The sequence below is a fragment of the Anolis carolinensis genome, chromosome 3 (genome assembly GCF_035594765.1).
Source record: "Anolis carolinensis isolate JA03-04 chromosome 3, rAnoCar3.1.pri, whole genome shotgun sequence".
NCBI lineage: Eukaryota > Metazoa > Chordata > Lepidosauria > Squamata > Dactyloidae > Anolis > Anolis carolinensis.
This window is the reverse complement of record NC_085843.1, coordinates 47,865,660-48,154,017: the sequence shown is the minus strand read 5'-3', so window position 1 is coordinate 48,154,017 and position 288,358 is coordinate 47,865,660. Positions and strand designations below refer to the sequence as shown.

Genomic DNA, 288,358 nt, shown 5'->3' with positions numbered 1-288,358 from the left:
GGTCACCCAGCCTCTCTTTAAAAACCTCAAGAGAAGGAGATTCTGAGGAAGCTTATTCCATTGTCAGGAAGGTATTCCTAATGTTTAGGTAGAATATCTTGAGTGCTGTAGTCAAGCACACAAACCACTATACCTTGCTGGGTTTCTACCGATAGCACACTTTAAAAATAAAATGATAACGAATTTTAATACAGTAAATACAAGGTTTCTCTATGGTTAACTTCAACTGGATGTTGGATGGAGAATTTCCATAGAGGACCTAGAGATTGATAGAGAAATGCTCTTTCTAGGAATCTGTAGGTCCTGCATGGCAACTTGATGGCAAACCTCTAGCAAAAGAGTTGGCCTGGAGGATCGAGAGATTCCTAGGGAGAACATGTTAATAAAATAGGTGAATAATAAAATTTGCAAATACCCACAAATGTGGGTGTCTGGTTTTAATACCCATAGCAAAATCAGCTGCATTCATTACATGATGGCAGACATTGTAATGTCAGGGTTGGGTTACAGACGTTACATCTTAAAATGATTGATTCCTTCCTTCCAAATCTATAAGATTTGCTTGGTTCCCGTTTGATAGATATTCACCTCCACTTAAAACACACAAAAAAAGAGAGATTGAGGAGAGGGTATTTATAGCCCAGTATGTAAGGCCAATCTAAAATCTAGCCTTGCAAATTCTGGTCATGGGCTTGGTTTCCCCTTTCCACCGTTGGTGCTTTTAATCCCTTCCCTTGTTAACAGCTGCTGGTTTCAGCATTACAAGGAACAGAAGCTTGTGTGTGTCGCTGCACATCTCAGAATGGGGAAGACAACATTCTGCCTGTCTTATTTCAGGGCCCACGTACTGCCTTTGACGCTCGCTCCGAAAGCAGGCTTTGGCTAATGATCAAGCGGCATCCAGACTGCGGTGCAGTCGTCATCCTGGATTTCGTTGCGGGTTCTGCCTCCTGCCTTCTCTCTAGCTGTAAAGGTCTCTGAAGTGGCAGTGAGTCTAGAAATTGATAAATAATGGAGGGCTTTGTGCCAGTGTTTTTCAAATGTGTAAAAATGTCACTTACAAATGTTGGAGTGATTACTTGCTAATTATAAATGACATTTTAACAAACTGAATCTCTGTTTAGTTGCAACATTTCACTCTTGCAATAAGGCCTCTGCTGTTTTCTTTGGACACAAGAAGAAGTGTGAGGATATGTTCCTCTCTCTATCTCTCTCCTTTATAAATACACACACATACGTACATGGCTTACCTAGTGGCTGTACAAGGACAATTTTACTATCTGAAATGGCATCCTGCACGTCAAGGAAACCTTTGGAACCTAATGCAGAAAAGAGTACAAGCTTTCGAACCTTCTCTTTCCCCAGTACAATTTAAGCATAATAAATTAAATAACCAACATTTTGCAGTCTTTTTGTGTCACTTCAAATCAATTAATGAATGAAGCCACTTTGCTTAATGATAGGGTTGGCCATGGGAGAGCTACTGGGGACAGGCAGGAGGAATGCATTGGTTGTCAGCAAAAACTTCAACGAGGGCATACATTTAATCCCCTGCCCACCACATACATGCACACGTGCACATAGAGACAATACCTATTCTGATATACTTTGCCACCAATTCTGGGGATGAATGTGGTGAAGGCACTTCAGGTTTGCTGAAGGGGAAGATTGCTTTGCCTAGTCTTCTCCGTCCAATTTATCCTGATCAATACTGTTATTCAGCAGTAGTCTTGATCAAGATCATGAAGGGGAGGGTGATAAGTCCTGTCTTATCAGAATTAGGCTTTCACTTGACTCCATTCCCCATGGAGAAATGTTCATTTCCTCATCACAAAAAGCAGCAAGAAAACCACGATCTCAACTGCAAGGAATGGCTGGGCTGGGAACATCATTTCTTCCCCCTCCTCAGTCTATCCCAATGGAGCCAAAATTGCTGTTTCTTCCCTGCTACTATATTGAGAAACAATTACTTTGATCAGAATTGCTTTGGATGGAGAGACAAGTTTTACCTTTTCTGCTAAAAAGCAGTGGGGATACAAAAATCTGATTTCTGCCAACACATTGACGTTCAATCACCTGGACAGTAGGAAAATGTGAACAAGACTCCAGTGGCTCTGTGGACCATGTGGAGAGAAGCTGAAGTCTGCAAATGGCCAATAGCTGAGAACGTGGCTGCAAAAAAGTAACTGCTATAGGCTCTCCTCCAAAATAGTTAATTGCCATTCAAGTGTATCAAGATAATTATTTCTGGAACATTATTTCAGAGCATGACAAGTTGCTGGCCTACAGTACACAGCAATATCCTTGTGGGTATAAATATAACCAAAAAGAGCTACACTACAAAAGGAGTGGAACTCACATTATGTTATAATTTGAAAAATAATTCCTATAGAATGATGTACCGATGGTATATGTCCCAATGGTGCCAATGGTATATGACACTGAAAAGCTTTCTAAAACATTTAAAGAGGTTTTCAACATATTGTCGAAGGCTTTCATGGCTGGAAGTTGCTGTGAGGCTGTGTGGCCATGTTCCAGAAGTTTTTTCTCCTGACGTTTTGCCCACATCTATGGCAGGTATCCCCAGAGGTTGTGAGGTAAGGTTTCCAACACTTGATGGATGACAAGTGAGGTCTTTTTATTATATGTGGTAGACATCTAATTATGCCAAGAATTACTGGATTCAAATTTACTTGGACTGACTGATATTAATGACTGTAGTAGATTGTAGACATGTGCAAAAATTCGGAAATGTCAGAAATCATAAGAAAATCGGAAGTTTTGTAAGTCAGAAGCCATATCCAAAGCATTTGCATGGGCCACACTAAATATTTTAGAATTGAAACTTACCCCATACTTTTTCATTTTAGTTTTGTAAATCACTGAAGGCTCCCAAAATCAGTTTCATATTCAGTGCAAGGAAACAAAGACAAAAAGCCAGCCAGCCTGTCTGCCTGCCTGCCTGCCTGGAATAAATAGAGTCTCAGCATTAGGAGCCGTGAAAAGAGGGAGTTACGGCATTCTGGGAACGGCATAGAACTCTGGGAAATGTGGGAAGGGGAGGAGCCCTACGTCAAATAATTCAAAAGGCTCTGCTCTAAACTACATTTCCCAGTATGCATCATCACCAGAAATCCCCAATTAGAAGAGATTAGTCTGTAGCCAGCCAGAATTCCAGTACATTTGTTAATATTCTACACTATGATTTTGGCTCCAGAGTTATAAATGGCAGTTCCTAATTGGTTCTGTCATAAAAGCATGGCAAAAGTTTATTATATTGCAAAAACTTTGTCTTTGTGCAAGGGACATTGGCCTATAGCACATTTTGCTTTGTTGAGTATCCACCAATTTAAGAAAGTTTCTGCTACAAAAACAAAGTTTCTGGAGTAGAACAACTACTTTCAAAGTAAGGACTACACAATTAAACAGAAAACAACACTTTGAAACTAGGAACAGATTTTCTTTATTATTAAAAAACGTTGTTTATAAAAACTTTGAAAATTCGCCAAATATCAGTGGGTAAATGAAATGTTCTGAAATCTGGTGAGCTAACAGTGGTAAATGTGTTCTACCATTGTAGCAAGTTTTACCCCAATAACTTCAAAAATGAGGGCAATAGGAGTTTCTGAAGTTTCCCCATAGTAATTATGCAAAAATGTAGTTTGGGAAGTGAGAAGCCATATGCTTGCCCCAAACTACATTTTCCAGACTGCATCAGCATCAGAAAGCACCAATCAGGATAGTGGAGAGAGAGGTTTGTTCCTCTGTAACAGCAGTCAGGATCTGCAAAGAGGAGAACTGACTGATCCATCTCTCTCTAATAAGTAAACCAATCTCTGTGCTGAGCTGGAAAAGAATGACCTAAATGGATGGCCCTTAGGGGTCCCCTCCAACTCAATAGGGGAAGCATATTAATTGGATGTCAGGAGAGTTTCTGCCTGGAAGGATGGGGTCAGAGTAGATGACCCTTGATGGTGTCTGTACTATGATTTCTGTTTCTGGGTTATAAATGGCAGTTCCTAATTGGTTCTGTCATAAAAACGTGGTGAAACTTATTACACCACAAACATTTTGTCTTTGCGCAAAGGGCATCGTCCTATAGCACATTTTGCTTTGTTGAGACTCCACCAATTTAACCAGGTTTTTGCCACAAAAACAAAGTTTCTGTAGTAGAACAGCTACTTTCAAAGTAAAAACTGCACAATTAAACAGGAAATAACACTTTCAAAGTAGGAAAATACTTTCTTGATTATTAAAATGTTGTTTATAAAAAGTTTGAAAATTTGCCAGAAATCTGTGGATAAATGAAATGTTCTGAAATATTGTGGGCTACAAGTGGTCAATGTCTTCTACCATTATAATATGTTTCACCTCAATAGCATCAAAAATAAGGGAGATATGAGCCCCTGAAGTTTCCCCAATTATAGTAATTTAATTGTGCACAGTTACTGTAATGAAATAGTAACAAAATTTTGTTAGTCTCATTATATTAAAAAAAAATCACTAATACTTTAGAAACATTTTAGAAATGAAATGCCAGCACCCCCCAGTTTTGTAATGATTTTGAACCATTTTTTATGGATTGCACATCCCTAGTAGATGGTTGTAGTATATGATCACAGCAGCTAGATTGCTTTATGTACAGAAATGAAAGAACTCAGCAGCACCAACAACAGAAGATTGGATGATAAAAATGATGGGCTTGGCCAAGATGGATAAATTAACCTGCTAATAAAAAGAAGGGTCACTGGAAAAATTGAATGATTGCAAACCTTTTATTGACTTTTTGAGCAAGGAAGAAAAGGATTTTAAGTGTTGAAAATGATTTGAAAAGTGTTTTTGCTTGAGAAAAGAGTCGACCCTAAGAAACCTGGAGGGTGATGCTTATGTTATTCTTTGTAGCTGAATGAAGATAGATCAGAAGTCAACTACTTTTATTTTTTATTTTTTTTATTATCTCTTTTTTTCTATGCTCTTTTTGTTTTCTTGGCACTTTTTGTGCTTCTATTCTATACTTTTTATCTTAATTCTATTTTTAAATTTTAATGTAACTTTTAAAATATTTCAATACAAAATAATAAAAACAAACATACAAAAGGAGTTTAAAATGTACCTTCTTATAGTAGTGAACAGCTACTAGGTATTGTAGTTATTGCAACATATTGCAAGTAACTCATTGACCTGAATCCCATTATTAGTAACTAGAGTTAGCATAAACAAAAGAACTTATTTAAGTGCTAATTTACCCAATGTTCATTGTATCTATAGATTTACTAAAATCAAATCTAGGGCAAGTCTACACTAGCTATTTAAGCTAGGGCCAACCTGGAGCAACTGTGATGACAGTCAAACATACCTGGCTGGACCCACTGTGGCACCACATTGGCATTCAGTCAGTCGAGCCAGGCAAAGTCCTCATTGGCTACGCAGGACTGTCACCTCACCTTCTGTGTTACTGGCCACTTACCTTGTTAAATATTCAACTGAGTGAGAGTATAAAATTGAAAAAAAACTCCCCATTGGCCACTTTGGTCATTAAGTATTCAAGTGAATGAGAGTTAAATATTCAATAGAAAAACACGTATCAAGTTTTGGCTGAGTCAAGTATTCAGGAGCGAATGGAAAGTAAGGACTACAATACCAGTGAGAAGGAGGAGAAGAGAAGTTGAAAAGAGTAACACATAGGAAAGAAAGAGCAAGCCGCTTAGTGGGCTAAAAACAGAGAGCAGGTGACATTGAAAGAAGTACCAGTAGGGAGATCATTAAACTGGGTGTTTCACAGCAGAGAGATCAGAAACAATTGGTTCTAGTAAAAGTAAGATCAAGAAATTTTCTCTGTGTTGAGTTTGTTCAGAGGTGGTGCTCAAAGTGTGAGATATACATTGAACAGTGTGAAAATTGAGAAATTGTCAGAGCTTGAAAATGTACTTTTTAAAGTTGTCATAAACAGTCACTCACCATCCTAGGAACATTCCCCCTTTCTCTTCCACAAGATTCATCTTCCTCATATTGTAAGAGCTTTTCTTCCATGGCCATTTTGTAGCTGGCGATGAGCACATAGCATCACAAAAGTGTCTGGAAATATGCCCATAACCAGCTGCACAGCAATGGTCCCCAGAGGAGCCTGAAGGGATTCAGGAAGACACCTTTGTTGTTTTGTTTTGTTTTAGCAGGAGTGAGCACCCGGGGACAGCCTGGGGACGACAGTCGTCTGCTTGGTGACCTTGGAGAGCGGCACCTTCTTACATAAAATTTTTTTAAAGCATTTTGGTCTGCATTCAACTCATTCACTATGTTTCAGGGTTCAAAAAAAGACCTCTCCTGGACCTAAATTGGCCCAGGAAGTCTACCCAATGTTATGAGAAAGATAGTGGGTTCTTCCCTCTGCAATGATTCAGAAGTTCAGTACACGGAAGTAACTTTCAGTTTCACTTGCATATTTCAGTAACAGGAGGCCAGCCATTATGTTGCTCTTTTCTATTCCATTATTTTAGTGCAGGCGTGTACAAAATGCACCCCTATGGCTACATGTAGCTCCCAAAGATGATGGTATTATCCAATTCCTTCCCAGATTCCTTTAAATACCTACTTTCATGGCAAAAAAGGTGAAATATCTCTCCTGGAAGCCATCAGGGACAGCAATCGACATTTTATAGAGGATGCCCTGCATGATTTCTCATAATTTCCTCGCGCACACACAAGAACTACATTGGAATGTGTAACTAAATCTGGTCTTCCGACTCAACTACTAAAATCTATTTTAACATCCATCACTCACATTGTGTGAAGGAGCTCATTTCTGCTAATGATCAGGGCACAGCAAGATGATATTTCCAGCTCCTTCACACCAGTGATCTTCAGTGTCATGAGTTGCATTGGGGTTCTACTTCTGATAGTCACGCTGATGGTTGCTGGTAGGAGGGGGGTTGGAATTGCCATCCTACCGCACCACAATGGACAACAGAACAGACTTCCTTTGCTCATTGTGACTGTAGGTGGTTAAGGTATATTTAGGAATGCATTTGCAACCAAAGCAATAATGTGATAATCATGAATATGGAATATGACTGAATACAGAGCATTTATTGATTGCAAATCAATAACTTCTATGTAGTATGCTAAAGATATATTTTTTCAAATGATTTTCCAGCTACATATTTTAATTTTTTTTACTAATTCATTTTTTCCTGTGCTGGCTGTGGGTTCCCCAGAGGCTCCTAGGAACAGAAATTTGCCCAGACTTCTCCAACCATGATTTAACTGCATATTTTGGGTAGGATTTTAGGACTGAACTGAGAATGGCCTGAATTTGTTCTGAAAATTCTGTAAAAATGGCTAACCTAAACAATAATTAAAAAAGAAAAAGTTTGATAATTCCACTTATCAAACTATTTTGGTGGCCTGCCCTTGTTCTAAAATAATAATAATAATAATAATAATAATAATAATAATAATAATAATAATAATAATAATCATCGCACTGACAGACTACAAACAGAGGCACAACTATGTGGCCTAAATGATTCATTGGAACGTATGCCTCAAGTACCATCTCCCAGCAGCAAAGAACTGGTGGGATCACAAACTTGCAAAAGTATTGGAAAATGAACATGCAAAGATACTGTGGGACTTCCAAATCCAGACTGACAAAGTTCTGAAACACAACACACCAGACATCATGGTTGTGGAAAAGAAAAAGGTTTGGATCATTGATGTTGCCATCCCAGGTGACAGTCGCATTGACGAAAAACAATAGGAAAAACTCAGCCACTATCAGGACCTCAAGATTGAACTTCAAAGACTCTGGCAGAAACCAGTGCAGGTGGTCCCAGTGGTGATCGCCACACTGGGTGCCATGCCAAAAGATCTCAGCCGGCATTTGGAAAGAATAGACATTGACAAAATTACGATTTGCCAACTGCAAAAGGCCATCCTGCTGGGATCTGCACGCATCATCCGAAAATACATCACACAGTCCTAGACACTTGGCAAGTGTTCGACTTGTGATTTTGTGATATGAAATCCAGCATATCTATCTTGTTTGCTGTGTCATAAAATAATAATAATAATAATAATAATAATAATAATAATAATAATAATAATAATTTGGATTACTTGTAACATACGGCTTCCAAGATCTGTGCAGCATCTGGCACAGAAACAGGGAGATGCAAAATGTGAAACAGCCTTACAATAGCTACAAAAATTAATATGATGATTGATAATCCCAAAAGCCCTTGACTTTGAAGCATTCATTGGCCTAAATCTTATATTGTTAGTCCTGACTACAATCAATCGGTTTTATTTATGTATTGACTCATTAGAAATCAGTGGATTTAATGGGCCTACTCCAGCTAGGAGTAAGCTGTTTTGTTACACTCTATCCCCTTCCACTATTATTTACACCTTCCATCAGACATTATCCACAGCCACTAAATACACATAGAATTTCATCAGGTGGAGCACTGCTTTACTATCAAGCTAGAAATAACATTGTACAAAAGCTGACTGGCTTTTGTACAACCTGACACAACGAAGACATCTGCCCTTGCCCTTTGCTACTCTGCTGCTGAATACGGATGCCCAGTGTGGAATACATCTCACCACGTTAAAACAGTGGATGTGGCTCTTAACGAGACATGCCGCATTATCACAGGATGTCTACGTCCTGGAGAAATTATACTGCTTAGCCAGCATCGCACCACCTGGCATCCGCTGGGAAGTAGCAGTCAACAATGAAAGGACCAAGGCATTGACATCTCTGGCCCATCCCCTGTTCGGATATCAGCCAGCACAGCAACACCTTAAATCAAGGGATAGCTGTCTAAGATCTACAGAGATACTCGCAGAAACACCTCAGCAAGTGAGAGTCCAAAAGTGGCAGGCTAAAACTCAGAACCTCAAACAGTGGCTGACGCCAGATGAGAAAATCCCTTCTGGGCACACAGAAGTCTGGGCAACTTGGAAGGTATTGAACAAACTGTGCTCTGGCATCACGAGATGCAAAGCCAACCTTTAGAAATGGGACTACAAAGTGGCGTTCACAACATGCGACTTTGGAGAAGAGCAAACCACCTACTGCAATGCATTCTGAGCCCTGCTACATGCACAATGGAGAACTTTCTAACAGCAACACCAGAGGCACTCCAAGTGGCAAGAGACATTTAGTATTAATGCCAAGTTTTTTTTCTTTAAAAAAATCTCTATGTTTGCAAATTATTACAACTTGTACCCTCAGTTCACTTCTAGCAAAAGAGATAAATAAAGGTGGAGCTGACGGGGTGGGGACTGGGAAAGTGGAGAGAACTGTCTTAGAATCATAGAATCATAGAGTTGGAAGAGACCTCACGGGCCATCCAGTCCAACCCCCTGCCAAGAAAGACCCATTCCCTCCTGTCTTTCCTCACCTTCTGGGATGGTGAGTCATCCCATGTACTTCCCATGCCTTTCCCCACCTTTTCCCTGCTTTCTGATGCTACTCGACTCCTTAAGATGGCTATTATACTCCGTTTCCATGTGCTACAGAAATGGATCCCCATGGAGACCCACCAGAAATCATGTGATGACCTCTGTGGGGCTTGTGTGGGGTTCTGTTTCCACAGCGCATGGAAACGGAGCCTAGCAACCATCTGATGAGGTCCTTCGTCCTCATTCAACTGTTGTTTTGAGTTTATGTATGCATATATGTGTAGGGACACATACAGTAGAGTCTCGCTTATCCAACGTAAACGGGCCGGCAGAATGTTGGATAAGCGAATATGTTGGATAATAAGGAGAGATTAAGGAAAAACCTATTAAACATCAAATTAGGTTATGATTTTACAAATTAAGCACCAAAACATCATGTTATACAACAAATTTAACAAAAAAAGTAGTTCAATACACAGTAATGCTATTTAGTAATTACTGTATTTACAAATTTAGCACCAAAATATCACGATGTATTGAAAACATTGACTACAAAAATGCGTTGGATAATCCAGAACGTTGGATAAGCGAGTGTTGGATAAGTGAGACTCTACTGTATATGGTTCTCGTTTTGCAATCCTATTGATACTTTTCCTTCCAAAAAGCAATAATTTCCTCTTATTTCCCTCTGGTCCAAATTTAACTTAGTCCTCACCAAATTTTACTATTAGAAGCATTATATCTGTATGCTTCCTTCCTTTCCTTTCTTCCTGAACACACTAACCACAGTGTTGTTTCATGTTATCATTAATGGCACCATTAAGTTGATCTGATTCCAGTCAATGAATACAGATTAATAATAATATATTGTCCTCATGCAGAGGCAATGCTTCATAGTTCAGTAATCACTAACAAGGTTTCCTGAGATGCAAACAACTGCAGCCTATAAATTGATTAGTGAAAACCTAATAAATAATCCAACAAGGCTACAGGACTCCAGGACTGCTGACACAGTTTCTATAAACAAAGAAAATAATACAACACAGGAAATGTAGTCACTAATTATCAGTGCAGTTAAAACCATGTATTTGCAAATGAAGGTTAGATTTTAAACAGAGGTCTAAAGCTGCAGAATTTAATCATGCTTTTTATTTCAAGATGCAGACATTTTTTTATCATATGACTGGTTGCATATAGATGTAAAATGCACCATCAGTGCAGCTATTCACATATTACAAGAAACACAAAGCAGAAGTTATATGTATGAAAATGAAAAATGGGACTGTTCAGAGCGTACAAGTTAAATTTAGCTATATGCAAGTGAAGGCTTTCACAACACCTACTGAAAAATGAACTGCCTCTCGCTTCTGCTCATCTGATTACTCATGACAATGGCAACAAATTGAAGTTAGATTGTGACCTTTGAGCTTGTCTCACTTAAGGTTAAGCGCACTTATGTGAACCACTGGCCCTGCTTATTGGGGGATACTAGAAATCGTAAAAAAATAACTCCCTACCACACCACCATGTTTAAGATAAAGAGGGAAATATAACCATGCACCTTGGAGTCTTGGGTGGACAGGAGGACCATCTGTAATTCTCTTGCTTCAGCCTGGAAGCTTTGCTTTTTCCTTGACAAGCAATAACAAATTAAATATAGTTATGGGTTTGTCATGCTTGTAGTCATGATTGTGATACCACTGAAATAATAATACTTGCTTCTCCCCCCCCCCCTTCCCCTGCCCCTGGTGGCCTAGTGGTTTAAAGCACTGAGCTACTGAACTTGCTGACCAAAAGGTTGCAGGTTCGAATCTGGGGAGTGAAGTGAGTGCTCGCTGTTAGCCCCAGCTTCTGCCAACCTAGCAGTTCGAAAACATGCAAATGTGAGTAGATCAATAGGTACCACTCTGGCAGGAAGGTAACGGTGCTCCATGCAGTCATGCTGGCCACATGACCTTGGAGGTATCTATGGACAATGCTGGCTCTTCGGCTTAGAAATGGAGATGAGCACCAACCCCCAGAGTCAGACATGACTGGACATTAAGTCAGGGGAACCCTTTACCTACCTCCCCCCCCCCCACATACACACACTCAAATCTGCCGTAAATCCAGCAGTCCAATTGAGGGACAGGATTGGTTCAGCTGGAATGCAAGAATGATGGTGTTTACAACCTTTTCCCACCAGTAAGTAAAGTTGTGATAAGTAATTGAAAAAGAAGTCTTGCTCCTGGTTGTTGTAGCCTCACTTGCAAATGGGACAGGGTTGAAAATGTCATCCTCCTTGTACTCTATTAAGCAGCTGAATATAATAATGATTTTTACATATACCCCCCCCCCCCCCACACACACACCAAAACCTAACAATTAACTTCAAAAGTGGGTCACAAAGAACATTCTATAGTTGACACAAGATGTGGGCATGGATAAAGGAGGAAAAGGAAAGATCAACTTGCCACAAAGAGGCTTTTTGTTGAATAGGTACTGTACTTTCTTTACTGCTGTGTTTTAAAATTGAGTTTTAATTATGTCATGCATGCATTTGTGTTGAACATGCATTTCTTCTACTGAAATATAAGTCACCTCCCGTTCCATTCTTCGGAGCAAGGTGAGATATGAATGAAACAAGTAAAAAGTAGCTTTTACAACCTTACTCAAAAAAGGTGTTGGAAAGTTGCTTGCTGTTCCAGCATTGCAGCCTGTTGTTGGGGATTAAATAGGAGATCACAGAAATGTAAATTTTGTACCTTACGACTGAGCCCTGGCATGCTAAGTAGCAGTAGGGGCTGCAGACAGTCCATTACCTTTGAAAACAAGGCTGCCTTACCAATTATAGTGTTTACTATGCTTAAAGTGCTCCCCTACGGCTCTAAAAAGCAAAGTTCATTATATGGTTTATTAAATGTAGTTCGTCACACATTGCTCACAGGGAAATTCTTCAGCTCCGCACTATGTCACACAACTAGTTTGGTCTCACCTCTGTCTCCCTAAGAGATGTGTATCACCGTAATGATATATATTTTAGCAGCATGACTGAGGCAGATAGACCAACGATTCCATTTGGCCGAGAATAAATGAAGCTATATTTTGGAAGATGATCCCTTTGAAAAATATTGTCACTTATGCCAACCCCCTTTCAACATCCGTCCTTGCTTTATATTGCTGAAGGCTAAGCTGTTTCTATGGTTTTAATGACTATTTTGGTAGACCTTCTTTGATATAGCTGCCAAAATGTTTGTTTTCTCATTCCGAGAGCCAACCAGTAAGAGTAGGGTAGGTATATAATAGGTTGCATTCAGGTGTTTTCTGGACTGTTTTCAGTATCCTATGCAAGGCAGTGGGCTTTACTGAAGCTATTGCCAATCTTTTACTGGATTTGATACAGAAATGTGTGATTGATTGGAAGCAAAGAGAAAGGAATGACATGACCTTGGTTCCATTATTGGCATGCGTATTATGTCATGTTATGATTATGTGCCTTTTTTCTCTCCTGTAAGTTTTGTAACTCCCATGGCTTTTTGTTCAAAACAATATAGATTTAATCTCATTCGTGCATGATGCTGTGTGTCTAATAAAATAATTGTCAATCTTTTCTTGACAGTTACTGAGTAGCAGGATCCACAGGAAAATCATTTTCATGAAGGGTTACAACATTGCTTGGCTTTGAATCCATCACATATTCAGTAAGCCCAGGCTGTTCAAACAAAGCAAGCATTAGGAATAAGGATGGGAGGAAACCCTTTTCTAAAGCTAAAATCTCCAAAACTGTGAGCTGCACATCCACTGTCACTATTAAATTCATTATAGTTGCAGCAAAAGCTCTACTTTTTACCTTTTATAAGCTAGGCACAAGCAGACATGCTATTTAGATTTTGAAAGGGAAAGACTCCTGGAAGCCTATAAAAAGTGTGATTCTTCTGAAAAACAAGTCATGGGTTCACTGTGTGCTATGTTAAAGTGAAGGTTTTCACAGATGCTAAATTTGCAGCAACCAATATTCCCTGGATTTATGAACAACAAATAGGAGGCCATGTTCGAAGAAGTCATGAATCTCCTTGGAAGCTTCCCAAAGCGTGTATCTTTTGATCCATGTACATCTTACTTCCAAGAGGAAAAAGTAAGAATTTTGCAGACTCTCACCAAGATATGTGTGGCCAAACAACGTTGCAGTGTGTTCAAGATGGCAAATGTTTTTAATGAGGAAGAACATGCAAGCTAAGAGACACTGCAGCATTTTCTTTTGCCAGAATCTACAGGGAAGGGCAGGACCACCTTCCCCACTCTTGCCGAGAGCAAACTATTTTAGCACTTTGAACCCAGCTTTCTGCAACAGAATTAAGTGGTGGATAAAGTCAAAGGAGAGACAAAAATTGAGACATTTTTAAAGCAGCTGATTAACTGGGACTATCCTTGCCAGACTGGGACAATTAGGGGGTTTGGTTTTGTTAACACAGTTGTACATATTTATAAGTGTTACTGAAGGTTTCAAAATAAACAAAGAGCCTACTGAACAACACGGCCATCCTTAGAAGATTCATTCAAAATGTTTCACTGAATTTAGTAAGGTTTGCTTCTAATCTGATTCACTTACAGGGCAGAAGAACTCTCTGACAATTGCTTCCCTACTCCATCTTCTGCTCTTTTAAAACCTTACTCATTCAGTACAGAATGATAAAAAAGACACTGAACAGCAATTTGGAGGCAGTAGGCCAAATGAAGAGGCAACAAGGGGATCAGCAACTCTTGATCTAATCTTAACAAATGTGGAAGACCTGATCAATACAGTTGAAGTGGTTGGATCCTTAGGGGCAAGTGACCATGTGCTCCTGCAGTTTGCAATACAAAGGAATGCTGAAACTAAGACAAGTCAAACACGCACTCTGGACTTTAAGAGAGCTGACTTCCAAAAAATGAAGGAATTACTGAGCGGCATTCCATGGATGCCGATATTAAAAAACAAGGGAGTTAAGGATGGATGGGAGTTTTTCAAAAGTGAAATACTCAAGGCGCAAATGCAAACAGTGCCAACAAAGAAGAAAAATAAGACAAGTACAAAGAAGCCAGAATGGATGTCCAAAGAACTTCTAACCGAGCTAAAGCTCAAAAGTGACATGCACAAGAAGTGGAAAAGGGGAGAAATCACCAAAGAAGAATTCAAACATATAGCCAACACCTGTAGGGAAAAGGTTCGCAAGGCTAAAGCGCAAAATGAGCTCAGGCTTGCCAGGGACATAAAAAACAACAAAAAAGGCTTTTTTGCTTACGTTGGTAGAAAAAGGAAGAAAAAGGAGGCGATAGGGCCATTGCAAGGAGAAGATGGGGTGATGGCGACAGGGGACAGGGAAAAGGCAGAACTACTTAATGCCTTCTTTGCCTCAGTCTTCTCACAAAAAGAAAGCCATCTTCAACCTCAGAAACATGGAATGGACGAAGGATTGGGGGAAATCCAACCCCAAATAGGGAAACAAGTTGTCCAGGAACACCTGGCCACTCTAAACGAATTCAAGTCCCCAGGGCCAGATCAGCTACATCCAAGAGTACTGAAGGAACTAGCGGAAGTTATTTCAGAACCACTGGCAATTATCTTCGAGAGTTCTTGGAGAACGGGAGAAGTCCCAGCAGATTGGAGGAGGGCGAATGTGGTCCCTATCTTCAAGAAGGGAAAAAAGAACGACCCAAACAATTACCGTCCGGTCAGCCTCACATCAATACCAGGCAAAATTCTGGAAAAGATCATTAAGGAAGTGGTCTGCGAACACTTAGAAACAAATGCGGTCATTGCTAATAGTCAACACGGATTTACCAAAAACAAGTCATGCCAGACTAATCTGATCTCTTTTTTCGATAGAGTTACGAGTTGGGTCGATACAGGGAATGCTGTGGATGTAGCATACCTGGATTTCAGTAAGGCCTTCGACAAAGTCCCCCACGACCTTCTGGCAAACAAACTAGTAAAATGTGGGCTAGACAAAACTACGGTTAGGTGGATCCGTAATTGGCTAAGCGAACGAACCCAAAGGGTGCTCACCAATGCGTCGTCTTCATCATGGAAAGAAGTGACAAGTGGAGTGCCGCAGGGCTCTGTCCTGGGCCCGGTTCTGTTCAACATCTTTATTAACGACTTAGACAAAGGGTTAGAAGGCACGATCATCAAGTTTGCAGACGACACAAAACTGGGAGGGATAGCTAACACTCCAGAAGACAGGAGCAGAATTCAAAACGATCTTGACAGACTAGAGAGATGGGCCAAAACTAACAAAATGAAGTTCAACAGGGACAAATGCAAGATACTTCACTTCGGCAGAAAAAATGGAAATCAAAGATACAGAATGGGGGACGCCTGGCTTGACAGCAGTGTGTGCGAAAAAGACCTCGGAGTCCTCGTGGACAACAAGTTAAACATGAGCCAACAATGTGATGTGGCTGCTAAAAAAGCCAATGGGATTCTGGCCTGCATCAATAGGGGAATAGCGTCCAGATCCAGGGAAGTTATGCTCCCCCTCTATTCTGCCTTGGTCAGACCACACCTGGAATACTGTGTCCAATTTTGGGCACCACAGTTGAAGGGAGATGTTGACAAGCTGGAAAGCGTCCAGAGGAGGGCGACTAAAATGATTAAGGGTCTGGAGAACAAGCCCTATGAGGAGCGGCTTAAAGAGCTGGGCATGTTTAGCCTGCAGAAGAGAAGGCTGAGAGGAGACATGATAGCCATGTACAAATACGTGAAGGGAAGTCATAGGGAGGAGGGAGCAAGATTGTTTTCTGCTGCCCTGCAGACTAGGACATGGAACAATGGCTTCAAACTACAGGAAATGAGATTCCACCTGAACATCAGGAAGAACTTCCTCACTGTGAGAGCTGTTCGACAGTGGAACTCTCTCCCCGGGGCCGTGGTGGAGGCTCCTTCTTTGGAGGCTTTTAAGCAGAGGCTGGATGGCCATCTGTCGGGGGTGCTTTGAATGCGATTTCCTGCTTCTTAGCAGGGGGTTGGACTGGATGGCCCATGTGGTCTCTTCCAACTCTACTATTCTATGATTCTATGATTCTATGATTCTATGAAATGCTAGTAGTAAATAAACACTGGTGTTCCGCGGTCTGTCAGCAAAGATGCTGACAAGTTGGTTCTCGCAGAAGCAGAGGCAGCAGGAGGACATTTTTGCTCCCTGGCTTCAGGTAGGATGTGGCTAAGATTTGGCTAAGATTTTAAACTGAGTGTGGGCTTGGCTCCTGTGGTCAAAGTCTAACTGTTGTGTGACTGTTGTGTTGAAAGAGAGCCAGGTACTTAAGTTGATTGACAGCAGGCATTGTCCCCTGTTAATTGAGTTTCTGGGAAAGCTTTATTTGCCAGTGTGAGTTTCTGCCAGAGCCTGATCCCAGAAGGGCAGTTGGTTCTCGCAGAAGCAGAGGCAGCAGGAGGACATTTTTGCTCCCTGGCTTCAGGTAGGATTTGGCTAAGATTTGGCTAAGATTTTAAACTGAGTGTGGGCTTGGCTCCTGTGGTCAAAGTCTAACTGTTGTGTGACTGTTGTGTTGAAAGAGAGCCAGGTACTTAAGTTGATTGACAGCAGGCATTGTCCCCTGTTAATTGAGTTTCTGGGAAAGCTTTATTTGCCAGTGTGAGTTTCTGCCAGAGCCTAATCCCAGAAGGGCAGTTGGTTCTCGCAGAAGCAGAGGCAGCAGGAGGCACCTTTACTAACTATCATTTGCAGTACATACAGGAAACAAAGCAACATAAACAAATACACAAAGAGGTGGTTTATTGCAGTTTGCACATAAAGTGCGTGCATATTACTTAACTGTACAAAGATCCCACTTGGCCACCACGCTCACCAAGAGATGCAACAAAAGCAAAACATTCCCATCACATGCACCAGCTGTGGCATGTTCCGCTTTTTCACACAAAAACTAGACAACTACATCTGCTCCAAATGCAAACAGATGACTCTGATGGAGCAGAGGATCCAACAGCTTGAGCACCGTATTAAGACCCTTAAGGACATTCAGGCACTCGAGCTCTTCTTGGACACTGCACAACACGCTGCTGTAGATCAGCAGCCTGCATCACACCAACACCACCAAGACCATGATCAGGAACCTTATGGGGAGATCAACTCAAAGGTAGACAACCCTCAGGCTTGGAAGGAGGTCACCCATAGAAGGAGACGCAGGACCAGGCAGCCTCCGCAGAACTCCTCTGCTCAGCTGCATTTACACAACAGATTTGAAATTCTTACATCATTAACATACAATCAGGAAACACATCTTGTGGAGGACCACAGTTTCTTAGATACCACTCAGTGGACCACCCTGGATCAATGCGCAGGGGATAGCACTGACGGGGACAGTGCATCACCACAGTCACACTTATGTAATCATGCAAATGCTCCATCCCCAATCATAGACCAGGAGCAACAGGAACATCCTTGGGAGAGTAATGGGCTCTCGGATGTATCTCAATGGATTGTCATTGATGAATGCACTGGGGATGTTGAGGAGGAGGACAACACTTTACACCTACATGATTCACTTCAACAGGAACACTCTTCAGGGGACATACACACTGTCTTGCACAAAAGGGACCCTGTCAATCCTCAAAGGAAACAGGTCTTGGTAGTAGGTGACTCCCTCCTTAGAGGAACGGAAGCCATCATTTCCAGACCGGATGGGATGGCTCGAGAAACATGCTGCCTCCCGGGGGCAAAAATACACCATATCACTCAGAGGCTCAGCAGGCTCCTAAAGCCCCATCACCCTCCCCACCTTATGTTGATTCATGTAGGTACCAATGACACCGCTAGGCATACTTTTCAAAAGATCACAAATGATTTTCGAGCTCTGGGAACAAAGCTAAAACTGTATAATGTACATGTGATCTTTTCATCCCTCCTCCCTGTTGTAGGACACGGCTCTACAAGGGCCGGAAAAATAGTACAGGTCAATAACTGGCTCAGAAAATGGTGTCAAGAGGAGCATTTTGGCTTCCTTGACCATGGTCTACTCTTCCAAGAGGATGGACTACTGGCAAGCGATGGGGTGCATCTCACACAAGTAGGAAAACATCTTTTTGCACACAGACTCACAAACCTCATCAGGCGCACTTTAAACTAGATCCACTGGGGGAAGGGAACAACAGCCTGGCGAACACTATATTACCCACGACCATAGGGAACCGCCGAAAGGCTAAACGGAGGGCTGCACAAACACAGCAAGGACCAAGTACAGAGAGCACAATAATCCCAAATAAACAGTTCGAGGGGAGGTCACAGGGGCTTACATGTCTTTACACTAATGCTCAGAGCATGGGAAATAAGCAAGACGAACTCCAACTCCTAGCACAGCACCACACATACGATGTCATAGGCATCACTGAAACCTGGTGGGATGACTCCCATCACTGGAATTTAACCATTGAGGGCTATAACCTCTTTCACAGAAATAGAACAAAGGGGAGAGGAGGGGGAGTAGCTTTATATGTCAAAAACAGTTACGTTGCAGAAGAAATGCAAGACTGTAATCCGGGAAACCAGCTTGAAAGCATCTGGATAAGAATCAAGGGAACTGGGACTCAAAAAGATCTTGTCGTGGGTGTCTACTACAGACCTCCGAGTCAGGATGAAGGACTTGATGAAGCCTTCTGTCAACAGCTGACCAAACAGGCACAAAGAAGAGATATAGTAGTCATGGGCGATTTCAATTATCCCGATATCTGCTGGAAAACAAACTCAGCCAAGAGTACAACGTCCAACAAATTCCTCACTTGCCTTGCAGATAATTTTATGGTCCAGAAGGTAGAAGAGGCAACAAGGGGATCAGCAACTCTTGATCTAATCTTAACAAATGTGGAAGACCTGATCAATACAGTTGAAGTGATTGGATCCTTAGGGGCAAGTGACCATGTGCTCCTGCAGTTTGCAATACAAAAAAATGCTGAAACTAAGACAAGTCAAACATGCATTCTGGACTTTAAGAGAGCTGACTTCCAAAAAATGAAGGAATTACTGAGCGGCATTCCATGGACGCCGATATTAAAAAACAAGGGAGTTAAGGATGGATGGGAGTTTTTCAAAAGTGAAATACTCAAGGCGCAAATGCAAACAGTGCCAACAAAGAAGAAAAATAAGACAAGTGCAAAGAAGCCAGAATGGATGTCCAAAGAACTTCTAACTGAGCTAAAGCTCAAAAGTGACATGCACAAGAAGTGGAAAAGGGGAGAAATCACCAAAGAAGAATTCAAACGTATAGCCAACACCTGTAGGGAAAAGGTTCGCAAGGCTAAAGCGCAAAATGAGCTCAGGCTTGCCAGGGACATAAAAAACAACAAAAAAGGCTTTTTTGCTTACGTTGGTAGAAAAAGGAAGAAAAAGGAGGCGATAGGGCCATTGCAAGGAGAAGATGGGGTGATGGCGACAGGGGACAGGGAAAAGGCAGAACTACTTAATGCCTTCTTTGCCTCGGTCTTCTCAGAAAAAGAAAGCCATCTTCAACCTCAGCAACACGGAATGGACGAAGGATCGGGGGAAATCCAACCCCAAATAGGGAAACAAGTTGTCCAGGAACACTTGGGCTCTCTAAAGGAATTCAAGTCCCCAGGGCCAGATCAGCTACACCCAAGAGTACTGAAGGAACTAGCGGAAGTTATTTCAGAACCACTGGCAATTATCTTCGAGAGTTCTTGGAGAACGGGAGAAGTCCCAGCAGATTGGAGGAGGGCGAATGTGGTCCCTATCTTCAAGAAGGGAAAAAAGAACGACCCAAACAATTACCGTCCGGTCAGCCTCACATCAATACCAGGCAAAATTCTGGAAAAGATCATTAAGGAATTGGTCTGCGAACACTTAGAAACAAATGCGGTCATTGCTAATAGTCAACACGGATTTACCAAAAACAAGTCATGCCAGACTAATCTGATCTCTTTTTTCGATAGAGTTACAAGTTGGGTCGATACAGGGAAGGCTGTGGATGTAGCGTACCTGGATTTCAGTAAGGCCTTCGACAAAGTCCCCCACGACCTTCTGGCAAACAAACTAGTAAAATGTGGGCTAGACAAAACTACGGTTAGGTGGATCTGTAATTGGCTAAGCGAACGAACCCAAAGGGTGCTCACCAATGCATCGTCTTCATCATGGAAAGAAGTGACAAGTGGAGTGCCGCAGGGCTCCGTCCTGGGCCCGGTTCTGTTCAACATCTTTATTAACGACTTAGACGAAGGGTTAGAAGGCACGATCATCAAGTTTGCAGACGACACAAAACTGGGAGGGATAGCTAACACTCCAGAAGACAGGAGCAGAATTCAAAACGATCTTGACAGACTAGAGAGATGGGCCAAAACTAACAAAATGAAGTTCAACAGGGACAAATGCAAGATACTTCACTTCGGCAGAAAAAATGGAAATCAAAGATACAGAATGGGGGACGCCTGGCTTGACAGCAGTGTGTGCGAAAAAGACCTTGGAGTCCTCATGGACAACAAGTTAAACATGAGCCAACAATGTGATGCGGCTGCTAAAAAAGCCAATGGGATTCTGGCCTGCATCAATAGGGGAATAGCGTCTAGATCCAGGGAAGTTATGCTCCCCCTCTATTCTGCCTTGGTCAGACCACACCTGGAATACTGTGTCCAATTTTGGGCACCACAGTTGAAGGGAGATGTTGACAAGCTGGAAAGCGTCCAGAGGAGGGCGACTAAAATGATTAAGGGTCTGGAGAACAAGCCCTATGAGGAGCGGCTTAAAGAGCTGGGCATGTTTAGCCTGCAGAAGAGAAGGCTGAGAGGAGACATGATAGCCATGTACAAATACGTGAAGGGAAGTCATAGGGAAGAGAGAGCAAGCTTGTTTTCTGCTGCCCTGCAGACTAGGACACGGAACAATGGCTTCAAACTACAGGAAAGGAGATTCCACCTGAACATCAGGAAGAACTTCCTCACTGTGAGAGCTGTTCGACAGTGGAACTCTCTCCCCGGGGCCGTGGTGGAGGCTCCTTCCTTGGAGGCTTTTAAGCAGAGGCTGGATGGCCATCTGTCGGGGGTGCTTTGAATGCGATTTCCTGCTTCTTAGCAGGGGGTTGGACTAGATGGCCCATGTGGTCTCTTCCAACTCTACTATTCTATGATTCTATGATTTTGTTCTAACAACCCAAATTTTCTGCTCTTGGAAACTGAAAGTAGAGCTCTTCGTAGATATTTGATTATTGTTCTCCTTTTGCCAATTCCTTTCTAAAGCCACATTATATTTCTCCTTTCCTTTCCATTCACTTCACATGATTCATGCAATAGCCTATTGCCAGGTGCATAGGGCAATAGGTAGGTCAGACTGTGCTCCATACTTACGTGTTAGACATCCAGGACCTTATAGGGGTTTCCATAAGTTCTGCAATAGAAGAATGTAATAAATGGGATGTATGTAAAAAAATAATGAAGGGAAGCAACATGGATGAGTGATGACACCAAAAACTCCTTCTGGCCTGTCTCTGGAACTTCCATGAGTTCTATATATGTGAAAGTGCTTTAAAAACATCCCACTTTATGGTAGCTCTAGCTTCTCTTCCCACATCTGCCTTTTGTCCTCAATTAGCTTCAACTGTGGAAAACAGAATTCAGAGTACAAACAGAGTCTGCACCTAGAGCCCTTCCACACATGATTAAAATCCTGCAGGTGCTAATCCACAACTACTCACCCAAACCCGGGCTTTCCTGGGGAGAGTGGGTGGCTACATGCATTCCCCAGACAAAATGCCACCCCCAATTTAGCCCCTAAAACTTATTTTAAAAGGTCCAAAGCCACCGTAAACCTTCCCCTGGAGTCCTTCTGGCATGAGAAAATGAACCCTGAGGAGACAGGAGGGGGGAGGAAGAAAATTCATACATCATTTTCTCATGGCAGGAGGACTTGAGGGGAGGGTTTATGGTGGCTGGGGGCCTTTTATGGTGGCTCCAGGAACCCAAAAAGTGTGGAATGACAATGGAGACTTACTCCTTGGGTTGACTCTCCACAGGCCCAATACCCCATTAGACCCAGGCCTTTTAGGAAGGCCCTGATCTAATAAATTCAGATCAAAACAGGGACACCTTGGTTTGTTCAGAATGAATTCATTTTTACCGGTCATTTGGACGCCTCTGGTAAAAAGTGAGGCAGGTTTTTGGGCCTTTTTGGATGGGCCCTTAGTTAACGCAAGTGAATTCTGCTTTTCCCATTAGGCACAGGCAAAGCAAACTGCTGAAGCCTTTCTTGCCTTGTGTGTGTGTGTATTTTTTTCTCATGTATAACTTTTTCTAATGTTGCTTAGACACATGTGTCTTGGTTTTCAATAATTAAATATTGGGGTTGTTGTGGTGTGCTTTCAAATTGTTTGTTTCTAATTTTCAGTGACTCTAACCAAACCTGTCGCAGGATTTTCTTGGTGAGGTTTGTTCAGAAGGGGTTTTGCCTTTGGCTTCACCGTCCTCTGAGGCTGAAAGCGTGTGATCTGCCAAGATCACCCCATGGGATTCCATGGCTGAGCAGGGACAGTAACCATGGCTTCCAGAGTTGAAGACCAACATTCAAACCACTACATCCTGCTGGTTCTCTGTTGGTGGCTTCGGGGGACTCTAAAACCCAGCAGTGTTCATAAACAAACCAAGCAAAAAGGAGCCTCAATAATTTATCCACAAACCTGTTTCAACGTGAAAGTCCTGGAAACCTCAACAAAATGAAATCTCTGCACAAAATGAAAAGAGAGATAATACATCAAAGTCAACAATTAACACCGACAATACATAGCAAGATTACTTTCTCACAGCTACCAGGGAACATAAAGCAGGCCTATTGCATCAAAGCCTTCATAAATGGGAAGTCTGGATGAATACGGTTTTACTGTAATCTCATTGGTAGCAGCTATCCTGTGCTGTTTGCCTCAACTTTTTCGTTTTAATAGGCATGCATTATTTATAGGTGGTTGTAACGTGCCGCGTGTTCTAGCTGTTGCTTTGCTATGGCTGCTTGTCAGAAAGACTCATTATATTTCTGGGTGTCAGAGGATGTAAGAAGATCTTTCTCCACCTTGTATTGTGAAGGCATTAATAATTCATCCATTTTGTCAGGACAAAGAATTTCTTTAGAGCCGTTCACAGCTTTGAAAACCACAGAGCCGTGGAACCTGGAGGATCTTCCCCACTTTAGTTTGGCTTGGTGCTCTTCCCTGTCATGGCCAAACAAATCTTCTGAAGGATGCCAAGCCTTCAGTGCATCAGCGTGAGCAAACGTGATGACCAATGCCGTGATCCAAAAAGCCCTTTGGAGTCCAAGTGGGCTCACTCTGCTACTGTTGATTTTAGATCTCTGGAGCAAGATCCTGTGTTTATCTCAAAAATCCTCTTCAGTAACATAAACTCTGTGCAAAGAATGTGTACAGGGCTGAGATTTCAGGGTTGAGATTCTGCTTGCAATATTGTACGTGTGCCTACCCCACCTTGGTCTTTACATATTCAGTGTGTGAAGCTGTTAAAAGAGATTGCAAGCGTAGGCAGCTGAACGTGCTTTGAAGCCTCCCTGCAAACAAGAAATCTGATAACGCAGTCTTCCAGATTGGGCATTTAGCTCAACACAGAATAATTCTTTACATGTTTGGATGAGACTCTTGAAGGTCAGAAACAGCACTGTATGGGATAGGAGTGTTAGTGACAGGTTTAGTGTACATGCCATCTTTATAATTGCCTCCTTGATGCTCTCCAACTATTTTTGGCCCCATTTAAACTTATCATTTAATGCAGTTTTGAATTGGCATTGAAGAAAATGGTTTTACTGTGCAGATGATTACATTGGAAATCCTGGAATCAGTGTGAGGTTCAGATGATGATTACACAAACCATAGGGCACTGATGCACATTAAAGGCTTTCTTTCATGCACTTTTGTGGGAGTTTATCTGGCTGTTGCAGTTTGAAGCTAGTTTTGAACACTTGGGTCACAATGAGAATGTATCTACACAATAAAGTTATAGCAGTGTGATGCCACATTAATTGCCATGGTTCTATTCTATAGCATTTACTGGGAGATGTAAAATACTGTGCTAGCACAGGAGAGTGGGGTATGGCCATCTAGCACATAAAGCCTTCCCCGGACTACAAATCCCCGAATTCTATAGGGTAGTCATTAGGCTTGCTCAAATAATTCGATTTTCCCGTTACCCGTTATTAATTCGTTATTTTCGTTTGTTTTGAAGCAATATAGAACCTTGGTTGTCCACACGTCTGGATATCGCGGTTTCGAATCGCGAGAGGCCGTTTTTTCTTATTTCTTCGTTTTTTTCGTTAAGAAAAAAAAGCTTTTGCAAATCACCCAAACTCCTTTCCTTTTGCCCCTCAGCCAATGGGAGGCTCAGCCAATGGGAGGGGGCGAGGGGGAAGGAGGCCGAGGAGGAGGAGGAAGACGGAGGGGGGAAATGGCCGCCGCCGCCGCCTCGCCTCAGCTCAGGCCTGGAGAGACCGAGAGGGGCCCGGCGGTGAGGAGGAAGAGGCCCGGGATGCGAGGGGGTGTGGGCCAGGCCCGTCCTCGGCTGCTCCCAGGGGCCCAGATTCGCACCCTCCCTCCCCCCAATACAGGTCTCCAGTCCATACCACGCTACATGAACTTGAATGGATACTGTGGTTGTGTTGTGTCGAAAGCTTTCATGGCCGGGATCACACTGTTGTGGTATGTATTCCGGGCTCTATGGCCATGTGCCAGAAGCATTCTCTCCTGACGTTTCACCCACATCTGTGGCAGACATAGAGGTTTTGACGTCTGTGCGAAGCTAGGCAAGTGGGGTTTATATATCTGTGGAAGGTCCAGGGTGGGAGAAAGAACTCTTGTCTGTGGGAGGCAAGTGTGAATGTTGCAATTGGTCACCTTGATTAGCATTGAATAGCCTTGCAGCTTCAAAGCCTGGCTGCTTCCTACCTGGGGGAATCCTTTGTTGGGAGGTATTAGCTGGCCCTGATTGTTTCCTGTCTGGAATTCCCATTTTCTGGGTGTTTCTGGGAAGGTAATGGCACTCCATGTAGTCATGCCGGCCACATGACCTTGGAGGTGTCTATGGACAACACTGGCTCTTGGGCTTAGAAATGGAGATGAGCACCAACCCCCAGAGTCAGACATGACTGAACTTAACGTCAAGGGATACCTTTACCTTTACCTACACACACACACACACACACACACACACACACACACACACACACACAAGCAGGGACTATATATACACAATATATATCACACACACACCAATTTAACAAAGTTTCAGCCACAAAAACAAAGTTTCTGAAGTAGAACAATGACTTTCACAGTAAAGACAACCCAATTTAACAGGAAATAAGACTTTTAAACCAGGAACAGATTTCTGCAATTATTAAAAAATGGTTTATTATAAAAGCTATGAAAATTTGCCAAAAATCAGAGGATAAGGGAAACGTTCCACATTTTGGTGAGCTATCAGTGTTAAATGTGTTCTACCACTGTACCAAGTTTGAAGAAGATCACTCAAAAAATGAGGGCGGGAGAGCCCCCTAAGTCCCCCCCCTTCGGGCTGTTTTTGGGCCACCGCGCATGCGCGTCCGCCATTAACGAATTAATTTAGAAAATAACGAATTTTCGTTAATTTCGAAAAATTTTGGGGGCCAAATTCGTTATTAGCAACAAAAACGAAAAACTGCCCCCTCTAGTTTTGAAACGAGTTTAGAATCAAATTTTTCATGGATCGATCAAGCCTAGTAGTCATGTCAGTTACTGTGGCCTTGCCCTGGGGTTAAATTCTTGTGCCAGCAGACTTCTGACTTGAATGTTGGGTTGCCAGTTTGAATCCAACCTGGAGAGAGAGTAGATAAGTTCCCTTGGTCAGCTCCAGCTCCATGCGGGGACATGAGAGAAGCTTCCCACAAGGATGGTAAACATCAAACTTCCAGTGTCCCCTGGGCAACGTCTTTGCAGATGGCCAGTTCTCTCACACCAGCAGTTACTTGCATTTTCTCAAGTCACTCCTGACATGAAAAAAAAAACCCTGTGGAATAAATAGTTTGCTAATTTCTGAAATGTATGTTGAAATACAGATAATTGTGGGTTTGTACGATTTCATGTTTGTCATTGCTTGTCTCTTTTTACCAACTTTTGTATTTGAGTTGCCCATCCATATATGCTTTGCCATTTTTTTCACTCTTTTCTCATTTTCTGTTTATGGAGGTAGATGGCTCATTCTGGTTTCACTGTGTTAAAAGTTAACTCATGGTGATAATGGTATTTTGTTTTGTGAGAATGCTGTGATGCTTTCTATCACACGGGTGCCTAGGGACCATCTTGCTATTCCAGCATTAAGATTTGACAAACACTAATGGACTTGGAAGCAGAAATACTGAAAAACCAGCATGACTGTTATGAAGGTAAACCCCATGCACTAATATTTTGAGTAATCTTTGAGAGTTGCAAAAAGCATGTGGATGGGGTGACTACAATATTTGTAGATTTCCAAAACATCTATTTTAAAGTGTGCTACAGATTGGTACAGAGTCAGCATGGTATAGTGGTTTGAGTGTAGGAGTACAACTCTTGAGATCTTCAGCTATGGAAACCCACTGGGTGACCTTGGGCAAGTCACCTTCTCTCAACCTCAGAGGAATGCTAATGCAAACCTTCTCTGAATAAATCTTGCCACGAAAAATCTGTGATAGGTTTCCCTTAAGGTCACCAAAAGTCAGAAACAACTTCAAGGCACACAGTAAGGTGTTATGCCTGACTAACCCCTTATCTATCTTGATTTGCAACTTGGATTCCTTGCCAAGATCTCTGCTTGTACATGTAAGCACATCGTTCTCTTATTTTGGAGGGGGTGGGGACGGGAGCAAAATAGGTATTGAACAGTTGACTCTAGTCAAAAGATTTCCATGATAAGATAATACATGATATTCCTGATTTTATAGGTTTAGGATTTCAAGGGAGAGATCTACTATATAGGAAGGAAGGAAGGAAGGAAGGGAGGAAGGAAGGGAGGGAGGGAGGGAGGGAGGGAGGGAGGGTTCCCACAGCCTATTGGACAAAAACTGGAACGGCATCATTGTTGATATTTATGAATAATGGATAAAGGAATTAGAGTTAGCAGTGGTGGGTCATTCTCATTGGTCTTTTTAACCGAGTGAGGTAACTTGCGATCATTTATGGACCTCAGTATTTCAGCGTCCCCATTTTAGGACAGCATAATGATCTGTTAGCACAATGTTCCTAAGCTCTGGTCTTAGAAGTGTTTTGAACCTCAGTTCCCAGAATCCCTGAGCATTGACCAAAGCTGAGGCTTCTGGGAGTTGGAAGTCTCAAATACCTGGAGGAAAAGAATTTGGGAATCAATGTGTTAGAATTTTCCCATCCATGCTGAACAGTAGCCTCTCACCATTTCCTCCATCATTCTCTTGCTAATATCACATGGTGGCTGGTGGGGAAAGCTAAGAGAGGGCCAAATCCTTTGCAGGTTCTGCCTTCCTTCCTTTTATTCAACTAATGTCACTTGTGGAGCAAGCAGAGAGGGTAGGACTAGAGAGAATCATATTCCAAAAACATACCCCTTCTCTGATATAAAGGTGCTCTCTTACTTCCCACTAAGTTATCCATTCATTTAGGGGTGGATCAACATTATAGAATTAATGCAATTTGACACGACTTTAACTAACATAGCACAGTGCTATGAAATCATGGGATTTATAGTTTGGTGATACATCAACATTCTGATACATCAGAAGACCCCCTGCCCTGCTGCTAGACTTTCCCCTCCTTGTGGTGTCTTCCAACTCTACGATTCTATCCACCCAGACCTTGTTGAAAACTGCACATTTTTCAAAGACATCAGGCAGCAGTGAAAGAATTGATGACATTATTTGTTCTCCCCTGTGGGGATGAATAATTTATCACAGCACATCCCTAGGAGGTGACCAGGCAGCATCCAGCTGTCGTTTGCAGCCAGGGGAGAGCAGGAGGAATCAACGTTTTGATTTCTTTGAGCATTATACCTGAGCACCCATCTCCACTCATTCCTAGCGGGTGTCAGGGCTGATAGCACACCACACAGGAATTGTTATGTGAGTTGTTCTGGGGGAATATCTCCCGTCTCCCAAATCAGGGTCCTCACTTATCTCCACTATTTACCTATTCATCTAAGGGATCATCTACATTGTGGAATTAATGCAGTTTGACACTTCTCTGCCATGGGTCAATGGTATGGAATCCTAGAAATTGTAGTTTAGTGAAGCACCAGCACACTCTGGCAGAGAAGGTGTGCTGTGATGCACCTGTGCCCATCATGCCAGTTGGAGTAAGTCAAGAAGTGGAGTTCTTGTGTGTTCTTCTTGTTCAGAAGGCCATGGTTGTTGTGATGCAGAATCTAGAGGAGCAAAAATATCTCCATGGATTGTTGGAAGCCCCAGTAAAAGCCCCAAGAACTCAGACCTTCCAATTAACCCTGTTTTTCAGATTAGTCCCTGTCATTTCATTACTTTCTTCTACTTTCCACCCTTGTCCTCATCTTTTCTCAATTTCTACATGCTGGGTTCAAAAGTGTAAAAGTGCTTTGTACTCAATTAATTCAGTGGCAGGAGGAGATGAGAGGAGGCAACAGAATTTTTGCCTTCAATGAACCCAATTCAACTAGGATTCACTTAGTTGTTGACTCCGCATTCAGCAGTTGAGTCAATGGTCCTATTTGGGAAAAACCAACAGTACTGTATCAAATTCTTTCCTCTTTAAGCTCTGTGTTGATCCATTATCTTTTAAGTCAGGGTTTACTTAAGATTCAGGCTTTCTTTATGCAGACTTGGTTTATGGTCATTTTCATAACCAGCTGGGCCCAAACTATCTGCCCTGTTTCTGTCATATTGAATGCATGTGCTCCATGGCATCACAAGCCATGATCATGACTCCCTCATTTCTAGTTTTGGCCTTGAAATTTCAAAGAACAGAGTCTACCAGCTAAGTAACTCTATTAGCAACTCTTTTCTCTATTGTTTGTATAGAGGTGAAGAATGGCAATATACATTTCTGCAAATGCCATCCAAATTGCAGGTATCAAAGAATGTACTTGAAACTTGGATTTCATCATACAGTATTAGCAACCCCCACCACATGAAAAATAATGGAGAAGTTAAGAATTTAGTACACAGTTTGGCTTCCAAACACAAAATAGACTTTATTACTTGCTAATTAATCATAGTGAAGAGTAAACATTGTTGCAGAAGAGGCAAAGAGAAGGAATACTGCATTACAATTCTTCAGGCGGTAACCCATACACAATATAAATACAGGGTTTGGTTTCTTTAAAAAAATCAACCTTTTTTTTGCTAGTGGCATAATAGGATTAATTGTCAGTAGTAAAACGTTTGTAATTCATATTCTACACACCATTTATTTTTATAGCAAATATATATATATAAGGGGCTCTGCAGAAAGCAATACAAATGAACTATATACACAGGCACCTTTGTAGAGCAAAATGGGAACAATCTAAAAAAGGATCTATAAAACCAAAATATGCTGTAATATAATATTTACTCAGAACTTTTAGCAGCAGCCTTTCCATAATGCAGGCTGGTGAGTTTTATGTATACATATACTTTTATATATAATTTTAAAATAATGTGAACTACCTGTAGTTCCTACATTAATTGTCAAAGAGGCAGTGTACCTTTAGGAAGCATTGCTTGGAACAGTTATATTAAAAAAGAGCATATAAATTATCCAGTAGACCTCTCTGACATTCAAGATTCTGATCCTCCCATTTTAGTCCTGTTTCTATGGCTATAGTTTGCTATCAACACCAATAATGATGTTTCCAGGCATTCAGTGAGCTATTTGCTCTGTCGCAAGTGCGAGAACTAAACTTCACTACTCATTGCTGTGAAAGGACACTGCAGTAAAACTGCAATGGACTTCCAGTGTCTGATGGCATTATAAAGGGAGACGAAGCTCATACATGCACAGTTTTCTTTAAATAGAATTTAAACTGATTAGCCATTCCAAGCTTCAGACTTGTGAAAAGGATCTCACATCTAGCATTCCACACAAAGCTAATCTCTAGAGGAAAAAGGCTGCTAAAGGAGTGACTCATAGACCCACTTGACGTAGCATTATTGAAGTATTCTCTGAATCATTCCTAATAAAATTTTCACACATACTGCACTTGGAATAGCTTTAGGTGCAACCACCCATACTTTGTGAATTATTTTTTCCTTTCTCTCTATCTCTTTGTGTTCTCTTGTCCCCACCTTTCTGAATTCCTGCAATGCTGCTCCTGTCAAATGGGTGGCTCACACAGAGCTGCAGTGGCTATCTAGTCAACACCAGTGGAGCTCAGGCGAAAAGTCTGAGATTATTTTAATTTTCTCTTTTGAAAATTTTCTCTTGTGAGCAGTCAAAGGAAGTGTAAACAAACAAGAAGGACCCACTATTCTGCAAGGCTGGCTTTAGCTTTTTGGGCAATCCTGAAATTCATAGTGAACCATCTTATAAGACACAGTATAAGCATTCGTGTCCAATGTTGAAGCTGGTGTGTGTAGTTAGAGAATCCACCTTCTTGTATTTTCTTTGAAATAAACAGATGAGACAACGGGCACAGTGCAGATAAGCAGGACTAGACTTTGCTCCTCTTGGTGTTTTACACATAATCTCAGAATTTCTGACCATTGGTCAGGTGGTTGAGTTTGGAGGAAGGAGGGGGGTTAAAACATGTGGAGGATCCAAGAGTGAAAGACCACTGCTCTAGAGATCATTTGGTCCAGTTTTCACAACTGCACCACTTTTAGAGGACCATGTTTTCCCCAGTCTAGACTGCAGTAATTCTATATTTTGCTCATAATGGAGTATTTGTGTGCCATTGTAAAGCTCAACAAATCGCGTTAAATTATGGTGTACTGAACTGCAATCTAATGCCATTTTAATGGTATCTGAATCCATGTTTCAATGAACAAAATTCAGGTACACAATAGGTTTTGGTTAAGCAGTCACATAATGGCAACATGGCCACAAGGATGAGCGATGAGCTTCATTACTGTTATTGTTCTGTGCTTTTAATTGATTTTGATTCATGGTGACACTATCATATGGTTTTCTTGCCATTGCCTTCTTTTAAGGCTCAAAGAGGGTGACTTTATCAATGTCGCTGAATGGATTTCCATAGCCAAGACAGTATTTGAACCCTGGTTTCCCAGACTTCTAGTCCAGCACTTAAACCACATTAGGTTTTTTGTAATAGCACTTTTACTAGAGTTGTGAAACGCCAATGGATGGTCTGTGAAATTTACTGCCTTTATGGTGCCCTTTCTTCAAAGTCTTCCTTCCTTCCTTCTGCCAATGTAGTCCTGCCAACATAATTCTAGCCTATATATCGAAATCTGCTCCCATATTTCAAACCTTGCTAATGTGCTCAGAGATGAAAAAAATAATTATCATCTGGTCTGTTTGTCCTATTAAGACAGCATAGTTTCTGATATATATCCCTGAACATTTTGATAGCCTCTTCTATCTTTCATGAATCCAGCTACCTCAGTGTATACTGATACACTGAAAGACATGAAGGGCAGATGCTTACAGATGTAAAAGTTAATGGCTTTTGATTACATGGGCAAAATGATTCAGCAGAAAAAAGAAAATGATCATCTAGGAAGATTGAAAATATCCTTCATTATCTCCTTGAGTTGTTGGATGTCCTAGATTTTATCATCATTAATGTTTCAAATGCTTAAGGGTCTTTAATAAGCTTGCAAGGCAAAATACAAGACAGAGCTTCCTCTAGGTCTAATAGTTCAAGATTAGGAACAGGTAAAATTCCGTTCTGCTTCATACACAAACTCCAACCTTTTAGATGCAGTCTCCTACCCAATATTGGAGAAGAGTGGTGTGTGTGGAAGACCCTCCAGCTCTTTCCCTATAGCTTGAGGCACAACAACAACATCACATTCAGTGTTACGCATCCAGATACAAGAACAAAGCTGGATATTTCCTTGCTCCTTTCCTTCCTCCAGCCACATAATAGCTATGGGGAGGGAACTGCAACTGCTACATGGTGGATTTTGGAAGTTGATGGGGATATGCTGTAATTCTATTGCATATAACTTTATGTTTTCTCTTCCTGATTGTGATCTGCTGATGGTACCCATACTTTGGATACCCAGCTGTTCTGGGCTTCAAGTCCCATAAGCCCTAGCCAGATCAGCCAACAGTCAGGATTTCTGGGAACTGAAGTACAACATATCTTAAATATCAAAGTTTTGGAAGCACTGTAGAGGAACCACATCCTGTATTTAACCTGGGGATCTTTTAAGGCAGTATGAAATACTTAACTGCATAGACTACACAATCTCTAGGAGAAATCCAAATTCAAATAAAATCTAGTGACCCAGTTCAAGGATAATGAATAGATTGTTGCAAGACAATCATTGGTATTAAGAGGTGTGCACTGCTGGAAGAAATTTACTTGTATCTTAGGTAGATGCAGGATCTTGACTCAGGGTTTTTAGTTACTTCTCAAATGTAACTTGTTACATGTACATCAAAGGCCCCAAAGCAGCCAGCTGCTGATACAGACATAAATAACAAAATCCTTTTACTTGTCTGTTAAGAAACTAAAACATCTACTTTGGATTACTTTTTGAAATATAGTGCAATCCCCATATCTACAGAACTGGCATATGCGGTTTCACTTACTCAGTTTCATGTATTTTGTTATTCCTGTACAAGTGACACTTTTTTCTCAGTACCTCCACAATTCATCCAACTAAAAAGAATAGGGTTTTATATTATCCATGGTTTCACATATCCACATGAAGTCCAGGAATGTATCCTCTGTGGATATAGGGGCCGCACTGTATCAGAATGCTTCAAACTGCCTACAAAACATTCCTAAATAGCGAGATCCTATGTCTGGAATGATAAAATAATAAAAATAGTTACTGTTATGCCACAAATAAAATTATGCATTACTGCATTACAATAATAGCCTTAGTTAATGCAAAAGGTATTTAGGTAACACATTCTTTGTAATGAGTTGCTTCCAATCTTTACTAGTTTGATCTCCTGCTCAATAAATAAAGATGTATCAGCTTTGGTAATTCATCTTTATATATCTAGAACAGATATTTATGAAACTAGTTTTGCATGCTTTAATTGAAGTGCAGCCCACACCACATGCCATGAAAAACTGCATTTAAAATGGAGGGAACTTTTAAAAATCACTGTGAGAAGAAAAGGAAATGAAGAAAATGACTTTAATCCTTATTCTCCATTACTCTATACTGGTTGCCAATCACGGTGCTTCAGACAGAGGTTTTTCTTCCTGGCCTTTCTTTCTTAACTGCTGAAGGCAGTATTAAGACTTACAATTTCTGGATGCAATCACGTACTCTAAATCACCATGGAGTAATGGGTTCAAACTGCATGAAAAGAGATTCCATCTGAATATTAGGAAGAACTTCCTGATAGTACGTTCTGTTTGGCAGTAAAATATGCTGCCTGGGAGTGTGGTGAAGTCTCATACTCTGGAGTTTTTCAAGGACAGGCATGATGATCATCTATTAGAAGTGGCAGAAAGGGATTGGACTCAATGGCTTAGTGGTCCTTTCCAACTCTGTAATCCAGTGGTTCGGTGGTTGGACCTCAAATTCTAATGCGATAATGAGAGTTGGAGTCTGACAATATCTTGTGAGTGGCGTATTCTCCAACCATGATATAAGAGGTGAATGTGAACAAATGAGAATTATATATACTTATGCTGTGTTTTAATGGCAATTAGTATAAAGCCTTCATGAGAGGTTGAGGAAGGAGATCATTATCATCATTAAGCCTTATTGAAAATCATACAACAGCTCGACCAGTAGCTCACTTAAACACTTGAAGTATTTTCAAGTACTACTGATAAGGGCTATGCACATTTTTAAAAAATATAACTTCCTATCTCGCTTGGATATGTCTTGTCAAGGCTATTTGGTCTGTTGGGTTATGAAAACTGCTGAAATTTCATAATCTAATAGACTAGCTACGAAGCATACAGGAGGGAGCAGGCTGATATTTGTACCAACATAACATTTCAAAACATGACATATTTTGTGCTATGCACTGATACTGCTGGTAGACCCATCAGTGCAAATGTTGTTATTGGTGGTGTCAGTCATGTCTGAAATTCACTCCAAGCACCTGTTTCAAAGGGGTTAATTGGTAGGTTTATGTTGGGAATGAAAAGGAAAAATAACATCAAGTTTTCCTTAAAACCATTAGGAAATGTCAGTTTAAAAAAGTGATAATGATGGCGATGGTAATATGATGATGATGATATCATGGTGACACACAGCACAATCCTATAGGTTCCTTAGTCAGCAAATCTTTGCATATTTAGTAGGGAGTAAATATACTGAATGTAATTGGATGTCTGCCTAATTTTCAGAAATGATTACAGACCTCTGCCTTAGGCTGGGCCAATTTCCACTGCAGATGTTTCAGATGTTTATTATGGAAGAAAAATGCATCTATATAGAAAACTCGAATGATATAAATAAAGGTACATTAAAACTCTTCACTGTGACTTTTTTAAAAAAAATGAGAAGCAGGGTTGAAGTATGGGAGTTGAGAAATACTTGATCATGTACACACCAAGTGCAGTTTTAAATGGTACAGGACAGGCATGGAATTCCCACCTCACACATGAGGGCTTTTCACGCTATGCAATTACAGCACTACAAGTGCACTTTAACTGCCATGGCAACGTTATGGGGTTTTGCAGTTTAGAAGAGACATTTAGAATGATAAGCTGTAGACTTCTTTGTGCATCACAAACTAGGGAGTCCATAGGATGTTTCCATGATCCTTATAGAAGATTCAGTGTCGTTACTGTGTAGTGTGAAAAAGTCCTTAATGTTTTGGAGGGGAAAGACTCATTTTTGGGTAAACATGCACGAAGTCAGGCTGCATCAGGTTATTCTTAGGAAGTGTGATATAGCCAACTCAGGCAGCCCAGTTTAGATGTCATAAAAACAACTACCATCCGATCATTCTTGTATTTTTACTGCCAGTGATGGAAAGAGGGCCAAAATATTTTTTCAGTATTTGAATGCTATGTTGTTTAATTTAGGAGGCACCATTTGCCATACCATTTGCTGCTTTACTTTAGTTGGCAAAATGTGCTGGCCTTTTTCTACTGAATCAATTGGGTTGGATAAGAGTGGGGCAAGGAGACATCTTGCTGGAATATTCATCTTAAAACAGCAAATGGCCAGAAATACCAAATGCTATCATTATTTTTTCCTTTTCTTTCCCCCGTATCCACCAATCTTTTTTTCTTAAGATTTATGTATTACCATAGAATTTACATAGACATTGGAATGGAATCCTGCCCTGTTACAGATGTGTTTGTTCAATGGCTGGCAGCTGCTGTTTCACAATATGAAAGGCACACATCCTTTCTCTCATTTCAAGCAACCAATTTTAATAGCTAGCTCCCAAGGATCAGGCCTAGGATGTTGATTGCAGCAATATATTCTGGAAATTAACTCAATATTCACCCTACTCCATTTGTGGTAGGCTGGAAAGAAGACATGTTTTAAAGATGGGGAATATGTTGATGGATAAAAAATTGAACCTTTATTGTATTCAATGGATTTTTCTCATGAGTTTTAGATCAAAAACATATTCTTTCTGTAACCAAGCATCATTCAAAACATGGCTACATATGATGGACAAAGTACAGTGGCCCTTGGTATCCACTCCCATTTGATTCCAGGACCTCTTGCGGACACCAAAATTCATAGATGATCAAGTCCCATTATATATGATGGTGTGGTAAAATGATGTTCCTTATAGATACAAAATGCCAAAATCTAGGTTTGCTTTTTGGATTCTTTTGTGAGCGGGGGAAAGAATATTTTTAAACTCTGGATCATTGAATCTGTGGACACAGAATCCATGGATATGGAGGGTCGACTATATTTGAACTCTAATGCAGGTTTTTTTTGTTATCTTTGGTACAAGCATTTTTTTTTCTGTATCAGGAGCAACTTGAGTCGCTTCTGGAGTGAGAGAATTGGCTGTCTGCAAGGACGTTGCCCCGGGGACGCCCGGATGTTTTGATGTTTTTACCATCCTTGTGGGAGGCTTCTCTCATGTCCCCGCATGGAGCTGGAGCTGATAGAGGGAGCTCATCCGCACTCTCCCTGGGTGGGATTCGAACCTGGCAGCTTTCAGGTCAGCAACCCAACCTTCAAGTCACAAGGCTTTAGTCCACTACGCCATCGGGGCCCCCACTGGTATAAGCATTGACAAGTACATTTGATATTTTGTATCAGAGATTGCTTCCTCTTCAGCTTGAATTGAAAGTCTGACCTTTGTAAAGTTTATGCTTACTGCTCTACTATAATAGCTAATAATGGCTTGCAATCCAGAACTGTGCTAGCACTACGGCACTGTGAATTTTCTGCAACACTGACTATTGCCAATGACAGACCAATCTTTATAAAAAGAAACTTTTGGAAGTAGCTGTTCAACAATAATAATATAGACATTCTATAGTGTAGTTGTGGGTTCATAACTTAAAGAGTACAGAACTGTATCATTTTAAGACTACACAAATGCCCTCCAGTCTACTTTAGCCAGCCAGCAGCCACATCGCCTGAAGGAGATCTGTTCAGCTGTACAAAGAGGGTGACAATTCCATACTACACAGGCACCCCACACGAACCAGTTCCAAGCTGGAACAGTGCTCACAAAAATCTGCTGATTGCAGATCAATGTGATCCAAGGAATATTTTTCCCTACCTTGACTGGTGGGATGCGTTAAGAAGCAGTCTGTCCAATGAGGATAAGTAGATGAAAGCAGGTCAAAGAAAGTGAAAGTTAGAATTCCCATGTGAAAGCTGAGGTTTCCTCTTTGGAGGAATGTGTTGGTTTATCTTCTGGCCAAGATCTGTTATCTGGTTTCTATCTCCAAATCCTTCAGCGCTAGTCCCGTCCTCACAAGCACTCTGTATTTTGGTGTTGGATTCTTGCTCTGCATAGGATATATACTGATCAGCTTCAGTGGATTTTTAGCCTGATCCTGAATTTCTGATGATTTTTTTTTAAATGCTGTTTCTAGCTGGATGAGTGTTGCAGTTCACATTGTTCTTGGCTCTCACTTTTCCCGCTTTTTTGTTTTGCATTTTTCTTATTTGTCACTTTTCTTCATTCAATATGCTGATATTTGGATCTGGGACTTCTGCACTGATTTTTTAAATGGGCAGTTCTTTAATTCCTGGAGGCATTAAAAATAGTTGCTTCCTTATGTGATCTCTGAATTGACTTGGGGCATTTCTATATCCTATAGTCGCCGTGAATGAACCCCTGGCAGTCTTCACGATGGACAAAGACTTTAGGTCTTTGTTCTGGAATTTTTTTTTTGGCTTTAAATAGACATTGACACATTTTTGGCAAAATTGAGGGATACTCCAGAGTTTTTGTGAAATTCCAAAGTATTCTAGGGGTTTGGAAGACTCTCTTTTTTGCTGGTCAAACAGGCTCCCCATTCTGACATAAACAGAGGCAACCATGGTGGCTAGGTGCTTGGACTGGTTAGGTGTGATGGCAACAGCAACACTAAGGAGGTGATAGCTCAGCAAGGTGGATGTGGCCCTGGGCCATTGGGTCAATGGTGTTAGAATCAGCACATATGTGCTGGATCCAGGGCTGCTCTGTGCCAGATTTATACCAAGCCAAATGTAGATGGGCCTTTCATAAGACAACAAGATATTGTTCATAGTCCTGTGTCCCTTCCTTTGTCTTTTATTGTTCCATTTTCTTTTTTTAGCTAAGTTTTCCTTCTTCCCTACAAACAGATTAGGCTATCAGAGTTAAAGCTCTCATCTGCACTGGACAGCCAGTTGGGATATGACCAGGCAGTTAACAAGCCACAATGGGACTCAATTCCCATCTCTTCTACTTGTCTTTTCCCAGTGACTAACCAGGTCTAACCCTGCTTTGGTTCCAAAATCAGATAAGCTCTGTTGCTTTTCATCCTAAACCAAGGTAATTTTCAAGTGTAGGCGAACAGAATTTTGGCGTCCCCCCAAACCAATCACTGAAAAATAAAAGTGTTGGATAAACGAAAATGTTGGATAAGGAGGGATTAAGGAAAAGCCTAAATAAAGAACAACATCAAAAGAACTTCTAACTGGTCTAAGACTCAAAAAAGACATGCACAAGAAGTTGAAAAAGGGGGAAATCACCAAAGAATTCAAACAAATAGTCAACTCCTGTAGGAAAAAGGTTCACAAGGCTAAACTGCAAAATGAGCTCAGGTGTGGCAGAGACATTAAAAACAACAAAAAGGGCTTCTTTGTTTACGTCGGTAGGAAAAAGAACAAGGAGGTGATAGGGCCTCTGTGAGGAAAAGATGGTGAAATTCTGTCAGGGAATAGGGAAAAGGCAGAACTATTTAATGCCTTCTTTGCCTCAGTCTTTTCACAAAAAGAAAGCCAGCTTAAACCTCAGCAACATGGAGTGGATGAAGGATTGGGGGAAATCCAACCCCAAATAGGGAAAGAAGACATCCAGGAATACCTGGCTGCTCTAAATGAATTCAAGTCTCCAGGGCCAGATCACTTACATCCAAGAGCATTGAAGGAACTAGCGGAAGTTATTTCGGAACCACTAGCAATCATTTTTGAGAGTTCTTGGAGAACGGGAGAAGTCCCAGCAGATTGGAGGAGGGCGAATGTGGCCCCTATCTTCAAGAAGAGAAAAAAGGGACAACCCAAACAATTATCATCCGGTTAGCCTCATGTCGATACCAGGCAAGATTCTGGAAAAGATAATAAAGGAAGTGGTCTGCAAACACTTAGAAACAAATGCAGTCATTGCTAATAGTTAACACGGATTTACCAAAAAAAAAAAATCATGCCAGACTAATCTGATCTCTTTTTTTTTATAAAGTTACAAGCTGGGTAGATGTAGGGAATGCTGTGGATGTAGCGTACCTGGATTTCAGTAAGGCCTTCGACAAGGTCCCCCACGACCTTCTGGCAAACAAGTTAGTCAAATGTGGACTAGGCAAAAATCCACAGTTAAGTGGATCTGTAATTGGCTAAGCGAACAAACCCAAAGGGTGCTCACCAATGCATCTTCTTCATCTTGGAAAGAAGTCACGAGTGGAGTGCCGCAGGGTTCCGTCCTGGGCCCGGTTCTGTTCAACATCTTTATTAACGACTTAGACAAAGGGTTAGAAAGCACGATAATCAGGTTTGCAGACAACACCAAACTGGGAGGATAGCTAACACTCCAGAAGACAGGAGCAGAATTCAAAATAATCTTAACAGATTAGAGATGGGCCGAAACTAACAAAATGAAGTTCAACAGGGACAAATACAAGATACTTCACTTCAGCAGAAAAAATGGAATGCAAAGATACAGAATGGCGGATGATGCCTGGCTTGACAGCAGTACGTGTGAAAAAGATCTTGGAGCTCTCATGGACAACAAGTTAAACATGAGCCTACAATGTGATGCGGCGGCAAAAAAAGCCAATGGGATTCTGGCCTGCATAAATAGGGGTATAGCGTCTAGATCCAGGGAAGTCATGCTACCCCTCTATTCTGCCTTGGTCAGGCCACACCTGGAATACTGTGTCCAATTCTGGGCACTACAGTTGAAGGGAGATGTTGACAAGCTGGAAAGCATCCAGAGGAAGGCGACTAAAATGATCAAGGGTCTGGAGAACAAACCCTATGAGAAGCAGCTTAAAGAGCTGGGTATGTTTAGCCTGCAGAAGAGAAGGCTGAGAAGAGACATGCTAGAATATACAAATATGTGAGAGGAAGTCATAGGGAGGAGGGAGCAAGCTTGTTTGCTGCTGCCCTTGAGACTAGGATGTGGAACAATGGCTTCAAACTACAGTAAAGGAGATTCCACCTGAACATCAGGAAGAACTTCCTCACTATGAGAGCTGTTCGGCAGTAAGTAGAGGCTGGATGGCCATCTGCCAGGGGTGCTTTGGATGAGATTTTCTTGCTCCTTGCAGGGCGTTGGACTGGATGGCCCGTGAGATCTCTTCCAACTCTACGATTCTGATTCTGAAAACAGGGGAAATCCAGACAGGAAACAATCAGGGCCAGCTAACACCTCCCAACCAAGGATGCCCCCAGGAAGCAGCCAGGCTTTGAATCTGCAAGGCCATTAAATACTAATCACGCTGACCAATTGCAACATTCACACTAGCCTCAAACAGACAAGAGCTCTTTCTCCCACCCTGGACTTTCCACAGATATATAAACCCCACTTTCCTAGCTTCCAATAAACTTCAGAACCTCTGAGGCTGCCTGCCATAGATGTGGGCGAAACTTTCCGAGGCAGGCGGCAGGACCGATTGGTAAACGGGCAGTGAGATGAGCAGCCACTCACTTGCGCCATGTGGCCGCTTGGCTCCACCCCGTATCCTTCAAGGATATGCATGGCACATGCACAGTGGTCGGAGAGGGCACCCCGCCCATCCTCTAGAGGCGGTCTGAACAGCGAGATGGGCGGGGCGCCGTCTCCAACCACTGCGCATGTGCCTGTTTGCCCCCACCACATATCCTTGAAGGATACAGGGCGGAGCCAAGCGGCTTCATGGCACAAGCGGAAGCGCGCGCGTTCACCGCTCTCCAGCTGTTTTACCCGGTGGGAGGCTGCCTCCCGCTGGGTGAAGCGGCTGGTGAGCACGCAGTGGTTGGAGAGGGCACCCCATCCATCTTGCTGTTCGGACCGCCTGTGGCAGATGGGCAAGATGGGTGAGGCGCCCTCTCCGACCATTGCGCATGCATCATGCGGCTGCTTGCCCTGCCCTGTATCCTTGAAGGATACGGGGCAAAGCCAAGTGGCCACATGGCGCAAGTGGGCGGCTGCCCATCTCACCACCGGTTTACCTCATCGGAAGCGGTGGCACGCTCTCTCTCCAGCTGCTTTACCCGACAGGAAGCAGCCTCCCGCTGGGTGAAGCAGCTGGAGAATGCTGAGCATGTGCACTGCTGCTTGCGCCATTCAGCCACTTGGCTCTGCCCCGTATCCTTCGAGGATACGGGGCGGAGCAAAGTGGCTGCATGGTGCATGCGCAGTGGTCAGAGGGTGCCCGCCCATCTTGCTGTTCGGACCGCGTCTGGTGGATGGGCAAGGCGCCCTCTCCTACCACTTGAAGGATGCAGGGCGGAGCCAAGCAGCCACATGGCACAAGAGGGCAGCTGCCCATCTCACCGCCAGTTTACCGATTGGTCCTGCTGCCTGCCTTGGTCCTGCTGCCTGCTGAGGCGCCTCAACTGCATCTCCCAAATTGTGACGCTCCAGGCAAGTGCCTAAATTGCCTTATGGGTGAACCACCCCTGCATATATTAAGCTCTTGCTGTTGTAAGCCCACTATGGTTTAAGACAAAGCTTTACTTTATGAAATTCAAGGGAAAAACTATACATTATGAAGTTCAAGAGCATGAAAAAAAATTGTTGGAAATAACTCCAAAACTTTTCCAACCAGCATGTCACTCCTTAGGTGATAGTTATTTGCATTTTTCAAAAATAACCTGACTTATAGAACAACAAGCCTCTGAAGACAAGAAAAAAAAACCAGTAGTAATCCCTGTTTTTGTACCTGTTTAATCCAATATTATTTTGGAGATCTACATGGTATTTTCTCATTTGGAGATATTCCAAGGAACAAGGACAGTTCTCTTGCCATTCTTAGGTTGATTTAAAGCCCTAAATGGTTCTGGCCCATCTTACCTGTCCGAACGTATCTCCCCCTATGAGCCTTCTAGAACTCTTAGATCAGCGGGGGAGGCCCTGCTCTCGGTCCCACCAGCCTTGCAGGTAAGGCTGGTGGGAACGAGGGACAGGGCCTTCTCGGTGGTGGCTCCTTGGCTGTGGAACACCCTCCCCAACAACATACAGCAGATACCAACTCTCCTAGGCTTCAGGAAAGCCTTAAAGACATGGTTGTGCACACAAGCTTTTAATGAATGAGAACATGGACTTTACATGACCTGTACGAAGATTTATTGAGGATTCTGGATGAATGGATTCTAATCTTGGACATGCTTAAAATCTTATATAATGTGATTTTATTTTGCAATGGTATTTGTTTTATATGAATTGTTGTTTTGTAGATTGTTTTATATGAATTGCTTTTACATTTTACATTGTTTTTAGGTATTGAAATTTTGCCTATTTATTGTAAGCCGCTTTGAGTCCCCTCGGGGAGAAAGGCGGGGTAAAAGTGATGTAAATAAATAAATAAATTTAAATTCATCCAGTATTTATCATAATAAAATATACTTCTCCATGACTGTTTGTGTTATAGTAGAACTAACTAAGATGGCTACTGCCAAGGCACAGCATTTCTTTCCAGGACTCAGATTCAATGGAGACCAAAAAAGCGCTCAAGACTTGGCTGTTTGGTTGTGCATTTAAGTAAATCAGATCTAATTTGCCAAATAGTTACTATTGAATGTTTTTAGGTTGAATGTTTTTATGTTGAATGCTTTTAGGTTGAATTTTTTTTATGATGAATGCTTTTTATATTGTGGAATGATATTTTAAATTGTAAGTCTCTCGGAGCACTCTGGTGGAGAGCGACTAATTAAGAAATAAAGTGAAGTGAAGTGAAATGCAGAAAAGAGGAGTAAAATAAATCAAAATGATCTTAATGCTTAACAAATGTTATATTGGTTGAGCACTTTAACACCATGGCTATAATTTTCTGGATAATAAATTAAAAAGGGCTTGAGTGAAAATTTGGCAAAAGTTAATTTCTGAGGCATTGTCCGAGTCTAGATGTGACATGTGATCAGCAGCAGTGGGAGAAAACACAAGGGATGGTGGGAATGAGGAAAAACTGGGATACTTAAAGAGAGTTTGGATGCAAAACCATGAATATGCACGTAGAATCACAAGAAAAAGACCTGGAAAATCTCAGTACTTCCAGAGATTTTTCCCCTTTCTGGTTAAGTCCAATGATACTCTTAACATAATATCTAGTTAGCTCTAGCCTAGCCAACTTCGCTCCTTTTGTTGCTATTGAGGCAAATGGACTTTGCCCCCTTAAACTACAGTTATGAACCCACATTCTAATGGGAAACTAATAGGAAATGGCACATGGAGGCACCTAGTGTATTTCAAGTCAGATAACATCTGCCTACAAAGTACAGCACTTTTCCAGAAAGTCTTTTATATAAAACTTGTTTAGGCTGTAATTACAACCACAGTAAGCGCTTGATTTTGTTTATGAAATATGCAAACAAATGCATTTGTTAACTGCAATCACTCAATGAGCCAAGTACATATTTAATCACAAAGCTGCAGCTTTCTCATAGACTGAGCACTGCACTTGTGAGTTGTGTGTTCTTGCTGATGGAAAAATTATTGTGCTGAGTGCAGAAACAAAACCACGACAGCTGTTACTAAACTCTGTATTGGCTTCACTTTAGAATTTTTGTTTGGCTGTAATAAAATACAACATGCCTTTAATATCAGGAAACCCTGGGAAGTTACAGATGCAGAGGGACAGAGCCTCCCCAGCCTCCTAACTTGCTAGCTGCAGTCGTGCTGTACATATTGGTGAATTAAAAAGCATTCTTTTTGTTTCTAGACAACATACATCCATAACACATCACACACAATTCCATAAAGGCCTTCAAATGATGCCTGCTGTGGCGTATGTATTATGTATTATCTGTGAAAAGCAGTGCATCTTTTTCTTCAGATCTATTGTTTTATTAACATGCCAATGTATACAGGTTTGTTTAGCAAATTCAAACTCATAAAGCAGCTAAGTTCCCATTAACTGGATGATAGGCTGTTGATCAAGTGATGTAGACCAAGCCTTCAAATCTTGGAAGAGGATAAAAAAAGAGAGTGAATCATATTAGGCAGCCATGCTTTAAAAACCATGAGTCAGACAGTCTACACAGTGAGCCCAAGATATGTTGCTGCTTGATGTTACAAAACAATGACATCCTCTCTCATTTCACATGCGCAATCAACTAGACGGGCAGTGCATTCTCTCCCAAATTAGTGAAGGGATAGAATCACTGTACCAGAAGGCAGTAAGATCACTTAGGGAAAAAGAATTGGCTGCTGCTTCCCAACTTCTGTTGCCTGAGGTGCCTAATGCAGTAGCATTTTGCTATGCCTGCTTCATTAAAATGATACTATGATCAAACCTGGAGAATTCAGATGGCATCAAAAGAGGAGGACTATTCAATCATGGCCTTCTGCTTATGGAAAACCCAAATTCTATCCCATTGCTTTATACTTCATTTCCCTGATTTCCCTGAAGCTGGGACTCAAAGTAACTGTTCCAAACAATGAAGGGTGCACCTAACTTTTCACTTTGGGGTAAATCTACCTCCTGTAATGTGGAAAAGCCGGAAGGTAACTGCAAGGTCAAAGTAAGATAGAGCATGCTGAAGTCTTCACCAAGAACAAGGTTCAAATTTGCAGTTATGCTCTTTGAAAAAAATTTTCTAGGAAAAATAGATTGAGCATTTCCAAAACATTGCAAACTTACCAGTTGATGTATTCTACTAATAGCAACGAGAATCTAAAATCTAAGTGAAAGTTTCAATGTTTTCACTTGGTGGCTTGCTCAGTACCATTTCATTATGGTTAAAGGTCTGTTGTTTAATGATTCGAGAAACTATCTCTAGTTTAATGTTGTAATCTTCTATACATCTTGTATGCGGTTTCTGAGTAGACTTTTCCAAAACTGCTATAAGTATGTTTGCTTTATGGCCAATTGCTGTTTGAATGCTGACATCTGATTGGCATCTTGTTAAAATGCTGTCTTCAATTCAGTGAAAAGGCTGCATTGAGATGCATGTCTATGGCAAGCGTGGTTCCCAACCCATGGGTTTTCTGTGGGGTTGCCATGCAGTGATGAGCTATGAAAATTTTAAAAAGGGTAAACAAAAGTATCATGTCATTCAAATGTCGCCGTGCTTGCGTTTGAACTTTTACTCCCCTTTGTTTCTTGTTGTTTGCCATTGCCTTCCTCTGAGGCTGAGTGTGACTAGCCCCAGATCATGGGTGTATTTTCATGGCTGAGCGAGATTCAGACTCCAGTCTTGAGTCAGTCTATAATCCAATGCACAAACCACTAAACCATGCTGGCTCTCTAAGTGAGATCTAGGGAAAGGTAACAACACTCACACAGCTATGAATGGGCTGAATGATGCACATGTGTCTGTGGACAACCTACATATATCTCTAGCGATAGATATTAATTGGTTTACTTGAACATTTTGTATTGTGTAAAAATGTCCCAGTTATTGTTTTTTCCTAATGAGCTGTAAAGTGCTCACTATTTTTTACTTCCCAAATACACAATCTTTTAAATTGGAGAACTGTTTTTCTTATGCTTAATCAAAGCTGGGAAAAGTTACAGATTTGTTATATCTGCATATTTACTTGCATAATCATGGGAAAGGTGACAAATTAGACAGAGCAAATTACAAATGGAACATATGTCTTGAAACTATGATACTTTAGGCTCATTAAATAATGCTAAGGTCAAACTTTATCAGACATGGTGCATGTGTGTGAGATGGGTTCAGAGATGTAACTCATATGCTGTTCTTCCAGATTAGCTCAGTACACCTGTGCTAGCAGCTCTGAGAGTTGTAGTCCAAAGAAGTACCTTTTTCCAGGAGTAATCATACAGAACCTATGAGTGCTCTTCTGAACAAGGCTCCTCAACACTGCATCACAAAATCCCCAAACTCCCAGAGCATATTTTAAGGACATGGAAGCAAGGAAGTTTCATTTGATAAATTTGAACTCTGGTCTGTTAGCAGCTGGACACTATGCTGAATGGTCACTGGTAGTGAAACCTTTGGCAACACCTGGCTGATCTGTTCTAACATCACAGAAGGAAGAACAAAGCATAATTTGATATTGAAAGGTTCAGAGGCTAATGAGGAAAAGGAAAGGAAAAAGGTCTTAGTACCAGGAGAGATGAGAAAGTGTAAGGGCTTCAGAAGATCAGCAGACAGACAGAAAGACTAAGATAGAAGGACCAGAATACAACAAAGATGAGTGATGGAAGGGAACTAAAACAAGGCAAGAGGGGCAAATCTCGGCAGCAGAGAGAAACTAGGAAGGATAGGAGTGTAGAGACAAGGAAGGTTTTATATTGACTAGGAGAATTTTTTTTGTCTAGAAACCTCTATCAGGTTTTTGAGTAGAAGAAACCAGAAACATGGGGGTGAACTACTTGCTGAAAATCTATGCAATTCAAAGAATGTTTTCAAACATATACAGTTTAGTGGACCTTAAGAACAATTGTCTAAGCCAGGGGTCCCCAAACTAAGGCCCGCGGGCCACATGCGGCCCATCGGAGCCATTTATCCGGCCCCCGCAGTGGGTGGCTCCCTCCTCCGTCAAGAAAGGTGCATGTGGTGTGGAGAAGGAGGAAAAGGTGCACACATTTCTTGTCAACCTCTCCTCACGGGCACCTTTCTGGCCGCTGCCGCCGAGGAAGGGCCGCATGGGGCGAGGAAAAAGCATGCGCCTTTCAGCCCTCGCCCCACGGGCAGTTTTCCAGCTGCCCCCGCCAAGGGAAGCAGTGGGAAAGGTGCGCGCGGGGTGAGGGAGGAAAGAAAGGTGCACGCCTTTTCTTTGCCCTGCACGCACCTTTCCCGCTGCCTCCACTGAAAAAGAGCCGCACGGGGCGAGGGAAAGGTGTGTGCCTTTCCTCCCTCACCTCGCGGGCAGCTTTCCCGCTGCTGGCGCTGAGGAAAGCAGCGGGAAAGGTGCGCACGGGGTGAGAGAAGAGAGAAAGGCTCGTGCCTTTTCCTCGTCCCGCACACACCTTTCCCGCTGCCGCCGAGAAAGGGATGCACGGGGCGAGAAAAAGGCATGCGCCTTTCCTCCCTCGCCCCGCAGGCATCTTTCCCGCCGCCGCTGCTGACGAAGGCCTGCACGGGGCGAGGGAGGAGGGAAAGGTGCGCGCCTTTCCTGCCTCCTCGCTCGCCTTGCACGCTCCTTTTCCGCCTCCTCCCTCACCTGGGACGGAGGAGTCAAAACAACAATGGAGGCATGCCTGTGGCAAAAGGTAGAGACCTTCCGTTTTATCTTGCCACGTAGACTCCCTCCTTTGCGGCCCTGTCATGGATTCATTTTTCTTGAAGGCTAGCAATTTCTTCCAATCCTGAATTATTATTATTATTATTATTATTATTATTATTATTATTATTATTATTATTGCCATTGTTGGTCAGGGGTGCTTTATGTTTTGGTTCACAAAGGGAGAAAGGGGTTGGACTATATGGCCCAAGGGGTCTCTTCCAACCATGTTTATTATGGTGTTGTTGTTGTCATTGGGTGTCTATCTGTCAGCAGTGCTTCGATTATGGTGTGGTGCACAAAAGCAGAAGGGGGTTGGAGTAGATATCCCAAGGGGTCTCTTCCAACCTTCTATTATTTTTATGATGACGATGACAATGATGATAATGATGATGATGATTAACATTGAGGCTGTATTTGTTCCCTTTTTGTTTTGTTTTTTACTTCAAAATAAGATATGTGCAGTGTGCATAGGAATTTGTTCATAGTTTTTTTTCAAAAACTATAATCTGGCCCTCCAACGGTCTGAGGGACCGTGAATTGGCCCCCTGTTAAAAAAGTTTGGGGACCCCTGGTCTAAGCCATGCTTTGGTCTTCCATTATGTTATAAGAATGCAAAGGACACTTTATCTCACCATTATTGAGATGTAGTACTACTTGGGAAGATTGCTACCTGTGCTGAAAGTCTTGTTACAGTTTTGTCATGCTTTTCTCTGTTACTACACACCTTACAAGGCTGCGTGAAAATGAGCTTGCTTAGCAGTAATTACACTGACTTTCTAGTCACTGATGTCAATCAAAGCAGAAGGAATCCATACACTTTCACTGTGATTGCTTGAGGCAGGCATCTGGATACATTTTTTCTGAACATATCTGAACATCTGTGCTGATACATGTCACTTGTTCTTCCTTGCAGCTTGTGGCGTACTCTAACCTTGATATCATGGGCTAAGCATTTCATGACAAAGAAGCCTGTCTTAGAGCAAGCAATCAGATTTGTGGACTTTCTGCTCCAATTTCTACAGTTCTGTGGGCCATTTGAACCCTATGTAACAGGCAGTTTAAAAGATATGTGGTAATTGTCACTATTGTGTGAGAGGCAGATCAGGCAGACCTGCTTATGTCAGTTGTCACATCCAGAATAAGATCACTACTTCTAAAAATAAAATCGTTTTACCAGCTCAGCAAAAATGAATGTCAAGTTCGAGAATTTAATTCATTATCTGGGTCACTTGATTGTTAGCAGTTTCAGTGAATGAGTTCATCCTGGGCCAAAAAGCCCATTTTAAAAGTGGCTAAGAACAACTCTTATTTAGCACCAAACTCTGAAGGAAAATGAAATATTTAGGAACACACACACATCCTCCCCTTTCCTATCAGTGCCTTGCCTGGAGAAATCTAATATTACACTGTCTGTTGTTTTAGTATTTTGATTTTTTGTGACAGCCAAGTTTGGTCTGAATTAATATTTCCCATTCATCATAAGCAAAATTAGGAACTTATTCTGCAATGTTGAAATGCAAGAGGTGTGGAACTTCCATGGAATTCAAGTGTTTACTAAAAAATCTGCAAAGGTCTTGGAAACATACAATTTCAATAGTATGAACTATATTACACTTGCCTCAGTTTAGCATGATCTTTGGAACTAATAGCCAAATGTTGAATGGCAAGGAACATCAAAGTCCAAATATTTTAGTTTTAGCTTTTCCTGCATTAAAGTTTTTTAAAACTTCAAATACTTTCCTTTCTAAATACAGTAGAGTCTCACTTATCCAACGTTCTGGATTATCCAACGCATTTTTGTAGTCAATGTTTTCAATATATCGTGATATTTTGGTGCTAAATTTGTAAATACAGTAATTGCAACATAACATTACTGCGTATTGAACTATTTTTTTCAGTCAAATTTGTTGTATAACATGATGTTTTGGTGCTTAATTTGTAAAATCATAACCTAATTTGATGTTTAATAGGCTTTTCCTTAATCCCTCTTTATTATCCAACATATTCGCTTATCCAACATTCTGCCGGCCCGTTTATGTTGGATAAGTGAGACTCTACTGTACTGTATGAAGAAATTAGCCATTTATTTTGTTATTTTTTTTCAAATTAGGAAATAAAATCCTGTCCCTTTGCACCAGTCAGCCACAATTCAATAGATGCAACTACTCCTAGAATGTAGAGGACACGGGTACAGTTGTATCTCAATCTGTCTACTTAAAAGAAAAATCTGTTTTAATTTTAACTATACAGTATCTGAATCTTTGAAATCTCAAATTCTTTCCATTCCAGACATAAAGAAATGTATGGATTGTGACAAAGTGACCTATACCCAAATTCTCACTCATCCCTAGTCCCAACCCAGCTAAAGAGATATATGCTTAGTAATTGGCACCCACACATATATCACTCCCAAACTAGAATACAGTTGAATGACCATGAAGGTTTTAGGAGTGGGAAGATATAGTGCTTTCAAAATAAATTATTAGAGTTGTATTTCAGTCCTATGATCCCTATTTACTCAGAAACAATTCCTGCTGTCTGCAGTTGAGCTTACTGTCTGGCAGGTTCTCTTATTCCCCACACAAGGTTTGTTGTAGATTGCTTCCCTCTGCTTTCTTTCAAATAAAGTGAAGATACTAGCTTTTGTGAAATGTCAGGTTCCAAACCCAAATAAAGCTGAAACCAGTGCATCCATAGCAATAATGGTAAAAAGAATGAATCTCCAGTATTACTTTGGTGTTTTTCAATTGCAGTCAGATTATCAGCAGACAGTACAAAGCCCAAATCCATGGGACTAAGATCCACAGTTTCGTGAATTCACCCCCAGCCCTCTAGGCATTTTCTAGGTGATCCAGTGCAACCTCACGGAATCCATGGGGCAGTCCTTCATTTCAATAGGGCTCACTATTATGTGTGGTCGCGTGTATTCATATGAAGTCCAGTAATGTCTCCCCTGCAGATATTTGGGGGGGGGGGGGTCATACCATATAACCAAGGATTAGGTGGCAAGGCATTACCTAGTGAAACTGGGCTCCCGACTGCTAGCATGGTTTTAAGATGTGAGGAAGCCCAAATGTAGCCCCTGGTATAAAACTCTTACTTTTTTATATGGCACAAATACGTGCTGAGACATTGTACTTCTTCTGATTGACTGTTACCAGGGCAGCATTTCGGATTCACTCTATTCTGATACAATTGTGATCTTCAAAGCTATAGAGAAAATATGGTCTCAAATCTCAGACCTGCCATTGATTACTCTACTATGTGCAAACTTTGATTGGCGAAGCATTTGAAGACTGTGCTTTCAAATGAGAGGATTCTTATACTTTGGAGGAGTTAACCCTTTGGTCTCATTTGGCTTCATTACCTCTGGTACATTTAAAAAGAATACAGGATTCTTGAGGATTTTTAAACAAAGCAGAAACCCCTAGCTTGTCACTGCACGCTCCCATTAACTTGAAATAACTTAAGTAGGCAACAGGAAGGATCTAAAACCTCACCTTGCTAATTCCAAAGCAATTTGTGTGAAGTATCCATAGGTTTCACTAATTCCCTGTTAAGCCTAAGAGTTTTAGTACTATCTCATTATGAAAGCATGATGTTGCAATTTATTATTCTCTTAAAGATGTGATCCTTCTGGATTTTTCAATTTGAAAGGATGCTTTCACAAATTGAATGGGCATGGGGAGAGAACTGGGTAGTGCTTTAACACTTTATTCATCTCGAAATGTCTGATACATATTTAAAGACTAAAGCTGGGAGCTTGCATCATCAGACAAATTTACAGTGATGGTATATATGTTCTGTCCTCAGTCTGACAATGCCCCCTCCTTTCATCTTTTCAGCCTAGAAGTACACCAACTGAAGAGTTTTAAAGGTGCAACAGCCTAAGGTGCTGGAAAATGGATGTTTGCAGTACTCTTTTGGTCACATAGCACATTGACAACAGGCAACTGGAGCAACCCATCAGGGTTCTGCCATGACTTGTCTCAAATGCACTGCATGACTGAAGAGCACTGTAGATGCCCTGATCTGCAGTGCCTTGGAAATCACAGAGCCATAGAATTGGAAGAGATCAACTCCCTCCCATGTAGGAATGCACAGTCAAGGCACTCCCAACGGATGGCTATCTAGTCTCAAGGGAAGGAGATTTTACCATGCACTGAGACATTATATTCCACTGTTGAACAGCTCTTGCAATTGAGAAGTTCTTCCTAATGTCCGGTGTAATTTTTTTCCTGAAATTTAAATCCATTGTCCCAGAGCAGCAGAAAACAATCTTGCCCTTCCTCAATGTGACATCTTTTCAAATATTTAAACATGACCGTCATCCTTCAGTTGGGGCACTGAAGGCTGAAAATATAGAGGGTTTTTTGGGACGCGGGATCAAACATGAATCATGCATCAGACCTAAGACTGCCATCCAACAAAAGCTTGTGGCAAGTGCCATTTACACATGAGAAATAGAAGTTGGTTTTCAGATAATTTTGTATGAAATGGGATTTTAATGGAATTGTTATTTTTTAAAAACATTTTGGATGTATTTTAACTGTTTTGAATAAACATTTTAATAGGTTGGATTGTTTAAAACCTCTTGTACTATACATTGTTTGATTTAACTTAAGCTGTAAGCTGTGTTGGGTCCCATATAGAGTGAGAGTTTTAATTAAATAAATGAATAAATAAAATAAACGAAGACCTTATAAAATACTGGGCTATATGGGACAATCTTCATCATAAGAATGCATGTGGAATGTATGTGATTTATAGAAGATTGTGTATAGGACCAACTGCAGGATTCTCTTACCTGGCATCAGTTGGGAAAGACTAACACAATGGGCTCTGTCTATATAGATGGAACATACACAAATGTTTTCAAGCAACACAGGTCATATAATGGAAAAGAAATATGTGCATGATATCTTTCAATTAACGGTTGCATTTTTTGTCCAACATTTCACTTACTTCAAGACCTGTAAGCTAAATGAACGAAGCGCTCTAGCTACCTCTGTATTGCCACAAAATGCATCTTTAAACAGAATATGTTCTTTATATTTATGTCTGAATTCACTGTGCTTTAAAATAATTTCTCAAATTACACTGGATAGCTGAAAAAGGTAATGTACCAAAGAACCAAATACAATAAGTGTTTTCTCCAGAGTCACTATCATAATGCTTTTTAACATGATACAGGTGGCCTATAACATGTGCACTTTTAAATCAAAGTAGATGTAAGAGTTTTATTTATAGATATTAATTGAACTATGCAACCTAAGGATGCAATAGCTCTATTAAACGACCAAGTGAAAAAGGTTTTATGAAACTCGGTGTACACCAAAGTTGTGTGGTGTTCTTTAAAAAAAAAACCAATGAAACCTGTTCTAGGTTAGAATCCAGTGGAACTACCACAAGGAACACAACTTGGAAAGTTGTATTTTTGGATTAAACTTCCCAATATCACGAAACAATACAGAAGCACTGGATCAAATGCATATATAAAAATCAATTTGGTAAGTAGCAAATCATAGCAGATTGCTAAACATAATGAAGAAAGATCACATAGTTTCTGATGATATTTGGACCTTAAGCACATAATCCCAATACATTGTCTTGCACAAACTCAGGCGAACAAAATTAAGGGTTGTATACAACACATCTGTGCCAGCAAAGTTCCAGATAGACTGCACCTTAATAAAGTGCAGATTAACATTTAAAGAAAGGTTTCAAGGGAATTAGAGTGAAATGTTGGATAGTTAAACTGAAAAGTATCACATACACCTCAAAGCCCTTTGTGCTGGTTTGACAAGGGCAAATCAATCAATTTACATTTGTAATTATTAATATCTTTATGAAAATAAAAAAAATCTCTATATAGATAATTTTTAATGTAGGCAATGTAGTAACCTGTATTATTGAGATATAAACTATTGTCACTTCAATCCCAGCATATTGCTGGGGAAACGTACATGACACAAAAGACAGTAAAAATACCAATTAGAGATCAATTTTGGAACAATTATATGTAATCAAGCAAAACTTATTAGTGCACACACTATGGACAATCCAGTGTGAATTGAAGGTCTTACTTATTCTTACTTAGAAGAGCACAGGTTAACGCATTTGAATATGACTTTATAACTTATATTACTATATCAAAGCATTACTATCTGGAGTGTTGTCCATAAAATTTAGGAGCAAAAACATACAGGCCAACAAGCCAGATGTGTTGTGAATGCCCTCTGTTAGTGTTAAGCACATATTTAAGATTTGGGCAAAACTGAGAAGAACAAACTTGGTTTCATTTCTCATGAACTGAGAAACATGACCTCTGTGTCCCGCTTTACAGCTTACTGAAATGTGTTATGTTGTGAAATGGGCAGATGCCAAATTTGTACATAAGTGGGGGAATACAACAATATGACAGATTCAAGAGCTCTTCAAGTTAGCATCTCGGTCCACAACAAAGAAAAACAAAGAGCAATTAGAACAGACCATGTTTTTATACCATGTGCAGACCAAGAACAGCTCGTGATAGTAAAGAAAGTTATGATTATATGCTCTGGTTATGATTTCATATGATAGAGTCATGGGTATCAAAGTCCAGTTGTTTGCATAGAATTTTGCATCTGGAGGTACTGCTCTAGTTTCTTCAAAGAGAAAATAAATACTCAATTTCGTTACTTTTTTTGCAGAGACTGAACATTTCTCTTCTGAGCCTATGGAAGGATGCATGCATGCATGTTTGTGTGTCCGCATCAGACTGCAAACATTTTAAAAGCAACACCTATTATCATGTATATAGAAGAAAACTCATGCCTCATTAAAACCAGACAAATGCTACAGTCATTAGGTAGCAATAGTATGAATACTATGAATATCTGTGTGGGGATTTACATTGTCCTTTGTAAAGAATTCCTCCTCCTAGGAAATAAAAATGCAATGGAGTGTAATCCAAATGAAATACTCATTAGCTTGAGAAGACTTCATGAGGAATTTTGAAAACAAATGGAAATCAACTGCAGTAGCCTTTAATAGAGGTAGCATTATTAGAATTAGTTGTAGAACAGAGAGCAGCTGAGAGGCATAAATACACAAAAGTACAAGGCAAACCCAACAATCATTATAGTCTTCACCACATTTTTCCTTCACAGAATAAGAAACCCTCCCCCACACCACACTGAAATCATGAGGCAATAAAAATTCTGTCTTTTTGATTAACTCAGTTCCCTACTGTTTTCAGCACACAAACTTTTCTTACAGCTGCTAAACATGACACATTCATGAAAAATTGTGTCATTCTAATGCTCCATACTAAAGGTAGATTCAACCAAGGACCCCCACTCACTTTCCCCTCCTTTCATGGATGACTGAAAAAACAACATAGGAACCCAACGATAGCTGTCTAAATGGGACCAGTGTGGAAAAGAAAGTGTTCCCATTATTCATTAAGAAAACCACATACCTACAACCTCTTCTATGTAACCCAGTTGAACATCCACTGCATAGTGAACCGCAATCATAATGTACTATATTCATCATGTTGGTACCCTCAGATTTTCATTGGAAACTCCACACAAGGTCTGTACCAGCTAGACATACAGCAGGATTATCTGTGAGTCTCGGACTTATCTAAAGACCTGCACATGTAGAAAGATGTATACAATCTTGGCTACATTTATGGAATCCCCCATTAGCCCACACAGATGAATCTAGACGCCATCTATTCTGCATTATATGGTCAGTATAGACTCATATAATGCAGTTTAGCTGCACTGAACTGCATTATATGATTCTACACTGACCATATAGAGCAGTTGTAAACTGATTATGTGGCAGTGTAGATAGGGCCTCAGTGTATGTTTTCACTCTACTCTTCCTGCTGTGGATGGTAGAAACACATTGAAAAATATTTTTGTAGATATCTGTAGAAAGGCCAAAATAAACGTAACTTCCCCTCCCCAATGACTACATTTAAATATTGGCTGAATCAACCCTTAGAAATAGAACATTTTGAAAGGCAAAATCTTTGTACTATATTTTCCCTTGTGTGGCAGTGTATAACTCTTGCAAGGTTTGCAAGTGAACAGAGCAAGCAACTCTCAGGTAATTAGCAGCTACCTGTATGCTACTTGTGTTATTCAGAAGTAGCAAATCCACTATCAAATTAAAAAAAAAAAGACCTGGAGACTAACATACCCTGCTGCTTGTCTGAATTATACAATATTTCTAAAGTCAATTCTGAAAGCTAGCAACTGAACTGTAAGCTTGACAGTGAAGCGAAGAATGAACTCCTTGGCTCATAACTCTGAGATAATGTATTAGTAAAAAAGCACACTATATCATCTTTAAATAAATATATCCTATTTCTGGAATCACAGTACAATCCTGGGAAATATACTGTCATAAATACAACAGCATGATATCAGCTCCACAAGAATTTACATCAGTTTTGGTCTTGTTTCTGGAAAACACCCTAACAGGAAAATCAAAATCAAATGTACATGTTAACTATTTTGCAGAATTTCCCTCCCACCACATCATCTAATACAGTACTAACACAATTACATGAACATGACATTACAGTATTCTTCTCCCAGCTGATTCTATGCTTGCGGTATCAGCTACTCTGTGTATACCTCAAAACTATATGAAATATCAAAGGTCACTAAATAAATAAACAAAAACAAAAGAAATGGGACAGTGCTAAATTTTACACTTGAGAAATATATCCTCACTTTCATTAAGAAACCATAGAAGAGGGTAAGAATAATTTATCTTATTTAAATTTCTTGTAAAAAAAGACATACACAGGTTCAAATCTAGAGAATATTGCTAAATGCATAAATACTGGTAGCGTTTGCTCAGTTAGAATGGGTTTGGTAAACTATAATACAACAATATAGGAAAAAACACTAAAGCAGGTAACATAATATTTTGGTTTCTTTGAAATAATTAAGGTGCAACATTGCTCTCTCTACAAGAATTCGTGGATATAAATGGAAGGGCGACATTGCTGGTATATCAAAATACATGCCACAGAAATTCATTTTTGGAAAAACACAAAATAATGAAAATTAAAAACAGAAACAAATAAACATTTAAACAGTACATTGTTGGATTGATTTTTTATGCTAACAGTTTATCTTTCTATCTGACGTTAGGGATACCCATTCTAACAATTTCAGCAATTATCTCTACTGAAATCAAGACATCATTTAGAGAACCAAGGAAAGGAAGGGAAGAGCTAGAATGCACAATCGATCTGGAGATTATCTTGAAGAAACCCCACTGAAAAAAATGGGATCTGTGCAAAAAACTGCAATAATGCACATTCCCATGGGGTTTGTGCAGAACAATTTCCAAGTGAATTGCGCTCCCGGCATAATATAACGCCTTGCAGGGTTTCTGCTACTCTCAGTGCCTAGTTGCTTAAAAATTAAGCATATCTACAGAAAAGTTTACAAGCATCAGAAAACACTCATAGTCAGTAAGTTGATCCAAATCCAGTCCCTCGTTTAAGGGATAGTGATTGAGATTTAGGAAAGAAGGATAATCAAGGTATTAGGTATTAATTAAAAACTAACTGTATGCATATTTTAAAAAGGTACCATTCATATAAAGATGCATTTTAGAAACAATATTGAAATTTTAAATGGCAGAAGGCTGGTGGTACTTAATTCAATAAAACGTTGTATGGGAGTACCACTGTTAAGATGAAGAAACTGAACTATAAGGTATTTGGATTTCAGCTACTTAAATGTCTGCACCACAGCTAATACATGGGCTTACGCATCCAAAACCACTACAATATGGCATGATGGCAGCATTTTCTTTTATAATAATTTAGAAAATTTTAACAAAATTGAATTATTAAAGTTGTATGGCATGCTCCTGAAGCATGTGGAAGATTTTTCTACCTGAATTTTCTAAAAGTATGCAACTTTCTCATTCATGTTGAAGTTGTGTTTTTTCTTTCTTCCACTTCTTCAACTTTTGCAACTTTCAGTAAGTCTCTGATTTTTACATGGGTTGAAATGACACTTTCCTTTCAATTACTGTCAATTATTAGTGTGGGTGACTTGTCTGAGGTTGTTTGACACAGACACTGAAAGACATGCATTGATTACAACAATTAAAGGCTAAGCCAAGCAGGTTTTAAGAGTCACTTTTCATATGGCTATTAAATCCAATTACAAAAAAACCAAAAACCAAAACAAACCCAAAATACACATCCTTTATCAATTCTGTCAAGTATAAATTATGAAAGCCTGATAAAATTGTGTAAACTCTCATCATATAGAGACCGAATCAATAAAAAAGGTCTCGCTGAACTGAACGCTATCACAAAATTCCACCAGAGACAAGACGACTTATAGAAAATTATTGCTGGGGTCTGGTCAATAGCATTTGGTTAAGTCTTTGTGCTATGATGCAAAACAAGTAGGGAAACATCTTGTGCTGTGGAAGAAGTACCCTGTGTTAAATGTGTACTTTAATGTCAAATTCTAATGATAATAATAATAAATTCATCTTTTGCTGATGGAACAACATTGCCCCGATCCAGCCAGGGGCTCTAAGTGTATGGAAGCAGGTTTCCATTTGTGTTTCCTTAGCTGTAGGAGGAACTGTGTATACAAACAGGTGCTGCTGTGTACACAGTTGCCCTCCCGGATGCAAAAAATGGGGATTTAAGTGAAAATCCCACCAATCGGTTCTTTGAGATCAAGCGTCAGATTAGTGGGATTGTGACTTGGAAAAGACAAGGAGCAACAACACTCTCAGTTGCTCCATGTGTGCTGTGTCAGATGACTGGCAACTGAGATCACTGTGTGGTTAAGAAGCAGAAGGAAAAGGCTATTTAAAAAAATAGCTGGAATCTGCCCTGGCATGAGATGTGTGCATGGGAGTAAGATACAACGTAGAATCAAGACAAAGAACATTTACTGGAAAATGGTCTCTTTGACAGCCTATTTTCTGTAATATCATTTCACCTTCATCTTTTACTAATGTGACACTCAGCACTTTATCCTCCCAAACTAGCACTGGCACTTCATACAACCAATGAAGCCCATTTAGACTGTGCATAGTATTTATGACAATTCCAGTGTCTGTCAAATGCAAAATATTTACATCAGTGTGCATGTCAATTGAAAAGGTTGCTTTTCCCCCAAGGAGTGAAGTAATACTAAGGTCACTTCTGAACAACATATTAATAGTATCCCCCTTCCCAACCCCTTTCACTGCTTTAGTTTCCATGTAGTTACTTTAGACCTTTATCCAAAAATAAATGAACCCTCCAAGATTTGAAAGACAAATCAGCAATCTGTAGTATTGTCCTTATCAATATGCCAAACCTTTCTTTCAAATGAAAATCATACTCATTATTTATGCTTAAGTTTTTAAAAAACCAAGCAAAATAAAGCCTGTCTATATCTTTTGCCAATAAACTCTACCCCCATGGTGGCAAATACAAAAAAGTGCAGAACTCCTGGGCCATACGACGGTACGTACATCGCTAACAATAGTACACCTGCCCATGCTTTCTTGGATTCTCCGAACAGGTCCTTAAAATTCACTCTAAAATATAAATGCAAGCATAACGTATTATATAAACCATCTCAGAACTTAAATCTTCATGTACAAAAAGGGCTAAGAATATCTAGTAACTAGTGCAGTGCATCAGTTTCTCATCCGTCCCACCTCCTCTTTTATATTTTTCTTTAGAGTAGCTAGTTATTATATGAAACTACTTTCCAAACTCTGATTGATAAAACCAATGCTATGTGAGCTACAGTAAAGTCTGCCACCTCCATGTAACTATATGTTTACCACTTTTAAAAACCTTCAATAGAAAACCAAGCTCCATATTTTCATTTCTGTCCCTTAACAGAGCAATAACATCACCCTTAGAGTAGATTTTGGGCCCCAGATTGGAGGGGAACATCCCAAGGTATCAGTAAATCTGTGCCACTGAACACAAATCACTCATTTCCAGTCTACCGATTCCTCTGTTACATGGACTGACTAGCATCCATTGGTAAAGACAAGGCTAGGATATTAGGAAAAGCACAATGTTTTACAATAGGGTAGAGCTTCATTGGTCAGCGCAGGAAATAAGCACTGGAGCCTGAGACATTTCTTTTGGCTGTCCATCACATGGGAGAGGTGTCGTCCTCTGATTCCTGCGAAGGAAGAACAAATGAAATGTTTTAAAACCCTTGCCAGTGGTTTTTAAATATAACTTTTTATAAGTATAAGTATAAAAAGAGTCCTGCTTTACAAGTACATGTAAGCATGTGTATTCAGGGGAAACCTTATCCTATTTCATGTCCCAGCTTTTGTTGGGGCCCCCAATCTGCTTTTTGTAAGCCTCCTGAAATTGGGAGGGTTGTTTTCAGTTCTTTCATTTCGGGGCCTGAAAATCAGACCATTATTGGGAGGGGGGGGGGGCTTCACACCCTCTGGCTCCCCTTCTTGATGTGTGTTCTTCATACCTGGCACCTGTTGTTTCTACTCTAGAGTAAGAGGCACTCAGCTGTAGGCACTGGCAGGCGCATGCGCTTTTCGGGCCTGCCTGCACGCTCCACCACACACACCCCAACACACTCTCTGAGAGTGTGTGTGGCAGAGCATGCATGCAGGCCTGCAAAAAGAAAGGAGACAAGTTCAGATGCACATGAAAGCAAACTTTCATGTTAAGCAGATTTTCGTGTGGGAGGGGTCCCCTTTTTTGTGCTTCTGAAGAAATGGAAGACACGAAAGAAACGGTAAGAACGAATTTTGCGCATATGTCTAGTACATAGCTCTAATTAGCTTAGTTATCATTTATCATAGATTTTACTTCACATGTAAGTTGTTTATGTCCCATTTATAATTACTGAAATAAAGAGAGAATGTATAAGCAATGTCTCACTCCTCCTTTTTTCTTAAACACCCTTTGAAGATTATCAGGCTAGTCCTTGGGATAAAGCCATTCTTAGATATTGAGAATTTTGTCTTTTCTTTACATCATGTTTTGTCAGGTGTCTCTCATTGTTTTTACTTTTATTTTGAAGAAAGCCAGAAACAGGTTCAGATGCAGCATATTGTAAAGCAGTTGATACAATCAGGGGACCATCTTTTCTACACTCTTTCATTCCATTGTCTCCTAAAATATTCAGTAAGTAGCAACCGAACTGCTCAAGACTGCTGCTATTTTCCTAAAACCAGGGAGTGGAAAAGCCAGGGCTTCTGATGAATGTAAATTAATGCAAGTTCCATCCATTGTGGTTAAAAAAGATGAAGGCTCACCCTCTTATGTTTCCTAGAAAGATGCATTTTTAATTTCCCTTTACTTTGTAATAATATCCCTTCCCCTTTCAAGTTATCAGCTCTAGTGACTCACATTCTGTCTTTGGAGGTAGAAGAGAAGGCTCACTAAGCTTCTATTTTAAAGGTTGGTGATAAGATCACCATTGTTTAACATGAATGTTTGGGCTGGGTAAAATGTCTGGAGTGTCATGTATTCGCTAGGTTGCAACTTCATGCATTTTGGGAAGCAATAAGCTTGTTTCCTATCAAGAGACAGGCTCCGTGTGATTAAAAATGGAAATACTCCTACATTCCTTGAAAAGAAAAGACACAGAATGTTCTGAAGACTAGGGTATGCCTTTATCAGACCAACTGCAAATTCTCTTGAGAAACTACTGAGATAACTTTTTCAGGATTTGCTGGGGGCGGGGGGAAGGTGGACACTGGTGTACAAAGATCTCCTTCCTTCTCTGAACACTTCAGAGAAGCCCTGCAGATCCACCCATATTTCCACAATAGCTCCAGTCATGTTTCTAATTGGCTCATCCACTGCTTTCTTTGTATGTTTACCTTTTACAAGCGTATGGTTATACTGCAATTAGAAAACATCTAGCACAGCTGAAAAATTGAGAGAATCCCCCACAAATGAATGCCAGCCAGAATAGAAGACTTGATTCAAAACGAATTGCTTTGACATTATCATTAGGGTTTGAAACACAATTTTGGAGTCCCAGTACAAATTTACAATACACGTTCTTTTCCACACATAAAATAAAATTCCATGTTGTACATTCATCTCATTATTTCTACCTACAGTTATAGACACAGCAGTATCGTGTATGTTCATGTATTAATGACAGTGAATCCTACCAAGGAGTTACTTATTTAGGAAGCACCCTCCCATCCCCTAAACAGGACAACTTGCTCAGCATGCCGAACAGGTACTGAGGCAAGGGCTTTATAGCTGGGTTGACTAGAGATTAGTATATGTCAATTTGCTGAATATTCAGGCAGGGTGGAAATGAAGGCTAGATTGCTGCTTTGAAGTGTAATGCTTAGCTTTGGTGAATTAACACAGGAAACCGAATGCTGTGGGCAGAAGAAATGCATCAGCAAACTTTGCACTACAGCTCAGCCACCCTGTCTTTTCTCTGTTATCAATTTTAAAGGTCAAAGGAGATGCAGACAGATGTAGGGGTGGAGAATCAGTCTAGTTGCATCTGAATTGGCATGAAGAAAAGACAAAACACTAAAATGTAAACTATGCTGAACTATTTATGAACTATTTACCTGCATCTATTGGCTTGTGATCATATGGAGTATAGAGCTGATGGGAAATACTACTAAAGTACAACACAAAGCATTTTGAATGATTGAAGAATGACACGACGGCACTCTTTATATACCTCAAGGGCTGTCACAGAGGAGAGAGGGCAGATTTGTTCTCTGCTGCCCCAGACCTAATGCTTTTTATGTCACAGAAGAGAAGTTCTCAATTAAAAATTAGAAAGACGCTCTTGATAGTAAGAGTAATGCGTCAATGGAAACTCAATTGTCTAAGGAAGTAGTGGGGTCTCTTTGCCTGTACATCTTCATAAAGAGACTGGTCAGCTAATTAGTAGGGATGTTTTTGCTGGAAATCCAGCACTGAGCAGGAGGTAAGACTTTTTTTTTATTATTATTATTATTTTTTTAATATATATTTATTGAAGATTAGTTTAATACATCGAAAGAGTGAGAACATTTTTTGATATAGAAAGTGCAGAAATTAAGATTAGGATAGTAGAGAAGAAAGTTAAAGACTGTTAATACAAAAAAAAAAAAAAAAAGAAGAAAACCCATCAAAAAATACCCCCCTCCACAAAAGAGAGAAAAAAAAAAAAAAGAGGACTTCCATCTTTGCCTTTGCGTTTCCCATTCTCCAATCCTTAAAAAGAGGGTGATCTATATATACAAAGCCATTATAGATCAGCCTCAGTCACCTTCGTAATTAAGGCAATCATTCAAAAATAAAAGGGATGATAGCCTTTCTGTTGGCTGTGTCACAGATTCTTTGCTTTCAATAGACTGTTACTTGAAAGTTGGATGCCCAGAAGAAGTTAATCTTCTGCTCGTTCAGATTGAATCTTCATTTGCTTTTCCTTTCATATTCTTCTACTTTACTCCAGTCTGTATATTTTATCGGGGTCCCTGTATTTCTCTTTAATAAAAAAGTTAATTTGTCCATATCTTTTATTTCTCTCACTTTCTGTAGCCATTCCTCTGTGTTCGGCAGTTCATTTTGTTTCCATCTTCTTGCAAGACAAATTCTGGCGGCTGTCGTAAGATATGTAAATATTTTATCGTCATTAGGCTCTAAATGGATATATTGGTCTGTTATCCCCAGAAGATAGTACTCCGCTTTTCTGGGGAAATTGATTTTAAGAATTTCCTGGCAAATATTATGGACCTTCTCCCAATAAATTTTCGTCTTTTTGCATGTCCACCACATATGGAAGAAACTTCCCTCTTGGTCCTCACATTTCCAACAATTTTTGGAGGTATTCTTATACATTTGATTTAATTTCTTTGGTGTGATATACCAACGGTGGAACATCTTTAGCCAATTTTCTTTTAAGTCCATTGCATAAGTGTATTTTAGTTTTTTGGTCCAGATAGTTTCCCATTCTGCCAGCATTATCGGTCTTCTTAAATTTTCTGCCCATCTGATCATACACTTTTTTATTGTTTCCTCCTCTGTTGACCACTCCAGTAATTTATTGTAAATTTTTGTGATTATCTTATTTTCTGATTCTAAAATTTTGTCCCAAAATTGATCACTTTGATAAAACCCAACCTCTTTATCTTTATTATATTCCTCCTTAATTTGCATGTAATGCAGCCATGAGATATGCGCAAACTTCTGTTTTATCTCTTCATATGGTTTCAGAGTTTCCGAGCCTTTTACCAACAAAGTCTTATATGTAGGCCAGTTAGACCAACCTAGGAGTCTTCTTTGTTTGGCTTCCATAGTGGATAGCCATAGTGGTGTCTTTAGATAGAATTTTTTTTTATACTTTTGCCAAATTTGTAATAGGGAGGAGCGAATAAAATGGTTTCCAAAATTTTTCTCTTTTTTCTCTCTTTCGTACCAAGTGTACGAATGCCACCCCACTCTCAGATCATGACCCTCCAATGTAAGTATTTTTTCTTTGTTAAGATTCATCCATGGTCTGATCCAATCGAGGGCACAGGCATCATGGTACAGTTTTAAATCCGGAAACCCAAATCCAGCAGGAGGTAAGACTTGACGGTCCATTAGACCACTTCCAACTCTGATTCTATGACGAGTGTGCTTTTGTCCTAGGGGCCTATCTTTAAACAGATAGAAATAGTTGGAGGTTTTTTTTGCATAAGTCTTGAGTACAGGGTAACCCACTGGAAGGAATTAGAAGCATATGTTAGGAAGTAGGATACTATTCCCAAGGACTGATCTCCATCCCTAATTGTTAACATGCATCTTTACTTTGGCCCTGACTTTTCCAATGCACCTGTTTGTAACTTTTATCTCTACTTTGGACTATAATGCCTGGCTTTTACTATGAGACATATGGTGCTCCCCCTCCACTCAGCAACATTAACCACAAGTGTTTTTAATTTATGCATCTTCCTCGGGTCTATTTGGACTGATAGCTAACTTCTTCAGAAACTCAGCTGTCTGGTGTCTGTCTCATGTCAATCTCCTTTAGATGAATCAATATCCAGTTTAAGCAATCCTTGCATTCTCTGTGCTGTTTCAAATCTTGAAATGGAAACATTAACATTTTGTTGGCATAAATGAGTTAGAGCATGCTTGAGATTTTAACTTCAGACAGAATTGTAAAGAGCTAAAAAGGAACTGGTGACGCTTATAATACAAATTACTAGGATAGGATTTTTACTACCAATAACATCCCACAAATGCATAAAATAAATTACTAAGGCACAGTATTTGAAAAAGCCTTTCTTTAAATATAAATACAGTAGTGCTTGCTTATCCAACATTCTGGATTATCCAATGCAGTCTGCCTCCCATCTGTATTCACAGCTGTTTCTGTAGGCAGCAAGGACTGAACGTTTTATGGATTTAACTTCCGACAATGTTGTTACTGTAAGTTAACTTTATGCAATTCTATCTTGATTAGTAGTCAATTTTTTAGTAGTCAATGTTTTCGATACATTGCAATGTTTTGGTGCTAATTAGTAAATACAGTAATTACTATATAATGTTACTGTGTATTGAACTGTTTTTTTGTCGATTTGTTGTAAAACATGATGTTTAGATGCTTAATTTGTAAAATCATAACATAATTTGACATTTAATAGGCTTTTCCTTAATCCCTCCTTATTATCCAACATTTTTGCTTATCCAACATTCTGCCGGCCCGTTTATGTTGGATAAGTGAGACTCTACTGTACAAGCTTCTACTTTAACATAGACATTAGCTTTATGCTGAGGCGGAATTCTGAATGCGAACCAGAATTTTGTGTTCTGTACTTACATATCAAAAATATCTTTTCCCACCTTCCTTGAAAACAGGGTCTGCTGTATATTTGGACTTCCTGAAGAGCCTTCCTAAAACGGTGTTTTTCAAGCTCATCCCACAATTTCAATGTCAATACAGTACAACAGGATTATCCATGGTTTCATTTACGGGTCCAAAAAATATCCCCCAGCCCAGAAGTGTTTGTGGTCTCTCCAGGTCCTTTAGTGAGAGTCTATTATATGCGCTTGCAGTCCAAGTATAGTCAAAATATAGAGTGCAGTATTTTCCACAGTTTCAGAAGGATATTTATTACTGATACTTAATAGCTTGGCTAGCAAACACAGGACCCTGCTACCAAGAATTAAACAAAATGTGCATTTTCTGTCTCCTCACACTCTCATTTTGCCAAATCAGATGTATACATGAAATTCACACAAAGAAATACACTGAAAATATACACACCAAATTTTACCATGATAGTTCAGTTGTATAGAACTCCCTGCCCAGGGAAGCTCGAACAGCCTCCTCCCTATTGTCCTTCTGAGGGCAGGCTAAAATCTTTTTATTCAAGTAAGCTTTTCAAGAAGAAGGTTTTTAAGCTCAAATCAGGGGGTGCTTTGGTTTTAGGTTTGAATATGTTTTTATGGATTTTTTTAAGACAATTGATATTTAATTTTGTTTTAATGTTTGTATATTTTGAAAGCAATTACTGCAGTACAATATGTTTACCATCACCTTCTTTGTTGGTGATGTAATCTGTGTGATTAGCTGTGAAAGAGTCTTGTACTGGATGCATTCCAGAGTCAGCTGTACCTGCAGAAGCTAAGTGTATTCAGCCAGAATGCTCCAGATAATTCAAGTAAGGACTGTTTGACCTGGCTGCTTAATTTCAATGGCAAATACAGATGTCACAAGAAAGATCACTTTTTAGACAAAGGAGGAAAAAAAGCATGTATTCACTAACCTGTGCACATTTTCCATTGCTGCCACTTCTGCCAGAGCAGCTAGGCTAAAGAATGCAGATACAGATGGCATGCCTGATGTAATACTATGACCTTCTTCCAATTGGGTGTTTTGCAAGGATTCTTCACTGAAGTCAATGTCTGTTGTTGCTTTCTGAAGGCTACTTTGCAGCTGCTCCTCTGGTTTCTCTTCTAGAATGGAAGCCAAACAAACAAACAAACAACTTATCAATTGTATCAGCTTGTTGAACTTCTAAAGCTGCAACAATTCCTCCAAGCCTCTTAACTAAGAGTTGGTGTTGCAGTACTCTGCCTTCAAGGAATCAGACTGGTTGGTTTCTTTAAAACTAAGTCAGATTCCTTAAAAGCAACCAGGTACCTCAAATTGAGGTTCAACAAATGTGTTACCTGCAATATAACGTTTGCCTATTAGTCTTACCCTAAGTACAAAAAAACCTGCATTTATAGTTGTTTACTTAATTGAAGTATGCAGTGGAGCACAGAATAAGACTTTTTCAGGGGTCAACTTGAATTCTAATCCAAAAGAACCAATATAAGAAGCTAAACACGTCTTATATTGAGGGGGGAAGATTTTGTCTGTATACAAGTGGTTTTCCTGACTAACAATCACCTTTATGGTGATGCTACGTTTTTACAATAATAATAATAATAATAATAATAATAATAATAATAATAATAATAATAATAACTATAGTACTTTATTTTTGTATCCCGCCTCCATCTCCCCGAAGGGACTCGGGGCAGCTCACATGGGGACAAACCCAAACAACAACAGATTAAAGTACAGATCAGTGCATTAAAACATAATAATTACATAAAAACATAATCAACATCAACAACAATTAAAAACTTGGACAACAACAACAACAACAACAACAACAACAACAACAACAACAGTAACTGGACTTTCCGAGGTAAAATAAGTAAACTCTAGGTGGGGCTCCTGAGATATAAGGCTGATCGGAACAGGGGGAGAGAGGCAATCTCAATATACACTGAACCCAAAGGTAAGGGAATGGTGATAAAGTGCAGTATCTAATACAGTTGTAAATGGTTTGAATGTCTGATGGGACCACTTACTCAAATGCACATCAGAACATCCATGTTTTTAAAGCTTTGCGGAAGGAGGACAGGGTAGGTGCCAGTCTGATCTCCCTGGGGAGGGCGTCCAGAGTCGGGGAGCCACCACCGAGAAGGCCCTCTCCCTCTTTCCCACCAACCGTGCTTGGGACGGGAGCGGAAGTGAGAGGAGGGTCTCCCCAGCCGATCTTAGGACCCACGTGGGTTCATAGGGGAGGAGGCGATTGCGGAGATAAACAGGTCCTGTACAAGTGTACTTAAAATAAAACATTCTGCATAATCCTTTTCACTTGATTTAATAGAATACATTATTCCCTGCAGATTCCATGCTTGGATTTTCTCCCCAAAACTGAACAATACTTGTTGAAATAAACACATTAATAAAACAAAAACGTGGCATTAATTTTTTTCTTATTACACTATATATAATTCTGACTTTCGATATCCTCTCTAATTTCATAGTGTGAAAAGTAAAACTATCTTATTGTTCCTTGCTCTTTAAAAACTTTAGAAAAGAAGACTTTCACATTTATTGCAAGTAAGGTTGAATGAACTATCTCTCAGTAGGAAATAATATGCACCTTCCTTGGTGGAATAATGGACACCAGTTAAATTGGAAGGGGATTGATCTTTGCCTTCCAATGTAGTGCTGGCAAATTTCAAAATACCTCTTCTGGGTAGTTAGGAAATCTTTCAAGAGCTAGTTTTCTGTCAGTTCTAAGGCCTGAAGGGAGGAAGGGATGCCATAATACTGGTGATTTTTTCTTTTAGATAAGGTAAATTCTTGCCATGTTTATTTCAAGAGAACTCTTTAAAAGAGCTGAGGCTTTTGGGTAAACCAGATGTCCTAAAATGTAATTCTAGGGAAGCTTCCTGTCTTTAAAGTTTTGTTGCCAAATTGCTAAATTTTAATAATAATAGTAATTTTTTCATGTCAGGAGCGACTTGAGAAACTGCAAGTCGCTTCTGGTATGAGAAAATTGGCTGTCTGCAAGGGCGTTGCCCAGGGAATGCCCAGATATTTTACCATCCCGTGGGAGGCTTCTCTCATGTCCCCGCATGGGAAGCTGGAGCTGACAGACAGGAGCTCACCCTGCTCCCCGGATTCAAACTGCTGACCTTTTGGTCAGCAGTCCTGCCAGCACAAGGTACCGGGGGCTCAATAATAATAATAATAATAATAATAATAATAATAATAATAATAATAATAATAATAATAATAATAATAAACAGACCAAAAACACAGGTGAGACAACTTCGAAATGGAAGGACCGAATTTCTGAGCTAAACGGACATCTGAAAATTGCTCTTTCCTAATTTGTACAGGATTGTGTGATTTTTCTTTATCCTCACTGAAAGTCATCAAAAATGCAGAGTTAACAGTTTGGGACTTATTCTGTGCAAAGATTGCACATTTTTGATGCAGAAAGCCGCATATTCTGCACAAAAATACAGTTTCTTCACCAAAACCTGCATTTACTGTTTAGAACCATTTTTTTCTGCACATTTGCACACATTTTTCATATACTATAGGTGAAATTTAAAAATACTTCTGCATCCAGGATTCATGCCATCGTGTCCCCCCAACATTCAAGAAAGCCTTTTTTCAAATATTATTTTCATCCCAACTCTCTGTTTAAAGTTTTATCTGTTTGAACTGTCATTTGAACTTCATTCATGGCTTCATAATGCAAAACTCTGCTGTAAACACAATATTGCAAAATTTTGCTGGCACACTGATTGGGCTGGATAATCTGAGATCTTTGAATACAGAGTGGAATATACATTTTTATAGTAAGTGAACAATTATGTAGTAAATGTTGGGATCACCAAGAGAAATCCAGTCATTTCCTTACCCAAAACCTCTCCTACTGGTGAGACCCGACCATCTGCAGTCCGGACTAGATGTGTGATCTTGGTTTTCCTTGCTTTTCTCTTTTGGCTGCCAACCAAAGGTTCTTGTGTTGCTGGGGACCCTGAGGCATTTAGAAAAGACATATAACTGTTACTCTTCTGTGGCTCCTTTTTATGCCTCAATTGGAATGAAACATTTGAGCTACTACGGTAGCCAAAGATAGCTATGTTTTCTCCAGCATGCACAATCATTGGCATACAACTAGGACATGGATACAGTACTCCACTTGTTGATTCTAACTGTAATCCGACATTGGAGGGCTACATGTTCCCTTTCCCATTCTAGGAATATATGAGATAATGGCAGAAACATTCTTAGGGATATTCTAAGTAAAAGTAAAGTAAAAGCCTGAAAAGATAGTTGTAAAAATCTCTATATGATGAACCCTTATTATCTTTGGTGATGCTTCTTATACCTGATATTGATGTAAGAGGTCAGAAATTTGTCTAAACTAGGCTTCACATAGAATTCCTGAAGCTAATTAAAAACACAAACATATATTTTATATTGCTGACTGACCTTGACTTTGGTGGCCTATTCTCTGGAAGGAATTAGATAAACGCATACAGATATGTCAGGACCCTGATTTCAGGGCCTGTACTCTGGGGAGGAGGAAATTATGTCAAGACCCTGATTTCAGGGCCTGTACTCTGGCGCCAGAAATCAAGGACGCTGACATCACAGGCTGATAAGGCACCTGCGGTTCCCGGCCCTGAAGGAAAACGGCTGGTGTGTTGAGCGGGAAGAATTGCACGGGGTTTTCTCTGGGCGGGAATTGTTACTTTGAATGTGGGGGGAGTGTATATAAGGGAGTCTTGATGAGCCGACCAGCAATCTCGGTTTTATGCATGTCAACGTATCCTACAGTAAAGTTTTCAGTGATAACAGAGCGAGTCTCTTGTGTTCATTTGGAAGCGGCTGGAGTGAGCTGACACAGATAATGAGGTTATATATTCTTGCTGCAGTTGATCACTTTCTAGAGATGTAGTAAGGCAGGTGCCAAAGGTACTGGAGTAAAATACTCTGGTCCAGGCCACTCCTCAAAACCAAAAAAGGTCAGAAATCTACTTCTTTGTATTAAATAAAAACATATTTTGAAAGTGTAAACTAAGGCAGGAGGGGACCTGGCATTGTTTAAAAGGCAATTGCTACTGCTGCAGAAATAAATTGGATTCTTTGAAGGTGTAACTAAATGTTACTGATGCATGTTTTCCAGAGGAGGAGGAGGAGGCAGGAAAACAGAACAAATTCGAAGCATAGTCCTTTCTGGCTCAGGCACGCAGTGCTAAAATGCACCTTACTATTAATTTCAAAGCTGCTTTTCTGCTTCTAGCCAAAATGGAAAGCAATGCTTCTGCTGTTCTACAGAGCTGTAATGTGAAGTAACCTCCAGTTCCACTGACTGCAGTGAAATATAATCGTGACTTCCTTTCGCTGGATTGCAACAAATGTGTGTGTGTGTGCAGATGTATTTATATATGTTTCATGCATTCACATTTCATGTGCATGAAATGTTTACAGAGCTGGTTGATGAATCCTTTTATCCACATGAGATAAGTCATTTTTTGTTTATAATTCATAAGTAATGTCTCAGAGAGATAGATAAAAGTTTTTAAAGATCACACAGCCAAGTCAAGGCTTGGTACTTTCTTACTCTTGAATTAAAAGAATAACCCTTAAAATACCTTTCACTAAGTAAAATAAATAATAATTGATATTATTGATAGCTTTATACAACGACATTTTAAATATCAACAATGCAGAAATTAAACTGAAACCCTGGTTTCCAGATTAAAAAATAATCTCTCATCATCTTTTAGAGATAATAATGGAAAAGCAGTGAACAGAACATGTGAAAATTTTGACATGTTGAAGAATACATGTGGGACAAAGCTTTCAGATAAACTATCAGTGCAATAAGTGAATGCGGAATGGTGCAATGATAACTGGAACGACCTTGGATTATGATATTGGATTACGTAATTTTAATAATTTGTAATAATTTTAATGTCTTATATGTTTTAGCAGTTGGTTTTAATATATATGTTTATTTTGTTGGATATATATTTGTGTGGCATCGAATTGTGCTTTTATGTGAGCCGCTCTGAGTTGCCTCCGGGTGATAAGGGTGGGGTATAAATATGGTAAATAAATAAATAAATAAATAATAAATTTATAGATTAAGAATATATAAATATATACAATGCTACATCCACATGGAGTGTCAGTCTTCTGATCTTGCACAGAGTTTGAAACAAACTGAATGTGAATGCAGAGGATCTCTTACCTTTGTTTGATTTTGGCTGGTCTGCTGAGTAGTTTCCAACTTTTTTCTTTTTTCTTGGTACAGATACACTCTTCCGGTCAAATGTGACAGGACTGAATTGCGGGAGGCTGTTGAACTTTTTCTCAAATTCTTCTTCCAGCTTTGCTAAGCTAAAGAACAGAAGGCAGAAAATCAACACAGAACAAATTAAAATAAATGGAAAGAATATCACCCAACTAGCATGATGGTTTCTCATGAGGCTCAAGTATTTTATGCCCTTTCTCTGACATGATATTTGAAGCAAAAATACCCTATGTATATAGAAGGAGACTTTTATATATCTCAGTACGGAAGTACTCATGGATCTTCCATGGAAAGCCACAGACAATTTAAAGTTTACTGTCTTTAAAATAAAATTCATCATTAAGTTATGGTAAATGCAAATAAAAGGTAAAGGTTTCCCCTGACGTTAAGTCCAGTCATGTCTGACTCTGGAGGTTGGTGCTCATCTCCATTTCTAAGACGAAGAGCCGGCGTTGTCCATAGACACCTCCAAGGTCATGTGGCCGGCATGACTGCATGGAGTGCCATTACCTTCCCACCGGAGCGGGAATAGTGAATCATTAATCTATTAGATGCAAATCTCTGCATCTAATACCTTTGGATTGCAAAGGTTCTAAAATATTCTTGTAGAGTAATGCTCATTTTGGGAACGAAGACATTGATGTGCAAACAGTAAAAAAGCTAGTTCTTTAAAGAGAAAACGTCAGTAAAATTATGAAGGCAAAACACTACAGAATGGCTTCCCTTTTTCTCTACAATGAAAGAAGACTATCAATGCTTCCAACTGAGTTGAGAATAAGGTAGAACTTTACCAAACGTTTCAAGTACAGAAGATGGAAATGTTGCTCACCTATAATTTAAATGCCTTGACATTTGTTTTGGAATTGAGATCTAATTTACAAAAAGAAGTATACTTAAAAGCAGGCTACATTAAAAGGCTAGAAAGAGTTAAATCGTTTTATTTATTTTTGATTTGATTGCCTACTCGCTGAGGAAGAGTAGGTGGATACCAAATTGGTATCATGTATGTTTATCTTTCCTTACTGATGTGTTTCAAATTGTTTTAGTGTTTCAGGATTTAAATTTGTTTGTGTTTTAACTATGTTTAAATGAATTAAGTATATTAGCAACTCTAACTCAAATAAAAGAAACTGTGTTCTACTGTATCAGTTGAGCAAAAGTATAACATCCAGAAGTTTTTAAAAAACCCACACCAGCAATCAGGTAATATATCTACAACCTCTATCTAATTCTGCTGGGATTTCTTATGCAAATGTTTCTATATTACTATCTAAATGTTTATCCAGTGTGCAGCTGTGTATATGAAGTCTTCCACTTCCCCTGTGGATTGTTGATTTTAAAGAACAGGATCTCTATATCCTCAATAGATTGAAATCAGATCTAGTTGAAGAATGTAATGTGACTCCATATCCACAGGGGGAATGTTCCCAGGCTTTGTGTGGATGCACAAAACTGCAAATAATAGCGATCCATACCAAAATGAAGGACTTCTGGCTTATGTTGACAGGGAGATGTTGACAAGCTGGAAAGCGTCCAGAGGAGGGCGACTAAAATGATTAAGGGTCTGGAGAACGAGCCCTATGAGGAGCGGCTTAAAGAGCTGGGCATGTTTAGCCTGCAGAAGAGAAGGCTGAGAGGAGACATGATAGCCATGTACAAATACGTGAAGGGAAGTCATAGGGAGGAGGGAGCAAGCTTGTTTTCTGCTGCCCTGAAGACTAGGACACGGAACAATGGCTTCAAACTACAGGAAAAGAGATTCCACCTGAACATCAGGAAGAACTTCCTCACTGTGAGGGCTGTTCAACAGTGGAACTCTCTGTGGTGGAGGCTCCTTCCTTGGAGGCTTTTAAGCAGAGGCTGGATGGCCATCTGTCGGGGGTGCTTTGAATGCGATTTCCTGCTTCTTGGCAGGGGGTTGGACTGGATGGCCCATGAGGTCTCTTCCAACTCTACTATTCTATGATTCTATGATTAAGAATGTCACAAAGTTGCAGTGGGGGAGCTAGGAAAGGCCATATTTTGTCAGACATGGATAGATACTGTGAAATTATTTTGCCATATCCACAGATTCAGAATCCATGGATTCAACCATCCATGGCTTGAAAATATTAAAAAAAATATTGCAAAAAGAAAACTTTGATTTTGCTATTTTATGTAAGGGATGCTATTGTTCTGTGCTATTGTAAAAATTGACTTGACAATTTTTGGATTTTGCCATCCAAGTAGGGTCCTGGAACAAAATCCCAGTAGATAATAATCTTGAGTATCTAAATTTCACTGAAGCTGGCCAGTCCTACAAAAAACAAACAGGTACCAAGGAGGGAGCCTTTAGTCAGTAGCACATGCAGCCACTATTTAATTATCTTATTGTGTCTGAGTTATATGCTGTGAGCTGCTGTAACGATTTTAGCAATGACAACGAATGTCTACTGTATTAATTTGTAAGGTGTGGATTTTGTCATTAACCATTTTATGATGGCTTGTGGCTAATATAGAAACAAATCTATATTGTGGATAGGCAATTTTACTGTAGGTTTGCTTGGCTTACCATTTCCTCTGAAATGACATAAGGGATGTATAAACTATGAATATATACCAGTTATAAATAAGATACAGTTTGAAAGCGAACCCATAAGTGAACATTTACAAGTCATGTCACTTACCCCAAAATTATTTCTTCCTTTGGCTTAGGTTTTTTAAGCTTTTTGTTCCCACTTGTCCCCACTGGGAAAAATGCCCAGTTTTCTTCAGTCCAGCATCCTTCATGATCAGAGCTTCCACTTTTTCCTGAGCTTCGTTTCCCTGAAAAGAATATTAGGAGCAAGACATAGAATATTTAGTATTTTATAAGCAAATAGCTGGGAAATCTGAGGGTGGTAGGGAGGCTAGAAGTATGTTCTAGTATGTGGACAACTATGGCAGGAGATCTAAAACTCTTTGAAGATGCACTTAATAATATTTCTTAGACTATGGGGAGACTCATTGCTAAGAAGCAACATGAGGAAATCCCATCTACTTGGAACACAATCCAGCCTTTGTTATATATAAAGCTGCAACACTCTCTCTCTCTCTCTCTCTCTCTCTCTCTCTATATATATATATATATATATACACACACACACACACACACACACACACATACATACACATATATACATAGTAGTAAAATTAAGTTAATCATCCCAAACATCAAGAGATTATCTTTGTTAATACAAGTGTGCCAAAATTCCCAAAATATCAAATTGAAGCAATCTGGTAGCCTCAGAATTGCTTTTTAAGACTCATTCATGTTTTCTATCTTATTCAAATTCTGCAAAGTGTTTAATTTATCATCATATACAAACAATGAAAATGTACATTTTGAGTCCCGTTTGTGGGAGAAAGGCAGGATAAGATTAAGTAAGTAAGTAAGTAAATAAATAAATAAATAATAAAAAAGGTGTATAGGTCCTTCACATTAACTTTCCCATGAAATATAGTGAATAATGACAAAGGGGAATTTAATACAAAGGTACAAGGTAAGTTATAAAATATCTCCCTCATACAGACTGCAAAGAATGATTCAAAAATGTGTGAAACTAAAACTGGTTTTCCATTATGCTCTACTGTGTTTCAGTCAAATGGAGATTCCCTCTAAAGGTAATGATGTAGCTGAAAAAGAACATGATTTGGCTACAATACTGAAACTAAGCCAGTCTGGAATGTGTCAGTGTCTTGAAGGCAAACTCAAGGGAAATTCTCTGAGTTTGAATTAATTATATATAGAGCTGGAGGATATCAATGAAATAAACATATTCTACATTTTGGACAAATGTGATTAATGTTGAGACTCATTTGCTAGGGAGCAAATTCCACAGAAGAAAGAAAGGCCCATTTCTGAATAACACAAGATTGCACAATTTGTGGTTTTGTGCCTTCAAGTCACTTCCAATTTATGGTGATCCTAAGGCAAATCTATCACAGAATTTTATTGGCAAGAGGTTTGCAATTGCCTCCCTCTGTCTGAGAGAGTGCAATCTGTCCAAGGTTACCCAATGGTTTTCATGACTGAGCAGGAATTCAAACACAGGTCACCACAGTCATAACCCAATGCCCAAACGGCTATACCATGCTGGCTGTCATAAGATTGCATAGTACATATATCTTTCTCATGAAAGGTTAAATATGGAGTAAAGCTCCTGAAGAGATTGTGAAACAGGATGAGATACCATAAAGCTCCACCAAATGGGATCTAACCTTCCACACCCCAAAACATCTCCAGATTCACCAGTGGAAAGTGGGGCACAACAAGAACAGAGCTGGATGCTTCTCTGTGCCTTGTACCCCGGCTTTCCACTGGTGAGGCAATATAACTGAGTTGGCAAAGGACAGCAACACCTAAAAGTTGGCATTTGGGAGATGAGGGAACACAGCTAACTTTGGATGGATAGATGGATGGAGCTTTACAATATGTTGTTCAATTTCATGATCTGTTTCATGAAATTTCAGGATTAATGTTACAGAAACCTATATTCAACCTGGCAAACTTAATTATGGACCTTAAATAATAATGATCTATTAACTGCATGACATTTTTTTCAAGCTCACCACCAACCAAATTGGGATAAGAACATGTTAAAAGTTACATACCTCTATCAACATTGGCACGCAGGGATGTAAGCATGCCCTCTGATACCAGAGTTTTATACAGAGCGCCCTTGCAAGCTCTTTCTGATTTTCTAGAGCCACAAGTCTCTGCCTTTTTGTTACATCCACTGTCTTCAATTTTGACTTGCTCTGGTAAGCTTGGTAGCATCACGTCCTCGGTTGGGGTTAGCGGTTCTGATTTGATGTTGTCAGGTATCTCACATGGCATCTCCTTGTTTTCCATAACATTAACAGCATCAGGAGGCTTTGAATCTTTGGCAGTCTCTACACATTTTTCCTTCAATGCTTTCTTCTCTTTTGACTTCACTTTTTTCTTTGGTGATTTTGTGTCCAAAAAGTTGCCCTTCACTGTTGAAGAAGGGCGGATTTTCTTACAGGGCACTTCCATGAGTCTCTCTGCTCCCCAATCCCCTTTTGCAACTGCTTCAATAGTATAAATGACACTCTCAATGTCCGATTCAGAAGACTGCCTTTTTTTGCAAGCTTTCTTAGGGGTACATTTTTCAAGTGCTTGCCGGTCGAGTTTATTTTTCTTCTTTTTCTTTTTTAGCTTTTCTGGCTTACTTAATCCTAAGGTGCTGATGGTGGGTAATGCCAGCTCTTGGGAACAGTAGGTAGGATCCTTTGCAGTTGTGCTGTCAGGTCCAACTAGCATTGTGCTGTTTAGTCCAGGATTTGCAGCCAGGCAGCATCTTGCATTCTCCTCCAACTCTCCAGTTTTTGTCTTTACGTTTTCGTGACCCTTTGTCTTCTGAGATTTTTCAATTTTTACTTTGACCTTTTCAGATTCCTCAACTTTTACCTGCTCAGGTGATTCAACAGCTTTGATGATCTTGGATGTTTCTAGTTTTGCCTTCCCAGGTTCCCTCACTTTTACTTCCTCAGATGCGAGGCACATCTGAAAAAATGATAAAATATTAACTTGCTTTCGTATTTGTTGATAGAAAGGGAAATATTGTAGTAAGAGTCTTATAAGTCAGAAAATCTCCTCAGCCTTTTGGTAGTTCTTTGTGTTAGAACATGTATTTGTAATAGTGTTATGAGAGTTGGGGACTAAATCCCTCTTCCTCCATCCCCCCTAAAAAAGGATAACATATATGTTAACTGACCAGAAGTGTGCAGAAGATGTTTTTAAATGTGATAAATATGTAAAGAATACAGACAGACCTAATTATGTACTCATTTGGGCTGTTAAGGACTATAATCACTGTGAAGAATGACATATGCATTTTCCTGAATTGATTTCTGTAACAACCTGATACCATTATTGAAATGTGTGTGAGAAAACAACAATGTATTTTCAGTCTAGAACAGGTGATCTGAAGGCCTTTGAAAAAATAAAATAAAAATATATCTGGAAATGTAGCTCTTTAAATGTACTAGCAGTGTATTTTCTTGTTTCTTAGTATACGACGTTTGACTTTAATACACTGAACAGATACTAAGCAGCAGCTATTACTTTTAGAACATATTAAGCCTGCTGCATATTAGTGTTCAGCTAAGTGATCTGTATGTTTTATAGAGATGCCGGTATTGTGACAGTCCCAAAAAAGAAAATGTACAAGTGTACAAAGTAAGTGATTTTTATTTGTCTAAAGTTCTGTATCAACCAAGCTAAACTATCTGAATAGGCAATATTTTAAGGAAGAAAAGAAAATAGGGGCAAACTGTGTGGACAAAGACAACAAGTAGCAATTTGTTGCCCTGAAAATCTCCTTGAATTGCATATAGGAGAAAGAAGTTGAGCTTTAAGCAGGTTTTCATACAAACACAGTTTGTAACACAACTAATTTATTGCCGAATCCAACCAGATTCTCTGAAGAAAGCATTTACATGCGACAATATTATAACATTTCATTTCTTAAGTCTTCAAACTACAATGTTTTGTTGTTAGCTCAGCAAAGAATGTCATTTCCCTAGAAAAATAATTGCTATGTAGGTATTTATTATATATTTATTGGATCTATATCCTGCCTTTCTACCTAAAATGGGATTTGAGTTGGCTAACAAGACAGTGGAATAAAAGAAATGCTAACAAAACATAAAACATGCTCAAAGATAAAAGATTAAAAATGCAAGTTCTGAGAAGATTTTGCACAGAAGGCAGTCGTACAGTGTCACTGTCACTCAGTACAGAGTATACATTTCATCAGAACCAACAAGCTGCAATCACCATTGCCCATATGGATCTTGAAAATATATATTTTACATCAATGTAAGTGCTTGTGCTGTACCCCAGAGCATCACATGAGTTCTAGATAAGTCATTCATGATTTGTCCCCAATAGTTCAGAAACACGTATTTATTTTCTAAAATGTCATCACTGAACTTGTCTCTTTAGCTTTGTCTCAGTTTTGTTAGAAAGCAAAACATAAACTTCCTCCCTCTTAGCTGTAAACTACCACATTTACTATGAATATAATAGATATATAAGGGATACCTCTGAAGATACCAGTCACAGATGCAGGCAAAATGTCAGGAGAAGATGCTGCTAGAACATGGTCTGATCACACAGCCCAGAAACCACCCAACACCCCAGATGTAGGGGATGTATCTATGTCTTTTTGTCCTCTCCCCAACTACTTCATGTAATATTTGCACTACTTTTTCATGTACTACTATGACTTTGTGCCTATTATGTTAGAAAATAATTACCCTTAATTGGCAGTATTTCAAATGGAGGTGTTGATGAAGACCTCAGTTCAATGTTTGTTTGCACAGCAAAAGTTGAAGAAATGTAATATTAATTGGATCCAAGCCTGTACTTTTGGTGTTATTAATGATGAGCTGTGTTTACAAAATTTTCTGTTTAATTCATGAAAACAATTTGGGTGGCTTTGGGTACTACACATCCTAAAGAAAGGGCACTGTTTGGTGTGCTGCTTCAGCCAGCAAAACATCTTGGTTCCGTCCTCTTGCAAGGACCTAAGATGAATGTCGGGATTCCACCTTCTGAAAATAATTCTACTCTTCTTATATTCCACCCTCCAAGGTTTCACTTCCTTGATCTCTCTCATATATGAAGAAATGACGGGAACTGCCTTTAATATAAAATGAGTAATTCTAACATCATGAAGAACGCTACTTCATTGACAGCATTTTCTTAGTGCCATACACAAGTGTAGATCCACCTTATGATCGCGTGTGTATGCATTCATTTGGTTAATGCAGAGATCGATATTCTTTTCCTTCCTCCACAATGTCCAATGCCCACACAGGACTCACAAACAGGCTGAAATAATTCATCTGACCCATAGGCCATTTTGTTCAGGATGGGTAACCAATATGTGTCTCTGTATTGAAGTGCAACAATAAAACTTTGGTTTCTGATAGGGGAATTGTAGCAGATAAGTGAGTTGCTTGCTTGCTAATAGTTTTGCAAGGCCATGACAATGAAATATGGTTGAGCACAGTATAAAAGTTCTGCATTTCACCACATTCAAAACTTAGGTATTTTTCCTTTGTGACTATGCAGGTTAGTTGTTCTAAATTTGTTGGCTTTATCCTAGAAATACTGAGTTGCTTAAGGTATATCTCAATTTTGGCACCAATGTGGTAATTTGTGGTTCTATAAACAACCATGCTAATTACAGCTATATTACTGCTCTTTTCCCCAGATCTTGGCAACCAGCATTCAGTTACTCTTCCCCATACGCACCAGTAGCGATTAAGCCCCAGGGTTTTAATACTACCTCTGCCAACTGAAACAATGCTGATGTCCCACACGGCTTTGTTAATTCCGGAGGACCTGAATGGGATGTACTTGATGAAATCTAAAGTAAAAAAGAAAGAAAAGAGTGGTTGAAGATAACATCACATCAGTGATAAAGTTGTGGCTTCAAGCTTAACAGAACATGTCTAATGAAATTTTAAATTCCGTTTGGAAAAGCAACTGAACTACTGGATATCCAAATAAAGAAATATTACATATGAAGAAATAGTCTTTTAGAAAGTCTTTTCCTGGAAGAACACCAAAGGGATGGCTTTGAGGTATGGCATTCAGTATCTTAGGTAAACATTAATGAATCAGACCATCCGGAAAGATACTGTTAAAATACAGAACAATTTTTTCTCAAGGTCTAAAACAGATATATTTTAACTAGAAAGAGGTGTTAGTTTGCACTGAAGAAAATCATGTCCACATTATTTACATTTTGATGTCAATTTAAATCATTGTAATTGTATTTGAAGCTAAAATGGAGAATAAAGAGCCAAATGACACAAATGAATTTGTAACACTTCCACTACATGCTTATTTCTTTGCTGAAATATTGAATATGCCCTTGCCTACTTAAGACGTTCAGAATGTAATTTTAAAAATTATTACTTCTACAATCCTTAAACCAATATGGATTTGGAAAGTTATAGTACAAAAAAGTAACTTTTCCAAGCTCTATGCTTAATGAACTCTTAAGTGAACCCCATGATTCATTCACTCACGTTTTGTGTAATGTTAATATTATCCATCTTTGATACTGTGAATTGTCCAACCAACCCATGTTATTATTTAAACACTTGAGAAGTTTAAAGTGAATGGTTCTTAAGTTAAGATTACAAGGTATTATAACTGTAACTATAGCTGTTGCACTTTCATGGGCCACTTTTGAGCACACTTTTAAAAATGTAGTACACACTGAGTACTGAGTATGACTGTGATTTATTTTCAAGTTTGCCAAATACCCAGCTTACACCAGAGAAAAACAGAAACAGGAGGGCAGGGCTTGCCTCAATGCATGTATTTTTAATTTAACGCTGTGTAGACTTCCAACGGAATGCAGTTTTTCCCACTTTATCTATAGTTACATTCAACATTTTCTGTTTTCTCAATTGAAGCAGCAAATATCGGTATAGCCTAGCTTCATAAGAAAAAGTGAAGAATGAAGGCTCAGTGAATGAGTGCAGTAAGGTGTATGTGTGTGATGGATGGGCATCCTCCTTAACTTCTCAGTATAGAAGGAGCATTTGAAGCTCCTAGACCAAATAGATTGTTTGCTTTTAATTAACTCTTTAATTATTCACTTACTATAAGGAGAACAATTATTGCTATAAATCCTGACTTGAAGACTAAAACTTCAGTGTGGTTGACACATTAAATTAGCTCTCCTGTCCTTATATGATATCCAAGAACATGTAGGAGACAAGACTTATAAAATATGTGGGATTGTCCCAAATGCTGCAGAGAAGATGATCCTCTGTATTTTGACAACATTCTTAACACATTCTTTACTATTTATGGTACGGCATATATAACAAACCTCATGACACATTTGCTGTTTTAACTGTGGTCAGATAAAGGCTCCTAAGTGCCAATCTCTCCGCAGCCTTCTTTTCTAATCTGGTACCATTCAGTTGTATTGGACTACATTTGCCATCGCCTCAATGTCAGCATGGCCAAAGAACTGGAGGGTATTATGCTGTGGAAGGCTGCTCTTTAGTTGCTTCCTTTGCAAATATTACAGAAGAACATGGAACTAACAAGCTGTGACAATGTGGAAGTCTGTTTCTCCCTATCATTTACATAATCACGTCAAACTTTTTTTGGACTGCATATACATCTTAGTTTATTGATGACAACGGTCTAATATATAAGCCTTCACTAAGTAACTCATTTCACTAAATAACCCCTCATCTTACTACTCACATTTCCGATGTCAACTTTCCCCAGTCTTCAATTGCAAAATACAATAAAAAATACACAATTTTGAATGAGAAAGGGGACCTTACCTCAGCCAACTGGAAGAGTGCAGACTTCCTGCAGTGCTTCATATGTTCAGGACTTCCCAACTATAATGCAAGAGATACCTTTTTAAACTAATGTGAACAAGCAGACACCAGGCATAGGACTGCCTTTGGAGACATTTTAAAGCAAGATAACCCATATAGGTGTTGCCATCGTTATTTTAAATGTCCTTGGATTTTACTGTGGATTCTGAAATTCTATGGGATACAATGGCAGAGCAGAACCTTCTGCTTAAACTGATGTCACAGTTCAGAAGGTGAAGAAAGAACACCTTCCCCATTAGCCACATCATTTGTTTTAACTAGGAAAACCGTGGTCACTGAATAAACAAAGAGGTGATAAACTTAGTGGGTCTGCAGTGAAGAGTGTCAGGCTCTATAATGGATTGTGTATGACTGACAGGGGACTTTTGTGCCTGCGCCAAAGGCTGTCCATTATGAATGACACATACACTTGATCGTATCATTCCTTTCACAAAGATTCAATATTATTCTCTCCTGCTGTGAGAGAAATAAAAAGAAAGGGAACATATGCAGAACACCCAAGCTGAACAGAAAAGCTGTCTGGGATGGTTGCCAAGATTCCCCAGGCACCGTGGGCTTCAGCGCAATGAGCATCATCCCCAGCACCACCACACAAAGCTGTTGTGCGACTGGATATTTGCATATCTACAGGCACTGGGCAGCTTTCACTCTCTGCCTGCCTGCCACTGACTGCTTACTTCTCACAAAGTGTAGTTAATATTTTTCTCAGTATGACATTCTTAAAGCGTATAACAACAATAACACTTTGGTTGGGGGCGGGTAGGCGAAGGGAAGAAATGCACACAACAACCAAAAGAAAGAAGGATAATTATGACACAGAAAATCCACCAAAGATGTTGGGAGGGAATTGTATCTTTGCAATAAAAAAGTAACATGAGCACTACTAGCTAAAATAAATACCTAAAATACAGTTTGGAAAGTTGACTGTTTCTCTCTCTAGTAAATGATATAAAGGAACATATGCAGTGTCATATGCAGAGTAAAAACAACCTTTTCTCCAGAAAAGAAAGACAGAAATGTGAGTCAAGTGCTTGGTGATGCATAACTGCGGACCTGACAAAAGGGAACAGCTATAGTAAGGAAGTTCAAGGTTTGTAGCATCTCTCCACTAACCCTCTATTCCAGAGAAAATAATTGCATTCTATTTCCCAACTGAACTTGGTACAAAAGGATTCTCCTTCATTACCAAATAGTTCCTGAGTGCTATGCAACAGAGAATGCCTTATAAACACAACTTTCCAACAAGAAAGCCTCTTATCTTTAAATATATATATGAATGCCCACTATTTTTCATCAGCACGTTCACTACTTTCTGCTACATATTGTATTTCCTAGGATACAAACAGATCATGGTGCTGACAGGCTAACACAGGGCTTCACATACATAACTAAGGCCTGTAGGCTGGATGTGGCCCTCCAAGGTTATTTACCTGGCCAGCCCTAAACTTTAGACTCAGCATCATCCTAAGTCTGAAATGACTTTGAAGGCACACAACAACAGTTTGGGAGTACTCCTGGATTCGGCTCTGGTATCAGAAGTGACAAGGAGTGCTTTTGCATAGTTAAAACTAGTGTGACAACTGTGCCTGTTCCTGGAGAAGTAAGATCTGGCTATGGTGGAACATGCCTTGGTTTCAGTTTTATCAACTACACAATAGATTTACAAAAGATGATAAAGTAAGGTATGAGGAAAAGAAATCTAAGTTGGAGTGCATTTTCGATATGGAAAATAAGGGTCTAAACTCCAGATTATATAAATACATTCTAGAATATAATCTAAAAGACAATAGTATAAAACATGTTATGATTTCTTGGGCCAGATTTGGGGGAAAACATAGAATTAGAGAAATGGGAAAAAGGAAAAAAAGATTTAAATTCTCAAAAGCAGGGTTCATTAGAGAGAACGTATACAAAATGTTTTACAGAAGCTATATAACTCCAGAGTAATGGACAAAACCCATGGAGGAGACTGCTAGAGATGTAAAAAACAGAAGGATACTTTTTTCCATGTCTGGTGGTCATGACCGATAGTATCACAATTTTGGAAAGGGGTAGTCATGGAAACAAATAACAAGCTCACCAATACGGTCAAGAAAAGCCCAGCAATGTGCCTTTTAGGTCTATTCAGCGAAAGTATTAACCAGGAAGACAAAGAAATATGCCAATATAGCTTTGTAGCAGCAAGAATGGTTATAGCAAAACCATGAAAGGGAGAAAGAGAGTTACTTAAGAAAGATTGGAGAGAGAAATTAATAGATTGCGTACAAATGGCCAAGCTGTCTAATGGATTTCGATGTAAACCAATGAAGAATTTGTAAACAAATGGCGGCTGGCTTTCACATATCAGTTTTTCCTTTGTGTTTAAATAATAAAATTTATTTTAAAAAGAAAGAACATGCCTTGGTTACATCCTGGTTGGACTACTGTAATGTACTCTACATGGGCTGCGTTTGAAATGTGCTTGGAAACTTCAGCTGGTCCAAAGAGCAGCATCCAGACCACTAACTGGGGCTGGCTACAGGGAGAATACAACTCCTCTGTTGCAACAGTTCCTCTGGCTGCTAACACATTTCTGAGCACAATTCAAAGTGCTGGTTTCGACCTACAAAGCCCTATATGGCTTCAGTCTAGATTATCTGAAGGACTGTATCTCTTTCTATAAACCTGGGAGACATCTATGATCTACTGGAGGGGGCCTTCTCTCGGTTCCACCACCCGCTGAAGTGGTGGGCGCATGGAAGGGGGCCTTTTCGGTGGCTGCTCCCAGATTGTAGAACTCCTTCCCAAGAAAGACTAGGATGGCCCCATCCCTAGTGGCCTTCCGCAAGCAGGTCAAGACCTTTTTATGTTTATGGACATTTGGGGAAAGGTAAGGGGCGGGCTTTGGGGAGGTTGGGTGGGATTAGGGGGATATGAGTTTTAAAGGCCATTTTAACGCATTTGCTGTATTTTAATTCTGTTTTTACCACACTGTTATTTAATTGTTTTTTAGCTTTTGCATTGCATCTTTTAAACTTGGTTAGTGTGAGGTGTTAGCCACCTTGAATCCCCACAAGGAGAAAGGCGGGGTATAAATAAAGATAACAACAACAACAATCTTAATTAAGATAGTTTATTAAGATTAATTAAAGGTTGTTGTATGTTTTCCGGGATGTATGGCCACGTTCCAGAAGTATTCTCTCCTGACGTTTCGCCCACGTCTATGACAGGCATCCTCAGAGGTGTTGTGAGCTGTACCTCACAACCTCTGAGGATGCCTGCCCTAGATGTGGGCAAAACATCAGGAGAGAATACTTCTGGAACATGGCCATACAGCCCGGAAAACATACATCAACCCTGTGATCCCAGCTATGAAAGCCTTTGACAAAACAATCTTAATTAATTTGACCATCTCATTAGCTAACAGTAGGCCTCCACTTCCCATTGAAATACTGGTATTTTATGTTGGTTAAAATTGTTCTTCATTATAAATATTATATTTTTCTTTCATGTGTTTTGCACTACAAATAAAATACGTGCAATGTGCTTTTTAAAAAAACGATAGTCCAGTCTCCAACAGACTGAGCAATTGTGAACCAGTCATCTGTTTAAAAAGTTTGAGGACCCCAGAGGTAAGATTTTGGGAGTACCTGTAGCACATTACCTTTGAAATGAAAATGAAATAACAATGGCCCTTGAACAAAATAACATGACTCACAATGTCAACATTTTTTTTCATGAAATGACTAATGTTTGCTTGTTACTTTTTCTCATTACTTGGGGGAAGGTGGTTGTTTTTTCTCCCCCAAATTTCAGGACTCCACCTTACTTTTTAGATTTATTTTTTCCTAAACAAGAAATAAAAAATACCAAGTAAAGAGGTCACACAGAGCATTTTAATGAATTATTGCTAGTATAATGAGCTGCATAATATGCTGCTTTTAATAAGTAATTTCTCGGGTTCTGAGTAGGCCAACTGTCCAACTATTTAAAACACATAGGTGTATTTTTTAAAAGAAAATTCAGAATATCTTTGGCTAAAAGGTTTACGTGATGTTCTCGGACAGTTCTTGGAAAAGTGAACTTCCTTAATCAGAAGATAAGCAACTAGTATCCCATACTGCCTTGATTTATTGGATCCCCGACACCTGGAGGGCAGGTACTCAAGAAACAAGAGGCATAAAATGACAGTTTTCTCCTTCAGTTACTGTCACCATCTCCCTGCAAGACCACTAAGAAAGTTAATTCCTTAGCACGGTGCCTCAACACCATTCTGTACACGAAACCATTTCCCTTTTTACTCTGCCTAACTTACGATAAAGCCACATGCCATCCTCTGGACTATTTATTTGTGCTGCATTAATTAATCTTGAAGCAACTCATACATATTTTTTTCTATTTAAATGACGAAGGAGTCTAGTGCTCTAGGCTACAAAGCAATTTTGAGTCTGCATCATTTGTAATTTCATACTATCAAGAGGTGAATTAAAGTTATTTTTTAAATTATAGGATGAAATAAACACAGTTTAATTTTAAGTTTTAGTTAACTTAATCCTTTCAGCCCCTTCAGTGGGCTGCTGCTTCTGCACCAGCCTTTCTGAATAGGTCAAGTGAGCTAGAACCTCAAAATAAACTACCTGCTATGAAGCTTATAATATTAATTCAGATTTGAAGGGTGGCGAGTGTATGCTTGCTAGAGAGAAATGGCAAATGCATGAGGATATATGTAATTCTTCATTTTGAATTTTTCATTTTAGTTCTTTGTAACCTGGAGAAAATCTGGAAATGGAGCACATTAGTAGAGGCCGTTTTAAATGAGGTTTAGCTTTTTAATCCTTATGTTTTCTTAATATTAATATTATTAATATTAATAGAATCTTAATATTATTAATATTAACAAAATATAGACAGAAAGGGCTGGAAACGAATGACTGATGGGAGGTAAGAACTGTTTCCTTCTCAAAACAAACTTCAATATCAGATTATGTTTTGGTATCCTCTGTATCTGGTGATTTGCTCATTTGTATCAGAATCACATAGGAACTGGTCCACAGGGGCCAAATTGAAACTGTTATATCAGTAAGAAATGGTTATTTCACCACATTAAATGAAAGAAGATTACATTAGCCAGTTGCATATTTGCAAACGTGATACATAAAAGATGAACAAAGAAAGCTGTGAGGAAATAACAAATGTTGAAGTAGGGAAATGGATGATAAGAGAAACAATCGTAAGAGAAAAGAACACAAGAGGACAATAAGCTTCTATATATAGCAATACTGAGGTATGACTCACAACAATGGTCCATAATGCACCCCAAGAATCAATTTTAACTAACTCTTGTCTTAGATGTATTATGCACATAGAGACAGCCCTAACAGATTATGGTTTAAATCTATTGCTCAATATAGCAATACTGAGGTATGACTCACAACAATGGTCGTGAATGCACCTAAAGAGTCAATTTTAACTAACACTTGTCTTACATATATTATGCACATAGAGATAGCGCTATCAGATTATGGTTTCAATCATATTTCTTACTGCAACTGGACCAGTCCAATAGACTCAGTGGGTACACTGACTGAGACTAACCAACAGGATAGAGTCTTACATCTTTACTGTCGGAATTAACATTTGAAACTGGCTTGCTGCAATGGCTGTGAATATTACATTACACTACACTCTTTATTTTTAAAAGTTAAAACTTTTGTACCTCTGACAAATGAAAAAGAGCCGATTCATTGTTTTCTTTTGAATCTGCAGGGGCATCTAGTTGTGATGGGCTAGAGGAAATCTAGGGGAAATACATAAAAAAGAGATAACCATTTGAGCATCAAATGTCAGGATCTCTGAAACATCAAAAAACCTATTGTATTTGTGTCCCCTCAGGAAACAGAGTAGTATGAAAAAGTCACTTTCTTAAGGGACTGGTAAATCGTAAACTGTAAAAATATCAGCCTTACTTTTATTATGCAAGCATCTACCAGAATCAATGTAAGGAAAGAAAGAAAAGCCAAGAAGGTAATACCAACTGAAGTATCATGTTGCTTGCAGCTAAGCCGAAGGCTTTGATTCCTTGTGTTGACAGAATTAAATTAAGCTTCTGAACTAAACATGCTAATTGCATACAAAGTACTAAAATGAACAGTGCCATGCTGAATGAAGGAATTAACATTTCTAGACTAAAATAAGCAATATTATTTCAAAACTACTTAGTTGGAAGTAAACCCCACTGGCTTCAAAGGAACCACTTACAAGTCCTAAGTATTAGGCTGGAGTCTTATGATTTTCGGCACTGGAAAGCTCCAGTGTGCCAGTTGGAAATTCTATCCTACTGTATAATTAATGGCAGTCTCTATAGTCTGGGACAAAACTCATTTGGAAGACTATGAATTTCTGAAATGTTTGCAAGGCAATAATGAACCCGATCATACTGAAGTTAAACAATTGTAGATTCTACTGATTTTAACAGGTAAGATTTATGTACATCCTCAACATCTAAAATGAAATCAATGGGGCTTAAAATTGCACACTTTCCCATTGAAGTAAGTGGTGACTTAAAAATGGTTAACACTGTCTGGATCACACTAATTATCCTCACATTTTCTGTTTTCTGGTATGAGGCAAAAGGCAATCTATTGGAAATTACTTCGCTGGGGCTGCAATCTAAGTCCCATTTGGCTCATCAAGGCTTATGTCAATGTAGACATTGTGTTTTGTTGTACTGATATTTTAAGGTAAGCATATATTTGTGACACTGAGTGCCTTGGAGCCTTACCTTATTATAAATGTTTAGACCTACTAAGTATTTATGAAGATACGAAGCCGGAGTAGGATCCATCACCCAACCATTAGCCTAGCATACTGTCCACCTAAGCAGTTTGAAAACAGCTGAGCTGCGAGTGGAGGAATTAGGCACCACTTAAAGTGGGGAGATATTTTATGACACCATAAAAATGCTGGTGATCAAAGAACAAGGAGGAAAATTCTGTAATCGAAAAGGGCTCGTCATCATAGCAGATGGAGCGACAGCACCCTGTGGCCAGAAAAGAGCATAACGTCCAGGCACCGAAGTTGGAAAATGCCGAGATACCTCTGTCTCTGTCTGTCTGTCTTGAATGTCCCAAAACGGCATTGGACATTTGCCGTATATGTGTGCATTGTGATCCGCCCTGAGTCCCCTTCGGGGTGAGAAGGGCAGAATATAAATACAGTAGAGTCTGTACTGTATTGTACTGCTGGCAGAATGTTGGATAAGCGAATATGTTGGATAATAAGGAGGGATTAAGAAAAAGTCTATTAAACATCATATTACATTGTGATTTTACAAATTAAGCGCCAAAACATCATGTTATATTACAAATTTGACAGAAAAAGTAGTTCAATATGCAGTAATGCTATGTAGTAATTATTGTATTTACGAATTTAGCACCAAAATATCACAATGTATTGAAAACATTGACTACAATAATGCATTGGATAATCCAGAATGTTGGATAAGCGAGTGTTGGATAAGTGAGACTCTACTGTACTGCAAATAAATAAGTTCACCATAGCCAAACAAGAAATATGAGGTACAGTAGAGTCTCAGTTATCCAACACTTGCTTATCAAACGTTCTGGATTATCCAATACATTTTTGTAGTCAATGTTTTCAATACATTGAGGTATTTTGGTGCTAAATTCGTAAATACAGTAATTACCCTTAAGAGGGGATGCTTATTTCCCTTAAGAGGGGGTGCTTTTTTTGACACAGTCAGATGTGGTAACATTGCAAATCCAAGAAGGAAGATCTTTGCTTCGTGTGTATTTCTGCAGCCTTGTATCTTGATTCAAGTTCCAGCCTTGTTCCTGTGTTTCTAGTTGAATGCTCCAGTATTTTGCAGTTTGGAGCTTTGTTCCAGCCAAGACCCTTGCCTTGTGTTCCAGCTTGGACTTTATACCTTGGACTAAACTTAAAGAGTTTTTTTCATGCATTCCAGTGTTGCTTGCTGTGTTTCCAGTTTGATTCATGCCTTGGATTAACTGTTTGGACTATTCGTAATATCTTTCTTGGGACTTACTTTGATATCCAGTTTGGACTATGATCTTTGAGTGATTTTGACAGACTCTTGCTTCAAGATTTTCAAGTACTTTGTTCTTGTGGATTTAAACCCATTTTATTGACTCCGAACTTTAATTTGCTACTGCTTGCATATAATCTTCAATAAACAGCTTGCTTGCTTATATTCTGGGGCTCCAGTGTGGTTTTGAGGTGCCTATGCAGTCTAGAGGTGCAGCAGCTGCAAGGTTAATTTATAGTAAATCTCATCAAATTTGAGTTTGTATTAATCATTTTAGTGAGACCCTTTTGCAACTCAGGATTGATTCAGTCTATGCTTTGTCTATGAACTCACTCCTGCAGGTACGTCTAATAGGGAAAATCCAACAAATGTTCGCCATGACTAATGTTTATTCAAAACAACAGAAGGGATTTAGCTGAACACATTCAGGCCCCACCGATTTCAATGGGACTTATTAAAGGTTAATTGTATCCAATGAATACATGTGTATCTAAAAGGTTAATAAAAAACAATCTGTAGCAAATACCATGAACCTGATGGCTGAAAAAAGTGCTGCTTTGATAATGGAAATTTCTCTTGATCACATCTTTGAATGCCTGGCCTGAACATTTCCTTCCTTGTACCTGGAGGCTGAAGGAAATGTGTATATGGACAAAAAACCCAGCCTTTAGTTATACCTCAAGAGACTATTAGGATGAAATGGTACAGAACAGCCTATTACAGCATGATTTATTGATTCAATATGATAAGGGTTAGCCCTCCTTATGACACAGCAGTGAAGGGATGTTTACACATAGCAACCCCAAGGTAACCTCATCAAAATAAAGCCAGTACTGTCAGGATTCGATGCATAGCCATGCTCTCTTGGGAAAAAGATAAGGTGCGAGTAAAGTAAAGGGCAGAATACTATAGAATAGAACAGAACATAATTAAATTAATTCTGTATCTTTAGCTGTTTCTTTAACATAGCATAGAGGTTTTTTTTTACATTTATATATTTATTTTTTATTGCTTTTAACATGTATGGTTTTTAATATGCTGTGAGCTGCCTTGAGCCCCATTACTGGGAGAAAGGCAGAATATGAATGAATAACAACAGGATATATGAAAACAACTTTGTTTTAGCCCCAGAACATACCTATTTAAATTTTCTTAATTATGTAAAATCATAACGTAATATGAAATGTACAATTTCTGGAAATTGTGAGGGTATGGTAGAGTTGGGTGGTGAAATTTTTGCTGCAGAATGTTTTGGAAAACTTGAAAAATTTGGGCTGGAATTCAATGGGGTTCTACTCTGTTAGACACTGGGCCACTACTAATAGTTTATAATATTATTATTATGTTTAATTATACCCTGTTTTTTCTTTCCACAAGGAGACTGCAAGCGGCTTCTCTCTCCCCTATCTCATTTCAGTTTAATTTTCATTATAAGCCAATTCATCCCAAATAGAGGAATGTGAAGTAGCTGACAATCAAGAAGAGTCCATGGCTTTGCTATGCAAAGGCATTGCATGCTACAGATATGATATGCTTGGAAGAATGCTAGATGCATTCCTGGATCCAATACTTCTAAATATTCTGTATTCTACAACATTTGAATGCTCCTCTTGAACATCAATTTTTAAATATAGTTAGAAATCATTTTTCTACAGCAAACATTTGACATGCACTGGTCTCAATATTGGACACGGAATCCTGGATTTGGATCCTCACTCAGCCATAGAAATGAAGTGGGTGACAATGGGCAAGACACATTATCTCAATGTTAGAGAAAGGTAACTGAAAACCTCTTCTGAACAAATCTTGTTGAGGAAACTCCATATAGGATCAAAATATGTCAGAATCAACTTGAAGGTATGTAACAAGAATAGTGACTGTTGGCAATTAATGGCAGTCTCTTAATCTTATCTTTAACACTTTATTTCTAGAATACTTTAGGATCCTTCTTTTTCAATTTCCCTCCTCTCATTTTTCAGGAAAAAAGCCCAGAAAATGTGTGTGTGTGTGCGCGCACGGGGGGGGGGGGGGGGAAGAGTCTCCTTTCATTTCAACCACTAGCCTTCACATCTCCAAATGTAGTATGATAAAATATAGTAGGGAACGTACATGTAATTTCTATTAAAAATGGGCAATCAGTTATCTAAACAATTATAACTTATTTGGAAGTTGTTTTTTTTTTTTTAAACTTCACCTCTGCAAATTGAAACAATGGAGACTTTATACATCCTTCAGTAGAATTAGATGCATCAGAACAGCAGGTACTTGAAGAAACCTAAAATAAAAGTTACCAGAAAGGTATCATTAGGAATTAACTCTGTATATGTAATGCTAAATATCATGCTGAAACCAGTCTGTAAATTGTATACAGCTACTACGAAAAATATGTTGCTTTTCCCGTTCCATCATCATTGTCATCACTATCCTCATCACAATAATCTGTAAAGGATGTTCAGATCAAAATATTACAGGGCAGATAAAAGCAATGCTGGCTGGAAACTTAGAATGTATCCAACAAAAATAATGGGAGGAGGGAAAGGACAATGAAAACAAGAAGGAAAACCAGGAAGGATTTAATTAATAAGAGAAAGTGTGGGTAAACAAATTGGTCTTTTGACATTACTGAAAAATCAAAATGGACACGAGATGTTTGAATATCTATTGGCAGCACATTAGGAAGATATAGAACAAAAGGTAAAAGCTAACAATGAAACGAAATAAGCAAGATTGTGGATTGGCAAGAATTATACAAAAAATAAAAGGAGTATAATGAAATGAAAGAATTGGAAGGCAATAAGAAAAAAGAATATGAAAACATTTTTAAGTCAAGAGGAGAAATTTAAATTGAATTCTAAAGAGAACCGGAAACCTATTTAACAGAAAAAAGGGATAAAGAAACATTTAAGATGAGATGTATAATAGACTGATCGAGCTGGAAAATTTAAAATAAAACCAAGTTTGAAGATAAGGCATTGAAAGGCCAAATGAAAAGGTATTAAATGGTGAGCTGAAAGCTTCATATGCAAAGGAACCGCTGTGTATTTTTAAAAATAACCATGTCAATCCAAAGCAGCCACTAGTGTTGTATGCAGCACTAAAACACCAAAGGAAGGATCAAAGCAAAAAATAAATCTACATACTAGATCACTTTCCACTTACTCATCCTTTCACAAAGTGAGAAACTGGGATGAGTTCAAAGCTATGTGCAGAAAAATGTCTATAAAATCATGTGAAGTTTTCTGTGAGCATAAGCATATAGATAGCATTTAACAAATGTGTAAATGCCAGCACTGATTCTCCACTTTCCTTTCCTGGTTGAAATGTCATAACAGCATGTTAACCCACTCACAAATTTGCTAAGAGGCAATTCTCCCATAGTAAAAATAAAATAAAAAGGAAAGCAAAGTGAATGACTCTTAATGTTGAACTGTTGATTTAGCAACTGTCTAGTAGAGAAGTATCAGAAGTATGACCAAATAAATCTTAAAGAAATATGTTCTCAATAAAAACGAAAACTTTATAATTCTTCTCAGTGGATTGTTAAATGCAAATCAGGGATAGCAAATTGGCTCTATTTACTAATAACATTCTGTGGATGTGACGTAACTGAGGCCTTGGAGATCTAAGCACTCACAAAATCCTTTTGACAGCAGGGCTACTGCTATGCTGGTTAAGGGATTTTAGGATCTGCAGTCTAAAAGAATCATTTCCTCCAAACTGTGATCCAAAGCACTGGGCTCCAATTCATGAAGGTCTGTGTGACATCATATCTGTTAGCCTCACCCTTGTTATTATATACACCTATGATGCTACTGCTACTACCAATACAAAACCAACTTTGAAACCTTGCAGTAATTCAAGATGTCTATACTAAAAGACGCTCCATACAGTCATGCCGGCCACATGACCTTGGAGGTGTCTACGGACAACACCGGCTCTTCGGCTTAGAAATGGAGATGAGCACCAACTCCCAGTCGGTCACGACTGGACTTAACGTCAGGGGAAAACCTTTACCTTTACCTATACTAAAAGAAGCCCGCTTTAAAGTTTTATGTGTTTATTTCATTGAGTAGAGACATGGTTCTTGGCTAGATGCGGATCCTTACAAAGCTGGGGAAACACACACTGTAATATTGCTACTTCAGATTGAGGTGCAGGTGCTTTAATGTACTGTTTAACAGAGAAAGAGAAAAGCTTGTTTGGAAGATTGCTCAGCCATGGCCTTATTGCATAGCCATAGGATCAATAACAGTGAAAAACCTTAAGGCATAATGTTTATTTATTTATTTATTTATTATATTGCTCTTTTCCCCCAGGGGGACCCAGAGCGATCTTACACAATGGCAGAATTAGATGCCACATATAATACAAATGTAGTAAAACCAAACATAAAGCACAATTAAAAGCTGGGATCCAAATCAAATTAAAACAATAAAAACCATGTGACATAAATAGTACATATTTATGTATAAACCATGTAGGTCAGAATACACCTGATGAGATATATGAAGTTGGTGCAACACACATGCACACTTGTGGAATTGGGGGAATTATAAAATTAGAGACAAAACTAATGCAAGATACACAAACTGTTAGATTTGACAATAGGTTATAAATTCATACATTGTTAAAGACAATGCTGAATATCTCCTATCCGAAATATTTGGGACCAGAATCATTTTGGATTTTTAAATTATGATTTTGGAATGCCTGTATTTGCACATAAGTTCTTAATGAAATATCTTATAGATGAAGCCCAACATGAAATTCACATAGGTATATTTGTAATAATTTTGTGTATGAAACAAATGTTTATATAGCGAAGCAGCAGAAAGCAAAGGTATCACTATCTCAGTCACATATGTGGACAATATGATATTTTGGAGCATTTTAGAATAAAAGATGCTCAAAACATGTAGAAATATTTTGGTATTGAAACTATTTCGATAGGGGCCAGCATTCTGATTTATATTGCGGCAGTAACAACAAAATAGCAGAAAACACATCTCAGGGGTTTGTTCACATCTCTGAACAAACCTCTGTGCTTGTGAGAATGTCACCAAAATACACTGTCCATACACAATCCTACGAATAAATCACTGCCCAACCAAGGTAAATGGTATCTCAGTGGGATGAAATGTGAGCTGATAGACTGAGACAGAAAAAATACAATTAAATAGGGGATGGGATGTAACAAATTGGGTGAACAGTGTGGAGGAAGACAGAGATAAAGCGGACAGACAAAACTGTATTGGTCTGAATAGGTCATTTCATGTTTCTTAGAAGCCATTTAAAAATGTGAAAGTGTTTCATACCTGTACAACCGACATAAAATGCAAGTTTCTATATTATGTCACCTTCCACAGATAAACAACCTATCAAATAGCTGCAAAGATAGGTTATATCGCTTTTCTTTCTATCTGTCACATGTTTTTCCCTTTAGAGAAAGGATTAAGTGGGAAAGATAATTGCTTACTTCTTGTGCAGTCAAGGCATGTTCTCCTGCTAACAGTAGCATACTGAGGCCTCCCATTTGTGTAGGATCTGTCAAGGAAGAAAAATAGATATGCAAGCACTTCAGTCAAATTTTTATTTTGAGAAGGTTTGATGCCTTAAGTGTACTGGCCCTCAATGTTAAAGGTAATTGTAAAGAAGACTACAGCTTTTACAAAGAATGTACTTTAAACATGTTTCAGGAAAAGACATTCTGTCTTTTCTTAAATAACTATTTGCTATTTTATAAACAATTGTATTTATTTTTCTACTGCGTTTGAGCCACCTTGTTCCACTAAAGAGGAGCAAACAAATAAAAGCAGAGGTAAACAGCATACATTAACAACTATAATTGTATGTGTCTCACTGGTGGGATAACATGATAATCCTACAACAAAAAAGATATTCATTCTTATTACCGAGAACTTTAAAAGTTAAAGAGCAAGAAAGAAATGTAAGTAATACATTACTTCTACATGACTGTAGGTCTATAGAGAAAGAGAACTGAGCTATGACTGTAATGCTGGTCCTGCTTCCATGATTTAGATCAATACAGCAGGAGTTGGCAGCTACATTGGTGAGAAAACCAAGTTTTTACCTTACAACCTGCTTCCATGGTGCATCTTCATACTTTCTGCTCTACTTCCTGGAATGCCTATATTAATAATAACTTTATTTTTATAACCCGCCTCCATTTCCCTGAAGGGACTCGGGGTGGCTTACATGGAGACGAAGTTCGGAAAACAAGTATACAAGATATAAAATATCACAAAACAAAACAAAACACCTAACAACAATATAATAAAACCAATAAAACCACAGAATAAAAGCATCAAGGTACATCAATAAGCATCAAAGGACCGAGAAGTGGGATAATTAAAACTGCAGTGGGCAAGGGCAGGCTTGTGCAATTTACAGGACAAAACGACTAGGGAAGGGAATAAAGTGCTGGAGATCAGGACAGTCAACAATTCGGACTGGACAGTGATAAATTACAAGCTGACCTATTGTTCAAACGCATGTTGAAACATCCATGTCTTCAAGTCTTTGTGGAATGTGGACAGGGTGGGGGCTAATCTGATCTTCCTGGGAAGGGAGTTCCAGAGCCAGGGGGCTGCCACCAAGAAGCCCCTCTCCCTTGTCCCCGCCAACCATACTTGTGATGGAGGCGGGAGCGAGACAAGGGGCTCTCTGACAGATCTAAGAGCCTGGGTCGGTTGATAGGGAGAAACATGGTCACGAAGATAAGCAGGACCCAAACTGTTAAGGGCTTTGTAGGTCATAACCTACACTTTGAATTGGGACTGGAAAATTATCAGCAACCAGTAGAGCTGCTTCAGTAGACGAGTTGTATGCTCTGGCTATCATTTTAGGCCACTGGCTCTTCTCCTCCCATTTTTTTTTTTGAGGGAGTGGAGAGAAGAGGAGTGAAACTACTATACTTATATGTAACTTTGGGTGCAAAAAATGATCAAAGATTATGTCAAATAGTAATTTAAATTGGAGGGGAGGAATGAGTACAGGGAAAAGGATTTTATGTACTTTCCCTGCAGAGATCAAGCTTTTTGTCTGTTATATCTGCCTTTTTCAACTGAAGAGTGGGAAAACATTATTTTTGGGGAAATGATGACCAGACCACGTCCACAGGAATGGCCCTACTGATAGCAGAGGACGTGTTGTCCAGCAGACATATCCAAAGTGGTGAGGATCCTGTTGGAATCAGTGGTGAGGATTCTCTTGGAATCAGGCTCATAGAGACTAGGAGTAGAATATCTAATGACCTATTGTGATAAATCTGCTAGGTATTCAAGGATAAAGTTCCTTGTGATCACAAAGATCATGATCCCACCATTATCTTAATGCCTCAAGGAAGTACTCCGTTTTAAATCTCTTGGGGACAATTTTAGTTGTGGTCTGATAATATAGACAAGATGCTTGCTGATTTAGACTAATAATGTCCAGAAGAAGCAGATTTAGGCCCCTTTTACACTGCCATATAAAATCCAGATTATATGCTTTGAACTGGATTATATGGCAGTGCAGACTCATATAATCCAGTTCAAAGTAAATAATGTGGATGATCTGCTTTGTTAATCTGGATTATATGGCAGTGTAGAAGGGGCCTTACCAAGTCAGTCCAGGGATGGTAGAGATGCTGTTGTCAGGGAGATAGTACCTACATCATTGAAGAGTGTTCCAGCTCCCTCATGTGGTGGCTAGGTGATGTCAGACATTCTTGGAGGAAAAAAGTTATATGGACCTATTTCATTCTGGTTTCATGAAATATTATGTCTGGATTGAAAATGTTCTTAGATTGAAAAACTAAGGAAGTATTATACTTTTATACATGCACAATTTTTTGTTTTGTTTTGTTTTTGCACAAAACCTCACAATTTCGTACAAATGTCTCTCATGTATTTCTGGAAATGACTTTTTGGGATGAAAAATGAGATTCAATAATCAGCACCCCAAACACACCCCAGAATTTTTTGGTACAAAGAGTGAGATTTGGCACAAAAACACATTTGTGCAACTATCCCATTCATTGTTTAAAAAAAAAACAGGTTTTCTAAGGTAGGATGCAGAAGACTTTCTCAAATTTCCTTATTTCTATCTGTTAATCATAGAATCATAGAATAATAGAGTTCAAAGAGACCACATCAGCATCTAGTCCATTTAACCTTTCACCTTCAAGGTTGACTATTTGATCAGGAATGTAAATCCAGAAGGCCCAGAAGAATACCTGGATACAGTGTACATACATGTGTTGAATGTTAAAGCTAGAATATACAGACATTCAATGTGACCATTGCGATAAAATATAAATGTGTGCTTCAGGAAAAATAGGTAAATGCCTCTCTATATATAATTTGAAAACACTTCCAGGGAACTCTAATTTCTTGATCATCTTTTACATAAATGTGCAAAATCAAATGATTACATAGACATGTTCCATTTGTAACTAGGAGACTGCGTATTTGCATTCAAAAGTCACATTCAGTTTGAAAAGGAACCCCGTAGCACATTTGAGACTAACTAATGCATCTGATGTAGCAAACTCTATCTACAAAAACTTATGCCACAAAATTCTTTCACTTTGCATCATATTTGTGGAACTGATTTTATACAAACAAGGCAGCACTACAGGAGGAATAAGGTTGATGTTTATACAGAGTTCCCTCACTACTTTGCAGTTCACTTTTCGCACGCTCGCTGTTTCGCAGCTTTTTAATAAACACTAAAATAATAGTATAAATCATAAATAATATTATAAATCCCTCTTTCTATTTCCTTCCTAAGGATAAGTCTAAGTAAGGAAGGAAGGAAGGAAGGAAGGAAGGAAGGAAGGAAGGGGAAGCCGAAGGGAGAGAAAAGGAGGCTGAAGCAGCTTTGTTTTCGCCTCATAAGGCATGCGTTTGCTTGAGAGGCAAGGAGAGGACAGAGACGCTACTTGTCAGTGAGATTGTAAACAACACAAATATAGCGTCCCTACTTGGTGGATTTCACTTTTCGTGGGTGGTTCTGGAATGTAACCCCCGCCGTAAGTGAAGGAACACTGTATATCCAACTATAAAATTATGAGGGGAATCAATCCAATAGCCCACTGGTGTTATAAAACCCATACATAAGTCTACTTACTCTAATGAAGCAAAGTTTATTTATTTATAATTTATTTCATACATTTGTATCCTGTCCTTCTCACCCCGGGGGAGGGGGTGGGGGAGGGGAATGGACTCAGGGCGGCTTCATAACCGGCAGTCATTAGATGCCAAAAACAATACAATTAAAAACAGATAACTAAAATATCAATTATAAAAACATCATTTAAAAATTGCACAAGTCTAAATCATAGTCCGGAGTCCGTTCATTATTAGTCACATAAATCATTTTTATCATTATTGCTATGTTTGCTGTTCGAATGCCTGGTCCCACAGCCTTGTTTTGAGTTTTTCACAAAAGGAGGGAGCCAACCTGATTTCATTAGGAAGAGAGTTCCACAGACAACGGTGGGACACCACTGAGAAGGCCCTGTCTCTTGTCCCCACCAACCGCACTTGTGAAGGTGTTTGGATCAAGAGCAGGGCCTCCCGCGATGATCTTAAACTCTGAGGTGGATCATAGAGGGAGATACGTTTGGACAAGTAAGCTGGGCCAGAACCATTTAGGGCTTTATAGGGAAAAGCCAGCACTCTGAATTGTGCTCGGTAGCAGACTGGCAGCCAGTGAAGCTGGCATAATGGGGTTGGTATGCTCCCTATATGCCGCTCCAGTGAGCAATCTGGCTGCTGCCCATTGAACTAATTGAAGCTTCTGAACAGTCTTCAAAGGCAACCCCACGTAGAGCGCATTGCAGTAGTCTATTTGGAATGTGACAAGAACGTGGACCACCTTGGCCAAGTTCAGTTCAGTTTCACCTCAACAGATCTAGCAATACATAGGCCAAAATTCAGAAATTTTGAGTAGTGGGCTAATATGGTTGCCAATAAAAAGATAACTGTACTGCTATTCTGACTTTTCACTTGGAAACATTATTGTAGGCGAAAAACCAAGAATGATGCCAACAGAGATCTCAAACTCACCTGCCATTGCAAAGTTCAGCTGAGGCATTTCTTCTGTTTTTACCAACTTTTTAGGACTTGGCAAATCTTTTGCAGACTCTGATGGGAATGCCCACAGCTTTTTCCGATTAGTAACAGTGGATGACTGGGTTTTCACAGGTTTGCTTGTAGGTGGGCACCACTTGTAGCCAGGGTTTGCTTTCATAAAAGCATCCTTGTACTATAAAGATGGAAAGTAATTGGTATTTAGGCATGGGATACCATTTTGTAAGACATCATAGAGATAATTATGAATTTAAGATGTAAGAATTAGAACAAATTTCAATAAAAATTATATATTTTTTTAAAAAGATGTAAGAATTAGTTATGTCCAAAAAATCATTTTGAATCGTTTATCGGATTTATTTCGGATTGTTCTCGCTTTTTGATACGCATTTCGAGACATTGTCTCACAGCGCAACCAGCAATGTAATTCGAACCATCGTTAGCCCATTCTCTAATTGTCTCTTAATGTTTCGTTAATTTTTTCCCCAATTTTTTAAATATATTTTTTAAAATATTTTAAAAACATTTTTTGTTTCTGCAACCTACCTTGAATGGGAGCTTAGCACAGCCTAACATGGCTGCCGCTCCCCGGCCAATCAGAAACTTCCACGATGGATGCAAAGGTGGGGGCTAGGGTCCTCTGCATCCATGTGGAAGATTGCCATAAAAGCCCATTGTGTAGTCCGGGTGAGCCATTCTGGGCTGGGCTTTGCCCGGAGAGGGTGGTGGTCTGCAAACGGAGAGCAGGCAAGCCTCTTGAGGGAGAGAGAGGGTGAAGGGGCCCAGTCTGGCTGTTCCCACAGAGGGGTTTGGAGAAAGGGTTAGGGTTTTGTTGCTGGTTCTTTCTCTTAGCAAGGGAATTTCTAGTTTTCAAAGTATCTTTGAACTCCTTGCCAGGGCATTGCTTGGCATGGTGGTCACTGGTGCATTTCTAACTGAAGGCATTGGGTTGAGGCTTGTGGGATCACATAGCCAGAGACGCCATTGATTTCCAGTGTCCTTCTTGCTTACAAATACAGCAAGGGAATTTCTAGTTTTCAAAGTATCTTTGCACGACTTGCAAGGGCATTGCTTGGCATGGTCACAGGTCCATTTCTAATTGAAGGCACTGAGTTGAGGCTTGTGGGATCACATAGCCAGAGACACCATTGATTTCCAGTGTCCTTCTTGCTTACAAATATAGCAAGGGAATTTCTAGTTTTCAAAGTATCTTTGCACAACTTGCAAGGGCATTGCAAATTTGATGAGGATAACTCAAGAAATGAGGGCAGGAGAGCCCTGTAAAAGTCCCCCCTCCCCAGGTTTCTTTTTTGGGGTGATTGCGCATGCGCATCCGCCATTTTAGAAACATTTAGAATCATCATGAATTTTTGGAAATATCCGAAATTTTTGGGTGAAAAAAATCGGAAATACTTTCTATATCGAAGTGCCAGAGCCCCCTACTTTAGAAACGAGAATTGAAACATTTTTTTTCATCGATCGGACATGCCTAGTAAGAATTCAAACTAAAAAATGTCCTCTCATTCCAAAGAACCTGTTCACTGGGGCTTAGTCTCAAGCAAATGTTTAGTGGGTTCCAGGCACTGGCCAAAATCCAGTATGAAGCAGCTGTACCCTATATCATGGGATTTTCTTTCCTTTTCATGCCTGCTGCATGCTGAATAGCACTCAGAACGTGTTCTAGAAGGTTTCTCAGCCTCCAAAGTAGGTTTTTTTTTTACTATCAGGGAGTCAGAAGATTTCACTGGACTTTCAATAAACATTTGGTCTTGCAGGCAGCTCACAATTTTACCATTTCATGGTGACATTTATATCCCTTATGTTCAATTTTATATTCACACAAGTAAATTGATATGGCTGAACAAAACGATATAAAAATGAGCTATGCAAAAGGGGGAAAGGAAGAAGAGGGAAGAAAAATGTACCTACTGGAAAATATGTAAGAAAATTTATATTGTTTAAGTAGTTTTTAATCTGATAAGGCATAGATTAAACAAGTAAATATATCTGAAATAAACAGAATCATAGTGATCGCAGGGACTGAAAGGGCTATCAACTCTTACAGTCTGCCATGCAGGAATAGACAATTAAATCCTTCCAAAATATGATCATCTAACCTCTGTTTAAAGATTTCCAAAGAAGGAGAATCCACCACTCTCCACTAGAGCTTATTCCACTCTCAAAGAACAGTTACAACAATTTTTTAATGAATTTTCCTTTCTTGTAATTTGAATCCATTGTTCTGTGTTCTAGTCTAGAGCAGTAGAAAACAAGTTCATACCATGGCAAGCTTACACATGACACTCTTCCAAATATTTAAAGACACTTATCATGACACCTCTCTATCTTCTCTTCTTCAAAGCATCCAGCTCCCTAAGCTGTTCCACTCATGGTTTCTAAATATTTAACCATTTTGGGCATCTACCAGTGAATGCAATCCTGATGGTTACACAAATATAAATTACATCATTTTGCTACATTCTCCAAGTACTGAGATTGTGGCATCAATGGCCCAACTTTTATCTCCAATATTATGTAATGGACTGAGAGTGAGCATTAATTTCACACTAAACAAGTGAAAACATAGCTAGAAAATCTGAATATATCACCATGGAAAGGAGATGCCATTGAGCAAAGGGATCAAATTCAGCAGATCCTGACTGCTACTTTCTTTGTCTGAGGTTGCAGAATTCACAGCTGAAATATGGAAGGAAAGCCTTCCAATGGCTGGACCTAGGCATGATAGAACTGTGAGTGCCTCTTCCCATCCTCTTATTGGCCATCCAGTTTTTCTTCCTGCTGCTATGAACATTTTTTTTCTATATTGTGCTTTATATTAAAAATATATTAACTGCCAATTAAGAAATTATCATGATTTCCCAATGATAGTTTAAGGTAAAATCTCAGCATAATTGACCCAATGGAAAATTTGTAACTGTATATCATTGGCAAAGTCTGAAATGTTTAAGAAAGTTCTGAGGTCTTTTTGTTGGCTTAGCTGCACATTATACGGCAGCCATATTAAGCTACATGCTATGTCTGGACAATTGTAATAACAAAGTTATATTATTATTCAAATGGAAACATTGTCTTTGAAAATAAAAGCTTCATTACTTGTATGCATTTCTTTCAACACTTCTTCAAGGAGTGTTCCAAGGAGACCCAGTGGCAAGTTTCCATTGCTAAATAATATTTTTATAGGTTCAAACTAAAAAAAATACAAGTTATATACTTAATTGCATATCTCATGTCTTCTTGGAATAAATGGTTCTAGGAATGCATTTGGCTGTTTTGTTTCTTTTCAACAGAGAACCTAAGTCTAGCTTTCAAGAACTTAGTAAATGGTGATATCATAACATTATAAATAGTGTTTTAACACTACTGTTAGCTGTCCCTGATCTGTCATTTTTCACATGAGTGCTATGCAACCATTATTTATCTTCTGCTATGAACATGGCTTAGAGGAAATGTCCCATGGGATTTTTTTAAAACATGCTCTCTTGAACTGAAGTTTAGTTCATTCAGAGCAAAAGTTAAAATATATCATGGTATACTTTTGCCTTATATATAATTCTGTCTTTCAATCAATCTACTGAATTTTGTTTCACAGCTTTTATTTTAAAGAAAACCCTCTGACTCTAGCATAGGAACAATCAGATCAGAACTATTTGATTATCCTGAAGTCCCAGGGAGGCTGATAGTGAGTTCCAAGGTTCCACTGATTCCACCCACATTAACCTAAGCAACCAAGTCAGGTTTATACAAGGAGAAAATGGATGTTTAAGACCTAATGGCTCCCAGCTTGCCCTTCCTTATAACAATGATCCCTTCTGAAAAGAGAAAGCTTGTCAGCTGTTTTCCTGGCCTACCAGACTCTTATGAATCCGCTTAAACTGGCCCCCACGTCTTTCAATAAGTGTTAGAACTGCAATGCCTACTATGTAATGTTGATTTATTTTCTTTGTATAAAGTTTATTTTGGGGAATATTTCTCTAACAATTTTATAGCAATCCTGTATGTTTCTAAAAAGAACAAAATCTCACTCAGTTTGTTTATTCTTCAAGTATAGGATTGAACTGTAAAGGAGGATAAACACATTTTTAATCATTGCTAATGAAGAGCAAACACTAGAGAGGGTCGGCGGACAAAACAAACTGAGGGCTAGCCCCTCCCACTAGCTATATACTACAAGGGGAAAGTGGGTGGGACTACCGCCAAAATGTAACCATTTTTAATGCCTGGAAAGCCTGAAACTGTCTGCACATGTGCAAGAAGACCCATATATGCACTTTTCACAGAGATCACAAAGAAGTAGACACATTCTTTTGAAATGCATAAATTTGAACAGTTTTATCTGGATCTCGAAACTCTAATCCAAGAAAACCTCAATAATCCAGGTTGAAGGGTTGGATTTCCCATAAAAGTTTGGAAAGGCAACAGAGCTGGCAACTATCATGGTAGTTGTAGTCATACTAATGAAGAAAGAAGAAAAGGAAGATAAACATGAAAAGAATATGTGTTGTTGAAGGTTTTCATGGCTGGAATCACTGGGTCGCTGTGAGTCTTCTGGCTTGTATGGCCATGTTCCAGAAGCATTCTCTCCTAACGTTTCACCCATATATATGGCGGGCATCCTAAGAGGTTCTCTGCCCTAGATGTGGGTGAAACATCAGGAGAGAATGCTTCTGGAACATAGCCATACAGCCCAAAAAATTCACAATGAAAAGATCAAAACTTCTGATAAAACATGAAAAAGCAGACAGTGAAGAATTTATGGGAGCAATGTATGAAGCAGAAATGTTCAGCTCAGTTGTTGACCATGGTGCTCCACAGCCTCACACATTCAATTAAATTCTCAGTCACTAAACATTAAAACACAGTCACAGCATCTTCTGAAATTGAGCATTAGTTCTTCTTTTAATGGTACTTTTAAAATTAGTTAACTCCCTGTTGCAACTGTTATTTTAATGAAATGATATAGTGCTTTTAGACATATAAAATGAGTGTTAAATATGTATAATGGTTTAAGTGGATAAATGATGATGTCACTGTATACCTCCTTGGCCATGTCTGTGTATTTCTGCTTTTCTTTAGGGTCTAGAACAGACCACCAGTCTGCCAGTATCTTGGTAGCACCACGGTTGTCCAGACGGGGGTGTTCTTGCCGCACAAGGGAGCGATGGCGTTTGCAGAAGAGAAGGAATGCATTCATTGGCCTGCGAGCCCGTTGTTCTGAAGAGTCTTCATCTTCTGTTTCATCTGCATCATGCTCAAGACCATCAGTACTAAGAAGATGGACCTATTTACATATGCAGAGAATATCATTGACAACTATTTCTCATCATACCTGCTATTTATTCATTCCAAAATCTTATATGAAATTTGTATAAAATCTGCAAATACTCTGTATTTGAAGTAGCTTGTTTAGTAAAATGTTTGAGTGAATCAAAAAATTTTAAACTCAGAAACAACTTGCCACAAGAAAAATATAGGTTGCTTACCTGTAACCATGTTTCTTCGAGTGTACTCTGAATTCACACTAGTGGAGAGACTACGCCTGGAACATGGCCATACAGGCCAGAAGACTCACAGCGACCCAGTGATTCCAGCTCCAATGGAAACATTCCAAGCTAAAACTTTGAATTTTGGTGGTAACCCCGCCCCTCTCCCCCGGAGGGCATAAAAGGCCGCCCTCAGTGCCCGCTCTCCAGTTCCTGCGCTGTAAAAGGCGACGAGAAAGGGAGAGGTTTGCATGTGGGGAAGGAAGGGCGGGATTGTGTGAATTCACAGAGTACACTTGAAGAAACATGGTTACAGGTAAGCAACCTGTCTTTTTTCTTCGTGTACTCTGTGAATGCACACTAGTGGAGACTAGCAAGGTTAGGTGTAGGATGGTGGGACAGAGCAAACCCAACAATGAGTTGAATGTCCAAAACCAAGACTTTATTAGGCACTGACGAGAGCGGCGGGTGAAAGGGTAGGCCCTTGCAGACATTTGCTCGACTCTGCCACCATCGAAGGGATTGACGGACCCGGGTCGGTACCGTAAGGAACATGGAGCTGGGATGAAGAAGAGGTTTGAAAGTGTCTATAAACCATCTTTGAAGAGGCCTGAGGCGCAGCCTGGCAAAAGGGGTAACTAGAACCGTAGACGCCATGTGGCCCAGTAAGACTTGAACAGAACGGTCTCTGACCCTGCGGTTCTTCTGGAGGAGCAGCAGGCGCTGTTGTAGGGATGGGAACCTGTCTGACAGGGAGGCTGTTTGGGTGATAAGTTGAAGAGATAATAGGTAATAGATGCCCATTCATGGTAGAAGGGAGCTAGACGTCTCTGAAACGGCAGAAAGGTAGGTGGGGCGCAAGGATTGGCGGAGGCATGACGGCTGCAGCAGTACCGGAGATGGAACCCAAGAGTTGGGCATCAGGCACAACGCTAGGTGTGAGGGGCAGTAGTGGCATCTCGACCTCTATTTTTAGAGACCTGGTGATGGGGGTGGGGCTGTTGTTGTTGGTTCTGCTGGCTGGAGCTGGAGGAGCGCCTGAAGCTATGGTGGTGAAATGATTGAGGCGGGAAGCGGCAGTACCATTGAGGGAACCATCGAGTGCACTAGGCGTGCGGTCGATCAGTTCCACACTTAGAGACGAGGATTTTAAAGTCATGGTTTGACTTCAGTTTATCGTCCGTCCCCGCGTTGAAGAGGCCAAGGGCGCCGAAGGGTAAGTCCTCAATCACCTGTCTAGAGGATGAAGACAAGCTGGAGGACCTCAACCAAGAGTGTCATGGAATGGCCACCATGTGGGCGATTATTTTGACAGTGGTGTTGCCTGTATTTTTGCCATTTGAATTTGATGGTGGGCCAATGAGTCCGCCTCCTGTTGGAGGGTGGAAAGGACGGAGCGATCCTCATCCGAGAGCGTAGCAAAAAAGAGCTGGGTTTTCTCCCAGAGGATCTCCTGATATGCTCCCATACAAGCTCCATAATTAGCCATTCGGCAAAGAAGGAGGGCCCCGGAATAGAATTTTCGACCTACTGCATCGAATCTTTTCCCTTCCCTGTCAGCTGGAGAGTTGGACTGTCGGCCCGAAGATTGAGAAGCCTTGACCACCATCGTGTTCGGGTCGAGGGTCGAGGTGGTGTTTTAGCCACTCCAGAGCTTCATCATCTGTACGGTACAATGTCTCGATCTTTTTTGAGGTGGGTGGTATTGAGGGCAGGGTTTTCCAGGAGGCCTGGATAACATCTAACAAATAAGGGAGGAAAGGCAAAAGCATGGCTGGGGGAGCTTGGGCCTGGGCCCTTTGGAAGACGGGGTCGGTTACGGCCTTCAAAGTCTGCTTAATCTCCATCCCCAAGGTGTCTGCCATCCTGATCATTTGGTCCAAAAAGGCTCGGATATTGTCCGTGGGCACGGGCGGATCGACCTCTTACGCATTGTGTGGAGGGGAAAGATCAAGTCCCAGTGAGACGACTGATGCCAAGAATATTGACTTGGGGCGTTTGACATTGAGCTCATCGTCCTCGGCCCCTTGGGGGACCAGGGAGTAGAGGACAGCAGAGTCCCTGGAGGAGGTATCACCTCAAGAGCAGCAGAAGCCTGTGGCCGATGGTCCTTGGAGGCCGAAGCCTGAGCGGCCCAAGCGAGGCGGGTTGTCTGCTTTCCCCTTTCCAGAGTTTGGGGAGGGGGGAAGAGTTATTGGCAGGCTTGCCGACACTAGAGGAGAGGATGAGGAGCTCTGATCACTGTGTGGGTCGAGCGGTCAGGTGAAGCTTGAGTCTCGCCCTCAGACGACCGACAAGGCGGGGACCGAGAGGTCGAGCGTAGTCGCTGTGCCGGCTGGATCGGAGAGGATTTCCTTGAAGAGGCGGCAGAGGACGAGGGAACGTCTCTCCTAGAAGGAGCAGAGGAGGACGAGTGCTGGGTCATACGCTTCTTCGCCGGGGGTTGTTTAGACGCGCCCTCATGGATTTCCCGGTATCGTAGGGATGGGGCAAACCGCCACCAAGTCAGATTGGGCTCAGCGAGATACCTCCTGGGCCCTCTTAAAAGCGATTTTCATCGCGGAAGTAGATGGCGGCGAAGCCACATGGGATTGGGCCGAGACCACCGAAGCCAGGGAGCTCAAGGTCGAGGAAGGGCCAACTTTGCCTGATCAGGTCGACATGGTGGCCGTAGTGACCATACAGGGAGGACTTGAGGGCTTAGCCTTCGAGGTCTTAGAGGCCTTGGAGGAGACGGAAGGGGCCTTACCAGGCCTTGACGCCATCAAAGTCAATGTCGAAGCGTTGGATTCAGGAGTGAGGGATTTCTTGTAAAGAGCTGTGATGTCTCAGGGACCCTTGCTCCGTGACCCCGCAGCCATCATGGATCAAACTGAAGAGGATATAGATTCTGTTCCATTCCAGATGTTCCCTGTTGACATTTCGGTGAAAAAACAAAGTACGGACGCCCTTGAAACAGAGCCTGGTTCCCCGGAAAGTGTTGTGTTTGATAGTTAGTCTTTTCTCAAAACACATCGCTCCAATAAGGAGTTTTTGAGACAAAGTGCGAGATTAGCAGAAAGAGAGGATTTTAATTAACCCGTTTCCCTTGGGAAGTATCGGGAAGGCAGGCATGTTGACACAGCTACTTTCTCTGGGAACAATAGGGGAGTTAAACACCTGTTGGGGGGAACTCTTAAACTTCCATAAAAGTTCTGCACTGAGCTCTCCCTATCGTGGTGTCAACGTGACTAATCCAAGAAGAACATCGTCTCTTGTTCCTGAGCTCCTTTCAGTGCGCTTACTCCCGAGTAGACCGGGAGCTGCGTTTTCACTCCTTTTCAAGTTTGGACTGCGTTTCAGATCCACCATGAATTACCTTGCCTAGCCTCGAATCCTTGTCTGGACTTAACTTCAAGAATCTCCCAGTGAATCCTTGCTCTTTCCCCACTCAAACTTCCAAGGAGTTTGAGTGTGTTTCGGTTATTGGATTGTAGACTTTGTACTCTAATACTGGACATATAACTTCATTTATTTGGACTATTTTTTATCTTTCCTATAAGGACAATTGCTTGACTATATACTCTGCATACTTTTGTTTTATTCTTTTATTGCATTAATAAAGTTATTAGATTGTTTATTGGCCTCCGTGTTGGTTTCCAGTGCTCACGCAGCCTAGAGGCGTTACAAGAGCTGCCCTGAGTCTGGCAGCCCTGTTTCTACTTGCCTGCGCCATAAAGGCCAGACAAATCCGACAAGAACCGACGACATGGCTCTCGCCAAGACAGAGAAGGCACTTGGCATGGCCGTTGGAATCCGGAATCTTAGCGGCACATTGAGTGCAGCATTTGAAGCGCGTAGTCGACATAGGCAGAAAAAACCAAGAGTCTGATGTGAGCTTTTGTGGCGGAAAAAAAGGAACTGGAGAGTGGGCACCGAGGGCGGCCTTTTATGCCCTCGATGGGAGGGGTTACCGCCAAAATTCAAAGTTTTGGCTTGGAAAAGTTTCCGTTGGGGCCCGTGCAGGCACAGTCTCTCCACTAGTGTGCATTCACAGAGTACACAAAGAAAAAAGGGCAGATTTCATTCAGATTTCTTTTCCTTCTTTTTTTTTTCTTTCATCCCTTTCTTTCCTTTTTACATTCCACCCACCTCAATTACTAATATCCCCCCACCCTCCCTGACCTGCCATAATCCTACCTAGTGTCTGTATTTTTAAAAATTTTGTTGGATTTGTCTAAAATTATGTTTATGTCTGGGACTTGCAAGTTTGGAAAATAATAAAGGATTATATTTTTAAAAAAGAAAGCAAGAAAATGATGCATCGAAATGGTAGAATTAGTAAAATTAAATGAGCCACAATGAGAGTTCTACCCAAGGGTGGCATCTCTGTCCTTCTATCCCTCTTTTACATACATGTGAATACATTTACAGTGGGGAAAAAGTATTTAGTCAGATACCAATTGTACAAGTTCTCCCACTTAAAAAGATGAGAGAGGCCTATAATTGACATCATAGATAGACCTCAACTATGAGAGACAACATGAGAAAACACATCCAGAAAATCACACTGGCTGATTTTTCACGAATTTATTTGCAAATTATGGTTGAAATTAAGTATTTGGTCATCAACAAACAAGCAAGATTTCTGGGTCTCACAGACCTGTAACTTCTTCTTCAAGAGGCTCCTCTGTCCTCCACTCATTACCTGTAGTAATGGCACCTATATGAACTTGTTATCAGTTTAAAAGACACCTGTCCACAACCTCAAGCAGTCACACTCCAAACTCCACTATGGTGAAGACCTAAGAGATGTCCAAGGACACCAGAAACAAAATTGTAGCCCTGGGCAGACTGAATCTGCAATAGGCAAGCAGCTTGGTGTGAAGAAATCAACGGTGGGAGCATTAGAAAATGGAAGAGATACAAGACCACTGAGAATCTCCCTCGATCTGGGGCTCCACGCAAGATCTCACCCCGTGGGGTCAAAATGATCAAAAGAATGGTGAGCAAAATTCCCAGAACCACACGGGGGAACCTAGCGAATGATCTACAGAGAGCTGGGACCAATGTAACAAAGGCTACCATCAGTAACACACTACGCCGCCAGGAACTGAGATCCTGAAGTGCCAGATGTGTCCCCCTGCTTAAGCCAGTACATGTTCGGGGCCAACTGAAGTTTGCTAGAGAGCATTTGAATGATCCAGAAGAGTATTGGGAGAATGTCAGATGAAACCAAAGTAGAACTGCTTGGTAGGAACACAACTTGTCGTGTTTGGAGGAGAAAGACTGCAGAGTTGCATCCAAAGAACACCATACCCATTATGAAGCATGGGGGTGTCAACATCATGCTTTGGGGCTGTTTGTCTGCAAAAGGACGAGGATGACTGGTCCGTATATATGAAAGAATGAGTGGGGTCATGTATCGTGAGATTACCTCCTTCCATCAGTAAGGGCACTGAAGATGAAACGTGGCTGGGTCTTTCAGCATGACAACAATCCCAAGCACACCGCCAAGGCAATGAAGGAGTGGCTTCGTAAGAAGCATTTCAAGGTCCTGGAGTGGCCTAGCCAGTCTCCAGATCTCAACCCTATAGAAAACCTTTGGCAGGAGTTGAAAGTCCGTGTTGCCCAGCGACAAACCCAAAACATCACTGCTCTCAAGGACATCTGCTTGGGGGAATGGGCCAACATACCAGCAACAGTGTGTGCCAACCTTGTGAGGACTTACAGAAAATGTTTGACTTCTGTCATTGCCAATAAAGGATATATAACAAAGTATTGAGATAAACATTTGTTATTGACCAAATACTTATTTCCCACCATAATTTGCAAATAAATTCATGAAAAATCAGACAATGTGATTTTCTGGATGTTGTCTCTCATAGTTGAGGTCTACCTATGATGTCAATTACAGGCCTCTCTCATCTTTTTAAGTGGGAGAACTTGTACAATTGGTATCTGACTAAATACTCCCCCCCTCCCACTGTATGTGTGTGTGTGCACACATACATCCATTATTGTTCTTCTATTAGCTGATATAAATCTTCCTATTTATAATGGCTTGGCTTTATGGTTCTGCGCTAATCTGTGTTTAAACTAACCACACTCTTGGTGGCTTTTTTTTCCTTTGCAAGATGTATACCTGTTGTTAATACTTCGTTTGTTCTGGTTTATTAGTGTTTGTAGCCTCAAGCAATAAAGACAAGTTTTAAGTAAACAGAAGGTATTTTAAAGTAATGAATATAATTTATGTTAACTTCCACAAAAAATAATTAACTTTTGAGATCTGCCACTGAAATACATTGCAGTGGTTACTATTTTAAACCAATAAATCATTTGACACGTAGAGATCAATTTCAGTTTTGTAAAAACAAACTCCAGGTGTTAACAGCTCTGGGATGGCCAAAAGCCTAGTACAGTGATCTGTCATGACCTTTTGAAGGTACACAGGGTTTATTTAATTAATTTTGGCCATGTTTTAGTCATGTGTGATTATGGGGACACACTGGAATTTCTGAAGGTCTATTAATTGTACTTGCCTACCTTAATCCAATAGCTAGGAAGCTTCAGGATGAGAAGAAACATGTCTCTGAATACCAGCTTTTGTATAGCTAAAGTGGTGATTTCATGATCTGGCTGTGAATATTTCATTGACACTATTTTAACTACAATGGCTCAATGCTATGGAATTGTGGGAGCTGTAGTCTTACAAGGTCTTTCGCCTTCTCTCCCAAGGAGTGCTGATGCCTGAATAAACTACAACTCTCATGATTCTATAGCACTGAGCCATGGAAGTTAAAGTAGGGCTGAACTATTTTATTCCTACAGTGTAGATGCACCCTCAGAGACATCTGCTTGGCAAGTGATGGAAACAGAATGCTGGGCTGCATAGACCAAGGGTATGAGCAAAAAACAAACAAACAAAAAAACAAAAAAAAAACAAAAAAAAAACAAAAAAAACCCAACAACACTTCTTCCATCCTTAAAATAATGTGGAATGTGTATGTGTATGGATTTTTTTTAAAAAAATTCAGACACCCGTGCATTGTTACTAATAATTTCAGGAAAGCCTTTTCTAACTAATTGACTAAACAGCCAAATGCATTTTGGAAGGTCTGTACAACAAACAGTTTTCTAAGAGATATCCAACTTTTTGATGTGATATTCCTACCTTATCAATATCTTCTTCGTCCTCGTCTTCTTCCTCCTCTTCAGAAAAATCAATGATCTTCTTCGCAAGTAGTGGATGCCACTGAAGACACTTTCTCTTTGGTCGTTTTCCTGTCCCCTCTCCGTCTGTTGAATGGTCTTTATTCCTACTGCTGCCTTTCATTACTGTGATCTAAAAAGTCACGATGGCAATGATTACCAAACATTCAAAATTGTCTTTATTAAACACACATATATTGCTGAACAATTTTTCAACTTATATCTGTAAACGCTGGTTTAAATCTGCATCTTCAACAGACAGCAAGCCACACAAAGGATGATGAGATGCAATTCTATTATAATGTATGAATGGATAGGTCCTGTAGGGCACAGTATACTTTTTACAATTTAGAGAGTTAAGCTTATTTACTTAACTAGATGGACTCTATCTTGTGTCATCCCAAGCTCATCCTCCCTTTAAAAATACGCACTTTGTTTGTAGGCCATTTCTGTGCCTTTAAACAGCTCAGGATTTTTCATCCTTGCCATGATCCACAATCATCCAACAACAGCCAAATGCAGCTGGAAATTATGTCACATTATTTCCAATCGTATCAGGAAGTACAGTACAGCCCGAAGGGAGAATGGCCTCCATCTCCTTTCTAGTTGCTCTCTTCTGCTCTAGATGGTAGATGTTTGCATGATGATTATATTCATATGAATACTCAAAGCTGAGTCAGCTAGAGAGGAATCAGAAGTTCTGTGAAAGCTATGTCAAACTTTTCAGTGTAACCTTTCAGTATTTCTCAGAGAGCTAGGCTGGAAAGCTTTTTGGTTTGGTTTGGTTTCACAAATAACAGTCTTGTTAATAAACATGGAAAATGGCTTTTGTCAAATAATGACATTTGAAAGCATGGTCTGGATTCATATAATAAGTACAGCAAATGCCACCTTATGCAACTCAGGAACTGGGACACTTATGTTTGGAAAGAATAGAATATTTAAATATTATATGTGAACAACAAAATTAATATTTTAATATTTGGCATTTCTGACTTATTTACACTGCTGCACTGATCACACACACACACACACACACACACAAACAGAGCTGATTGTTATTTTGGTTACTCTCTCCGGTAAATTATAATTCATTCCTATGGATGAAAGACCCTCAATCCCCTTGTTAGAGGCATTGGGGAAATTTCAACCTATGTCATCTCATGACCTTTGGTATTAAATATAGTCATATAATGTAACACAGGAATCATTGATGAAGTATTCCTGCAAAACTTCAATGAAAATACATAATGGCACCTTTGTTCAGATAACATAGGTCACAAAGTAATGTGTGTATACAAGTATGTGTCTTCAAAGACGAAATTATGTTACTTTCTTTCAACATAAAAAGGAGGAAAAAGACTAACTGGTTTGTATTTTCACATGAGGATACAAATCATTCAATACTGCACCTATATTCATGGAAGATTTATGAAAATAAAAATAAGTTAATATAAAATGTGCTCAAGCATTTTCCCCCTTCCTTTCTCCTCTTTATGTGCCTTCAAGTTCTCTGTCAACTTATGGTTTTCTTAGGCAAGGAACACTTAATGGTTTTGCCAGTTCCTTAGCACCATGACTATGGGAAGTTGATGTTCATACATGAGACTGAGAAAGCCCTTTTTGACTCCTAGACTAAAAACAAGGCAAACACTCTATCATTTCAGTTGCCTAGGAACTGTTTCCACTTTGTACTAACACCTTTTTTGGTACCGTTTAATTGTCTGTGTAATTGTAATAGAAAGCCTTTTGACATATTAACATTATATTAACACAAAACTATTAATTATCTGTAGCTCATACTCTTTTAAAACTGTATGTTTAGCCTGTATACTGGGTTTGTGTGCATGCACACATTTCTTAATAATAAGAAAAAGTGATTGTTATAATAATGAGAGGTTTAGATGTAATTGAAATCTTTCAGTTTAGCTATGCTAACACATTTTAAACAGTTAATCTCTGGTAATGTTTGGCTAGTTTCTTGCCCAGATTGGATGCTCCAGTTTTCTATTATCATATAAAATCATAGAAGCTGGCTTGCACAAGTATTCCCTCTGCAGTTTCCATTAACATGTATAAACAGAGCACAGACCCCTTCCCAAGCTTCTGCTAGTAAATGACTTAGTTTTTCAGGTAGGCAAAAACTAATCCCCCTACCCTGGTTGTGTGATCTTTTTGGTGCTCTTAGTTATCCATTTTTGTTCTATACCATAAGAAATTAGGTAGAATTAGCAAATTTGGACAGAGCTTTTATTCACTGTAGAGGTCAAACTGGTAGGAACTTAATGTGGGTGAAACTGAAAGAATGTGCCACAGAATTAGTGTATGAAGGATATAGGCTTGTAGCATCCATACCTTTTGGCATACCAGTTTCCCCATTTGTTGCGTTGTCATAAAAAGATGCTGACTAAACCTAACTGTGTATACCATCTCTTTACCCTTTGATGACAGTTACCATGTAAAAACAGGTGGGAGAGCAAGAGGCAACTGAGACATTTGAGAGATGCCCTCCAATCTCCCCCATACAATATGGAGATTTTCCAAACAGATCCGCAGCAATCTGCCATAGTGACAGATTGTTATACGTTATGGGCAGATGAAAGTACAACTGAAGAACCCAAACTCATCTTCAAAAAGGCTCTCAAGGTCAGAATGTATTCTATTCTTTGATATGTTTCATATGGATCAGTTTTATTTTTTTTCATGTAATCTCTCTCTCTCTCTCTCTCGCTCTATATATATATGTGTGTGTGTGTGTGTGTGTGTGTTCTGACAATTTCTGCCTTAAAGTAAACAGCGAAACTAAACACCCAAAATTCACGAAACTTGGCCACAAAAGACATGGTCATCCCTGCTATGTATAGACATAAAAAAACAAGAAAAATAAAGTCCTAATTAGAGGGAGAGGAATAATTGTTTTTTTCCCATTGCTGCCAGTTAGAAGGCTAACCTCCGCCCACTTTGTCACCTAGCAACCCACTCAGCCATTTAATGGCACCCAGGGACACTTCAATCAGGCCTCTTCCACACTGCCTATAAAATACAGATTATCTTATTTGAACTGGATTATATGGCAATGTAGACTCAAGGCCCTTCCACACAGTTTTATTACCCATTTATAATCTTATATTATCTGCTTTGAACTGGATTATCTTGAGTCCATACTGCCATATAATCCACTTCAGTGTGCATTTTATACAGCTGTGTAGAAGAAGCCTCATATAATCCAGTTCTAAGCAGATAATATAAGATTATAAATATACAGCAGAGTCTCACTTATTCAACATAAACACCCCGGCAAAACGTTGGATAAGCGAATATGTTGGATAATAAGAAGGGATTAAAGAAAAGTCTATTAAACGTCAAATTACGTTATGATTTTACAAATTAATACCAAAACATGTTATACAACAAATTTGACAGAAAAAGTAGTTCAATGCATGGTAATGCTATGTAATAATTACTGTATTTACAAATTTAGCACCAAAACATCACAATGTATTGAAAACATTGACTACTAAAAAGCCTACTGCATTGGATAATCCAGAACGTTGGATAAGAAAATGTTGGATAAGTGAGACTCTACTGTAATATGAAATAATTACTGTGGTATAATAATACAGAACAATATAATCTCTAAAACCAGGACAGTAAATAAAGAGCAACACTCTGAAAGCAGGGATATGGGGAATTCCAGAAAGGAAACAATCAGGGTCAGCTAACACTTCCCAACAAAGGATTCCCCCAGGCAGGAACCAGCCAGGCTTTGAAGCTGCAAGGCCATTAAATGCTAATCAAGGTGCCTAATTGCAGCATTCACACCTGCCACACTGAGATTAATTGCTATTCAAACTGGCCAACCAAGGATTCCACAAGGTAGAAAGCAGCCAGGCTTTTAAGTTGCAAGACTATTCAGTGCAGTTCAAGCTGGTCCAACAAGGTTTTATGTATTTATTTATTTATTTTGACATTTATATTTGACATTTCTACCCCGCCCTTCTCCCTGAGGGGACTCAGGGCGGCTTACACAACTGGCAGGATCACTACCAGTATATCATAATACAATAAAATAATACAATATTATTTTAGTAGGATTCCCCTACTAAGGAAGTAGCCAGACTTTGATTGAGGGTGCTACTCTAGCTACTCCAAAAAACGGCCAGGCTTTGAGGCTGCAAGGCTATTCACTGCTATTCCACCTGGCCAACAAATGATTCCCATAAGCCACAGCAACGCATGGCCGGGCAAAGCTAGTCTTAGTATAAACCCTTGCACAGTTTACAATCAGATCCCTAGATTTTCTTTTTATGTATATTGTTGAAGAAAAAGATATGAATGACTAAAAACAGCTGAAAGAATAGGAAGATACTAGGGGTTTTTGAGAGAGTTAGGCATATACTCAGTTCACCATGGAAGATCAGGATCAATTGAAAGCAAAGTAGGGATCTCCTGAAGTAGCGAAATTTCCAATGAATACATAATTTTTTTTAAAAACTGTGCAAGGCAAAGATCAGGCAGTTGAATTTTGAAAAACTACTAGGGCATTACTGATTCGTAGGACACAGCCCATAGGTACACCCATTTCCCGATGTCACCAAATCGAATCAATGTGTTGATTGTCATTTTCTCCAGTTTTATAGAGATTTCGGGGCTCTGGAGACTATTTCTGCCCATCTCTCCCCCCCCCCCCCCCGTTTCTTAACACTTTCTAAACACTTCACTAATGAAGCATGATGGACACAAGGGGAATGCCTACCTGCGTTGCGTGATGGGCTTGGTTGAACTTTGTTTTTCAACTGTTTTCTTTTTCAAAGTGTTTAGAAATGGGTGTGCATGTGCATGGGATAATATCTTAGACTGCTCACACTTCTGTTGTTGAGTGTGCATGTACTTCCGTGAACAAGCCTACACAGACTCACTCTGAAATTGTTACTATTTTGCAACCAACTAGAACTGGCACCATTCTGTTACTACAGCTTTAATAGGATTAAGAAAATCTTCAAGGAATATAAGTAATCCCTCAGCATGATTCTAAGCACTCTTTTGTACTTGAGAATTTTTCAGAATGACATGCTGCTTAAAACCAAGTAGAAACAGAAAATTAATAGGGCTCCTCAAATCCAAAAGAAAGATATTTACAATGACATCGTTTTTATTTGCGTTATGAGCAACTGTTTATGTTTGTCTACAGGTTGATTGGATGTGAATTACCTAATTATCCAATTAACTGAGTAAAATATTTTACTCTACTTCATTGAATGGGCAAAATATGCAGATTATATTTCCTGCAATTTATTTAGTTCATTAGTTTCTATAAAAATGTGATTTATGATGCCCTTATAGTTCAGGATCTAGAGTGCCTTAATAAGGCAGTTCAATCAAAATGAGGTAAATGTCTGCAATATGAACTTTTGCTCTGATTCAATATAGAATTATCCCCATTTTTCTCACTACAGTTATGACAGAATGGTGAGGAAAGGATTTCACTAATGTACAACCTTTAATTTAGCAGAAGGATAGGTGGAATAATGTGTTATGATGGCAAGCTAGAATTTATTCATAGGTATTAATCCTACTTATGAATTAATTAATAATATCTAAACTATTTCCCCTTTTAATCTATTTCTCTTTTTAAACTTTTTGTTTTTTGTTGTTGTTCCCTACAGTATACTGTGAATAATAAATAAGCAAATGTTTCTGAGAGTTGGAAGCAAGCATAAATTATGCTTTGACAACAATGTTTGTTAATATATATTCTGAAAGAATAACTGTTTTTCTTCATCAACCAGATCACTTGCTACCCATCCTCAAATCTCTGTAATACTTTCAATGCCTATCCATATCCTTGTTATTTATTTTTGAAAATCTTAATGGCTTTATTATCTTACTTTGTTTTTATTTCCTGTTACAGTAGAGTCTCACTTATCCAACATTCACTTATCCAATGTTCTTTATTATCCAACACAGTCTGCCTTTTACTAGTCAGTGTTTCTGTAGTCAATGTTTTCATTACATTGCGATGTTTTGGTGCTAAATTCATAAATACAGTAATTACTATATAGCGTTACTGTGTATTGAACTGGTTTTTCTGTCAAATTTGTTGTAAAACATGATGTTTTGGTGCTTAATTTGTAAAATCATAATGTAATTTGATGTTTAATAGGCTTTTCCTTAATCCCTCCTTATTATCCAACATATACGCTTATCCAAAGTTCTGCTGAACCGTTTATGTTGGATAAGTGAGACTCTACTGTACTTTCCAATCCACAGCTTCATTTCTGCACAAACTGTGATTCAATTAATTTGTTTTTGCCTAATAATGTTTCTGGGACTAAGTACACCAAGAGAGAATGACGACTGATTCTTACACATTGAGCTTCATGGAAATGAGGAACTAAACTCGGGACTCATTGAGTGCAACTAGGTCCCTAAGCATACAGCACATGGTGCAGCATAGGCTACGCATTGTAAGAGAACCTTAAACAACTTATTATGCCCCTAGGGAATCTAAACCGAAACTATATGACCCCTGTTTATGTGTGGGAGACTATGATGATGTTACTTTTATATCTTGTATTTCCTCCAATGTGATCAAGATAGTGTACCCCTCCTTCAGTTGACCTAAGTGAGACACTGAGTTAAGGTCATCCAGGAGTCTTGTGCATTTGTATGGAATGGCTATTTGTTTTCTTTTGTTTTATTCGTTTCACCCTGTTTTCGTTTGCCACTTCCAAAAACGGGGTGCCTATCCGAATGGGAGATTAATCTCACGTCCGAAAGAACAAAAATTTTCAGACCACTGGCGGCAATGGGAAGGTTTCCAAGGCTCGCCCTCCCCTCAGTTTTAGGGCTAGAGGTGCAAAACGTGCCATACATGGAGGGCATATCAACCCCTTTTAACCCATCAATTGTTTAAAGTTTTCTAAGCCGAGAAGGTAGAAGCCCAATTTCTTTCCTTTGAAAAATATTTGTTTTTTTTTTTTAAACCAATACTACCCAGGGGGGAAGAAAAAAGGGTTTTTTTAAACAAAAAATTAAGAATTAAAAATATTACAGTACAGCAATAAGAAGCTACAGAGAGCTCCTTCTTTCCCTCAACCCTGAAGCCATCCGGGCGCTTCCGTGTCAAACTGACCCCACCCCCACCCCTTAAAAAATCCCAGTCCCCTACCCTTCAAAGAAAGAATAAAGAAAGCCAAGCAGCCAAGCTTGGGGAAAAATAAAATACAAACAAATCTCTTTCCCCTCACAGTAAGGAAGGAAGGCAAGGCAAGAGGCAAGGCAACAAGGCAGCAAGCAAGCAAGCAAGCACAATAGCACAGAGAGACTGAGCGAGCTGAGCGAGCAGCAGCAAGCCAGGCAGCCAGCCAGCCAGCATCAGCAAAGGACATGCCTGCAATGTACGCTTTGGGGGCAGTTGCCCCGTTAAATACCCTGGCAACATCACAGTTTCCTTGGCCTCTGGTTGGCCAAAAGCCCAAAACAACACCACCTCCTCCTCTGACGCATGTGGAAGAATTCCTTGGGCCACGTGTAGAAAGTTACACGCCCCGAAAACCAAACAAAGAAACAGAAACAGTGCAACTTTCTTTTTCATTTTACCTTTTGTTTCATCTGAAAATTGGCTCTTTCGTTTCGTGCCATCTAAATGGATGGTATGAAACAAATACCTGAATGAAACAAATGGAACAAATACTGTGCACACCTTTAGGTTTTATGGCTGAGAGGAGATTAAAACTTTGATTTCCATTCTACCATTCCAATATCTAAATATGGCACCATAAAGATTCACTAAATTTGTTTTTAAATTCTGCAAGGACAGGAATAAAAAGGAATGTGCTGCTTCTCAGATGACAGTGACTGCAACTACATCATCCCTCACTATTGGCTTTATTAAGAAAGAGAAGAATGGCAGGTCCCACTCCCCAACCCAAGATGTTCCTCTCAAAACGATGCTAAGTCATGTCATTTTTCCTAAAGGCCCTGGGACTGTGGGAAAAGAAGGCAGCTAGTTGCTAGACAGTTTGTCCAATCCAATTTCTTCCCATTGAAGATGCAGGTGGGAAGCAGGGGACTTAGTCTTGGATTTTATGAAGCAGCACTCGTGTGCTGCTGTTATATAGAACCTGAATTGTGAATACCTTAACTAGATTCATTTTTCTAAAAACATGAAACAATGTCAGCCGTATGCAACCTATCACTTGACTTTAAAAGGGCATGTAAGAAAATATAAATTACTCTAATACATGCAAATGACAAAAAAGATAAACTCGTGCAGTTATAGCAGAATTCCTATACTTGCTCATACCATGCAGTCTGAAAAGACTTGATCAGATTTATCAGCCATTTGATAGGTTGACTGAAAAGGAAATTAGAAGCAACATATCCCCCTGGAATCTTATTAAAGATCAAGAAACTGTCAAGGACATGCATTATAAGTAATATATACACAGAGGAAAATAAAAACTTCTCTAACATACAAAGGTATGGCTAAGTCTTTAAACTAATCTAAACACTTTATTAAATTTTCAAGGCTTCTGCATGACTTATATCAGAAGTGTGTAAATCATATTTTATCAAATTAGTTTTCTTTTCATTGTTGTTGCTGTTGTTTTATACTCTTGTTACACTGGATGATACCAATAAGAAGAGGCAGATACTATAATAAACTAAACACTGTGGAACATCACCAGAGGATTAGTGTCAGAACAGATACTCTAAACTTGTTGAAAGAGAGGCTTTCAGAGTGAAATGTGACATAATTCTTTTAAAATATACAGATTATATGTGACACAGAAATTATACCAGTGGGTATCAAGCAGATAAATTCTATGCTTCTACGCTTTTCTACAGACACAAGTGCAAACATTTCCATAAAAATAAATCCAGGGTTTATCCATTAACAGCAACTGTATGTAGACTGAATCACATATCTTGTACCATCAGTTTAATCTTGTACCAGCAGTAGACTTCCTCTTGCTATCTTGCCCACTTCATCCTCATGTGTTCCCCAATCTGCACCATAGGATGGCCACCACTACAGAGGGCATCAGGTGGCTTGGTGGTGACCTAGAAACATTTGTCCCAGAAAACTGGGAGAATCCCAGAATGAAGGGAGTAATGCAGCAGCAACACAATGTAAAAGACTGTATTGGCAATGGCGGATGACATAAGAGACTGTGAGAACGAAGTACTAAGCAAAGTCCCATGGTATCTCATCTTGTGCTGAATGCTCTGGGTTCTACTATGCAAGTGTTTGAGAGGAAAGATGGACCACTGGAGGCAGAAAAGGAAGCAAGCATGGTTTTTGTGCCCAGACCTTGTGTGGTGAGTGCAATAATGCTGCTTAAATATTTTACTCCCAAGAAAACCCAATCACCTTTAATACCTGTTCAGATTGAATCGAATAGCTCTAACCACTCTATTTAATCACTCCCTCACTCCCAAGAAAACCCAAATATCTTTTAAACCTGGTTCTGACAAATCCATACCCAAAAAGAATTCAAATGTATGTTGCTGTTTCAGTAATAGTACTATAAACATTATTCCACCGTTTCTCTCAGAGGAATAGTTACTGTCAGAACTGATAACAAGGATAAAACACAATGGTCCTAAAAAAAACAATGACTAATTTTTATGAATTTGCATAATCAGAATACATATTATGAATAGTCATACTAATTTGCATAATATGTCTCTCTACGTGACATAATATGCAAATTAGGTATTGGGATTTGAGGGGCTGTAATATGGCAACTTTACCTAGAATCTATTTATAACATGGAGGAAACAGATCTCAGCAAAAAACAAAATGTGGAGGCAAAAGTAATAAGAGAAGGGTGTAAACAATGCAGCTACACTGTGCTTAAGTTTGTTTTGGACAAGGCAGAAATACTATGAGAAATAATGTGCTAGTAGCAAATGCAAAGCACCCCAAGTTTTCCATCTTTTGGATTGATGATCTGACATGCGGTTTCCCCTACTCTTTGAATTAATGGAGAAAAGTGATACTTAAACTTTAGATAGCTTAGCATTTTAATTGGGTTCTTAGCTCTTGGATAACTCGGTTATAGAATTTTAACCTATGAAATGTGAAAAGAAAAAAGCTCATTTACTTGGTACTAATTACTGGTCAGGCAGTGAATCAATTCTGTACTGTTTCACAGCAGAGAGCTAGTAATGAGCATTTCTAACTTTCACAAAATTAGTGGTCTAATGGGGAACATGCTGTGAGCAAATGGAATACAATTTGCTAGCAGAGATTTACTATAAATTGTACTGTCACAAGTAACTAACAGCTGAGCAAAAGTCTCCCTTGATTTCTTTCCCCGAGTTTTGTTTCTCATTTCCATGGATAGGATGTTATTGCTTTCATTCCTGTTAACAGATGAAAGTCAAAAAGGGTGATTTGTTCATCTGATATTGCAATGGGCCTTTCCTAAAGGATGAAGCATATCAATGGGTGATCTAATAGTCCCTTTCTTGGGAGCTGCAACTGAATTCCCCATGTGTTATTTTCATGAAATTCATTTAAGTCTCATTTCACCTTAAAAGCTTGGAATAGAATAATGGGATTTCCAGATAAATTCCAGATCCGACAGCTGCCAGGGTAACAGGCATACACTGCCTAAAATTTTACCTTCTAAATAACATGCTCTGAATTTCAAGGAGACCCTTAGTTATTTCAGAATGGTCACAGAGTGTTGATAGAGATGTCTAAAAGATGCCCACTGAGGGTGACATAAACCCTGGAAATGCTGTCAGGACTAAGCAAAGGCAGACATTTGGAATAAAATCCGCAAAATTAACTCAAATAAAGTTTGTAATAAATTTCCTTATTTTACCAAAAGAAAGTCCAGAGATTGTTTAGTGTCAGCCAATGTTAGGTTTGTTTGTAAGTAGTTTCTAATGTGCTTTTAATTATAACATTCTTTAACTTCTTGTTAAACATACAGAATAAGCTTGCTCGCTCTGGAGAACTTACATTACCTATGACAGGGAGACAGACTGCCTATCAATTCTGTTAATATGTGGGGACTGTAAAGCTAATCTGATGAAAGATGTAATTAAAAACAGAAAATAGGCCTTGAGCTACAATCCTATACCTGTGTACCTAAGGGTACACCCACTCAACTCAACTCCCACCTTACTGCAGTGCTTACTAGACAAATAATTATAAGAATACGCTGTTAGGCCTGAAATAAATTAATTCAGCATGCTGGACATTTCTGTGCATCTCATTATAATGAGCAATTCTTATGTTAGCAAAGACCTACAGACTGAATTCCTGCAAGAATTTATACCACTTAGTCATAGTATTCATAATAGGAATACAGTACATATGGAAATCAAGCCATTACAATTCAATTAAGAAAAGACAGCAGACTCTAGGAGAAATTAGGAGCATATTCACTAGGCCTATGTGATCAATAAAAAAATGTTTCAATACTCTTTACTAAATGGGGTGATAGTTTCTAAAGTATTTCTAAAATATCGTAAGAGGTCTATATCGTAACTATAACAATATAACAAAGTAATTGCTCAAGTGGGGAAGCTTCCAGGGCTCCTTTCTCCTTCATTTTTAGAGCTACTGGGATGAAACTTGCTACGACGGTAGAACATATTTGCCACTGTTACCCCCCCCCCCCAATGTTTCAGAATGTTTCACACATCTACTGTGTCATGCAGCCAGATCCCAGGGCTGAATTTCCAAGCCCTGAATCTGACTTCATAACATAAACATGCGAGCACCTGGCGGGAGAAGATAAAATGAGCCTGGGAACTCAGGGGTGAAAGTATAAACAATTATAATTGCTGTAGTGTGGGGGGGGATAGAAACCTTGGTGGAAATGTGATCCAGAAGGTGGGGTTTGATGATGATATTTGCGTGTGATATTACGTTGCATCAGAAGTGATAAAATTAGATGTATGTAAACATTAGGTCATTCTCGACTTTTCCAAAGTCATGTATTCTTCAATAAAGATTGTGTTTGAGAGCAGCTGTCTTTGATCTGCGTTCAGACTGGTCCTTTGAAGTAAGCCTGACATTAAAGTCGAGAATCCCATTTCTCACCCTCCTGCGGAATTCGCAGTGAAGTGATAATGAGCGAGGAAGAAGATCAAAGCCCAAATGAGGCAGAGAGGCCTTTGCAAGGGGCCCGGCCGAAGAGAGAAGAGACGCTGCAAGCCATAGCTTCCTCTACGGGGTACCCCAAGCCGAACGGCGTGACCCAGAGAATTCCCAGGCTCGGAAGAAACCAGTTGGGGATCTGGAGGAAGTATGCCGGAGACCGTGGCCCTGCGGTTATCCATCCTGGAAACTAATTTATCCAGGCTGTCGGAAACCGTGGGGAGATTGGTGCCATTATTGGAAGAGAATCTCCAGAAGGAGGCCAGCCGATATGGCGCCGAGAGAGAACCAAGCAAAGAAGGAGATTGGAGCCAGAGGGGCCAGCGGGCGTCAACGCAGAGCCCCGTGGCGGCAAGGGACGAGGGAGATGAGGAATACTGGCAGGAGCTGCAGTTCCGGGACAGCATGGCGCGAGAAGTGGAGCGTCAGCGAGCCCTGGGGACCCTGAGGCCGCCGTCTCCAACAGAGCTCCCAACCCCCCGAATGGGCGTCGGGGTGGAAAGGCCACTGGGGCCAGGGATCGGGTCCAGTGGATTCGCAGACGAAGGCGGAGAGGAGCGGGGGGTCCAGGAAGAGGAGGAGGATGTGCCGTACGACGAGGAAAGGCGAGATGAGGGGGCTACAGCTAGGCCAGTATGCGGATGGGCGGAAGAGCCAACAGCGGCGGCAGACTTCCAGGAGCCGCGCAGAATGACCACCGGAGTGGGGCGCGGCGTGTTCCAAGGAGCCACCCGAGGAAACCTGATGCAACCCTTCCCCATGCCGCCCAGACAATATCAAAGGGCTGCAGAATGGATGCCTAGAAGGGAAGATCTCAAGCTGGAGTACGGAGGGGAATCAGAGGAACTGAACTTTTTCTAATTAGCATTAGAGGATACATGGAAGACAACGCACACACATTTCCCTCCGAAGCAAGCAGGGTTCGAGCCATCGGCAACACACTAAAGCGAGGAGCAGCCAGCTGGTATGTGCAATTGCATGCCAGACGCGACCCATGCCTGAGGTCAGTGCCCCGCTTCCTCGCCGCACTGGAGAACCGGTTCAGAGACCGGCTAGAGCAATTGAGGGCTCGAGACCAGCTGAAAGGAATAAAACAGAGGGACAAAACGGTGCCCGAGTACGCAGAGGAATTCCTCCACCTCGCGGAAAGGGTACCGGAGTGGTCTGAGGTAACCAAAGTGGAACTATTTAAAGAGGGACTACGCCCCGAGATTTTCAGCTGGGCAGCGCACAGAGACGACCCCGAGACGCTCCAGGGATGGATTCAACTAGCGGGGCGCGTCGAATCTACCCTGGCACAAGTAAAGCGCTTCAGGAGCAGCAGCGGCCAGCAAAGACCGGTGGCGAGAGGTCGAGGAGAAACGAGGAAGCAAGAAAGACCCGGAGGGAGGCCGGGGATTCCCTCCAGAGGAGACGACAACAAACCTAAACCGGGATGCTTTGTATGTGGGAAGACGGGCCACCGAGCAGCGGAATGCTGGGCCCGGAAGGGGGAGCCGCCAAAAGCCCCAAAGCCCAAGCCAGCAACCGGGAGGCGTGCGGAGGAGGAGGTGCAGGCCCCAGAATCTTCGGAAAGATTGGTGAGTCGGGACAAACGCATGATAGTAGTACCAATTTGCCTCTCGGGGCTAGAAAATCGGGCCACCTGCAAGGCGTTTGTAGACTGCGGGTGTTCTAGGAACATTATAACCCCAGAATTAGCAGGAGCGCTGAAATGCCAGCAGATGGCACTTGACTCCCCAATTGCATTTTCGCAGCTAGATGGATCGGTCGCTGCTGGGGAAGTATCTACAAAGGAATTACGGGGAGTTCCATGCAAAATAGGCAAATGGGGAGGAAGAATATCCTTTGTGATAGCCCCTATTGCCACATACCATGTAATATTGGGGATACCATGGCTCGAACAAGCAAATCCTGAAGTAGATTGGAGAGGAAAAAGCTTAGCATTTAAAGAACAGCAGATGCAATGGGAGATAAGCAAAATTGCAGAAGAGGAGGACGAGGAAGACGAAGCAGGGGAAATAGACCCACAGCTATTGCCACCTGAATACAGAGACTTTGCGGATGTTTTCAATCAGAAAGAGGCCAGTAAATTGCCTCCCAAAAGAAATATAGAAGTAGGGATTGAAATAACCCCAGGAGCAGACTTACCAAAACCAAAAGTGTATCCCATGTCTGTGCAAGAGAAGGAGGAATTGAGAAAATACATTGATAAAAACCTGGCTCGAGGCTTCATTAAGCCATCTAATTCTCCTCTCGGGGCTCCAGTGTTATTTAGGAGAAAGAAAGACAATTCCCTAAGATTGTGCATTGATTATCGAAATTTAAACGCAATTACCAAGGACAATAAATACCCTATGCCCTTAGTCAAGGATTTAATTACCGTATTGAAGAAAGGGAGCATATTTACTAAACTGGATTTAATTGAAGCGTATCATAAATTAAGGATCAAACCGGAGGATACTTGGAAAACCGCATTTTCCTGCGCATTCGGCCATTTTGAATACGAAATTTTGCCTTTCGGGTTAAAAAATGGAAGCGGCTGCTTTATGCAGCTTATAAATGAAATACTACACCCGTTATTGTACAGAGGGGTGTTCATATTCCTTGATGATATCTTGATCATTTCTGAAGATAAGGAAAAGCACGTAAAATTGGTCCGGGAAGTTTTGCAGAGACTAAGAGAAGCAAAGCTGTACGCAAAACTGTCCAAATGTGAATTTAATAAAACTCAAATTGACTTTCTGGGATATCGGATGTCTCCAGAAGGGTTAGCTATGGATCCAGCTAAAGTAGCAGATGTGAAAGAATGGGGAGTGCCTCAAACAAGGAGGCAATTACAATCATTTCTGGGGTTTGCAAATTTTTACAGACCCTTCATAAAAGGCTTTGCACAAATAACCGCACCCCTTACAGAACTTTTAAAAACAAAAGGGAAAGGGGAGACAGCAAAAGTGAAAGCTCCCGGCGCCAAACTGAGTTGGACGCCAGAATGCCAAAAGGCATTCGAGACCTTAAAAGAATGCTTCACTGAAGGACCCATCCTAAAACACCCTGATATCAGGAGCCCTTTCATAATCCATTGCGATGCATCAGACTGTGCGTACGGGGCAGTGCTATTACAAAAGGATCAAAATGGGAACTTAAAACCCTGTGGATATTTGTCACGGAAGTTCAGCGAAACTGAAAAAAGTTGGCCAATATGGGAAAAAGAGGCATTGGCCATATTAAAAGCCTTAGAATGCTGGCGACACTTCCTCGAAGGAAGCGGAATCCCATTCGAAATTTGGTCTGACCATAAGAATCTCCAGTATTTAAAGTCTCCTAGAAAATTGTCCCCCAAACAAATCAGATGGGCGCAATACTTCAGCAGATTCGATTTCCAATTAAAGTTTTTTCAAGGGAAACAGAATGTCTTGGCAGATGCTCTTTCACGCATGCCTCAACACGAAGGCCTAACCACAGCAAAGGAGGGGACAATATTCTCTGACAAACAATGGGGCTTAGCTGTCAGGACAAGAGCACAAACCCAAAAGGAGGACACGGCTTTTGTCGAACTCGGCGGGGAAGATAACTGGGGAAATGAACTAAAACAGTCTTATAAAGGAGATCAATGGATCGCGTCCAACGCAGAAAAGGGGGACCAGAAGGGGGGATTTTGGTTTGTAAACAAGAAACTGTATATCCCAGCAATATTAAGGATTAAGATTCTGCATCGTTTTCACAACAACCAGAGCGCTGGTCATACAGGAATTACCAAAACCACAAAGGCAATAGCAAAACATTGTTGGTGGCCAGGAATGAGGAAGGACATAAAGAATCATGTTGTCCAATGTGATGATTGTGCCAGAAATAAATCGGGAGGAGGGAAGCCTATGGGATTGTTACAGACAGTAGCGGAACCTACCAGGCCTTGGGAATGTGTAGCTATGGACTTTGTGGGAGAACTGCCAGTCAGCAAAGGACATCGTTATATTTGGACAGTATTAGACCTGTTTTCTAAACAGGCCCACTTTATAGCACTGACGAAGCTACCATCGGCTGAGAAACTAGCTGAATTGTACATAAACCATATTTACAAATTACATGGATGTCCAAGTAGAGTAGTCAGTGACAGAGGAGTACAATTCACAGCAAAATTTTGGGAAAAATTCTTGGAAACGCTAGGAGCAGAAAGGAGTTTAAGTTCTGCTTTTCACCCCATGACAAACGGGGCGGTAGAACGTACTCAGCAAACGCTTGGGCAGTTCCTTCGAATGTACTCTAACATGAGACAAAATGACTGGTCTAGGTGGTTGGCGTTTGCGGAACTAGCCTTTAATTCAACTATACATTCAGCAACAAACAAAACCCCCTTTGAAGTAGTTTACGGGTATGAAATACAACCTTTACCCCAACTGCCGAGGTGGACAGAAAATGAAGGAACAGAGGCAGGGAAATGGAAAACGCAAATGATAGAATGTTGGAATCAAGTGACTGCTTCGTTAAAAGAAGCACACAAAAAGTATAAAACGTTCGCAGACAGAAAGAGGGTGGAAGGCGATAAATTAGATAAAGGAGATCTAGTGTGGTTAAGTACCCAAAACATCAAATTGGGGTTACCTTCAAGAAAACTGGGCCCCAAATATATTGGACCATTCAGAATACAGGGTGTTATCAATGAAGTGACTTTCCAATTGGCATTGCCAAAAAGTTTAGGGAAAATACACCCAGTCTTCCATCGCAGCTTGCTGAAAAAATATATGGGGACTTTAGACAAAATGGACCCATAGAGTTATTGTTTGATTTGTTTCAGGACTATGGTGAAAGAAGAACCGAAGAGGAGGACGAAGAAAACGGGGCGCCATGTCATGCAGCCAGATCCCAGGGCTGAATTTCCAAGCCCTGAATCTGACTTCATAACATAAACATGCGAGCACCTGGCGGGAGAAGATAAAATGAGCCTGGGAACTCAGGGGTGAAAGTATAAACAATTATAATTGCTGTAGTGTGGGGGGGGATAGAAACCTTGGTGGAAATGTGATCCAGAAGGTGGGGTTTGATGATGATATTTGCGTGTGATATTACGTTGCATCAGAAGTGATAAAATTAGATGTATGTAAACATTAGGTCATTCTCGACTTTTCCAAAGTCATGTATTCTTCAATAAAGATTGTGTTTGAGAGCAGCTGTCTTTGATCTGCGTTCAGACTGGTCCTTTGAAGTAAGCCTGACATACTGATTTTTGGAAATTTTAAAAAGTGTTTATGAACATTTTTTTAAAGCCTGTAAGAGCTACCTCCTTGAATTTCTATTTTCCACAAAACCAGGACATCATTCCCCTCAAGTTTCATAAATATTTCCACATCTATTAATATTTTTAGGGAATATTAATCAACATAAACTTAATAGTACTATTTCACTGGAAGACCCCAGAAGCCATCCAGTCCAACCGCCTTCTGCCAGGCAGGAAAAGCACAAAGAACCTTCATTAGTTGCCGATGCAGCCCTTGAAATAATAATAGCAAACCTACTACATAAACTTCGTAGTTACTGCCTCCCAACATCATAGGGTTGATTCAACTCCCAACAATTTCCTTTTATCTCAAAATTCCTTTAGAGCAGTGGTTCTCAGCTTGGGGTCCCCCAGATGTTTTTGGCCTTCAACTCCCAGAAATGCTAACAGCTGGTAAACTGGCTGGAATTTCTGGGAGTTGCAGGCCAAAAACATCTGAGGACCCCAGGCTGAGAACTACTGCTTTAGAGAATGAACACCGAAACTATCAGAGGAGGAGGAGGAGGAGGAGGAGGCACAAAGCGGTAAGACCAAGCACGGGCTAAAGCCGCTATTAAGGCGTACTCCGTGGCTCTGCGAGCAGCCAGGAAAGCTTTCACGACTGCCCGCATAGCGTCTGCAGCCAACAGGCCATCGGAGTTGTTCCGAGTTGTGGGGGAGCTCCTGCGGCCTCCTGAGGTCCAGGGGCTTCCCGATGACTTGGCAACTGGGTGCAGCGATTTCGTGCACCACTTTGCAGGCAAAGTTGCTCAGATACGCCTTGAGCTAGACTCCAGCTCAATTGTGGTCTCAGCGGAGGTAACCGAGGTACCTGTCTGTTCGATCTTATGGGATTCTTTCCGGCTTGTTCTTCCTGATGACGTGGAGGGGATTCTTGGGTCTGTGAGGGCGACCACCTGCGCTCTGGATCCTTGTCCCTCTTGGCTGGTCAAGCTGGCCAAAGATGGGTTGTTGGATTGGTTTGTGACCATAATAAATGCTTCTTTGGTTCAGGGGTCGGTGCCATCCTACTTTAAGCAGGCGGTAGTAAAACCACTACTAAAAAAGCCTTCGCTTGACCCATCTATTTGTAACAACTACAGACCAATCTCCAACCTCCCGTTTTTGGGCAAGGTTCTGGAGCGGGTGGTTGCCACGCAGCTCCAGGAATTTCTCGATGACACTGATTTTCTGGACCGCTCGCAGTCTGGCTTCAGGCCTGGGTACAGTACCGAGACGGCTCTGGTCGCCTTGGTGGATGACCTCCGCAGGGAGCTGGACAGGGGGAGTGTGACCCTGCTGGTTCTCTTGGACATCTCAGCGGCTTTCGATACCATCGACCATGGTATCCTTCTGGGGAGGCTCGCCGGGATGGGGCTCGGTGGCACGGTTCTGCAGTGGCTCCGGTCCTTCCTGGAGGGTCGTTCCCAGATGGTGAAGCTGGGGGACACCTGCTCGGACCCCTGGCCATTGACCTGTGGGGTCCCGCAAGGGTCTATTTTATCCCCCATGCTATTTAACATCTACATGAAACCGTTGGGAGAGGTCATCCGGAGTTTTGGAGGGTGTTGCCATCTCTACGCAGATGACACGCAAATCCACTACTCATTTCCATCTAACTCCAAGGAAGCCCCTCGGATTCTGAACCAGTGCCTGGCCGCTGTGGCGGACTGGATGAGGAGGAACAAGCTGAGGATCAATCCTGACAAGACAGAGGCCCTCCTGGTCAGTCGCCCATCTGATCGGGGTATTGGGTGGCAACCTGTGCTGGACGGGGTTGCACTCCCCCTGAAATCACAGGTCCGCAGTTTGGGGGTCCTCCTGGATTCAGCGTTGACGCTTGAGGCTCAGGTGTCGGCGGTGGCCGGGAGGGCTTTCGCACAACTCAAACTTGTGCGCCAACTGCGACCATACCTCGTGAAGTCTGACTTGACCACGGTGGTGCATGCCTTAGTTACCTCTAGACTGGACTACTGTAATGCGCTCTACGTGGGGCTTCCCTTGAAGACGGCCCGGAAACTACAATTGGTCCAGCGCTCGGCTGCCAGATTAATAACAGGGGCGAGCTACAGGGAACGATCTACTCCCCTGTTTAAAGAGCTCCACTGGCTGCCGTTCACTTTCCGGTCCCAATTCAAGGTGCAGACCATCATCTATAAAGCCCTAAACGGTTTGGGACCCACCTACCTTAGGGACCGTATCTCCTACCATAAACCTGCTCGTTCCCTTCGTTCATCCGGGGAGGCCTTCCTTTCGCCACTGCCTCTGTCCCAGGCCCGTCTTGTGGGAACGAGGGAGAGGGCTTTTTCTGCTGTGGCCCCCCGACTGTGGAATTCATTGCCCACTGAGATTAGGCAAGCCCCCACCTTGTTAGCCTTTAAGAAAGATCTAAAAACATGGCTTTTCCGATGTGCCTTTGGGGAGTAAATGTAATATATTGCTCTGGCCATTCCCCTTGGTTTTTATCCTTTAGACTGCTCCACCATTTTATTTCCCTGTTTCCCCCTATTCCTATGTCTCTCTCTCCCGAGTTTTTAATTAAGTGTTCATGTGGCCCGCCCTGTTTTTTACTGTTTTCTCTGATTTGTGCTGTAATGTATATGATTATTTTTGCACTGTTATATTGTGTTATGATATGTTGTTTTATTTTGTTATATTGTATGGTGTCTGGGCATGGCCCCATGTAAGCCGCCCCGAGTCCCCGTTGGGGAGAGGGTGGCGGGGTATAAATAAAGTTTTATTATTATTATTATTATTAAGTGGAATTCTGGGAAATGTAGTTTGGGAATGTGAGGATCCCTGTGGCAGAGAATTCAAAAGGCCCCGCCCTAAACTACATTTCCTAGAATTCTGCTCGCCTCCTGTATTAAAGCCTCAATGTGATGGTCTCTTTCTGTCTCTCAATGGGCCGACTATGGGCCGTAGGGTCTCTTTCCTTGCCCGGCAATCCAGCCAGGCATCCCTCCCTCTTCAGGCCCACCTCGCTGCCCCCTTTGGGCAAAGAAAGAGAGGGGTTTTTCTCTCCACTCTAGCCTCGCCATTCTCCTTGGGGCCCTTTAGGGGAACCAAACCCAGCCCTTTTGGGGGAGAAGTGGTGCCGGCACCAGAGACCTGGAGTCATTTATAAGGCTCACATAACTTTTCTGAAAGTCGTAGGTCAGTGTTTTGAATCTTAAGTTTTTTTGCGTGGGTGCCCCTTGCATTTTTAAATATTGAGTCCTATGTACAAATCTTACAAAATAGACATGGCAAATGAGAGAAACGAAATTTGGTATAGCCATAATAGTCACTATCCTGTATAATTCCATTTCTCCATGGAAAAAAATAGTGTGACTGAACCAACATTTTAAAAGCACTATGACTGTTACACATTTATGGTTTTCACTTTTGAAGATAAGACCACTCAGAGATTTGATCAATATATTCTCTCTAGAAATCTCTAGGTTCCCCAGGGCACTTCTGTGGTCAACTTCTGCCTGAAGTACACAAAGCAATAAATCTTGAGCTGGGAAAGAATGGAATACTAGTGTACTAGCAAACTGTAGCTCTTTCTTCCTGTCAACAACAGGCGTGGTAAACAGCAGCTACAAATCAGGCTCTCTGGTATACAGAGGCCTCAGGGAAATGAAATGGGATGGACAATGACTAGAGTGCAAATGGCGGAAAACCCGACTTTTATGCAACAAGACATGGTTTGGGGGCACCTTCTCTCCTGTAAGGTGGTAATACAAGCACACTTTCTTCTCTGCACACATTGTGTCTGCAGATTCATGTCCAGCTGCACTGTTCAGAAGGATGAGAGGCTTAACCCAGGTGTCCTCCCCTGCAAAACCATTGCTAGAACCTTCAGTAGCTCACTGTGATGCTTTTAACAACCATTTCACAGATAAAATCTCTTGCATAAGAGCCGTCTTAGATGTAGTCACTGGAGCAGAGGCCAACAATAAGGTGTCCATCAGCTTTCTGAGTGGGATTAAACTGGATCAGTGTCAACTGGTGAGTACTGTTGATGTGGACAAGCTGCTGGGGCAAGTGAGGAAGACAACCTGCTTTCTTGATCCCTGTCCATCTTATCTGGTCGTCCATGGAGGAGATGCAATTCGATCTCAAATACAACCAATTATTAATGCATCTCTCAGAAAGGGGAACTTTCCATCCTGTTTAAACGAAGCAGTAGTGAGACCGCTGCTGAAAAAGCCCTCTCTGAATCCCCTGGACCTTAATAATTACAGACCAGTGACTAACCTTCCTTTTTTAGGCTAGGCGATTGAGAAGGCAGTTACCCCCAATTCCAGGCAGTCTTTGATGACACACACTTAGTTGACCCATTTCAAACCGGCTTCACAGCAGGATACGGACTATGGTTCCCTTAGTGGATGATCTCCGTCTCAACAACAACAGGGGGAGTGTGTTCCCGTTGGTACTTCTAGACTTCTCAGCAGCTTTCAATAGCATTGACCATGGCACTGTGCTGCAGTGGTCCTGGTCATACCTCTCAGGCAGTTTCAAGATGGTGGAGCTTGGAGACAGCTGCTTCTCAAAAAAGGAGCTGTTATGTGGTATCCCACAAGGTGCCATTCTATCCCCAATGCTCTTTAATATTTACATGAAGCACCTGGGAGAGATCATCCACAGGCATGGGGTGGGGTGTTATTTGTATGCTGATTGCAGCCAAATATATTTCTCTATGTCTTCAAAAACTGCCTCAATTAATAGTATGTCTCCTCTGAATGAATGCCTGGGTAATGGGCTGGATCAGGAAAAACAAATTGAAACTGAATCCAGACAAAACAGAGGTGCTTGCCATAAAGGGTCCTTATCTGGGGATGGAGGCGTGTCAACCAGTTCTGGATGGGGTTACTTCCCCTGAAAGACTGTTTTTGCAGCTTGTGAATGCTCCTGGATCCGTTTCTTCAAATGTCAGCCCAGGCAGATGCAACGGTCAGGAGTGATTACTAACAGCTTCAGTTGATAAGCCAGCTGCGCCCCATCCTAGATTTGGATAACCTGAAGATGGTAGTGCACGCACTGGTAACCTTAAGTTTGACTTCTGTAATGCGCTTTACATTGAGCTACCTTTGTACCAAGTTCGGAAACTCCAGTTGGTTCAAAATAAGGCAGCCAGATTGGTTACATCTAGGAACATCTAGGTGTAAGAAGGAGTGAGAATATTACAACAATCCTAAAGTCACTCCACTGGCTGCCAATTAGTTTTTGGACAAAGTACAAGGTATTGGTTTTAACCTTTAAAGCCCTACATGATTTGGGTTCAGGTTACCTAAAGGATTGTCTTCTCCGGTACAATCCTCCCCGCACACTTAGGTCAACTGGTAGGCATTTGCTCCAGCTTGCCAGAACCCGACTGGCAACCACTACCCAGGAGACCTTTTCATCAACCGCCCCAAGACTGTGGATCAACCTACCAAAATAGCTTGGATAGCTAAATGACCTGGCAAAAATTAAAAATCACCTAAAGACCTATCTCTTCTAGCCGGCCTACCCAGTCAGTTTTTTAAGCATCAATTGTAAAATTGTGTCCTTTCTTTAATGTCCGTTTTGTCTATTTTAATATGTAGTTTATAGAAATACATTTTAATATGTATATTTTATAAAAACTATATTTTAATATGTGTATTTTTGGTATTTTTACATTATGTATGTGTTTTAATTATTCTGTAACCTGCCTCCAGCTACGAGGAGAGGTAAGAAATAAAATTACTATTAGGCAAGCCCTCACACTGTCGTCCTTTTGCAGGGTTTTGAAACCTGGAAGTTCCAGCAAGCATTTGAGAACGATTAGTCCCTAGATATAAATGCCCAGTCCCTAGGTTGCTAGATAGTACTCTGCACCTTATCCATTTCCCCAGCCCTATCGTACGTTGTTTTGCACTATCCCATGCCCGACCCATTTATAGACAGGTCACGCCCATTTTTATAATTATGGTCATTGGTTCTTGTTGAACACAATCTAATGGAGCCTCAATGCTGCTGTTTTTCTCTTATGTTCAATTGTGTTTTATATTGATTGTTTATTTTATGATGTTTTTATTTTATTGATGGTTTTGTTTTAATGGATTGTTGCTTTTATGTATGTATGCATGCATGTATGTATGTATGTATGTATGTATGTATGTTGGACTTTCTGTTCCACATGTAAGCTACCCCGAGTCTCTTTGGGGAGATAGTGGTGGAGTATAAAAATAAAAGTTATTATTATAATATTATTGTTATTACATCCACAATTTCATACTGTGTTTAAAAAGCAAAACAGAAGGAAAGGAAGGAAGAATTCTAATTAGGCTACATTACAAGTTACCTCAAACATATTTAAAAAGCACAGATTTGTAAGTCTGCCACTAAAATAGAAATCATAAGATAAATAGAAGTTTGGGAAAGAAATCATCCGAGGGCAATTTTTTGAAGAAGTTTTCAAATGTTCTCTAAAATGCTCAAATCTTTTGTTGCCTTATGCAAGGCTTACCTGATCTGGTTGTTTTGTTTCACATGAGCACATTATTAGCTTTTAATAAATGTGCAGAAACTTATTAAACTGCTTTTTGTGTGCGTGTACAGAAAATGAACCCCCTCCTTTCCATGTCCTTATGCCCAACAGAAAACAAATTTTCTAAGTAATGCTCAGAAACATATCTACTTTGTTAATTAAGGGTTACTTGTATTCTATCACTAGAAAAAGTGTCATTTCCTTATTATTACTCCAGTGGTTTTAAAGGCAAAGCTAAAGTACTTTGGCCACATAGTGAGAAGACAGGAAAGCTTGGAGAAGATACTGATGCTGGGGAAAACGGAAGGAAAAAGGAAAAGGGGCTGACCAATGGAAAGATGGATGGATGGTATCCTTGAAGTGATTGGCTTGACCTTGAAGGAGCTGGAGATGGCGATGGCCTTCAGGGAGCTCTGGCGTGAGCTGGTCCATGAGGTCACAAAGAGTCGGAAGCAACTGAACAAATAAACAACAACTCCAGTGGTTTAGCTATATAATCCAGAACACCAAGATGAACAAATTCGCTGTGAAAATCTATCTGGGTCTTTCTTCAGCCATACAAGCCATGGCTAGTATATAACACTGACATGATTCCAAATCATAAAACTGATCCCAATTGGAAATATGGGAAGAAGCCATCTAAAAGTAAACAAAAGTCCACAACACCATTTTATCTTAAATTCTCAGAGAAAATGAGATAGGTGATATCTATTGGAAGTAGCACTATGTATAGGTGGTTGTTTTTAATAGACTGCAAATCATTCCAGAAAGCTGTACACCAGTTGAAAGAAGGAACTATGAAAAACATCCAAATACTGTTTTTAAAAATAGTATTACATCTCCTACAATTTCTCACCAAAAAATCCCTTTGTTACTATAACAGTAGAAAGCAAAAGCAAAAACATTTCATTTAGTGACTATTCAATGCCACCTTGTGGTTGTTTTTTTTATAGATATATTGATCTTTCATGTAGGAATTAGTATGCTATATAATTATTTGTTAGTGTTGATTAAGCCATCAACTTATGAAGCTTATTATAAAATATGGGTAGTCTCCAAGTTATGAACAAGATAGGTTCCATAGGTTTGTTCTTTTAGCATTTCTGATACAGTATAGGTTTTTTCTAAAACTTCTGGGTATGCTCAGTTGCTTTTTCATCTTTAGTAGCAAATAACTGGTTAATGGCTTCCTAGGAGTGATCATCTACAAGATCCATTTAGTGCACCATATCTATGGCAGCCTAATTCTGGAATGTTGCATGATCACAAAAAATACAGATAGGCATGCCACATATTATTAATAGTGGTGATATGGACAGTTAATACAGTGGGCTCGTGGATCCAAAGGGTTCACTGTGCTGTAAAGCAATCCCTGCTGAGTTCAGTAGGGCTTATGTCCAGATAAATACAATTAAATTTTACCCTTACATGTATAAATGCATCCTAGTGGCTCATTAATTTCAGTTGAGTAAGATATGGAAAGAGACATACAAAGATACATAATTCAAAGAAAAGCTCCAACATTTTATTTAGCAATAATATTCTGCATGATTTATTCGTCAAAACTTAGAAAGTACCAAAATGTGACTTCTGAAATTAAGATTAATTAATGAATTCTGCTCAATTTTGTTGAATTTGTGTTTTTAAATTATACAACATATTTAAAGTGTTTCAGTTTAGACAGACATAGGTCAATATTGGCCTAAAGAAGCAAGAAGTTCTTCCTGTAGTTCAGTATTTTTGGCATAGCTTCCATAGCCTATTCATTAGTCTAGATCAGCTGAGATTTTAAGAACTGGTTTATTATTATTATTATTATTATTATTATTTTTAAAAAGAGAAGTCTCTGCTGCCAGTTTCTGGAATGGTATGTTGACAAAGATGGTTAAATTTCTACTGGTTTTATATGCTCTTTTTATTCCTTTTTTTGTAATTTAGTAAGCAGTTTTTATGACTATTCTACTGCATTACTTGGTTTTAATTACCCTCGAGAATCTGTGGTATGTTGAACAGCAGGATATAAATGTATAAAATAAGCCAATTTACCCTTCCAGAATCCAAACTCAACAAAGGAAACTAAAATACCATTCATCTTTTAAAAACTTTTGCTAGTCATAAAATGAATCTCCAGCAGACATTTCTACAGCAACATCAGACACTTCATATTAATAATAAACTTGGCAGCACATGCTATTAAATGCTCAGAGTGAATATTTCTGTTAACTGCTAACGACAACATAATAACAGCGAGGATAATAAAATCTAGGAAGGCTGAGCACAAAATGAAAGAAAGCAGTTGATATCCACCCACATGATGATCACCAAAAGCATCCCCCCCCCCCCCCCATGTAAAGGGCATCACACTATTGTGTTAAACTGCATCAATGAATACTGAATGTTCCTGATGCATCTGAGTAGGATAACACATTCAAAACCTAAAAAAGCCTCCAGGTCAAGGACAAGTTACAACTCAACCATGCGCTAAAAAGCAGGGAAAATTAAGGTGCCTGTGTCAACTTATATGCCCCCTAAATAGTAAAGACACCAGTTATTGCTATATACTGTGCTGCCTTACAAATGGAAGACAAAGAAGAGGAATGAATGCCTACTTCACTTCTAAGCTTTCTGCACAAACCAGAGAACATGCAGGAAGGGAAGGAGTGGCCAATGACCATGCATGCCAAGATGGCTAGTTAAGCCAAGCCAGCAGTATGTGGACACTTTGGTGCATCATATTTCCTTCAAACATGTTCGCTGGCCCCATTGGCTTGTCATGACAAGGCAGCATTCTCTAGAATCTAGTTTGTCATTTACAATGAATGTGATACACATGATGCCTGATCTTTTCTGTTTGCCGTGGGAGTGGCTATACAACCACGGGTATTTATCATGAAGTCTGAACCCAACAGGAGCCGATACTCTGATTTGTTTCACTTCCACCAGGTTAGAGCTCCAATGAGATTCAATGTGATGGCAAACATTTTGTGTGTTTAATGCTGCTGTGCACAACAGTGGCAGGAATCAGTATGCTGTTTCATCATAACAAGGCTCAGTTACTGCAGGTCCGTGGCTTGGTGTAAGAGCCAAAGTGATCAGTTGTTTGAATTACCAAAGTAGTCAGAGAAACTTCAACAGAAAGGTTCTTTCTGTTTGTAGAAGGGAATCGGCTCCCCTAATTGCTTCCTTGGGCAGAAGGAAAGCAGGGTAGAGGCTATTGTTTTTTCTGATCCCATTTTCTCCCTGCTGCTTTCAGAGCAGATCTTACAGAGGTACCAGAGTTTTAGGGAAAAGCATATTCCATCCTGTATAAAACAAGATTCTCATGTGAGAATTCTACTTATGAGAATGTAGGACCCAAGCCATTATATTTCCAGTCTCATCATACTATAAAATTAATACATGAGGTGGTCCTGAAGTATGGATCATCCGTTACTTTTAAAGCAGCATATGCCAGGATTGTTAAGTAGGCACTTGCCTGGTACAATCACCTACAGAAGAAGGGTTCTATAGGATTTGTAGGCTAATTGTAATCATCCAATAACAATAATAGTAATTTTGTGGATATATTTGTAAGGTGGGCTCATTTGTAAGGTGCAATAAGAAAATGTGCAGCATACTCCTCAACTTACAGTTTTTAGAAATCAATTAAGGTCACTATTGCAAATGAAAGCAAATTTTATAAAATTATTCTAAATCTTCCTTCTTAATAACTGTACTGTAAATTCAAATATAAAATTTGCTGGTATCTCCTAAGTAAATATCTCAACATAACTGAAAGGTAAACACTGCTTTAAAAGTGGTGGCTTTTAAAGATATAGCTCTGTATATTAGAAAATGACCTTGTTTCACATATAAAGATATAAAAGAATCTATCAAAATTCAGAAATCACAAATGTAGAGTTTAATATTCAACACAGAATGTTTTCCAGTGAGCTAGAAATTATGAGTCTGAGACCAAATATATGTACATATGCAAAGTGGTATTAATTTCTTGAGACAGGAGGATTGTAAGCAATTTATTATCACATCATATGAACTATGTAGATGCTGCAAAACAACCCAGGATATGGTATCAACACTTTGACATGGCTTAACATTGCCAGGCCAGTGGCAACAACTAAAAACAGATGCAACAATGTGTAGTCTTAAGAAGGTGCAACTGAAAAGGACTCATGATGATAACAATACTGAAACTCTCAATCTAGCTGTTCCAAAAGGTGTTTCAGCTGCAAAAAGCAGTTGATTCGCAAACAAAAGGCTAACCACAATGACTGACATTTCAGTTTTCAGAATCACAGCAGTTCTTTATATTTAATATTTAAAAGTTTACAGTAGCTCTTTTCTTTCCAAAACTTTAATAGAAGTCATGAACATGTGATTCTAGATGTTAGAACCTTCATCAAAAATGCATTAGTCTCCACAAAGTAAGTAAGGAGCTTCAGATCACAATCCTATCACAATCCACTGGTGCCATTCCATGTTGATTACTAGAGAGAGTTAGGAAGAAGAGACAGGCCCAATATGGGTTCAAAACTCAACAAGCCTGACATGGCAAATTCCTCCCCTTTTTGCCAAAGAGAAAGTAACTGCAAAAAAACCCCTATCAGTTTCAGCTAAAAAGTCTGCTGAGCTCTCATCATCCCAATTTTTTTTTGTTCTGGTTGGTATGAGCTGGCTGATATAGTAATGGAGTGGCAGTGTTCCCACCCCTCTATTAATAGTACTTCACAGCCTGTGCAGCACTGCAAGGAAAGCAGATGAAATGTTAAGGAGCATATTCTAGGTTACTTCACTGGTGTTGCTATAAATTTTCAGAGAGACAGCTGCACTAGTTTAAGTATAAACAAAATGTATTATTGCAGTGGTTCAGTAATTGCCACCTTGGCTACAGCATACTTTGATTCAGAGAAGCTGAAAGCTGAAATATTATGCTATTGTATTTTGGGTTTTTTAAATCATTCTAATAAATATATGTTTTAAATTAACTGCTCTTTCTGGAATTAAGGAAAAATCCTGAAATATTGCGATGTTTTAAAAATGGCATACTACGCACACACACATTTGTATTTGCCAGAACAGGAGAGGTTATACAATGTATCTATTAGTTTGAAAAGTTGTGTTGGTTTGGCAGTACATTCTAATTACCTATTTAGATGTTTATGTGCCAAAAAATAAATAAATGTATGTTTCTGAAGTCTTTACATACCATTTTTAAAAGGGACAGTGTTAAAATAACAGCTAACCCTTTTATTTCCATGTGTATGTACACACACGCAGTGGGCCCTTATTATCCACTGAAATTTGGTTCCAGGGCCCCCTGTAGATATATTAAAATCTATGGATACTTAAATCCCACTATATCTAATAATAAAGTAAAATGATGTCCCTTAAATAAAATTAAAGAAAAATATTTTCAAACTGTATATGGTAGAATGCATGAATGCAGACTATGTAGAGAGCCAACTGCATATATTAATTAAAAGACTTGGGTTTGCTCTCCGATTCACCTGAGCCAGTGGGTGCATCTATACTGTAGAAGTAATGCCACTTCAACTGCCACAGCTCAATGCTATGGAATCCTTAAATCTGCACTTTAGTAAGGCACCAGCACTCTTTGACAGAGATGGTGAAAGACCTTGTAAAACATTAACTCCCAGGATTCCACAGCACTGGGCCATAATAAGTAAAGTAGTGTTAAGTGCATTCGTTTTACAGTGTAGATAAACCCAGTAATGCAGAAACCATTTTTCTGAATCAGAATATTCAGTGGTTTCACCAATGGCATTTTGTCTTTGTTCAGAATCCACCTGTCAGTCACAACAATCACTTCTGTAGCTCCTTCCAGAATTCTTTATCATTCTTATGTATACTTTAAAAGGATTACCAAACTGGTAGGTGCTGGAATATACAGTGAAGCCTCAGAGTGGAGAAGTTTTTGTTTTAAAAAAAACTTTAATGATTAAAACAATCTCTTGCTCTCTGGAGTAATCTAGTCATGTAAATGTAACAGGAACCCTTACTGCCCTGCACATTGTGATCTAGAATACTTTAGATTCAATATTCTAGAACGCCACCTTTTCTGCTTTGAGAGAAGAAAATAAGAGTGCCCATCTTTTGGAAATACACATGTAAATGCTTCAGTGGTTTTACTCACAATATGAGTTCTAATTGATTTTTGAAAGTAAAAGCAATAAAATCAACACTCCAAAAAGAACTTAGTGGACTACAATCACACCAAATATGCTCCATGGGTTTCATAATATGTTTTCAATAAACCACTGTAACATTTGTGTCCAGATAAGTTATCCTTGAAGGTGCTAGGGGTGGCGACGGCTAACAGGGAGCTCTGGCATGAGCTGGTCCATGAGGTCACGAAGAGTCAGAAGTGACTGAACAAATAAACAACAACAACAAAAGTCATTCTGCAATGTTTCGGACTTTTTAAAAGTTCTGTACCCCACTCAACACCTACCAAATTAAAAAATGAAATGTTTATTAAAGCTACTAAAATGATTTTAGTTTAGATTGACTTTTGAATCATCCGTATTAGGATGACATAGTAATCTAAAACTAAATTACTTTGTGAATATGTGGTTGAAGCTTCCATTTCAATCAGTATATTTTAATCTTTGCTCATGTTTCATTTTAGTCATTATTTTTATTTGCAGATCATGACAAAGGAATCATATAGGACACTAATACAGAAATGGATGAATCAAAATAAATAGAATACCAAATCAACACTATGCCCTTCTCTTAGTTAATGTTAATGCCAAAGCACCTGTAATTATACAATATCCTGCAAGTGATATCACATCTCCCATAATCCATCTGAAACCAAGGGAAATTATAAATGTGGAAGTCATGTACATCAGAACTATATGGAGGAAGAATAGGATTAAACTCTAAATAGTCATTAGGCACAAACAATTCAAAACTTAGTACAGAACAACTCTAACATTCGAAACACAACATATCACCTTGAAAAGTCACTGTTTTTAGATCGTACATGACATTGAATTATTGCAAGGATAAAAGAGGAAACCATGTATGCTAAAGCAGGGTTCCCCAAACTTTTTAAGCCGAGGGCCGGTCCACAATCCTTCAGACTGTTGAGGGGCCGGATTATCATTTGAAAAAAATACAAACAAATTCCTATGCACACTGCACATGTCTTATTCGTAGTGCAAAAACAACAACAACAACAACAACAACAGCAAGAACAATGAAAGAACAATACAATATTTAAAAATAAAAACAATTTTAACCAACATACATTTATCAGGATTTCAATGGGAAGTGTGGTCCAATGAGATAGTCAAGTTAATTAGGGTTGTTGTTGTTGTTGTTGTTGTTGTGTGCCTTCAAGTCATTTCAGACTTTGGGTGAGCCTAAGTCTAAATTTTATTTATTATTTATTTACTGCATTTATTTACTACATTTGCATCACACCTTTCTCACCCCAAAGGGGACTCAGAGTGGCTTACAAATTATATGTACATAGAATATATTATATTATTAGCATAGCACAATATTAGTATTATATATTACTATATTGAACTATATCACTATACTGTAATATTATTAGTTAAAATATATGTTATATAGAATATATAATTAATATTATTATATGGTATTATTATTAGTGTTATATTGTATTACATTATAATATTATTATCAATATTATATGTATATACAATATATTATATTATAAAACTGAGGGCGGGGGCCAGGTAAATGACCTCGGAGGGCCGCATCCGGCCCCCGGGCCTTAGTTTGGGGACCCCTGTGCTAAAGCAATTATATTGGAGGGGCAGTTCAAAATGTACTTAATAAAATGTAAATAGGATGATTTGATCCTATTGGTGACATTAGTTGTGTCAAAGTCACCAATATAACATGTACTGAACATGCTACAATCAGAAAATGTATTTACACAGAAAAATGAAGAGATAAGGAATAAAATTTTCCTTTATGATGTACCAATGCAGCTGGAAAACAAAGAGTTTAAATATGTTCTTAATATAAATATGAAAAAGGTATACGCTAATTAACAAAATCCCTAATAGTGCAGCTCTTTTTATAGAGACTTTTTAAGGATTCATAGTCCACTTTTCTACCGCATTTTTATCCTAGAATTACTTAGCAGCTTCTGCAATGAGACGATCGTGGAAAAATAGTTGAAGAAACACAGACTTTTAATATCAGGCTGCAACAGTATGTCTGCAGCAAACAGAAAAACAAAGCTTGAGTTGGGAAAGAATGGGATTCTACTGTATCACATCCTACTGTAATTGGGTATGCCTGCCCACAACAGGCAAGGTTTACAGCAGCACACCCCTGAAATTCTCATTGAGTTGACGTGCATAGGAACTTCTACTTCTGTTAAAAATAATGTTCTGGGACACATCTATTTCGTCGAGTGAAATCTCTTTTTTATCTTGACTATTTCAAGAGGAAATAATACATACTTCTGTAGGAGAAAGACACCACATGTTAAATTTAAAGCATCCTGTAAAAGCTTTTTCTTGGATTCTTATGAACAGAACTTATTAGCTAAAATCCAACTGATTGTACCCCTACAGGAGAGCCACCAAATTGACTGCTAAATGATAAATACTTATATAATCCCATTGGATTTAATGGCTTTACTCTAGTCAGAGCTAGAGATTGGATTTATGTCAGTTAGAGAGCTGACATAATTTCTGACTTGCACAACTATACCAAAACCTAGGACAAACTATTTTTGTCAATTTAATCAGATTTCCCCCCTAAGTTTTAATTTTGCTAAATGAGTTTCATTTACCATATGTACCAGCTGTTCCGCTTCCTTTAATATTCTGAAATAACATACAATAAATCAGATCATTTTTATAGTTGAGAAGATCAATTCCCATTATCATATTTTATTAATAACTGTTCTTAGGAAAAAGAAACATGGCTTTGAATCAAACAGGCTTAGAACTTTAGAGAATGACTTTTGTAGTCTTCAAAAGAAGAAGCCAGAAATACTATTCCAGTAAGGTTATTTTTAGCTAAAGCACTGGTTTTGGATCAGTAGAACTGTATTTGAAAATCTCAAAAGATGCAACTTTCAAAACAGAGGTTTGTTTGTTCTTTATTTCAAAATGTTAATTAAATCATTTAATGTTGTTATGATACAATTACATGATAGATGTAATCTATAATTTGAAATTCTGTTGTAAAGCTGCAATTCCTAGTGGATTCACTGGACTTTATTTCTAATTCAGTGTATTCAGGATTATACTTGAAATTGTAGTTTGCTGAAGTTGGAGGAAGGAGGGATTCTTCAACTTCTATCTGAGGGTGCATTAGCACTTCAACATTTTCAGTACACAGGCGTTATTTGTTACCTCCTGTTGTATTTCCTTCTAATTAAGAAGAGTGACATCTGACATTAAAACAGCAGTATCAATTCCACACTACAGCAGACAGATGAACTCCGGAAACTCAAATTCTCTCAACTAGTGAAATTATTTACAGAACTCTGACCTTCAGTTGGTTTTAAATGTGAAGAGAAAAATACAAACACTGCCATCACCACCTGAATTGTTTGGATTTGTTCTTAGAAGCAAGTAAAATGAACTACATGATGGAACACAATAGTGCCACCTATAATAGTGCCATTAAACATTCACAGAATATTGAAAAACATGAAATTAAGACCAAGACCACCTAATAAATCTATTCCAGCATTTGTAGAGGATGGACCTTTCCCCAATAATTAAACATTACATGAATATCCCAAAGGATCAACAGGAAATGTTACTTTTCAAGGCCTGAAAATAATACAACACAACTCCCTTATCCACGGAATTAATACCCATAGATTTACTTACTCATGCTCTAAAAATATACCACCCCAGAAGTGTTTGTGAGTTTCTCTAGATTCTCCAGTGAGAGTCCATGGGATGCCTACAGTCCAGGTATAGTCAAAATAAAAAAGTCACTGTTACCCATGGTTTCAGGTATGCATGAAGCATTTGTTTTGGAAAGGAACCCCTGCGGATCCAGGGTCACAATGTACTTTGAAAGTAAAATTACAATTTCCAATTTAAGCTGCTATTTTATACAGATTTATCTGTGAGTGAGTCTCATTAAATACAGTAGCATTTACTTCAAAGGCAACTTGCATAGGATAGTTCTTTAAAAGCTTACCTAAATGGGAAAAGTGTACACTAAGCAAATTAAAATTTAAACCAGCACCAATTCTAGTCACACATTAATATGGCTTTACATTGTATGTTAATTAACTCATTGTTCCAGTCTATAACCTAAATTATTAAATTAAATACATCCTGCTCTCTGGTATTTTTTTTAATGTGTCTTAATGAATGACAGCAGAATCTTTTTATTTATTCAAAGGTTCATTCATCAGATTTTCAACAGAACTTTCCCTATATGTTTTATTGTTATGATTGCCCACAGCACTGAATGTTTCCCATCTTTGTTTTTGGAAGCTGTCATCTAATGTGTCATCTCCATTGATTTAATAGAACATACTTCTGAGTAGGGATATTTCAGATTGCATTTTTATCTGGTTTAGCACTTTTTGTTTTTTAAACAAAAAGTTTAAGTTTAAAGAAAAACAAAATGCATTGGGTAAGAAAAACTATTATAAATGCAGTAAAGAGTGTGTGTATTGTATTTTTTTTTAAAGTGAACGTATAGCAGTAAAGAAAGAACTTTAATTATTTGATGTTTGGCTGCTTAAATATAGCTACTAGAACAGAGTTTAACTATGCCCAGATCTGCAGAAAGGGGGATGGGTCTTATGGAATCCATGACTAATAAATGGAAATCCAGTGGATTTCAATGGCTCTACTTTTAGTATTTCTAAGTCTGGATCCAACCCATTCCATTTTGTATGAAAAAGAAAAGGACATCCTCAAAAATGAAATGCTGCACTCAAGGATTCCAGTGTTGCCACTGAATAACTGTCGCTACTGTTCTATACATACAACAGTAGCCAAAGTAAAGCAGGAATATCCTAATGCAAGACATTTCAACCAGCCGAGTAGCAAAAGATTTCCAACATATTTTCATCACAAAAAAGAATTGTGTGCTTTACTAGTTAAGTGTCAAAACTATTTTGCTACTATAGTGAGTGTGAAAACTAAAACACAAATAGAACAATAGAAAACTGTCATGAAATACATAATGTCATGAAATATATTATGGATCGTTTGAATGAATTGTAGGAAAGGAGGGAATGAATGAGAGTTAATAATTTTGAAGATACTGTTCAAAAATATTAAGGCCTGCAATGACTAACTACCTGCTTGCTGAACTGTAATTAAAAGTTTCTAATGAGAACTGAAATAGTTCACCTGCCTGGTAAACTGTGATAAGAACTGTGACAGTGATAAGAGAAATGTTTACATCAAGTTAAGGAATTGTTTACAGCTGTTAAGAAGGAAGTCAACACAAGGCTAACACCAATCAAGAAGAATCAATGTCTGTTCCAGGAAATTGAGATGGAGCCAGGATAGAAGACATCTATAATTCATTTACAACTCATGGACAACATCAGCAAAATATTGCTATATAAGTGACCTTATGATGATCCAGAAAGTGTGACAGACAGCAATGCTGTTCACCCACCATGCTCAGTAGAGATGGTGTATGGGAAAGTAGCAGATACATAATGAAAGAAGTCTGGTCACTGGGGCTCCTTTTCTCAAGGGAAGAGGAAGGAGTGCATTTTGGAGTCATGATACGTGTTGCAGGGAGACAGTTATGCTGTATGGAAAACAGGGGTCTGATCCTTGGCATTGTTCTTAGGAAAAAAAGGATGCATTTTGGAGTGTTGAAGTTTTGGTGTTTTGACGTTTTGGAACTATGTGTTGGCAGGCTGCAGAGAAGCAGGGCCTGGCCTAAGCAGGTGCTTCTCCAAGGAGGGAGAAAAGGATATGGTAATATTTGTATGCATGAAGATGGATGCATGTTGTGTATGAATGCTGAGTGAAAATGTAACACCCCTTGTCTGTTTGTTAGCCATTGTAAGTAGGTTGTTTGAGAATCCAATGTAGTTGCATAGAATCCATATGACTAATGTATGTCTAAATGTTGTTCTATAAAAGTTCTGCTGTACTCTCTCAAACTGAAATTGCAATAAAAAAAATCTATGCTTTAAAGTTATTGAAAAATTATTCATAACAAACTGCTTTATGATACTCCTTTAAGCCAGCATAAAATAATATAATTCACAACTTGTCAACTCAAGAAGATTTATTTACAAATGCAATACTATTCTCCCCAAATGTATCAAGAGAAGGTAAGGGAAATCTATTAATGATGCTATAAATAAATTTATAAATTTATTTATAAATGACCTTGAAATAATTCTTCAGCAAAAGAAATAAGGGGAAGATACTTTTTTTTAAATTTTATATACACTGTAGTAAAACTTCAATTCCCAGATTCTGACATTTACATTAATCCAAACCAGAAGACAATTCTGTAAAGATTTTAATGTGGGCAATTTTAATGTGCTGGGGCTACAGGTTGTTATGGGTCTATGGGAGCAAACTCATTCAACAGCAGCAGTTATTCTCTTCATATAGAGCACTTTCCCCAACCTGCCTCAAAAAGCATAGTTTCGCAAAGCACAAAGATTCAGTCATTGTCATAAATATATGATTTTTGGAATAAAATAAGCACACAAAAAAGAGAAATACTAGCCCCTGCCCTAAGAGAGAACAGTGAAGCAAAGTTAACAATAAAATTGGGGGGGGGGGGGGGGTTGGTATTGCAGGAATATTCAAGTGTGTGCGTGCATACACTGCACGTGTGTGTTTGTTTTTGAAGATATGCTGTAATACTGTATATTCCTGAGTGTCATCTGCTATATCAAGCCAAAAGAAGTACTATCCATTCAATCAGACTGAGCTCTGTAAAAAAAAAAATCTTCAATTTGATCTGTGTAAACAATCACACTCAGGAGAATGTATCAATTGGGATGTTACATTTAGTGGGAAATCTTACCTGTCCTGGGCAGCCAGATTTTAAACCAGATACATTTCTCAAAGAGACACATTACTGCTCTGCCAAAATTTTCAGAAAATGAAAGTTATGCAGCCAAAACTGCCTGTCTGGATAGAGATTCCTGGGAAAGCAATGGTATCATACTCAAGCAGCATAATTCTTTTTTACATGGGCCGAAATCTGCATCCTGTTCTACAGTTCCGTAAAATAGAAGGGAAGAGGGGCCCTCTAGTGGCCAAAGAAAGCATGGCATACTCTTATTTTCCTATCTATGTTGTGAAATTTCATAAAGAGTTGGGCCTACGTCACAATACATCACATATTCTCAAAGGTGCCACAATGTTGTTGTTTTGGCTGCAAGTTAATATAGTTATTCTTCTGATAAATGTCCTGTGTACAGAACATAAATGGAGTGGCACATATCGGGCAGCTTTCAAATATAGGAGGCAATGTCATTTGCTTGTACAAACTTTATTTTCATTTCATTTTATGGGTTAGAAATTGATAAATGTGACATGTTCATGTGCTGCAAGAAACAGAAGAAGTATGGAACCATTTGAGATCATAAGCTGAATATTTTTTAAAAATGAACACTTCCAAAATTATGAAATTAAAATATTTGTTAGCCTTATAAAAAATCATGTAAGTACTGAAGTTGCAATCACTTTTTAATACCAGTGAAATCAGGTATGCATAGAAAACTACAAAATATGTTGCTGACTTGATATTAAGGCACAAAAAAACCAAGTTTTTTTCTACTTCAACTACCACTTCTTTGAAATGTAAATCCTTACAGTATTTATCTCTTTAACTGATGAGAAAACAAGCAACAATGAAGTCATTTGATCATACTTATGCAGTGTTATTATTAAAAGTGACCCAAATTTTCAATGTGGATTTTATTCCCTATATATTTATATTTCAGTTGCACTTCAGCTGAAACTGATGAATCAGTTTTATACTTCACTTATGTTTCAGCTGAAAAAAATATTCAACTGACATTGTAAAGGAGGGATCCCCAAACTAAGGCCTGCAGGCTAGATGTGGCCCTCCAAGGACATTAACCGGCCACCCGCCCTAAACTTTAGACTTAAGGTTGTCCTAAGTCTGAAAAGACTTGAAGGCACACAATAACAACAATCCTAATTATCTCGACTATCTCATCAGCTAAAAGCAGGCCTGCACTTTCCATTGAAATACTGATTAAGTTAATGATGGTTAAAATTGTTTTTCATTTTAAATATTGTATTGTTCTTTCATGTGTTTTTGGTGCTACAAATAAGGTATGTCCAGTATGCATAGGAAGTCATGCTTTTTTCAAACTATAATCCAAACCCCCAACAGTCTGAGGGACCATGAACTCTGCTTAAAGGGTTTGAGGATCCCTGCTGTAAAGCAAGTGAGTATAAAGGCTGAGATCCCAATGTATGCTGAAGTGGATATCCATCAAGCGAAATCTCTTAACTGTGCTGAAGAAGACTCAGATGCATCCCTACAATCAATTACTGGACATTTGGCTAGGGGCAGAGCTGTGCTAGATGCTTCCTTACAAAAATGTCTAAGAATGTAATGATGCCAATGTTGCCCATTACACCATACCGCTTATATATATGTATGAACTACCAAGAAGATTCTAGCTGAATTTTTTATATTTGCTTCAAGGTACTACAATGCTCCCTCGCTAATTCGCGATTTGGGTTCCGCGGATTCGCTATTTTGCGGATTTTCCCATCCGGCCTGCCCTCTCCCCTCACAGGCACAAAAGGACTCAGTTTGAGGCGCAGTTTGAGGCCGCGCTTCCTCCTCAGCCGCCTGCAGGTAGCGCCAGTAGGTCCTGCCTGCGCCTCATCGCCTCAGGAACAACAAGAAATACAGTACAGTATGTTAAAAGAGGAAAAGAGGGAGGGAGGGAGGGAGAGAAGGGGGCTATATTTATTGAAATAAGTAGAGTGCCGCTACTTCACGGTTTTTCACTTTTTGCGGGCAGGCCTGGAACCTAACCCCCATGAAAAGTATTCTACAATTTTGCTATCAGCCAGACCATATATATTGTATTAACTATGTTGAACAAGTTCTGATAGTCCATGCCAAGTGTCTTTACCTTTCAGTTGGTGGGAACAGAAGAGCTATGATTTAGATGTTGTGGAAGCCCACCTTCTCCTTTCATCATCTGCAAGACTGCTAATCTTAAATACACTACTGGGAATGAATGGAAGGACTACTAGGTGGGATGGGGCAGAGCAGTTTCTTATTGAATTTCATAATGGATTTCACATTGTGGTAGTTAAATGAGCAACAGCGAGTAGAACAGAAGATATTTTACAGTGGATATTTTGATGTGTGGATAGTGAGGATCAATACAGTGAAGGGGGCTTAAAATGTTCAAGGGAGCAGTAACAATTTAGGGATACCTGAGAATGAAAACAACCATGAGCTATTTTGCTTCTGAGCAAATCTGCATAAAATAGGATGTAATGTTATCTACTGCTAATTAAGGAAGTAAAGTGAAGTACAGTATGTACCGTGAATTTACTTCTTGACTTACGGTAATCACATGAAATTCATAGTTTTCTTAAACAATGAATATGCAGAGGTGGCGTACAATTGCCTTCAATTGACTATAGCTTAAAGTGCCTGGTATTCCCTGATGGCCTCCCTTCCAAGTACTAACCAAAGCTGAGCCTTCTTAGTTTTTGGGATCAAACAGAATCAGGTGATTTCAGTGTTGTTAGGTTTTTTCCAAGCTGTCAATGCTGTATTTGCTTCAAACTGTTTAAATCTCCCTGGATGGAGATTGTCTAGTAGTCACTTACTTCGGAGCAATGTGCTTAAGTATTGCATTCCATTTTAATGTTCTGCCTTGAAAAAATGTTTTCTGCTTCTACATCATAAAAGGTAAAGGTTTCCCCTGACGTGAAATCCAGTCATGTCCGGCTCTGGGGGTTGGTGCTCATCTCCATTTCTAAGCCGAAGAGCCGGCGTTGTTCGTAGACACCTCCAAGGTCATGTGGCTGGCATGACTGCATGGAGCGCAGTTACCTTCCTGCCGGAGCGGTACCTATTGATCTACTCACATTGGCATGTTTTCCAACTGCTAGGTTGGAAGAAGCTGGAGATAACAGCAGGCGCTCATTACGCTCCCGGGATTTGAACCTGGCACCTTTTGGTCCACAAGTTCAGCAGCTCAGAGCTTTAACACACTTCGCCACCAGGGCTCCTTCTACATCATAACCAATCATAATTTTGGCTAGCTATTTTAGTGTAACCTTTATATCAGGACACCACTGATTCATATGTCAAAAACTCGCTTTAAATGAATTACCTGAACAAGTCCAAGGCTAAGAATCAATTAACTTAAAAGTAAAATGAAAAAGTATGTTGACCTGGGCTAGACTGACTTGAAAGACAAAATAACTAGTTTTTCATTGGAAAACTTTTCAAGCTTCATTGTTCTCTATACCTTCAAACAGAGACTAAGTCTAAAAAATTCCCACGTATTCTAACATTTTCATTCAAGTGAGTGAACAATATGCTTCATTTGGAGATAAGGTATTAGCATTTCCCTTTCTGCTTTCACTTAAAATTATGTGCTTGTGAAGAAGAAACTTTAAAAATATAGCAAATACACGGTCATTTTCGCTTCTCAATTACAAACTGAAGTGCAGAATTTATTCCCAAGAATTTTTTGTGTTCACTCAGATAGTTGTGCTCACTCAAATAATTTCTGATTTAAGGCAACCGTAAAAAAGATTTGTTCCAAGGAAGTTTGCCACTGCTCTCCCCTGTAGCTGAGTGTCCCAAGTGGGGGTTTCCATAACTGAGCAGATATTTGAACCCTGGAGTCTTAGTTCAAAACTGAAATTGCTGCATCGCACTGGTTTTCACACCAGTACACCTTCCTGAGCTAGCCGAGGTGGTCTAGGAGTTGGCGTTGGAGTCTCAGTGCTGGGAGACTTTAACATCCATGCTGAGACTGCCCTGTAAGGAGTGGCTCAGGACTTCATGGCCTCCATGACAATCATGGGTCTGTCCCAAGTGGTGTCTTGCCATACTCATGCTGCAGGACACACTTTGGACCTTGTTTTTTGTGCAGGATGGGATAGTGGCAATTGTGGTGTGGAGGAACTTGTCACAGTTCTGTTGTCATGGACCGATCACTACCTGGTTAGGTTTAGACTCGCTGGGACTCCAAACCTCCACAGGGGTGGGGGACCAATTAAGATGATCTGCCCCAGGATGATTATGGATCTGGATGGATTCCTTAAGGGTCATGGAGATTTTCCTGTCACCTTGCAGGCAATTCTGTCGAAGCTCTGGCTGACCTCTGGAAAGGGGAAAGGGCCAGGGCAGAGGACACAATCGCTCCTGTACTTCCCCCCCATGGAGCAGAGCCAACCCAGTGCCTTTTTTCCCCAAGGAGTTGGCAGCGATGAAGCAAGTGAGACGGAGACTAGAGCGATGTTGGCAGAGAACTAGAAGTGAATCTGACCGAGGAAAGGCTAGAGCGTATTTGAAAGCCTACTCCACGCCAATGGAGGCAGCAGAGAAATTGTTCCTTGCTGCCACCATTGCATTTGCAAGGAACCATCCAGCTGAGCTGTTTCAATTGGTGAGAGGGCTATTACATACTGGTTTTTCAAGGAGAAATCCCTAACCACTCAGCAGCCAGCTATGGAGAATTTGTAAGGCACTTTGCAGATAAAGCCACTCAGATCCATTCCCACTTGGTTGCTGTTATTGACACAGTTCCAATGGATGTAACTTTGGCTCCTATTTGTCCAGTGTTGAGGGATGCCTTTCAATTTGTGCAGCATGAGGATGTAGACAGGGTCCCTGGAGAGATGAGAGTTACCATATGTATTCTAGATCCTTGCCCTTCCTGGCTGATCAAATAAGCCAGAGGGGCACTGGCAGTGTGGGTAAAGGTGGAGGTCAATGCCTTATTGGAACAAGGCAAAGTTCCAACTTGCCTAAAGGAGGCAGTTGTGAGACCTATATTTAAAAAGCCACCCTGCACCTCTCTATAATGGACAATTATTGGCTAATGTCCAACCTTCCCTTTCTGAGAAAGGTTTTTGGAGTGTTTGGTGGTCTCCCAACTCTAGGGACTTCTGGATAAAATGGATTATCTAAATCAATTTCAATCTGGTTTCAGGCCTGGCTATGGAACAGAGACAGTTTTGGTCACCTTGGTAGATGACCTACAAAGAGTGCTAGACAGGGGAGTGAGCCTGTTGGTTCTCTTGGATCTCTCAGTGGCTTTCAATACCATTAACCATGATAGACTTCTGGATTGTCTCGCTGGGATGGGACTGGGATGCACCATTTTACAGTGGCTGCTGTACTTCCTGGAGGGCCGTACCCCGAAGGTGGTGTTGGGGGACTCCTGTTCAAACCCCTAGTCAATACCTCAGAGTTCTGTTTTGTCCCCCATGCTGTTTAATATATACAGTAGAGTCTCACTTATCCAATCTTTGCTTATCCAATGTTCAACTCAGTCTGCCTTTTTGTAGTCAATGTTTTCAATACATTGCAATGTTTTGGTGCTAAATTCGTAAATACTATAATTAGTACATAATGTTACCACGTAATGAACTGCTTTTTCTGTTGATTTGTTGAAGAACATGATGTTTTGGTGCTTAATTTGTAAAATCACAACATAATTTGATGTTTAGTAGCATTTTCCTTAATCCCTCCTTATTATCCAACATTTTCGCTTATCCAATGTTCTGCCAACCCATTTATATTAGATAAGTGAGACTCTACTGTACATGAAACCACTGCGAGAGGTCATCTGGAGTTTTGGATTACAATGTCAACTATATGCAGATGACACCCAACTCTACTACTCCTTTCCATGTAATGCCAAGGAAGCTGTCTTGACCCTAAACTAGTCAGAGTAATGGACTGGATGAGGGCAAAGGAATTGAAACTTAATCCAGACAAGAGAGAGGTACCCCTGGTCAGCTGGAAGGCAGAATGGGGAATAGAGATTCTGCCTGTGCTGGATGGGGTTACACTCCCCCTGAAGACAAAGGTTCGTAGTTTGAGGGTCCTCCTGGACTTGGCACTGAACCTGGAGGCCCTGGTGTCAGTGGCACTTGGGAGGGCCTTTATACAATTAAAACTTGTGTGCCAACTGTGCCTGTTCCTTGAGAAACCAGATCTGGCCACAGTGGTCCATGCGTTATTTACATCCCATCTGGATTACTGTAACGCATTTAATGTGGAGCTGCCTCTGAAGAGTGCTCGGAAACTTTAGCTGGTCCAAAGAGTTGCGGCCAGGTTGCTAACTGGACTTGGCTACAGGGAGTGGACAACCCCCTGTTGCAGCAGATCCATTGGCTGCCAGCCTATTTCCGGACACAATTCTGGTTATGACCTTTAAAGCTGTAGATGGTTCAGGTCCAGGCTATTTGGCCAACCACATCCCCTTGTACGAACTTGCCCGGATCCTGAGATTTTCAGGAGAGACCCTTCTCTCAGTCCCATCTCCATCTCAGGTCTGGTTGGTGGGAATGAGAGAGACGGCCTTCTCGGTGGCTGCCACTTGACAAGAGGAGGGCCTCCCCGGTAGATCTTAGTGTCCACGCCAGTTCATAGAAAGAGATGCAGTCTTGAAGATAGGCTGGACCCGAAGCATATAGGGCTTTATAGGTAATAACCTGCACTTTAAATTGCAACTAGAAACTCATTGGCAGCCAGTGGAGCTGCTTTAACAGCGGCATTGTGTGCTCCCAATATGAAATATAAAACGTAGGTAAGATGAACTTGTTGATACATTATACAGATTAAGGATATGAATTTCACAATAATTTCATTAGCAGAGGGAAAGTAGTTTACTGTTGTTTTAACTTTTGTTTATTACCTTATTGTGTTTTAACCTGTGTATATTGTGGTAATGTATTTGTGTTGTTACTCTTGTAACAATGTGAGCTGCCCCGAGATGGTGGCGGGCTATAAATAAAGTTGTTGTTGTTATTGTTATTGTTGTTGTTGTTGTTGTTATTATTATTATTATTGCTACACTTAAAAACACTTTAAATGTAGTGACTCGACATCCTTAGATTTCCCTTGCCATAGAAATATGTAGTTTCTTCATTCATGTGTTTGAGAAAAACGTTGAAGACTTTTTCATTCCAAGCTGCATCTGATTTATTAATGAGCAATTCCCAAGTAACCTAAAGAACTCTAGATGCTGATGAATGTTAACATGAATGTGTCTAAACTAATGGTTAAACTGTTGTTGTGTTTGTATATTTTAAAAGTTTGTATTACTCCAACTTGAGTAGGGTAGAATTTCCTAAAAGCAGAGTCTGCATTTTAATAAGCAAATAACAGATACAAAATTATTATTAAATCTTAAGATAAGTAAGCAAAATTTTTAAAGCATGAATATTGCAGTTCTACATGGAAAGCGCCACAAAATTTGCTGGGATTATTTCTTAGAAGGCATACAGTCTAAATTGCAACTGCATTGCAAACTTCAAGGAGGTAAAATGGTAACCAACAATAAGAGCAATTAAGAATTAGGAAATACCTCATAAAACGATGGGATGAGCACATTTAACTTACCATTTTAGCCATATGATCAGCAATGTACTCCTTTCAACTTCCCAAATTACTTTAGTTTAAAGTAGGCTATGATCCATGAAAGTTGTGCTACAAATAATTGGTTTGTTTTTAAGATGTCACAATATTTTTCTATTTTTATTAATTTTGGTGACATTTGCAACATACTATCCAGATAATGGCAATAATGTGACATATAATAAGCACCCAAGACTTCAAATCCCAACTATACTTAATCAAAGGAGGGCCCTACTGAACATAATTGGACTTTCATAGTAGGACATACTTTGCATGTCTCATTAGAAGTAAATAGCTCGTACTGTCACTTTAAAAGGAAAGTCCATAAGGCCTTGTAAGAGGGACAGAAATAAATACATTCAGATTTGGGGAAAATGTTCTTGTTTCTTATTATCATATGCAGTAACGAGACAAACAATAATTATCACCCCAAACATTCATTTACAACTGACCTTTTATGACAGTACTGCTTTCCAAATTATTAACTTGTAACAATGTGAACAGTTTATATAGAAAATATGTTTCCTTTCCTAAGATCTGCTTACAATGAAATAAATATGAAATACTTACGGGCATATGGATTTCTGTTCACAATCATTATCCTCTCTTCTACTGAAGTATCCTCTCACCTTCAGTCTCCTTCTTCCAAACATTATAGTTCACTACCCTGGAAAGTTCTCACTGTTAATATATGTTCTTGATAAAGAATAAGGTTTACAGCTAATGATTTCAGAATGGGATTTTGAAGAATCCTTTTAAAATAGCTAGGTAACCAGACAAGAGCATTAAGAAGTTGGAAACTAAATCCCAGTGTTCTCCCATTATGCTTACATTGATCACACTTTAAAAAACAATAACAAAGTTTCCCCAGTTTAATACATTTTTCAATGTTTTTATGATAGAACCAATTAGGAAATGAGATTTTTAACCCAGGAACAAAAATTGTGTTACATACTGTTATTAAATATTTAATTTCTCTCATTAAAATTTCATCATATTATCTAAGAGAATAAATCAAACAGTGTTAAATGCAGGATTCAAATAATGTAAAATTAAAATAATGTCTAGTTGATTTCAGTTAAGAGAACTAGAAAATATACTGCCTGCATTCAAATTCCCTTAACACAAGTTGTATTGTTTTTCAGTAGGGTTATATTTCTGTTTTTTTGTGGGACATCCTGCAGCACATTATGCGATAGTTTTTCAATCAATATCTCATCAAATCTTAACCAATTCAACAATTTGTGGCAGCTACAAAAATGAAGTTTCTGGAGTATAACAACTACAGTTGAGTCTCACTCATCCAACATTCGCTTATCCAATGTTCTGGATTATCCAACGCATTTTTGTAGTCAATGTTTTCAATACATCGTGATATTTTGGTGCTGAATAAGTAAATACAGTAATGATTACATAGCATTACTGAATATTGAAATACTTTTTCTGTCAAATGTGTTGTATAACATGATGTTTTGGTGCTTAATTTGTAAAATCATAACCTAATTTTCCTTAAACCCTCCTTATTATCCAACATATTCGCTTATCCAGCTTTCTGCCTGCCCGTTTATGTTGGATAAGTGAGACTCTACTGTATGTTCAAAGTAGTTTTAAGGTAAGTACTGCATAATTAAACAAGAAATAACACACTTTCAAACCAGGAACAGATTTTTTTTGCAAATTTTGTTACATAGGGTAATTGTTCACTTTGTCATTTTTTAAAAAAAACACTGACAGTTTTTGAAAGTGACCAGCTCTTCACAATGTAAAATCACAGAATATTGTAACTGTTATTTATTACTTGGATTAAAAGAACATAAAATACACTCTTACTATTTTGCAGAGAGACTGTGCTCACCACTGTTTTAAAATCATAGTAATTATAGGACAATGGGCTGAAGGGATGTGGTGCTCCTCTATCAGTGATAGTGAGACTTGCAGAAACCTCATTAACAAGAATAGATCATTGCTTATGTTCCTGATCGTGGGAGACACCATAGTGAGCCATTCCAAACAATGTGAGAACAGTTTAGGATCACTTGGATACGTGCTCCTCCATTCCTAAAAGGTAAAGGTAAAGGTTTCCCCTGACGTTAAGTCCAGTCGTGACCGACTCTGGGGGTTGGTGCTCATCTCCATTTCTAAGCCAAAGAGCCGGCATTGTCCGTAGACACCTCCAAGGTCATGTGGCCAGCATGACTGCATGGAGCGCCGTTACCTTCCCGCCGGAACGGTACCTATTGATCTACTCACATTTGCATGTTTTCCAACTGCTAGGTTGGCAGAAGCTGGGGCTAACAGCGGGCGCGCACTCCGCTCCCCGGATTTGAACCTGGGACCTTTCGGTCTGCAAGTTCAGTAGCTCAGCGCTTTAACACACTGAGCCACCGGAGGCCCCTAAATCTAGATCCCCAGCAACATCAGCACACGGGTTATCCAGATAAGACATTATTTTCAATCTGATAAAACTGTCTCCTTCATGTTCCACAGTCTGTCATGAGCCCATAGGATTTTCAAGTGGAGAGTGAATTCCCTCTTGTTCAGATTGCTCTGTACACTCAGTGGTTTCACTTCAGCAAGAACATCAAGTTCACTTTCTTTCCATATTACATTTATGCTATTTTTCTTAGCAAATTGACTTCTGCCATCTTTTATGTTTTCTGTCTTCTATACTTCAAGCTGTAAAAAGTGTCCTTACACATCATTAGTGTTATCCATATTTATTCAAGTGTAATGTGCCATCAAATCTAATACATACCTCAATTTTCAAAACCCCACCCCCCCCCCCCCCAATATTTTTAATTGGCTGGTGAATATAATGCACAGCAGCAAAAAGGTGCATTCTTTGTAATTTGGCCAAAAAAGGTGCGCATTACAGTGGCTGCATGCTTATAATTCATTCTTTAAAAGCAAAAGGACACCAAAGCTTTCAGCAATGGAATAGAAACTTTAGGGTGCTTCTATGCTGTAGAAAGAATCCACTTTACCTGCCCTGGCTCAATGCTATGGTGTCATGGGGGCTATAGTTTGGAATTATGGGGGCTGCCAAAGAATGCTGATGCCTCACCAAACTACAAATCGCAGCATTGCACAGCATTGAGCCATGGCAATTAAATTGGAAATGATATTTCACAAATAGGAGCTCCAGGTGCTCCTGAAGTAGCTTCCCTTTTTGCTTTGGCTCAGCACAAAAATGTCAATATTACGCAAATCTAATGCACACCCTAATTTTGGAAAGGTAATTCAGCCAAAAAACTGTGAGCATCAAATTTGAGTAAATATGGTAATTTATATAATGCCATCAATGCCCATGGAATAATAATATTTAATGAACATATTTCAAGACTTGATTGTATATTATTTGTAATAAGTAAAATGTTTTGGGCACCAGTAGAAATGGTAGTGATTGTGGTGGTAGAAGTAGTAGAGCAGTAGTAATAATGATGACAACCATCACCACAACATCATACAACACCCATACTATGGGGCAGTATTAGCATCTCCTCACTTGAGAGAATGCTAATTTGATTACAGTATGAATACAGTAGATGTTTATAGGAATTTACTGTACATTCCAATACGTCTATCTAGAAGAAAATTCACCAAGTTCACTAGAATCTAATTAAATTCACTAGAATCTGGGCCTATATAGGTCTAAAATTTAACTACATAGTGATCACAATCCTGATATTCTTATGGTAGATTGTGCATGTAACTGTTGGGAGTTTTAAAATATATTCTGAAGATAAAATGCTGAGTTACTCTAAGTATTTTAAGTGATGAGTCACAGTTACACTGATTAAGCATGAGGATAATGAAACCTTGGAAGTTAGGTTTGCATCAGGTGTAGAGTCGAGTCTCGCTTATCCAACATAAACGGGACGGCAGAACATTGGATAAGCGAAAATGTTGGATAATAAGGAGGGATTAAGGAAAAGCCTATTAAACGTCAAATTACATTATGATTTTACATATTAAGCACCAAAACATCACGTTTTACAACAAATTGACAGCAAAAGAAGTTCAATACCCGGTAACGTTATGGAGTAATTACTGTATTTACGAATTTAGTACCAAAACATCACAATGTATTGAAAACATTGACTACTAGAAGGCAGACTGCATTGGATAATACAGAACGTTGGATAAGCGAAGGTTGGATAAGCGAGACTCTACTGTATATGGTAATGAAAGCATGAATGGAGCATTACATCATGCAAGTGTATATCAGAACACCAACAAAGTTAGTGTTGGATAATATGATGATGTATGGTGAATTGGAGGATTCTGGAGAGAACTGTGAATACTGTAAATAGCTGCAGCAAAAGATAAAACCTTCCTGCGGAAAGAAGCTCCTGTGATTGCTGTTTACTGCAAGTATTGCTCACATACTATAGACCAGGGGTCCCCAAACTGAGGCCCGGGGGCCAGATGTGGCCCTCCAAGGTCATTTACTTGGCCCCCACTCTCAGTTTTATAATATAATATTTTTTATCATTTTTAATAATATAATTTATTGTATATACATATAATATTATAATGTTATCTATATATATAAAAGGGTAATGAAATTTCGGCCTAGGACAAAACAACAAAACTACACATCTCAGAAACACTAAACTTGGCAGCACAGCTCCTCATCCATGCCTCTATGTTCATACAACAAAAAGCTCCAGCTACTCTAGAAAACGGCCAGGCTTTGAGGCCGCAAGGCTATTCACTGCTATTCCACCTGGCCAACAAAGGATTCCCATAAGCCACAGCAACGCGTGGCCGGGCAAAGCTAGTACAATATAATAATAATACCATATAATAATATTAATTATATGTTATATATTACATATAATATTACAGTACAGTGATATCATTCTATATAGTAATATATAATGCTAATATTGTGCTATGCTAATAATATAATATATTGTATGTACATACAGCTGCTCTGAGTCCCCTTCAGGGTGAGAAGGGCGGGATATAAATGTAATAAATACATGTAATAAATAAATGTAGTAAATGAATAAATAAATATTTTTAGACTTAGGCTCACCCAAAGTCTGAAATGACTTGAAGGCACACAACAACAACAATCCTAATTTACTTGACTATCTCATTGGCCAGAAGCAGGCCCACACTTCCCATTGAAATCCTGATAGGTTTATGCTGGTTACAATTGTTTTCATTTTAAAATATTGTATTGTTCTTTCATTGTTGTTGTTGTTTTGCACTACAAATAAGACATATGCAGTGTCCATAGGAATTTGTTCGGTTTTTTTTCTCCAAATGGTAGTTCGGCCCCTCCACAGTCTGAAGGATTGTGGACTGGCCCTCTGCTTTAAAAGTTTGAGGACCCCTGCTATAGACAGTACTTTAATATTGCTTGGGGGTTTGAGCTGACTAACTCGGCTTCAGGTTGAAGAAAATACCTGACAGTAACAGTACTACCAACTGAACAAAAAAATTTCTTTAGTTCACACCTTTTAAAACCCCCTTTTATCTGTTTAAAGCAGCTTACTATACAATGCATAGTGGTTGTGCTATTTGTAAAACAAAGGGGAGAAACCCTACATGTGAATATTTGCTAACATGTTACTGTTTACTAAGTCAGGGCAAGTTAGCACTGTAAAATGTGCACTTAATAATGAACACCACTTTAATAAAGCTAAATACCAGCAGCAGACAAACACGTGCACTATCTTAAGTATGCTTTAGTAGATTCTGAAAAATATTAATATTAATGATATAAAGCTTTATTTTCATATCAAGCAATCCTGTCTATGCCTACTCAAAAGTAAATCCCAATGAGTTCATTGGGACTTATTCTGGGGCTAGTGAGTATAGGATTGCAGCCATAATCATATTGCCATCTATGAATAAATATAAAATCAATACCCTCAATCTGTCAGATAATAGCCTTTGAACATGTTTTGGCGCAGATGTCTGCAGTTCTGTTTGTAGTATCAAAACTAATGGTAATTAAAAAATTGGTTTCAAACAAATTATCTTAATAGTTTTCCTGGCCCACTGTGTTGTTGTTGTTGTTGTTGTTGTTGTTGTTTTGAGAGACAGAAAGAGAGAGAAAGACACACCAACTAACCTAATACCAAATAAAAATGCTAGAACTAAGGAAATATTAGCTTCTGACTACAGCTTTCATGAAACAGGAAATTGATCTCAGCCACACAGAGAAGAATGGGGTGGAGCAAGAAGAAACTGACTAGAGGAAGAATGAAGCAGGAACAAGATTTGGTCTATGCTTCGCTACATAACTGAACAGAGAGCTGCATTGCTTGCATACCAGTAGTACTGCTAACATAAACAATAATAACAACCCACCCGCTTTTTCATATGCCGGTTAATTTTGTTGCTCATTGAAACAGAGACTGCTGAGCAACCCTTGGAAATGTCCCATTGAAGAAGCCCTTGCTATATTGAACAGAGCTTCTGTCCTAGATATGCAAGTTTCCAGTACACTTGTTTCCCTGAGGCTAGAAGGGGGAGATAGTTGTTTCATAGAGTTGAAGGTGGGATGGATGAGGCATCATTGTCACTGGCAGACACGTTTTACAAGGTTTCACAGTGTAATTTAAGGTGACAAGTGAGAAAAAATATTGTGCACATGGCAGACCATTATATCCACTTTATGTCATCTTCAGCTCTCCGAAATAAATTTGTTTCTGTTTTTAACATAAATATTAATAGAGCATACTGATGATTTGTAAAAAAAAAAAAATTCAAACTTCGTTGTTATCAATATCCCTCCCTTTCTCCAAAGATCTCAGAGATGCATTTCTATAAATCACATCTCTGCAAATAACTTGCCTAAAGCCAACTAGTGAGCTCCATAGCAAAGCTAAGCTAAGCAAAGCAAAAAGCTCCTAACAAGTTAAATTGAAGGTATATTTTGTATGTAGGCATTTCACATTAATAACATGGAGGAGATATAGAATGTACTTCTGCCTTTGAGCTTGGTGTACACAGATGCTGTGGGAAACAGTTAATATGTGCCATGTAGCAGTTGAAAGTTGGAACCCCGGTGGCGGAGTGTGTAAAGCACTGAGCTGGAGACCGAAAGGTCCCAGGTTCAACCCAGGAGCGGCATGAGCGGCCGCTGTTAGCTCCAGTTCCTGCCAAACTAGCAGTTTGAACACATGCCAATGTGAGTAGATCAATAAGTACCGCTCCAGCAGGAAGGTAACGGCATTCCATGCAGTCATGCTGGCCACATGACCTTGGAGGTATCTACGGACAACGCCGGCTCTTCGGCTTAGTAATGGAGATGAGTACCAACCCCCAGAATCAGACATGGCTGGACTTAACGTCAGGGGAAAACCTTTACCTAGCAGTTGAAAGTATTATCAAAATACCAAAATACATTATGTCCATCTTTTTCTACAGAATCCTTTCCAATCCATGTTCAACTCCAAAAAGTATTTGCATTTTCTCTAATTAATCCACAAGTATTATTTGTAATTTTAAAGGCAAAAGACAAAATACTTGTGGACAGAATAGAGGCAAATACAAATATCTTCTAAAATGGGATCTCTGTCTATATAAACGTTTGTTTGTGTCTCGTTGGGATATTTTTTTAAAAAAAGAATATTTAGCAATGTGATGTCTCATGGACCCTTGGGCCGTGAACCTGACTCCATTGTGGACAACAGCGATGAGGAAACAGGTTTAGTGTCAATTCAGCAAGACTCTGCCCCGTTCCAGATGTTCCCTATTGACAATTCCAGTTCAGTGCTCATTAAAAAGGACCTTGGAATGGAGTCTTCTCTTCCCAGCTCCCCCCCCCCCTTTGATAGGAGAATGTTTGTGCAAATGGACAGACAGGGGGAAGCTGGACAAAGACAAAGCGCGCAATTAGCAGCAAGGGAATCAGCTGATTAACCTATTTTCCCCTGAGAACTCTCGGGGAGGATCGCATCTGGTGAAGGTGTTGTTTTAGCTCTTTTCCCTTGGGAAAAGTGCATTTGGACACCTACTCTGTGAAGAGATTTGAAGTTCCTTTAAAGTTCTGTGCGCTGGCTAGCCAGCGCGGAGTCAACGTGTCAGTTTGGAGGATTAACTTCGCTTCCAGCCAAGTGTGGACTGCATTTAAGTCCACTGCCTTCCAGCCTTGTCGTGCCTTGCCAAGCCGTGTTCCTTGACTTGTCTTGCCGTGAATCCAGTCTTGTCTTGTTGTGCCATGTATCCAGCCTTGTCTTCAATTCCTTGCCTTTGGACTTGCTTTGAACTCTAGTGAAAGACTTGGACGTTTTCCCCACTCAAACTGCTTGGAAGTTTGAGTGCGTTTCGGTTTTGGATTACAAACTTTAAACTCTAATATTATATATTGAACAATATACTACTGGACTATATTTGACCTTTCCTGAAAGGTCTATTGATGGACTATACTTTCTACTTGTTTTCGTTTTAATTTCTTAATTCCTTAATAAAGATTTTAGACTGTTTATTGGCCTCGGTGTATTGGTTTCCAGTGCTCTCGCAGCCAGGGGCATCACAAGCAATGGAATAGGGAGACATTCATGGAACAAAACCATTGTAAGTATGTACAGTCATGTTAGATTATTCAAAACTATATGTAATCAGAAATCTTTATTTCCAAAATAAATTTACTTAAAACAGTTGTGTTTTCATGGGGGTTTCCCTCATGATGGGAATGGAAGGTACCAAAAAAAAATCTGATGATCAGCTGTTTGGGATCAGTATATTTGAGGTAAGAGAATATACAAGGTGCTTTATGTGGCCTATAGCTGAGAAGTGTTTAGAAATGATGTCTTTTTGTAAGCTGTATGTTTCAATCTGGTCAAAGAAGATTCAAAGAAAGGGCAGATTCTATCTTTGAGAATATAGGTTGTTGTTGTGTACCTCCTAGTCCTTTCCAACTTATGGAGAACCTAAGGACAGAAATTCTGATATTGGAACTTTGTTGTAGTATTTTTGCAATGGGAGGCAAGGCTATCTTTCATGTCTTTCTGCAAACAGACAATACTGTATTTTTGGTTTAAGCTGATTTGATGACTTGTAGTTTTGACAGATACTGTTACATTGTGTCCTTTTTTTAATCTCTGTTTTGTGTATTTTAATATGTAATTTATAGAAATGTTTTAACAATGTATTTTTTATAAAATACATTTTAATATGTGTATTTGATATTTTTAAAATATGTATGTGTTTAAATTATTCTGTAACCCCACACAAGGAGAGGCAAGTAAATTATTCTTCTTATTATTATTACTTTTTTAAAAAAAATGTGTATAAGCACTGCTTGTGGTTGAAGAATGTAGTGTTAAGTTTCATTATTATTCAATCTATAAAATGCTTTCACATCAGAAGGCAATATAGATATGAAATATATTGTTAGCAGTAACAAACAGAAGTTTACATTCCTAGATGAGAAAGCAGAGTACAAGGTAGCACTTTTTCCATTCCCTAATTTAGTTTAGCATTTTTAATCTAATAGTACAATTCCCTAATAAAGGAATTATGAATAGAAAAGAAATCTGGATTCACCAATTTGTGGATATCCTTTGGTTCTCCTCAGTGAAAGAAAACTGTGATCATTAAGAGTTCTTTTACTGTTGCTTCTGCTGCTATCCAAATCATATGGAAATAAATTAGCAGAATTAAAATGGTGTATCTTTGAAAAATGCGAAGTAACATGATTTAGTTAAGGGGCAACCTAATGAAGACACATATCATATAATACTACTGTGTAAGTCTACCTGATGCATTAATCGAAAGCAGATTTTGGGAGCAAAAGTATGGATTTTGATGTGACCCATGAATAAGTAATAGGTCATTCCTCGGAGAGAGGAAGGCCAGTGCTTCTTCGGAGGCCCAGTTGCCTCTGGCTGCCGACACATATTTCCTTACCAGGCATTCAAAAAAGTTGAAAGCAGCTTTGTGGTGGAGAAAATAGAGGGGACCAATTTCTTCTTTTTGGGTTCTCCCAGGACAGACAAACCTTTAGCCTTTTGCTACTCAGAGAAGGGGATGGTTCCTTATTTCATAAAAGTTAAGATGCAGTACTTAAATTGACCTGTGGATAAGTCGCCCCATATTTATAGGGTCCATTTTTTACTACAATTTCTGTTTGTTGCAGATTGTACTTTATATACATGAATATATAAAGTACATTAAGAAAAATGCATTAAAAGTTCATACATTAGGAAAATGCATACAAAAATATGAATTTCTAAGCAAGAGGATAGAACAAACTTTTGCAACTCCCTATGAAAACAAAGGCATGATGAGAATGTGTTTGAGATACACAGAAACACAACGAAATTGTTACTGTGATCGCAGGCTGGTTAGTAGCCAGCTGCAATAAATCACTATGACCAAGAGGTCATGAGTTCGAGGCCAGCCCATGTCGGAATGAGCACCCGACCATTAAAATAAAAAATAGCCCTGCTCGTTGTTGACCTAAGTAACCCCAAAAGACAGTTGCATCTGTCAAATAGGAAAATTTAGGGACCGCTTATGCGGGGAGGCTAATTTAACTGATTTACAACACTGGATGAGGAAGTACTCCATCAAAAAAAAAAAAGGACTGGTCGTCACAGTGGATGATGAAGCAGCAGCTCCTTCTGTGGCTGGAATCGAGCATACCCTCACAAAGCCAGAAGCTGGGAAGTTAAATAGCCTCTGTGTCTGTTTGTCTGTGTGTTGTTTGTCTAATGGCATTGAATGTTTGCCATATATATGTACATTGCGATCCGCCCCAAGTCCCCTTCGGGGTGAGAAGGGTGGAATATAAATACTGGAAATAATGTAAATAAAAATCTGCTTTATTAATACTTGAAATATCTAACTTTGTAAGAGTTAAAACTCCATTATTCCCTTTTTCCTTCTGTTCGATTTGCCTCAGAAAGGATGTCTGGAGTCTAGAAATGGCAGCACAAACTTCAGACAGATATCAAAATTATTTATGATACATTATGGTACACTTTGAAAGAAACTAGCCTGAATGTGTATACCTTAATAGTGCCCTCTTAATAGTGGTGATTAGGTTTCATGGTTATGGAGTAAATATTTTATTATTATCACCATCTTAATTTTGCATCGTGTCTTCTCTTCAACTACTTTTGCAGGCAAAAAACTGGATTCTTGGGGCTGTGAGGGTGACCACTTGTGCTCTGGACCCTTGCCCCTCCTGACTAGTTACACTGGCCAGTTGGTTGGTTAGTTTGTGGCTATCATAAACACCTCTTTGATCCAAGGGAAATTCCCAAAAGGCCTTAAACAGGAGATAGTCAGACCGATATTGAAAAAGACCTCCCTTGACCCTTTGGTTTTGGGTAATTACAGACCAATTTCTAACCTCTAACCTAGTACTTTTCGGCAAGGTACTAGAGCGGGTGGTCGCTTCCCATCTCCAGGGATTCCTAGAGGACACTGACTTCCTCGACCAGTCACAGTCTGGTTTCAGGCCTGGGCACAGTACCGAGATGGCTTTGGTCGCCTGCTGGTTCTCTTGGACATCTCAGCGGCTTTCGATACCATCGACCATGGTATCCTCCTTCTGGAATGGCTCTCGGGGATGGGTCTTGGGGGCACTGGTCTGCAGTGACTCCATTCCTTCCTCGAGGGCCGTTCCCAGTTGGTGAAGCTGGGGGACACCTGCACGGACCTCTGGCCATTGACCTGTGGGGTCCCGCAAGGTTCTATTCTGTCCCTCATGCTCTATAATATCTACATGAAACCACTGAGAGAGATCATCCGGAGTTTTGGAGTTGGGTGCCATCTCTATGCAGATGACACTCAACTCAACTACTCCTTTCCACCGAATTCCAAGGAAGCCCCTCAGGTTCTGGACCACTGCCTGGCCACTGTGCTGGGCTGGATGAGAACGAACAAGCTGAAGCTTAATCCTGACAACACAGAGGTTCTCCAGGTCAGTCGCTCGGAGCATAGGGTGGCAATCTGTGCTTGACGGGGTCGCACTCCCCTAAAGACACAGGTCCGCAGTTTGGGGTTCCTCCTGGACTTATCGCTGATGCTTGATGCTCAGGTATCAGCAGTGGCCGGGAGGGTCTTTGCACAAATAAAACTTGTGCGCCAACTGCGACCGTACCTCGTGAAGTCTGACTTGGCCATGGTGGTCCATGCCTTAGTTACCTCCAGGATGGATTATTGCAATGCAGTCTGCGTGGGGCTGCCCTTGAAGATGGCCCAGAAATTACAACTGGTCCAACGATCGGCAGCCAGATTGCTAACTGGAGCAACTTACAGGGAGTGTTCAACTCCCCTGTTTAAGGAGCTCCATTGGCTGCTGGTCACTTTCCGGCCCCAATTCAAGGTGCAGGTAATCACCTACAAAGCCCTGTACGGCTCGGGACCCATCTACCTTCGTGACCGTTCCCGTCACTATCGCAGGCTCGGCTTGCTGAAACAAGGGAGAGGGCCTTCTCTGTAATGGCCCCATGGCTCTGGAATTCCCCCCCTAGGGAGATCAGACTGGCCCCAACCCTGTCTGTCTTTATCAATCAGCTGAAGACATGGCTCTGCCAGCGTGCATTTTGTCAGGACCCTGGCTGCAGAGCACCAATAACCTTACACAGAGGCCAGTCTCTATCTAATATCTTTATTAAAGAAATACATAAAATCAATAAAAACAAGTGAAGAATATAGTTCAGAAGCAGACCTTTCAGATGAGGTCAAATATAGTCCAGAAATGTATTGTCCAATATAAGATATTAGAATTCAAAGTTTTAATCCACTTGACCGAAACACACACTTTGCCAAGCAATAGTGTGGGGAAATAACAGAGTCTTTAAAGTCCAATGAAGCTTGACAACAAGGCTGGAAATAAACTTGATTCTTGACTAGATCCGTGACTGGAGGCAAGACGAACATGAAGCATGAACAGAGTCCGTGGTAAAACCGTGAGACAAGGCAAGGCTTGAAGCTAGATCCGGAAAGCAAGGAACTGGGATTACGAAGTCCACACACGATCTCTCTCCTCAAGCTGATCAATTGACTCCGCAAAGAATCCCTCGCGCCAAACACCTATATTGGGTCTCGTTTTCCCGCCAACAGAACTCTTTCCCTAGAGAACGAGAAGCGAAACCCAACTCTGTCCAGATGCATGACTCCTTAGAATTTCCCAAGGGAAGCAGACCTAATCAGCCATTTGTTTGGCAGCGATTCTCAGGCTTCTCCGATTAGCCTCCCTGACTCCCCTATCTTTAGAATAATTTTCCCTCCTGGAAAACGGGGGGGAGTTCTGCCCAAGGCCTGTTTGGCTGAATTCTTGAGGGCAAACATCAACATCCTGCAGGTGAAGAGACTCCGGCTCTTGCTGAACCGGCGAAAACCCCATGTTTTCCTCTTCGTCTGCCACAATAGTACTAGGAACAGGACTACAAGGCCCATGAGTCATCACACATTTGAATAACTACCATTTGATAGATCCCTATCACTGATACATTACTTTTTAGCACTTTATTTCCTTCTTATTTATCCTACCCCACATTATCCCAGCCGACTCTCTGACACTTGTCCATGCACTTTATCAAAAGCCCTTGAAATTGTGTATTCTCTTATGCTTGACCCTGTTTATTCATAAGTGGTTGATGTTTTTATCATTACCTCATATTGTTTGGTCATTTCATGTTTTATTATATGTTATGTTTGAAGTCGATTATTTTACTTGATTGTTGTACCATTGTTTTTAGTTATTATTATGCATTTTAAATTTTTATACTTTGTTTCTATGCTAGGCTTGCCCCATGTTAGCCACCCCGAGTCCCTTCAGGGAGATGGTGACGGGATAGAAAAATAAAGTATTATTTATTATTATTATTTCAGTAACTGAAACTTTACCATCCTAGACTATGGCATACCATTAAGGCAACTGGCAAAAAAGCCCAGACTATTGTATTGCAAACCTTTATAACTCAATGCAAACAAGAAAAAATCTATGAAATTTTGAAACTCCATTTCCTTATTTGAAGAATTGAGTTTTATTAGCAGATTAGCTGTCCCACACAAGAAATATTAAACATGCAAAACAGTTATATGTATGTGATTCTGACTGATGATTTATGATATCACAAATTCACTCCTCCTTAACGAAGGTGTTAAAGATGTGCAAGTTGCCAGGTACATACAACATGGGAAAACTTCAATCATAACCACCATGATCCACCTGACCACCACCCCCCCCCCCCCACACACACACACACCTACACGGTGAAATACTAGCTCTTTAAATGCTATCTTTCTCACACTGTACTGTTTAAGGTGCCAAATTGATTTTCATATCCTTCGGATTCTTTGGGGGGGGGGGGGGTCCTACTGAGTGTTGAGGAAGGCAGATATGGGGCATACACCTATATTTGACTAATGCATAAGGTCAAATATCTGTTATTGCAGCTGAACCCTCAAGGTTTATTCATCTCTAATGGTGTTTTCCAACACTGATTTTATGCATACCGATGACCTTATCTTTGTTTATACAGATACAGATATGTCTATTTATGTACACACATCCACACACACATTTGTATATACAGATATGTATCATTGAATACCAAAGTCAAGATCAACCATGCCATTATATTTCTAATTTTTATTTATGATTGTGAAATCTGGACAACTAAGAAAGCTGAAAGGGAGATAATTAACTAATCTGAAATGTAGAGTTCTGCTGATAACACATACTGTCAAAATGACCAATAAATGGGTCTTAATGCAAATCTACCCTGAATGATGTTTAGAAGGCAAAATGACCAAACTGGGCTATCTCACTTTGACATCATCATGAGATAACATGATTCACTAGGAAAAAAACAATGATTCCTGAAGTGGGGAGCAGTAGAAAAAGTAGGCCATGCTACAAGGGGATAGACTCAGCCAAGCAAGTCAGTCTTGTATGTCCAGGAGGTCCAGAGCAGGATAGTTGATGACATGGTACCTTAGAGGCTTCCCATTCACATGTTCTCCATAAGTCAAAGATGACTTGACAGTAATTAACAACAATAAAATAGAAAATGGGATAATTATCTCTATATATTGATTTGCTAAGGTTTGACTTTATCAGGTTATCTTAACTTCTGGTAACTTTATGCTCTCTGGACAGCAAACATCCTGCACTCACTATTAAACTGATACTTGGGGGGTGGGGAACCAATCCCATTATATTTTGTGAATCACTGATTGCTCAAAATACTTTACAAAATTATCACAAACCTTAGGGTCACTTTATATCCAGCAGGGAATTCCTTTAACATACACCTATATCATACATATTTTAAAGAATGCTTTGTAAACAAAGATGCTTTAGCTTGTGCAATAGGGTAGATCCTAAAATGTAGTATAACCTTTGTTTCCTTTCTACAGGTCACTGATTTGCTCTAACAAACAAAGGTCAGGAAGATCAATTCAACCTTTCTGTTTTTAAGCTTTTTCTTTTGTTATGCATAGTCAGACCTCTATATCCATGGGTTCTGCACCCACAAATTCAACAGATTGCATTCATAGCTAGAAAATACCACTGGTCTACAAATTTGGGGAAATTTTGTTTCCTCCACAATTTTGGGTGAACCAAGTAGATTTTAACACGCTGAACAGAACTACAATATGTATTTATTATGTCTATATCTTGTAGGTTTCCAGAAAAAGGTGATGCACCTTAAGCATTGCTATGCTTATAGCAGCATACACTATGACAGTAATGGTGTCATCAGGAAACAAAACTAAAAGTGTTTTGCAAAAGATTTTCATTTGTAATCACTGTCCAATACTTTGTGGATAAAAGTTCAACAATAGTCACCCAACATAGATTCCACTTGCCCTGATATCATTTCTCCATCTTGGCAATGTACTGTTGAAACCTTTCACCATGTTAATCACTCACAGCACCAGGGTTGTCTGGAAAGAAATCCAAGTGGGAATGAAGAAAATGTATCTTCAGTGACATGTTGCACTTCATCAATTTGAAACAGACTTTCAACCTGCTGGTCATAATCTAGTGCTTTTACAGTTGCCTTGAAAGTTACAAATAATATTCTTGAAGGCTGTCCACACAACATGTTCTGCACTTTGCAGAAGACCATCAAAGTGGCTATCCTTCATCACATCTTGGATTTGTAGGCCAATGAAAACACTTTCTTTTATCTTCGCATCACTTGTTTGTGGAAACGTCTGCCACAAATAAATTAAGGCTTCACTTTGCTTGTTCATTGCCTTAGTGAAGTTTTTCATTAGCCCAAGTTTGATGTGTAAAGGTGGAAGAAAAATCTTATTTGGATCAACCAATAGATCATGTGCAACATTCTTTGCCATGGGACCAATTTCATGCCAGGCATGAAACAATGAGGGCCAGCTAACACCTCCCAACAAAAGATTCCCCCAAGCAGGAAGCAGCAAGGCTTTGAAGCTGAAAGGCCATTCAATGCTAATCAACGTAGCCAACTGCCACATTTACACTTGCCTTAAACAGACAAGAGTTCTTTCTCTCACCCTGGACATTCCACAGATATATAAACCTTGCCTAGTTTCCAACAGACCTCACAACCTCTGAGGACGTCAGGAGAAAACGCTTCTGGAACATGGCCACACAACCCGGAAAGCTTACAGCAGCCCAGTGATTCCAGCCATGAAAGCCTTCAACAACACATTGAAACAGCAATACTTTGTGTAATCAAGCTGCAGACCCAATAGAATTGCAAGGCAGTTCAGCAGAAGTTGCATGTTCTCATAGGATTCTTTCATATGAACAGCATGTCCAACAGGTATAGAAGGGTAGATATTGCTGTTGTGCAGCAAAACAGCTTTCAAACTTAAGAATCTGTCAGGGGTGGCTCTGACTGTGCTTTTCCTGCATGACAGGGGGTTGGACAAGATGGCTCATGTGGTCTCTTCTAACTCTTATGATTTTATGAATGATGAGTCAATAAACAATCACCATTCTGTTGGCACGTAGTTGCATCTGAGAGCACAAAACAATCTGTTGATATCAAAATAAAAGGTCAGACTGTCAGCTTGGCTAAAATATTTTGTCCAATCTTTATCACAGTGGAGAAATTTTGAGATTTTCTTACTGGATGACAAAAGATTCCGTCCTTGCAGCCCTGATCCAAACAGTTCTGCCTGACTCTTTGATAAACACAAATCTCTCACCAGATCGTTCAGCTCTGCCTGAGATATTAAATGAGGATCACTGGATGTTAATGGTACAAAATCAGGATCAGCATTAGCTTCCATCTGAATCTGATCGCCATCATCGCCTACCTCCTCATCCTCTAAGTGTCCATGCCTCTTACATGCCCTAACAAGTTTCCACATGATCAGAAATTTATTCTTGTGGTATTTTAACAGACTGAGTCTCTGTTACATGTTATATGATGTTGGTTATGGCTGTCAAAAAAATGAGCAATCTAAGAAATGTGTTGTCGAAGGCTTTCATGGCCGGGATCACAGGGTTGTTGTATGTCTTTCGGGCTGTGTGGCCATGTTCCAGAAGCATTCTCTCCTGACGTTTCGCCCACATCTATGGCAGGCATCCTCAGAGGTTGTGAGGTATGGAGAAAACTAAGCAAAGAGGTTAATATATATCTGTGGAAAGTCTAGGGTGAGAGAGGTCAGTGTGAATGTTGTGTAGTTAATCACTTTAATTAGCATTGAAAAGCTTATCTGCTGTCTTCTTCCTGCCTCTGGGGCATCCTTTGTTTAGAGTCGTTAACTGCCCTTGGTTGATTCATGTCTGGAAATCCTCTGTTTTCAGAATATTGCTTTTTATTTACTGTTCTGATTTTTGAGTTTTTTAATACTGGTAGCCAGATTTTGTTCATTTTCATGGTTTCTTCCTTTCTGTTGAAGTTGTCCACATGCTTGTGGATTTCAATGGCTTCTCTGTGCAGTCTGACATGATAGTTGTTAGAATGGTCCAGCATTTTTGTGTTCTCAAATAGTATTCTGTGTCCAGGCTGGTTCATCAAATGCTCTGCTATGGCTGATTTCTCTGGTTGAATTAGTCTGCAGTGCCTTTCATGTTCTTTGACTCTTGTTTGGGCGCTGCGTTTGGTGGTCCCTATGTAGACTTGTCCACAGCTGCATGGTATCCGGTAGACTCCTGCAGAAGAGAGAGGATCCCTCTTGTCCTTCGCTGACCGTAGCATTTGTTGGATTTTCTTCGTGGGTCTGTAGATAGTTTGTAGGTTGTGCTTCTTCATCAGCTTCCCTATGCGGTCAGTAGTTCCCTTGATGTATGGTAAGAACACCTTTCCTCTGGGTGGATCTTTGTCTTGACTCTCATGGCTTGTTCTTGGCCTTGCAGCTCTTCTGATGTCTGTGGTGGAGTATCCATTGGCCTGTAGAGCCCAGTTTAGGTGGTTGAGTTCACCTTGGAGGAGGTGAGGTTCGCAGATTCTTTGTGCACGGTCTGTCAGGGCTTTGATTGTGCTCCTTTTTTGACTTGGGTGATGGTTGGAGTTTTTATGAAGGTATCTATCTGTGTGTGTAGGTTTTCTGTAAACTGTGTGGCCCAATTGTTGATTGGGTTTGCGGATGACCAGAACATCTAGAAATGGCAGTTTTCCTTCCTTTTCTTTTTCCATGGTGAATTGGATGTTTGGGTGGATGCTGTTAAGATGGTCCAGGAACTTGCTGAGTTCTTCCTCTCCATGGCTCCAAATTGTGAAGGTGTCATAACGAGAAAAGAAAGACAGGCCATCAAAGATCTCAACTCAGATCCTGAAATCATCATTCTTCCAGCTGACAAGGGGAATGCCACAGTAATCATGGAAACAAAACAATACAAAGAAAAAATCAGACAACTTCTAGATCCCACAATTTACAGGAAACTGAAACAAGACCCCACTAACAAAATCACCAGAAAAACGAACACTCTAATCAAGAACTCCTCCATTAACTTTGACATACGCCAACAGTTGTGCAAATCAGAAGCCCTCCCACCCAGGCTTTACGGACTCCCCAAAATCCACAAGGACTCCATCCCACTCAGACCCATTGTAAGTGCCATTGGATCGCCGACTTACAACCTGGCAAAATTTCTGGCTACACAGCTACAAACCCACATTGGGCTCACTGCACATTATATCAAGGACTCTACACACTTTATAGAAAAGATCAGCAACCTCAATCTAAGCACCAAGGACATCCTGATCAGCTTTGATGTGTCCCTTTTTACCAAAGTCCCAGTAGCTGACACCCTCACACTAATCAAACAAAACTTCCCAGAAGACATCACAGCCCTGTTTCACCATTGCCTTACCACTAGCTACTTTCAGTGGGACACTGGATTCTATGAACAGAAGGATGGAGTGGCCATGGGGAGCCCTCTCAGCCCAGTAGTAGCAAATTTCTATATGGAATACTTTGAAAAACAGGCCCTAGAAACAGCACCAAAAAAGCCAACTGTTTGGTTCAGATACGTAGATGACACCTTCACAATTTGGAGCCATGGAGAGGAAGAACTCAGCAAGTTCCTGGACCATCTTAACAGCATCCACCCAAACATCCAATTCACCATGGAAAAAGAAAAGGAAGGAAAACTGCCATTTCTAGATGTTCTGGTCATCCGCAAACCCAATCAACAATTGGGCCACACAGTTTACAGAAAACCTACACACACAGATAGATACCTTCATAAAAACTCCAACCATCACCCAAGTCAAAAAAGGAGCACAATCAAAGCCCTGACAGACCGTGCACAAAGAATCTGCGAACCTCACCTCCTCCAAGGTGAACTCAACCACCTAAACTGGGCTCTACAGGCCAATGGATACTCCACCACAGACATCAGAAGAGCTGCAAGGCCAAGAACAAGCCATGAGAGTCAAGACAAAGATCCACCCAGAGGAAAGGTGTTCTTACCATACATCAAGGGAACTACTGACCGCATAGGGAAGCTGATGAAGAAGCACAACCTACAAACTATCTACAGACCCACGAAGAAAATCCAACAAATGCTACGGTCAGCGAAGGACAAGAGGGATCCTCTCTCTTCTGCAGGAGTCTACCGGATACCATGCAGCTGTGGACAAGTCTACATAGGGACCACCAAACGCAGCGCCCAAACAAGAGTCAAAGAACATGAAAGGCACTGCAGACTAATTCAACCAGAGAAATCAGCCATAGCAGAGCATTTGATGAACCAGCCTGGACACAGAATACTATTTGAGAACACAAAAATGCTGGACCATTCTAACAACTATCATGTCAGACTGCACAGAGAAGCCATTGAAATCCACAAGCATGTGGACAACTTCAACAGAAAGGAAGAAACCATGAAAATGAACAAAATCTGGCTACCAGTATTAAAAAAACTCAAAAATCAGAACAGTAAATAAAAAGCAATATTCTGAAAACAGAGGATTTCCAGACATGAATCAACCAAGGGCAGTTAACGACTCTAAACAAAGGATGCCCCAGAGGCAGGAAGAAGACAGCAGATAAGCTTTTCAATGCTAATTAAAGTGATTAACTACACAACATTCACACTGACCTCTCTCACCCTAGACTTTCCACAGATATATATTAACCTCTTTGCTTAGTTTTCTCCATACCTCACAACCTCTGAGGATGCCTGCCATAGATGTGGGCGAAACGTCAGGAGAGAATGCTTCTGGAACATGGCCACACAGCCCGAAAGACATACAACAACCCCAATCTAAGAAATCATGAAAGTTACTTTTGAACAAGAAAATGTTTCAAAATTTGGAAATAAAAAATACCTGTTTTCCAGTGTATTTGTGTGTGTGTGTGTGGGGGGGGGGGGGGGGGTTCAAAAGAAACCCCACTTTTTTGCCATGCACAAAGCAATATATTGCTGTGTAGCCATACTCTGTTGCAACCTCCCACCATTTAATAGACAGACCCAGCCCCAGGTTCTCTCCAGCACACATTTGAGTTATTCAACATCTATTCACATAAAAAAGTGAAAAAGTGTATGTGTATATGTGGAGGAGGTGTCTACTTACACAGACAGCCTTCCACCTCTACAAACAGCTATAGCTCCCACTGAGGAGACACCAATGGCCCTTTCTCCAAGGAACATTGTAGGTTATAGTGAGTGCCATGAACATGCAGCCCAAACCCTGCCAGTGTCCTCCACAAACACCATTCTGTCCCCCACCCAAGTGAAGACTTTTGTGAAGGGACAATTTCATCCTTGATGTTCTGTTCTTCCTCCGGAATGGACATCCCAGGGTTCCTTAATTCGCATGACCCTGCCCACTGCCTCTCTCTTAACCTTCTCCTACACTTTCCTATGGCACACAGTTGACAGAGGAATTGATCAGCAACTAAACAAGAGGTTTGGGGAAAATTCACCATGATCTACAGGAGTTGTACTTGACCTGCATTCAGAGAGCACTGTACCTTCACTGATACTGTGACCCCCACCACCAATGGACTGGAACCAAACTTAGCACAAAGAAGCCCAACAACAACAACAACAACAACAACAACAATTTATTTCTCATATAGGAGCCCCCGGTGGCATAGTGGATTAAAGCCTTGTGACTTGAAGGTTGGGTTGCTGATCTGAAAGCTGCCAGGTTCGAATCCCACCTGGGGAGAACGCGGATGAGCTCCCTCTTTCAGCTCTAGCTCCATGTGGGGACATGAGAGAAGCCTCCCACAAGGATGATAAAAATATCACCACATCCGGCGTCCCCTGGGCAACATCCTTGCAGATGGCCAATTCTCTCACACAGAAGCGACTTGCAGTTTCTCAAGTCACTCCTGCCACACACAAAAAAATTCTTATATGCCGCCTCCATCTCCTCGAGGGGACTCAGGGTGGCTCACATGGGGACAAAGCCCTAAAAACAACAATTGGCATATACATAAAATAGTACAAGTTAAAGGTAAAGGTTTTCCCCTGACGTTAAGTCCAGTCGTAACCGACTCTGGGGGTTGGTGCTCATCTCCATTTCTAAGCCGAAGAGCCAGCGTTGTCCGTAGACACCTCCAAGGTCATGTGGCTGGCATGACTGCATGGAGCGCTGTTACCTTCCCACCGGAGCGGTACCTATTGATCTACTCACATTTGCTTGTTTTCGAACTGCTAGGTTGGCAGGAGCTGGGGCTAACAGCGGGTGCTCATTCCGCTCCCAGGATTTGAACCTGGCACCTTTTGGTCCACAAGTTCAGCAGCTCAGCGCTTTAACGCACTGTGCCACCAGTTAAGTTATTTAAGTTACAACATTAAAATACATAGCAAAAGCCAAACAATTTTAAAATCTTAAATAACCACATATCAAAGTAGTTAGGCAAGGGAGTTTAGGATTACATGGGAGGGGCAGACTTGTGCAACATGAATAGTCAAACCAAAGTGGGATAAAGTGCCAGGGGCTGGCTGGGTGAATTGGACTGTATGGACAAAGTGCAGCTAATTATTCGAAAGCACATTGAAAAAGCCACATTTTCAAGCTCTTTCGAAATATGGTTAGGGTGGGTGCTAGTCTGATTTCCCTGGGGAGGGAGTTCCAGAGCTGGGGGGCCACCACTGAGAAGGCCCTCTCCCTCGTCCCCACCAGCCGTGTTTCAGATGGTGGCGGGAGTGAAAGAAGGGCCTCCCCGGAAGATCTAAGAGCCCGTGCTGGTTTATAGGGAGAAATGAGGTCACAAAGATAGGCAGGACACAACCAACTGAACATACTGCAAGGGTTAGTGGAAATGGACCATTTTGGAAGTTATAGTTCACCCTTATCCAGAGAGCCCTGAACCCAGCTGACATCAGATCTGGACCAAAACTGGCACACAGACCCAGCATAGCCAACTGTGCATACAGGTCTGCTTTGGGGGTGTTGACCTCACATCTGGGAGTTGTAGTTCACCCTTATCCAGAGAGCCCTGAACCCAGCCAATGAAAGATCTGGACCAAACTTGGTACACAGACCCCACATGGCCAACTGCAAATACTGTCAGGGTTTGGGGGAGATTGCCCTGGGAATTTGGGAGTTGTAGTTCACCCTTATCCAGACAGCACTAAACCCAACCAACAACAGATCTGGACCAAACTTAACTGATATTACCTAACATCCCAAAACAAACGCCTTCTTCTAATAACTCGGGCACCACTGGGTCCCCAAGCTAGTTTTATATAAAATACACCATTTTACTGAGCCACTGTATATAATGGGACTTGAACATCCATGGATTTTGGTATCCAAAGGATGTCCTGGAACCAGAACTTGGAAGATTCCAAGGGTCCACTGTACTTCTAGCCACAGATAAATATTACTATTGTGACATAAATTTCATATATACACACTCTCAGCTCTTCAATTTAAAAGGCCTGATAAGTGGAGCAAAAGCTGTTTAAAATTAACTGACTTTTCCTGTAATATTAATCATACAATAAATCAGTTTTATTATTATGAATAAACAATGATATTGAAAAGTAACTAAAGATTTGGTATCATAGTACTCAAGTCAAAATGAGGCATATATTAGCAATATGCTTGTTTTCTTAAGATTAATTTATTTTTATTTATATTTACCACCATTCCTGTTTTGATATTATAATTCAAATATGCTTTGGTGAAGGGATCACATGCAATATTGTAATGGGATCACATCCAATATCAAGAATGAAAACAGGATAGCTGTGACAAGATTACCTTCTAATGAATGAGAGAGGCAATCTTTCATTACAGCCACCATGAATACTTCTTTCCAGAATTCATGTAGGATGCTTGGAAAAGAGAAATGAAAATAACAGGAATATGGCGAATTCCTGGGAACAGGATATTAATCAAAGCTGAAGGTAATGCTCATTTGGTCCTATGTCTTACTGAGGATCTACAGGTGGTTAAAGGAGATTTCCCTTGCACCTTTTCAACTATATGGCAGTAATTGATACATGTAAAAAGGGGAATGGAGATTGAGTAGCAGGATGGATTTGTCCTCATTACCAAGGGGGTGATCCTCAAAAGCCAGTAAAACATGTCATTCACAGTTTATTTATTTATTTATTTATTTACAGTATTTATATTCCGCCCTTCTCACCTCGAAGGGGACTCAGGGTGGATTACAATGAACACATATATGGCAAACATTCAATGCCAACAGACAAACAACATTCAGTTTTAGACAGACACAGAGGCATTTGTAACATCTTTCCAGCTTCACGATTCCGGCCACAGGGGGAGCTGTTGCTTCACCGTCCATTGGTGGCTGTTCTTCTGCATTCTTTTCCCCGTGAGCAGTTTTTATGGTGTTGTAGATTAGTTAAATTAGCCTCCCGCATAAAGCGTACCTAAATTTTCCCTACTTGACAGATGCAACTGTCTTTCGGGGCTGCTAGGTCAACAGCAAGCCGGGGCTTTTTTCTTTTTTTTTTAATGGTCGGAGGCTTAACCCGACCCGGGCTTTGAACTCATGACCTCTCGGTCAGTAGTGATTTATAGCAGTTGGTTACTAGCCAGCTGTGCCACAGCCCGGCCCCATAGATATCTAGATGATAAGGTGGTGCTTCTGATGATGATGAAGGTGACTTCAAAGATTTAAACTTGGTACACCAAAACTTCCCATCATATGTTGTCTCATATGAAGAATGGTTTTTAACTTCTTAGGTTTATGTTTCAAGTTCTTCCATGGCTGATCTGAAGGCTCTGGAATGGAGTCTGCTTTTCATTTATGCTTTTTATGATTCCTTCTCATGACACTGAGCTGGCACAGGCAATCGGTACAGAGTCAGAGTTATTCATCAGGACTGACTGAGGATGAACACTGACAATTGAATCTGATTGTTTGGAAGGAAGTCTTGCATTTCACACATGTTTAGCCTCAAGAATATGACCAAGGTTAGCAGGCTTCACCAGAAGGCAATGGTTTTCAAGACCATTTGTTAGGCTAAATTTTCCCAATGAGATGCCATATCTGGTCAAAGTCGAGTGTGGAAGTGGACTACTCTGCTCTTTTGGCTCTGATGGGTGAAGATTAGATGGTACTTGAAGACTAGCTGTTTTTCTAAACAGAGTAAGCCTTGGGAGTATATGTCTGTGGGCTTTTAAAAAAGAAGCCCAAAGCAGCTAACAGTAAAAGCAACACAATAAAGACAATGAAAACGGCAAAATATGGAAAATATGTTCCTTGAGAAAAAGGCTGAAGGAAGAAAACTGAGGAAGGACACGATATCACTCTTGGAATTCCTGAAGGGATGTAACATTATACGGGCAAGTTTAATCTAATAGTTTTAAATTACAAAAGAACATATTACAGACCAACATTAGAGTATGATAATGGAATGAATTACCTGAGGAGGAATGAATCTTGCTAATGATCTTTGGAGAATCTTGACAACCATCTACTGAGGCAGGTTTAACTAGAAACTTTTTCAAGCAGCCAGGATATTAAACTAGATAAAGTAACCTAAACTAAGAATAAGCAGGGTGTAAATTGGATTACGACTCCAAGGAACTGGGGGTTCAAATACTGTCTCTGCTGTAGAAAGCCCTTAGGTGATCTTAGGTGATCAATGGAAGGCAAACTACCTCTGAACTAGAAAACTCTTGCCAAGAAAACTCCATGATAGGTTTCTCTGAGGGTTACTGCAAATTGGAAATGACTTGAAAGCACATAGCAACAATAAATAAGATAGCCCAAAGGCTTCCTCCAACTTTCTAAGAGGGCTGGTGTTTACAAATTCCCAATTCCAAATTTTCTAATTTGTTTAGATCGTACAAATTTGACCACAAAAGGGCTATCTATGTGACCAGGCTCACATTTCCAAAACTTAAGCAACCTTCACAACCCTTCGTTTTCAAAGTATGTCTACAGTGGCGATTGATGACCGATACTCAGGCACCCACCTCTGACTCTTCCTCTGTGTTTGTGGGGCCCAAAAAATTGAGGATTTGCTCTTTGTACTCTAAGCCAAGAAATAAAATCCTGGAGCCTATTCTGTATCTTCTGCAATCCAACATAGTCTCAGAAAAGATTTTATATCTCTTGGCTGACACTAACCCTGTGGTTACTCACAAGGTGTCTCTTTTTGCACTGGCAGCATTGAAAATCTGGACAAGATTAATTTCTAATATTGCAGTTGACTGTTTTGGGGATGTTTTTACGTAATCATAACATCAACATCCAAAGTGTTTCTTACTCAAGTTTTAACAACAACAACAACAACGACTTTGTTTCTTATAACCTGGCTCCATCTCCCCGAAGGGACTCAGGGCGGCTTACATGAGGACCAAACCCAAAAGAAACAGAAAATTTAAGGTACAAAATTAAAACACATAGTAAGAACAATATAATTAAAACACTTAAAAACCGAGTAAGTAAAGGCATTTATAAAATATATCAGTCCACATCACAAAATTGAAAAGTGGGCATATTCAGATTTGCGATGGAAGGGCAAGGCTTATGCAAAATGCAGGACAATAGGACCAGAGCTGGAAATAAAGTGCTGGCAAACAATAAATAAATTAGGGCTGGCCAGGGATGGTAGAAAGCTAAATTGTTATTCGAAGGCACATTGGAACATTCAAGTTTTCAAGTCTTAATACTGAATTTTACTTGGTTTTTAACTATGCAAGATTTAGTATTTTATGTAGTATTTTAAGGGTGCATCCCGCCATTGATTTATATAGCATATTAATGATTTATATAATATTTTAATGATTTATATAGTATTTTAATGGTGTATTTCGTATGGTATTTAATCATCTGGTTTTATGCATTTATTTGTTTGTCCTATATGTGAAAGACCTATGGTCTAACCATTGCATTAACTACTACAAAATCCCAATAATATAATGCTGTTCATAACACCACTGATAAGATGAAAATGTTTTACAGGTAACGTAAGTGATGACTATCCTTTCATTTGCAAACTATTAAAAATCCTATTATTTTCCTACATACATTAGTAATACTTTAAAAAAAACATTAAGATATGTAACATCTTAAATGAATAAAGCACTTGAAATCATTATTATGCTTATCTCACATCAATCCCAATCTGCATAACAATTCTCCTGTTCTTGGCTAAATTTTAAAAAACTGCTGCTGTGAAATTATAAACTATCCAAATCCAGCCAGGTCTGCTCCTCACACAACTATCAACATACATGAACTCATAATGAGCTGTGGGTTTTCATTATGAATTTGTTTTAATGATTTTTAACTGGGAATTTTTTGATACTGTTTATATTTAATCCTGTTTAAATGGTCGTATATGTGTATATTTTAAATGGTTATGCTGATGTTTTTATGTTAAACTACTTTGAGTCCCTTCGGGGGAGATAAAGCGGGGCATAAATAAATGTAAGAATAATAATGTGATCTTTTATATCCATATGAACATCATGTGATTTTCTATTCTGTCTTATTTGCATATATTTAGAAACTGCAATTATATGTGATGGAGAGAGGTGCATCTATTGGTGGTGGTGGGGGAAGAATCTCATAAAGTCTATTACCCATTATAATGAAGGAGAGGTTTCAGATGTTATGCTCTGGAGGACTAATAAATCTGAAATCTCTCATCCCTCATCTGAAATCCCTCATCCCTCATCTGAAATCCCTCACCCCTCATCTGAAATGTGTAGGACCATTTCAGAATTATTATTTGAAATGGGGGGGGGGGATTTTGGAATACTTGTATATATGTCCTAATTAAATATCTTAGCAGTGGAATGTCTCTGCCTTGGCCTTCCTCTCAGTTTGGAGTTGCAGTGGGCTGCTGTGTCCACATACTGAAAGGAGGGCCAAAGCAGACGAGGGCTGGAGCGAAGAGCTCAAAGGGCCATGTTCGGCCCGTGGGCCTGAGTTTGCCCATGCCTGGTTTATGGGCTGGTTTATAAGAACTGAGTAGGGCAGCTGATGTCAGGGGCTCTTGGAATTACAGCCTCATTTCTCTTAATTCACTTTTTAAACAGGCTTGGCGCAGGCTGGTGAGCAGCTGCTGCAATAAATCACTTTGACCATGAGGTCATGAGTTTGAGGCCAGCCCGTGGCGGGGTGAGCACCCGTCAATTAAAAATAAAAAAATATAGCCCCTGCTCGGTGCTGACCTAGTGTCACGCTCAAGGCAGCGGAGCACCAAGAACCATACACGGAGGCCAATAAACTATCTAATATCTTTATTAAGGAAATATATAAGAATGATAAAAACAAGTAGAAAATATAGTCCAGAAGCAGACCTTTCAAATGAGGTCAAATATAGTCCAGAAATAGTTTGTCCAATAAATGATATTAGAGTCCAAAGATAAAATCCAATAAACCGAAACACACACTATTGCCAAGCAATATTGTGGGGAATTGTCCAGGGTCTTTCAAGGTCCGAGGTAAATCTGCAACAAGGCTGGAAACAAAACTTGATTCTAGGAACAAGGTCCGTGACTAGGAACGGGGCAAGGCGATTCTTGAATACTTGGATAGGCAAGGCAAGGAAACTGGATTTGCGGACTTTGCGAAGTCCACACAAGGCTGGAAACACGAAATCACTCCTGAAGCTGCTCTGTTGTCTCCGCACAGAATCAACCGTGCCAGGCACCTTTAACTGGGTCTCGTTTTCCCGCCAAACAGGTGTCCAGCGCTCTCTTTCCCTAGAGAACAGGAAACGAAACCCAACTTTCTAGATGTGAGACTCCCTGGATTTTCCCAGGGAAACATGGCTAATCAGTGTCTTGTTTGGCTGCAATTCTCAAACTCCTGCGAACCCGCTCTTTCACTCCCCTGTCTGCAGCAAAGGACTGTCTCCTAGTGAAGGAAGGCGAGAGCTGCTCAAGGTCTGTTTTAATTGGTTCTTGGGCAAGAACATCAACATCAGGCATCTGGAAGGATTCCGGCTGTTGTTGATCCGGAGAAAACCCCGTGTTTTCATCCTCATCTGCCACAGGGACACTAGGAGCGGGACTACAAGGCCCATGAGTCATCACACCTAGCAACCCGAAAGATAGTTGCATCTATCAAGTAGGAAATAAGGTACCACTTATAAAAGTGGGGAGGCAAGTTTAACTAATTTACAACGTTGGAATGAGGAAGTGAGGAAGTGCCATCAGAGTGGATGATGAAGCAGCTGCTCCCCCCTGTGGCCAGAATCGAACATCCCCTCAGGAGAAGGTTAACTTGCCTCTGCGTCTGTCTGTCTGTCTCTGTTCGATGTGTTTATGGGCATTGAATGTTTGCCCTGTATGTGTATAATGTGATCCGCCCTGAGTCCCCTTCGGGGTGAGAAGGGCAGAATATAAATACTGTAAATAAATAGTTGAAAAATGTTCACAGACCACATTTTCTGGAGATCAAATAGCTGGGGGGAGGTCTAATCACACAACTATTATTATTTATTTTATTTATTTTATTTATTTACAGTATTTATATTCCGCCCTTCTCACCCCGAAGGGGACTCAGGGCGGATTATAATGAACACATATATGGCAAACATTCAATGCCAATAGACAAACAACATTCAGTTTTAGACAGACACAGAGGCATTTTTTTTTAAACATCTTCCAGCTTCACGATTTCCGGCCACAGGGGGAGCTGTTGCTTCACCGTCCATTGGTGGCTGTTCTTCCTCATTCTTTTCCTCGTGAGCAGTTTTATGGTGTTGTAGATTAGTTAAATTAGCCTCCCGCATAAAGCGTCCCTAAATTTCCCTAATTGACAGATTCAACTGTCTTTCGGGGCTGCTAGGTCAACAGCAAGCCGGGGCTATTTTTTTTTTTTTTATGGTCGGAGGCTTAACCCGACCCGGGCTTCAAACTCATGACCTCTCGATCAGTAGTGATTATAGCAGCTGGTTACTAGCTAGCTGCGCCACAGCCCGGCCCCTAGTTGGCTGGTGTACAACACTGAAGTTAGGTCATAACTATGGCAGCCTTTACTACAATCCTGCAAAGTAGGTCAGCACTACTTTCCTCAAATAAGGGCCTTAGTCATGCTGATTGCCACCAGATAGCATGCTGGCTGCCAGCATGTGACGGCACAGCTATCTAAACCAGTTTTACCCAGTCACTTCTCAAATCAATCCTTACACTAGGAGCCACTTCAGTTATTTTATTGTTATTACTCAGGTCTATATTCCCTATCAAATTCCAGGAAAAAATCCAGAAATCAAAACTTTAAAAGACAAAATATATAAAGACCGGACAGAAGTAGCTTGGCTACTAGATTTATGATGGATTTTTGTGAACAATGTGAACAATGCAAACAATAAACAGTAATACAACAAATAAAAAATTAAAATTAAATCAACACAATAACAATACAAAGTTGATATAAAGTGAAAGCAAACATATTAAATTGACACTAAACCGTCGTCCATAAATAAAACAGTAATTATGTTGTTTAAAACTAATAAAACCATCTCAGTCACTGCTCTGGTTAATAAAGACAATAAAGTCCAGTTCAAAGTTGTTTCCATTAAATCATTCAATTGATGTTATTATATTTAATTATTATCAATAGCCTGTTCATAAAACCAGGTTTTCAATTCCTTCTGGAAGGTCAAATAATAGGGGCTTGACTGATGTCCCTGGAGAGGGCATTCCAGAGCTGGGGGTGGCACTACCAAGAAGGTCCTCTTCCTTGTTCCCACCAACCGCGCTTGTGACGGAGGGGGGACAGCGAGAAGGGCCTCCCTGGCGGATCCTAAAATCCGAATAGGCTGGACCTGAACCGTATACAATGTTCCCTCACTAATCGCGGGGGTTAGGTTCCAGGACTACCCGCAATAAGTGAAAATCCGCTAAGTAGGGACGCTATATTTATTTTAATATTTATACACTATTTTAGTAGTTATACAATACTTTAAGTCTTTATCAACCAATCGTTTGTTGAGAAATCACCTCCTTCTCCTCCCGTTGCTGCTTGGGATCCTTTCCTTAGGCTGTAAATTGTAATTTTTTACAATTTATAATAGTCTTTTAGTTTATTGAAAAACCGCAAAACAGCGAATCTGTGAAAAGTGAACCCCGAAGTAGTGAGGGAACACTGTAGTGCTTTGTAGATAATAACCTGCAATTTGAATTGGGCCCAGAAACATATAGGCAGCTAATGGAACTGCTTTAATAGGGGGGTAGTATGTACCCTCTAGTTTGCTCCATTCAATAACCTGGCTGCAGACCTTTGTACTAATTGTAGTTTCTGGGTTGTCTTCAAAGGCAGCCCCATGTAGAGAGCACTGCAGTAAACCATCCGAGATGTAATTAAGGCATGCACCACCGTGGACAGATCTGGCGTTTCAAAGTACAGGCACAGCTGGCACACAAGCTTCAATAGTGCAAAGGCCACTGCTGACACCTGGGCTTCCAGGGTCAGTGCTGAGCCCAGGAGGACCCCCAAACTGCAGATCTTTGTCCTTAGAGGGAATGTAACCTATCGAGAACAAGTTGTCACCCTATAGCCTGATTGACCTCCCACAATTGACCAGAAGGACCTCTGTCTTGTCTGGATTAAGCTTCAGTTTGTTAGCCCTCATCCAGCCCATCAGAGCTGCCAGGCACCAGTCCAGGACCTGGGGAGCTTCCTTGGATACGGGGGGAAATGTGTAATAGAGTTGTGTGTCATCTGCGTACAGATGACACCGAACTCTAAAATTCCGGATGACCTCGCCCAGAGGTTTCATGTAGATGTTAAAGAGCATGGGGGACAGAATCAAACCACACAGGACTCCACAGGTCATTGGCCAGGGGTCCAAGCAGGTATCCCCCAGCACCACTCTCTGGGTCTGGTCTTCCAGGAACAAGCGGAGCCACTGCAAGGCAGTGCCCTCAAGTCCCATCCCGGAGAGCTGGCCCAGAAGGATACCATTATCAATGGTATCGAAAGCCGCTGAGAGATCAATGACGACCAGCAGGGACACACTACCCCTGACTAGTTCTCTGCGGAGGTCATTCACCAAGGCAACCAAAGCTGTCTCCATCCTGTGACCAAGCCTAAACCCAGACTGTGATAGGTCAAAATAATTGGTTTCATCCAAGTTATACAAATGTGCTAAGAAAAAAGAATCATATGGGGGCACACATGAACTTCAAAGATCACATGCCAACATAAGGTTCTAGATACTTGGTATTTTTGTAACTGTTGAAGATTGGGCCCTAAATCCCATGGGTAGTCTACAACAGACTAAATCAATTGAGTCAATTACTGAACAGTATTCCAACACATGCAGTCCCCAAGTTACAAAAAAGATAGATTCTGTAGGTTTGCTCTTAAGTTGAATGTATTTGTAACTTGGAACAGGTACATTTTAGGTATGCAAGCAAACTTTGGATAACATAGGGAATGGTTAACACCCCTGGGTGATTGTTTTGCTGTTTGTGCCTCTGTTCAGAAGATTTCTCCTCACTTTCTGTCCCTGTAATAAGTGAACTTTGAAAAAAATGGCTTGTTGTTGAAACAGATAAAGCTTCAATTGAGACACCTTTTCCCCATGATATCTCTTCCAGGAGTGAATTTCCCTTTTGAGAGGTAGATTTCTCTCACTTCCTGTTGTCTCACTCCCATTCTTAACTATGAGTCATCCGTAAGTTGGATGTTTGTAGCTCGGGGGCTACCTGTAATTCACGATATTACCGCTTCATCAACAAATGAAGTACCTGTTTCTAGGTCGGATATTTGTAACTTGGAGACTGCCTGTACTTCTGTGCATATCATCGAATAAAGTCTAATTTAGTTTGTTCTACCAACAAGATTAAAATCTACATGTGTACCTTGCTAGACAAATGATGTACAGTGTTCCCTCACTTACCGCGGGGGTTACATTCCAGGACCACCCGCAAAAAGTGAAAATCCACGAAGTAGGAATGCTATATTTGGATGCTCCCACCGCTGCTGCTGCCTTGTGAGGCGAAAATAAAGCTACTTCAGCCTCCTTTTCTCTCCCTTCGGCTTCTCCTTCCTTCCTCCCTCCCTCCCTCCCTTCCTCCCTCCCTCCCTTCCTTCCTTCCTTCCTCCGTTCCTTCCTTCCTTCCTTCCTTCCTTCCTTCCTTCCTTCCTTCCTTCCTTCCTTCCTTCCTTCCTTCCTTCCTTCCTTCCTTCAGCTTCTCCTTAGGAAGGAAGTAGAAAGAGAGATTTATAATTTTATTTTATGATTTATAATATCATTTTAGTGTTCATTTGAAAACCGCAAAAGGCGAGTCCGCAAAAAGCGAACTGCGAAGTAGTGAGGGAACACTGTAGACATCTCTATGTGTGATCTTTCCTATTTCCCCCAACATATGAAATTCCCTTGATACAAAGCATCTTCATGGTGATTGTAACACAGAAAAGAATGCTCTCCACAGTGAGTTTTATCTCATATCATTTCAGTATCAAATACCTTTGCAATTTGTAAAGCTTTTAAATTGAATGTTGTCTGTTACTTATTGTTTGGATTCTTGTTTTATGATGTCACCACTGCTTTTTATATATGCACTGTTTTAACATTATGCATTTATTGTGTTTTGAAACTGTATTAAAGGGCACTGCATAAATCTCTAAAATAATCAGTTATATGATAGATCGGGATGTTTCAAATCACTGAAAGCCTTGATTGAAAGGAGTAAGATTACAGTCTTTAAATATCAAAGACACTTATTCCTTTTCTTTCTTTACCAATTTGGCAATTTGGTCATTGTTCTGATTCATTACTTCTCATTTTTGGAGGCCACCTCTCCCACAAAACATCCAAGCTATAATATTAACAATAAAGTTTCCGTCAGGTCAAGGTAATAAACATACTGGACATCAAGATGTCTCTTATACAGAGCCCTCTGAAGTTATCTTATTTCACCCTAAGGATGATTCATTATGTTTTTGAAGAACACAGTGGTCTGAAATAAGACAGAGATAGGAAAACTGTGTACCTAATCACCTCTCCACAAGGGTCCCCATGTCTTCTTACTCCTGATCTCCCCCCCCCCCCTTCAGATACCAATGGCACCCCCCAACATCCCTCAAGCCCCAGAGGAATTATGTGCTATATCACAAGTGACTTTTGCAAGAGAGTTTACCTTTTTAAAAAGTAAGAACAATGTTGTTTTTTTCAAGGAATTGGGGTTGAAAATGAAGGATGTGGTTGTTCATATTCCTGCAGGGGGCTGCTAGGGGCTACAATGGATCTCCTGGCAGTTACCAACCCCTGAAATACATTATGTCCTTTATGATAATGAAAGATTTCCAGGATGCTTTTCAACATGCTCATTAGCCAACCACGAAAACAGTTAACACAACAATTCTTGTAACTGTTTATCTATCTTGGATATTAGCCATGATAAATTTACCTTAAATCTGTTAATACCAACAAGAACAGACCAATCAAATCAATAAGGACCTGATATGGTTAATGCTTAGATAAGTTTCAATGATGCAATGATAATGCTCTAGTTGGGATTTAGGGTTTGAGTTATACAAAGATTAACACAAAAAGAAATTTATCGCATATCATATTAAGCTTTTACAGTGATCAAAGCTTATGAAAAATTAAGTTGTAGAACAACTCACTGTGGGGTACTACTAAGAATATATTGTATAAAATATGACAATTATCACCAATTTAATATGAAGTGCTTCCTTTAAAAAGACAGCATATAATTTTTCTCTAGCCATTCTCTTTATTTTATCATTCAATGACATTTATGTAATTTTTAAAAACTAATTACCATACCTTATAAAACAATGAATGAAAAAAATAAATGAAATTAAAAATTGGTATAGGTAAGATTTGATTCTACTTACAAATAGAAGAATAGGTAATTTAAAGAAATGTATAAAGCAGAAGTTGCAGAAGAACAGAATTGCTTTTTACACAATGTTCAAAATTAACTCACATTGTGATGGGTAAAAATGAAATTGAGATTTTAAAAAAACCAAATCCTTGAAGACACCAATACCTGTTGGTCATCACACAGTGCACAGAGACTGTATGCTCATTCTCATAGCATCCCCAAAGACCTGACTGCTGCTTGCTAGAAGCTGAAAATGTACATGACTCATTTTCTAATTGCCCTGATTTCTTTCTCTGGCACATTCAATACCTGCTGCTGCTCTGGACAGGATATCAGACTGGATAAACCACTGGTGTCATACAGTATGGAAGTTCCTTTATTAGGATCTTGCACAAATATGAATTAAGCACTTAACTAGGCTTTCAAGTATTTAAACAAAATATCAAACCAAAGTAAATCAACAGGTATTAACTGACATCTGCTCTGAAAGTAGCTTCATCTAAAAACATACATTTGATTTAAAAATAGTCATTTAAGTGAGGAAGTATTTTATTTTCAATTCCTACAGGCTACAAAAAAGTAGAAACCAAGTAAGCCTTTCCTACATTTCTGTTTCCACTGAAAGTGAAGATTGTCCCCAGACAATCCAAAGACTGTAGGGCGGCTTACAATAAAAATTAAATAATAATAATAATTACAACAGTTTAAAAAATGTTAGAGTTTTCCAGTTAAAAAACAGGCAGTTTAAAACCAGTCAAAACAGTTTTGAATAATACGTGTACAGCCTAGATAAACTCAGTTTGTCCCAAAAGCTTTAATAAAAACCAGTATTTTAACTTGGTACCAAAATGGTTCTACAGCTGACAGCAATCAACAGAGAGAGGGAATTCCAACACTAGGGGGTCACTGCAGAAAAAGGTCCTTTCCCATTTCTTCCCACAATGTATTTTCCCTACTAATCCAACATAGGAGACGACCTCAAGAGATCTCAATTCTCATGGAGACATATATGCAGAGGCTCTCCCACAAGATAATTAACAGTATCATCTTATGTATGCTTACTTGGAAATACGTCCCACTATATTTTTTCTCCTCTTACACTATATTCAAACTTAACTAACAACTTAACAAACCGCTATGGAATAAAACCATCATTGGACCCCACTGATTTGAACAACTTTCGGCCTGTTTCCAACCTCCCCTTTTTGGGAAAAGTATTGGAACGTGTGGTTGCCTCACAGCTCCAGGGGTTCTTGGACAAAACTGACTATCGGGGTCCATCATAGTCTGGTTTCAGACCAGGTCATGGAATGGAGACAGCCATGGTCGCCTTAGTGGATGATCTCTGCAGAGAGCTTGACAAGGGCAGTGTGTCCTTGTTGGTTCTCCTGGACCTCTCAGCAGACTTCGATACCGTTGACCCTGGTATCCTTCTGGGTCGCCTTGTGAGGATAGGTCTCAGGGGTATTGTTCTGCAGTGGCTCCAGTCCTTCCTGCAGGATCGCACCCAGATGTTGTTGCTGGGGGACATCTGCTCGGCCTTGCAGCCATGGTCCTGTGGTGTCCTGCAGGGCTCAATATTGTGCCCCATGTTGTTTAACATCTACATGAAGCTGTTGGGTGAGATTATCCAGAGTTTTGGAGTTCGATGTCATCTGTATGCAGATGACATCCAACTCTATTACTCCTTTCCATCGGATGCTAAGGAGGCCGTCCAGGTCGTGAACCGGTGCCTGGCCGCTGTGATGGTCTGGATGTGGGCAAACAAATTGAAGTTGAATCCAGACAAGACAGAGGTCCTCCTGGTAAGTCTCAAGGCTGAACAGGGTAGAGTTACAGCTTGTGGTGGATGAGGTTACACTCCCCTTGAAGGTGCAGGTTTGCAGCTTGGGAGTCCTCCAGGACTCATAACTGAACTTGGAACCTCAGCTTGCAGTGGTGGCTAGGGGAGATTCGCACAATTAAAACTTGTGCACCAGTTGTGCCCATACCTTGGGAAGTCATATTTGGCCACTTTGGTCCACACTCTCGTTACATCTAGGATAGACTACTGCAACACGGTTTGCCTTTGAAGACTGTTTGGAAGCTTCAAATAGTCCAACGAGAGTCAGCCAGGTTAATAACTGGGGTGACATACAGGGAGCACATAACTCCCATGTTATGTCAGCTCAACTGGCTGCCTGTTTGCTACCGGGCACAATTCACAGTGTTGGCTTTGACCTATAAAGCCCTAAACAGCCCCAACCCTGTTTACCTATCTGAACGCATCTCCCTTTACGAACCACCGCAAACACTAAGATCATCTGAGGAGGCAACAGCAGTAACAACTTGAATATTTCCCTTTACCACTAACTACTAACCACATTGTACAAAAACAAGCCTCACCATATAAACGGAACTATATATGTAACTACAAACACACATTTGTAATTTAAGATTGTGAATCAATGTTTGTGTAATGTATTTACTACACTGATATGCCACCTTTGTTCCATTATAGGATTCAAGGTGGCCCCCAAACTGTGTGTGAATTAAGATACACCAATAATGGATTAATCTTTCCTATACATTATATTTTTGGAACAGAAATAACATTACACTGCACTTATCAACAGCTGTAAATTTTAACAGGTCATTTGCAATGGTAATGGATTGTTTCTTGAAGGCACAATTGGGGATTTAAAAATAATAAAAGACAGAAATCAATAGCAACTTAAACTGTTTGGCCAGATTTCACATTCATGTGTGCTAAATCTAGTAGCTTTTAAACCCAGGCTAGCATGGAAAATTTTACTCCAAACGATGTTTGGAATGTCCTATAAGCATCAAAACAGGTTTGTCAGGGAAACTTCTAACGAACATGAGGCATCTCTCCTGCTTTAAGAATACAAATGTGTAGAGTGAGGTTAGTTATTTTATTACTTAACAATGTATCACATAAACTTTTAGCAATATGAACAGATAAGCAAGCTGAGTAAAAATGGAAATTAAATCTTAGAAAATGTTTAGATACACTTGTGCCCTTTAGCTGTTACAAAGCAGAATTGAATGGTGAAAGATAGTAAGAACATGAGATTTTCAAGCATATGCTCGATGCCATTGTTGTAGGCTGCAAACCATTTGCCTGAGAAAGTGATCTAACACTGGCCTACAAATTCGTACTAGGAATCAAGTGAAACTATTCTGCAGACTATTTGGTTAGAGAAGCTTGGCTTAAACTGCTACAATTTATCAAGGCTAAAGACGGCTGCTTCAGAATCCAGAGGGCTGCTTAATTACTGAAACAGAGCTGATATAGGTTTGCAGAACAGTGATGATTAAAAGCAACTCTTGCAAGTAAAAGCATTTCTTTAATTGTGTCAAATTGTTTTGCTGTCTGAACTCTGACCTGAGAATTTTTGTACACAGAAATATATATATTTAATGAAGTATTTTCAATAATAATAAAAGCCAGCTATTTATTAATCTCCGGTTACTGGGGCAGGTAGTCATTCGAGAGTCTCCTTGTTGGAGCAAGGATTTTATTTGTGATATGGAGGGTTCATTATTATTATAACTTTCACGTTTACTGCCTACATGAATAAAACCAATTGTTGAAATGGAGGGTAGGTACTGAAAGAGATAATTTAGCAAAAGTCAAAAATCAAAGAAATCTAGCTGTTTATTGTTTTGTTATGTACAACACCTAAAAACTTGTTTTGAAAAATAAAGAACTTGCTACTCATACTTTCAGAATTATAAGTAACAGTGCAACCCTGTGCACTTTAATTCACAAATAAATTTGGTTGAATCCAATTTAGTTTGCTCCCTAATAAATGTGATTAGCATTGTAATCTAATTAATTTCAAAGTCCTTACCCTACATTTAAGGGATTATGGACACATGCACCATTTGAAACTTGTCAAATAGCAATAATCACCATAAAAATGTATGCAGAGGGCTATGATAACACATGCTATAAGCAATACTGATTATAGATTATCACCATCAGACAATCTTGTAGAACAAGGAATAAATTTAGTAAGATAAAAAGTGTTATGTAGGGAGCACAATCAGACAAAGTTAAGATCAAAATTCTTTCCTAAGTCATAAATACAGCAAATCAGTTACATAAGATCCATCAACAAAGTTCCCCTAACATAAAATACACACAATCTAATTAACCACCCTGTTTTATATATCCCAGAAAAAGAAAAAAAATAAGGAGGGATTTCCACTTATACGGCTTCAATGTTACCAATAACATCAGGATTAAAATGCATTCTATTCATTTCAGCATTCCATGTTAGACAAAATTTGTAGCTCACAATTATAAGCAAGAACAATCTACTTAGACTGTGGTTATTTTATTATAAATTTTATCCTCATGACTCCCAAGTACACAAGTGTATTAAGGGGAATGCCGCAGAATTAAATTGAAATTCAAAAAACAAATATTATTCCATTCAATTAAAAAAAATTCTTTGGAATTCATAAGCAGGGGTGAAAAGACAATAAAGGTGAGATAAGGAAATATTTTAACACAGTACGTGAAGTTAATAAGTAGCAGTGGGTCCTAAAAAGATAATAATGGCATCTACTTTCTTGCTCAGAATAGCACATACGTACATGGGGTTGCCAGAAATGGGAAATAAGTAATATGGGCTAATGTGCTATTTCAATAAAATTAAACTGAAACCACACTTTGTTTCATGCACAAAGTTATTACAAAATAATGTATAAAATTACCATCAGATTATATGTCTAAGGTGTATATGAAACATAAATGACTTGGTTCCCATCTCCAAGACATATTATATGCATATATGTAAATGCTAGTATCCCAATATCTGAAATCTAAAACAGTTCTAATTCCAAGCATTTCTGATAAGGGATGCTCAACCTGTACTGAGTATTCATGAATAAGGTGCACCAAGCTAGAAGATAAGTGTCCATGAGGGGTGGGAACATGGCTAAGTAGATATGTTTAAGTAAGGAAAAGGCAGAGAAGGTTAAGATGGAAATGGAGTGAATACATATCCAGCTGTATTCAGGTAAACGAAACATTATTTCCCCCCATAATTCCCTTATACTGCAGAAGGGGGATTCTTGAGTGGATAGCTAAAAATGACAGTAATTATTTCTGCCTAATTCTACAACCTTTTCCTTAAATTTTCAAATTTCCTGAAGTCAACCAGTTAAAACTACACTAGATTGCTTGCAATAAAGCACCCCACGCTGCTTCTAGTCAAGAACCATAGTGGAGAGGTGCAGAGACAAGAAAGATAAGAATGGCTATCTTGTATGTTTAGAAAATACAGGTCTTTAAAGAGCATCCAGCAAAGTCAAAGGGAAGTTTGAAATAAGCCCCTTAATGTGTTTCAGTGATCCCCAAATGTAAACTATATCACACTGCGAAATCGGCTCTGCAAAATGTGAAACAAATTGTAGAAATCCATCCATGCTGGAGCACTTTGTAAAATTTGGAACAAGAAGGGCTGACAAAAACACTGTGAAGGCATAGATGGCCAGCAGGGGGCCAACTGATCCCCTGGGACTAGTAAGATTACCTTTACTATTGTCACCTTTCCCTTTGCTTTGTATGTCTCTGGAGCACTGGTGCTTACCTTGACAGGAAAAGGGGGGGGGGGAGCAAGCACTGACCAGTGGTTGTCAATCTACAGGTCCTGTGGATTCTGGAACTGGTTCGAAGCTAGCTTCTGTGGTTGTGTAATCATCTTCCTGGCCTCAAATGTGTTCCATACATGTAAATATAATCATCCCCACAGTGAAATCGGTTTCTGCCAAACCAGTTCCAAACCAGCTTAAGTTGAAGTATTCTTCTAAAAAACTAAAAACTGTTAGGAATACAGTGAATACATCTATTTTATAATTAATATGGAGATACATGCTCAATATATGATTAATAGATAGTGCTACTTACATCTGAATAATGTCGAATAATTTCTGTTATTTACAAACAACATTTACTTTCCCATCCGTTCTTATTCCACATGGCATATGATGGACAATATATACAGAACTTTCTAAAGCAGGAATGGGAGAACTGTAGCTTGTGTGTGGCCAAACTTTATTTGGGTGGTCCTGGGTCCATTTAAGACCTCTAAAATTGTTATCATTATTCTAGGAAAGTATAATACAGGATATATTCCTTTTTCTTTCAAATTGTCAGTTGCTCATGGCAAAAGCAATCACCGCAGGGATATAGGAAATATTTAGGAAACTGTGGAGATCCCCACTGTATGTAATTGGTCACACACTGAAAATCTGAACCTATAACTTCTGCTTTCCATTTGATGGGATTCTGACTATTTTCTTGGGTATGGGTTTAAGAGATGATTTTAGCTACCCTGAAATCAGGGTAATATGAGTTAAAGAGCCACAATGCCTTCTCAAATGATCTTGGAGGAATTGACCACATCCACATCCCATAAGAAACATGATGGTTTACCTTTTCCCAATGCCTTCTAGTGGATGTGAGAAGGCAATATTGGCTTGTTTTTGCTTCCCTTGAAAGAAAATGGCAACCTTTTAGGCTCAGGACAGGACTCTTTATGCAACAGGAAGTGAACCAGAAGTCAACTTACACATCACTTCCTGTAGGAGAAAAATCTTTTCCTGAGCCTAAAAAGAGACATTAAAACGTGGCAAAATTGTCCCCATGTATTCTAGAAAGTTTTTGGAGCAGAATAGTAGTAATCGTAGTAGTGATGATGATTATTATTATATATGCCCCTCCAAATGCCCTCTAGGGGGCATGGATGACAATTCTGCAAATTTTTGGCAATAAAAAGAACTCTGGAAGCCACAAAAACTGTCTTGGGATCACATGGTCTACACTGCCCATCTACACTGCCCATCTATCAGCATCAAACCATAATGTTTACAAGGTTTCAGATTGCAGACCCTTTGCATCATATCTAATGATGTGGGCTATAATCTATGAAAATGAGTTTCAAATAAAACTGGTTCATGTTTAGGGTAACATAAGTTTCTTATATGAATTGGGAATGTAAAGGATCAAATGCGCTGAAAAGGCAGAGAAAAGTTCTCAGTAGATTCTGAATATAAAGACAGTTTTACAGTAAGCTTTATATCAAAAGTGTTAGTAAAACTTGTTTCTAAACCCTCACATAGCTACCGTGTTTCCCCAAAAATAAGACAGTGTCTTTTATTAATTTTTGCTCCCAAAGATGCGCTAGGTCTTATTTTCAGGGGATGTCTTATTTTTCCATGAAGAAGAATTCACATTTATTGTTGAACAAAAAAAATGAAAATTTATTATATACTGCACAATAGTTGTCATCACAAACCAGCATAACCAGACAAACTGTGAATCCTATCACTAATTTCTTGTTACTACCATTATTTCCATGTACAATACTCTATGGTACGTACATTTACCGAACCTGCATACTCTGGCGTTCTGTTCAGCAGGCATGCTTCCAAACAAAAACTTTACTAGGTCTTACTTTCAGGGGAGGTCTTATATTTAGCAATTCAGCAAAACCTTTACTAGGTCTTATTTTCTGGGGATGTCTTATTTTAGGGGAAACAGGGTATCTATGGCCAGCCAATGGTGACCTCTTACAAGATACTGATCCTGACATTTAAAGCTCGAAATGGCCAAGGACCATTATATCTTAGGGACTGCCTCATTCCTTTTATTCATCAGTGGTCACCTCGATCCTCCCAGGAAAATCTCCTATACGTACTGGGCGCTAGGGAGGTACACCTGGAAGTTACAAGGCATAGAGCCTTTTCGACCTATGCTCCAATTCTGTGGAACTCATTGCCTCCATATGTTAGAGCAATGTCGGAGTTGCGACCTTTTGTAAAAGCGCTCAAGACTTGGCTGTTTGGTTGTGCATTTAAGTAAATCAGATCAAATTTGCCAAATAGTCACTGTTGAATGTTTTTATGTTGAATGTTTTTATATTGTGGAATGATATTTTAAATTGTAAGTTGCTCGGAGCACTCTGGTGGAGAGCGACTAATTAAGAAATAAAGTGAAGTGAAGTGAAGTGATTTGGGAGCAGATCCAGACGGAACCTTAAGTAATGATTACAGATAATGACTTTTACCAAATGGCTTTTTGGGAAACAGATTATTAAGTTATGGTGCAACTACAATATATCTGCCAGGAGAACATATGCTCCAGCTTGAGATGTCAGTTCTGGCTATGGCGATACTTGCATTGATTACACTCCATTTGGGTTAATGTACCTCACTGTTCACAGGACTGCCTTTAGAAAATGTTCAGAAACGTCAACATCAACAGCTGCTTATTGGGGCAGGTTACAGGGATCATATTATTGAAACATCTCCACTGTTTGCCAATCTATTTAAGCCCCATACAGCTTGGGTTCAGAGTATCCTTAAAATTCCTATCTCTTTATATGAGCCTACTCATGCTCCAAGATTTGCAGTAGGAGAAGGCTTTATTTTGGTCTCACTACCATCCCAGGCACATACAGTGAGGACAACATGAAAGGCAGCCTTCTCAGTCACAATTCCCAGGTTAAATTCCCTTTCCCATTAGGTCCAGGTGGCACCTTCCCACCAGTAGGAAAGATCTCTTTATTTAAGGAAGTTTTTGGTTTTAAATGTGTTATGGAGTGTATTGTCATTTTTATTATGTTTTAAGCATTTTAATACTGCTTTAACTTGTTTTTAAAACTCTTTTAATGTGTTTTTTTTAAACAGACATTTAATATCATTATATTTTAACTTGTGTATGAAGAATGCTTTTTAAAAGTGTATTGTGCTTTTAAAATGTTATGTACTGCCTTGGTTCCTGTACTGGAAGAAATGCAAGACCCATAAATTAAAATGCATTAATAAATATCAAAAAACTATGAAACCATCCACAAGCAGTTTGACAACACTTTAAATACTATAACTAAATGCCATAAAATTTCGGGATTTGTAATTTGTCGTGGCACAAAAATTTTGACAGAGAAAGCTAAATATCCTACAAAACTACTAATCCCAGAATTCTACAGCATTGAGCCATAACATTTAATACAGTGTCACACAGTGATAGGTCTGCAGTGTAGAGACAGGCTCCATTCCTTTTTGCAGTTTAACTTCAATTTGTTTTAAATTATTATATTTTATAACTATAACGGTATGACTTCAGAATAGCATATGGTTCAAGTGCTGGTTTATGCTGTGTCTCATGGTCTTTTGGGGGAGTTGAAGAAGCAATGTAGTAAATAACAAAATAATGTGTTTTGTCCTATCGGTCAGTGGCTTGTAGAACTGACAATTATCTTACCTATTTTTGAGGAAAGGAAATTAGAAGTTAAATATACCAACTATTTTAGTAAATTGGGGGTCTATAACTTTTAACTACCTTTAAAATTACTTTCCAAGTTCTGAATCCAGTCCAAAAGATACTGTTGGACTATACAATCAATTACACAATTTGTATATTTATCTTCTTTGTGTTTTCTAGATCTATTGTCTCATTTTATTTTTATTACTTATGCCGTATTTCCTAATTACATCTCATAATAGGTCAAGGTGGTTATTGGACCAATATGCTATCTCAGTTTCCTAAACAATCATCCTATAATGTGTTAAAATTCATCAGATATCATCAGTACACTCATAGCAATTCTAAATACAGTTATAAACATTTTAAGAACATTATCAAATTGTATCTCTACTATATCAAGTGATCAGTAACAGCTTTAAAAATGCGATTAGTTGGTGCTGATACACAATCTTTGACTTCGATCACTGTAAGGAATGGGTTTCTAACCAGTGTTACTATAAATCATCAATGACACACCAGAAGAGGCAATAGAAGCAAGTAATATGTAATACTATGTAACTATATAATAATGAAACATATGGTGGCAGAAGCAAGGTAAAATAGAATTCAAATATGATTTGACAGGATATATCAGAGAAGATGAAACTGCCTTAAGCTGCATCCACCAATCTAATCGACTTTTAAGAGGCTAAATTCTCATTTCTTTGCAACTGTAAATGGAGAAATCCCCGGTACTGAAGTTTAGTCAGCCAAACCATACTTTGAAAACTCAAATTTAGAAAATATAACACCTATTTTATGGGGGGGAATCAGGGAGAGATCCAGGAAAATAAAATGTCAGTTACTTTAACATCTGTTGTGGGAAATGTGGAAATAATTTATGGCAAAACTTTAAAGCATAAAAAAGTCATATTAAAGAAGGTGGCTTTTGCAAACGTAATCCTGTCAAATTGGTATTTCAGAATTGTTTTCATTTATCTACAAGCATGTTGAAAGAGATGGTCCAGCAGAGACTGTATATTTCCACATTCAAAATATTTTGACTAAGTTCCCTGTTAAAGTTACTGGTTAAAAAAGAAGAATGAGAAATTAATGGCTAATTCTTTCTGTAGAGGGGGAGATAAGAAGAGCAATCCTGTGAAAAGACATACTGTGTCCAGCTTTGTAATCTTATTCATAAATTCACTGGAATTGGGGATGGGAGCGTAGAAGTTGTTGAGTGAAAACTAAAGCAATCTATCTATCTATCTATCTATCTATCTATCTATCTATCTATCTATATATAGCACACACCCCCACCAAGGGAAATGCAGTTTAACGCAACCAAATAATATAATGCAGAGATGTTTTGATGGAAAGGTCAAGGTGGATTTCTCAATTAAAATTTGAATACAATGAAAGTGTAGAAAAATAGAGAGAAATAGCTTCTAAACTAAACTTTGTTCATCATCTGACAGATTTATCTAACATTTTTAATGGAACTGCTATAAAGTGTAAGGAAAAGTACCGTATTAAAAGAAAAGAAACATTAAAAGATTCTTGCAAAACGAAAGTGTGTGGTGTGTGTGGGTTTCATGGGATTTACTGGGGAATACAATCAATGCACTAGGCAAATTCTTAATTAAGGTTGATAAATAAAGAATTCCATATATTTGGGAGCTAGTGCCTATGCATATAAGCTATCCTTATGGAACTGTAAACCTATGGAATCCAGAGCTGCCTAGAGTTAACATGACAAAATATATAACAGCAAGGTTTACACTACTGATGCTTTCTCTTGAAACAGGAAATCTTTGTTTAGTAAAAAACTGACTGGAGGAAGATGTCTAGCTAGCATATTTAGTTTGAAATAAAATAAATAAAATATGAAATAAAATAAAATACAAGCAGTTCTCAAGTGGCGAACAATATAGGTTCTGTAGCTCTGTTCTTAAGTTGATTTTGTATGTAAGTTGGAACATATACATTTTTAAAGTGTAACTCTAGCCAAAATGTAGTATTTTAGCTTTGGATAACACCCCTGTGGTGTTGGTTTTGTTGTCTGTGTCCCTGTTCAGAAGATTTCATCTCACTTTCTGTCCCTGTGAGAATTGGATTTTGAAAAATGTGGCTTTTTGTGGAAACAAACATTCAGTGAAGACAACCTTTTCCCATGATAACTTTTTCAGAAGTGAATTTCCCTTCCGAGGGGTAGATTTCTATCACTTCCTGTTGTCTCGCCCCCTTTCTTAACTATGAGTTATCTGTATCAGATGCTTGTAGCTCGGGGACTGCGTGTAATTCACCATATTACCACTTCATCAACAAATGAAGTACCTGTTGCAAGTGAAAAAAATATTTCATTGATTGATTCCTTTAAAAGATTTATATCTGACATCTTTCAATCTTACTTCCAATACAAAATATTAAAATAATAAAATAAATTATTAGATGTTATTAGTGCTACAAAAAACTGAGAGAAAATATATTAACATTGAAATAACTACAAATCCACATTAGAACACTGAATTCCATTAAGGTTTTGAACATTCAATGTTTTAACTTTTTTGTAGAAAAAATAAATGAAGTCAACATATTTGAGTAGACTACTTTTTAGATAACACCATTTTGGTCCTGCCTATCATCTTCTGTACCAATGGGTGGTTTCTAATAGTTTCACTATTACACACTCAAAGGTCTGTGGTTTGCATAACTGGAAGGCTGAACAATGAAATATGAACTCTCCCTGGGTCAATCACACCTTAATAGACTATCCATGTTCAACAAAATACTAAGCTGGCCAAATCACACATTTGTTTTGTATTTATCAACCTCAGTTTTGTTATAAATATATATTGTTTAATAAAGTTTCAATACATATTTCAGAATCATTCTTTTTAAAGTAGTATCACTAATCTAATCATCTAATTATTAATTTGTCATGTTTACCTATCTAATACTTCATTTATTTCTTAGGGCTGGAGAATTGCCTTCACAATACTAAACACTGAGCATAATAGAGGTCACCAAATGACAAACTCAAAATTCTTACAATCCTTTCTCTGGAGGAAATCTTACACCAAGAATCATATGCATTCAAAACTACACTGATATTGCTACAGGGACCACAGTTTTATACACATGATCTATGTGTTGCTATCTTTAAATGCCTGCCTGCAAATACACAGTCCCCAAGTTACAAATATTCAACTTACAAATGATTCATAGTTAAGAATGGGGGTGAGACAACAGGAAGTGAGAGAAATCTATCTCAAGAAGGGAAATTCACTCCTGAAAGTTTATCATAAGGAAAAGATGTCTTAACTGAAGCTTTCTCGTCAATTCACAACAAGCCAAATTTTTCAAAATCTAATAATCAAAAGGTGAAATCTTCTTTATAGGGGCACAGACAACAAAGCAAACACCACAGGTGTATTAACTCTTCCCTATGCTATTCAAAGCTTTAAAAAATGGCTGGAGTTACAATTTAAAAATGTACCTGTTCCGACTCACATACAAATTCAACGTAAGAATAACCTATAGAATCTATCATGCTCGTAACTTGGGGACTGCCTGCAATATGTGATATGACCAGTTGTACGCCTTCTATCTTAAAAGATAAATTATATGTCTGTTCTCAGTACAAAAGAAGAAATAATCTGGACTGAATTTCAGGACAGAAAAGCATGAAATGCAACAAAAAGAGTTGCCAAAACAGCCCGGAAAACTCACAGTGACCCAGTTGCCAAGTTTTCTATTATTTATTTATTTATTTATTTGCTACATTTATATGCCGCCCTTCTCACCCCGAAGGGGACTCAGAGCGGCTTACAAATTAAATTTACATACAATATTATATTAGCATAGTACAATACTGGTAATAAATTACTATATTGTGCAGTATCAATATATTATAATATTATTATATTGTATTATTAGTATTATATCGTATTACAATATAATATTAATATTATATGTATATACAATATGTTATAATTATTATATATTATTGTAAATTATAACACACACATATATGTGTGTGTGTGTGTGTATATATATACACACATATATATATACATATATATAAAACTAGCATAGCATGTTATTGCGGGGAGGGGCCTCCAGCTGATGCAAAGAGACAAGATGGAACTTTCTTCATGGCTCCCTCTTAGCTCTGGCACGAGAGCGTCAGTTGGATATGGTGGGTGGGGCCTCCAGCTGATGCAAAGGGACAAGATGGAACTCTCTTCATGGCTCCCTCTTAGCTCTGGCACCAGAGCGTCAGTTGGAGATGGTGGGTGGGGCCTCAGCTGATGCAAGGAGACAAGATGGAACTCTCTTCATGGCTCTCTCTTAGCTCTGGCACCAGATACAAGTTGTGCCACACATAACAGACTTAATCAACTACCCCTGATATACAAAAAATGCACGGAGCAAGGTGCCATATATGCTCAAGTGTGTGTATATACACACACACACATACATACACACACACACATATATACACACACCTCATGTATATTTATATTTGTAAGGGCAGGATTCGGTGAAAAATCATTCCGTGGAGAAGGGAAAGCAGCAATCCCTCCTCAGAGGTCAGTTGACAACTGCTGCTCCCATTTTCCTATTTATGCATCCAAAAAGCTCAGAAGCAGCACCATGGTAAAGGGTGGAGGGGTTTGGTACTTTTTAAAGATTCTCCCAGATTGATTACTATCTTGCTCATAAAACTGTCTCATTATGGGAAAAGATTAAGGGAAAAAGCCCCTTTATACACAAAATTTTAAATGCATGTTCTTACAAAACAATTGAGAAACCTGAAGTATAAATATAATAAATTAATGCTTTAAAACTTTTACATCATGCAGTTAGACTATTAAATGTGTTTAGGATTAATTGTCTATCCAAAATTATTGTAGATTTGGTGGCAAACCAGATTTTGTGTTTCATATTGTGCACACACATCTCTTCTTGGATTCTCTGTAAGATTCAGTGAACCTTCTTCATGGTACAGAATTGTAGTTTAGCATAACTACCCTAACATAAAGTTATTAAGCTAATTCTAGTTTCAACTAAAGTAGAATTATTTAAATGAATAAAACTTATTAGTCATCCCTTACATAACTCATTGAATTGTATGGGTATATTAGGACTCTCACTGGATTAAGATTTAATATTTAAGAACAATGAAAATAATTGAACTAAAAACAGTCAAAATACAACTAAATATGGAACGAATGCTATGTGGTTGTTGCTGTATTGCTGCTGAACACAATTTTTCCATGAAATGCAATCCTTTTTATATGACACTATGCATATCTTCCTCAGGGAAAAAAGTAGAATACTATTACTCTGCTGATTTCAGGAATAAATTCTACATAAGATTTACTCAGAAGACTCAGCAACTTTAACTTTTGCAGCAGGTGGCATCTCAGTATGCACTTCCATGTGGGAGGAGATTACTCCCTTTTTTAACAGCTGCACTGGCATCAAGTTCATTTTCAGGTATTTCCAATTCATTTAATTGTATAAAACTCTATCAATACTTAACTTTATTTACTAGCGGTTGTTTTTAATTCTTTGTGTTTTCATTTTTGCTACTGCTTTCCATTTGTTGTAAATTTTAGTGAGTCCTTTTGATATCCTGTTAGGCCTTTAGATTACTCTTTTTTGGAAAAAAAAAAAGTGGTTACACATCTCCCACCACTGGGAAAGTAATCACCTTTAAAGTCATGAATGTCTTTGACCACGAAAGAGAAAGTACTATCCTCCCCCTCTGTCACCCTGCTGTTGAAGAGTGTTCTTTGTTTTTATCCTTGCATCTTGATTGGGAGGAAGCATTTTTTGTGGACAGACCTAAACTGTGCAATGCTCTAGAGCAGGGGTCCCCAAACTAAGGCCCGGGGGCCGGATGCGGCCCTCCGAGGTCATTTACCTGGCCCCCGCCCTCAGTTTTATAATATAATATATTGTATATACATATAATATTGATAATAATATTATAATGTAATACAATATAACACTAATAATACCATAAAATAATATTAATTATATATTCTATATTACATATAATATTACTAGTAATATTACAGTATAGTGGTATAGTTCAATATAGTAATATATAGTGCTGATATTGTGCTATGCTAATAATGTAATATATTGTATGTACATATAATTTGCAAGCTACTCTGAGTCCCCTTTGGGGTGAGAAGGGTGTGATACAAATGTAGTCAATAAATGCAGCAAATAAATAAATAATAAATAAAAAATTTTTAGACTTAGGCTTGCCCAAAGTCTGAAATGACTTGAAGGCACACAACAACAACAACAACAACAACAACAACAATCCTAATTAACTTGACTATCTCATTGGCCAGAAGCAGGATCACACTTCCCATTGAAATCCTGATAAATGTATGTTGGTTAAAATTGTTTTTATTTTTAAATATTGTATTGTTCTTTCATTGTTCTTGTTGTTGTTTTTGCACTACAAATAAGACATGTGCAATGTGCATCGGAATTTGTATTTTTTTTTCCAAATGATAATCCGGCCCCTCAACAGTCTGAAGGATTGTGGACCGGCCCTCGGCTTAAAAAGTTTGGGGACCCCTGCTCTAGAGCCTGGGAAATTCATGAAGCATCTCCCCTCATCGTCTGCAATCAGCTGAAGATATTTTTATTCTGCCAAGCATTTGATGTGCCAGCATAATTGAAAGTTATTCCAGAACAGAACTTCTATATCCATAGTCCTGTAGTAGTTAGGGGGCTATGAGTTGACTGACTCTTTACAATGACACTACCATACACTTTTCTGCGCAAGGTTTATTGGCAGGTTTCTCATTGCCTTCCTTTGAATATGGCATATGGTATTCTCTGGCTGTTTCCCTTCAAATGATAGCCAGCCCTGACCCTTATTAGTTTCCAAGATCAGACAAGATTTGGTACCATTCAAGTATTCATAGTCACAGGACTATGGCATCGTCAGGCAATAGCATGCATACTGAATGTATGCTTCTGTGCCACAGAAAGCTCTTTTTCCAGCAACGAGGCAGCTCTTTTTGTGCAATGATGTCTGTGTATAAAGACACAAATGCCCCTAAAGGTGGGTAACAATGAAGCGGAAAGCAAAACCCACAAAATATGCTTTGATTACCATATCAAAGTGAAATAAATACTCAAATCCTATTTTTAAAACCTATAATGCGTAATTTAACAGGTAAGTTCAGAAAGTTCAAAAATGTAGGTTAGAAATCTATAAGTAATGGAGATGGGATGGAATACAAAGACCTGTGGAATAGTTTAAGAATTGTGGATAGGCAAGAGTCTAATCCATGTCTATCCTCAAGGGATTTTGCCCAATGACACTTTAAGCATGAAATATCATGTAACTGTAAAAGCACCAACTGTAATCCACAATTTAGTTGAAGACTTTACAACATTAGCTAAATTAAAGGCACAGCTTCCCTAGTGCCAGAAAATCCTTTATTGCAAATACAGCCTAAACAGAACAAAACGAATATAACTGAACAATATCCATTTGAAATCTAGGAGAAAGTATATTAATAGCAATCAGTAGCTGATTACCAAGGGCTGCTGCAGCAACAGCCTGTATATTATTATACTGTTCACTGTCCCATATTTATATGTGCCTGGGAATATCACTAGGGCCCATGCTTGATTATGTCACCCAGCTGTGCAACTGATGAATTCATTTTTTAAGAAAATATTTATATATAACTGTATGTGTTTCCAAGTCACCTGGCGAGTTATGGTAACCCCGTGAATTTCATATGGTTTTCTTAGGCAAAGAATATGAAAAGGTGGTTTTGTCAGTTCCTTCCTCTGAAGCATATAGCACCTGGTATTTGCTGGCAGTCTCTCATCCAAGTACTAACTAGATTTGGTCCTGCTCAGTTTCCAAGATTACATTGGATCTTCTGCTTTTAGAGTATTTAGATCTTCTATCACTAAAAATATTTAACACTACAAATATGTATCTGGATATCGGATTCAGAAAGTTCAAAGTAATGTGTACATCGATAACATATATATCCAGTAAACTCTGTCTCATAGTGCTGTGACAGCCATTTATTGTTGCTCTGTAAATATTGTTTGTACACAACACTTGTACTCATTTTCTTCTATTAATGTTCATGTCCTACACATTCAATATTGTATCAGAGGAAAGAAAGGTCCTCTCCTTATAAGAACTTGGACTATTCTTTGAATCCTCGCTCCCTCTGTTATGACTGACACACACTCTTCTTTGCCCAAACAATCTGTACCTTATGGTAATATTTCACTTCAAGACCCTGTATAATTCGCTTCACCAGTGGAGCATATGGAATTTACAGTTCTGTGCTGATAGAATGGCTCTTGCAGTGTCTCCATTATACATTTTGTCTAGTAGAACGTGCTGTTTTTAAAAACATTTAATAAGGCAGGATAACAGGATAGCAGGTATCTTCTCCCGCAATTCTTCATTCAAATATTCATAAGTTATTTTCTATTTATTTACTGCATAGATTGACCATTACTCATGCAATTCTTTCATATGTGTAACAGACAAAGCTATTGTCAGGGCTAGTGACTGTAAGCAAAGACAGCTCTGCACAGGTAAAATAGAATACGAAGACAGGTGGGTAATGTCTTGAGGACATCCTTATGCTGACTCAAGCAACAAGTTATTCAGACAGAGAAGCCATGCCCAAGCTATGTTTTGCAAGCAGGTGGAACCCTATTGGCTTATTACATCTGACCACCACTGAGCAAAAAAAGAACTGTAGCATTCAAGTACTAGCTAGCATATCTTTTTCTATTGAGCTTGCATAGTACTACAAAGTAAGACCCTAGGTCTCATTCCTGAAGTCCCTAATTTGAAACCCTATAATTTCAAAAACAGCTAACCTTTATTTTGCTGACCAAGATAAAGAAACAATAACTGAGACACACTTTTTTTTAAGGAAACAAATTCGCAAAATTGCATCGCATGGATTTATATTTGGACTTCTCATGAATGATTTGTTGCTATTAATTACATAGCTAACATATTTCATTTCTAAGGGGCCTGGTCATTAAAAGTCAAAAAGAAGCTAGTAAAATGCTACCAAAAGAAAGACCTCCAGAGAAATGTAAAAATACTGTAATGTTTAGATTCAGAACTTCAACTTTCAAATATGTTTGATTTACTGATATGGAAACTTCACTTTAATGAAATGACTGGATTTTAATACTCAAATGAAAATAAAACATTATGTTTTGGTATCTAATAACAGCCTCCATATATGTTGCATTACAATTCCTATCATCCTCAGCCAACGGATATGGTGAAAGGAGATAGATTTAACTAATATTACCATGACCTAATTATATAAGATATTAAACAATGCAAATTTGCAAAACATCTGTATTGTGGTACAAAAGTAAAGGAAACAAAATCACATGGCACGTCTTGATTTTTAAAAGGTTTTCTGCCCCCTATGCCCACCTCCAGTCAATATTTGATGGACACACCTTATTTATTTATTTGCATAATTTCTATCCCGTCTTTCTCCCCCAAGGGGACTCAAGGTGGCTTACACACCTGGCAAAAATTCAATGCCAATAAAACAATACAATCCAATAAAACATAAAGCAATAAAAATAATTTACATTAAGCATTAAAACACATGAGACAATATACAAAACTTAAAATGTATGAAATGCATATGAAAAAAATATGAAAACTTTGGGCCATAATAATAATAATAATAATAATAATAATAATAATAATAATAATAATAATAATAATTTTATTCTTATATCCCGCCCCATCTCCCCGAGGGGACTCGGGGCGGCTCACAACAATAATAAAAACAGTGACAAATTACACATTGTAAAATCAAACATGAAAAGCAGTCATACAATCAATACATACATCACATGTTAAAAACAAGGAGATAAGACAGTTCTAGGCCGAAATAGAGGGCTTCTGTAGCTTCGTGGCAGAAGTATTCAGCAAGGTATCAATAATCATGGCAGAACACTCTCTAATTAAATTAAATGGGCAGACAAATCAACCCCCAAAAATTAGTCGTCGAAGGCCCTCTGGAAAAGCCAGGTTTTAAGGCTTTTTCGAAAGGCAAGGAGGGTGGGGGCCTGTCTAATCTCCCTCGGGAGTGAGTTCCAGAGGCGGGGGGCCACAGCGGAGAAGGCCCTCTCTCTCGTCCCCACCAGCCGCAACTGCGAAGGTGGTGGGAGCGAGAGGAGGGCCTCCCCTGAAGAGCAAAGAGATCGTGCAGGTTCATAGGGGGAGATGCGGTCTCTAAGGTAGGTGGGTCCCAAACCGTTTAGGGCTTTGTAGGTGATAACCTGCACCTTGAATTGGGCCCGGAAAACAAACGGCAGCCAGTGGAGCTCCTTAAACAGAGGCGTAGAACGCGCCCTGTAGTTTGCTCCTGTTAGAAGCCTGGCTGCCATAAGCACAGCTGTAAGTCTTAAGTAAGTCTTTATCAGCTTTGCACATCTTAAATAAGTCTTTATTCAGCTTTGCATACTGTTTTTGATAAAATTGCTTCAGTTTTGTCAGATTGAATGGGAAATGTTGGTGAACAGTCACTTTCAATATTGTCACAGATTCACAATCTGTTTTAAAACATACAAAGTTGTTTTGTTTTGAAATCACTCCAGTGTTACTTTGGCTTTGTGTTTAGGGTCACTATGCAACTAGAAAGCAAACTTCTACTCCAATCCCAAGTCCCTTGCTGATTGAAAAGGGTTTTCTTTTTCTACTACCCTATATGTTTCTCCATCCTGCCCTCAATCCTGACCAGTGGCAATAAAAGAAAAGCAATTCCACAAATATAGTGGGTTCACTGAAATTGTATTCTCAGTGAAATTAAGTACACTGGGCTTTTACATTCAACATAGTATTTTTCATCAAGATCCAAAAGTTTTATTTTGGTTTCATGAAACTAGAGAGGATTTCCCCATGTTTGTTGTTTTCCCCCACATGCCCCCTAATGGCCATTAATAAGAGTTTGTTTCAGCCATGGCTTACTTGCTCTGTGGAGCATCTAGGTGATAGTTGTCACATGGATAGTGTCTTTCATCTCAGTTGTGAATTTCTACAACTCCTTCATGGCTCCTATTGACTTCTTGGTTGCTTCTCTGGGCCCAAAATGCGAGAACTCTCACGCTTTTACTGGAGGCATCCAAACAACGCCTCTGGTAAAAGAACAATAATTCGTGACAAAAAAAAAAGAAAACATTGCTTTGTCACAAATTATTTACATACTCCATTAGACCTGGGTCTTCCTGAAAACCCGGGTGTAATGGAGCACAGGTCCTGTGGGGATGGACCCCCAAGTAATCCTGGGACTACCAAGGGGACAGCTCGCACAGCCCAATTTGCTTCTTCAGGCCCCGTGGGCCTGAAGAAGTGAAGAGAGAACCCATCCCCTCTTCAAATTCTACCGAAAACCTTTAAAGTAAAAGAAAAACTTACGGGGCCGCCATTAGGCCTCTCCACATGCTTCCTGGAATTTATCAATGTAGCAAAATCGCTCCTTTCCCGCTTCCTAGCACAACATTGGTATGCGTCAGGAAGCATGGAGAAAGGCATAATGGTGTCCCCATAAGTTTTTATTTTATTTTAAAGGTTTTAGGAGGGATTTGGGTTGTGCCCATTCCAGCGCGGTAGTTACTGCACTGCAGTGAGGACAAGCAATGGGGAAGCCTGTTTCTTTTGGGTACCTGTACTTTAACCCAATTTTGGCCACAATAAATTGCTTAAGTTTTGATGGACAGCCTTCTGTAGGCACAGTCAACTCTTCAACCGCATTCTTTCTATTTTATTTCTATTCTATTTTATACTAATGAACTGAATAGTGCTCCAGGGAATGTCCACAGATTGGGACATTTTTTAACAACCAATCATGATTGGTGCTCCTGCACAACTTTATATTGGATTTGTTTTGATCCTTGGTTTGCATAATTCTGGTTGTTTAAATATCCTCTGAAACAGATTCTGGGTCTTTCCAAAAATATTTATGTTTAATCTGAGAAAATGTGGCACTGGAATTACACAGAGATAGATTACATTCAACTATTTACATGAATTTCGGAGGGAATGGGTTACGACCCAGCAAGGGGGTGAATACTTATGCAATCAATAGGCATCATTTATGTTTTTGACTGCTTCACTTTTTTACCCCAAAAAGTATTTTGCCCCTTCACAGTGTTGATTATCTTGTACCTCCAATTTAAACCCATTTCAAGTTGTAACACCCAAAAAATGTAGGAAAGTCAGAAGGGACGGATACTTTTGCAAGGCAAAAGATTTTGCTTTTAAAACCAAACTCACTAAACTATAACAAAATTACATGGAAAATAATGACCTAGAAACATCACAGAAATCTATGTGTTACTACGTGTACACAGAGAATTTTGGGGGGGCGAAGGGAAGGAATTGTATTTTTCTAAAACATTTCCAATTTCAAAGCAAATTGTTCTAGTGCCTTATTTTAAAGGCCCAGTTACTATTTCCTTTCTCTGTTGGAAATGTTTTTTTTTTTAATCCTCATCATTACCCTGTTTCCCCGAAAATAAGACATCCCCAAAAAATAAGACCGAGTAGAAGTTTTGCTGAATTGCTAAATTATAAAACCTTCCCCGAAAGTAAGACCTCGCAAAGTTTTTGTTTGGAAGCATGCCCAGCGCCTGCCAAACAGAACACCAGAGGGTTGTTGTATGTATTTCAGGCTGTGTGGCCATGTTCCAGAAGTATTCTCTCCTGACGTTTCGCCCACATCTATGGCAGGCATCCTCACAGCCTCTGAGGATGCCTGCCATAGATGTGGGCGAAACGTCAGGAGAGAATACTTCTGGAACATGGCTACACAGCCCAAAAGACATACAACAATCCTGTGATCCCGGCCATGAAAGCCTTCGACAACACATAGAACACCAGAGCATGCAGGATTGGTAAATGTACATGCCAGTTGTACATGGAAATAATGGTAGTAACAAGAAATTCTTGATAGGATTCACAGTTTGTCTGGTTATGCTGGTTTGTGATGACAACTACTGTACAGTATATAATAAATGTTCATTTTTTGTTCAACAATAAATGTGATTTTTTCTTCACGGAAAAATAAGGCATCCCCTGAAAATAAGACCTAGCACATCTTGGGGAGCAAAAATTAATATAAGACCCTGTCTTATTTTCGAGGAAACACGGTATTTGTATGGCTGATAGCACTCTAACATTGGTAAGAACCAAGTTTGCTTTAGACTCTAACTTACTCATTGAATCTTTCACTGTAAATGGCTATGGCACACATGTTATTAATGCTACATAATAATCAGAAATTGGTGTATCTTTTATCATGGCAATCTAGATTCAGATAGCATACAGCATTTCCACTGTAATAAAGTTTTCAGTACTCAGTACTGAAATTTCTAACTAAACCACTCAACATTAAAAGGGACACATACTTATGTACAGACAACAATCTTTGCTATCATGCAACTGTAGCAGACCTGAAGCATACAATTAAACAGTTCAACTCTATACTGAAAAATTATGTAAACATTCATTTACAATTTCATCGTCACAGTAGTTAAAGGCAGAGTTGATAATCTCAGTTTGCCTCCTCCTATAACTAACTTGAAAAAAATATCTTACTAAAATGGACTTCATATACCTTTATACAAGCGCCTCACATATATCTTCTCATTGTAATCCTTACAACAACCCTATAAAATCTATGTTAATCTACTAAGTAATTTTAAATTCCCAATATTACAGACCAAACACTGAAGAAGTAGTTCGCTCTCATGAGTAGAGGTGAGACTCCCAATATACAATTGGATTTCTTATGCACTAAACTCCCTCATGCTGTATGAGGGTTCTCTGATTAAACTCCTACCTCTAATATAATCATCATAGAATTTTACTAGCATTCTTTTGAACCTGTAAAGCATCTTTTGAAAAGAAGCAGGGAACATGTAGCCCTCCAGAAGCTGCTAGCCTACAATTCCCATCAGCCCAAGACAACACAGCCAATGTTGAACTGAAATCCAACAATAGTTGGCAGGCTCCTCCATGCCTGCTGTACAGCAAAGAACTTCACGTATATTTGGAGGCCTATGCTTCTGCTACAACTCACTTCTAATGAATGAAGCAGTTTTGCATTAAGAACAGTTCTTTAATATTTCAGGACTCAACGTGTTTCCTGTGACTCTCATATCTCAATAACTGAGATATAAAGGATGGTATCTGCTAGGGCAAGAAGTTGGGGTATATTGCAATTGAATTGTTAACACACAGAGGCTAAAGAATCAACATGAGGCCATTGTTTCAGCTTTGCCAAGCCCTCACGGAAATATTCTCTAATACTCAAATTTATCTGGATAAGTTATCAAACTATTTAATAAATTTGAAGAAGAGCCAGGAGATTCTATTCTTACACTATTATTTGTGGATTATAAATTATCACTATTTTTGTGAGCACTGCATACATAATATAAGAAGTAACATTCATAAAATATACACATACATTAATGGCTTTGTAATTTTCATAAGTCATGGGACAGTACAGAAAGTTGTTTGTTTGTTTGCTTGCAGCACTGAAGCTTTTAAATACAGAAGTAACCTTACCAATATGTTTAAACTGAATGGTCTCTGGACTCACAAATTCTAAATTCCAGTTTGCAATTTTCCTTTGAATAAATTCTCTCTCTAGGGTTCAAAAATCACCTTAAAAACTACAATATTAAAATTATTATGCAAATATCAAGATCTTCATATTTAACTGAGCCATGTTCACCATTTAGAAAAAAAAACAGATATAAAAAAAGGTGATTTTTAAAGACAACTGCCACAGCATTTAAGTGACCTCAACATTCAAGTTGGATGGACTTTGTTCCCAACTTCGGAAAAGTGCCTCTGCTATTATCTACTACTTCAAAAACACATAACTTAGTCTCACCTCTTCAGCTAATGAACAAACAAAAACATTTCATACATCATAATCTCGTTTGCACCTTTCATAAAACTATAGTTCGTTTCATAAGATGTTAAGCATAATTATTTGTTGAGTGGATATCACAATACTGAACAAATATTAATGCAACAAATGCTGCACAATTTCAAACCTTTTCATCTCTTCATTAACCACATATATCAACAGGGCAGCCCTCCCTACACTTGTGTGCATGCATGTACATGAACATGAACACACATATTACATACTAACATATTTGCTGTAAGCACCAGAAGGAAACTTGTTTTCTGAAAGAGTTAAAACCAGAAGAAGCATCTTCCATCATATCCAAGTCAGTCTGTCTCTTATTAATGACAATGACACTATTTTCCTGTGTGTGTACAGTTTACCATACTTACCCAGGAAGGCAAATGGAAATTGCAGGCAAGCAGAGGAAAATTAAGCTGTCTCCAAGGCTTTGTCATGTGATAGTGACCTATAAAGTATCAAATAAAGACATATTATCAGGACACCACGATTTTACAGTATTGCAACTAGCCCTGAGGAACCCCAAACTGCCAACTTAATTTTCCCCCACCGCAAGCCACCCAATAGTAAATTCTCATTAAAACACCAGCCTTGCCTTCAGAAAAGAAAACACAACTGACAAGTTCAAAAGGCAAAGAAAAAGATAGTGTCCATGTTTATAAGAACACTGGGGCAGAAGAAATTGAGGGTGGGGGAGAAGCCAGGTGAATGTATTTCTCTTTTTTACCTCCCTCCCTCTCTTAAATACATTAATATACCCAAGATGGCAAACAGAAAGAAAGTTGATCTCAAAATTGCAAATGGAAATCAAAACAGGAAGCCCCTCAGCCTGCACATGTAATCACTCAATCGGGTGGCGAAGAGCGAAGATCCATTTCAGCAACATCACTGTCATCCTCTGAAAAAAACTTGGGGGACCCATACTGCAGAAGAGCCCAGGTCCAGCAGAAGACCCTGAAACATTATTGGGTAGTTTCAGGCAATCCACACTTGCCGATGCTTCCTGATAAATATGAAATATGGGGAATTGACAATTGGAATGGTCCAGTTTACAATTTTGGATAATGTAATTTTAATGTTTACATTAGTAAAGGTAAAGGTTTCCCCTGACGTTAAGTCCAGTCGTGACCGACTCTGGGGGTTGGTGCATATCTCCATTTCTAAGCCGAAGAGCCGGTGTTGTCCATAGACACCTCCAAGGTCATGTGGCCGGCATGACTGCATGGAGTGCCGTTACCTTCCCGCCGGAGCGGTACCTATTGATCTACTCACATTTGCATGTTTTCGAACTGCTAGGTTGGCGGGAGCTGGGACTAACAGTGGGCGCTCAATCCACTCCCGGGACTTGAACCTGGGACCTTTTGGTCTGCAAGTTCAGCAGCTCAGCGCTTTAACACACTGTGCCACCAGGGGCCCCAATGTTTATATTAGATGGTTTTAATTGTATGTCCTTATGTCTAAATATTGTTTTATCTTATCTTTAATTGTCTTTATTGTTTTTAATGTATAGTTATATGTTACTTGTTTAGATTTTATTTGATTTTATATTTTATATGTATGTTAAAGGTAGTAAAGGTTTCCCATGACATCAAGTCCAGTTGTGTCTGACTCTGTGTCTGACTCTTTCTAAGCAGAAGAGCTGGTGTTATCCGTAGATGCCTCCAAAGTCATGTGGCCAGCATGACTGCATGGAGCGCCATTATCTTCCCACCGGAGTGGTAGCTATTGATCTACTCACATTTGTGTGTTTTCGAACTGCTAGGTTGGCAGTAGCTGGGGCTAACCGCTAACCTTTTGGACAGCAAATTCAGCTGCTCAGGGGTTTAACATGAATGTGAATGTAAATTGTAGTTGTTTTCTTAATTTGTTTGTGCTTATATTTATTATTGGTGTGTTCTGATTGTTGTTTATGTGATTTAAATATGTTGTAAGCTGCTTTGGGACCTGTGAGGGAGAAAAGCAGGATACAAATAAAGATTTATTATTATTATTATTATTATTATTATTATTATTATCCCATTGCTCCACTGGGGACTTGTATGTTAGGCATTGAATTTTGCCATTTTTATGATGTAAACTGCTTTTGAGTCCCCCTGGGGTGAGAAAAGTGGTACAGTAGAGTCTCACTTATCCAAGCCTCGCTTATCCAAGCTTCTGGATTATCCAAGCCATTTTTGTAGTCAATGTTTTCAATATATCATGATATTTTGGTGCTAAATTCATAAATACAGTAATTACAACTTAACATTACTGCGTATTGAACTACTTTTTCTGTCAAATTTGTTGTATAACATGATGTTTTGGTGCATAATTTGTAAAATCATAACCTAATTTGATGTTTAATAGGCTTTTCCTTAATCCCTCCTTATTATCCAAGATATTCGCTTATCCAAGTTTCTGCCGGCCCGTTTAGCTTGGATAAGTGAGACTACTGTATATAAATACAGTAAATAGAAAATAAATAATAAGCTCTCCCCCACTCCCACTCCCTTGCTCCTAGCCATCGCAATCCAAAGGGAGAAAAATATGAGACAGCCAGACCGGCCTGCCTTCAGTACCCAGAGGAACTCAGGAGAAGAGCCTTGGCTTGAAAGCCACACAAACCCACGATGCCAAGTGGAGACAGGCAAAGGAAGCGCCCGAGGTCTGGGGGTGAAAGCGAAGGTTATCCAACATGGAGTACACGCAGCCAAGGAAGATAAACCCAGAGCTCTTTCTCCCCCCCCCCCCAATCTTTTCTGGTCATCACCAAGTTTGCATCTTAGTTACGAAATGTCGATCTTAAAGACTGACACACAGAGTCCATCTTGCGAGGAGGGGGTAGGGGGTGACAGCGGGAGGAGAGCAGCAATCACCATGCATGTAATGTACAAATCACAACCTCCTGGAGGGGGGAGCCTGCATAGCACCTTGTAGCCAAACCAGGGGAGGAAGAAGAGGAAGGAGGGAATAGGGCAAGGAACTGGGGAGGGGGGGGGTCATTGACGGAGTTGTCCCACCCCCACCAGAATCAGACCGGCAGCAAACCCCACTATGTCCCTCCTCCCCCCCTTCCGCCTCTCGCGCGATGATCCCGCGGCTGTTGCCACCGGGGAGGAAGAGGAGGAGGCAAAGCCACATGGAAGCCCAGAATCCTTGTGGCTTCTGCTCCATCTTCGAAGCTGGCGTGTGCGGGGAAAGAGGAGGAATTGGGGGGGGGGGGGTCCCCACCCCCTCCTCTCTCACAAGCCACGAGTGGGTGTTGGCCCCCCCTCCTGACAGCCACCCGGGACCGGAACGTGTCAAGAGCAGGGCAGGCAATGGTTTCAAAAAGCCCCAGGCCAAGGGGCCATCCTCGGCTATTGCCTGGCTCTTCCTCGCTGCCTCTCCTCCTTCCTTGCTGCCACCAGCCACGCTCTTTCCCCCCCCATTCCTCCTCCTTCTCCCCTTTTCTCTCTTCTCTGACAAACTTTCCAACAGAATCGACCGGCGGGAAGTCGCTCATTTTGGCCCCCTCACACTTTTGGGGGAGAAAGGAGGAGGGAGGGAGAGAAGGTGACGAAGAGAGAAAAGGAGGAGGAATCAAAGCAGCAACTTGGGCATTTCCTTACCTCGCCTTCTCTCTCCCCCCCACCCGCCATGGACAACCTATTTCGCTTCCTCCCCCTTTTCCCGTCAGGAAAAAAATAAAATAAAACAAGATAGCTTATCTAGGCTTCTCTTTCTCTCCAGCCTCCCCCTCTTCAGGCCGCTCTCTGTCGTACATGTTGTCTCAGCTTCTTTTTGCATCGTTTCATTTTACCGGATTGTTACAGAGAGATTTCTAACACACATACACATACATATACAGCGCTTTCCAGATCCCAGGATTAATGAGACGTTTCTCGGCTTCGTCCCCATCACCCGCCCCTTAGTATTCTGCCCTCCTCCCTGTGTAAAATTATGCTTTACCAGAAAGGAGAAGCGAGTGGGGTGGGGGGGAGCAGCTCCGGCGCCGGATCCAGCCCTGCAAGTTTCATACATTCGCTAATAAAGGCACCCGGGAGAGGAAGAGGAGGGCAGGCAGGCAGGCAGAGGGAGGGAGGAGAGATTGAAAGAGAGAAGAGGGAGCTCTGTAATACACCCGCGACGCTGTCGCCTCCTCGCAGCAGGAAAATAACAGTTCCAACACCCATCTGCCGGCCGGGGAGTCAGTCAACCCCACTCAGACCCCGGGAAAAGCACGCAGCCTCCTTCCGGGGCGAATCCTGGGCAAGTTTTCTGTCATCGCGACACAACTTACCTCCCAGGATAAAAAAAAAGGACTTTAAACTGCCAAGGCCTTCTCTCCCTCGCTCTCTCTCTCTCCCAATCAGCCTCTCTCTCTCCACCTTAAACTTATTGACACAACATAATCCCACATTCATGCAAAATCCTGACACAGCTTCTCTCCTCCCAAGTCCCTGCCCCCTCCCCCCCCCCCCCCAAATCCTCATTACTCCTCCATCTCTTTCGATTCCTCCTTCCTTTTCCTTCAAGGCTTTGCACTATTCGCCTTTCTCTCTCATTCTCTCATTCCTCACATTTTGTTGTTGTTTGCGTGGAAAGAGAGGGACAAGTGCCTGGTAAGGAAGGCAGGGTTTTGTTTCCTTCCTTCCTTCCTTCCTTCCTTCCTTCCTTCCTTCCTTCCTTCCTTCCTTCAAGGGACCTACCTCATCACACACTTTAAAATCCAGTTTCTGCCTCCTGCAAAATTATGGGACTTGTAGTTTAGGGAGGGGCAGGTCATGGCTTCATTAAACGAAACCAGGAGGCAGAAACTGGATTTAAAGTGGATCCACGACCACCACCTTTCCACGGGGCGACACTAAAAAAGGAAGGAGAAAAAAAAAACCCAAGCCACGCAGCGCCAATGAAATGTCGATGTTAAAAAGACTGACAAACATAGACACTCTTCTTTCCCAGTGAAGTTTGGCTTCTGGGCGCTCTGTCAAGACCCCGCATTTGGGTGGGTCGCCTTGTTTTCCTCCCACCACAGACCCCCCGAAGACTAGGCCCCCTTCTTTGCTCCAGTGAAGGAAACACACACACACACACACACATGCACGCACAGAGAGGTTGCAAAGGCAGCCTGGCACTGGCTGGCCTAGCCTTTCTCTGTATGTGTGTGTGCGCGAAGGCATTGCGCGCTGCAAGGCGAACTCACCTCTTTCCTCCTCTTCTCCTCACAGACCTCCCTGGCTTTGCGGGAGCCCACAGGCCCGTCTTTTCCGTCTCCCCCAAAGTTTGAGGGAAGGGGAAAGTAAACGGGGGAAAGGGGTGACGAGGGAGAGAGGCAGAGGAAAGCTTTGCGCCTTCCTCTCTGTCTCTCGGAGTCCAGCCCTTGCCGGCTGAGGAGGAGGCGGGTGGACGCCGAGCCCGTCCTGAGGGGCTGCCCTTGCGCCTCGAAAGGACTCCTAACCCAAAACGAAGTCTTGCCAAGACTCCCTCCTTTCCCCATCTCCCCTTATTATTATTATTATAATCATACCCTTTCCTGAGAGAGATGGCGTGGTGTACTTACCTCACTATGTATGTGAGGGAATATGAGTGAGTGTGTGTTGGCCAGTCGGAGCCTCTTTATGTGAAAGTGAACAGAAAGAGGAGCTCTCTCCCACGGAAGGCACCCTGTTCCACATACAGCGAGCCCATGCAAAGCTAAAGAGAGAGAGACAGAGAGAGAAAGAGAGAGGAGACCGAAAACATTCATTTTTTTTATACAAGGCCGGCTGCTATTGGCTGGCGGGCTTTGACGGACAGTTCAGCCAGCCGCTCGCCTCGGCTGTTACACCCAAAGAGGAACGCACGCAAACCCACCCACCCCCCTTCCCCTCCTGGAGACCCACACACACAAATAAGCGCACACAGGCTGACGGAGAGGGAGAGAGGGGAAGGGACGCGGCGTAGTCAGGCGCACATCTAGACCCACACAGTCTCTCTCCCTCATTGTGTCACGTCTCGCAGCAAAACCTGTAGGCAAACAGGCATTCCTTCTCTGCCCTGATGCCTTTTAGGTTGTTATTATTTGCTGGGGAGGCAGGTATGGGAAGAGCCAACTCAGGTTGGGAACGAGGAAGACAGGTCCAGAGGAGGAGGCGGAGGAGGGGAAAGGGCTCCAAACTGGAGGAGTCCATTAACTGGCTCGGGAGGAGGCCGAGAATGCCTGAGAGGAGGAGAAGAAGCAGGAGCAAGGAGTTCACAACGCCTCGAAACGTCCCTCAGGGAGTGCTGCTCCCTCTGTCTGAAGGGATAAATGGTCGCCCTCGCAAGCAGAAAGGGCTGCTAGTTTTCCCCCTGAGAGGAAGCCATCGTCGCCCACGTTTAGCAGGGCTCCAAGCCGCCAGGTTGAGCGAAACGGCCCTGCTGAAAGAGAACTTCACTGACAGAAAGGCTTCCCCGAGTCAGCAAGAAGCAGGCAGGCAACTACAAGATCCTGAGTGAAGAGTCACAACATGGACCCTAGGACAAGGCAGGGTCTCTCTCTCAATCTCTCATTCTGAGGGGAAATACATTAAATGTGGATAATGTGTATGTAGCAGGCATAGGCAAGCTTGGGCCCTCCAGGCGTTTTGGACTTCAACTCCCACAATTCTTAACAGCCTCAGGCCCTTTCCTCCCCCCCCCCCCTCAGCCAGTGCTGAGGGGGAAAGGAAAGGGACTGAGTCTGTTAGGAATTGTGGGAGTTGAAGTCCAAAACACCTGGGGGGCCCAAGTTTGCCCATGCCTGCACTAAAATACACTCCTACTGTACAGTGGCAGACTGGGCAGGATGTCAAGCTCGCAGGACAAAATTTAGGCAATATGTTAGAAATGTTAAGGGTCTTTTAATAGCTTTGAAATATCATTAGAAACCCTAATAATATTACTGTGCGCCACTAAAAAAAAGCATGGGCAAACTTGGCCCCTCCAGGTGTTTTGGACTTCAATTCCTACAATTCCTAACATCCGGGAGGCTGTTAGGAATTGTGGGAGTTGGAAGTCCAAAACACCTGGAGGGCCCAAGTTTGCCCATGCCTGCACTAAAATACACTCATATTGTACAATGACAGACTGGCTGGGATGTCAAGCTAGCAGGATAAATTTTAAGCAATAGGTTAGAAATGTGAAGGGCCTTTTAGTAGCTTGGAAATATGTAGTTAGAAGCCCCAATAGTATTACTGTGTGCCACTACAATAGGCATGGGCAAACTTGGGCCCTCCAAGTGTTTTGGACTTCAACTCCCACAATTCCTAACACCGGGAGGGCCCAAATTTGCCCATGCCTGCACAAAAATGCACTCATATTATACAGTGGCAGACTGGCCGGGATGTTAGGCTTGCAGGATAAACTTTAGGCAATAGTTAAGAAATGGTAAGGGTCTTTTAGTAGCTTGGAAATATAATTAGAAGCCCCAGTAGTATTACTGTGCGCCACTAAAAGAGGCATGGGCAAACTTGTGCCCTCCAGGTGTTTTGGACTTCAACTCCCACAATTCCCAACAGCCAGTACACTGACATTATACACATTTAACTTTAGCGTTAAAAGTTACTTCTCCCAGGTTTTGTATGTGAGACTGTCATATGTTCATTCAAAAACTGAAAATTCTGTGTTCATCAGGCTGAGGGTTCACAAAATGGGCCTAGAAGAAATGTAGTGTTTCTCTCCTCTTGACCCTCCTTAATAGTTTATAATACTGAGGGAAAATGTATACATTTTAGTTTATTATGTTATACAATGTGGATTATGTGCAGTGATATTCATTTATACACTGACATGTAAATTTAACCTAGAAGAAATGCTGGGCGTGTTCTCTCCCCCACCCCACCCAGATACTCAAAATGTATGCACTCTTTTCCACAAAAAATATACATTATGGTTTTTTATGCTGCCTGGTTTGGATGATGTGCAACGATCTTCATTTATACACATGTATATTATACAAATGTAATTTCAGCATTAAAAGTGCATCCTTAAATAAGCAATTGTACTTTTCTCAGATTTGTATGTGTGCCAGTATTATTGGTGGTTTGTTCATTCAATGGAAGAAAATTGTTACCCATTTTCTACACTGTGTGTTGTTGTTTTGTTTTTTTTTTTAAAAAAATTATTACATTCCAACAATTAACAAAATTTTAGCGATGCATGTCTTATTTCAATATACATAATACCAAAAGTAAGTAATGCTTAAATGACATTTTAAACGATCCTTTGGAATGTAACTCCCACCCCCCTCCCCCGTTCCCCCTCCCCCCTGGAACAGCAATTCAATATATTATCATTGTATCATTTTAACTGTGTGGAACGCCTGGTTCAAGGTGGTGTATCTTTCGTCTCCATCTATTTTGTTAATTAGGACTGACCATTTCCTGAACCAGTCAGGTTCTTTTAGACAATTTGTATATTTTCTTTTCCTTTGATTAATGAAATCATTGATTATATATTCTGATATATAAGACCACCAAATTTCTACATTCCATTTTGTCTCATCCCTCCATCCTCGGGCTATTGTGGCTTGTATTGCGGCTGTCATATATTTTAGAATCTCGGTCCAATTATTGTTATCTTCCCTTACCTTTATTGTGAGGGACATAAATCTGGCTTTGTCCCATATTAATTCTTTCCCTATAATTTCTTCCATTTCTTTTCTTATTTTGCTATAAAAGATTTGAATTTTTCTACAGTCCCACCACATGTGGGAGAATGAAATTAATCATATAAGGGTCAAAGAAACACAAAGGAAAATAATCACAAAATGGTATAGAACCCCCCTACAATTGGCTCATATAACGGGAAGTACCTCGAACAAATGTTGGCATAAATGTGGGGGAATAGGTTCATTCTACACTGTGTGTTAAAGTATTCAGATAGGGCTCAGTGGCCTATGGGGCACTTCCAGCTCTAATTTTCATTATTTATTATATGTATTTCTTTTATATATATATAAGTATCTCTGGAAACAGACACAAAGAGATTCACAACCTTCAGTGATTTTACTGTTATAAATGTCAAATCAGCTACTATGCTAGTTCTTTTAGTGATATCATAATTGTGTGTATTTCACCATCACCATAGTCATAGTAATAATACAATATAAAAATAAGATGCATCTATCAAATACTCTAATGGAACACCCTGAATAGTTAGTTCATGATCAATTTCCCAATTGGTCCTGATCCATTTATTTGTTTTATTTATTTGATATTTTGCCAACAAATGGCATTCAGACAGTTTACTGTAAGCTCAAATTAAAACATACCGTTTTTAAAATATATATCATACAAATTTAAGTACAATTGCATGTTCCTAAATTTAGCAGACTATTTCAATCAATGGAATTTACCTAACTGCTGATTTACCATTCAGCAATTGATTCAATGGATCTACATATTCTAGTTGCAACTAGCAAATGGATTTAAGCCAAATAAAGGTGATTAAAAGCAATTAAAATATATCTTCTCTCCTTTAAAACGTGTCATGCTTTCTCCTGAATTTGAAGATATTCTCAAAAATATTTCCAGTTAACATTGACCACACCAGCAGTAGAACTAGGTATAGTGGTTCTTAATTCCAATTGCCCATACATTTAACTTGTACAAGTGTATCTGAATCTTACATGGAAAATGTATGAGATGCAGTTATCTTTGCAGAAAATGTTCTTGTTTCTAAAATAGCAATGCATGCCTTATACAATTTGCACATTTTTTAAAGATAATTTTTCAGAATACAAAATCTTATGGGTTTTTGTTTGTTTGTTTTTCACTCTGAGAGACAAGGAAAGGCCAAAGAAACAGACCTGTGAACGGTCTAACATTCATGGCTTTTGTCCTCTTCGCCCCATGGTATAGGCCACTTCCCAAATTATGCACCAGAAGCAATTGTTCTGCCACTGTTTCAAGGAGCCCATCTAATCAAAATTCCCTGATCTGTTCCTACATGGCAAAATCAAAAATGTATTTGTCATGTTTGTGCATTGCAGCTTGTGGCTGCAGATTCCAGCCCCAAGGATACACCTTTCAATATAAATTATCTGAGCAACCTAGGAAGTGCTTTTTGAAATAGAGAAATTTTGCAAAATTAGTTCATGAGTTTGGAAAGGGATTTATTTTCTTAAAGAGAAAAAAAATAAAATACTGGGCAAACCTTAAGTAGTTCTCCAGATCTATAAATGTATTATTTCCAATAATGTTCTACAGTATAATAGTGACAAGCTAAAAGCTGTATTTACAGAATGTTTCCCCTTCCAAATTCTCCTTAAATCTTTTCAATTTGGAACAATTAATATTTAGCCAACCTGTGTTAAAAGTGTCAACCTGTTTGTCTTTATAACTACATAGTAATTGAACTTCAAAGATAGCAAGAAAGATAAATGCATGTCAGTAGAACTACTTCAGACCTACATGTTAACATTTGGAGAAGCATGTCATATCATCATATTGTATGTCAATCCTCGTCCTCCAAATATTTTGACCTATAATAGCCATCTGCGTAACCCTACATGACCAATGTTAAAAAAGTTTGGGAACTGTCATGCAGAATGCTTATAAAAACTTTTTTTTTCATTTGTGAAAGTGTTCAAAAGTTTGCCTTTCACATTTTTTCCTATATTTGCAACAGTCTGGTCAAAAGAAAAAGATGCAGTAGGCTTAGGTTTGTGCATTTATCACAGGATGCTACTTTGACTCACACACAAAACACCAAACATGTCAAAATCTGTCCAGGCAGTTTCCAATGAGTACACACCTTTTCCATATGCACATTCACTTCTTTAGATTTTTTAAAAATGGCATATGTGATACTTAAAAACTAAAAAGTATATTCTGGTTCTTAAAAAATGATGTAGCAGACTAATATGACTTCTCTGAACTTTCTTTAGATTAGCATCTTAAGACTGTAATATAATTCTGATCAACTCAAAAGTAAAGTAATTTCAGTTCAGAAGTGTATCCCTAGTACTCTACGAATGTTATTGACTGTTAAATGGGATGAATTACAAGAATATTAAAATAAATAAAATGTTAATTATTCTAGTGTTCAGACACATACATTGTACTAATATATCTTATAGTTTGTAAACAGATTTTAAATCTGTTATATTTGAGAAGAAAACATTAATTGGGCCTGACTATGAGAAAAGTAAGGGCAAAAGGAAGGAAGAAAGGAAGGAAAGAAAGAGAAAGAAAGAGAAAGAAAGAAAGAAAGAAAGAAAGAAAGAAAGAAAGAAAGAAAGAAAGAAAGAAAGAAAGGCAGATAAAATACTTGAGGTAAATTTCTTGATTTTTCAGAAGAAACTAAGTAAAATAATGGAATATCTGCATTTTGAAAATTAAGGATATTTATTTTATTTTATTTACAGTATTTATATTCCACCCTTCTCACCCCGAAGGGGACTCAGGGCGGATTACAATGAACACATATATGGCAAACATTCAATGCCAACAGACAAACAACATACTTTAGACAAACTCAGAGGCATTTTTAACATTTTTCCAGCTTCACGATTCTGGCCACAGGAGGAGCTGTTGCTTCACCGTCCAATAGTGGCTGTACTTCCGCATTCCTTTCCTGGTGTTTTGCTGGCAGTTTTATGGTGTTGTAAATTAGCCTCCCCGCATAAAGCGTCCCTAAATTTCCCTAATTGACAGGTGCAACTGTCTTTCGGGGCTGCATAGGTCAACAGCAAGCCGGGGCTATTAATGGTTGGAGGCTTAACCCGACCCGGGCTTCGAACTCATGACCTCTCGGTCAGTAGTGATTTATAGCAGCTGGTTACTAGCCAGCTGCGCCACAGCCCGGCCCCTGGATATGAAAGATTGCATGTTTGGTGTACAGAAAGCCCAGAACTCCCATCTTTCTGAAACTGTCATGACATTTCAGAACCTTTATTAATTTGAAGTTTTATATTTAGAAGTCATAGAAAAACATTTCCTTTTTTATTTTAACATTATATTAATTGGTGTCAATTATTTTTTCAATTATATTTTCAACTGACATTTGTGGATTAATCTTATGCATTGAAGAGAATAATATTTCAAAAATCTATCAAAATTGGCTACAAAGAAATGGTAAGTATCCCATTATTTCAGGTTATAGAGCAGTGTTTTGAATTAAGAGCTAACGCCAGAGGAAGCACTATAATAATAATAATACTTATTATTATTATTATTATTAGCCTCTTTGATGGATTGTCTCCTTGTCGTGGTGAGGGGGCTTGCATGTTCCATGAACCTGTGGGCATAACCACTGGAGTCATGCACTTCCGGGCCAGGGGCAGGGGGGCACAACGGAGATTCCAGATCAGGCGGAAGATAACATGGTACATGTTACAATGACTGTGAAGGCAGAAGAAGGCTGCAACAGAATGAGAAGCCACCATCATTATGTTAACCATGCCCCTAGTTGGGACCCTCACTCTGTGAAGACTGTGTGTTGATTGACTGTGCACAGACCTCCACACATTAAAAAAAACTCACACACAGGCATCTTCCAAGAACTTGGAAGGCCATCATATTCGAACAATGAGGGATCGCCTAAGTAATAGTAATTATTATTAACTTTATTTATACTCTGCCTTTTTCCCAGTGGAGACTCAAGGCGGTTAACAATCCCACACTTAGTAAAGTTTTAAAAGTGTGATACAAAAGTTACAAAACAATTTAATATTAACACTGTGGTAAAAACAGGTTAGAATACAATAAATACATTTAAAATAGCCTTTAATGGCTAGTGCAAAAGTATAGGGCTTTGAGGCTTCAAAGGAGCAGCCTCTGTGCCTTGTGCTTCTGTGCCTCACTCTCTTGTCGGCTTTCGGAGATTGTTATCTGCTTTTCTTTTGTCCATTTTGAGGAACTTTGGGTAACTTGATTTTGTGTGGTTTTTATTCCTGATATGTATGTTTGGCTTCATGAAGAGAGGGAGAGAGTCTGGAATTTGTGCAGTATGAAGAAAATTATGCTTCTGCCTCTTTACTTTGTAGTTTGTACTTCCTTGCTTCTTTGTGCTTCTATCATTTTAAAGTTGATCTTTCTTTTTTATTGTTACATGTGAATGTGCAGGTTTTGTCTTGCTGTTACATTGGCCAACACACATTTTGTTGCCTTAAATGTGCTTCCTTGCCACAACTTTGTGCTTCTACCATTTTAAAATTCATCTTTCTTTTTTAGTCTTCCATGGGAAAGTGCAATTATACATTAGTTATTTATAGAGTACATTTTCCTATCTTAAAACACATAGCAAAAATTGTTTGCGGACCGAAATGGATTAATAGCATTTCAATGCATTTCAATGGGAACATTCACCAACGAATGCTCCAATAATACTATGATAATAATATTATAATGTAATACAATATTATACTAATTAATAATATAATATAATATTAATTATATATTATATATTAAATGTAATATTACTAATAATATTACCATAAAATTATATAGTACAATATAGTAATTTAATTGCTTATATTGTGCTATGCTAATAATATATTGTATGTACATTTGATTTGTAAGCCGCTCTGAGTCCCCTTCGGGGAGAGAAGAGCGGCATATAAATGTAGTAAATAAATAATAAAATAAATAATAATACCTCCTACTAGGACTAACTGATTTGGATATTGAACTGGATGCAAACAAAGATATCCTTTTTATGTACCTGACTATCAGAGCAAGGATGATACATGTGAGGAAGTGGAAAACAGAAGAACTACCCTCAAAAGATCATTGGCTAGATAAAGTTTTGGAAATAATGGACATGGATAGATTAACATTTTTATTGAAGGAATATACAGGGAGACCTGTGAACCCAACAGAATGGAAATTTTCAAGGACTGTATGAACATGTAATAGTGATAGATAATCCACCAAACTTAACACGAGATGAAAAAAAGAAGGACCCTGATTTTGATTAAAGAAAAGGAGAAGGACAAATTAAATAAATACTAAGTCTTAAATACTAAGACTTAAGACAAAAAGATAACACAAAGAAGAAGATTGGGAAGCCAAGATAATTCCCCAACTATCCCTCCCGCCCTTTCCTTCTCCCTTTCCTTTTTCCTTACCTACTCTACCTACCAATTTTACCTATACCTCTTTTCTTTTTAAATTATAATTTGTTTCAAAAAACCCTTAATAAAGATTTTTTAAAAAATGGAAAAATTCACTTTGAAATAAGCAAGTTTTGAGTTAAGAGCTCAGCCACGGAACAGATTAAACTATTAAGTCAAGGTAGGTTACCTCTGACACTAAGTCTAGTTGTATCCGACTCTGGGGGTTGGTGCTCATCTCCATTTCTAAGCCGCAGAGCCGGCGTTGTCCAAGACACCTCCAAGCTCATGTGGCCGGAATGACTGCATGGAGTGCCATTACCTTCCCACTGGAGCGGTACCTATTGATCTACTCACATTTGCATGTTTTTGAACTGCTAGGTTGGCAAAAGCTGAGGCTAACAGTGGGAGCTCACTTCTCTCCCCGGATTCGAAACAGCAACCTTTCGGTCAGCAAGTTCAGCAGCTTAGCAGTTTAATCCGCTGCACCACCGGGGGCTCCTTAAGTCAAGGTATCACTGTATATATCAGTGTATCTTCTTGTATGTTTTTAAATCGTGCTTCATCTCTTGTTCTAATGATGTTGTGTTATTTTTATTATAGACAAACATCTGACTTACAAACAACTCATAGGGGTGAGATAACAGGAGGTGAGAGAAATCTACCTCAAGGATTTCTCTCTCCTGAAAAAGTTATCATAAGGAAAAGGGGGCTCCACTGAAACTTTATCACCAATCCTTGTTTCCACATCAAGTCAATTTTTTTTCAAAATACAGTAGTCACAGGGACAGAAAGTGAGGTGAAATCTTTTGAACAGGGGCACAAACAGCAAAATAAGCACCACAGGGGTGTTAACCCTTCCCTATGCTACACAAAGCTATAGATGTATATCGTGCGCTATCTATCTATCTATATATACACACAAACACACACATACGAAAGTGGGTCAAAAGGTTTTTGCCTCCTGTGTCATAAAAATGTTATGAATGAATATATAACAACAGAAGTTGCTACACATCATAACTATCCTCTATGCAAAACTACCATTCAACATAGTAACCATCAATCTGTAGATAGTTCAGGCTATGATTTGTAGCAATTTCTGCTGTAATATGTTCATTCATTACATTTATATGACACAGGAGGCAAAACTTTTTGACCCACCCTTGTATATATTTGATGAGTTACACTAAAAATGTACCTGTTCTGACATACAAATTCAACTTAAGAACAAATCTACAGAATCTATCTTGTTCTTAACTTAGGGACTGCAATTATTATTATTATTTCTATATTTCAAGTTGTTTAGAAGTGAGAAGAAGAAGTCAGGGCTATTTGCATTTAATTTCTTAATATACAGTATGATACCTTATCCCTGGAACTGATATACACAATTCCATTTATCTAAGGTTTCACTTATGCACTTACGACTACCTATACAAGCTACACCTTCTCAGTACCTTGTTGATCTCATTGAAAAGAATGATAGCATTTGCTGTTACCACTGGTTTCATGTATCCACGCAAAGTTTATTAATGTATCCCCCGTGGATATGGGATTCGTGCTGTATATTTACAACCCAAACCATAAATACATTTAATCTAATTATTTTGTAAAAATTAATCATTTTTCTTTGCAGAACTTTATACAACTCTCAATTATAGAAAACTGCTTAAATATAGTATCCTAATGTCTGAAATATTTTGTGTACAGTAGAGTGTTGCTTATCCAACATAAATGGGCCGGCAAAATGTTGGATAAGCAAAAATGTTGGATAATAAGGAATGATTAAGGAAAAGCCTATTAAACATCAAATTATGTTATGATTTTACAAATTAAGCATCAAAATATCATGTTTTACAACCAACTGACAGAAGAAGTAGTTCTGTTCTGTCACGCGCTGGGCCTGTAACTATTGTCTGTAACTAAATAGGACGTATACTTCATGCCCAGCGGGAAGCCAGGGCGCCTCAAAGAGAGGTTCTTGAGGATTTTCCTGAAAGGGATGGTCTTTTGAGTCTTTAATGAAATAACAAAGTCTTTATTGTTGAACAAATAATAAATCTTCAAGGAGTCAAATAACACTTCAAGGTTTCCTTAATAAACTGTTGGCTTTTCAATCTTGTCCCCAGGGGACGGGCAATCGGCTTTGGATAACTGTACTTTCTCTGTAAGAAGAAAACCCCCTTATAACCTCTCCCAGGATGTCTATCATACGGGCCTAGCTGATGTGGGACCTACTACCGATTCCAAATGTGTCTGGGCATCGAGTAGACCTACCAACCAAGGCTTGCAGATGTTTCAGCTGGGGTTCCATGAATCTGTGATGCTGTTCTCTCTCTGAGGTTTCTTTGGAAACTTTAGGGCTGTTTCCCTCAGGAGCTGTGAGGCTGAGAGACTGTGAGCTCTCAGCCAGAGCTTTTGGGACTTTCCCCCTGGAATTTCTGTATCTTTTTTATTCATGCATGTAATCATTGATAGTCATAGAAAGTCTTTTTATGGAGTGTGTGTGTTGTATTTTTAACATGTATTGTTTTGATTTAAATGATTTCATACTTTTTAATATAACAACTTGTTGAACTGTGTTTTAATTTTATTTTTATTACATTTTTAGCTTTTAGCCCATTTTATTTAAGTCTTTTGAGAAGCCGTTTGGTTCCTATGCCAAGAGAAAGGTGGCCTATTAAATAGTTTTCTTAAAATATCATTGGCAGCAGTCCTTATTGCTTTTGTCATTAAATTTATTTTATAACATTTCTACTGCATACTGATTTGGTAATGTTAAAATATACAGGCAGTCCCCAAGTTACAAACAAGATAGGTTCAGTAGTTTTGTTCTTAAGCTGAATTTGTTTTTAAGTCAGAACAGGTATGTTTTTAAGTGCAACTCCAGCCAAACATATATTTATTTTTAGCTTTGGATAGTATATAGAAAAGTTAATACCCTTGTGGTGTTTGTTTTGCTGTCTGTGTCTGTTCAGAAGATTTCATCTCATTTTCTGTACCTGTGATAATTGAATTTTGAAAAAAACTGCTTGTTGTGGATACAAGGATTGGTGATAAAGCTTCAGTGGAGAGACCTTCCATGATAATTATTTCAGGGGTGAATTTCCTTTTTTTGGGGGGGGGGGAGGTAGATTTCTCTTACTTCCTGTTGTCTCACCATTGTTCTTAACTATGAGTAGCTCGTAAGTTTGTAACTTGGGGACTTCCTGTATTGTATAAAGGATCTCACTGCTAAAACGCCTGTTTTAAACTTATTATATTTCATATTTAGTCCCTAATGTGTGATTGAGGGATTTTATACAGCACATCTAGCAAAACCTTTATTTTCCTCGAATTCCTTGGTTCCATGGCCAGTTGAGGTTGATGGGACTAGGCTAGATGGATCATTGTGTATTCAAAATAAGAATGATCTATATATTTAAAATTATGACATAAAAATGTATAAATGTGCTTTCCGGATTCTATGGAAATGTCTGAAGTTAATGTTTCAGAAATTATTCGGCAGTGCATGTTACCAATCCCCATGGAGATGGCTCATTTATTTGGTTTGCTCAATAATATAAAATGAACCTTTTACTTCAATACCAGAGAAACACACTGTTTTCTTTTGTCAAATGTCACAAAGTATGTAAAATAGTTGGCTGATTCAGATGTATTTATCATTCAGCATTACAGGAAAAGGCTAAAACGAACCTTCGACTGGCATACTGTTTCCTTGTTCTTCTTCGCAAACCAAGGGTTCACTTCTCAACACATTAAGGTGCTTCAAAGACCATTTAAGGCTGGCTATGTCCTTTCAATAATAATACAATGTTCCAGTGATGCTCCTGAGCTGATGCAAAATCAGGTAAGGCTGAAGTGAAGCTTATCTTATCTGTTTGTAGGAGTTCCAACATAGGATGGAACCCTTGCCAAAGTATTCAGTTTTTGGAAACACTTGGCACAATGAGGCATCTCCTTTACACTCAAGTCAATTGTTTCCATGACATCTGAACTCAATAATTATGTGTTGTAAATATTGTTAATTAAGCCAAAGAAATATCAAGCACTTCTCTGATATCCTGGGCCTGCTCAATCTGATGCAGGCTTTTCAATGGCTGCCCCAGGCTCTGAAATTTCCCTTTTTGTCGGTCTTCTATTGGCAGATAAAGACTTTGTAAAAGAAACTTATTCTGATAAGCATTTGATATGACACTTAAGTATACTTTTTATAACTGTTGTAAGCTATTTAAACTTTTTGTGTAAGTTATCTTGAGTCCCTATTTTAGTAAAAAGATAAGAAGTAGAATTCCAAATTTTATATTGGGCCATAGTTAGAGAAACCCATGTTTTTACCATTTTCCATATCATGGAGACCTCTAAATTTTCAAGTGCCTTTTTGTGTGAGTGAAGAAGTATCAGAGAAGAAGTCTAAGGCTTGTACAGATCGATTCCTATAACACTAAATAACAATTTTGCATTACATTTTCATTAAAGATTACATCGAAGTTCTGACTCATAAGCACTTACTTCTAACTAGTCAAAGCTGATCTAACTACAGTAGAGTCTCACTTATCCAGCATTTGCTTATCTGACATTCTGTATTATCCAACACAGTTTCACTTTTAGTAGTAAATGTTTTTATAGTCAATGTTTTCAATACATTGCAATGTTTTTGTGCTAAATTCGTAAATACAGTAATTACTACATGACGTTACCATTTATTGAACTTGTGCTGGTACGGCTGTACCAGAAGCTCCAACTTTATTTTCTTTCTGCTAATGTTTGCAGTCATAGGGCAGGCCGCCTGTCCCTTGTTCAGGGCTCTGGGAGGGAAGGAGCCACTTTTAAGTCAGTCTCACTTAAGGAAGCTAAGCTATAGGACGTAGACCAGCTCGTCCGGTAGAAAACCTTCATATCTCAAGAACATCCGGGGATATAGAACAACCGAGAAAACAGAAACTTGCCTGTCAGTGAAAATAGAGCAGAAAGAGGGTCAGCCTAGCTTTCTATGAAAGGAAATTTCAAGGCATGGGATCATACACTGAGGGCTCCCTCCCATGTCTTCACCAAATGGGACTGCAATACTGGTGGGTCTGAGGATGCATCTACACCAATGGTTCTCAACCTGTGGGTCACCAGATGTTTTGGCCTTCAACTCCCAGAAAGCCTAATAGCTGGTAAACTGGCTGGGATTTTTGGGAGTTGTAGGCCAAAAGACCTTGGGACTTACAGGTTGAGAACCACTGATCTACACTGTGGAATTAATGCAGCTTGATACCACTTTAATTGTCTTGGTTCAATTCTATGAAATCATGGGAGGTCTTTAGCCCTCTTTGCCGAAGAGTGCTGGTGCCTCAATAAATTACAAGTCCCAGGATTTCATACTGTGGAGCATGGGAATTAAAGTGCTTTCAAACTGCATTAATTCTACAGTTCAGATGCACCTTGAGATAAGGCCCTTCTCCAAGGATTTAAAGACCTTGGTGGATTTACACAGAGCCTTGCATGATAATCTAGTCCATTATATAAAAAGAAGTATGGGACTGGATATAGATAATATCTCAGTCTAAATGTCTATATGGTCTCACAGACTAGTTTTATGTACAGGTTGAACAGAATGTACCAAATCCAATTTTCAGTCCCAGCTGGAGTATGTTCACTGAAACAATAGAAACTTGGCAAGTCAGCAATTGTGTAATTTCCACTGATAGCACAGGTCTGCTCCGGTCAGAACCAATAGTTTGATTTAATTTAGAAGGAGATACTACAGGGCTGAACAATAGTTTCCACACACAAAAAAAAGTCTTATGAATAATGCCACCTAGCAGAAACAGTACAAGGCCTCTAATTCCCAAGTCAGTCTGTTTAACTGTACAATATACCATGGCTATATTGCTGCCAAGACACGCGGGCTGGCATAGTCAAACCATAAGAAAATTTCAGTGCCAACACTAGGCAACAAACCTGAGTGAATTGGCTCCAGATAATAGGTCTGTTCCAACATTGTCTATAGTTATGAAAAACAGCATGCAGGAACCAGCTGTTTAACTCTTTGTCCATGAAAGATATTCACAATCAGCAAACAATTGTTATACTCCTTGGGGTCTTTGCAAAGAAACTCCTTGTTTCTTTGCAAACAGTGGCTTAGCTACCCACATCAAGGCAGCCAAGATTGCTCCTTCACACAGTAAGGCATTCATAATCTTCTGGAGCTGGTCAGCTAACCCTTCTTACTGGGTGCAAATAAAGTATAAAAGTACTTGAGGCTTGGGGTAGCCACTTTCCACTAAACTTCCTATCCACATCATAAGGCTATAACAACTGAAGTAGTATAAGTGGCTGTTTATAACTCCTAAAAGACAATTTTATCCATGTTATGAAATGATGTATTTGCAGCATTGAATGGTGTGAGCTGAAGAAAAGTGATTACAAATGTTTTGTAAAAAGTTTTGTAAATATGTATATCTGTTGCTATTTATGTACAAAAATATCATCACAGGTTGAATATCCCTTATCAGAATTGTTCGGTACTACAAGAGTTTGGGATTTCAAATTTTAACCAATTTTGGAATATTGGCATATATGGAATGACATACCTTAGAGATGGGACTCAAGTCCAAACATGAAATGCATTTCTGTTTCATACACACCAGATACACGTATCCTGAAGGTAACAATGTGGTGTATGAAACTAAGTTTGTGTACATTGAACCATCAAAAAGCATAAGTTACTGTTGGGGTTTGGGGCAGAATAATAGGATCCAATGGAAAGAAGTGATTTTAAGCTGCTATCAATTTAATTTACTTTAAGGGGCTTTGGGTAAGGCATGGGATCTCCACATGTGTGAGTGTGATAGGGAGGCAGAACCAAAACGGGACTGCTGACGATATAAGCTGGGCGATTCTCTTCTCTTGAAAGGACAGTCACCCATGCTTTCCCCTCTCAATGTGATGAGGTAGAAAGTAAGCTTTACTATAGCAGATCTATATTGCTACATTATTTATGATTCCATCTGTAGTACTGTTATGATTCCATCTGTAGTACATGTCATCTATAGTGAATTCACTTATTTTATTTGTCAAGGTTTTTTGGCCTTTAAAAGAAATGTCCAATCCAGAACCAATGTAGATGACCATGAGACAAAAGGCAACAAAAGGAGTTGGTTACCAAAAAGACTGGAGCCATCTAGGTCTTCATACTTTTTGGCGTCCATGGCTCTGACATAACCAGCCCTGGTCGGCTGGATATTAGGAGACATTCTTGGTTATTATGTCAGCAATCCTTCTTTTGGTCAGAATCAGATAAGAATAATACTCAGACACAAATCCTTACTGAACTTTTCTCCATCCAGCATGGTCAGGGCCATCAGAAATTGTAAACAAAATCATCTGGAGGTCATCAGATTCAAGACAAAAAAGCTGTGTGTCTTTTCAGTAACATTTTACTCTAGATCAGGGGTCCCCAAAGTAAGGCCCGGGGGCCAGATGCGGCCCTCCAAGGTCATTTACCTAGCACCCGCCCTCAGTTTTAGACTTAGGCTTGCTCAAAGTCTGAAATGACTTGAAGGCACACAACAACAACAATCCTACTTAACTTGATTATCTCATTGGCCAGAAGCAGGCCCACTCTTCCCATTGAAATCCTGAAAGGTTTACAGTATGTTGGTTAAAACTGTTTTTATTTTTAAATATTTATTTATTTATTTATTACATCATTTCTACCCCACCCTTCTCACCCCTCAAGGGACTCAGGTCGGCTTACAACATGAACATATATATCAAAACAATTTATATCATGTTTAAAAATCCATTTAAATTAAAAACTATTAAAATTGAGAGCTTACATTAAAAAACCTACATATACATATAAATATATATAAACCTATACATATAAATATACATTCAGGCGCGTTTCAAGTCCAAGTGGGGCAATCAGTGAGTCGTATAATTATCGTATCTCATTTCTACTGCTACTCTTGTTCAAAGGCCTGGTCTCATAACCACGTTTTCGTTCTTTTTTGGAAAGACAGGAGGGAGGGAGCCTGTCTAATTTCATTTGGGAGGGCGTTCCATAGACGGGGGGCCACCACTGCAAAGGCCCTGTCCCTCGTCCCTGCCAGCTGCACCTGTAAGGCTGGTGGGACCGAGAGCAGGGCCTCCTCGGAAGATCTGTATTGTTCTTTCATTTACTAATATTGTGCAATGGCAATAATATAATATATTGTGTATACATATAATCTTGATAATAATATTATAATGTAATACAATATAATATTTATTTATTACAGTATTTCTACCCCTGCCCTTCTCACCTAATAGGGGACTCAGGGCGGCTAATAATAATAATACAATATAATAATATAGTATAATATAATAATATTAATTATATATTATATATTAAATGTAATATTACTAATAATATTACAGTATAGTGGTATTGTACAATATATTAATATATAATGCTAATATTGTACTATGCTAATAATGTAATATATTGTATGTACATACAACTTGTAAGCCGCTCTGAGTCCCCTTCGGGGTGAGAGAGGGTGGGGTATAAATGTAGCAAATAAATAAATAACTAATTGTTGTTTTGGGGGGGGGGGTTGCACTACAAATAAGATATGTGCAGTGTCCATAGGAATTTGTTTTGTTTTGTTTTTTCAAATGATAATTCGGCCCCTCAACAATCTGAGGGACCATGAACTGGCCCTCCACTTAAAAAGTTTGAGGACCCTTGCTCTAGATACTTGCCTATTATTTGGAATTTCTGTTTCAAAGAATAGAGAGAAAATTTGAAGCGCTGTAATCCAGAAAATGTAATACACCTATTATACACCTATAGCTACTAGATATTAAGAAAATACATATGGAGATGAAATCCGCATGAAGAAAACCTTACTACTGTAATAGCAGACCACATCCTTCTTCCTGTTTGCATTATAATTTCTTTTATCCTTTGCAGTATCATCCTTTCTCCAATCGCATCAATTTCCTTAAGAAATAAATGGGATTCTTTCTTCTTTTTAAAGAAAAATTCTTGAAGTTTATGAAGTTCATTGAGGCGTTTATAAGATGCTTTATTATTCTCTCCTTTCCACACTCTGCCTAGGGCAGAGGTGACCATTGCTGGCTCTGTAGTGCCATGATCTTTCAGGGTAGTGCTGCATGCTTTACGATGAGAGATGTAAAGCATTAGTCGCCCAGCTGGCGCTTGAGCCTGCAGGCCATGTATATGAGCTGCTACCATGGCCAACTACATTAAAACCCATTGTGTTTTCAGAGAATGAAAGCTGTAAGGCTGCCAGAGAAACACATCTCTTATCTATACAATGTTTTCTCCCCCTTATGTGACATAGTCACAGTCTTGCTTGCTTTATGACCTGTAATACTTTCCTCTGCCCTCTCTCAGTATAGTGGCATTTCACAATCAGAAAGTCTCATCTGTTACCTAATTTGGAAAATTTACTTGTGAATATTTTGATTAGAATATGTTTGCATACTTAAAAAAATATCTGTGTCACATTCTTATTTTTATGTCATCGTATTTCCCATTTCTATGTAAGACTGGACAGTGAAAAACGCAGATAGGAAGAAAACTAATCTGAGATGTGGTGCTGGAGAATTGTTCTGTGGATACTGTTGATGGCTAAAAGGACAAATAAATAGGTCCTAGAGTAAATCAGGGGTAAACTTTCTGTAGAAGTCAAGATGACTTAACTGAGTTTATTGTACTTTGGTCAAATCATGAGAAGAGATGACTCACTAGAATAGACAACAATGCTTGAGAAAGTGGAGGGCAATAGGAAAAGAGGAAGACTGCATTCCAGATGGATAGACTCAATCAAGATCACAGCTGTGAGTTTGCAAGACATCAGCAGGGCTACTGAGGATAGTATTACTTGGAAGTCTCTTTTTCATGAGATCACCATAAGTCAAAGTCAGCTTGAGAGAGCTAACAACAAACAACAAATGACTCCCCAAGGTTTCTCCAATTAAGTACCTTATGGGCTTGTGATTTGTTTGGAATTCTGAAGTTTGGAAAAGTTATTTTTTAAAACTATAACAATTTTAAGAAGTCCCTCCTGGCTGGAGAATTCATGGTATGATGTATAGTCAGTAGTCACCAAAAACAGTGGGGTGAGTTGTTTTAATATGTATCGTGTCTTTTATATGTTTTAAATTCTTTTTAAATCAATGTTTTATAAGTAACTAGCTTTGCCCGGCCACGCGTTGCTGTGGCTTATGGGAATCCTTTGATGGTCAGGTGGAATAGCAGTGAATAGACTTGCAGTCTCAAAGCCTGGCCGTTTTCTGGAATAGCTGGAGTTTTTTGTTGTATGAACGTAGAGGCATGGATGAGGGGTTGTGCTGCCAAGTTTAGTGTTTCTGGGATGTGTAGTTTTGTTGTTTTGTGCTAGGCCGAAATTTCATTACCCTTTTATATATAGATAGATCGATATTGTAATTGGATTGCTATTTAAACTTTTTCTCATGTGTTGTTTTCATTATTTTGTTTAAATGTATATACAGCATTATAAGCTGCTTTGGGTCTCACTTTGGGAGAAAGGGAATATAAATCAAATAAATAAAAAGGAATTTTCCAAGTTCAGCATTTAACCACTTTGACATGACAATTTTAGTCAAAGTTATTAGAGTTACAGATTTCAGAGCTGCTTGTTTTCGGTCCTTTTATGTGTGAATTTAAATTTTAACCATGATTCAATTCTGTTCAATATTTACATTTTTCTGTGGATTTCCCCCCAAAAGGTTTCTAATGATCTGTGCACATACCATATTTACCTGACTCTAATGCTCACCTTTTCAAAGGGTGCACATTAGATTTGCATCAAACAGTAATCTTAGTGCTAAGTCAAAGTCAATGGGGAAGCTGCTTCAGGAGTTTGGTGAGGCATCAACATTTTTTGACAGAGAAGGCTCAAGGTCTTGTGAAAACTACGTCTGCAGGATTCCATAGCATTAAACCAAGGCAGTTAAAATGCATTCATTCTACAGCGTAGATGCATCCCACAGTTTTCCTTTCCATTGCTGGAAGCTTTGATGCTCTAACATTTTTGTTTTTAAATAAGAAATCCTAAGAAGGAAGGCAGAAACTGCAACGCACACATTTTTTGGTCAAATGATGAAGAGTGCACATTTTGCTGCTTCACATTACATTCACCAACAACCTTTTTTGGTTTTAGAGTTTTGGAAATAGAGGTGCGCATTAGATTCAATGGCGCATTAGACTCAAGAAAATACAGGTAAACTCAGGTTAACCAGTGTTACCCTATAAAAGGAGATAGGTGTCTAGATATTTTCTGATACCTAGGAGTGACCTCTGGCCAGATTCAGGGTTTGTGGCCCTAAGTTATCATTTTGTCTCTAGATCAGTAATTCATAAGCCTCCCTTAGAATCTGATTTAAGCTGTGGACACCCCCACCCCCCGGAAAAATGCACATAACTACAGAATTTTACTGGACATTGATTTCCTTCACACAGACTAATCTGGAAAGAAAAATTACAATTGATAGTTGGTTAAAATGTGAACCTTAATTTTCCACTGAAATGTAATACAGAAAATTACTGGCATGAAAATAAAGACAACATTTTTTGTTACTACCTCTGATGCATATCCACAGAATCCTTAGAGGCCCTAGATGAAAAAATCCTGCTTTAGATGAAGTCCCTACAACAGACAGTTTCTCCCCTTCTTAAGTACTTGTATTACTTTCATGCATTTTCACAGTGGGACATAACCCTGCTGCACAGAATTGGATAAGATATTTAACACTAGTACCTTTCCTTGTTTTATTGGCTGCCCCTTGACTGTGGAATGACCTGCCAGAGGAGCTCTGACAGCAAAATGAGCTTTAAGAAATTTAAACACAACTGAAGACCCATTTCTTCTGGCAGGCCTACCTAGTAAATTTTCAATCACAGGTTTTGATTTACATTATATTGATACAATTGGCTTTATTAGACCTCACTTTCTTGGCATCTTCCACCTCCTGCAAAATTTTGGGAAAGTTTAGGAAAGTGAGGACCTCTAGCTGAGAATTGCAAAGGCCCTACCCTAAACTACATTTTCCAGAATTTTGCAGGAGGCAGAAGATACCAAGAATGCAGGGGTGCCTGCTTTAAAACAGTAGTCCGATAAAGCCCTATATGTCAATTCTCTATGTGTGTTTGGTGCAAATATGTGTGTGTGTGTGTGTTTAATCTATGTAATGTATATATTTTATGGTCATATATTTTTGACTTTGTTGTATCTTGCTGCGATCAGTCAGGAAAGGTGGTAATAAATAAATTTTATTGTTATTATTATTATTATTATTACTGTATTATTACATCAATAAAGAGGGGAGAAATTTATTAACATTTCAAATAAAGCTTTATAAAATGACAGTAAGGGTTGCTCTCCTGTTCACAAGGCAGGATGTGTATTATAATTCACAAGGCAGGATGAGTATTACAATTCAGGTTTCCAACAACTAGAAAGTATACAACAAACCTTGTTGATGTTTGAAGTACATAAAGGAGTGCAGATTTGGGAAGGAAATCTAATAAAAATGTCACATTTGAATTGCAGTATATACTGTAGCTGAAGGAAGAGCAGACAGATTAGCTAAGGCAATACCAGTCATTCCATATCTGATGCTAACCCTAATGCAATTCTGTGTTAGTAAAACAAGGGGCATAAAAGGTATTTCTCAACAAGGACTCCTACCCCACTGAACTGCAGCAGCTACAGCAGAACTAGCTAATTACTAACCTCCTTAACCACTGTCTCCTGGCTCAGGTTTTATTTGGGCACTGCTATATGCTTCTCTGCCAATGCTCTCTTTCTTCTCTGTCATACACAGACACATACCTGTAATCCTCAAAATGCAGTAATCATGGAAATACCCTGATGGAATTAATCACCATCAAACTTATCCAATGTAGGAAACGTACAACAGTGCTTCACATAGATTGATGGATTAATATTCATTAGGATGATCACACTTATGCTTGGAGAATAAGAAATTATTGTGGTCACCATTGGCGAACTTGGCCTTCTGAAGTGGTAGGTGCAAAGTGGAAGAATCTTTCTAGACAGCAGTATTATACATTATCTAGAAATTTCTTTGTTAATCATGTTGTTACTCATTACAACTTGATTAGTTTGCTCACTTGTCCTTGTATTCTGTTTCTGCTGAGTCATCCTACGTAGACATTGGAACAGACAAGTCATCATGCCAAATAGAATGCAGAATGAATATCATCCCCTCTTTCCTTTGCACCCATATTTTCATTGTCTTTTGGTTTTTAATACAGTAGAGTCTCACTTATCCAACATAAACAGGCCGGCAGAATGTTGGATAAGCGAATATGTTGGATAATAAGGAGAGATTAAGGAGAAGCCTATTAAACATCAAATTAGGTTATGATTTTACAAATTAAGCACCAAAACATCATGTTATACAACAAATTTGACAGAAAAAGTAGTTCAATATGCAGTAATGCTATGTAGTAATTACTGTATTTATGAATTTAGCACCAAAATATTACGATGTATTGAAAACATTGACTACAAAAATGCGTTGGATAATCCAGAACGTTGGATAAGCGAGTGTTGGATAAGTGAGACTCTACTGTACACCTGATTTCTAAAATAGTGCATTTTGACTATGAGTGGCTGCACAACGTCCTTTTAAGCAGGCTTAAGGCTAAACTGGGCATGACACATACAGTTATGTGTATCTTTTCCCTGACCCATATTCTTTCCCAACAAAAGAAGCCTTGTGAGTTTAAGCAGAAAAATGGGCCAGGCTGAGGCGCAGCTGGCTAGTAACCAGCTGCAATAAATCACTACTGACCGAGAGGTCATGAGTTCGAAGCCCGGGTCAGGTTAAGCCTCCGACCATTAAATAGTCTGGCTTGCTGTTTACCTAAGCAGCCCGAAAGACAGCTGCATCTGTCAACTAGGAAATTTAGATACGCTGTATGCGGGAGGCTAATTTAACTAATTTACAACACCATAAAACTGCCAGCAGCAGGTGGAAAGGAATGAGGAAGTACAGCACTCGGTGTCACTCATGGATGATGAAGCAACAGCTCCCCCTGTGGCTGGAATTGAGCATACCCTCATGAAGCTGGAAATGTTAAAATTGCCTCTGCGTGTGTCTATGCTGTATGTTGTTTGTCTGATGGCATTGAATGTTTGCCATATATATGTTCATTGTACTCTGCCCTGAGTCCCCTTCGGGGTGAGACGGGCAGAATATAAAAACTGTAAGTAAGTAAATAAATAAATAAATAAATATAGAATATTGGGAAATGGAACAAGAGAGGGCAGTTGTGTGTGGGAAGTTAATGGGTATGTGTGTGCACCTATGCAAAAATTTGGAGATTGGCACAAACCAGGGCAGGCAGTTATCTTCTGTGGTTGAGAGAATGCCTCCCCTAGTCCATATTATATTTTATTGTTGTCTGAGAAGATACACAGCCTTGGGTGGTATTTGAATAGTAGTCCAGTAATGAATACCAGGCACTGTTTATTTATTTATTTATTTAATTTATATACCGCTCTTCTCCCCCAGGGGGACCCAGAGTGGTCTTACATAATGGCAAGATTAATGCCACATATAATACAAAATATAGTAAAACAAACGATTGTAAAAACACACTTAAAAACCAATATCATACCCCATTTAAAACAGTAAAACACTGTGTGGCCATTACAACAGGGCCAGTAGCATTGGGCCAAAAGTCAGAGCCAGTCTGTATTCAATTACACATTAATCCAGCGAATACATCAGATTATATCAACCGTATCTTAGGATGGGTCAAAAGCTTGGTCCCACATCCAGGTCTTCAGCTGCTTCCTAAAAGACATGAGTGAGGGGGCTTCCCTAATCTCCCTTGGCAAGGAGTTCCACAGCCGCAGAGCCACCACCGAAAAAGCCCTGTCTCTCGTTCCAGCCAAATGCACCTGTGACGGCGGCGGGACCGAGAGCAGGGCCTCACTGGAAGATCTTAATCTGCGGGGCGGCTCATAGGGGGAGATACGTTCGGAGAGGTAAGTTGGACCAGAGCCGTTTAAGGTTTTGTAGGCCAAAGCCAGCACTTTAAATTGTGCCCGGAAGCTAACAGGCAGCCAGTGGAGCTGCTTCAACAGAGGAGTTGTATGCTCCCTGTACGGCGCTCCAGTTAATAACCTGGCTGTGGAACGTTGGACTAGTTCCAGCTTCTGAACAGTCTTTGAAGGCAACCCCACGTAGAGCGCATTGCAATAGTCCAAATGAGATGTAACCAGAGCATGGACCACCGTGGCCATGTCAGGCTTCCCAAGGTATGGGCGCAGTTGGTGCACAAGTTTGAGTTGTGCGAAGGCCCCCCTGGCCACCACCGAAACCTGGGGTTCCAGGCTCAGCGATGAGTCCAGGAGGACACCCAAACTGCGAACCTGCGCCTTCAGGGGGAGTGCGACCCCATCCAGCACAGGCTATAACCCTATACCCTGTTCGGCCTTACGACTGACCAGGAGGACCTCTGTCTTGTCAGGATTCAACTTCAATTTGTTCACCCTCATCCAGTCCGACACAGCAGCCAGGCACCAGTTCAGGATCTGGACGGCCTCCTTGTTTGTTCTCTATTTCAGTAGAAATAACTGGCAGAACCACTTCTGAGAATCCTTTGCTTAAGAAAACCCTATAAAATTCATGGGCTCACCATAATTTCAGAGGCAACTTGGAAGCACACACACACACACACACACGCACACACAATCACTAAAGTCAATCTCAATACTAAATACCAGGCTTCTACGAAAGCAAAACCCAAGGCATACCCAAAATGTGTAAGATACTGTAACTGAAGATAGATAGATATGTATGTATAAATCTCACACGTTTTGGGATAAAGAAATGCTATGCCAAAAACCAAAGTAAAATGAGGACAAGCACAAGAAATTGCAGAGAAAGACAGAGCATACAAACATTCAAAATACAACTACATCAAGGTAGAGTGTAAAAGTGAACCATTTTGAATAGCTGACCTTAATGGCCTTGACATCTACTGTGCAGGCACAAGAGCCTGTTAAGAATAATCATAACATATCATGACATATATTTATTTATTGGATTTATAGCCTGCTTTTTCTATCGCTAGAACCCAGATTGTTTTAGTGCTAAATAAAAAATACAGTTTATAAAACAATATGAATAAAGACCTCAAACTATTTCTGAATCAGAAATGAAATTAGTATAGTCTTTTAATGTATGCTCTAACTGCAGAAGATCAACAAATCATTTAAAGGCTGCCCAAAGACCTGTTTTCTTTGTCTTTTGGGGAGAGATTTGTCCTTTGCCTCAAATGGATCACTTGGCTGGGATGAACTGTAGTTATAACACTGGCCAACACACATTTGGGTGCCCTGTTTCTGGGTATATTTGCCCTGCGGATTCCAAAAATGCCTACCTATCAGCTCTAGTTTTTGAGATACAGAACATAGGTCATCTAGAAAACCACAATAGCCATAGCTAAGAAACTAGAGCTGATGTAGTCAAGCCAATGCAATTTTCTGAATCAGCAGTCTAATTAACAAAAGGAACAGAATTTTTTTTTTTGTTGGACTATGAATCTATCCTGGATCCAACTATGACCTGTCACTTCGATGTAAGTTCTACTTCATGGAATATATTTTATTCCTTGGTATCTGTGCATTGGGTTATAGTGGACAGAAACCGGACTAATTGAAAGAATGTGGAACTCACTCTGCCTTACAACTCTCTTTCCTTTTTATATTTTGCAATGCTTTCTATTACCTTAACAATGCAATATGTTCTTTATGGTAAAAGTATATAACACTGGTTTGTCCAAACAAGGTCTGTACAACTTGGCCCTTGTAAAGAACCAATATTTGTTTTTTAAAGTCTGCAGGCCACCCCTTCTCTCTCCCTCCTTGCTTGCTGAAGGGAATCTCCACCCTTTCCCCAGCCTCCTGCCATTCCCATGGAAATGGTGTGAAGTTGGGGTAGGACCTGGCCTTTTGCTTTGCCTGCCTGCCCACCTGTCACCTGTCAATCTGCCTCTCCTCTCCAAGCTACAAAGGCTTGCCTGACAAAGTCTCTGTTTCTGTAATTCAGAGGAGAGGGACGGGTGGGCAGCCGAGCCCACAGCTCTCACCAGCAGGCACATTGGTGAGTGAGTTTTCATCCGTCCACACGCCTGCCGATGAGAAATACAGGGCTTTCCCAGGTAGGCAGGCAGTCAGGCAGATATGCAAGCAAAGGATCAACCGGCAAAGTGGAAGCTTAGCCTGTGGACAACAGGGAAAGTCTTTGTGGCCTGCATCCGGTCCATGGGCTGTACGTTATGCAGGACTGGTCATAAGGGACTAGTCATGAATGCCAAAGTACTTGTAATTAGTTCTTCCACCTGCTCAAAATAAATGGAGTTACATTAAATCAGGATCCCTGGGTGTGGCCTATGAGATCTTCCAAAAACCCCTTGAAGTTCTATGATAGCCTGGATTTTGAAGCTTAGCTTTGCCCCCAAACCACTCCTAATCTTCCCAAACTGTCTAAAATAGCACAGTTTGCTTCTCTATGCCCACACCTATCCAAAACGGGTAAAAAAAGAAAAAAATAATGAAATGAAAATCTACCAAAATGGCTGCTGGAAGTGACATCACATCAATTTGGATGATGTGAAAAGAACTGATGTTTTCTACCATGTGGACACAGCATGGAATAATTGCCCTACCCTTGTGGAGTTACCCTGCCCATTAAATTATAATTGCAGCTTAACATAAGATAACTTCACTGCTTTTGTGGTACTGTGTCTGAGTAAGTATTTGAATCTTGGTCTCCACAGTCATAATGCAACACTCAAATTACTACACCACATGTGTTGTTTGATTCCAACTATAGTTTACCTATTCAATCAATTGTTGAATAATGCTGGCGGAAGATAACATGGTACATGTGAAGGCTGAAAAAAGCTGCAACAGATGAGAAGCCACCGTCACCGTGTTAACCATGCCACTGTTTGAGAACCTCATTCTGTGAAGACTGTGTGTTGATCAACAATGCACTAACCGCCACACATTAAAAACACATGCACAGACGTCTTCCAAGAAAAATAAAACAAAGTCAGAAGTTCCATGGTGATCAGCAATTGGTGACGGGGGCAGAACTGTGAAATCTGGAAGCCCCTAGTCACAGACTGCCACATGGGCGATGGATATGGATTCAGTTGTTCTACCTCAAGGGCCGAGACAGTTGAGTAGTCAAGTAGTTGTATCCACGACTGGGCAGCCCTGTTTAGGGTCCACTCTGCTCACCCCACATGGGAAGGGGGCTAAAAACACCCCCTAAACACAGTCTGCTTCTTTCTCCCTGACTGGACTGCCACGTGCAGAGGGGTCACCATCTTGTGGCCAAAAAAGAACTTTGGAACATGGAATGTACAGGCATTGTTGGACAACACAGACAGCGAACGCCTGAACACAGGACTACTATTATCGCAAGGGAGCTGAAGCACTTTAACACTGACATAACAGCACTTCAAGAGACCCGGAGAGCAGGAGAGGGACAGCTGAAGGAAGAAAAAGAAGGCTACACCTTCTTCTGGAAGGGACTGTTTGAAGGAGAATGAAGAATACACGGAATCGGCTTTGCTATCAGAAACAACCTGGTGAAGCATCAGTCTGAAGCACCCATCAGCATTAACAAATGACTCTCAACCCTCCGAATTAACCTTGCCAAAAACAAGCAGGCAACAATCATAAGTGCCTATGCACTAACACTAGATGCTGATGAAGATATCAAGGAAAATTTTTACTGTCAGCTAGACACCATCCTATCGAAGATACCTAATGAGGACAAAATCATCCTCCTGGAGGATTTTAACACAAGAGTCAGACAGGACTTCAAACTATGGTCAGGGACCACAGAAAAAGATGAGGTTGGAAACAGCTACTCGAATGGCATCCTGCTTCTCACCAAATGTGCAGAACACAACATTGTCATTACAAACACACTCTTCCACCAGAAAAACAAGCTTGACATCTTGGAAGCACCCCCAGTCAAAGCATTAGCACCTCTTGGACTATGTAATTATATGTGCCAGAGACCTCCGTGATGTACTCCTCATGAGAACCATGGCAGGTGCTGATGACTACTGGACAGACCAAAGGTTAATCTGATCCACGATGGCCATCAAGATCAGCTCCAAATGCAGACTCCAAGGCAGAAAGATAAGGTGAAAAATGAACACCCAAGGCCTTCAAGAGCCCTCCAAACAAGCCCTTCTCCAAACAACACTCAAAGATCATCTACCCATAGAACACCCTAAAAATATTGAGGAAAACTGGAACAAACTGAAGACTTCATCATCACAACCTGCGAAGAAACCATTGGATACCAAACTGAGAAACATCAAGCTGGTTTGATGAAAATGACAAAGAGATCCAACACTTAATTGATAAGAAAAGAACAAGCTTCCAAACATGGCAGAGAGACACCAGAAAAAGATCTACAAATGCTGAGGTCCAAAGAAGGACCAGAGAACTCAAGAACATCTTGTAGACAAAAAAACGACTCAAGAAATCCAATACCTTGCTGATGTCCATGATGCATGGGGATTTTTAATGTCACAAAGGTCATCTATGGACCAAGAAATCATGGCATGCACCCTCTACGGTCATCAGATGGAACCAAACTTCTGAAGGATAAAGTATCAATTGCATTACATTGGAAAGGCCCAGGCTGTGGCGCAGGCAGGAGAGCAAGCCAGCTGCAATTAACTGCAATGAATCACTCTGACCAGGAGGTCATGAGTTCGAGGCCGCTCGGAGCCTATGTTTGTTTGTCTTCGTTCTATGTTAAAAGGCATTGAAAGTTTGCCTATATGTGTAATGTGATCCGCCCTGAGTCCCCTTTGGGGTGAGAAGGGCGGAATATAAATTCTGTAAACAAACAAATAAATAAATAAATACTACAACCTCCTTAATTGCACCTCCAACGTCGCTGAACAAGTTATCTCGCAAATCCTGAAACAACAAACCAGGGATGAGCTTTCAACATCATCTACTTTGGAGAAAATCAGCAAAGCCATCAGCCAACTAAACAAAAACAAAAACAAAAAAACAAAGCCAGCGGACCTGATGGGATCCCTACGGAAATCTTTAAAGGTATCTCTCTTCTAAGCTCCGCTGGGAAAATCCTCCCAAGAATCCTTGCAAACTGCTTTCTACCTATTTCAGAAGACACCCTCCTAGAATCCCAGAATGGCTTCCACCTCTTCAGAGGAACAGTGGACATGATCTTCACTGCCTGACAGCTCCAAGAAAAATGCAGGGAATAAAACCAGCCTCTGTACATAGCATTCATTGAACTTGCAAAGGCATTTGGCACAGTGAATCGCAGTGGTCTCTGGATCATCCTCCAAAAAATCAGATGCCCTGACAAATTTGAGAATATTCTGAGCTCCTCCATGATGACATGATGGCAACAGTCTTGGACAGCAATGGCTCCTAAAGTGGCCCATTTAAGGTGGAATCAGGTGTCAAACAGGAATGTGTTAATATGTTGTTGACGGCTTTCATGGCCAGGATCACAGGGTTGTTGTATGATTTCCGGGCTGTATGGCCATGTTCCAGAAGTATTCTCTCCTGACGTTTTGCCCACAAATATGGCAGGCATCCTCAGAGGTTGTGAGGTTGTGATGAATGTGTTATTGTCCCAACCTTATTCTCCATCTTCATTGCTATGATACTGCACCTTGTTGATGGGAAGCTCCCCACCAGCATGGAAATCATCTATTGGACAGATGGCAAGCTATTTAACCACAGCAGGCTGAAAGCCAAAAATTAAGGTCACAACAATATCTGTTATAGAACTCCAATATGCTGATGATAATGTGGCCTGTGGTCAATCAGAAGAAGACCTACAAACCATCTAAATGCCTTTGCAGAAGCATACAAAAAGCTTGGCCTCTCATTGAACATCAAGAAAACCAAAGTGGTCTTTCAATAATTACCAGCCAATCCCCTCTGCTATGCCAGAAATACAGCTTAATGGTGTAACATTAGAAAATATTGACTGTTTCCGTTACAAAAAACAACATTGACACTGAAATACAACACCATCTGAGCTCTGCGAGTGCAGCATTCTTCAGAATGAAGCAGAGAGTGTTTGAGGATCAGGATATTCATAGGGAGATCAAGATGCTTGTTTATAAATATAATGTTCTCCCAACCACGTTATAGGCCTGCGAAATGTGAACCATCTACAGATGTCACACTCAACTCCTGTCAGGACCCAGGCTGCAGAGCACCAATAACCTTACACAGAGGCCAGTCTCTATCTAATATCTTTATTAAAGAAATATATAAAACCAATAAAAACAAGTGAAGAATATAGTTCGGAAGCAGACCTTTCAGATAAGGCCAAATATAGTCCAGAGATGTATTGTCCAGTATAAGATATTAGAGTTCAAAGTTATAATCCACTTGACCAAAACACACACTTTGCCAAGCAATAGTGTGGGGAAATAACAAGGTCTTTATAGTCCAAAGAAGCTTGACAACAAGGCTAGAAATAAACTTGATTCTTGACTTGACCCAAAACTTAAAACGAGGCAAACTTGAAGCATGAAACAAAGTCCGTGGCAAACCGTGAGACGAGGCAAGACTTGAAACTTGGTCCGGAAAGCAGGGAACAGGGATTACGAAGTCCACACACGATCTCTCTCCTCAAGCTGATCAATTGACTCCGCAAAGTTTCCCTTGCGACAAACACCTATATTGGGTCTCGTTTTCCCGCCAACGGTACTCTTTCCCTAGAGAACGAGAAGCGAAACCCAACTCTGTCCAGATGCATGACTCCTTAGAATTTCCCAAGGGAAGCAGACCTAATCAGCCAGTTGTTTGGCAGCGATTCTCAGGCTTCTGCGATTAGCCTCTCTGACTCCTCTATCTTTAGTATAATTGTCCCTCCGGGAAAACGGGGGGGAGTTCTGCCCAAGGTCTGTTTGGCTGAATTCTTGAGGGCAAACATCCTCCAGGAGGAGAGGCTCCGGCTCTGGCTGAACTGGCAAAAATCCCATGTTTTCCTCTTCGTCTGCCACAATAGTACTAGGAACAGGACTACAAGGCCCATGAGTCATCACACTATCCCCGCCCTCAAGGCCCCCCTCAAACTGGGCCCCTCTCCTCGAGTCGCGGGGCCGCGGCTTGTTAGGGTAGGCCTGATGAAAGCAGCGGACTAAGTCGGGGACATGGACCGTGGAAGCGTCTTCCCAGGAGCGTTCTTCGGGGCCAAAACCTACCCAGTCAATCAGATACTGAAGGCGGTGGCGATGGAAGCGAGAATCCAATATGTCCTGAACCTCGAACTCCTCCTCTCCGTCCACCAAAACAGGGGCGGGGGCCGGCCAGCTCGCATTGGGGCGTACACCATCCGCCGGAAGGAGCAGGGAACGATGGAACACCGGATGAATGCGCATGGAGCGCGGAAGTTGGAGTTTGAAAGTCACGGGGTTAAGTTGTGCCACCACAGGGTAGGGACCAATGAAACGGACATCTAACTTCCGGCAGGGACGGTGGGAGGGCAAAAAGCGAGTGGACAACAGAACCCGATCTCCTACCTTGATCTCGGGGCCCGGCTGGCGATGACCGTCGGCGTGGCGTTTATAGTCCTCCTTGGCTTGATCCAGTTGCTGGTGCAAGAGTTGTTGTACCGCTGTGAGTTCCTGCAACCAGTCCTCCGCTGCAGGGACTTCTGAGGTTTCAATGACAGAAGGAAAGAAGCGTGGATGGAAACCGTAGTTTGCAAAGAACGGGGTTTCCTTAGTTGAAGCCTGGACCCCATTGTTGTAAGCAAATTCCGATAGAGGTAATAGGGAAGCCCAATTGTCCTGTTGGTAATTTACATAACAACGAAGGTATTGTTCCAAAGTGGCATTGGTGCGCTCAGTTTGCCCATCCGTTTGGGGATGGTGAGCTGAAGATAAACGAGAGTCTATGCCCAATAGTTTTTGTAGTGCTTTCCAGAAACGAGAGGTGAATTGAGATCCACGGTCAGTGACTAAACTCTTGGGCAATCCATGCAGTCGGAAAACATGTTGAAGGAATAAATCTGCAGTCTCTTTGGCCGTGGGGAGACCATCACAAGGGATGAAATGGGCCAACTTGGTAAAAAGGTCCACCACTACTAGAATCGTGGTGAATCCAAGGGAGGGTGGTAAGTCAGTGATAAAATCCGCGGAAATTATCTCCCATGGACGAGAAGGAGTGGGAAGGGGATGCAGTAGCACTGACGGCTTCTCCCTTCGTGTCTTGGAACGCTGACATACAGGACAGGTATTGACATATTTCTCCACATCCTTCCGGATCTTGGGCCACCAGAAATCTCGCAGGATCAAGTGCATGGTTTTAAATAATCCAAAATGTCCTGCTGGTTTGCTGTCGTGACACAAATGAAGTGCTTTTTCTCTGCCAGGACCTGGAGGGATGTAAACATGATTCCTGTAGCATAATAGCCCATCCTTAAGTGAGAATGGGAAACGTAGTCCTTGGCGAATCTGTTCTTGAGCACAGGCATCTGTCTGTTGACTGGCTCTAATTTCTTGAGTGGTAAGGGGTTCCGGTTTAGAGGGAGTTGGTTCAATTGGAGTGGATTTGGTGTTTCCCACTGTGAGTGTGGCAAAGTTTTCGGGTTGCAGCAATCGAGATTCTGAGGTCTCTCTGCGTCCTGCAGCATACTCTGGTTTCCGTGATAGAGCATCTGCTTGTTTGGTCTGTGCTGGGGTCACATAATGGATCTGGAAGTCAAAACGTTCAAAGAACAAAGCCCAGCACTGCTGTCTTTGATTTAACTTCCGTGCGGTCCTTAGGTGTTCTAGATTTTGATGATCAGTATGAACTTCAATGGGGAATTTGGCCCCTTCCAACCAATGTCTCCAATTTTCAAAAGCTGCCTTTATGGCCAAAAGTTCTTTCTCCCAAATAGTGTAGTTTCTCTCTGGGGCTGTTAGTTGACGGGAGTAATAGGCACAAGGATGAAGATGTTCTCCCACTGGTTGCATGAGTACAGCCCCAATTGCCACATCAGAGGCGTCAGCCTGCACGACAAAAGGGGTTTTAGGATCAGGGTGCTGTAGAATGGGCTGGGTCGTGAATAACTGCTTTAGCTGGTGGAACCCTTTTTCCGCTTGCTCCGTCCAGCGGAAAGGCTGTTTCCCTCGGATGCAGCTGGTGATTGGTTCAAACCAGCGTGCGAAGTCTGGAATGAATTTGCGGTAGTAGTTTGCAAACCCCAAGAAGCGCTGTACTTCCTTCTTGTTGGTTGGCGCCCGCCATTCCAATACTGCTGAAACCTTTACCGGGTCCATGGAGAGCCCTAGTGGCGAGACGCAGTATCTCAGGAAGTCTACCTCTTGTAGATCAAAGGCGCATTTCTCTAACTTGGCATATAGTCCATGATCCCGCAATCGTTGTAGCACCATTCTGACGTGTTGCTCGTGTTCCGATTGTGATCTAGAATATACCAAAAAATCGTCCAAATATATGATCAAGAACCGATCTAGATAATCCTGGAAGATATCGTTGACAAAATGCTGGAATGTTGCGGGAGCTCTGGATAAACCGTAATTCATGACTAGGGACTCAAATAATCCGAATTTAGTCTGGAAGGCGGTTTTCCATTCGTCCCCTTCTCTAATGTGAACTAGATTGTAAGCCCCACGGAGATCCAGCTTGGTGTAAACCTTGGCCCCTCGGAGCCGGTCTAATAGGTCCGAGATCAGAGGCAGGGGGTAGCGATTCCGCTTCGTGATATTGTTCAATGCTCTATAGTCCACAACCAAGCGTAGGTCCCCTGACTTCTTTTTCACAAACATCACTGGGGAAGCTGCTGGGGATTGAGAGGGTCTGATGAACCCCTTGCGGAGGTTTGACTCTATGAACTCCCTGAGAGCTTCTTGCTCTGGTTCAGTCAGGGAGTAGAGGTGTCCTCGCGGAATTGGGGCCCCCTCCACCAGGCCAATGGCACAGTCGTAGGGTCTATGTGGGGGTAGTTTCTCGGCTTCCTTTTCATTGAAAACATCCCAAAAATCCGAATATTTCTTGGGCAAGGTGATGATGGGCTCTGCGTCTGTGGCTTGGCAGACCTTGGCTACTAGACAATGGTTTTGGCAATATCTTGAGGCGAACTGCAGTTCTCTGTTGGACCAGGAGATGTTTGGGTCGTGGAGCGTCAGCCATGGAATTCCCAAAATCACAGGGAAGTGGGGAACCTCGGTAACGAAGAAAGAAATTTCTTCCATGTGTTCTCTTATCCACATTCTGGTGGGTTCAGTCCATTGGCTTACTGGACCTGTCTTTAGGGGTCAGCCATCTATGGCCTGCACCACTCGGGCATTCTTGAAATCATGATATTGTAATCCCAGAGAGTCGGCATACTATCTATCGATGAAATTGTTTGTTGCCCCTGAGTCTATCACGGCATGGATCATGACGGGTCCTTTTTTCACTGACCACAGTGTGACCACCAGAAGAAATAGAACCCCAGTTTGCGGCTCTTGAGTGGGGTTTTTGACCGGGTTGGCGAGCCTCTCTACGCCCGGTCGCTGGCTTCCCCCGCCGGCTTGGCTCCAGCCGCCTTGGCCGCCTCCGGCTCCACAGAGGACGCCGCCGCCAGGCGGGCGGCGGGCTTCCTTTTGGCTGGACATTCTCTGGCAAAGTGGCCCCCATTCCCGCAGTACCAACACAAATTCAAACGTTGGCGGCGGGCCTTTTCGGCAACATCTAGTCTGGGGTGCACATTGCCCAACTGCATCGGCTCCTCCTCGCTTCCCATGGGGTTTGGGGCTGGCGGTGGGGATCTCCATACTGGACGTGGCTGAACACTGGCAGAAGCGGGGGGGTTCACTCCGGCTCTTCCACTCTGGCCTCGGAGCCACTGCTTTTTGTTGGCAAGCAGGGCTTCGGCTCGCAAACACTGGTTGATGAGTCTCTCAAGAGTCCCTGGGGGATCCACCTTAGAGATCTCTTCCTGCATCTCGAAGTTGAGGCCCTCGCGAAACTGTCCTCTGAGGGCTATATCGTTCCAGCCGGTGCTCTGAGCCAGCACCCGGAACTCGGCTATGTACCGGGACAACGTCCTGTCCCCTTGGAAGAGACGCCGGAGTTTATGGCCGGCCGCCTCCTCGTCGTCCTCGATCCCCCAGGTCTTTCTAAGGTGGTTCAAGAAATTTTGCGCGGAGCTTAGATGCGTGGAACCCGCATCAAATAGCGCCGTCGCCCAATTGGCCGCAGGTCCATCCAGGAGACTGTAGATCCACGCCACTTTGACATCTTCTTGGGGAAACTCGGCTTGGCGGGCTTCTAAGTACGCCTGGCACTGGCGACAGAAAACATGGACCTTGGAGGCTTCTCCAGAAAACTTGGTTGGTAGCGCTAGGGCAGGGAGACGGGCTCCGCGTTCCTTCAAGCCCCGTATTTCTCCCTCCTGCGTTCGGAGAGTGTCTCGGATTCTATTGAATTCATCTTGGGAAATGGTGTAACTGGGCGGTTGAGCCTCCGCTCCGGTTCCTGTAGACATTCTGGCCTTAGGTTGTTTGGTGCTTAAGGTGGCGGAGTCAAACTGTCAGGACCCAGGCTGCAGAGCACCAATAACCTTACACAGAGGCCAGTCTCTATCTAATATCTTTATTAAAGAAATATATAAAACCAATAAAAACAAGTGAAGAATATAGTTCGGAAGCAGACCTTTCAGATAAGGCCAAATATAGTCCAGAGATGTATTGTCCAGTATAAGATATTAGAGTTCAAAGTTATAATCCACTTGACCGAAACACACACTTTGCCAAGCAATAGTGTGGGGAAATAACAAGGTCTTTATAGTCCAAAGAAGCTTGACAACAAGGCTAGAAATAAACTTGATTCTTGACTTGACCCAAAACTTAAAACGAGGCAAACTTGAAGCATGAAACAAAGTCCGTGGCAAACCGTGAGACGAGGCAAGACTTGAAACTTGGTCCGGAAAGCAGGGAACAGGGATTACGAAGTCCACACACGATCTCTCTCCTCAAGCTGATCAATTGGCTCTGCAAAGTATCCCTTGCGACAAACACCTATATTGGGTCTCGTTTTCCCGCCAACGGAACTCTTTCCCTAGAGAACGAGAAGCGAAACCCAACTCTGTCCAGATGCATGACTCCTTAGAATTTCCCAAGGGAAGCAGACCTAATCAGCCAGTTGTTTGGCAGCGATTCTCAGGCTTCTGCGATTAGCCTCTCTGACTCCTCTATCTTTAGTATAATTGTCCCTCCGGGAAAACGGGGGGGAGTTCTGCCCAAGGCCTGTTTGGCTGAATTCTTGAGGGCAAACATCCTCCAGGTGGAGAGGCTCCGGCTCTGGCTGAACCGGCAAAAATCCCATGTTTTCCTCTTTGTCTGCCACAATAGTACTAGGAACAGGACTACAAGGCCCATGAGTCATCACAACTCCTGGAATGATTCCATCAGCGTTTCCTTCAAAAAATCCTATGACGATATCATAGGCATCACTGAAACATGGTGGGATGACACCCATCACTGGAATGTAGCCATTGAAGGTTATAACCTTTTTCACAGAAACAGAACAAAGGGGAGAGGAAGGGAGTAGCCCTATATGTCAAAAACATTTACGTTGCAGAAGACATGCAAGATGGCAATTTGGGAAACCAACTTGAAAGCATCTGGATAAGAATCAAGGGAACCAGGACTCAAAATGATCTCGTTGTGGGTGTCTACTACAGACCTCCTAACCAGGATGGACTTGATGAAGCCTTCTGTCAGCAGCTGACCAAACAGGCACAAAGAAGAGATATAGTAGTCATGGGTGATTTCAACTATCTTGATATCTGCTGGAAAACAAACTCGGCCAAGAGTACAAAGTCCAACAAATTCCTCACTTGCCTTGCAGAAAATTTTATGAACCAGAAGGTAGAAGAAGCAACAAGGGGATTGGCTACTCTTGACCTCATGCTAACAAACGCGGAGGACCAGATCAATGCAGTTGAAGTGGTTGGATCCTTAGGGGCAAGTGACCATGTGCTCCTGCAGTTTGCCATACAAAGGAAGGCTGAAACTAAGACAAGTCAAACACGCATTCTGGACTTTAAGAGATCTGACTTCCAAAAAATGAAGGAATTACTGAGCGGCATTCCATGGACACCAATACTAAAAGACAAGGGAGTCAAGGATGGATGGGAGTTTTTTAAATGTGAAATACTCAAGGCGCAAATACAAACAGTGCCAACAAAGAATAAAAACAAGACAAGTGCAAAGAAGCCAGAATGGATGTCCAAAGAACTTCTAACTGGTCTAAGACTCAAAAAAGACATGCACAAGAAGTGGAAAAAGGGAGAAATCACCAAAGAAGAATCCAAACGAATAGCCAACTCCTGTAGGGAAAAGGTTCACAAGGCTAAAGCGCAAAACAAGCTCAGGCTTGCCAGAAATATTAAAAACAATAAAAAGGGCATCTTTACTTACGTCGGTAGGAAAAGGAAGAACAAGGAGGCGATAGGGCCTCAGCGAGGAGAAGATGGGGAAATTTTGACAGGGGATAAGGAAAAGGCAGAACTATTTAAAGCTTTCTTTGTCTCAGTTTTCTCACAAAAAGAAAGCCAGCCTCAACCTCAGCAATATGGAATGGATGAAGGATTGGGGAAAATCCAACCCCAAATAGGGAAAGAAGCCATCCAGGAATACCTGGCTGCTCTAAATGAATTCAAGTCTCCAGGGCCGGATCAATTACATCCAAGAGTATTGAAGGAACTAGCAGAAGTTATTTCGGAACCACGAGCAATCATTTTTGAGAGTTCTTGGAGAACCGGAGAAATCCCAGCAGATTGGAGGAGGGCGAATGTGGTCCCTATCTTCAAGAAGGGAAAAAAAGGGCGACTCAAACAATTACTGTCCGGTTAGCCTCACATCGATACCAGGCAAGATTCTGGAAAAGATAATTAAGGAAGTGGTCTGCAAATGCAGTCATCGAAACAAATGCAGTCATCGCTAATAGTCAACACGGATTTACCAAAAACAAATCATGCCAGACTAATCTGATCTCTTTTTTTGATAAAGTTGCAAGCTGGGTAGATCCAGGGAACGCTGTGGATGTAGCCTATCTGGATTTCAGTAAGGCCTTCAACAAGGTCCCCCACGACCTTCTGGCAAACAAGTTAGTCAAATGTGGGCTAGGCAAAACTATGGTTAAGTGGATCTGTAACTGGCTAAGCGAACTAACCCAAAGGGTGCTCACCATTCTTCTTCATCCTGGAAAGAAGTCACGAGTGGAGTGCCGCAGGGTTCCGTCCTGGGCTTGGTTCTGTTCAACATCTTTATTAATGACTTAGACAAAGGGTTAGAAGGCACGATCATCAAGTTTGCAGACGGCACCAAACTGGGAGGGATAGCTAAGACTCCAGAAAAAAGGAGCAGATTTCAAAACGATCTTAACAGATTAGAGAGATGGGCCGAAACTAACAAAATGAAGTTCAACAGGGACAAATGCAAGATACTTCACTTGGGCAGAAAAAAATGAAATGCAGAGATACAGAATGGGGGACGATGCCTGGCTCGACAACAGTATGTGTGAAAAAGATCTTGGAGTCCTTGTGAACAACAAGTTAAACATGAGCCTACAATGTGATGCAGCAGCGAAAAAAGCCAATGGGATTTTGGCCTACATAAATAGGGGTATAGCGTCTAGATCCAGGGAAGTCATGCTACCCCTCTATTCTGCCTTGGCCAGGCCACACCTGGAATACTGTGTCCAATTCTGGGCACTGCAACTGAACGGAGATGTTGACAAGCTGGAAAACGTGCAGAGGAGGGCGACTAAAATGATCAAGGTTCTGGAGAACAAGCCCTATGAGGAGCGGCTAAAAGAGCTGGGTATGTTTAGCCTGCAGAAGAGAAGGCTGAGAGGAGACATGATAGCCATATACAAATATGTGAGGGGAAGTCATAGGGAGGAGGGAGCAAGCTTGTTTTCTGCTGCCCTGCAGACTAGGACGCAGAACAATGGCTTCAAACTACAGGAAAGGAGGTTCCACCTGAACATCAGGAAGAACTTCCTGACTGTGAAAGCTGTTTGGCACTGGAACTCTCTGCCCCGGACTGTGGTGGAGGCTCCTTCTTTGGAGACTTTTAAGCAGAGGCTGGATGCTCTGTCAGGGGTGCTTTGAATGAGATTTTCCTGCTTCTTGCAGGGGGTTGGACTGGATGGCCCGTTAGGTCTCTTCTAACTCTACTATTCTATGATTCTATGAAATCCTGCAAATCTCTTGGGAAGACAGGTGGACAAATGTCATTATGCTGGAAGAAGCAAAGACCACCAGCACTGAAGCAATGATCCATCGACTTTGTTGGACTGACCACGTTGTCCGAATGCCTGATCACCATCTCCCAAAGCAGTTACTCTACTCCCAAATGAAGAACAACAAACGGAAGGTTGGTGGATAGGAAAAGAGATTTAAAGATGGACTTAAAGCCAACCTTAAAAACTGTGGCATAGACACTGAGAACTGGGAAGCCCTGGCCCTCGAGGGCTCTAACTGGAGGTCGACTGTACGATGGAATTTGAAGAGGCACAAATGGAGGGAGAAAGGGAGAAACGTGTCAATAGGAAGGCACATCAAGCCAACCCTTACCGGAACTGCATTCCATCTGGAAACCAATGTCCTCACTGCAGAAGAATATGCAGATCAAGAATAGGTCTCCACAGTCACCTATGGACCCACTTCAATGACCCTACGCTTGGAAGGTCATCCTACTCAGACACAAGTGATCCCTGATGAGTAAACACAGTATTGTATCTCTATATCTCTATATATTGTTGTAATGTAGCTGTAACCTTTCAATTTCTTTTCTAGGTATCACTAAATGGTGTGTGTGTGTGTGTTTGGGGGGTTATTCAAATGGTGTTTTGTGTTCTGCTGTGGCAGCAAAAAGGTGGACTGAAGGAGGGTGCATTTTGTACCAAAGGTTTTCTCTTTGTACCACCATCTTGTAACATGCCATTTTACAATAAAAACAACTATATAAGAGTTGCTTTTGCAGAACAGGAGAGCTTTTTGCTTTTTATAATGTTAAATAGAATCATAGAATCAATTTTATTCCTGTGCAGTGAGATAAAAGATACCTCATGCATCAGGCATGTTTCACCTAGCCCAGTACTACAGGGAATTGGTGCACTGCCGGTGTGTATAATATCTGTTGAAAAGCATCTCATCTCTTCCTTATCTACAATGTCATCCTCCTCAATTCATAGCACAACTGTGCTCCTGTCAACTTGGCTAATTCTCGACAAACTGGACAATGGCAATAATTTAGCTACACATCAAATCTTTCTTGGACAGAGTGGACTATTACCTCCTCTTTCTTTTGCTATCTTTTCCAACATTCTTTACCTGTTAAAGGCAGCGTGTCTTTGTGCTCAAAAAGTGCCTTTTCACACAGTTGTATAAAATTCACATTATCTCCTCTGAACTGGGTTATATGGCAGTGTAGACTAAGATAATCCAGTTCAAATCAGATAATGTGGATTTTCTGCTTTAAATAACCTGGATTATCTGTCGGCATAGAAAGGGAGTTAGTCAGAATGAACATGTAGTCTTCACTTCATCATGATAGTGCTTATTACTAGCTATTCAACATGTTCGATGTTCACATGTATAATATCTGGGGTATGTCATGGTTGAGGTAAGAAATACATTTAATTGCATTGGTTTATGTTCAGGGTTATATAGAAAATTGATTTGAAAACCTTTGGATAGCCTCATGTTTTTCTTTAAATATTTTATTCTTATATGTAGAATATATGAAGATAATAAAATGACATCTTAGTGAATCTTTGGCTTTCACAAAACTTTAGGGCAGAGATGGGCACATATGCTGGCGATATGGGCAGTTTTTACGCTCTCAGCACCTTTATGGATTTGACTCCTAGGCTAAAGATAAACCAGAAGTATGTGTGGGGTACAAATGAAATAAATAAAGTAAAAATAAGTGCATCATTTCTGGGTTGTCAGAGAGCAAGTAGATGAGTAGAAACATATCCAGCTGTTTTCCTTTACTTCAATGCACTGGGACATTCATGGGTCTCTAGAATGTCCCTGCTGAAGACATTCATGCAGCCCGGATATATCAAAGAAAATAGCTGGATACACCACCACTGATCCCCTTCCTCTCTGACAACATAACAATGGCTGTGTTGGACAGCTTTGTAACTTACCAAGATGATGGTGAAAGAGCGTTTGATTGTTGTGTGGTTGGAAAATAATTCTGACCTATACAATGATTGAAAAGGTGAGTTGCAATGTTTTAAGGCAAATTTATACATTGTAATGCAGGCCCCTTCTACACTGCCATTTAAATTCCAGATTATCTGCTTTGAACGGGATTATTTTGCAGTGTAGATTCATACAATCCAGTTCAAATCAGATAATCTGGATTATATTACAGTGTAGAAGGGTCCCTACTGTCAGGATGCTATTCCAAATTTCAAAATTGTCTTGAAACGGTCAGTTAAAAGTGAACCTTGATCAAAAGTATCATTATGAGCATCAGTAATTCATTTTCTAGTTATAGTCTATGAATATGCTAACAGCAGTTTATAGAAATAGATAATATGATGAATGTTATTTTGCAATAATGTACATTAAATACATGTTCTTACTTTCAGACGCGCTCTCCAACAGACTTGCTATGGTTTTCTCCAGAGCAAAGATAGAAAAGAGCAATCAATAGAAACCTCGGGGGAGGACATACTTCCCAAATCTACACACAACAGTTTCATGAGCACCTGTAAAAACATATCTTTATTTTGAATAAACATAGCATTTTTTCTAGAAACCTTTATCTGATTATTTGTCTCAACTCTATTTTCAGGGACAGTGATTTTTCAGCAAGACAGAGCAATGAACAAATCATTATAATTTGTTTTTATTATATAAAAAGTGCTGTCAGAAATTATAAAACATTAGCCAGATGTCATATAAAGTTCTGTATAACATATCAATATTATAAAATCTCTAGATTAAATCAGAAACAATATTTAAGCAATTAAAATTTTAAAAATACCAAAAGAGAAAAAAGAAGGAAAGAAATGCAAGACCACCAAAACACATATTAATTTAGATTTAGATTTAATCAGACATAGAATAGAGGCATAGAAATAAGTGGTATTAAAGTTAAAGGTATTAATCCCAGTGCATTTTATTTCCAAAAAGGTTAGTCTAAGTATGACAAAGTCAGAATCTAACCCAATATCAGTCCAAACAAATAAATAAAATACTAATCACAAGAGCTAAAATCAGCCAAAGTATAACCGTTGTTTTCACCAGCAGATCAGAGATACGTTTTGGTATGTATGTGTTTGTGTCTGTCTGCCTGTCTGTCCATCCATCCCTCCATCCATAGTCTTTCTCATTGCTACTCCTAATGTTTTTAATGTTTAATATTTATTTATATCTTATTTCTGGACATTATTATGCTTTGTGTATTTTATGTTAAATGTGCTTTGATTTTTATTGTATTATATTTATAAACTGTGTATTTGCAACGTGGCACTAAAGTGATCAAACTGTAAGCTGCTTTGAGTCCCCTTTGGGGTGAGAAGAGCGGGATAGAAATATATAAAATAGATAAATAAATAAATAAATAAATAATATGTTGGGTATTTTTTTGAATATTAAACCCTATTAATACCCCCCCTTTCTGTTTCCCCAGTCCATGCTTTGTTAGGCATTTGAAGGACTAAGGTGTTTGATGCTGAGCCCTCTGCTCTGTTGCAGCAATGCCTTTGCTGATGCTGCTCAAACATCAGCTGAATTGTTCACAACAAAATCATGTTTTGAAAATCTACTAAAGTAGTAGCATCCCTTCTGCACCAGTCTTCTGTAAGCATCTCTTTGGGTACAGCTTTGCCTTGAAATACAAAAATGTACAATTTGTCAAAATGAAATATTTATTGAATACATTTTCTCTGCATTTGTTTACAACATTATGTTGATTTTATAGTATTGCAGCAATGACAAATACATAGGTCATAGCATATGCTGTTCTTTTTTAGGATTAAATATATGTATTTATAGCATACAGTACTACAATTGGTGATGTTTTAATGAAAACAGAAGAAGAACACTGAGTTCACTTTCTAGTATATGATTACTGCTATGTTTTGATAGTACGAAACTGAAAGTTCTGAATTATAAACACATTTTCTTTAACTACTGTCTTTAAAGCCAGTTGGTGCTTAGTATCTAATGTTAGGATTTTGGAGAAAGTTTTTTTGCTATCCTGGTGTAGTGCAGTTAGAAATGTATAATTTATTGTAATTAATTCTTCTGTTCAATTTAGACAGTGGTCTGAATCCTTTTCTTGTCCTTAATTACAATAGACCAAGGAAATAATAATGCATGGTAAAAATTTAAATAGTACAGGCATAGATATCCAATTAAATAGCATGAATTATATTTAGTTTAGTAGGTTCCTTCTCCACCCATCCCCTTTTAAACTGCAGGTTCTATCAGGCAGCAACTCCCAGGATACCATAGTATTGAGCCATTGCAGTTAAAGTGATGCTAAACTGCATTAATTCTACAATGTAAATGCACAATATGATACTGAAATGGGAGAAACTGACCACATGAACAAACCCTGGTGAACTCACTTTTGGATGATACCTGCTAAAATTCTCCATCCAGCAAGATAAGTAACCACGATGGTTTGAGGACTGTAGGAGTTGTAGTCCAAAAGTGACTTTTCCAAGCTTTGTGTAGTTTAGAAGTCAAAATCTTTCTATATGTCCATTAGATGGCAAATAACTTGCTGACTTATAGAGCTTGCAGTGCTTCAGATTGAGGGTTCAAAAGGGGACAGGTGGAAAAGCAACCCATTCCATTGGTTTGGACTTTCCAAAGCAACAGTGGAACGTGCCACCAAATATAAGCCTCCCTCCCCCCAGCAAGGTGGCAGAAGTTTATGAGTCTAATTGGCTCACTCCTTCAGAAGTGTTTGCTTGCTGTTGGAAGGTTTATTTCCCTGAAAGGAATTATCGGTGCCACTCATGCGCAAGCCATGCATTGTTGTAACATATAACGGGCAAGGAGAGAAGAAAGGAAGGCTCCTCACTGTTGTCTGGGGCTGAGAAATGAGGAGGGCCATGTTTCTCTCTGCGCCCCTCGAAGCTCAATCAGTTCCCATGATCTCCGGCTGCCACCAACCGAGCTTGAGCAAAGTATTGTAACATCTTTACTTTCTTTTATATCTGACTTGCAAACAACTCATAGTTAAGAACTGGGGTGTGACAACAGGAAATGAGAGAAATCTACCCCTTGGAAGGGAAATTCACTCCTGAAAGAGTTATCATGGGGAAAAGGTATCTCAGCTGAAGCTTTACCACCAATCCTTGTTTCCACAAGTCAATTTTTTCAAAATCCAATTCTCACAGGGACAGAAAGTGAGGTGAAATCTTCTGAATGGGCATACAGACAACAAAACGAAGACCACAGGGCTGTTAACTCTTCCCTATGATATCCAAAGATAGATAGATAGATAGATAGATAGATAGATAGATAGATAGATAGCTGGAGTTACACTTAAAAATGTATCTCTTCTGACTTGCATACAAATTGAACTTAAAAACAAATCTACAGAACCTATCTTGTTCGTATCTTGGGGATTGCCTGTAGTTAGAATTTTGTTCCATTAACACTTATAAGGGTATTTCTGAATTTTGAACCAACTCCTCCTAACAGTTATCTGTGTTTTGTCCCTTGTCTCCTTGTGTCTTTTCTTTCCACTATGTTTGTTATTTCCCTTGGCTCAGTCAGGCACTGTAATATTGCACTTGAACCTACATTATATTTTTGTAACTGTTCTCTCTTTTTGAAGCTCAGTTGTTTCTAAATATATTTCAGCCTACCACAATTCTTCTACCATCACCTTGGTCATTGTCTTCTTCCTCTCCTCCTCCTCCTCCTCCTCCTCCTCCTCCTCCTCCTCCTCCTCCTCCTCCTCCTCCTCCTCCTCCTCCTCCTCCTCCTCGTTTGTATCCCTCTTTTCTCCCATGGTGGGACTCAAGTGGCATACAGCATGTAAAATTAAGATAATTACAAAGAGCAAACACCACAATTTGTATAGTAGTTTTAAATTTAATACAGAAGAATGGTATTTTAACTCAGTTGTGAACTGGTGAAGAGAACCTCTGAGGACTCAAGAATGCCATTGCTTACTATGGATTTCCTCACTCTGACCAAAGTGAATTCTTTCATTTTCATTCTCTTTTGGAGAGAATCTTTTTTGTTCTCTAATACTTGTGTGGCCATCTATTCTGTGCTGCAATGCAAATTTTCACTATTGTGTTTAGACCTCCAAATACTGTCTAGCTATATGTCTTTTCCAGTTGAGGCAGCTGGGCAAATGTTCTCCACAATATGGCATTGAACTGCTTTAATCATACTCAGTGTTGTTAACTTTGTTGTTAGGAAATTTAGAGTATGTAGAAATTTTTCCATGGAAAATTATAGTATCAAATATAGTCTGTCGTACTACAATGATGGGCTAAGTATAGAATAGGCAGTTCTAGTTATTCTTCTAAAGAGACAAGTATTGACAAACCAAACTGTTCAAAGGAACAGACTGACAAATACACTGCTAAGTTTTGGGGGGTGGGGGGGGGGGGTGGGGGGCGGATTGCACAAAATGTCTTGTTTTTCAATTGGTTACAAGCAGAAGTAGTCAAGACAAAACCTGATATGTTGCCTGTGCCCAAAGATTCACATATATTTAGTAAAATAAAATATTCAATTTGTTGTATTAAATCAAGTTTTTTTTTCTCAATTTGATATAGAACGGATAAGTACAGAAAAAATTGTGAGTGACTCAAATTGAAGGTACAGTAGAGTCTCACTTATCCAAACTAAACGGGCCGGCAGAAGCTTGGATAAGCGAATATCTTGGATAACAAGGAGAGATTAAGGAAAAGCCTATTAAACATCAAATTAGGTTATGATTTTACAAATTAAGCAACAAAACATCATGTTATACAACAAATTTGACAGAAAAAGTAGTTCAATATGCAGTAATGTTATGTTGTAATTACTGTATTTACGAATTTAGCACCAAAATACCACGATATATTGAAAAGATTGACTACAAAAATGGCTTGGATTATCCAGAGGCTTGGATAAGCGAGGCTTGGATTAGTGAGACTCTACTGTAGTGAGACTTACACCTCAGCAAACAAAAGTTAAACTGTTGATATAAAATATCTCGGGTATAGCTCTGTATGTAGTTTTTTTTAAAAAAAGGTGTTTTGAGGTACAGTATAGTATTTTTGTTAATTATAAGGGAAGTGTAGACAGTGTGTGTAGTGGCTTCAGCATTGGACTACAACTCTGGACTACACTTGGCCATGGAAACCACTGGGTGACCTTGGGCAAGTAACACACTCTGAGTTTCAGAAGAAGGCAATAACACTCTGAACAAAGCCTGCTATGAAAATCAATGATAATCACTTTAGGGTCTCCATCAATTAAAAATGACTTGAAGCTACACAACCACAAATAAGGGAAGTGTACATTATTCTCTACCTGATTACAATCACCCCAATAAAATAATTTCTGCATAAAGCTTTGAATGTATTTGGGTATAATAAACCAAAATGCTAAATCATAGAAAATAACTTAGAGCACTGAAAACATTTTCAGATTATCCTTTTCCCATGAAGCCCACATTACTGGTCTAAATGTGCTAGGGTGATCATGCTCCAAAGCCCAGAGAGACAGTGTACTCCATTTTGGCCACTTTTGAAGTTCTGGAGGATCATCCCAGAAGATTGTACCTTACACTCTAGGACAGTGGAGATTACATTGCATCACACCTAAACTCTCTTAGGACCTTTATCAGAGTTGGGGAGTGATCTCTTGAGGTAAGGGAACCTTCTAAACAACTTTTTAAAGTCTGCTACAGCTGAGTCAGTCAATTTTTTAAAGGTTTGGAAAGGTTCTGAGGCATTGGGCCTAAGGGCCACATAATAATTCCCAAAGTGTTTTCTTCAAGGGGATTCACTGTTCGGCTATAACACTTAAGAATCTTGTGTGCAAGACAGCAGCTTTTGTTTCCCATAGCTGTGAATGCAGAAATCCCAGTTTCACAGGTATACACAGGTCTACTTCAAAGGATTGGGATGCATAGAGAAGAAGGAGAGATGGACCTTGCCAGATAATAGCAATAGATGTTAATACTTGCCCAAGAGGCCATGTTGATCGCTTCTTGGCAGGGAAAGAAATTTATATTTTCTACCCTCAGTTTGTGCCTATTGCTCTAAGAAGGAACTGCTTTTGAATGTATGAATAATTTGACAGCTCTCCAGACATTTAGAACACTATTCAAAAGGGACTTCACAAGCAGCTTTTACAAGTCCCTGGATCATGACATAATTCCTTTATGCACTTTTGAATTTAATAGAGTGAATGGGAGAAATGTGTATATTAAATGGAGTGAATGGGAGAAATTTGTATTTTCTACCCATTTTGTATTTCTACCCATTTTGTATTTCTTCTTCTTAGCAGGGGGTTGGACTAGATGGCCCATGTGGTCTCTTCCAACTCTACTATTCTATGATTCTATGATTCTATGATTCTACCCATAATGCAAATCTGTTACCACAAATATAGTTATGACATTCATTGGCTATATATCTGGTCCCTATGTTCATGAATAAGACACCATTTGCTTACGAAACACACACTTCAACACATTCTATGTAGGGCATATTCTATGTCTACAACGAATAAGGAATGTATAGTTACCTTAGAAAACATTAGGCTGCGGCTGTGGATTATGAACAATTTACCCAGTGGCAGAAAATATCCAATTTCCTGAAGTTTTTCAGGAGGACAGTAAGGAGACAGTCAATGTGTTTGCCGGGGGGGGGGGGGGGGTGATGTGCTTTCAGGGCATAAAACGAAGATTTGAGTCGAATTTTCCAGACCACAGAGGTGACAACACAGAGGGTGGTCAAAGAACTGCGTTACAGCATGACAGGAGATATTGGTTCAGTTGCTTCACCAATAAAAATGTGCTCCTCCTTTGGCCTCTTGACAATATTCAGAATGTGGGCAATGTACAGTTGAAAACTACAGTTCACACTTTCAACTGGCTTCATTTGCCATCACATCACAACAATTTGATTAGTATTATGGCTTAGTGATATCATCACATCTATTGCTTTATCCCAGGTTTATTTATCGTATTTATATTCCGCCCTTCTCACCCCGAAGGGGACTGAGGGCAGATCACAATGCACATATACAGTACACGGCAAACATTCAATGCCATTAGACATACGACATATAGACAGACACAGAAGCAATTTAACATTTTCCAGCTTCTGGTTTCATGAGGGTATACTTGATTCCAGCCATAGGGGAAGCTGCTACTTTAGTGTCCACTTGTGAATTTTTTTCCGCACGCTGCTGGAAGTTTTTATGGTGTCGTAAATTAGTTAAATTAGCCTCCCCGCAAAAAGTGGTACCTACATTTTCTACTTGACAGATGCAACTGTCTTTCGAGCTGCATAGGTCAACAGCAAGCTGGGCTATTAATGGCTGGGAGCTTAATCCGACCCGGGCTTCGATCTTGTGACCTCTCAATCAGTAGTGATTTATTACAGCTGGCTACTAACCAGTTTCACCACAGCCCGGCCAGGATCGCTTAGCAAAAAGGTTGAGGAGTGGAAGAGAAGTCCTGAAACAGAAAAAGGAAGTACCAGGGATACAAACATGCATATACATACATAAATACATATTACCATAAATAACTGCTCAACACCTACAATCATCATTAATTTTGGCAAACATTTGTTTGTACTTTATGGGTTCTGTGTTGCACTTTTGTTGCCACATAAGCCACTCCGAGTCCCTCTAGGGAGATAGTGGCAGGATATAAATAAAGTTATTATTATTATCATCAGAAGCATATGTATGCTTGCCACAATGCCCTGCCTCATGTACGGAGGAGGAGTTGTTTAAAGCTACGGACAATGCAGTTGCTGTTGCCCGCTTTTGGTCCAAAACTATTTAGTTGCTTGTGATTTCCTCCCCCCCCCATCATTTTGAAATGTATTTGTCGTGCAATGTTTTTGACACGAAATAAATAAATCATCAGAAGCCATATCTCATATGTATGCCATATCTCATACATCTCCATCTGAAAACCACCAGGGAGAGGGCTTTTTCATGACTGTACTCACTTTCTGGTTAGACCTCTCCCCCTTTTTTCATGTCAGGAGCAACTTGAGAAGCTGCAAGTCACTTCTGGTGTGAAAGAATTGGCTGTCTGCAAGGACGTTGCCCAGGGGACGTCCAGATGTTTTAATGTGTTTACCATCCTTGTGGGAGGCTTCTCTCATGTCCCCGCATGGAGCTGGAGCTGATACAGGGAGCTCTTCGCCCTTATATATGGCTGCTATTCTGGTGCTTGCAGATTTTTTTTTTTAAAAAATCCCTTGCTATTTAGATTTTTCACCCATGGCCAAGCATTGTATAGTTGTGCTTTGCTTTAACTGTAATTATTTTTGAATTATAATTTTATCATTTAGCATTGCCTATGGCTGGCAGTATATCAGTATTTTGAAATAAATGCTTATTTGAACAACCTGAAGCTGTTTGCCCTCCAAGAACCTTTTCCGATGGACCTGCTTTCTCCTGCTGCTGCATAATGGTTGGATTTGTATTACCTTGTGATATGAGTTTGGAATTGGCACATTTTCAGTCCATTGTTAGGCCAAATATAGAGCTGGATTTGAAAAAGAGGCTGGGAATTAAAAGAATGGCATGATTTTTTCCTAGTACCTTTTTATTTCAATTTTTGAAAACGAGAACTTGAACATGAAAAATTCTTACAGATTGATAATTGCAGAATTTAGAAAGCTTAAGAGTAATTTTAAATAAAAGGCTTTCTTGTGAGAGGTTCAGTTTTGTTCACTATCCACTCTATTTCCATCTAGCTCTATATTAAATTCTGTTTTTATTTTCAGCAAGCTAGCTGTAGAGTAATTTCTTGACCTGGAAATCCCAGTCATCACTACGTCATGAGACTTTGGAATTATTGAAATGCAGAAAATGGGGGTCTGTGAATATAGTCCAGGCAACAACTATTGTTGCTATCAATTAACATGAGGAAAAATTAGGAAATAATGAGTTATGTCCCAATTTACTTGCATTACTGATGATTCAAGCATTTTTGCCAGGAAGGTGGGGCTTCTACTTAGTTCATCATGTCAATTAGTTTGGAAATAATGGTATGAAAAATAACTGAAGCAGAAAAATAAGAAAAGAAATCAACTTCATACCTTAGGAACTTAAATTCTTGGAAAATGTGGATCCCTGAAACTGAATGTTTCATTCCCATAGTGCACAAATGTATGTATGAAGTTACTGTCTATGATCTTCTAGTTCACACTGGCCTAAATCTTTGAGCAGCATTATGTCATATTGAGGAACCTGGGGTTACATGGCTGAATGCTCTTTATAAGGAAATATTTTCATGTAGAAAACAACAAAATAAGAACTGTTCTCCCTGAAGTCTTCTGTGCAGGGATGCTACTTATTTACTTTTTTATTTCATGGTGGAAGATTTTTAGTGATGTAAATCTGAACTTCGATTCTGAAGCTTTACCAACTTCGCTAGGTTGATAAATGCCAATCTTGATAAGTTATCCATGCTCTGATAATATTCAGGTTAGGTTACTTATCACAATACATTATAGACAGACTTGGTTTTAAATTGCTTATGGAAACATCAACCTATTGAAATGCCATGACTAAGACTGATCGGATGGAACATATCTTGCTGATATTTAAAAACAACACCTCACTGGAATCCAGTTTTTTTCCATGTACAAATCAAAGTGTTGGCTTGACCCAAATCTCTTCTATATGAACCTACCTGTTTGCTAACTTGATTATCACAGGTTTTATTCCATAGGTTTTCAAATCCTCTCATCTTTCACTGCCTTAATAAAAATGTGATGTGGCAAGAGAGATTTTCTTGGCACCACAACATTTTGTTTTATACCCAACAAATTAAAATGCTCTGTATTTAATAAAGATGAAGATTATTTTGCTGCTCCATAGAGAATTGCTAAGATTTAAGAACAAACATCTTAAGGAAATATGCAATGGTGTCTCACAATTCATGCAAACAATATTGTACTTGAAGCCATCGAGATCTGGACAAAGCACAAGAGGGAATCTAATACAATTTCCTGTTGCAAAACTGCTTTCACTACTGCATGCATGAACAATGAACAATTCACGAACAATGACATGCCTTGGACCCCAAGGAGAAGTTCACAACTACTTGTTCAGTTGGAAGAAGCAACAGAACTCTGTGAATGCACTGTTTACCTTTGTTAAAATTACATTGAATTTAAGCTTTAGTTGCACTTTAGTCTGGCCTACTTATTTTGGAGAAGGCATTGCTGTTATTTCACATTTGGTTATAAGATTGAGTGAAAAGCCTGTGTAGAAATCTTGTGAATAAACAGATAGAGTCATCTCTTGTACCTGTGTGTGTTTACATAAGTCAACATATGCCTTGTTTTAGTGTATTTCCCACATGGGAGACTCATGTCTATATATACTTTGTGGACTCCAGTCCCCCAAAATTGGAAGAATCTCATTTAGTTTACATCATTGTAATGCAGTTTTCAAAAAAGCTTGACATTTGCACTCACATCACTTAAGCAGTGGGGACATTATTTTATTTCTGATTATTATTATTATTATTTTGTGTCAAAAGCATTGCATGACAAGTACATTTCAAAATGATGGGGGGAAAAAAGGAAATCACAAGCAACTAAATAGTTTTGGACCAAAAGCGGGCAACAGCAACCGCATTGTCCGTAGCTTTAAACAACTCCTCCTCTGTACATGAGGCAGGGCATTGTGGGCAAGCATACATATGCGGAGTTGTTTGTTCTGCTCCACAGTCACACAAGGTGGAGGATTCCTCCAGGTAGTGCCACCTCGCCAAGTTGTCTTTAGATCTGCCCACTCCGCTTCTGAGTCTGTTCAGGGACTTCCAAGTTGCCCATTCTTATTTTGCCCCTGGAGGAAGACCCTCATGGGGGGTCATCCAGTTAGAATTGCCAGGTTTAGCTGCCCAGAGAGACACCCTTGCTGCTGCTGGAGGAACATCAAGAGGAGTGGTGGTTCACATGAAGCCCTTCCTTGATTTGAGTCTGGTGGGAGGAGGCTGATAGTCATGCAGTGGGTGGCTTTCACAATGTTCGACCTTTTTTCTCTCGCAGTTAGCAGCGACTTCCCGTCGCACATCAGGAGGGACAATGCCAGCTAACTTGTAGAGTTTATAAACAGGTGTAGGTTTAAGGCATCCTGTGATGATTCTGCATGTTTCATTCAGTGCTATGTCCACTTGCTTTGCATGGGCAGACTTGTGCCAAACAGGACCCAAACCCAAAAGCATTGGATGAATGGATGAATACCAAAGGTCTTTATCAAGACCATTGCTAACGATTATTTCTGATTATGAACCCTTGCCATATGCCTTAATCTGAACAATATGTAAACTGAGATGTCCTCACCAGATGAAACGTGTGGCAGAAAGTAGCTTTTGATAAAATTTTGACAAACAGCATTTTTACTATGATTAAGCCAAGAAGAATGCTACTGGAGAGTATTTATATAGGAACAGTTTGTGTTGTACACCCAGGGACATTTTTTGTATGGAATACATAAACATTTCTTTTAGATTGTGCAGTCTCCATTTTTTCCTTGAGGTTGTGCTTCAGTGGTATTGCATTTTTCCAGAGATCACAGTTCAATATTTATCTCTGAAAAAAGTGTTTTTTTAAAACTCCAATTTCACTGTGAAACTTCTTTATACAGGTGTCATGTGTGTATTCCAGTGAATATTCATTGGGATACTCCTTGGAAAATTTCATCTTCATCATCATATCAAGAAAAATAATTATTTTCCTTCTTTGTTGGCTTTGAAGCAAAAACTCAACAGTATGTAATGAAAACATTTCAGTTTGAAATGTGTATCTCTTCCAAATACCTTTCTTTGTGAGAATCACAGTTTTGTAATACAGTAGAGTCTCACTTATCAATGCCTCGCTTATCCAAGCTTCTGGATTATCCAAGCCATTTTTGTAGTCAATGTTTTCAATATATCATGATATTTTGGTGCTAAATTCATAATACAGTAATTACAACATAAGATTACTGCGTATTGAACTACTTTTTCTGTCAAATTTGTTGTTAAACATGATGTTTTGGTGCTTAATTTGTAAAATCATAACCTAATTTGATGTTTAATAGGCTTTTTTAAAATCCTTCCTTATTATCCAAGATATTCGCTTATCCAAGCTTCTGCTGGCCCATTTAGCTTGGATAAGTGAGACTCTACTGTATTAGAATTACACTACAACTGGAGAGATCTTTATTCAAATATGTTCTGAATCATAAAATCCATTGGTGACCTTAGGTCAGTTACCATGCTTAGCATAGCTTGTTCTAAAAGACTGTTGTGAAGTAGGGAGAGTGTTAAGAAAAATCTAGAGAAAGTGAAATAGTAATGAACAGAATGAATGCATTATATTTTGTGGCAAGTTTAAAATGCCAAGTGTAATTAAAAATACAGTAGACTCAGTTAACCGGAACTTAAGCAACTGGGAAAAATGGAAGAAATAATACTTTAAATAATTTTTTAAATAATAAAATAAAATAGTAAAACTGTGTTACATTAAATTAAGTTTGTCTTTATGTGTTTATTTTGGGAGACATAGAAAGGGCCTACTTAATAATAATAATAATAATAATAATAATAATAATAATAATAATAATAATACATCACACAGTCCTAAACAGTTGGGAAGTGTTCGACTTACGATTTTGTGATACGAAATCCAGCATATACATCTCGTTTGCTGTGTCATACTATGTCTTTGTGTCAATAACAACAACAACAATATCAACAACAACAACTTTATTCTTATACCCTGCCACCATCTCCCAAACGGGACTCAAGGTGGCTTGCATAAGGGACAAAATGCCCATAGACACAAATACAAACAATCTATAAAAGCAAAAAACAAGGTTAAAATAAAAACATAGTTAAAAATAACAAATCAGTTAAAAACACAAATTCAATAAAACATCTATATATATAAAAGAGTGATGGCATCACGGCGATGGACAAAACAACAAATCTACAGCCCCCCCAAACTCGAAAATTGGCAACGCAATCCATCATCCCCGCCTCCAGTAAGATACAACAAATTTACACATAAAACACTATCACAACACCAAAAAATGCCAAAACTAAGTACGCATGCGCAAAAACACCATGCTTCAACCCTTCAACCCTGCGCGCACTCCCCCATCCCTTCCCCCGCGCACACACACACACCTCGCCTCAGAGCTGAAGGCAGGAAGGCAGGAAGGCCGATTCCTTGCTGGGCGCGGGATGGAGGAGGCCGCGCTGGGAGGCGTGCGGGCCTCACGTCGCTCTCTGCCCTCTCCCCCTCAATGTCCTCCCCCCTCAGGGCCCATGGAGGGCCCCGGTTGCCGTTCAGGCCCCCTCCTCCCGCCCCTCTCCCCTCCCCCCAATGCGAGGAAGGCCCCGCGGAGCCCCCCCCCCGCCTCACCCTCTCTCCTCCTCCCTTCTCGGTTCTTCTCGGAGGTCTTCAAGCTCTTCAAGGTGAGGGGGGAAGAGGAGGGCACGGCCCTCGAGCAGGCCTGGACCTCCCCTCGAGTTGTTTGGGGTGCCAACCCCCGCCCTTCCCGGCCTCAGGGCCCTTCCTTTTCCCCCTCACCCGGTTAAACGGCTGATGGGGAAAAGGAAAGAGCCTCAGGCCAGGAAGGGTGGAAGTTGGTGCCCAAAACAAGTCAAGGGAAGGCCCCAGTTGGCCCAGGCTGAGCTTCCCCCTTTTCTGTTGTTGTTATTGTTGTTGTTGTTCTCACCCACAAATGACAACCCCTCCAATGCCTCAGAAGCCCCCCTTTTTCCCCTCTCAAACCCTATCGCCCTCACCTTTCCCTTCCCTGTAATAATTATTAATATAATAACTGATCATCAGTTAAGAATGTAATAATCACCAATAATAATACTAATTTATTATTAGTATAATACTGATAATCATTCGAGAACATAATAATTCATAATAATAGTCAGTTCTTATTATTATAACACTGACAATCATTCAACAATGTATTAACAAATCGTAATAATAGAAAATTATTATTATTATTATAGTAATAATCATTCACAAATTAATAATTATTATTATAACATTGATAATCATTCAACAATATAATAACAACTAATAATAAGTAGTTATTATTTTTATCACAATGATAATCATTCAAGACTATAATAATTATTATTGTTATAACAGAAGGCGCCTCATATCATCCACTTCTAAACAAATAATATCACATTATAAATATACACTAGAATCTCACTTATCCAACATAAACAAGCCGGCAGAACGTTGCATAAATAAATATGTTGGATAATAAGAAGGGATTCAGGAAAACCAATTACACATCGAATTAGGTCATCATTATACAAATTAAACACCAAAACATCATGTTATACAACAAATTTGACACAAAAAGTAGTTCCATGCGCAGTAATGCTATGTAGTAATTACTGTATTTGCAAATTTACCACCAAAATATCACAATACATTAAAAACACTCACTCCAAAAACATTGACTATTAAAAGGCAGACTCCATTGCATAATCCAGAACATTGCATAAACGAATGTTGGGTGAGATTCTACTGTAATATGAAATAATTACTGTGGTACAATAATACACAACAATATCATCTCAGGACAGTAAATAAAGATCAACACTCTAAAAACACAGCTATTCCATCCAGGAAACAATCAGGGCCATCTAACACCTCCCACCAAAGGATTCCCCCCTTCACACAGGAAACCACCCACACTTTGAACCTACAAGGCCATTCCGTACTCATCACTCTCTCATCTCAGCACAGTAAATAAACAACAACAGTCTGAAAACACACAAATTCCATCCAGGAAACAATCAGGACCACCTAGCACCTCCCAACAAAGCATTCCCCCCCTCTAACACACGGAACCACCCAAGCTTTGAAACTACAAGGCCATTCCGTACTCTGGGGCCAATTTGCAATATATTAATATATATAATAATACAATACATATATAATACAATACATTGTATATACATATAATACTGCTAATAATATTATAATACACTACAATATAATACTAATAACAAAACAAAACAATATATATATATATATATTACTACTAATATTGTGAAATAGTCGTATATGTTATAGCGTAATATCCTATCATATGTCTTTAATGTAATAAATGAATAAATAATACTGTATAATTTTTGTTGACGGTCACAACAAAAATAAAACCCAATGTAGATTGACCAACATCACTAAAAAAAGCCACAGCAACGCGTGGCCGGGCACAGCTAGTAAGTATATAAAACATCTGTGTAACAATTTTCAGTGAAGACTAAGTAAATTAAGTCGGATGTGCCCTGGGCTACGTTTCTTATAAACGGCTAATCTTTACAACCCAAAGGCATTGCTTTACAACTATGCAATGCTTTTGACATGAAATAATAATCTGTTTATATTTGCTTTTAATTACTATATTTTGATTTTTTATCAAATGAATAGAGTTTATGATATGGTATCATATGGGATATAGTATAGTTCGATCTATTTTTAAAAGTAACTCTTAAGCAACCAGAAATTACATTTATCTGGCATCTACCAAGTAGTGTCTTATATAGCTCCTCCCTCAAACCTTCCCTCATGATTAAATAATAATTTGTAGACATGGAAAAGAATGTTTACTAGTTTTCTATAGAAGTTTTTGGAACATAGAAATATGCAATCACTTGCTGCAGGCCTGTAGCCAGGATTTTGATGGGGGGGGGGGCTGGTATTTTGGTTTGGGGAGGGGGGGCTGGGTCTGAGTGAGAGGGGATCTACCCTAACAAACCTTTTGTATCATTATCCCAATACCCCCATGCATATGGGATATATTGAGCATGGTGATCAGATCATGATATGAATAAACATAACAGTTTAAATAATAAATGTAAGGCCTTATCGCAGACCACCCTGAGAATTTTTTTTGGGGGGGGGGGGGCTGAAGCTGTATTTTTGGGAATAATTGCTAACACCCATCTTTCCTGAACCCTGGAATCAGTTCTTCTTTAGGACTTCCAGTTTTCACAGCATGATTAACTGGCCCATTCATGAAGCTGAACTGTGGTCATTTGCAACTATCACGATCTCTTGATTTCAATATTTCTGATTTGTTGACCCCCTCTGTGATATCGGTGCCATAAGTCTTATTTTAGATAGGTTAAATAGAAGGTTGATGACTGGTACATTACTTCTCAAATTACTGTCCGCACCGAGTTTTGTCTTCCCTACTGATATTCTTAAAAGAAGCATCCTGACATCTGGTGGATGTTTTAGTAAGTTCACTTATAAACAGGAAGTCAGTTAAATGTTCTAGGAGATGTTATGTCTCCTATCTCATAATACATAGGCAGACAGGCTAGAACACAACAGCCAATTGGGATTAAGGATCATAGAATGCAGTGGGGTTATTTCTGAGTTGACATGTACTGCAAAAGACAATAATTACAATTATTCTAAATACAGGATGTGGAACAAGAGGGAAATGAAATTCGAATTTCAGTGTGCATGTTGTTGTTGTTGTTGTTAAAGGAAAGTCTCACAAGTATTTATGTGGGAATGCAATTTTTGAAAATATAATAGAATATCTCGTACATAATTATATGTCCCAAGCTTGTTCATTAAACAACAGAAAAGGGCTCTCTACTTACAGAGTGGGCCCAGGCTGTTTTTGTGACCCATGTAGTTGCATGCATTTAAATGACTGATTTATGGTGATCTTGGGCACATCTACACTGGCTTCAATTGAGATCCAATCTATCTGCAATGTGCTCTTCCTCTTTTTGCTGAGCATTATTGTTTTTCTAAGAAGTTATGTCTCACAAGACAAAAGAAACAAACAAAACCGCAAGCCTATTTAATGTTTTGAATTATCTGTCTTATACATTCTGCTTATAAGTATTACTAATACTGTCTAGACACAGGAAAATATACATTGAATCCTCCCCACAAAAAATGAATTCATGGTACATATTTTTATTATCATTTGGACTTGGAGCTTTAACTTTACTATTTGTTCCCGTGTATAAAATGACACCAAAAATGTCATCTTTCAAGAGCAGTTTTCCCAGCTGCCCTAAATCAATTTGCTCAGTATATATCTCCTCTTTATGATTTAGACATTGTTTTAGATCATTTCCTTTTATTGACAGTGAGTCTAATCTGTTGACTTTCTGAAACATTAACAGATACTGGCTTGGGCTGCTAAGGCTGCAGATATAGATTCTTGTGTCAGTCCTTTCATGGGAACACAAACTCATAAGTTCTGCCTGTGTGGATGGAATACTAATAATATAACATATTTACAGTGCAGTCCAGGAGTCCATCAGTGTTCCTGGTGACCTTTTAGATAGCTTCAGAATCAAAATACAGTAATGGGAAAATGACCAGCAGGCAGATGTTTCTTATGGGATCAATGTGCATCCTAATGGGGCTAGACATAACTCACAGGGCTATTCATTACATATTCCATCCTAAGCACATAGCCTGAAATTGCCCATACGGTACAGGAGCAACTGTGGGACATCAACACTAGCATTGCTGTGAAGAAAACATGGGATATGGAAGAATTTTGCATCTTGCTCTAGTGCATAAGAGGTGTGTTGCCACTAGAACAGCACAAGGAATGATATTTTGTTCCCTGCCTCATGCCCCTTCTACATTGCCATATAATGCAGTTTAAAACTGTATTATTGTTGGAAATAGCAACCTTCTTCAAGCCTCTCCATGTAATTTGTTTTGTATATGATTGTTTGCTTACTGTATTGTATATGTATGTTTTGGTATGCAGCTTTCCCTTTACTCTATGTTTCTTGAGGTTGTGGGAGGGGCTACAGACTACATGATCAGATCTGGGACTGCTCAGACACCATTATAGAAGAACAGAAAGATGCAATTAGACTTTGAACTGTTAAGAGCAAACTCATGTTGCTTTTGATTATAAGAAAGATGTCCTACACAGAGAAACTACTTCAAATCTAACTGTAACTGGATCGACAAGTTATGTGCCTGCCTGCTGAATACATGAAGGTTGTGAATAAACTAGATATGTTACTTTTAACAAAGTCTACTTTATCTTGTATCTTGAGAGCATGATATAGAAACAAGATATTTATGTGAGAGTAGATGTTTTTGGGCACTAAAAATAACTCTTCTGAAACTGCTGTTTTTGTGCGTTGGCATAATCTCTGTTCCCAACAGATCAGGGACAACCAAGTTATCAGTCTAACAACTGGAAACCAAATTGCCTTGCACATGTGGTTATATACCACTGAAGAGAGGATTTCCTTAAATGAGTGTTTGGTTCTTCTCTGGAAGATCATACTTTTACAAAAGGTTATGATTTTGAAATGGTTGTGAATACCATTATTTTCCAAAAGATTATAGTGGTTTATAAGTCATGCCTTTCCAAACATTATATGGTCAGTGTAGACTCGTATAATGCAGATTAATTGAATTGAACTGTATTATATGAGTTTACACTGAACATATATTGCATTTCCAAACTGAATTATATGGCAGCCACCCTAATGTATACTATGTAACTGAGAAAAAGGCAATCCTCTAACTAGTATCCAGATATTATAAAAAATGCTGACAATTGGTCAAAGAAGATCTATATGGATAGCACCAACAATATCATATCATACCATATTATTTATTTTGAAACCAGTATTGGGGAATTTGAAACATGAAAAGCTGTTTGAATCTGAAAATCTGTGAAATACTGGGAAAATTCTTTATATTCTAAGTTGAATTGTTTTGTATTTTTTTAAAAAAACATAAGACAATACATTGCTTATTACCTTTAAAAAAATCGACATAGGAAAATGTGAAATAAAGAACTCTGTTAATCCAGGTCAGGTGTGAGTACTCAGGTTTTAGAAGTCTCGATTTGAACCTCTGTATATTTAACTATGGCCAGCCATAGTTAAATATCTACACAGTTCTGTAATGCAATTTTGGAATGTAGATTAACTTCATTGACCTGGATTATATCAGTCTACACTGTCCTGTAATCAAGTTAAATGCAGTTAATGTGCATTCTGAAACTGGGTTCTAGGGCAGTGTAGATCCAGCCTTTATTAGCTTGGAATGCAGGTTGCCAATTTTTTTAAAGCAAGTTCCTCAGCTTTAATACATTTATGACAGTCAGGAACAACATCACGGTCTCCACATTGGGCACACCTTTATCTATTTAATCAGGCAGTTGCAAATGAGAAAGAAAATTGCTTCATCTGTAACATTCATATTTAGGACATTTAAAATCTGAATGTGGAAGAAAGTAAAATTGACAGATTTCCCCTCTCTTAGTTTGAAACATTCATGGAATAAAGGAATACTAGAGTTGAAAGAGACCACATGGACCATCTAGTCCAGGGGTCCCCAAACTATGGCCCATGGGCCACATGCGGCCCATTGGAGCCATTTATCCGGCCCCCGCAGCTTTACCACCTTTCCTGCCTTGTCCCGCTCCCTGCACAAGCCTTGGAGCCTTGCCTTTCTGCCTTTCCTGCCACTTTTCTGCTGCACGAGCCTTTGAGCCTCTCCTGGCTCCTCTCTCTCCCTGCATAAGTCTTGGAGGAGCCTTGCCTTTCCGCCTTTCCCTCCACTTTTCTGCTGCATGAGCCTTTGAGCCTCTCCTGGCTTCTCCCTCTCCCTGCACAAGTTTTGGAGGAGCCTTACCTTTCCGCCTTTACTGCCACTTAAAAAGGTATTTTAATTATTATTTAATTAATTGTTAATTCATTATTAAGGGATGTTTTCATGCTCGGGGTTTAGCAATACACTGTTTAGCAATATGCTCCGGATTTCTCCCAAGGCTCAAGCCCTTAGCGGAGGGAAAGAGTTTCTTCCCTCCACCAAAGGTCCAGATTTCTCCCAAGGCTCAAGCCCTTAGTGGAGGGAAAGACTCTTTCCCTCCACTAAGGGCTCGAGCCTTGGGAGAAATCCGCAGCGTATTGCTAATCAGCAATACGCTCCCGGTTTCCCTGGGCCGGGCCTTAGGTGGAGGGAAGAAACTCTTTCCCTCCACTAAGGGCTCGAGCCTTGGGAGAAATCCGCAGCGTATTGCTAATCAGCAATACGCTCCCGGTTTCCCTGGGCCGGGCCTTAGGTGGAGGGAAGAAACTCTTTCCCTCCGCTAAGGGCTTGAGCCTTGGGAGAAATCTGGAGTGTATTGCTAAACAGTGTATTGCTGATTAGCAATACACTCCATATTTCTCCCAAGACTCAAGCCCTTAGCGGAGGGAAAGAGTTTCCTCTTCCATGGCTGCTGCGTCTGCCTCCCCCTCCTCCACCGTATCATCCTGGGGCAGCCCGATTAAGAGGGAGAGAAAAGTCCTCCTCCCTCTCTTGAGCTCTCTCCGGCTCAGGAGTGCTCCCTTCCTTGGGCTGCCCCAGGAGGAGGTGCGGAGGAGGGAGAGGCAGACGCAGCAGCAGAGGCGGGGAGATACAGATAACTAGGACTATTATTATTATTATTATTATTATTATTATTATTATTATTATTATTACGGTAGAAGAGGGTTGGACTAAATGGCCCAAAGGGGTCTCTTCCAACCCTCTTCATTATTATTATTATTATTATTATTATTATTATTATTATTATTATTAACATTGAGGCTGGGTGGTCCTCTGTCAGGGGTGCTTTGCTGTACTTTTGGTGCACAAAGGCAGAAGAGGGTTGGGCAAAATGGCCCAAGGGGTCTCTTCCAAACCTCTTTATAATTTTTATTAATACTATTATGTTTATTGCTATTATTAACATTGAGGCTGGGTGACCATCTGTCAGGGGTGCTTTGCTCTTGCTTTTGGTGAACAAAGGCAGAAGAAGGTTGGACAAAATGGCTCAAGGGGTCTCTTCCAACCCTGTCTATTATGGTATTTTTATTATTGTTGTGTTGTTGTTGTTGTTGTTGTTGGGTGGCTATCTGTCAGGGGTGCTTTGATTATGGTTTGGTGCACAAAGGCTGAAGGAGGTTGGACTAGATGGTCCAAGGAGTCTCTTCCAACCCTCTATCATCATCATCATCATCATCATCATCATCATCATCATCATCTGTATTTGTTCCCTTTTTTAAACTTCAAAATAAGATATGTGTAATGTGCATAGGAAGTTGTTTATAGTTTCTTTTTAACTATAATCCGGCCCTCCAACGGTCAGAGGGACAGTGAACTGGCCCCCTGTTTAAAAAGTTTGGGGACCCCTGATCTAGTCCAACCCACTGCCATGTAGGAAAAGCACAATCAAAGTACCCCTGACAATCCACGAGCAACTTTATTTTAAGGAAATTCACTCATTAGGCTAAAACCTGATTTATGCTATTGTCAGCGAAAACCAAAAACACTGTTGGTAGAGTAATTATTTAGAAATTCTTGGGAACATTATCTCACTGAATTCTCTGACTCCCTTGATAACCTTCAACACGAGACATTTAAGCCTTGGATTCTTTTGATAGAACAAATGAATTGAATTATGGGTTTTTTGTTGTTTTGAATTTGATTGCTCAGGATGTATTCTTTATCATTTCTCTCAGGATGTATTCTTTATCATTTGATAACTTTAAGAAATAATTACCAGGTCACACTCTCATCCTCCTGTTTTTTCCCCACTTAGAGGCTTACATCAACAGAATTAGTGGGTATTGATAAGAAAATAGTAGCCTGATTATTGCATCCCATTTAGAAACCTGTAAGCAATATGTAGAAAAAGATTTGTGAGATAATACTTTAGATTATGTGTGTCTGGCATGTACTGGAGTAAAAGAAAGGCTGGGGAATGCTGGGAGAAAACAATTCTCTTTATAAGCTTTTCTACAGACAATGGGATATGTTATGAAATATAGTTGGACAAACAGAGATACTGATTATATGAGGGTTGAATGAAAAGTAATGCCTCCACCATTGTAACTCCTCAACAGATGGCAGTACTGGTATGTGTTGCTGTTGTGTTGCTAAAGTGCGAAGTATGGAACCCTGCACAGACGGTTGGTCAATGTGACTTAAGCAACGTGCAGTCATTGAATTCTTGACAGTAGAAGCAGGGAGGTTCAACCATTAGGCGAAATATGCGGTTGCTGAAGGCGCCATCCTCTAGGGGGCACCAAGGGGCTGCCATTAAGGCACCTCTGCCCAGGCGAGGCCTTCCTGCCTCTGCAGCCGTGGCCTGACCTGGCCTTCGCGGCGGCTGGGCCACCATGGCAGTTAAAAGTGGCACCGAGGTGCCTTCACTTTAAAGCAGAGGTGCAGAGTCACTTCCTCCAAATGCTTCCCAAGCTTCGGTGGTGACCCAGGTGTTTTGGACTCCAGTTCCCACCAACCCTGAGCATCAGCCAAAGAAGTGAGGCTGTTGAAGTCTCCTCCCTGGGGGCGTGGCCTGAGGAGGAGGCCACTCAAATTGGGGCTTGGCGGCTGCAGCTTGCTCCCAGCACTGGCGAGGAATGGAGGGCAGCGGCAAGAAAATGGGGGCCAGGGCAACGGGGGCGCCTATGGAGCAGCCAAGTTCGGCAGCCCCTTCGACCTGTGGCGCTTCCTGCAGCAGCCCCAAGTCCTCACCCGACTCCTCAGTGCTGTAAGCTGGGACTCGGGGCAGGCGGGGGGTTCAGGAGAGGGTTGAAGGAGCTCTCCGAGCACTTTCGGGAGGGCTGAGGTGCGGCCTCCTGATTGGTTGCATCAGATACCTGGGCTTGAGGGAGGGAGTCACCGGCCCGAAGACTTTCTGAAACTCCCAGGATTTTATAGCATTGAGTCATGGCAGTTAAAAGTGCTGTCAAGTTGCATTTGTTTACTTTACAGCAGGCATAGGCAAATTTCTGCCCTCTGGTTGTTTTGGACAACCCACAATTCCTAACAGCGAGGGGCAACCATGAAAACTATTTGCTCAACTATCTATGGCAGGCAAGGGGCAAACTTCAGCCCTCTGGGTGTTTGGACTGCAACTCCCACAATTCCTAACAGCTGGTAGGCTGTTAGGAATTGTAAGAGTTGGAGTCCAAAACACCCGGAGGGCCGAAGTTTGCCTCATCCCTGATCTAAGGCAAACAATTGGCATAATAAAGCATACTGGGTTCAAGTTAACTAGCAAAGAAAGTGGGATGATGGTCATATGGGGAGTCAAGGCTCTTCTGGACTCTTGTACCAGTTCTTAAACATGCTTCGTGTATTCCAAGTAGACTGAAACATACTTGTGGATTATCTGCCTTGATATTCTGGGTTATATGGCTGTGTGGAATGACCCTCAGGGATTTTCCACACAGCCATATAACCCAGAATATCAAGGCAGAATAACCCAAAATATCTGTTTTGAACTGGGTTATCTGAGGCCACACTGCCCTATATCCCACTTTAATGTTTGGTGCTAAATTCGCAAATATAGTAATTCCTACATAACATTACTATGTATTGAACTGCTTTTTCTGTTGATTTGTTGTAAAACATGATGTTTTGGTGCTTAATTTGTAAAATCATAATGTAATTTGATGTTTAATAGGCTTTTCCTTGATTCCTCCTTATTATCCAACATTTTTGCTTATCCAATGTTTTTATTTTTCAGTGATTGGTTTGGGGGGGAGGGCAAAATTCTGTTCGCTTACACTTGAAAATTACCTAGAGCCGACCCTGAGTAGAATGTGTCACCCCAAAGGAGATTCATCAGAGAATGCAAGCTATTTATGGTGATTGTGTTGATGTGAGTACTCTGCGTTGTTGGGCAAGTAAGTTTAAAGATGTTGAGGTGGGAACATCTGACTTGCGTGACAAACAAAGAGTTGGATGTCCTGTGATAGCAACCACCGAGTTTCACAAGCAAAAGGTTGACAGATTGATTCAGGACGATCGTTATATCACTCAGAGAGAAATTTCAAGCATAATCGGCATTTCACAAGAACGTGTGGGTCACATAATTGCTTTTCTTGGCTTTTGGAAGATCTGTGCACGATGGGTACTGTGAGATGCTTGCTGGTTGTGGCAACAGAGTGTCGACTTCTTCCATGACAGCTTCAGAAAACTTGTTCATCATTGGCAGAAATGTATCCAATTGTCTGGTGATTATGTGGAAAAGTGAATAGTGGCAGTTAAAGAGCACATTCTAAGGATTATTTCTGCATTTGATTTATTAAAATATTCCCATCCAAACCCAAGTAACGAAGGTGGAGGCATTACTATTCATTCAACTCTCATAATAAAATAACTCTGAGGGCAGTTCTACACAGACACTAAATTCAAGCTAAGAAGTAGATTAAAAGGAACTGGTTCTACTGCAGAATGGCTATACAATCATCCCAGAAACTGGTTGGAGGCTGGAATGGTGGCCACAGCATTTACTGAATGCGGATTAAACGAAACCCAGGAATTTTTTTTCTTAACCAGTCCACTGTCCATTTTGGACATGGACCAAGTCAGGGTACAGGAAATAAGAACATAAGGATGAAAAATGAGAGTCCCCATGAGAATGATGTGGTTCCCCTCCTAGGGGAGTGATTATTTACTTTCTGGCCAGGACTGTTTCAGGGGTTTTCAAAGTGCATCAGCTCTAGCAGTGTTCTGATGAAAAACACTGCATTTTTCTGTCCCGCATGGAACATACTCTGATCAGCTACTACAGCGATTGTTTTGGCTTATTCCAGACTTTCTGGTGAGTCTTTTTAATGCAGTATTTCTGGCTTAATGTACTCTACAGTGTGCATTTAGGGGTGCACATTTTGTGGGCACTTCACCCTCAAGTTGGCTTCAAGATACATTATAGAGCCTGTGTAGAACCACCCTCAGTGTTTGCTTAAGTAAGAAAACGTAAATAGGCCACCATTCCTTGGATGTGATTATATCTGTACTCTTTTGGTTTAAATACTGGTGTCTGAGCTTATTGTTAAGATATCTGCACACAGATAGACTGACAAGCACCAGGGACAGGGGAATTCCTCAGGTGACTCCATGTGTCTTTTTATTTCTATTTATTTATTAAATGTATATACAGTACAATCCCTGTACCTGTGGGATATACTTTCCAAAAACCCCTGTGGATACCTGAAACAGTACATAATCGTAAAGCCTATATTTTAACTATACTTGGGCCACAGGACATACATGGAACTGTACTGGAGGACGTAAGACCTCATCACATGATAGAAATTCAGCGTCCTAGGACGCTACTGTCGCAGTTGATTCACGGAGCCCTACACCATCCATCCCCGACATAGCTTCACTTCTGGTGGGACTCTGTGGGTCGACTGGGGTGGCGGTGTAGCATCGTGGGATGCTATACCACCAACATGGGAGCCTCCCAGTATTCCATTTGGAACAAAGGGGCTACCATGGGGTAAGCTGTGTGGTGACGCTTCCCCATGTGAGATGGGGAAGCATCAGCTGGCAGCGAGGTGGCTTGTGGGGTGACAGGATTGCCCCACTGCCCCCAATTCGCCATGGAGGCTGACGAATCGGAATGCTGGTCCTTAGAGAGTAATCAGTCCTTAGAGAGGCTCATAAACACATCTGGGAAGGGATGATTTTTGGAGTGTGGATAAATGAAATTGTAGATATTAAACCCACGGATAAGGGATTCATACTATAATGTCTTTCTTCCAACATGGGATACCAAATATTCTTTGTGTGAAGGCTGTTAAAAATAAAATTAGTATTTTCAAAAAATGTTAGTTTTATTATGCCCTTGTTACAAAGTAACATATTGTAAAGAACTATATTATGTATAGTGGCAGACCTGTCAATGGATGGGAAATCTGTGCTGAGTTTTTGTGCAAATGAAAAGGT

The 288,358-nt window shown here is 39.8% G+C and overlaps 1 protein-coding gene and 1 long non-coding RNA gene across 9 annotated transcripts in view; one reads left to right on the top strand and one right to left on the bottom strand.

Moving 5' to 3' along the window:
* LOC134297396 (uncharacterized) overlaps nucleotides 1–1,399 on the top strand; it is a 15,401-nt gene extending 14,002 nt beyond the window's left edge. Inside the window, exon 2 of the long non-coding RNA XR_010004120.1 lies at nucleotides 838–1,399. This is a non-coding gene — a long non-coding RNA (uncharacterized LOC134297396). The remainder of the gene's footprint in view (nucleotides 1–837) is intronic.
* A 53,103-nt stretch (nucleotides 1,400–54,502) lies between these two features.
* bbx (BBX high mobility group box domain containing) lies at nucleotides 54,503–221,960 on the bottom strand. 8 transcript variants are annotated; one of them, XM_062974853.1, is made up of 17 exons: nucleotides 221,802–221,960; nucleotides 216,652–216,728; nucleotides 157,935–158,031; nucleotides 112,843–113,013; nucleotides 105,245–105,487; nucleotides 100,165–100,363; nucleotides 95,568–95,635; nucleotides 92,286–92,366; nucleotides 87,743–87,823; nucleotides 81,988–82,047; nucleotides 79,956–80,036; nucleotides 76,246–77,161; nucleotides 74,280–74,418; nucleotides 71,551–71,699; nucleotides 69,205–69,324; nucleotides 66,250–66,439; nucleotides 54,503–59,672 (listed from the first exon to the last, which is right to left on the bottom strand). In XM_062974853.1, exons 3-17 carry the CDS (start codon nucleotides 157,938–157,940, stop codon nucleotides 59,585–59,587), a joined length of 2,592 nt encoding a protein of 863 aa, XP_062830923.1. In that variant the 5' UTR covers nucleotides 157,941–158,031; nucleotides 216,652–216,728; nucleotides 221,802–221,960; the 3' UTR covers nucleotides 54,503–59,584. The 8 variants fall into 8 exon arrangements, with proteins under 8 accessions (XP_062830923.1, XP_062830920.1, XP_062830921.1 ...); XM_062974850.1 differs by lacking the exon at nucleotides 157,935–158,031; XM_062974851.1 differs by lacking the exons at nucleotides 157,935–158,031; nucleotides 221,802–221,960 and adding an exon at nucleotides 221,445–221,610.
* Nucleotides 221,961–288,358: the final 66,398 nt, after the last annotated feature.

Excerpts from the sequence above, each read along its gene's own strand:
- bbx (XM_062974846.1), bottom strand. The coding sequence starts at position 220,665 with ATGAATGTGGGATTATGTTGTGTCAATAAGTTTAAGGTGGAGAGAGAG. Across the intron at positions 80,037-81,987 it reads CACTCTTCCAGTTGGCTGAG|ATTTCATCAAGTACATCCCA; the intron begins GTAAGGTCCCCT and ends TTTTTACTTTAG. Across the intron at positions 74,419-76,245 it reads GCGTGCCAATGTTGATAGAG|GGAAACGAAGCTCAGGAAAA; the intron begins GTATGTAACTTT and ends TATTCTTTTCAG.